We start from the raw sequence: 239,895 nt of genomic DNA on the forward strand, positions 1-239,895 counted from the left end.
CCTTAAAATATGGATCTTTTCCCCCAGAGGAAACCATCGAGGCTCACCGGGGCGAGAGAAGCTGTCCCGCAGCAGGCGATCCAGTCCCACGCCCCTCACCCGCCGTGAGGTGTGAACAAGGTCTAGGGGTCCCCGTCGGGATCGGAGAGCCAAACCGCGGCGGAGTGTCCCCCGCCGCCTCCCCTGGCTCAGTGGGAAAATGCAGGCGCGCCGGGGGAACCTTCACTTCGACGGAGGCAGAGCGGGGAGCGCGTGTCAGTGCGTGCGTGAGAGATATACATACATATCAGGAGAAAGTGTCTGACCTGAACGTGTCCGCGACCAACTCGAGTTGAGTCCCCGGGGGGGGGGGGGGGTTATCTGCGGAGACCCGGAGGAGGAAGGGGTCAAAGCCGACTAGGTGCCCTGACCAGGTGAGGCCAAAGTTAGGAAAGGCCTAACGCCTGTAGCGGGCGGAGGTGGTCCGGGCCCAGGCTGCTGCGGGCTCGCGCGCCCGCACCCGCAGCCACGCGGCCCACGCACACCTGGCACTTCTCAACGCCCCCGAAAGTCGCAACTCGGGCACGCCTCCGCGGGGTCTCTTCCGGGGAACGCAGGCAGCGGGTCCCGGTTTCCCGGCACCTGGGGCGGGGGGGGGGGGGGGGCGGAGCCCGCGGTCGCCGGCTAGGAGGGAGGCGCGGGCCCGGGGACCCGCGGCTCGGCGCGCGTCGCAGCGGTGCGCGCTTCCGCCTTGCGCGGCCCCCGGGCGGCCCTGGCTGGGTCCCGAGCGTCCCGAGCGCGTTCCGAGAAAGTGACTCAGCGATGCGCTCGAGGGTCGAGAAACTCCGTAAAACTAAGAACGTGGGGAGGGAGCTGGAGCGCCATCACCCTCTCGCAGCGCCGCGGCCGCGGTCTGGTCTAGAACCTCCGGGCCCGCCACCCCCACTCCGCAGGAAACCGGCACGGGAAGGGCAGCGCTGCAGCCGCAGTGCCGCGGTCACGCGACGCGGGGACGCGAGCGGCGGCGGAGGAGGAGGCTCAGTGCGGGAGCCTGAGGACCTGATCCAGCCCACCCGCCCCTCCCCCCTGCTCCCCTCCTCCCCCTTCCCGCCCTTCCGTCCCCGCTCTTCCCCGCCGGCGCAGGCTGGGGTCTAAGTCTGGATTAGGCGCTTTCGACAAAGCGGGACGCGCTTTTTTCCCCCTGAGATCTCGGCCTTGGAGGGAGGTGGCTACGGAGAAGGCCAGGCCAGCCTCCCCCTTCCCCCATCAGGCCTGAAGAGCCGCTGCTTTAAACCTTGGAGTCTGGTGGGAAACTGAGGCACAGGGAAGGGAAGATGTGGCTGTGCATGAGTCCATGGTGAGAAAGCTCGCCTGCTACAGGGTCCCGCGCTTCCTCCAGGCGCCCCAGGCTGGAGCCCCGCCGGAGTCGCAGGGAGTCGGGTGGAGGCGGGGTTGACCAGAAACCTTGCGGGCGAGGGGAGGCGGGGCAGCCTTTTGGGCTCTTTATCCGGCCTCCGGGGGCCCAGTGGGAGGGAGGTGAAGGGCAAAGCCCTCTGGCCCGGGTTCCAGTCTGCACAATGGCTCCTCTGTCCTCCCTGGCGCCTCTTCTCCTGCCCCCCTCACCTCCACGGCCCCCGCTGTAACCCCCCTCATTCTTGTCAGTCACCTCCCCGCTCCCAGGCCGCCTCTCCCTAGCCTCTCTCTAAAGAACCTTATCTGATGCAGAAACTCACCCATCAGCAGCCCTGGCCCAAGAGACAGGATTGGGCAAGCACAAGATGCTTGTGGCCCTTTGACAATCGGGGGCACCCAAACCCCGAGAGGTGAAGGGTCTTGCCCTAGCTGTCAAACCAATTCCCAACAGAGCGGAGAAGTAAATCCAGGAGTCCTGCCTCCCAGCCGGGAAGACAGACCTCTTGCTGATTAAGTTTGAGTATCCTATCGATTGACCCGGTAGGTGGCCTGCCCCAATGAGAAAGAAAACCAGAGAAAGAAAACGTCTTGAAGCCCTCTCCAGGCTTCCTCCCCCAAGCCTAGTCCTAGCAACCAGCCCCTGTGCCCAGCAAGGCCCACCAGGCTTGATCTGACCAGATTGCCACCGGGTAGCTCGGCTTGAAGGCAATACCTGTCTCACAGGTCAGAGAGACTGCCTTTCCCTCTCTCCCAGCCACCTCTTCCTCCCCCAGGCAGCCTCCCCAGGGAGACACTCCTGAGAGCCTCTCTTCTGCTTCAGAGAAAGAAAGCAGGCATTCACTGGGCCCAGCTCCAGCTCTCAGGAAACGTGGGGCCAAGGCCGCCAGATGGCACATGACTTGCTTTTATTAGGATAGGATCCCCACCATCCCTCCGTTGCCGGAAGCAATCCTCCCTGGGACATTGCAGCTCCCAAGTTGAATTGCAGAGCCTCGAGGCCTCCCTTGACCTTGAGTCCTTTACGCCTGAGAGGCCGCAAGGGCAGGGAAGGGGAGGTGTGCAACTCTACAAACTCCCCTTAAGACTTGTGTTCTAGGACAGTCCCAGATGTGGCTTTCCGTTTTGAGAGTTTCCTAGATGCTCGTGACCGTGCCGGGTGTTGTGGGTTGTGGGGTGTGCCGCCTGTGGAGATCCGGGAGGGCGGACTGGTCACACGGGATTCTTGGCTGCTCGCAGGGAGTGTTCAGAGTTTCTGTTTCTGCCGTGGTTGGGATCAGCTTAGCTCTATCCTTCGGGCAGCCTCCTTGTCCTCGTGGGTTTCCTTGCTAAGGCTGGGGACACCTGTCTCCTCTGGGGTCTGCCTTCCACCCCTCACCTGCTGGCCTGCTGATTCTAGCTCCCTGACAGGGTGATTAGCTTCTGGAACGCCCTCAGTGTGGAGACCTGCAGGCCACGCCCACTCCACTCCTTTCGAATGTCTGCCCAACGTCTGAAGACAATTCTAGTTTCGTGGGGTCGTTGTCACAAAGTACCACAAACTGGGTGAATTCCCAGAAATCTACTGTTTCACCGACCCAGAGGTCCCGAGTCTGAGACCAGTATGTTGAGGGGGGAGGGTGCAGAGAGAGAGAGAGGGGGACAGAGGATCCAAAGTGGGCTGTGCTCTGACAGCATTGAGCCGGACGTGGGGCTCAAACTCACAAACTGTGAGATCATGATCTGAGTCAAAGTCTGACGCATAACCCACTGAGCCACCCAGGCGCCCCTGGATTTGTTCTTTGGGGTCTGTATTCTGTTCTGTGGGCTTGTTCTTTTTCAAATGCAAATTACTGTGGGAGGGAAAAACCAATGAGTTATTAGGACTCTAGTGTGAATTAACGTATCGCTTTTTTAGCGTATCACATTTTCCATCAAAACAATGTACAAATACAATGGGCGCCTGGGTGGCTCCGTAGGTTGCGTGTCCGACTTCAGCTCAGGTCACGATCTCAGGGTTTGTGAGTTTCAAGCTCCACCTCGGGCTCTCTGCCGTCAGCACAGAGCCGGTTTCAGATCCTCTCTCTCTCTGCCCCTCTCTCGCTCACACTCTCTCTCTCAAAGATAAATAAACACTTTTTTAAAAATGTACAGATAGGGGCGCCTGGGTGGCTCAGTCAGTTAAGCGTCTGACCGGCCTAGGTCATGATCTCACCGTTTGTGGGTTCAAGCCTTGCATCGGGCTCTGTGCTGACAGCTCAGAGCCTGGAGCCTGCTTTGGATTCTGTGTCTTCTTCTCTCTCTGCCCCTCCCCCACTTGTGCTCTGTCTCTCTCTGTCTCAAAAATAAATAAGTGTAAAAAAAATAATAAATAAAATAAATAAAAATAAAAATGTACAGATACTAGGAGCGCCTGGGTGGCTCAGTCGGTTAACCCTCTGACTCTTGGTTTCGGCTCAGGTCATGATCTCACAGTTTCGTGAGTTCAAGCCCCACATTGGGCTCTGCACTGATAGCCTGGAGACTGGGATTCTCTCCCTCCCTCGGTCTCTGCCCCCCCCCCCCCCACCACGCTGTCTCTGTCTCTGTCAAGATAAATAAACTTAAAAAACATTTTTTTCCTCAATGGACAAATACTAGGTGTCCTGAAAAAGGGAGATAATGTGCGTCCACGTGCGTGTTGGAGGAAAGCGGGTGTCTGGAAAACGGAACCACCCTTCTCCCGGCGTTGTCAGGGTGCGATCCGTTGGGAGGGGTTGTTGATGTCTGCCACACTTCCTTGCACGCCCAGGCTTGCACACTGTTCCCTCGACTTTCAGATCTTACTTTACACCTTGACTTATGGCGTCTCTGGCTTCCTAAGAAGATGGGTTTGTTTCCCCGGCCCTTGGAAGAACAAAGCTGAGTTTTGTGTCAGCGTATTAGGTTCCTGTTGCTACCCAGATTTACTGTCTTCCAGCTCCAGAGGTCAGAAGTTTCAGATGGATCAGTGAGGCTGCCCTGCCTCGCCTGTTCCAGCTTCTGGAGGCCATGTGCATTGCTCTGCTCAGACCCTCTCTTCCTTCCGAAGCCAGTCGCACAGGACTTCAGATCTTCGTCTGACCTTTATTTCTATTGTCACATCTCTGACCTTCCTACCTCCTTCTTCCTCAAAGGAACCCGGCGATTACATCGGCCCCACCCCTATAACCCAGGATAGTCTCACCATTCAAGGGCCTTAATTTAAGGCTTCCTAAGCTTCTTCCAGAGCCCTTTTGCCATATAAGGTAACGTGTTCGCCCGCGTCCGGGATTATGACCTGGACATTTGGGGGGCAGTTATCCTGCCAACCACGGAGGAGTTAGGGAAAGTCTGGGAACTGCGTCTTGGCTGAAGAACTTTCCGACACCCGCCCCCAGCACCCCCAAGTGAACACACACCAGGAGGTTGTTTTCCCCCAAATAAGTGTCTATCGTGTGGGGGTGAAAACACTTTTGCTGGTATCCACACGTGATTCTGTCGACTTCCCTGCAAAGAATACCGGTTTCCAATTTTGAAAATTACCCAAGAGAAAAATTGGCATCTTGGCTACACATAGTAATTCCGGGATTCCAAAACCCCAACTTTTCACCTGAGGAAGGGACGGGAAGCAGGACGGCCCATCCCTTTTCGGCCTGGCAGAGTTCTCCACTCGGCTTTGCCGGAAAGGTTTGCCATGGGCCCCCCCGGGTACCAAAAGGAAGCGTGTGGTCCTCTCGGCCCCTATCATGTGATCTAACAGCCCTGCTGCCTCTGCCCCTCTGTGTGCCTCTGCCACACAGAAAATCGTGGCTAGGAACATTCCAGAGGCTCTGGCTGACATCAGCTCCGGTTTGGGCCCAAAGCAGCCCAGAGCCTGCTCGCCAGTGGCCAACCCCACATCCTGGATGCTTGCCGTGATTGTCCCTTCCTGAGGCTGCAGCCAGCCCTCCACCCCACCCAACTGTGCCTACTTGCCCATTTATACTGGTTCGGAGACCGGGGGCAACTGGTAGGAGCCTTGATCCAAGGGAAGGAAAGCCACGTCAGGCCGCCCGCGGCAGTTCCCCAAAGGGAAACTTCTGGGAGTCAGGAAGAGAGGCCTGGCGCTCTGAAGTTGGGGAGCAGGACAGCAGGACAAGCAGGATCCAAGCCAAGGGGATGGGCGTGTACACAATTTTCCGGGGGCTTGATGTTGTGCAATGTTTTCCACTCTCACCTCTTTCAAAAGCTAAGATGCATCCTTGGGACGTTCCCAAAGCAAACAGAGTGGGCCGGACCCGGCCGAGGTGGGCGGTGCTTTGGCACCAGCGGTCCGGTGCCTTCCCTCCAACCTGACGTGCACCCTGCCTGCCTGCTGCCGGGGAGGTGAAGTCCCTTGTCACCGGGACCCAGAGAAGCTTGCCCTGCCTCTGGGAACGCCCGCTCCCGGCACCCCACTGACCCCTGGTGGCCACCTGGGACATGCGTCCTTCTCCTTCATCCGAACCCTGCGGCTGCTCAGGCTTTCTCCATAGATGCCATCTGTGGGGGGTGGTAGCTTGGGGGCAAAAGAGGGGCATGGGCGCCCTACTCTGCCCGGCTGCACAAAGACACAGATCCTGGAGCGGGGCTTGCCTACTCCTGATGCTCATTATCCACATCCTGAAAATAGAAATTCCTCTTCCCTGGAGGCTTGCCTCTTGAAGGTCAAACCCTTCGATTCTTTCCAGACACAGCCCCGGTAATTTAAGCCATGATTAATACAGCATGGGCTGGACAGCTGGGGCCGGGGAGGGGGGCTGGGGGCAAGGGACACTGTAACCTAATTGCATACGTGTTCCCCGAAGCCTTTGGGCATCAAGGGGAGTGATGTGCTGATCCGACAGGAGAGCCATTTCCAAAAGCAGGTCCTTGTTCTCTGAAGTCCTGGCCGTGGCCACGTGACTAGCATCTTGAGAATGAGTTAAGATGTCATTTCTCCTTCAAGGCACCGTCAGATGATCCTAGCAGCCTTCTCTGAAACTCACTTTCAAAAAGGAAATGGGGAAACAAGTGATTACCTGGCAAAGCTTACAGACTAGTGAAATTGTGTGTGTGTGTGTGTGTGTGTGTGTGTGTGTTTAAAAAGAGAATGCGCACATGTGCACACTCAGGGGAATGTGGGGAGAGGGACAGAGAGAGAGAGAAAAAAAGTCTTTTTTTTTTTAATTTTTAATGTTTATTTTCAAGAGAGAGAGACAGAATGTGAGCAGGGGAGGGGCAGAGAGAGAGGGAGACAGACAGAATCAGAAGCTGGCTCCAGGCTCTGAGCTGTCAGCACAGAGCCCGACGCGGGGCTCAAACTCACGGACTGCGAGATCATGACCTGAGCTGAAGTCAGAAGCCCAACCTACTGAGCCACCCAGGCCCCCCGAGACAGAACATCTTAAACAGGCTTCACGCTCAGCTCTGAGCCCGATGCAGGGTTCAATCCCACGACCCTGGGATCACGGCCCGAGCTGAAATCAAAGAGTCGGACGTTCAACTGAGCGAGCCACCCAGACTCAGCCACCCCTGAATTTGTTTTTTAAAAGCAAAAATTGGGGGGGGGGGCACCTGGGTGGCTCAGTCAGTTAAGCGTGGGACTTCGGCTCAGGTCACGATCTTACAGTTCATGGGTTCAAGCCCCAAGTAGAACTCTGTGCTGACGGCTCAGAGCCTGGAGACTGCTTCAGATTCCGCGGCGCTCTCTCTCTCTCTCTGCCCCTCCCCTGCTCACGCTCTGTTTCTTTCTCTCTCTCCCTCTCTCTCTCTCTCAAAAATAAACATTAAAAAAAAATTTTTTTTTTTTAAATTTTTTTTTCAACATTTTTTATTTATTTTTGGGACAGAGAGAGACAGAGCATGAACGGGGGAGGGGCAGAGAGAGAGGGAGACACAGAATCGGAAGCAGGCTCCAGGCTCTGAGCCGTCAGCCCAGAGCCCGACGCGGGGCTCGAACTCACGGACCGCGAGATCGTGACCTGGCTGAAGTCGGACGCCTAACCGACTGCGCCACCCAGGCGCCCCAAAAAAAATTTTTTTAAAGCCAAAAACGGAATGGGCCTGGAGAGTGCTCCTGTGTACTAGGTGGCTGGAGAACACGTCTTTTTCCTTCTCGTCTCCTTCCTAGAACTGCAGTCGTTGTGGTCCTCCCCACGAAAGTCCTCAAGAAATGCTTGCGGACTGACCTCTCCCCACCGCATCCCCCTCGGCAATTGCAGCAGAGAGGCCAGGAGAGAGAGCCACATCTCGGTGCCAGGGGGTGCCGGGGGGCCCGAAAGGGCGCGGTCCCACACCCCACCTCCTCCGGGCGGGGCACAGCAGGCCGATGGGTCCCGGGAGAGCTGGCCAGATGGCTCCGAGGCAGAGTTAAAACGATATCTGAGTCTTCCTGACTCGGATGGCCTAGGAAAATCCACAGCATCAGAACTGGGCATTTGCAAGCAAGCACATAGATCCTACCGTTTTAGGCGGAGTTCCAGGCACCATGTCACAAGTGTCTGTGACTACTCAGTTCTCAGATGGACACCTTTGAGCCCTTGAGGAGGGAAAACACCCAATGTCTGCAAAATATGATTAGCGTGGGACGGGGTCCGCCTCCTTCAGCTCTGGCAGGCACGAGTGATATTCCCAACAGGAGAAGCCCGTTGAATCCTCAGGGGCTGGATCTCTTAACTCTGATTTGCAGCCCTTAGCGTTGTGGGAGCCACACTGGCGGGGACAAGGCTGAGCGGGAGCTAGGAGCCACAGCAAACCTCAGGACACCGAAGGCCACGTCCCTGCAGTCTCAGGCTCTTCTTTTCTTTTTTTTGAGTTTACTTATTTATTTTGAGACAGACAGAGGGAGTGCAAGCAGGGAAGGGGCGGAGAGAGAGGGCGAGAGAGAATCCCAAGCAGGATCCCCACTGCCAGCACAGAGCCTAACTCGGGGCTCGAACTCCCCAACTGTGAGCTCATGACCTGAGCCAACATCCGGAGTCAGACACTCAACAGACCGAGCCACCCAGGTGCCCCCAGTCGTGGGCGTTTCTGCAATGCTGAAGACCCTGAGAGAAACGTCTGGAAACTGCCATTCTGGACCAAGACCCCCATGTTGAGAGCACTCAGTGAAGCCTAGCAGGTCAACCGTGGAAACGTGGCCCTAACCAAAGTTGGAAAGGAAGCTAGGATTACCCATCAGCCTTTGAGAGAAATAGTTTTTAAAATGAGGTTCCTCGGAACGTTGAACATGTGACCTAACAGTTGCACTCCTGGGTCTACGTGCACCCGCGAGAAACGAAAACGTGTCCGCACAAAACTTCGGCAGCAATGCTCACGGCAGCTCTAGTCACAACAACCGAAGGCAGAAACAGCCCAAATGTCCGTCAGTGGACGCATGAATAGACAGAAGCAGCAAATCCGTATCGTGGAGTGGTTATTTGGCCACGAAAAGGAAGCAAGTGCTGACACGTGCCTGAACGTGGCCGAGTCTCCAGGATGTTCCGTGGAAAAAAGCTAGGTGTGAAAGGGCCACCTGTTGTGTAGTCGGTTGGGTGTCCGACTTCAGTTCGGGTCATGATCTCACAGTCTGCGGGTTCGAGCCCCGCGTCGGGCTCTGTGCTTGACGGCTCGGGGTGTGGAACCTGCCTCGGATTCTGCGTCTCCTTCTCTCTCTGTTCCTCCCCCGCTGGCACTCTCTGTCTGTCTCTCTCTCTCAAAAATAAATGAACAGTAAAAGAAATAATAAATAAGAGGCCACCTGTTGTGTGATTCCATTTGTTTGGAGTGTACAGAATGAGCAAGTCAATCAAGATAAGAAGATTAGTGGCTGGGATAAGAGGGGCGTGGGAGTAGTTGCTTACTGGACGTGGGTTTTATTTTGGGGGTGACGAAGATGTTTTGGAACGAGACAGAGGCGGTGTTTGCACAATACTGAATGCACGAGATGCCACTGAGCTGTCCATTTTGTGTCCTGTGCGTTTCACCTCAATTTCTTTTTCCAAATAAGGAACTTGAAGGAAAGGGCAGTGCCTCTCTCAGGATCATTCTTTTGTGATGCACAAAATGTCCATTTCTTAAAAAAAAATTTTTTTTTGAATGTTTACTTATCTTTGAGAGAGCGAGAAAGACAGAGCGTGAGCAGAGGAGAGGCAGGGAGAGAGGGAGACAGAGGATCCGAAACGGGCTCTGAGCTGTCAGCGTAGAGCCCGACATAGGGCTCGATCCCATGAACCCAACCGTGAGATCCTGACCTGAGCCATTACCAAAAGGCGGGGTCCCGACCGACTGAGCCACCCAGGTGCCCCGGCCTGAGGATATCCCTAGTAGAAAGCAGAGAGGAGGCCACAGACAATAGCCACGGGATCTGCTGATGGCCCCTTCGAATTCCAGGGTCACTTAGCACCGTAGCTCCCAAAGGAGGCAGCACGTTGGAACCCCCTGGAGCTCTAGCACGCAGACAAATTTGGAAGCTGCCGACTTAGCGAATCTTGGGGAGCCTGCATGGCTCGGTTGACTGAGTGTTCGACTCTTTGAGTTCAGCTCAGGTCATGATTTCATGAATCCGTGGGTTCGAGCCCTGCGTCCGCCTCCACGCCGATGGTGTGGAGCCTGCTTGGGATTCTCTCTCTCCCTCTCTCTCTCTCTCTCTCTCTCTGCGCCCCTCCCCTGCTCAAGTTTCCTTGTGCTCGCACACGTGTGCTCTCTCTCAAAATAAAGAAACTTAAAAAGAAAGTGGGTGTGTGGGGGGATCTCTAGCGTGTTTTCCAAGCAGGTGGCCAAGCTCAAAGAACGCACAGATTTCTGTAAATGCCACAGAAAACTTCTTGAAGGGCATCGTGAACTGTCATGGTCCCAGTGACTATTTCATGTTTGGAAATGGACCAGGCGTAGTGGAGAAATGACACATCTTATCACAATCTCCCTACATCCCCTCAGACACCAGCGTGGGAACGTGGGAAGGGTGACAAAGCTGGCCGCCAGCCAGGCTCCAAGTAAAGGGGACAGGGGTCTCGGCAGCTATTACAGTCAATCCGGCTAGGTGGGATCAAAAAGGAGCATTGGGGAATTTAAAAAGCTAGGTTAAGTCGTGGCGCCTGGGGGGGCTCATTCAGTTAATGTCCGACTTCGGCTCGGGTCACGATCTCACAGGTTGTGAGTTCGAACACCGCGTCGGGCTCCGTGCTGACAGCTCAGAGCCTGGAACCTGCTTCGGATTCTGTGTCTGCTCTGCCCCTCCCCCGCTCGTGCTCTGTCTCTCTCTCTCTCTCTCCCCCAAGAATAAGTAAACGTTAAAAAAAAAAAAAACTTAAAAAAAAGCTCAGTTAAGTCTTATTTCCCTGTTGAATCGTAATACAACTTTCTTAATGTCTAATTAGTATTTAATTACCAGGGGATTCTGTTTTCCCTTGTGTGTAAATGAAAGATTACCTTCCCTTTATGAGGACTTTAAAGACTTCACCCTGGTGGCTAAGCCTCAGATGTGAGCCTTGAAGTGTCCAGCACCCTCCACCATGCCACGCTGTTCTTTCCAGAATCAGATTTCCAAGCACCTGACTATGTTTCTATCATGACTGGGGACAGCGGTTTGAAATTTATGGAGGAATGGAAAGGAAGAAGAAATCGTCGGGTGGGGAAGGGAAGGGAGTCGATGAAATGCTCTTACATCAGAGATTACCTGGCTTATGAGCTGGTACTATACATAAGCTGGAACTTGGGCTTGTGTTGGTGTTTGACTTATATCTTTCCATCAGCCCCGATATCCCACTTGTGCGAACCGTTCCTGGGCAATTACTAGAAAGACAATTAATTTTTCATCCAAGAAAGGAACATATGTGTCTGAAAGTACTCCCTAGGGAAGTGTTCCGCTTATCTGTGTCTGAGTAATAAATCACCCAAAAACTTAGTGGCTCGAAGCAATCATTTATTGGGATCACCCTGGGTTGACTAGGCTCAGATGGGTGGTTCTCACTTGGGGACTCATGTGGTTACCGGGTCATTGGGCTAAACGTCTGAGATGGCTCTCTCATGTGGTGACAGTTGTGGCTGGCTGTCATCAAAGAGTTCAGCTGGGGCTGTCAGCCAGAGCAACTCCCTGTGGTCTCTCCATGTGACATGGCAGCTGGGTTCCAAGAGGGAATGTCCCAAGAGCAATCATTCCAAGAGACTGAGGCAGAACTTACGAGGCTTCTCATGCCCCAGCCTCAGAAGTCCCAGAACATGGGGCTCAGTCGGTTAAGGTTCCGACTTCAGCTCAGGTCATGATCTCACAGTCTGGGAGTTCGAGCCCCGCGTGGGGCTCTGTGCCGACAGCTCGGAGCCTGGAGCCTGCTTCAGATTCTGTGTCTCCCTCTCTCTCTGCCCCTCCCCTGCTCAAGCAAATCACTAAATCCTGCAAATCACTAAATCCTGCCCAGATCCCAGGGGGAGGGAATTAGGACCCCTTCCCTTTGGTGTGAGGAGTAGGGTTGGCTTACAGAGAGAGAAGGAACTGATGGCCGCCATCTTGGGGGAGCTGGTAACTTACCTCAGGGAGGAAGAAATGGGGCAACTTTAGAGAATTGCTTTGCCCTTCAGGAAACTGGTTTGCAGCTTACGAATAGACCCCTTCAGGGGCGCCTGAGTGGCTCAGTCAGTGGAGCATGGGACTCTTGATCTCGGGGTTGTAAGTTCAAGCCCCACGTTGGATATAGAGATTGCTTAAAAATAAAAAATCTGAAGAAGAAGGGGAGACTCCTTCAAATATGTTTTCAGGAACCCTGGTGCCTTGTTGGTCAAGGTCCCGGCTTCCTTGATCTTCGGGCTTTAACTGAAACCCGCTGTCTCTGTGACAACAGTCATCTTTAAAGCCCTCTCCCTGCCGGACGCTGCTGATTTCCCACTTCCCTGTTACTCCAAGTGGTTAACCTTTAGCGAGCTTTTATTTTGTGTCAGGCAGTGTGCTAACTCGCGCCGAGGAGCCGCGTTCACGGGCAGCCACTTTCACTAAGGAAATGGGTCTGGTTGAAGGTGCACATCAGCAAAAGCTCTTACTCGAACGGCTACCACGAGCTGTGCCCTGTCAACATCCCCCTTTCCCCCCGGGGAAGAAGGCTCCCCATTTAAGGCACCTCAGTCTGCTTTCCGGTCATTTTTCTGGTTGCTAACACAGCCTGACTCTGCTGTTTAAGATCTGTTCCTTTAAACTCGTTCTCGGGGCACCTGGGCGGCTCAGTCGGTCTGAGCGCCCGACTCTTGGCTTCGGCTCAGGTCACGATCTCACGGTTTTGTGGGTTCGAGCCCTGCATCGGGCTCTGTGCTAACAGCACCTAGTCTGCTCGGGATACTCTGTTTCCCTCTCTCTCTGTGTCCTTTCCCCTGCTCACACTGTCTCTGTCTCAGAAAATAAGTGGAAAAAAAAACAAACCCAAAACTTATCTCGGATTACCCCCCACCTTTCCCTACGCGGGTCAGGCCTGAGGCCCCAGCATGAGGAAGCAGGGACATGCATGTCTCTGATGCCACTGTGTCCCCTCCTCTGTGCGCTCTTCTATGAGGCTGAGGCCGAGAGCAGAGAAGTGGAAAACCACCCGTGTTCCCTGCGGTGACTGGCCGGCGGCCGTGCTGTGGTCGTCCTCGGGCTCTGGGCCATCGCTGCCCATCTAGCTCATGTTCTAGAACAGGATTCCCCGTCCTCCGCGCTATTGACATTTGGGGGGCTGGATCGTTCTTGGTCGTGGGGGCCTGGCCTGTGCACAGGGGAGCAATACCTCTGACCTCTGCCCACTAGATGCCGGTAGGTCCTCCCAAGCTTTGCCACCAAAAATGTCTGCAGCCATTGCCAGATGTCCCTCGGGGCAACCAAGCTGGTTGAGACCCAGTGCTCTGTAGACTTGCTGTGGACAAGAGGGGGCCCTGCCGGCCGGCCCACGAGAGACTCTCTCCCAAAGGGCTCCCCTGAGCCACACGTTCTTGTACGTCGTCATGTGACCATCTACAGAGAAACGCCAACCGGGAAGGCCCTTCCAGCTTTGCGACCGGAGGGTTTTTATTGGGGTTTCATCACGTAGGCACTTTGATTCCTTTCCTGACCTTCGTCCGAATGCCGTCTCCAGCCCCCTCTCCTGCCGGCAGGTTGAGCTCATATCACGCGGTTTATCACAAACTCTCTGGCGGGATTGGGGAGCCCAGCATGAATAGCAGACATTCCTATCTCTCGGGAAATTCCAAGGATTTAGAGGTGACCTCTCAGGACCTGGGGACGAAGGCCAGCCAAGTTCTTTTTTTTTTTTTAATCTCTTTTTTTTAATGTTTATTTATTTTTTTTGAGAGAGAGAGAGAGACAGAGTACAAGCAGGGGAGGGGCAGAGAGAGAGAGAGAGAGAGAGAGAGAGAGAGGAGACACAGAATCCGAAGCAGCCTCCAGGTGCTCAGCACAGAGCCCGACGTGGGGTTCGAACTCATGAACCACGAGTTCGTGACCCGAGCTGAAGTCGGACGCTTAACCGACTGAGCCACCCAGGCGCACCCCCCACCCCCAGCCAAGTTCTTGATTACACACAGGGTTTATAGGGTCAGCTAGCCCACCAGCTGGAGTCTTCTGAACTTAAAATCTGGGGTGCATTTTCTCCTTGGTTGTGGAGTCTGGTAATACTTGGAGAACAGGAGAGATCCCACTGGGCCCCTCCCTCCACCTTGTCACACACACAGCATCTCGTAACCCTAAGGCAGGTAGTGTTGTGAGCACTGGTTTACAGAGGAAGAAACACAGGTGCGCAGGTTGGAGAGCGGCCCAGGTGAACCAGTAGAAACCACACCTGAGGGCAGGCGCCTCGGGCCCTAAAGCTGCCCCCTCATGGGGGCAGAGGGTGCCCTGCCTCCTGCCCTGACAGGCAGGGATGAGCTGGCCTCACCCCACCGGCTCCCCACACAGCCTCCAAACCACTCGTCTCCCTCCTGCGAAACCGTCCCTGCTCTGACGCTCTGCTGTGGGGGCGAGGGCCTCCCCCTCTTCTCATCTGGGACATCTCGGGTCCTCGCTCACCATCTTCTCGGCTCCCACTGCTTCTGAGAATGTGTAGGACCTTGGGATCCGGGATCTGGGAACTGGACCCCTGCCACAATCTGTCTCTGACCTAGAACATTCTTCGCCCTCAGCCCCGACTCTCACAGCTGCTGCTGGACCACACCATTTCTCCAATGCCGAAGTCCAGTGTGCCTATCTGTCCTGTTTCCTCCCACCTACCGCCACACTTTCATTCGGGCCTACCTTTATTTTTAAAGATTATTTTTTGTCAGAGTATTTTTTTTTAGTGTTTATTTATTTTGTGACACAGAGAGAGTGCACATGCGTGGGGGAGGGGCAGAGAGAGAGAGAGAGAGAGGGGAGAGAGAGGATCCCAAGCAGGCTCCGTGCTCATCGGCGCAGAGCCCAACGCGGGGCTCGAACCCATGAACCGTGAGATCGTGATTTGAGCTGAAACCAAGAGTCGGAAGCTTAACCGACTGAGCCGCCCAGGTGCGTCTATTTCTAAAGATTTTTATTTCTTTTGAGTAATCTCTATACCCAAGGTGGGGCTCAAACTCACAACCCTGAGATCAAGGGTTGCATGCTCTATCTACGGAGCCAGCCGAGAGCCCCCAGACCTACCTTCAAATCAACTGCTAAGGGTCCCACTCCTCCTCCAATCCAGTGTCACCAGGCGCCGAGGTGGGGCCACTGATCCCTGCCTTTACTCTCTCTCCCTTCCCCCAGCGTCTCCTTTCTGCCATTTTTGTCCTGCAATATCCATTTCACCAATTCTCTGTGTTCTTTGTTAAAATAATGAATGTGGTTCCTTGTCCTGATTGCCTCCTGACTAATAAGTATGTGTAAACACTTTCCAACTCTCTTCACTCAATGACTCATATATGCCAGACCCCGTTTTAACTGCTTGACATGTATTAACAAGCTTAACCATCGCAAAGCCCTTCTAGATAGCAATTGTTATTATCCCCACTGTAGAGAAGAAAAACAGAGGCAAAGACATAATGATTTTCTCCAGGTCACACAGCTGATAAGAGTTGCCTCCCAGAGTCTGGTTCCCAAAGACAATGCCCATTCTGTGCACCCGCGGCCTCGCGGAGAGTCCTTGGGACATTACACACACACACACACACACACACACTCTCTCTCTCTCTCTCTCTCTCTCTCCCTCTCTCTCTCTTTCTCTCTCCCACCCCAATAAAGTCCCAGTTTGTGAATGGACCGTAGCTACTCTTGGACATTTGTACTGTTTGCAGATTTTAGCTGTTGTAGAGCCCAGATCCTCTTGAACCTGGAATTTGGCATTCTTCAAGGCAGGAACCTTGTGACTTTCTCAGTTATTTGGCCCGTGGGTTGTTATAGCCTGTCTCCTTAATGTTCATCTCCTACCCTCTCAGCCTCTTCTGCCCCTGGCTTCTCTCCCCACTCCATGTCTCTCTTTGATCCCATCTTGCCAGTGCTGCTAGAAATCTGGTGATGTGGGCAAGGAATCTTCTCTTGTTTGGCAGGAGCTCCTGCAGAAGCTCTAGAAGGCACTAGAAAGCACCAGATGGTTTCTACTTGAACCAAAGTCTTCGATGATGTATGGGTATTTGTGAGATCCTGTACGTGCCTCCAAAGGCCTCCACCAAGAGCTACTGAAAACCCCATCATAGATAGGTGGCTTCTGTCCTACTGAACACCCTGCACTGAGATTCCATTTCGGGTTTTCCAGCGGCCATCCCAGCAGCCTCCCGCTACCACTGTCCTTGCAGAAGTTGGGAAGGGTCACTCCCTGCGTGCTTGGCTCTGCTCAATATTTTGCTCTTGCCCCAGCATGGTTTCTGGTGCCCCGTTGCGAGATTCGGCTCAGAGATCCAAGTTGGTATTATTTTTAGAAATAAAGATCATTCCTTCTCAGCTTGCTGAGGCCTGCTCGTGGAACGAAAACAGAGAAAGGCCTCGTATTTTTCCCAAGTTCAAGTTGGAGCGGCGTAAGGTGGAGGCAAAAGTCCCGCATCGTTGCCCGAAATGTTCTCTTTGGTTGCAGAGATGACCTTGCCCGTCCCTCGGGGGAGAAGGCTGAGCAATCCCAGACATACCTCTCTTTGTCTTGTCCAGACCATTCTTGGCCAAGTCTTCCCGTCCAATCTGAACCCGTGCCCCCTTGGTCTACACATTTGTAAGAACAGAGGAGATCACGTTTCTACCGCTCCTGCTGAACCTGCAGCCCATTCAACAGCGGCAGCATTGTTTTTAGACTTGAAAATTGAAATTGGTCTGAATATGGGGAACGTCATTTTGTGCTGACCAGAGCTGTTTTGTTCCTGCAGGAAACGTTCAGCAGATCTGGGACCTAAGGATGAGCCAGGTCTGCCAGAGAAACAAACAAACCAACAAAACTTGAAACTGGTCAAGTCTCCCTTCCAACTTCAAAGAGGACATTCTTTTTTTTTTTTTTTTTTTTTTAAATCACGATGCTTTTATTTTTTTTTTAATTTTTTTTTAACTTTTATTTATTTTTGAGACAGAGAGAGACAGAGCATGAACGGGGGAGGGGCAGAGAGAGGGAGACACAGAATCTGAAACAGGCTCCAGGCTCTGAGCTGTCAGCACAGAGCCCGACGCGGGGCTCGAACTCACAGACCGCGAGATCATGACCTGAGCTGAAGTCGGCCGCTCAACCGACTGAGCCACCCAGGCGCCCCCAAAGAGGACATTCTTTACAAAATGAGCAGAGGCCCCTCTCTCCTAACTTCAGACCCTGTATTAGTGACAGTTCTCCAGAGAAACAGAGCCAACGTTATATACGGTACAAGCATTGTGTATATATCATTGTATATATATGTACATCCACGACTGATGGGGGGAGGCTGGCCAACTGGAGACTCAAGAAAGAGGTGCAGTTTGAGTCCAAAGACCAGCTGCTGGCAGAATTCCCTTTTGCTCCAGGAGGTCAATCTGTGTTCTCTTCAGACCTTCAGCTGATTAGATGTGGCCCACCCACATGACAGAAGGTAATCTACTCAGAATCCATCAATTCAAATGTTCATCCTGGGCACCATGGATGGGCAGCCAAATTGATACATCAAATGAACCGTTGCAGACCCTTAGGAATTTGCCCAAGGAAGAAAGAAATGAGCAGAAGCTTTGTAGGTACAACCTTGTCTTAGCTTGAGGCCGCCCAGAAGCAGGCACTGAGACAAGAACGTGTGAGTGGTTTACGTGGGAAGCAAAGCCAGGAAGCAGCAATGGGGGGGACACAGGAAGAGAAAGAAGATGGCAAAGGGGGGCTGTGTGACTGCACAGGTTATGGCCGAGGACAGCCGGGGAGCCCTGGGAGACAGTGTTGTCCCCAGGGAGCAGTGAGGGGCTGGGTTTTCACTCCCCGGCTTTTCCGGGTTGTGACCTGCAGGGGTTGCAGTCTGAAACCCCAGTTGCGTGAGCAGTGAGGATATCTGAGTGCTTGAGACCTGGCAGCTCGTACTTTGCACAGAAATACAGATCGGTTTTGTAAATTTTTTTAATTTTAATTTGTTTTTAGAGACAGCAAGAGAGTGAACTGGGGAGGGGCAGAAGGAGAGAGAGAGAATTTTAATCCACGCTCAGCATGGAGTCCAACCTGGGGCTCGATCCCACAACCCTGGGATCGAGACCTGAGCTGAAGTCGAGATTCCGACACTCAACTGACTGAGCCACCCAGGCGCCCCCCGTGATCTCACAGTTTGTGGGTTCGAGCCCCGCGCCGAGCTCTGTGCTGACAGCTTGGAGCCTGGGGGTCTGCTTTGGATTCTCTCTCTCTCTCTCTCTCTCTCTCAAAAATAAGCATTAAAGGGGCGCCTGGGTGGCGCAGTCGGTTAAGCGTCCGACTTCAGCCAGGTCACGATCTCGCGGTCCGTGAGTTCGAGCCCCGCGTCAGGCTCTGGGCTGATGGCTCGGAGCCTGGAGCCTGTTTCCGATTCTGTGTCTCCCTCTCTCTCTGCCCCTCCCCCGTTCATGCTCTGTCTCTCTCTGTCCCAAAAATAAATTAAAAACATTAAAAAAAAAAAAATTAAAAAATAAGCATTAAAAAAAAGACTTAAAAGTAGTAGTTGCCCTTCAGCCCTGGTGTTCTTTCTCTGGGCCGTGGGGGCACTTCACTCCTATCCTCAGGGATGCCCCCGAGATGCTGCCGGGGAAGCATCAGCCCGGGAGCCAAACAGAACGAATGTTCCACAGTGATTTGAACATGACCGCCCCTCGGAAGGAGGACGTAGCTACCTGGGAAATAGGGGACAATAAACCGGACCATAGCCAAGACCACCGGGCACACGTGATGCTGAGGCGTGACACCCCAGGGAGGGCCCGGTGGGAGCAGCAGCCACCCCAGAATTGCTGCAAAGCCCGGGCGGTGCCGGGAGAGGGGTCCCCTGCGAGGGCCTGGCTCTCCCCTTTCTGACAAAGCATCTATTGGACGCTTATGTGCAGCAGGTGCCAAGGTGGCGGGGCCCAGGCACGGAACCAGCCAGGGGGGCAGTGAGGCAACCCGGCACAACAGCTGGTGGGGATGAAGGCCAGACCCCCCGGGGACACTCAAAGGGTAGCTGCCAAAAGCTTGGAGGTCATGTCTGATAGGCACTGGAGACGTGGGGGCGGGGCGACTGATGCTGGGGACACCCGCGGGGCAGAGACCAAGGGAAGAAATACCCCGGCTTCTTCCTTCCTTCCACCTCCAGCCTCCCGCCCACACCTCCCATTGGCCGAAGCTGGCGCAAGCCAGGGGATCCGGGAGCCCCCAGGGTCAGCCCTCCTGTCACACGGAGGATGAGGACAAGAGGCCAGGACCAGCAAAGGAAAGGAAAGGCCGGAGCAGAGTCTTCAAGCATAAGAAGGAGCTTTCCAAGGGTGCCTGGGTGGCTCAGTAGGTTGAGCGTTTGATTTCGGCTCAGGTCATGATCTCACGGTTCGTGAGTTCGAGCCCCGCGTCGGGCTCTGTGCTGACAGGTCAGAGCCTGGGGCCTGCTTCAGATTCCGTGCGCCTGCCCTTTCCCCACTCAGACACACACACACTCTCTCTCTCTTTCAAAAGTGAATAAACATTAAAAAAAAAAAAGAAGAAGAAGAAGAAGGAGCTTTCAGGTTGCATGATCTTGGGAATGGGCCTTCTGAGTCCAGATGTCACGTCCAAAGACACTCAGGACTTCTGGTTCCACCCATGACAGAGAAGCTGGTACCAAACTAATCTCTCCACCTAATAAAAGCTGGACAAACATACGAAACTCCTGTTCAATAGACAGCACTACAGAGCACCCAGGGAAGAGAAGGCTTGAGAGCTGGGATCCTTAATGGGGGCAAAGTCACTGAAGAAAGTTGCCAGTCACTTGGCCTTTGCCCTGAGGGCGTCTTGATGTCCACACTGCGGGGGTGAACCAGGGTCAGCAAAGTCCAAGCAGAAAGCAGCAGTTTTAGCTGAAGAGACAGATGTCAGAATCTGAGCCACCAAAGTGGCTGGGACTCCAGGGGGCAAATTCTCGGAGAGGCCCGAACCGCACAGTTCCGCGAACAAATTATTTTGCAGTTGCAGACTGACTCCTAAACCGTACATATCCGTGGCAAGGCTCCAAGTAACCCAGCAGAAAGTAGCATGAGACACATAGGACAGAGTCGTCATCTCAGAGTTTCGTGACTCTCATGAGCCCCCTTGGGATTTTCTCTGTGCCCCTCCCCACTCACAGTGTCTCTGTCTCTCTCAAAACAAATAAATAAACTTAAAAAGAAGAAGAAGAAGAAATCACAGTGGCAACTGCAAAGTTTCTCAGCCATGAGAAACTACATTATTTTCAACAAGTGGCAAACTGTTCCGGAATCCACACACCCAGAGCGTGGCCTACAGTGGGAAACAGAAGCTGGGCTCGGAGACCTAGGCCAGATCTGGCTGAGAAGTTCCATCTTGCAGGCAGTGGAAAGCCCCAGAGACCTTTAACCAGGGGATCTGGGGCGCAGATGTGGAGGGTGGGTTAAAAATGCTGGAAGAGGGGCGCCTGGGTGGCTCAGTCAGTTAAGCCTCTGCCTTCGGCTCAGGTCATAATCTCGGGGTCTGTGGGTCCGTGGGTTCAAGCCCCATATCGGGTTCTGTGCTGACAGCTCAGAGCCTGGAGCCTGTTTTGGATTCTGTGTCTCCCTCTCTCTCTCTCTCTCTCTCTCTCTCTCTGCCCCTCCCCCACTCACATTCCGTTTCTGTCTCTGTCTCTCTCTCAACAATAATAAACATTTTAAAAAGTTTAAAAAAAAAGAAAAGAAAAGAAATGGGAGTTGGGGGGGGGGAGGGTACCTGGCTGTTTCAGTCAGTAGGGTATGAGCTCTTGATCTCAGGGTTGTGAGTTCGAGTCCCACATGGGTGTAGAGATTACTTAAAAAAAAAAATCTACAGGGGCGCCTGGGTGGCGCAGTCGGTTAAGCGTCCGACTTCAGCCAGGTCACGATCTCGCGGTCCGTGAGTTCGAGCCCCGCGTCAGGCTCTGGGCCGATGGCTCGGAGCCTGGAGCCTGTTTCCGATTCTGTGTCTCCCTCTCTCTCTGCCCCTCCCCCGTTCATGCTCTGTCTCTCTCTGTCCCAAAAATAAATAAAAAACGTTGAAAAAAAAAATTAAAAAAAAAAAAAACGTTGAAAAAAAAATTAAAAAAAAAATCTACAAAAAGAAAAGAAACTGGGGAAACCTTTTTTAAAAAATGTTTATTTATTTTGAGAGAGAGAAGGCATGTGCAAGTGAGGGGGAGGGAGGGACAGAGAGAGAGACAGAGAGAGAGAGAGAGAGAGAGAGAGAGAGAGAGAATCCCAAGCAGGCTCCCCACTGTCAGTGTGGAGACTAGTGTGGGGTTTGATCTCACGAACCAAGAGATCATGACCTGAGCCAAAATCAAGAGTCAGATGCTCAAACAGCTGAGCTACCTAGGTGCCCCCAAAACTTTCAACAGTATAACCCAAATGTTCATTTTTCTTTTTTAAATTTGAAGATCTAATTGCTTTTATTTTTTTAGGCTTATTTTATGTATGTATTCAATCATTCATTCATTTATTTTGAGAGAGAGAGAAAGAGGGAGGGAAGGAGGGAGAGAGCAGAGGAGGGGCAGAGAGAATCCCAAGCGGGCTTCACATTGTCAGTGTAGATCCCGATGTGGGGCTCCAACTCACAAACCTGGAGATCGTACCTGAGCCGAAATCAAGAGTCAGGCACTTAACAGACTGAGCCCCCCAGGCGCCCAGCCCCTGTTCATTTTCTATCCCTCTTCCCCTGCTAGATTGTACCCCCAGGATAGGAGCTTTTTTGTTTTTCCTTAAGTATCCCAAACACCTAAAAAGGGCGTGGCAAATAGGTGCTCAGTAAACATTAAGGTGTGGATAAGTGGATAGATGTAGAAATGGGAGGTGGGGGGGGGGGAATGAAGGGGGTAAAAGTTAACTCCAGGATTTATTGGCTGGGAAATCAACTCAAGGTTATGATCAGTCACAGCGGGAATAGAGGAAGCAGCACAGTTCCAAGGAGACCTGAAAAAATGAAGGTGGTACAAGGGTTCTGGGGGACATAGATAGGAAAATGTGAAAGGAAGTGATTTCCTTCTGTTCTAGAAGATAACAAGGCTTATGGTTAACCATAATTTGGCCCAGGCTATTTAGCTCACATACTTTTTTTTTTTTTTTTTTTTTTTAATTTAACCTACCCCAAGGAGAGAGGGGGTGGGTGGGGCAGTAATTCTGGAGAGCCAGCCACATGTGGATCAGACTGCCGCAGATCTCCAAATCCTGAATCTTCAGGATCGTGAGGCTTCCTGAGGTGGGAAGTCACAATCCACTGTTCCCTCTGGCCCAGTGTTACAACAGGGGGAGTCCCTAAGAGACATTTTCAGAAGCTGGCACTGTGCGTGTGAGCAGCACTCCACCTGCCTCCCTCCCTAGTCTTGGGGCAGCTGGTAACCAGCGACTCAAAGCCTTCGATTTTCACTTTTCTTCTCGGATGTTACTCAACACGTACTGATTGCCTGCATCCGGAACCCACTGCCCTTAGCACTGCCCTAGCCCCTGGGCAATCCCAAGCACTAAGTGACACGCGATCTTGCCCAAAGAGCGTTTACCTCCTAGTTGGGAATTCACAACGGTAAATCAAAACACAAGCAACTATGCATGGTTCCGTCCACGGTACAGTCCGGGGGGCGGAGGGTGGCTGACTCTGATTGAGGTGATCTAGCGAGACTCCGCGGAGCCCATGCTACACGGAGTAGGTCTTTGAGGGACCGGAGCATGTGGGAGAGGAGGAAGAAGGGCTTTTGCGCTTGAGAGCAAAGCACTAATTGGCAGGAGTAGCTCTGACCCGCTCAGGGAACTTTGCCTCAAGTGCAGATACGAGGCTAGGGTCCGTTTGGGGAATAAAGATCAGGCTCCGGGACACACACCGCCTCGGGGGCGTTTCAGCAGTGCCCGCGACCGGCGGAAAACAACCCCGCCCTCCGCTTTTCAAATCAATCCCAGCTGGGCGCTCTGGCTGTGTTAGCATAGAGGCGCGGAGCTAGATGGTCACCCTCCTCGGACGCAGACATTTTGGATCCTGGCAGAAGAGCTGGAAACGGCGGGGACCACTACCAAGTCAGGCCGCACCGCCCCGGAACGTGAGCGCAAAAGAGCTCCCGTGGGAGCGACAAAGGCAAGCGGCGGGGCGATCCGCGAGCCTCCTCTCGGCAGAACAAGCTTTCAAAGAGTGGCCCACCGCCCTGCCCTCATCTGAGATGGCGGCTCCGCGGGCGCTCTAGCCGGCGCCTCTCCAATTCCCAGAGGGGGCGGCGGCCTCGCCACTGGCTCTGAGGCGGCTGCAACGCCGGTCGCCACGAGCGTGGGTTCTGCCCCGGCCCTTGGTGGCCTCGCGTACGTGGACGTGGGGGTCTCGGGCCTCTCCCCTTCCCCAGCCGGATCCCCGGCCTCGCGGCCGCCTCAGCCGCAGCCGCTCCGGGCGCCGCCCCGCGCCGGCCGGCTGTAACCGCGCCTCGGGCCGGACGATGCCCAAGAAGCTGCTGCTGCTGCCCCCGCTCTCGGCGTCCTCGACTCTCCGCGCCCCGCGAGCCAGCCCCGCCGCCCGCCCGGCCATGAACGCCGCCCGCACCGGCTACCGGGTCTTCTCGGCCAACTCCACGGCCGCCTGCACCGAGCTGGCCAAGCGCATAACCGAGTAAGGGGGCGGGGCGGGGCCCCTGGCCGTGGCGGGGGCGGGGGGGGGGGCGTCCCGACGCCCCTTCCTCTCGGCGCCGCCCTGCACCCGGGCCGCGGAGCCGCGGGCCGGCCTGTTCCGGGCCGGACCGACCCTTGCGGGTGGCCATTCTGCACCCGCGACGCGATCGGCGGACTCTGACTTCTCCCCGCGCCGGCTGCGCGGCACCGCTCGCCCCACTCCCACTTCCCGGGCAGGGGCGAGGCTGCCGTCGCCCCGCAGAGAGGGCCCGGAGGGGGACCCTGGGTGCGGCCCCCTGCCCCACAGTGGGAGTTGACCTCGGAGCCGGGTCGTCGCCACTCCCCGGTCTCCTCGGTGGGCCCGAGGCCCGCAGGTCCCCGGGCTATAACACGCTGACCCGGCGATGGGGGGCGCTGCGCCCGGAAGGGGGGCTGCGCGGGGGCGGGGGGCGGCGGGAGGGCCTTGCAGGTGGCAGGCGCCGGGTGCACCAACCCTAGCCGGGGTGGCGGAGAGAGCAGCGAGGACGGGACAACTGCAGGGGAGCAGATTTGTCAGAGTTGGTCATAGAAATAAGTCTAACCGAAAAAAAAGAAAGAAAGAAAGAAAGAAGTCTAACCGTATTTTCTTAAGTGAGCTTTGGATTCGAGCAGTCATTTGAAAGGAGCTCTTTGCCTTTCCGTGTGTTTTTAACCCAAGGAAGCCTGTGATCTCAAGTGGCTTCTGGGGTCTGACAGCTCTGAGATGTCTTTCCCCAGTCTTGCCACTTACTAACCCTGTGGCCCTGGGCAAGAGACTTGATTTTCCTGAATTCCATCGGTAAGATAGGGACGGCGTTGTTATCTACCGGGCAGGAACATCGTGAGCAGGAACAAAATCATGTAGATAAAGCTTGTAGCTGAGCAGAGGCTCACAGTGGCCCTCGGAATAATAACTCTTTTCTAGTTGGCTCTTGGAGAGTCCCAGAGCTCTAATGCAAAGGAAGAGCCTTCGGAACCCTTTCCAGATAAACTTGTTACAAATCTAAGGTATAAAATGAATAGCTTGCTTTTTTAACGTTTAAAGTCATTTTTATATCTTGAAACAGTTTTACATTAGAGTTTCTCTGGATTTTTCAGAGTTGATGAATAATTGCAAGGATATAATTTTGGATTCTAGATGGAAATGTCGGAGGGAAACTTCAGTCCTATTTTCTCAGCAATGCCTATTTTCTTTTCAGTTGGGGGTTTGAAGTGAGATTAGAAGAGTAAATCCTCTCTACTACCTAGTTTCTGTTTCTAACCCCTGATAAATGTTGGCTTTTTGAGGCCAACTAAAATGCTAACTTTAAATATAAAGCTCATGTTTGTTTTGGGTCAAATTCACCACAGTGACCTTGCTGAAAGAAAGCAGATGGAGGAGGGCACATTTAAAAGGTCAGTGGTTTTGCTTTTTTGTTTTAATGATAGATTCTTCTCTGCCTTGTTCCAGAAATGCTTAAAGATTTTAATTTTCATGTAATCACTACCCCCAATGTGGGTCTCAACCTCACGACCCTAATTGGGATCAAGAGTCCCATGCTCTTCAGACTGAGCCAGCCAGGCGCCCCCAGAAGTGTTTTATTTTTATTTTTTTATTAAAAAAATTTTTTTTTAATGGTTATATTTATTTTTGAGACAGAGAGAGACAGAACATGAGTGGGGAGGGGCAGAGAGAGAGGAAGACAGAATCCAAAGCAGGCTCCAGGCTCTGAGCTGTCAGCACGGAGCCCCACGCGGGGCTCGAACTCGTCAACTACGAGATCATGACCTGAGCCAAAGTCGGACGCTCAACCGACTGAAGACACCCAGGCACCCCCAGAAATGTTTTAAATTACTGTAAATAATATTTGTAAATACTTCCTTTATCTGTTTCGTATGTTGAGTTTCTGAGTAAGATTTTATTTGAAAAAAGGCTTTTACCACTGAGCAAAGCGCGAAGGTCCCTGACGTTAGAATATTTTATTTCCATGACTGCTTTTGGATCTGAACTTCCAAGCAGCGATTTTCAAATACTTTTGGGTATACACTTGAATCAGTAGAAAAGTTAGGTGTGCTCGATTCCCAGGATGTGTGTAAGTTACATACGTGTTATAATTAACCCCCTTCATCTAGCTTCAATTTAACAACTTTTTGTTAGTCTTATTTCATTTACTTTACCTATCTCTCACTTTTGGGGGGGCTAGATTCTTCTTTTTTTATTAAACTAAGCTCTAGGGATGCCTGGGTGGCTCAGTCGGTTAAGCATCTGGCTCTCGATTTTGGCTCAGATAATAATCTCAGGGTTCATGAGTTCAAGCCCCACATCAGGCTCCATGCTGATGGTAGGGATCCTGCTTGGGATTCTCTCCCTCTCTGCCCCTCCCCTGCTCCTGCACACATGCTCTCTCTGTCTCTCAAAATAAATAAACTTAAAAAAAAAAAAAATGTGAACTAAGCTCCATACCCAATGTGGGACTTGAACTCATGACCCGGAGGTCAAGAGTTGCTTGCTGTACCGACTGAGCCAGCCAGGTACCCCCCAAGGATTTTTTTTTTTTTAATTACAGTAAAATGTACATAACTTAAAATGTACCATTTATTTAACCTTTTTTTGAAAATATTTTTATTTTTTTTTTTTATTTTTTTTTTTTTTTAAAATTTTTTTTTTTTTTCAACGTTTTTTATTTATTTTTGGTACAGAGAGAGACAGAGCATGAACGGGGGAGGGGCAGAGAGAGAGGGAGACACAGAATCGGAAACAGGCTCCAGGCTCCGAGCCATCAGCCCAGAGCCTGACGCGGGGCTCGAACTCACGGACCGCGAGATCGTGACCTGGCTGAAGTCGGACGCTTAACCGACTGCGCCACCCAGGCGCCCCTGAAAATATTTTTAATGTTTATTCAGTTTTTGAGAGAGAGATGGAGACAGAGTGCGAACAGGGGAGGGGCAGAGAGCAAGGGAGACACAGAATCCAAAGAAGGCTCCAGGCTGTGAGCTGTCAGCCCCAACACGGGGCTCGAACCCACAAACCACGAGATCATGATGTGAGCTGAGGTCAGACGCTTAACCAGCTGAGCCACCCCAGCACCACACCATTTAACCATTTTAAGCGTACAACTCAGTACAACTCAGTAAATACATCTACAGTGTTGTGTAGCTGTCACCAGTATCCATTTCCAGAACTTTTTCATCATCCGGAACAGAAACTCCATACCCTTAAAACACTAACTCCCCGATCCCTTCCCTTCCAATCCCTGGTCATTTCTGTTCTCCTTTCTGTGTCTGAATTTGCCTCTTCTTAAGTACCTCTTATAAATGCAATCATGCAATATTTGTCTTTTTGTGTCTGACTTCTTTTACTTAGAATCATTTTTTCAGGGTTCATCTATATTATAGCATGTATCAGAATTTCATTCCTTTTTAAGGCTGAATAATATCCTATTGTAGACTTGACTGGAATAATTCTATTTATTTATACTGTGCACAGTATTTGTTAGTTCTTTGCTTATCAAGAGAAACTATTTCATACCCCAATATCCGTGTTTCATAGTTAGGAAACCCAGGTCAGTGACAAACTTCCATGGAACCCAACCCGAAAAAATTCTTTACATTCCAAAACCACTTTGCACCCCGAGAGGCACCAGCCGTCTTCACCTCAGAATCTCTCAGGGAATCATAATTTCTGTAGAAATTTGCCTATGCCTTCTTTCTTGGTTCCGCCGCAGCAACCTGGGGAGAAGGCTGCAGCCCGCTAGGATATAAGAATCCTCCACAGTCTAAACTCTCAGACACTTGGCCAGAAGGCCTTGCATCTGACGTTTCCTCAAAGCCCCGGAAAGCCACAACCTCCTCTACCCAGCGGCCTTCCTCGCTGTCCTGCGTGTGCGGCTGGAGTATTTCTAAACAGATTCCCCCCTCACATCATAGCATTTCACTCACTAAAGTGGTAATGCTACCTGATAACCAGGAAAACCTATGATGGGGCACCTGACTGGCTCAGTCAGTGGAGCGTGTAATTCTTGATCTTGGGGCTGTGAGTTCGAACCTCACAGAGGGTATAGAGATTACATAAACATCTTTAAAAAAAAAAAAAGCAAAACCTATGACATCATTAATTCCTTAATATCATTTAGTATCAAGCCCTTGTTCATAGTTCCCTCCCCTGTGTCAAAAATGGCTTTTTGTTCCTAGTTTATTCTAATCAGGATCCCAAGCAACATTCACACTGCATTTGGTTAATGGCACTGGAGTCTATTCGCTTTTGGCCATTGCATTTACCTGTGACTCGTGGTTTTGGAATCGGTGTTGGTAGCCACGCGTCTGTTTGGGAATGGTTTTCCAAGACCGTTATTCAGAAAACAATGAACTAGACATTAAACTTTGGCTGTGGATTCCCCTCCCCCCCCCCCCCCCCCCCCCGGTTGAGCAGTGTGTTACAAAATGGTGGGCCCTTGAAGCTGCTTGTGGAACAGTGGAGGGTGTGTGGTTCTTAATGCATTAAACTTTCTGAACTTTTCTGGGTTTTGGGGAAAGAATGCTAGTCTAGTTATTTTAGCCTTTTTGTTAAACATACACATAGGAACTGAAGTGTTTTTTTTTTAAAGAGCTTATTGCCTTTACCTCCCCCCCCCCCCCCCCCCCCCCCCCCCCGCCATAGGCGTCTTGGTGCGGAATTGGGGAAATCTGTGGTCTATCAAGAGACCAATGGAGGTAAGTGAAAATGATTTCTTAAACATCCTTTGTTCTCTAAACTGTTTAGTCATCTGACGTGGGTTTTTCTTTTTAATGTTTATTTACTTTGGAGAGAGAGCAAGAGGGGGAAGAACAGAGGGAGAGAGAGAGAATTCCAAGCGGGCTTCATGCTTCAGTGCAGAGTCTCACATGGGGCTCGAACTCAGGAAACATGAGATCATGACTGGAGCCAAAATCAATCGTTGGTCTATTTTTTTTTTCCCCTTTTTTAGGAAGAAAGAGCACATGTAAGTGGGGGAGGAGCAGAGAGAGGAAAACAGATTGCTAAGCAGGCCCCACACTGTCAGCACAGAGCCCGACGTGGGGCTTGAACTCACGAACCGTGAGATCATGACCTGTGTTGGACACTTAACTGAGCCACCCAGGAGCCCTTCAACTGACATGTTTTTAAAAGGCTGATACTATTCCCGTGTAACATGAAAACATTTTTCTTTAAGATCATTCACTACTTGCCTCTAAATCTTTCTTTCTTTGTTCTCTTTCTTAAAGTCTCCTTCCCCTGTTTCCAGGATAATGTGACTGTCTTGTCATTTCACAGTGAAAAAAGGAGAGATGTAAAGAATATGTTTTCTCTCCTATATTGGGCTATGTTTGCTAAATGCCCTTTACATCTGTGTCTCCTTATGTCATCAAATGGCATCTAGAGCAATCTGGTACCAGGTAGTAATGACTTTTTAAAAAAACCAGTTTTGACGTCCGACTTCGGCTCAGGTCATGATCTCACGCGGTTTGAGTTTGAGCCCCATGTCCGTCTGCACAGAGCCTGGAGCCTGCTTTGGATTCTGTCTCCTCTCTCTGCCCCTCCCCACTTGTGCAGTATCTCTCTGCCTCTCAAAAATGAATAAATGTAAAAAAAAAAAAAAAAAAAAAAAATTAAAAAACAAACCAGGGGCGCCTGGGTGGCTCAGTCGGTTGAGCGTCTAACTTCAGCTCAGGTCATGATTTCACTGTTCGTGAGTTCGAGCCCTGTATCAGGCTCTGTGCTGATGGCTCAGAGCCTGGAGCCTGCTTCGGATTCTGTGTCTCCCTCTCTCTCTGCCCCTCCCCTACTTGTGCTCTGTCTCTCTCTGTGTCTCTCAGAAATAAATACATGTAAAAAAAAAAAAATCAAAAAAATAAATAAATAAAAATAAAAAACAAACCAAACAAACCCAGCTTTGAGTTCTTTCAGCCTAATTTTTTTTCTCAGTTATCTTGTAGACTCTCATCCTGGGTTGGTAACCCATTTTTGCTGCCCTCTGAGTTTCCGTGGAAAATTGTGACATTAAATGATAACGCTTCAAAGCACTTTGCTGATCTGGGGTGCCTGGGTGGCGCAGTCGGTTAAGCGTCCGACTTCAGCCAGGTCACGATCTCGTGGTCTGTGAGTTCGAGCCCCGCGTCAGGCTCTGGGCTGACGGCTCGGAGCCTGGAGCCTGTTTCCGATTCTGTGTCTCCCTCTCTCTCTGCCCCTCCCCCGTTCATGCTCTGTCTCTCTCTGTCCCAAAAATAAATTAAAAAACGTTGAAAAAAAAAATTTAAAAAAAAAAAAAAAAAAGCACTTTGCTGATCACCCGTGTCCTAGGAGTGCTGCATCGTAAATCTAGTGAGGCTGTGTACTTCAGGCCGTACAATGCCCTGTGAAGACAAGTTAACGTAAAATAATTTGGAACTGGGGCGCCTGGGTGGCTCAGTCGGTTAAACGTCTGACTTCGGCTCAGGTCGTGATCTCACAGTTCAAGCCCTGCGTCGGGCTCTGTGCTGACAGCTCAGAGCCTGGAGCCTGCTTCGGATTCTGTGACTCCCTGTTTCTCGGCCCCTCCCTCACTTGCACTCTGTCTCTCTGTCTCTTAAAAATAAATAAGCATTTAAAAAATATGTTAACCCCCAGATATCCTTCATCCCGCTTCCACACTTAGAAACTTGGTTTTTATTTTAAGTTTATTAATTTATTGTTTTTTTTTAAGTTTATTAATTTATTTTGAGAGAGAGAACAAGTGGGGAAGGGGCAGAGAGAGAGGGAGAGACAGAATCCTAAGCAGGCTTCGCGCCATCAGCACGGAACCTGACGTGGGGCTCGAACTCATGAACTGTGATATCATGACCTGAGCTGAGATCAAGAGTCACTGTGCCCCTTAGTAACTTTTTTTAAAAGTTTTATTTATTTAAGTAATCTCAACGCCCCACGTGGGGCTCAAACTCACGACCCTGAAGTCAAGCGTCGCGCGCTCGACTGCGCCAGCCAGGCGCCCCCGCACTTAGTAACTTTCTACTTGGTGACTTTAAAAACTTCATCTACCGTCAAGACAAGTCAGGAGATACTGGTATTCAAAAACCTAAAGCTGAAAGCAGATAGACGAGCTAGTCTGTTTAGCAGTGACAATTTTATTTATTTATTTTTTTTAATTTTTTTTTCAACGTTTTTTATTTATTTTTGGGACAGAGAGAGACAGAGCATGAACGGGGGAGGGGCAGAGAGAGAGGGAGACACAGAATCGGAAACAGGCTCCAGGCTCCGAGCCATCAGCCCAGACAGAGCCTGACGCGGGGCTCGAACTCACGGACCGCGAGATCGTGACCTGGCTGAAGTCGGCCGCTTAACCGACTGCGCCACCCAGGCGCCCCTAGCAGTGACAATTTTAATTTATGGTGATGGCATCTGGGGAGCTCCTGAGATGAAGCACCTGAGGACGAGAAGGTGGTTTAACCAACCCCACTATTCGCTCTCTGGGTCTTTGTATTTTGCTGTTGTTGTTTTTAAGTAGGCTCCATGTTCAACATGGGGCTCGAACTCTCGACCCTGAGATCAAGAGCCGCGTGTTCTACCTACTGAGCCAGCTGGGCGCCCCATCTCTTGGTCTCTTTCTGTCACATTAGCCTGAAAAGTCTCCCAGCCTTTGGCGTTGCGTTGTCTCTCCTGGATCAGTCCTCGCCTGCTTGGTCCAGGTCTTCCACTTGGGGACCTCAGGACAGGGCCCGAGGCCTCCGCATTTGTGGGAAGAAGGCAGTTAACTTTTGACCTCTTTACTTTTCCCCAGGCGTCCTGTCTTTATTTCGGTGATGGGTTTGCTTTTTTGGACCCCGAGATTTTATGTGGATCTGTTTGTGTTACTTTTTTGCCTTTTAGCGTATTTTTGGGGTTTTTTTCCCCTTCAGCTTCACTATTTTTATATGGATGCTCGTCATTCTGAGATCTCTTGCAGAATTATTTTGGTGCGCTAGGTGAAGTGTTGATTTAGATTTCATCTTGACTCCATCCATGTGCTGCCCCATTAGTGTATCACGAAGTGCTTTCCCTAAACTATTGGACTTTTTTTTATTTTTCAGAAACAAGAGTTGAAATAAAAGAATCTGTTCGTGGCCAAGATATTTTCATTATACAAACAATACCCAGGTAAGATTAGCATTAGAGGTAAGATTTCCTCTAAAAATCTTAGCGATAGAATTCGGTTATCACAGAAGCAACCCTTCTGTTTTCTTTTTTTTTTCTTTAATGTTTATTTATTTTTGACCGACAGAGAGGGACAGAGCATGAGCAGGGGAGGGGCAGAGAGAGAGGGAGACACAGAATCCGCAGCGGGCTGAGCCACCCAGGCGCTCCGAAAAGCTTTTTGTTGTTAAATCCGATGCATGGCCCCTGCGGAGGCACAGTTTTTGCACTTTTTTTTTTTTTTTTGGCATAGTGGCCCATTTCAAGCTGCTCTGGTGTCGATGGTATCTGTGTATGTCTCTGGAAAGTGCAGACCTTCCTGTCTTGGTTTATTGAGATTCCTGAGACTGTGGTCGTGGTAAGAATGGCCCTTGGGGCGCCTGGGTGGCTCAGTCGGTTAAGCGCCCGACTTCGGCTCAGCTCATGATCTCACAGCTTGATTCTGGGTCTTCCTCTCTCTCTCTCTCTCTCTCTCTCTCTCTCTCTCTCTGCTCCTCTCCCACTCATGCTCTGTCTCTCTTTCAAAAATAAATAAACATTAAAAACAAAAGATGAGAACAGCGCTGGAGGCCATCGGGGTGAGGCTCTTACATGTATCTTCTTTTTTTTTAATTTTTTTTTTTTCAACATTTTTTATTTATTTTTGGGACAGAGAGAGACAGAGCATGAACGGGGGAGGGGCAGAGAGAGAGGGAGACACAGAATCGGAAACAGGCTCCAGGCTCCGAGCCATCAGCCCAGAGCCTGACGCGGGGCTCGAACTCACGCACCGCGAGATCGTGACCTGGCTGAAGTCGGACGCTTAACCGACTGCGCCACCCAGGCGCCCCTACATGTATCTTCTTTAATCCTTCGCCCAAATCCCACATGGAAGCTACTTTTAGCCTCAGTGAAAATGTGACTTGTAATAAGAAATATATATTTGGGGGCGCCTCGCTGGCTCAGTTGGTAGAGCGTGCGACTCTCGATCTCGGTTAGGGTTGTAAGTTCGAGCCCCAGGGTGTAGAGATCACTTAAAAATGAAATCTTAAAAAAAAAAAAAAGATATATGTGTGTGTGTGTGTGTGTGTGTGTATATATATTTGGTCTTCCTTTCCCAGTGTGTGTGTGTGTGTGTATATATATATATATATTTGGTCTTCCTTTCCCAGTGTGTGTGTGTGTGTGTGTGTGTGTGTGTGTTTGGTCTTCCTTTCCCAGTGTGTGTGTGTGTGTGTGTGTATATGTATATATGTATATATGTATATATATATATATATTTGGTCTTCCTTTCCCAGTGTGTGTGTGTGTGTGTGTGTATATTTGGTCTTCCTTTCCCAGTGTGTGTGTGTGTGTGTGTGTGTGTGTGTGTGTGTATGTATATATGTATATATATATATATTTGGTCTTCCTTTCCCAGTGTGTGTGTGTGTGTGTGTGTGTGTATATATATTTGGTCTTCCTTTCCCAGTGTGTGTGTGTGTGTGTGTGTGTGTGTATTTGGTCTTCCTTTCCCAGTGCTGAGCTCCTAAAACCTAAAACCTGTGGAATTTCCTAAGAGCAAGGAAGGTGTCTTTTGTTATTCATAGCAAGCCCCTTACAGCCACTCCTGCGCTGACGTTATTGAGATGGTTTTTGGGAAGCCTCTAGATCACCACTAGAGGGGGGCTCCTGGGGAAGTCAGCAGAGGATAGAGGGTGGGAACTTTCAGCCCCTCCCTCCCCCATGGGGGTGAATCCGTCCTCAGAAGCCTGTGCCCGAGTGCCTGCAGCACATACCCTGCCTGGACATCTTGTGTTTCCGGTATTTCCATAGGAAGATTCCAAGAAATGGAATTGCTGGGTGTAAACATCCATGCTGCTGTAGTATTGGTAGACAAGGCGCCTCTGATAGATACTTTGATAGTAACTTTGCCCACTAGTCCTCCGGCAATTTTGGTTTTGTGCCGGTTTCCTCCCGGTCCTGGCGCTCTTTTTTGCCTCGTGCTCTTGTTCGATGCTGCACCTTAGAAATGAGGGGGAAGGGGCACCGGCACCTGGGTGGTTCAGGCAGTTGACCTGACCTCGGCTCAGGTCATGATCTCACCACTTGTGGGTTCGAGCCCCGCATCGGGATTTGCAATGACAGCTCAGAGCCTGGAGCCTGTTTCAGATTCTGTGTCTCTCTCTCTGCCCCTCCCCCGCTCATTTTCTCTCTCTCTCTCTCTCTCTCTCTCTGTCTCTCTCTCTCTCTCTCTCTTCCCCCCTCCCTCTTTCAAAAATATTTAAAAAAAATTTTTTTTTAAATGAGGGGAAGACCTGAGGGTCTTGTCTGGGGGCGAAATGCGGGAGCGTGGGAGCTCTGTCACCCGCGAGGCTGCCCTCTGGTGTTGTGCTCGCCAGGGGAGACTAATGTCATCACCCCTGTTGGTGGTGCTGCTGACCAATAGCCCCGGAGGTGGGGCTCACCTTCCAAAACCCCCCTCCGGAGCCCGCAACATATTCCCTTTGCTCCAGTAATCGCACGTTTTTTATTGTTGAGGGTGGATTCAATTTTTTGGAAATGGCAAAAAGCCTTTCTGAATGAAGTGATTATGTTGCATGATTTAAAAAAAAATTTTTTTTAATATTTATTTTTGAGAGGGAGAGAGCGGGGAAGGGACAGAGAGAGAGGGAGACACAGAATCCGAAGCAGGCTCCAGGCTCCGAGATGTCTGCACAGAGCCCGATGCGGGGCTCGAACCCACAAACCATGAGATCGTGGCCTGAGCTGAAGTCAGACGCTTAACCGACTGAGCCACCCGGGCACCGCTATGTTGCGTGATTTAAATGTCTGATACTTGATGTGGAGAACAAAGGCAAAAAAAAAAAAAAAAAAAATGAACTCCTCACAACCTACAGCTCAGTGACAGGTATTTGAGACACGCAGAGTGACCTTCCTCAGGGAGCTTAGCTGCCTCCGCGTTAATACTTTGCTAGAGGCAAGAGGCAGTCTTAGCTTGACGTTCGTCCAACCTCCAGGATCCTATAAAAAATCCCTTTGGAAACTTCCTTTATCTCTAACTGCCCCCTCCCAGCCCCAAGATATAGACTAGCAGTCATTCTCCAAGCATTTGGCCTACTGATAGACATCTGCAGGGTCTCATGACTGCGGTTTTACTGGAGGAAATGACCTCTTCCTCATAAGAGCTAGCCCCTCAAGGTCCTGGACACCTTGCTTCCATGTTCCTTCGAGACTCAACGCTGTCCCTGACCCCCCTCCCGACTTGAAAGTATATAATCAGCCACTCCTCACAACCCCGGTGCAGTGCTTTCTGCCCACAGGTCCTGTGCCCGTGCTTTCATAAAACAGCCCTTTTTTGCACTGAAGACGTCTCAAGAATTCTTTCTTGACCGTTTGCTCCCGAACCCCAACATTTCACATCAGTACTCCAGGAACTTCCAAATATACTGAGCGAGGGAAGGAAGTAAAATGGATGTGAAGCTTACAGAGTGTTTTTTGAAGGACAATTTCCGTGTTTATGTTACAAGGCCTAGTGTGTTGATGTAATGTAAGAAGAGTCATTAAAAGAACATTTACGGGGCGCCTGGGTGGCTCAGTTGGTTGGGTGTCTCACCATCGGTTTCAGCTCAGGTCACGGTCTCACGGTTTCGTGAGTTCGAGCCCCACATTGGGCTCTGTGCTGACGGTGCAGAGCCTGCTTGGGATTCTCTCTCTCTCTCTCTCTCTCTCTCTCTTTGCCCCTTCCCTGCTCACCCTGCCTTTCTCTCTCTCTAAAAATAAATCAACTTTAAAAATTAAAAAAGAGAAGAACATTTATACCTTAGTTGCTTCAGATGATTAAGTCGTGGGGTCGGAGGTGGGGTAAATCCCACCCCGTTGGCATGTTGTCACTCTTTCCATCTATGGTGTCGGCCTGTCATTGCGGTCCTGCGCAGTTCGGCTGGTGTATACAGACCATGTCTGCTTCCTCGTGTCTCATTTATCTTTGTTTATCAAAACCGGCAGAGCAACAAGGGTCAGATTTAATATAGGATGTGATTATCTTAGGGGAAAGAAAAACGAGTCGGTTGGTAAACAATTAAGATTGTCCTGCTTAGATACAAAGACCACGAAAACTAGCCAGGATGTACTTGGAACAGTCTTAGGGAACAGATAAACAAAGCAGAGGCTGCCAGCCAGCTTCTCTTCACCCTGCTAGCCCACAGATTAACTGCCTGCTGTCCGGTTTGTCTAGTGTCCCGCAGGGAACGGGGAGAGCCAGCGTGACAGAGTCTCCTTTGTTGCTTTCCTGACCGAAGGGGTGGGGCATGGGAGGCTTTCCTCAGCTTTGGGCTGGAGGATGTTGAATCCCTTGGCATAGGTCAATAGGAAGAGGAAAAAGTAGAAAATGAAATCCCACGGCAGAAATTAGTAATTAGTGAAAGGGAAGTTTTGCTGAAATCCAGGCTGTTTGAAAATTGTTCGTTTTGTTATGTTAACATCTTACTATCTGGGCGGGCCTTGAGGTGTGCTGCCCAAACCTCACTGCATCCTATGGTTGTGTGTTATAAATGCTATTACAAAGCCAGCTAAAAGCCCAGCCACCTGGGCAGATACTCTTTCGGAATATATTAACTTCAACTCTAACCATATTGCTGACATTGAGGTCTGATGGAAGAAACCACAGCCGGCGGAACTTTTGCAACACCGCCCAGTATCACGCCCCTGGAAGGTTAAGAAAGTTCTAATTGTATTTCCAACATTGTCAAGCAGTCTATATGCGGAAGAGGACTTTGGCTATAGTAGATGTGATGCCTGGTGTTTAGTCTAGATGTGCACGCCTGAGTTATTTACACGCTGTCCTCCAGGTACTGTGTAACCTTCCAGCTTAACATTCAGAGCCCACGAGGCACCAGTTCAGGTGATCCAGTGGGGGAAGAGCAGCTCTCCCCTCTGTGGAATAAAGTCTAAAAGTCTGGGAGGGGAGGGGCACCTGGGTGGCTCAGTCGGTTAAGCGTCCGACTTCGGCTCAGGTCATGATCTCACAGTTCGTGAGTTCAAGCCCCGCGTCGGGCTCTGTGCTGACGGCTCGGAGCTTGGAGCCTGCTTCACATTCTGTGTCTCCCTCTCTCTCTGCCCCTTCCCTGCTCATGCTCTGTCTCTCTCTGTCTCAAAAATAAATAAACATTAAAAAAAAATTTTTTTTTTAAATAAAAAAAATTTTTTTAAATAAAAAAAAAAAGTCTGGGAGGGGGAACGTGGAGTTAGACGTGCCCCCTCCTGGGACACGTGATTACCACGAGGGTGATCCAGTGTGGGCCTCTCGCATTTTCTTCCCCTGTGGTCAGCCCCATTTGCCATTTTAACTGTTGCTCAATAAATATTTGTTGAATATGTGAATGAACTAAAATTGACCAGGTCTAACGAATTCCGAAGTACCTTGAAAGTGTTTGGTAAATGTTTTGTCCGGATTATTGCCAAAAGATTGTGTGTCCCCTAACCTTGTGATGCCCGACTTGGGACAGTATTAGTTTGGGAGCATGAGAAGGAAGAATGTTCCAGTTTATTTCAGAGGAAGGAAATAACCGGAAAATACTGTAACCTGTCAGCAGTCCAGAAGGAAGGTCAGAGTTGTCTCAAAATTGAGCCCTGAGTCCATTATACCCACGCTCTGGGAGAAATGCTTGTGTGACCGAACCCTGAAATATTTACGAAAAATCCAAATTACGAAGGTGAGGTCGGAAGTTCTAGAAGTTGAATGTGGAAGTAAACGCTGTCGGAGCGCAAGGATGTCTTTGCAGCGTGTCACTCCCAGATGCACTGAGGACGGATGCCCTCAGAGAGAGGGACACACACGAATTCAGAGACTGAGAGGAATTGGCCCGACCGCCCTTCAGGCTAGAAAGCAATCTCCATGATGAGTATCTTATTCAACGAAGTCGGTACCGTGTTGATGGCAGGGTTTCCGTTTTGCTGTAAATGAGGGCGTCACTGCTGTGTATCAGACAGTTCAAGAACTGACCCCCAGAGGGCCGGCTGCGCACATGGATAGAAACTAAGACGTGGGAAATGATCCTCTTTCCCAGGAAGGCAAGGGAGATACACTCCTGACTCCAAAGAGAGGGTGTTTGACGATTCTTGAATAATCCAAGGACCATTGGAAGAACATCCTGAAGGATTTCAAGGCTCTCACCTCTTTTTTTTTTTTTTTTCTTTTTTGTGAACAGGGGAGAGTAGTCTTACTGGGTTATGAGGGCAGAGTACCTCCCCCCAGCCATTGAACTCACTCTGCTAGCCCAGTGTGTTCCAAGCTAAGCTAAGGAGGCATCTGCCAGGCCCCTCCCCAAGGGCAGAGTCTTCGGCCCAGTCTCCTGCCCAGTGGGCCCTGTCTCAGATTCTCTGGGAACTCGCCTCCACGAAACTCAGGGAGGACCCTGTCGGGGCCACTTTTGGCTTCCAGTCTCAGACCTTCCCAGGTGACCTGGAGTGGAGTGACACAAGGGACTCAGCTCGGAGCTTCCCTCTGCCCTAAGGTTTTCACCTCGTGTGTGTGTGTGTGTGTGTGTGTGTGTGTGTGTGTGTGTGTTTGGCTGGTTTTGGGTTTTTTGGTTCTCACCTATTTTAAGGGCAGAGCCCTTCTTGGGCACCATCAGCCTTGGCGAAGAGTAGCAATCCACATTCATTAAAATTGAAAGTAGCCTTTCCTTTGAATATCTTTCAGATCCATACTTCTTTCTTTGTCTCTCTCTGAGTAACCTCTGTTGGGAATCTGTGTACTTGAGAAAAAAGGGATGAGATTTTTGAAAACTTAGTTCCAAGACCTCCCCATCCTCCACCCTACCCGCTACCCCTGGAAGAACAAACAGACCAAATCCCTCCTGGCGATGGCAGCTACATAGCAGGACAGTGGGGCCCCCCCTTGGCGTTCGCAGGACGCAGGGGCTGAGTCCGCCGTGCCTGGGATGGTGCCCACGGGTGTTGCTTAACTCTGGCCACCAGCAGTTGACGTCTGCCTCACATGCCACCCCAGTGACCGCATCACTGACAGAACAGCCAGGCGTAGGTGAGTGTGGGTAGCTGTGCTATGGATTTACCTAACCACAGATGACAGCCACAGCTGCAAAGAGCTAACAGCCTTTCCCCTGTATTCACGAGGTGCCATCATAAGCTAGGTGACGATAAAAATGCCTGTGACGCCCATCTTGGCGGCCCATGTGCCATCGCTGACGTTCAGATGTCTTTTAGGGGTTAGTAAATGAAACTCCCCCCCCCCCCCCAAATACAAACTTTACCTGTTTCAGAGATGTGAATACCGCCGTGATGGAGTTACTGATCATGGCTTATGCGCTGAAGACGGCCTGTGCCAGGAACATTATCGGAGTCATCCCCTACTTCCCCTACAGCAAGCAGAGCAAGATGAGGAAGAGGGGCTCCATTGTGTGCAAGCTCCTGGCGTCCATGCTGGCGAAAGCAGGTGAGTGTGGACGCGGACCCTGGGGTGCTCATTTAGGACTCTTCCTGCTTGAGAGTAGTCCCTCCCTCAGAGCTAATTCGGGACCGGTTTTAAGTGTTGCTCACTAATTACTTTCTTCTGTTCCCTTTTGATAGTTCCGGTTAGGGATATGTGAGCTTAGGTGTAAATTCTCATCTTTTTCTTTTCTCTTTGTCTTACTTGAGTGCGACGTCGTCTCTTCTCTAATCTTGGGCTTTTCCGTCATCTGTCACTTCTTTTCATTTCATCTGACCATGAAAACTTCAGCTGTGATCTTGGCATCCGTAGGGGATCTTTTGAGCTCCAGGTCTAGGTTTTATGTATTTGCCTCGGTTAGCTAAATGCCGTTCGTGTGCATAATATTAAAACCAGGTTTTTCTTTTGCTACTTCTCCAGTTTATATAATGCTCTTTTTTTCCCCCCTCCCTGATTGTCTCTCTGTCTAGCAGCTCGTTCTTAATTGCTTTCATTCTGTGTTTTTGTAGCGGTAACATGCTTTCTGGCCTACGAATCAAATGTAAAAACACTTTCTAGTTACTGGGATTTTTGCCTGGCGTGTTTACTTAAAAACTCTAATATATATTTGAGTCCTGAGAAAAAACATTTGGATTCCATTCTCTAAAAATGTGTAATGTTTTGGGGAGGAACAAGAAATACTGCCCTAGAAGTTTTGCAGTGACCTTTGGCCATTTGTAATGTTTTTATACGTGTACCTTTTTTCGATCAGCACTGTTGACTATAAGAGTGTATCTTGTTTTTCTAGAATACTTCTTGACCCATTCTTATGTGACATTTAGAACTTGTTCCTAACTTCAATGTATTATCTTTGTGTTATATGAGTTTTTCTTCTAATAGGTATGTTACTTTGGATTTGTTTTCTTATTCCTTCTGCTTCAGCCACAGGCCTTTTAACATTTCTTCCTAGACTCTTTAGTCAAGGCCTTACTATTTTTTTTTTTACACCCATTACTTCTTTAGTATTTATTAATCCCATATTCATATCTTTGCTTCTGTCTGGTTTTTCTTCATTTTCGGGACCAAGCTAGTTATGATAGTAGAGGAGAGCACTTTTTTCTCTGCTTTAGCGCTCTTTGTCTATGTGGAAGGCATAGGCTCTTTCACATGAGGCTTGACCCATTGTTTAGTCCATTCAGTTTTGTTGAGGTTGCAAATAAAGTCTCTGTAGCTTACGGTGTTTGTTCGCAATCCGTTCCCTGCTTTCAGCCTTCGGTTAGGGAACAGGAGTGGGCGTCTAGTTTGTGGCCACTGTAGCCAGTAACTTGTAGGGGTGAACTTTGTAATTGTTTGTTTTAAAATTTCAGGTTTAACTCACATTATCACTATGGATCTTCATCAAAAGGAAATACAAGGCTTTTTCAGCTTTCCTGTGGACAACCTTAGAGCCTCACCTTTCCTGCTTCAGTATATCCAGGAAGAAGTGAGGAGCATGAGCAAACACCCCATTTTCCTCAAAAGAGACCCTATGTAGTTTTCCTCTGGTATCAGATTTCAATATGGAAGGGCACATCGAATGATCTTTCCCTTAAGTCTTCCTGCCTCAGGCAGCCGGATAGGGTCAGCATAGAGGCAAGGAGGGTCATATTTTGTAAAGCCATTAAAAATAGATTTCCTTCTAAGTATATTTAGCAATTTACCTATGTTTTCTTAAATGAAGGTGTTAAGAATTAATTATTTATCTTCTTGATGTAGCAGTACTTTGGCAATGATGTTCATTGATAAGTGTTAAAAGAATTTTAAATGTGTAAATGAAATCCTAGCGTATCCGATTGCTAGTATGGGTCCCTGTTAGGAGAGGAAAAAGTGTCATGCCAGCATCCAGGTGTTATTTTTGATAACTTTCCAGTATTTTCTTATTTTTCCCCCAAATCTAGATCCCAAATTACAGGAATGCAGTCATTGTAGCGAAGTCTCCTGATGCGGCCAAAAGGTAAAGAAGCTAGACGTTTGTAAAAATTCCTTTTGGGTGCTTCTGAGTCAGAATGAGCTGTTTTGGAATCTAGGGTCTGTCATAATGTGTCCCGGAAAGGCTCCTTGGCTTGAGTGCACGCCCCCCACCCCCCTTCCCATTATTGTCTTGTCCCCACCACAGCTTTGTCTCTAGTCTCCCAACAATACAGATCAGTCTCTGAATTACTCCGTTTTCCTGGGGGAGAAAAGGAAGTTCTTCCTTTCAGGTTCTCAGGAAAAGGAAAACAAAGGGATATGAGCATTTTTCAGGCAGTGGGTTTTTTTTGTTTTTGTTTTTTTTAATGTTTTATTTATTTTTGAGAGAGAAAGAGACAGAGTACGAGGAGGGGAGGGGCAGAGAGAGAGAGGGAGAGAGAGAGAATCCGAAGCGGGCTCTAGGCTCTGAGCTGTCAGCACAGAGCCTGATGCGGGGCTCGAACCCATGAACCATGAGATCATGACCTGAGCCGAAGTCATACGCTTATCTGACTGAGCCACCCAAGCGCCCCTAGGAGTGTTACAATATTGGACAAAGGGTAGAACCAAAATTATCCAGAATCAGATGCTGGCCCACATGTCAACCCCTGGGCCTCTTGAGGCACTTAACGTTCTGGTCTAGGCCTCAGTAAGGCCTCTGATTTGTAGAAATAATTCCTTTGTGTGTCCCTAAAAGCCTGAGTGATGTTTTCGTTTTATGATAGAGTAATGAGATAGTGACACTTGGGTTTTCTTCCCGTGAATTTTGCTGCTTCCCTCTTTCTCTTAGGGCGCAGTCATATGCGGAGAGACTCCGTCTGGGGTTGGCTGTAATCCACGGAGAAGCCCAGTGTACAGAGTTGGACATGGATGATGGTCGTCATTCTCCCCCGATGGTCAAAAATGCCACCGTCCACCCGGGCCTGGAGTTGCCGTGTAAGATTAGCTCTGTGTTTTTATTTCACTTGTAAATGGAAGAAAGTTTGGAGTAGTGTGACTGGCTAGGAGTTAATACGTGTATGGATGTATGCTATCTTGGTATTTCCAGTAATTGAATGGTATTGCATTGATTTCCCGTTTGGTAAAAGGAGATTGTGTTACATTCACAGACATGTGTAAGGACAGTGGAACTGATCTGGGTGGCACTTAGCCTTCAGAGAGTGTGGAATAACTTTAGCTTTAATGAAAATGCTGTATGTGTAATGGTGCGAAATCTTACGCTTCTATACTTTGGTCAGGTCGACAGTAGCAGCCACTGATCAGGCACTAGTCTTTGGTGACCCAGGTGACTTTTAGCTCTTACTTTAGTAATATAGCCCTTCAACCTGATACTTGACTAACTTGCTATTAATTAGTCCAACAGTGTGGAGGCTATTTCTTTCCATGGATTTTGAGTGGTAATGACCTGCATCCTAGACTATAATATATAATATACTTTTTAGAGGGAGAAGATTCTTTCTTTTGTTTAAGTTTACTTATTTATTTTGAGACAGAGAGAGAGAAAGAGCGCAGAGGAGGAGCAGAGAAAGAGAGAGGGAGAGAGCGAATCCCGAGCAGACTCCGCGCTGACAGCGCGGAGCCTGACGCGGGGCTCCAACCCGCAAATGGTGAGATCATGATCTGAGCTGAAATCAAGGGTCGGATGCTCAACTATCTGATCCACCCAGGCACCCCAAAGATTATTTCTTTTTCAAATCTGTATCTATTTGCCATGCCTCAGAAACATACAGAGGTTAATAGAGTGGGAAAATACCAGAATGGTTATACCCCAGGTTACTTAGACTCCCGTCAAAGGTGTAAACTGATTTGTTTCCCCTATCGAATTTCCATTGCTTTGTTTTCAACTTTGGAGGTTTCTGTATAAGACAAACAAGCAATATACTCTGTCAATTTAAATTCTTGGTACCGTAGCATTTTACTTTATTTGAAGGTTTCATAATTAAAGTTCTTGAATAGGCAATACATTGATAATACTTCAGAATTCAAAAAGTATAAAATTCTTTCCAGTAAAAAAAACTTTCCTACCCCACTCCCCTGTCTTCCTCCTAGATTTTTCTCTTTCCTCCCCAGCTGCTCTGACCTGCAGATAGTTGGCTTCTTATATCCGTTTAGAGACTATATGTATCTCATGTTCTCTCGTTTTCACATAGTGGTAGTATATCACATTGCTCCGTCCCTTCCCTATCAGTCTATGCAGATCTCTCGGTCTTTGATAGTTTCGTGGTGCCCTGTTTCCTGGATATACCATAATTTATTGAATCAGTCCCCTGTTGTCGAACACGTAGAGTTTTCCCAGGCTTTGGTTATGAAAAACAAAGCACCAGTAATAATAAACATCTTTTGCGCTCTTATTATGTGTCAAGAGATATTCGAAGCCCTTTAGGAGATCTCCAGATGTGGTCTTCACACGACCTTGTGAAAGTGCTCGTGTTATCCCTTAGTCTGCCAGTGAGGAAACGGAGACCCGGCCCGGAGCTGGTGGAGCCGGGGCTTGGAGTGAAGCAGCGGGGGGATCCAGGATCCATATTTCAGCTTTTTATTTTGAACAAACTGCAGTCTTAGAGAAAAGTTGAAGGAATAATACAGAATTCCTCTCTCCTCTTGACTCAGAGCCCCAGATTTAACATTTATGTACATACTCTTTTTTTCTGAAGCATATGAGAGGGATTTACAGACACCGTGCCCCTGTATTCCTAAATGCGTCAGTACCTATTTCATAAAAACAGATATTCTCTTAGGTAACCACTGCGCAGTTATCAGACTCAGGAAACTGACATTGTTACAGTACTATTACCTAGTCTGCAGACCTTACTCATGCTTTACCAGTTGTCCCACCAGGATCCTTTAGAGCGAAGGGAAATCATTTCTTTCTGGCCCAGAACCCAGTATAAGATCATACATCGGACTCAGTTGACATTTCTCTTTAGTCTTCTTTAATCTGCAGTGGCTCCTCTGTTCTTGGTCTCTTATGGCCTTGACGCTTTTGAAGAGTACAGGCCATTTCTATAGAATATCCCTTCGCGGGGCCTTGTGTATTTCTTCACATTAGGTTGAATCGGCTACTATGTTGTCACATGGTGATGTTTCCAGCTCCCCTTCTGCCCTGTTCGTTCCTTCACTTATATCGGGATGGATTCATGGAATCTTTCTTTGTTCAGCACGTTTTCTAATCCATCGCTACTGTTTATTGTAATGCTCAAATTGTCTTAGACTTGGCCAAAAAGGACGGCTTCGAGCCACCTCCCGCGTTCTTTTGACGCATCCGTATCATTTTTTGATACTTCCGTACCGTCTGGTACAACTAGACGTTCCATGTTTATCGTGTACTTCCTCAGCCCTGGAATCAGCCGTCCTAACAAGGAGATGCTAGTTTTGTATGTGTAACTGTACCTTCTAAATTAAATATGCTTTATATTCATATGTCCGTTATGCTTCCGGTACGTCTTAAGGGCTTTACTTAATGGTAATGAGGATGAAGAGTCATTTATTAAAAGTGAAGTCTTAGAGGGGCACCCGGGCGGCTCAGTCGGTGAAGCGGCCGACTTCGGCTCAGGTCACGATCTCACGGTTCGTGGGTTCGAGCCCCCGGTCGGGCTCTGCGCGGACGGCTGGGAGCCTGGAGCCTGCTTCGGATTCTGTGTCTCCCTCTCGCGCTCCACCCCTCCCCCGCCCACACTCTGTTTCTCTCTCTCTCTCTTTCTCTCTCAAAAATAAACTTTAAAAAACAAGTGAAGTCGTATACATTTTTCTGTTTTATAAGATAGAGTTGAATCCGTCCTGATGGCAAGGGCATCTCATGAACTTGAAAGGATTATAGGCCAGTGGTTCTGCGAAAGACGGCTCCGTGTTTGCCACACTAATGAAAATTAAAGAGTTTGGATCACAAAAAGGAGAGAAAGTCACCTTTTCTGGCTTGGTTTTCCTGGGTTAATTTTACAAGTGAAGATGTGGTTTTCACCACTAAAGTGAAAACAGACATGAGCCTCAATTAAATGTAAGTTTTGACTTGTTTGCGTGTGGACGGAGTCATGAGCTTGAAAATAACCTCAGTTCTAGTTCTAGTGGAGACCTTTATTTCTTATATCTCTTTTTACTGTCAGTCTGTTGATAAAGTTTGACCTTCCATTGAACTAAAAATAGAACGAGATCAAACTGCATAAGGAATGAGTAATTCCTCTTGGTTCTTTCTTGCTCTATATTTCAAGAGAGGAAGTTTTGGTTAATTGACTCTGGGGAAAGAGTAAAAGAGTATGTAAAATTTAAGGATGGTTATAAATGTGGCTTTTGCAAAATGCTAATTTTAAAAGAAAAGATAATTTCCTACTTTCTTCATATTGAGGTCATTTGATAAATTGACATTTTCACTGCAGTGAGTTGATACAGTTTTAACAGTGATTTCTGGCCACAAGTGATGGTGCACAATTCATTTTATTCTTTAAAAAAATTTTTAATACTTTAAAAAAAATGTTTATTTACCTTGAGAGAGAGAGAGACAGAGAGAGCATGAGCCAGGGAGGGACAGACAGAGAAAGAGAATCCCAAGTAGGCTCCATGCTGTCAGCGCAGAGCCCGACGCGGGGTCCGATCCCACGAACCGTGAGATCCTGACCTGGGCCTAAATCAAGAGTTGGACTTAACTGAACTACCCAGGTACCCCACAGTTCATCTCATCCTTAAACAGATTGGGTTTTGTTGGAGAAAATGAGGCAAGAGAACAGAATCTTAAATGGTAGTTTTAGCATCTTTTACCCTTAAACTTCAGTACATACAGAAAGTGTCTGAAAATTTTTACTGAAAATTTCGAATTTTCAGTGTTTTATTTTTGGGGCAAGCTGTTAGGAAATTTGGGTTTCTGAGGTGCTGTGCATTTCCCTTGACTCTATACTAAAGTCTCTGTTTTTTCGTAGCGACCATATTGTATGTTCAGTTTTACCCGGATCTCAAACCCAGTTAAGAGCAGGGAATGAGCATACCAGGAGGGATGCTTGCTTTTCAAAAGAAAAAAAAGCCTTTTAAGCCTCCATCCTATAGCCATGCCTGGTTTTCATTCCAAACGGATAGAAGTTTTTTGGGAGAAGCAGAATTACAGAAAAGCAAACAGGAGTACTGTGACATGTTTTCTGCATCAAACTTGAGCTGAGTTTTTATTGGCCTTGGGTGAGGGACACTGGCTTGCAATTCTTTTTTCACAGAGGAAAATGGTCAAGAACAGGGACCACATCTCTCTAAGAAGCGGGTAGGCCAACACAACCACCTACTCACATGGTCTAATTTAAAGACAGAGCTTAGGGAAGCCTTTCCTAATGCCGGTGGCTTATTTTCTCCCTCTTTTAGGTGCTATGTATATGCAGAGCCTTTTTAACTGCCCGGATTCAAAAAAATTGCCCTTGTTTCTGGGATGGGAAATCAGGAAGTGTTGGTTAAAATTGGCCAGTAAAATAGTGCTGGATTTCAGCTTGGCCAATTGCTGGTAGGTAGAGAGGCACGCCTGTTCTTTGAGGGTCGCCGTACCTGTAGAGAGGACTCCATTAAAATGGACTGTTTGCTGATAATTACTAACCTATAGGACTACCTCGAGTTTTATTCTTGTGTCCCTCTCCCCCTCCTGGTTTAATATTTCAGCATAACGAAAAGCTTTAAAAAGTAGACTACTTAGCCTGTTCTTCTGAAATTTGTTTTTTCTTTGTTTGCTCACTTTCGTTTGAGGGTGAATTCTTGTTTCCCTTTTCTACCCCGTAGTTAGGTGTGTATACTGAATGGGCCTTCCCACGTGTAAATTGTCCAGTGAGATAAGAAGCCTCTCCTTTAAGGACCGGTCAAATCAGGAAGAGATGATGGAGTCATGGTTATTGTCCTCAAGTTCCTAATTTTCAGGAAACTGATGATGTCAATAGGCCAGTTATCTGATAATAATCTGATAATAAGGTTACATTGTCCAAATAAAGTCACTTTGGAAGACAGTGAAGCAAAGCTGGCTCTCTTATCTGGCACCTTTACCAGCTTCGTTTTCTACAGAGTGGGATTGAGTTTACATTTCTGTATCAGTCTCAGCTAGAGTCAGATATTTCTGGCTTGCATGGCATCACAGCGTGGCTTCTCCTGCCGATAAGATCTTCCTCGCGCTTTCGCTCTGTCCTTAGACCTGTGCTGTCTGAAGACTTCTTAGTGGCTGTTAGTGACGTGTAGCCCTTAAGCTCTTGAAACATGGCCAGTGCTATTTATGGACACTGCACACCAAATATCAAAGACTTAGTATAAAAAAAAAAGCAAAACATCCCTTATTTATTTATTTATTTATTTATTTATTTATTTATTGCATATCTGTTACATACTGAAATGATAATATCTTGGATATACTGGGTAAAATAAAATCTATTAATTTTACTTTTCTTTTCTTTTCTTTTTTTTTTTTTTAAAGATTTTATTTTAGGGGCACCTGGGTGGCTCAACGGGTTGAACGTCTGACTCTTGATTTCAGCTCAGGTCACGATCTCACGGCTCAGTAGTTTGAGCCCCACCTTGGGCTCTGTGCTGTCAGTGCAGAACCTGCTTCAGATCCTGTCTCCCTCCATCTCTGCCCCTCCCCTGCTTGTGCTCTCTCTCAAAAATAAATGAACATTTTGGGGTGTCTGGGTGGCTCAGTCGGTTAAGCAGCTGACCTTGGCTCAGGTCATGATCTGATGGTTCGTGGGTTCAAGCCCTACATCGGGCTCTCTGCTGTCAGCACGGAGCCTGCCTCAGATCCTCTGTCCCCTCTTCTCTCTGCCCCTCCCCTACTTGTGCTCACTCTCTGTCTCTCTCAATAATAAATAAACTTTAAAAGAATAAATTTTAGGGGCGCCTGGGTGGCTCAGTTGGTTAAGTGGCCAACTTCGGCTCAGGTCATGATCTCGTGGTCCGTGAGTTCAAGCCCCGCGTCGGGCTCTGTGCTGACAGCTCAGAGCCTGGAGCCTGTTTCAGATTCTGTGTCTCCCTCTCTCTGACCCTCCCCCGTTCATGCTCTGTCTCTCTCTGTCTCAAAAATAAATAAACGTTAAAAAAAAAAAAAATTTTTTTTTAAATAAATTTTAAAAAATAAACATTTAAAAAAACGTAGTCGACAGTAATCTTAAAAAAAGATTTTATTATTTTTTAAAGATTTTATTTAAAGTTTATTTATTTTGAGAGCAAGAGAAAGCACAAGTCAGGGAGAGGCAAAGAGAGAGAATCCCAAGCAGGCTCTGCATTGTCAGCACAAAGTTGGACACTTGGATATAGGGCTTGGATCCATGAACTGTGAGATCATGACCTCCGAGGTCAGACACTTCACCTGGCTGAGCCACCCAGGCGCCCCTGAAGATTTAAAGTAATCTCTATAGGGTGCCTGGGTGGCTCAGTCGGTTAGGCGTCCACCTTCGGCTCAGGTCATGATTTCACAGTCTGTGGGTTCAAGTCCCGTGTCAGGCTCTGTGCTGACAGCTCAGAGCCTGGAACCTGCTTCGGATTCAGTGTCTCCCTCTCTCTCTGCCCCTCCCCACCCCCTTTCTCTCTCTCTCTCTCTCTCACACACACACACACACACACACACACACACACACACACACATTAAAAAAAAAAAAAAAGATTTTAAGTAATCTCTATACCCAAGAAGGGGCTCGAACCCACAACCTTGAGTCTTGTGCTCCACCAACTGAGCCAGCCAGGCACCCCTCTTTTTACATAAAATTTTACATAAAATTACATATGGCTCACCTGTTTCTACTGGACAGCACTGCTCTAGACAGTCTGTTTCAGAGACCCTAGGTTCATTTCGGAGAATTTCCTCTTTTTTTTTTTTTTTTAAATAATGGGTTTTTTTCCACCACTTCCAGGGAATGAGGTTGCGATTATACTTACTTAGTGACACATGACTAACTTGTGATTTGTTTTGTTTTGCTAGTGATGATGGCCAAAGAGAAGCCACCGATAACTGTAGTCGGAGATGTTGGCGGGCGCATCGCAATCATAGTGGTATGGTCGTGGTCGTGTGTCGTCCTTCGTGTGCAGGGAGGACACTGCTGCCTCTTAGAGGTTGTCCACTCTGGGAGCATGTTTCTAGTGAGGATGACAGAGTTTTTAAATGGATTCGTCTGTCCTTTCTCATCCACACTCCCTTAGGACAAGTAGAAATGTTTATGTAGTTGAACAGGGATTATTACAACCTACAGATGTAAAAAGAACACAGGAACTCCCGTAAGAGAATTCAACCCCATAAATAACCTTTGTCTTCGGGGGCCTGGGACTCAACTTTCAGCTTTAGGGCCACGAGATGAACTAAAGATGAGCTCTTCCATTTTTACGAATGAGAACAAGTGCCTTGTTCTTTGTACGTTAGCACGACCGATTTGCTCCCAGCTCTAAATGCCGTTGCTGGGCCTGATTACAATGGCTCGCTTTATTTCTGTGTTCTGGCATTTCACTTTTTCTTGAAGAAGAAAAAAAAAAAAAAGGAAACAAGTAAATGGGACACAGAAATGCGCCTTGGCAGTCCCGACGTCTAGCTGTACGTGTCACATGTGACTCTGAGTACTGACAGCCACACGAAGCACCGTCCACACGCTTCTGTTGCCACTGCGGGATGCTCGGTCTGGGGCCCAGGCGGACAGCTCTGATCTCCAGTTGGAGATCCTCTGAAACCGAGCGCAGAGAAGAGCAGAGAGGCGTGTGTCCAGAGAGACAGAGGGTGGCTCCTTACTGCTAAGTCTGCTCTCTTCTCAGGATGACATAATCGATGATGTGGAAAGTTTTGTCGCTGCGGCGGAGATCCTGAAAGAGAGAGGCGCGTACAAGATCTATGTCATGGCCACTCACGGCATCCTGTCTGCAGAGGCCCCCCGCCTGATCGAGGAGTCCTCCGTTGACGAGGTGCGTCTGCTCTTAAGGGGCTTCTTAGCACACCGAGCCTGCGTCCAAACTGGCCTCTCTCTCTTCTGTGAATAGTAAGGTGGCTCCATCAATACTGCCGAGCTGCTCCCTGGAGGGCCTGTGAGGTAGTGGCCTTGCCGGCCGGCCGTTTGCTGGGCCAGACGTGTAGTTGGGAACATGTGTCTGTTGGCATAAGGCTTTGCTTTGTGGACTTCACGTAGTTCGTATTGCGGTGTAATTTGGTACGCTGGTGGCATTTCTCTGAAGCCTCGAGTTCTTCCCTGGCCACAGGAAGGTTCAGCAAGGCGCCGGGCCCTGTCATTCCCGCGTAAGCGGACCGTGACATTCACAATCTTCTGTTCCGGACTCTGTCACCTTTTTCTTGTGTAGTGTCGGTTGAGTTCGCTTTGCAAAAACTATATACTCAGTGGAATGAGGTCTTGTAGTCTGGAGCTCGGGGAGGCGGCTGGCTCAGCTTTTCCGCGTGACCACGTTGGGGCACGCACATCAGTAACAGCGTTTATCTCCCCCGTTGCCGCAATGACTAGGTGGTGGTGACGAATACCGTCCCTCACGAGGTGCAGAAGCTGCAGTGTCCCAAGATAAAGACCGTGGATATCAGCCTGATCCTTTCTGAAGCGATTCGGAGAATCCACAACGGAGAATCCATGGCCTACCTTTTCCGCAACATCGCTGTGGACGACTAGCTACCACGGTCGCCCGGACCGCGGGGCCCCTGCGGACAACGGGGGGAAAGCGGGGCCGTCGACGTCCATGCCCGCGTTTCCTTCCAGGGGAGGACCGCAAGCAGCCTGGAGCCATGTAGTCTGTCTTGCCAAGTTCGGGAGGTAGGAGGCATTGAGCTGGTCAAGGGGAGGACAGAGCTCCTGGATAAATGGCCTTAACGTCCGCTGCCCTCATCCCGTTCCTTAAACACAAGCTACGCTTTCCTGAAAAGAAGCTCCGAATCTTACACAGATGGGAAAGGAGTTGAAGGCAGGTAAGGTCTCAACTCCGTAACTGGCGGTCGGCACCGCGGGGAGCTGCGCGTGTCGGTGCGGAGCTTGGTTAGGGGAGCCGAGCGCCCGGCACCGTTTTCCATCCTAGCTGGCCTCTCCCCGTCCGACCTCACAGAAGCCTTTCGTAGAAAACCCTCTTTTTCTGTGAGAGGCTGCTGGGCCTCCGGCCGCTGAACAACGAAGCGTGTGTGGCACGACCCCTAGCAAGGAGGTCCGATTAGAGAGTAGCATCCCGTCTCTGGATACCTGCGTTGCTCTTCAACTGCAAATAAAAGTATTTGTGCTCTTGCCGGTCTGTTCGCTGCCTTGCAGAGCCGCCCACTCTCCTGCCTTCCCGGTGACTGACTTCTGTCCAGGCTGTGCAGGAGACAGCGGGTACAAAATAAAAGGTGTTCCAGGTCCACGGCTGGTCTCAAGCCCTAGACGTGAGTCTCCGCCTGTAGGTTCCATCCCCTTCCTAAGCAACGGAATCCAGTCCTTGTCGGAATAGTAGATTTAAAAATCTAAGTTAAAAAAATAAAAAAAAAAATAGAACTCGCCATGCTTTTTCATGGGTGATAGGTGACACATGTATTGCATTACCTAGGGCTGCACTGGACCTTTCTACCCAGCATTTAAACTTACCTGGCCACAGGGCGCCTGGGTGGCTCAGGCAGTTAAGCGTCCGACTCGATTTTGGCTCAGGTCACGATCTCCTGGTTTGTGAGATCGAGCTCTGCGTTGGGCTCTGCGCTGACAACACAGAGTCTGCTTGGGATTCTCTCTCTCTCTCTCTCTCTCTCTCTCTCTGTCCTTCCCCTGTGCGTGCATTCTCTCTCTCAAAATAAACATTTAAAAAAATAATAAAATTACAATTCTAGTTATAGCACACATGTCAGGTAGACCTTTTAAACCTTCGGTCTAATCCAGGGCAGGACTGAATGTAGCAGGAAGGGGCAGTGTCTTTTGGGCAGCGAGCTGGAATTGCTTGTTGGTTCTGTTCCTATGAGACAGTAAGGTAATTTGCTTCGTTGTACAATTGTATTTCCCTGCAGGGACGTTTCCCTGACATTTTTATCCCTCTTCCTAATGACTTGAAAGATTCCCTAACCACAGTCAAGACTTTGAGCACATTAGCTTTTTCCAGCACACATGTCGCCTTCTGTTGAGAGTCCCACGTAGGGGCATTTTGAGCAAGAACTTAATTATCAGATAGTGAAATGGTAGAGGAGGAACCGTAGACTATTACTCAGGAAACCAGGCCTTATTCATGATGTCGGGCAGATGACTAGTCCTTTCTGGGCCTCTGTCATCAGTTGGAAAAAGGGAGGTTTGGATCCAACAGCTAAGGGAGGTCCTTTTCAATTCCAAAATTCCATTTATATGTCCAGTGAATGTTCATTTTCCTGTGTTTATATGTACTTATTTAGCAGAAGCATTCAGTAGAATATATTTCCTCAGATTAGAATTAGAATATATTCATATACGCCCTTTCCGTTGCCATTTAGTGGGTCCTGATACATGCCTGGCATGATGCCAGGTCTCAGGGATCTGAAATGAAACCATGAGGACCCGGGGAGCTGACGCTCTGGCCAGAGCTAATGTAGTAGTAGCAGGAGCAAGGGGTAACATCCTTCTGGAAATCACCCAACTTAGAATTGAGAAGCCCACGTTCTACTCCCTCCAGGACAGCGGATGCTCTATCGCAAGGCTTTAACTTTGTGATCTGGCCTCAAGTGTACACAAAGAATTTGTTCTTTTTTATTATTTTTTTTTAATGTTTATTTTTGAGAGATAGAGCATGAGTGGGGGAGGGGCAGAGAGGGGGAGACACAGAATCTGAAGCAGGCTCCAGGCTCTGAGCTGTGTGTCAGCACAGAGCCCAATGCGGGGCTCCAACTCACGAACCAGGAGGTCATGACCTGAGCCAAAGTTGGACGCTTAACCAACTGAGCCACTCAGGCGTCCCCAAAATTCTTAATGTTTACTTTTGAGAGAGACAGAGGATAAGTGGGGAGGGGCAGAGAGAGAGGGAAACAGAATTCGAAGCAGGCTCCAGGCTGTGAGCTGTCAGCACAGAGCCTGACGTGGGGCTCGAACCCATGAGCTGTGAGACCACATCCTGAGCAGAAATCAGTTGCTTAACCAACTGAGCCACCCAGGCGCCCCAAGAATCTGTTCTTTTGACAGTATCAGCAACCGTGTGAAGGCCTACGGGGTGTCAGGTGCTAGGACTATGACAATGAAGAAGAATGTTTGGGTGTTAACCTTCCTGCAGATTATAGGCTGATGTTTCACCTCTCTCCCAGGGAACACTTGGGCTGGGGGGTGGGGGGCATGCATGAAGGGTTTCAATTAAATTTTACCAGCTCAGACTAAAAATCTGGATTTGAAAAGTAGTTCAAATAGTACAGATACACAGGTTTTCCCTTCCTGAATATACTAAACATTGAATTTTTCTGTTTTCTGGAAGACTCTGGTATGGGGAAATCGAGCCCCAATTGCCAAGAGCACCAAATTCCTCTAGTCCTGTCTAATCCTGCCTCGTAATGAGCTGAAATGCTGGCGTTTGACCAGATGAGTCGTTTTTGAGACGAACTAGGCCAGGGTGGCACAGTAAAGGCCTGCCATGTGGTGGCTGGTCAGAGCTGCCTGGGTAGTGAGTGGTCTCTCCCAAGTTCCCCTCCTTTCTGCTGAAGCACAGTGAGATGGGAACTGTCTCCAAGAGGCCAAGGTCTCAGGACTGCACCCCTTAGACATGTGTCACTGCCCTGAATAATGGAACAAGCTAAGGACACACATGGTGTCCCTTAAATCTTTGTTCCCAGTGGCTGAGTGAACGAATGGGGCGGTTAAGGGACGGCTCGAATCTAGGTGAGCCTTAGGAGGCCTCCCCCTCCCCCAAATGCTGTGCTCCCGATTGCGATGCCTTGGCACAGCCCCGAAGCCCCTTTAGGAGCATTCACTGATAACAGTTAGTGGTGTGCTGGGGATATGGCCAAGGCTTCCCCGGACCCCACTAGAATGGGCTCCCCTTGCGAGTTTGCGGGTGGCTTCGTGTACGGGGAGGCCCCGCAAGGCGCTCGGCGGCGGGGCCTGTTCATTGACAGAACCCTCCGCGCGCGCCGCGGCGTGCGTGCACAACCGGACGGCGAACGGGGCGGTCCCTCCCGTTCCAAACGTCCACCGGCCGCGACCCTGCGCGCGAGGGGAGGGCGGCCCAGGGCTCGAGCTCGGGGAGCTGGGAGACGGGAGAGCGGAGACCGGACTGCGCAGGGTAGGTGGCGGCCGGACCCCGCCGGGGCGGCGGGCGCCCGTCCCTGGGAGCAAAGAAGGGGAAGCCTGGCGGCCGGGCCCTTCCTCTCCGTCTTCCGAGCGCTGCAGACGGTGACTCGTGCTCCGGAGAGCGCCAGGGGCGCGGCGGGCGCGGACCCCCGCCGAGAAGGCGCACGATGCCGCCCGCGACGGCGACCGCCACGGTCTCCCTCCGGGAGCTGGCCGACCTGGCCATCGGCACCCCGGAGGTGGGCGCCGTCAACTTCACGGCCCTGCACACGCTCATCGTGGCCATGCTCCGGAGCCTCAACCTGCAGGAGGTGCGCATCAACTTCCAGTCGCCGTCGCCCGAGTCGAGTCGCTCCTCCGAGCTCCCGCGGACCGTGCTCAGCGCCCCGCAGCTGGCCGTGCCCAAAGAGAAGCCGCGCGGCAGCTCGGCCAGGCCGCCGGCGCTGGAGAGCCAGGTGAAGGACCTCAGCAAGCAGCTCGAGACCGTCACAAGCCAGGTGCAGGGCATCATGAGCCACGTGCAGCACCTTACTTACCCCGTGGGCCGGCTGCCCGTGGACTCCCAGGACGGGCTGGAGGAGGAGACGGCCGTGCTGCTGCCGGACAGGGCTCGAGGAGGGTCGATGAAAATCGGGAAGGACGGCGAGTGGGCCAGCGTCACCAAGGTGAGCGCGGGTGGCCAACAGGCCTCTCCCCAAGCGGAGGGGTCCCCAGCAGGGAGGCGCGGGGGCGGCGGGGGCGCCAGGCCACCGAGCGGCCCTTCTCGACCTTGCAGGCCACGGTGCTGCTGCACGATGTCGCAGAAGATGTGAAAGCCTTGAAAGAAGCCAAGGAAAAGGCGCAGGAGCATTCCGAGGTGAGGTCCCCTGGTGAGGGAGGCGGGGACCCCCACCTCGCGGATGAGTGGCCCCCTCCCACGCGGCTCTTCCTCGCCGCTCCACCTCCAGCTCTCAGACACCTAGGGATCCTGAGCGGGCCCAGTGTGGGGCATGGAGGGGGGAGGGAGCTGACAACTTCTCAGAATATTCTTTGAGCCAATTTCCTTTAACAAGCATAAAGTAAGATGGTGGGTGTTGAAAGCCCAATCTCCGTCCTAGAGGAGGGCCTGAGATGGAGAGAGCGCCGTGGTCACACAGCCGCCGCGGGCATCGGCTCCTGCACTTGGGTCTCGGTTTCCTTGGAGAAGGAAGTGGAACTTTCAGACGCACTGTAGGGACCGGAAGCACGAGGCAGTGCTCTTATTTCAGGCCCTCAGGAGGCCACCCTGGGGCTCGGAGCTGGAGGGAGGAGGAGGGGCAATTAGGAAGAAGCACCCCCCTCCCCCTCTCCCGCCGAGGCGGGGGGTGGGGGGGGGGGGCGGCGCAGAACAGCTCAAAGAAGGCGGTGGGAGCCAGTGACCACCTTCTACCTCGGGTCCCAGGCCTTGAGCGCCCAGCGGGACTCATTTTCACTCTGGGAAGCTTTTCTTTTTGAAATGTAGTGTTGGGGGGGGGGGGGGGGGGGCGGGGGTAGGGTGTTGTGTTTTTTGTTTTTTTGTTTTTAGACTAAAGGCTTGTTTTACCTTGAGATTCCTACATTCTGGAGGTTTGCAGAAGTCCTATGGAGCAACTTAAGTTTTAGCAATTTGTCTTGGCTCTTTTGGGGTGCTTTTCTCTTTCAACCACACAGATGTTCAGACACCCTGGAAGTGCCTGATAATTTTTGTCCTTGAGAGGCTTAATCAGCCTCAGTCAGCAGGGCTGGGATATTTCCTTGGTGGGTAGGATGAAATGAATCCCGGGACCCAAGGCTCCATTCCTGCCCTAGCATTTGCTCTTGACCTGCTGTCCCCCAGTCCCTCCTCCAGTGCCCTCCCCCCACTTCCCTTCCTCTAGTTGGCTGGAAAGGAAAAGAAGAGCCTTGACTTAACCAGCCCTACCTCTACCCTCCTCCCCTCCTAGATCAGAACACCTCCTTTCTTCTCCTTGTGCGTGGGGTGGGGTGGGGGTGGGGGTGGGGGGGGCACAAGAGGAGCTGTTTTGATCCTCAGTCTCTGAACTCTTCTTCCAGAAAGCCTTCCAACGGATGGATGAACTAGAGAAGAAAATCAGAGAACGGGAAAAATTCCTGGTAATATGGGCAAGTTCTGTGACAAAGGGCCCTCAAGGAGGCAGCAGGGGAAGATGTCTAGACTCCCACCCCAGAGGTCTGTGTCCCTCTGGGGTTCGATGATGCCCTCTGCCCTCTGGGCACTGCCCCTGGATTGAGGGGAAATCCTTCCCATCCCTGTCCGGGTGTCCCACAAGGAGCCCTCGTGGGACAGGAAACTGGCTGCCCAAGACTCACTGGTCACATGAAGGACAGTGACTTGTCCTCAGGGCTAGGGCTATGGTTCTGTTAGCTCAGTTCTGTTCCTGAAGCTTTCAGGGACTAAACTAGGGGTGTGTGTGTGTGTGTGTCTGTCTGTCTTCTTGTTGTCGATTACTGTCAGGATCTAGTGGCCCGGAAGCTGAGTTTGATGCCTGTTGGAGAAGAAGTCACCATGGTCACCTGGGAGGAGCTAGAGCAAGCAATTACTGATGGCTGGAGGTCCTCACAAGCGGTGAACAAATTGGGGGGGGGGGGGGGGGGGGCTGGGCCGTGGTCTCGGGTGGGGCTCCCCTGAACCTCTCTCCCTTTTTACTACTGCACAATATTCCATTACGTGGATGTTCATAATTTCATGTTTTCTATTATGGGTGTTTTATGTGGTTTTTTTCCTATCTTGTAACAAACCACGTTCCAATGTGACCTTCACACACGCAAACATACCCTCAGGGCAGATTCCCGGAAATGGAATGTGGGTTTGTGATTTGGCTGATTTTTGCCAAACAGTCCTCCGTGGAAATGCTTCCAGTTTAACCCCCGACCAACAATGTGGGAGAGAACTTGTTTCTTGAGTCCCCACCAGCCCTGTCTTCCAGTACCCTTTTTGTCCCCAGTTGGATGGAAAATGGTACCTGAGTATAGTTTTGATTTGCTTTTGTAGCTTTTCAAAGTTCCTTTACAGTCTGTTCTGAGATGCCTGAGTCCCTTCACTCTTAGTGGACAAAGATGACCCACCTTGGAAATAAAACGTCTTTAGGGGGCCCTGTGCTGATGACTTTGACACATGGGTGCATGCAATCGTCTGCCCATCCTAAGGCGGTGCACAGGGTAACCAAATCGTTTTTAGATCCCCACCCTGTCTCCGCCTAAATAAAATGGGTATTCTCAAATGGCCCTCAAGGACGAGGATCAGTTGCCCTTTTGGTCTGGACATTCCCCTTCTCCTGGCTTTGTGCCTCTGGATTACTCAGAAAGGACCACCCTCTCCCCCCACCCCACTACTCACACAAACCAGGGAGACAATGGACCTTTTGGCGCCACCAAGTGGCCATCTGGGGCACGTTCACTATTACGTGGGTGCTTTTTGAATGGGGGTGCATCTTCAGAGGAGTTGGAAGAGGACCCTGCAAACGAAAGGAATGGCCTGGAAAAAGGTTGCCTCTGCTTTTGCTGTGTGTGTGTGTGTGTGTGTGTGTGTGTGTGTGTGTGTGTGTGTGTGTTTTAAGCCAAAGGTTTTGTGCACGTACCAGTATCTGCTTTGAACTACGCATTTTCTCAAGGTGCCATAGGAGACACCTGCCAGACCTATAACTAAGCAGAACATAAGCTCCTTTAGACATTTTCGCTTCTCCGGAGGTAGGAAAGTGTGTGTGTTTTGACAGTAGCTCGTAATCGTGAACAAGCCCAGGAGCAAATGAGGATAAATTATAAACATGAAAACATCTTTGAGAACGCAAGAGAACAAGTTCTGGTAATGACGAGTCCAACTGCCGCACAGACCAAAATGAACGCGTGGAGAGCGTCCCTGTGTCAGGCTGAGAAAAAACGACAGACATGCCAGAGCCCCATCGTTCTTGCACTGTTGGTGGGACCCTTTATGAAATTAGGATTTCAAAAATCAGCGTGTTTTTTTTTTTTTTTTTAAGTTTTTTGAAAGAGAGCGCAAGCAAAGCGGGAGAAAGAATCCCAAGCAGGCTCCATGCTATCAGCTCAGAGTCCGATGCAGGGCTTAAACCAATGAGCTGCGAGATCATGACCTGAGCCAAAATCAAGAGTTGGATGCTTAACTGACTGAGCTACCCAGGCGCCCCAAAACTCAGCATCGTTAAGGTCAACTATGTGTTTTGGCCGGTGGGCGGTAGCTCTGAGGCGATGCCGAGGCACAGCATCTGCCTGTGTCCTAAGTAGGGGGTCAGGACACACACTGGGGACGGCGAGTACAGGGGTGATCAGCGCAGAGGAGTCAATATCATATCTGGAACGCCAGACATGGGAAAGGAGTTGTGTTTTGATCTGGAGGAGGAAGGCTGCAAGCACACACGTAGCAGCTACGGTTATGGGAGCTCAGAACTGAGGAGGAAGGTGCCCGTCCCAGGAGTTGAATGTACTTGGGGACACAGCCCAGTGCCAGCCAAAGGCGTATTCTGAGGGGCAACAGGGTGTTCTTTACAACTTTGTATACCGTAAGAAGTAAGGGAGATGATTCGTTTTCAGAAATACCAGATAAAAGCTATGCTAACAGTAGGGTTACAATCTATTGGAACATGTATGAACCCCGCCCCCCGCCCCCCCCCCGCCATAATGGAGTCCCAAACCTTTAGACACATCACTTCCTGGTTCTCCCCCCCCCCCCCCCCCGTCTCTGATTCGAGGCCTTATTTTTGTGGGCTTTGCAATGAGCATGCGCCAAAAAACTGAAGTCTCTGCATCACCTCAAAGAATGTACATTTGTTCCAGTCTGACTACTTTTTGCCTTACATGGGCATAGGCGACTTCCGGGTAAGGCTGTAGTACTCAGCCAGTGAAGAATCAGGGGAGGGACTTACCTCTGTAGCACTCAGCCAATGAGGAACCAGGGGAGGGACTTGCGTGCTAGGAGGTAAATTGTCTGCTGTAACTGCCCAGAGTGTGCCCGTCGGTCAGATGCCCACTCTTGCAAGGACATTGATTAACGTTTGGTGATCAACACCTCGCCTCACTGTGCTCGGAGTCTCTGCCTCCCTCCTTTGATTGGGTGGGTGGCCTTAATTCTCACATATACCCAAGAATGATGATGTTGCTTCTGCTGCCTCTCCTTCCCTCCTCCTGTCCTACTACTAGGGGTCAGAACCAAGAAGAGCCTACCCTAGCCCACCAATCAAAACTTTCGTTAAGGGAGGAAAAAGCTTCCTCACTCTCCTGTCATCACAGTGTTGAATCTGAATTTCCAGCTAGATCCCTTTGTGACGGGCATTTAACAATGGAAGAATTTTTCAGCAACCATTTTACCAGGCCCACGGACCTTGAGCACAGACGTTCTCTTGCAGAGATAGCCTGTCCGAGATAAAGGGCATTTTCTCTTCAAAGCTTTGTGGCCTCTAAACAGAGTAGAAAGCAAAAATTAAAACTTGTATTCCAGTACAACTGTGAAGTTGGGATCAGCATTTAGATATCTTCTGCTTCAGGACCCAAAGAACAGTGGCACAATCGGGAGGAAGGGCTTCCCAAGACTGACCCTGCTCTCATCTACCTGGGCAAAATGGCACATCCCCGGGGAAACAGAAATTAAGATGTCGTAATGTCTCGGCGTCAAGGACATAGTAGGTAGGTTCTGTGGACTGGGGGCGCAGATCTCATTTAAGGCGGGAAGGACTGAAAGCCCCAGTCCAGGAGGGAGCACTAGATGAATCCTGTGTAGAGACGAGTTCATCTTACATCCTCCTCGTTCAGATCACAACCTAACAGGCTAACAGGGAAGGAGGGGCTTAAAAGAAATGTATTTTGACTCAAAATAGACCCATTGATTCCAAGATGTACATTCCCCCCCCCCCCCCCGCCCCTCGCATTTTAGCGTCTCTGAAATCAGGTTGTGTCTTTGAGTTGATGGTATTTTGTAATTGATTGGCAGCATTTTCCTTTTTCTACCGGTACGTAAATTGATGGTCCATCATAAACGACACCACCTTAGGCTTGCTGAAGTGAGGAGAGCCAGCACGAGATACACTTTGGTAGGAAAGTCCTATGGTATTGACTATCTTGGAAGGTGAGAGTTGACAAGTTGTCTTAACATAGAGCACCTGGCATCTCTGCCTCCAAGATCCTTGAACTTGGCGCAGGGTGTAAGGGACAGAGCAACAGATGGCTGTTTTCCAGATTTTCCCAGCTGGAGGGGGGGTGAGTAGTTACAGTTTGTTGTTTAGAAATCTAGGAGATGAGTCTGAAGTACAGTTCATGTTAGGAGGTCAGGCCTGACACCCGTTATTTTCAATTCCCATGATCCTCAGCTATGATGTGGGTCTCATCTGATGCCAGTAACAAAAACGACCAACTTTACTCTTTTTTTAATGATTTTTTTTAACTTTTATTTATTATTGACACAGAGCGTGAGAGCAGGGGAGGGGCAGAATCCGAAGCAGGCTCCAGGCTCTGAGCTGTCAGCACAGAGCCCGACGCGGGGCTCGAACTCACAAACCGCGAGATCGTGACCTGAGCCGAAGCTAGTCGTCCAACGAACTGAGCCACCCAGGCGCCCCCAAAATGACCAACTTTTCAAAAACCCCATTCCATCCCCCCACCATAACCGTTATATCCATTTTTCCAGGATCGTAAACTGTAGCTTTAGTTTTAGGCGCCGTGGCAAGCTGAATAACGTTGATTTACATGGCAGAAGGGACCTGGCAGATGTGAAGCAGTTAAGGATTTTGAGATGGGGGCTTATTCTGGATCATCTGGGTGGGCCCAGTGGTGTGATCACAAAGGTCCTGATGAGAGGGAGGCAGAAGATTCTACTACCGAGGAGGGGAAGGAAATGTGGCCACAGAAGCAGAGATTGGAGCCATGCAGGCACAAGCCAAGGAATGCCAGCAAGTCTAAGAAGCTGGAGAAGGCGAGAGCCTGCACAATCAGCACCTGCCAGTCACCTTGACTCCAGCCCAGTGAAACCAGCTTTGGAATTCTGCCCTTTCGACCTGTACGATAAGAAATCTGTGCTCTCTGAAGCCACTAAGTTGTGGGGTAGTTTGTAATGGCAGCCATCAGGTACAGGTTAATACAGTCCCCTTCTTCCTCTTGAGGGCAGTTCATGAATGATTGTCTAGTCTTGTAGGTTTAGCTGAACTTTTCCGATATTGTTTCCGAATGTCAGGCAGCAACCTGGACGGACACAAAGTCCACAGCATTTGGTTCTGGAATGGTTTTCTGACACGAGCAATACATTAATACATTGGGCGTCTTTTAAGATTTGCCTTCAAAATCTTTGCATGCAGTCAGTTTTCTTTCCCCTCCCTCCCTCCCTTTCCTTCCTTCCTTCCTTCCTTCCTTCCTTCCTTCCTTCCTTCCTTCCTTCCTTCCTTCCTTCCTTCCCTTTTCTCCCTTCCTTCTTTCCTTTCCTTTCCTTTCCCTTCCTTTCCTTTCCTTTCCTTTCCTTTCCTTTCCTTTCCTTTCCTTTCCTTTCCTTTCCTTTCCTTCCTTCCTTCTTCCCTCCCTCCCTCCCTCCCTCTCTCCCTCCCTCCCTCCCTCCCTCTCTTCCTCTTTTGTTTGTTGTTGTTTGTAGTGATTGATTTTAACTCCAGTAGGCCTCTCTAGGTGACAGGCAGAACCCTAAAATGGTTGCCAAGACTCCTGCCCTCTGCTGCACACACCTGTATAATCCCCTCGGGTGTGGGCAGAACCTGTGGATATGATTTGGTACCTCTCCCATAATTAGGCTGCTAATACACTGACTTTGAGTTAATCTCAGGAGGGATTGGGTGGCCCTGACCTAATCAGGTGAACCCTTCTCAAGAAAGTGAAACCCGAGTCTGGCCCCTGTGGAGGGGGCCGAGTGGCTGGGATCGAGAGTGGCCTCTAGGAGCTAAGAGCTACAGCCCGGCACGAGGAGCGGAGTTCTGGCAACAGTGCTGAGCCTGAGATAAGTCCGCAGCTTGGCCTAGATTGCAGGCTGAGGGCCCTGATGGAGCACACAGATAAAACATGTCCAGACTCATGACCAACGGAAACAGTGAGATAACCGACTCTAAACTCGTGTCGTTTTTGGTGTCTGTGTCTGTGGCAATTTGTGAGACGGCAGGAGAAAACGAGTCCAGGTCGTTGAACCGGTGTTTTTGTTAAATGGTTTGGGGCCTCACCGAGTAGTTCCGGAGCTAGGATTGCAGGTGGGCCATCAAGTGTCACCAGTGAGGCTCCTGACCTCAGAGGGAAGTATTGCGCTCTGCCAAGGTGAGGCCCTAAGACGTTGTAAATCTTTCGTGCTTCCTGGGATCTTGTAGGTGGTTCGAATAGTAGGAAATTGTTTCGCAAAGATTTTGAGGGCTCCCAGGGTCCAAGGAGTACACACTAACCCTGGGTGGTGCCAGGGTCCCCTACCGAGAGCTGTGCGTTTTTGCGGCTTTACAGATGCTGCTCAATCGATGTGGAGCAAGTTGCGAATGACATTTAAGATTATCCCTGGGGGTTGGGGGGAGGGGGCGGGGGTGGAGGCCCCTGGCTGGCTTGGTCCGTAGAGCATGCCATTCTTCGATCTTGGGGTTGTGAGTTCGAGCCCCACATTGGGTGTAGAGATTGCTTAAAAGAAAAAATCAAGGAGAAAAAAATAAAGATTATAATCACGGGAACTTGGATCCTGACTAAAAAATGACTGTCACGGGGATCACAACACAGCCTCTGGTCAGGATTAGATGTGCCTGAAAGAGGGTAGTGGGGCTTATGGAACGGCATGTTTTTCCCCCACGTTTAAAAATTGACTTAAAAAAATAGACTTTATCTTTTTATTTTTTTTAATTTTTTAACGTTTTTATTTATTTTTGAGACAGCATGAACAGGGGAGGGGCAGAGAGAGAGGGAGACACAGGATCTGAAGCAGGCTCCAGGCTCTGAGCTCTCAGCACAGAGTCTGACACAGGGCTCGAACTCATGGACTAGGAGATCATGACCTGAGCTGAAGTCGGATGCTTAACCGATTGAGCCACCCAGGCACCCCTAGACTTTGTCTTTGTAGAGTTTTAGGTTCATGGCAAAATTGAGTGGAAGGCATAAGGGCTCCTGGCTGACTCCACCAGTGGAACGGGATTGTGAATTCAAACCTCACATTAGGTGTGGAGCCTGCTTAAAAATAAAAGAAGGAAGGAAGGAAGGAAGGAAGGAAGGAAGGAAGGAAGGAAGGAAGGAAGGAAGGAAGGAAGGAAGGAAGGAAGGAAGGAAGGAAGGAGAAAGAAAGAAAAAGAAAGAAAGAAAGAAAGAAATTGAGAAGAAGGTATAAAGATTTCCCATCTGCCTTCTGCCAACACCTACCTGCATAGCCTCCCCCACTAACATCCCCCAACAGAGCGTACATTTGTTACAACTGGTGAACCTACATGGACTCATAATGTCACTCAAAGTCCATAGTTTTTTTTGTTGTTTTTAATGTTTACTTGTTTTTGAGATAGAGAGAGAGAGACAGAGCATGAGCAGGGGAGGGGCAGAGGGAGGCAGACAGAATCTTAAGCAGGTTCCACACTCACCATGGAGCCCAACGCAGGGCTCAATCCCACAACCCTGGGATCATGACCTGAGCCGAAATCAAGAGTCGGACACTCAATCCACTGAGCCACCCAAGCGCCCCAAGTTTCCTCCATGTCTTTTCATGACTTGATATAGCTCATTTCTTTTTAGCGCTGTATAATATTCCATTATCTGGGCTGGACCACAATTTGTTTATCCATTCACCTACTTGAAGGGCATCTTGGTTGCTTCCAAGTTTTGGCAATTATAAATAAGATTGCTGTAAGCATCTGCGTGCAGGTTTTTGTGTGGACGTAAGTTTTCAACTACTTTGGGTAAATACCAAGCACCGTGATTGCTGGGATATAGAAAGAATATGTTCCGTTTTGTAAGAAACCGCCAACTGTCTTCCACAGTGGCTGTGCCATTTTGCATTCCTACCGACAACGAATGGAAAGTTCTGTTGCTCCGTATCCTTGTCAGCATTTGCTGTTGTCAGTGTTCCAGATTTTGGCCATACTCATAGTTGTGTAGTGGTATCCTGTTTTAACTTGCATTTCCCTGATGACATTCCTGATGTTGGTAATTTATGTCTTCTCTTATTCCTCATCAGTGTGTCTAGAGGTTTATCAATCACGTTGCTTTACCCAAAGAGCTTGCTTTTTCATTTTATTGATTTTCTTTGTTGTTTTCTGCTTTCTGCTCAGACCTTTAACGTTTCCTTTCTTCTGCTTGTTCTGGGTTTAATCTCTTCTTTTGCTAGTTCCTTGAAGTGCAAGCTGAGCCTTTTTCTATTTCAGTATTGGCATTTAGTGCTATATAAATATGTCCCTAAGTATTGCTCTAGCAGACGCCCACAAATTCTAGTATACAGTTCAAGATACTTTCTATATCCCTTTTGATTTCTTCTTTCATCTATGGTCTATTTAGCAGTCTTATTTTGTTTCTAAATATTTGGGGATTTTCCAGGGATCTTTCTGTCACCGATTTCTAATTCCATTGTGGTCAAAAAATATAATGTGTACAAACCTGGATCCTTTTCAATTGTTAGATGTATATTTTATGGCCCAGAGCATGGTCTCTCTTGGTAAATGCTTGTGTGCACTTGAGAACAATGTGTCCTCTGCTATCCTTGGGGCAAGTATCCTATAAATGTCAGTCAAGTCACATGGGTTGTAGTTTTGTTCAGGTTTACTGTATCTGTTGGGTTAATAAACTCTGTGTCCCCCCACCCCCACCCCTCCAGAAGGTGTTGAAGTCCTAACCCTGCCATGTAAATGCGACCTTATTTGGAAATGGGGTCTTTGCAGAAGATCAAGTTAAGATGAGGTCATTAAGGTGGGCCATAATCCAATATAAGTGAGTCTGTATAAAAGGGGGAAACTTGGACAGAAAGAGACACACATAGAGAGATGATTGTCCGGAGATGGTTGGGAGAAGATAGCCATCAGTGAATGCCTGAGGCCACCAGAGGCTAGAAGAAAGCATGGAACAGATTCTCCCTCACAGCTTCAGAAGGAACCACCCCTGCCACACCTGGATCTCAACCTCCTCGCCTCCAGAGCTGTGAGACAACAAATTTCTGTTGTTCAAGGCACCCAGTCTGTTTGTTGTAACAGCTCCAGAAAATGAACACAGTGTCCTGGCTGACTTTCTGCCTACTTGTCAATTACTGAGGGAAAGGTAGTGAAATATCTGACCATAATTGTGGATTTATCCATATCTCCTTGTAGTAGTTCTGTCAGGTTTTGTGTCACATATTTTGAAGCTCTGTTATTAGGTGCACAAATATTTGGGATTGTTATGCTCTCTTCATGAATTGATCTCCTTATATGAAGAAATCACCTTTTTATCCCTAGTAATATTTTTCTTTCTGAAATCTACCTCGTCTAATATTAATACTGTGATTCCAGCTTTTTTTTTTTCTTATACATGTGTGAGTGTGGTGTACTTTCTCCCATTCTTTTTGTTTTAAACTATTTGTGTCTCTCTATATGAAGTTTTTTTCTTACGAGTGACATGGAGTTGGTCTTGCTTTTTTAACCAATCCGACAATCTCTGCTTTTTAATCCGGCTGTTTAGATCATTTATATTTAGTGTGATTATTGATATCATTAGGGTTGAGTTATCATCCTGCTATTAGTGTTCTATCGTTCCATCTGCTTTTTGTTCCTTTTTCCCTCTTTGTCTTCTTCTCTTGTATTATTTGAATGTTTTTGTTTGTAACCTCTTTTGTTGGCATATTAGCTATAAGTCTTTGTTATTTTATGTTATTTTTTTAATGTTTTATTTATTTTTTTGAGAGCATGTGGGGGGAGGGGGAGAGGGACAGAGGATCTGAAGCAGGCTCTGCGCTGACAGCAGCTCATGAACTGTGAGATCATGACCTGAGCCTAAGTCAGACACTCAACTGACTAAGCCACCCAGGCGCTCCAAGTCTTTGTTCTTTTAGTGGTTGCTTTAGGGTTTATAGATTTATACCTCTTTAGCTTAATCACAGTCCACCTTCACATAGTATAAGGACTTTACAATGGCATATTTCCAGGGGCTTTTATTTCTGGGGTCAGCAAACTTTTTCTAGAGGAGGCAAGTAAATATTTTAGGTTTTGTGGGTCATATAGTCTTTGTCACAATTGCTCAACTCTTCTTATTATGTGAAAATAACCATAAACAATACATAAATGAATCAGTGTGCCTGTGTCCCAATAAACTATCATTAACAAAACAGATGATGGGCTGGATTTGGCCTGTGGCCATTGTTTGCCAGCTCATGCTTTGTGCTATTGTTGTCGTGCATTTTACTTCCACATGTGTTATAAACCCTACAATACATTGTTCTTATTTTGTTCCGTCAATTATCTTTCAAAGAGATTTGAGTCATAAGAAAGCCATCTTATAGATTCATCCATGTAGTTTCCATTTCCAGTGCTTTTTGTCCCTTTGTGTAGATCCAGGTTTCCATCTGGTATCATTTTCTGTCTGCCTGATGGGTTTCATTTAACATTTCTTATAGTGTGAGTCTGCTGCTGATGAATTTCAGCTTGTATTTATATGACTGAAAACATCTTTATTTTTTCCTGTGTTTTGTGTTTTGTTTGCGTTCTAGTGGCCTAACGTGTGGTCTATTGTGGAGAATGTTTATTCAGATCTTGTTATGTGAAGTGTTGTACCGATATTTGCTGGTCCAGTTGGTTTATGGTGTTCAGGTCTTCTATTTCCTGGCTGATCTTCTACCTATTTGTTCTATCCCTATTGAAAGTGGGGTATCAGGGCGCCTGGGTGGCTCAGTCAACGGTTAAGTGTCCCACCCAGCGTATCTCATGGTTCATAAGTTCGAGCCCCGCGTCGGGCTCTGTGCTGACAGCTCAGAGCCTGGAGCCTGCTTCGGATTCTGGGTCTCCCTCTTTCTCTGCCCCTCCTCCACTTGCACTCTTTTTCTCTCTCTCTCTCAAAAATCAACATTAAACAATTAAAAAAAAAAAAAAGAAAGTGGGGTATTGAAGTCTACAACTATTATTGTTGAATTGTTTATTTCTCCCTTTAATTCTGTCCGGTTTTTTATGTATGTTAGAGCTCTGTTGCTCAGTTCATATATTTTTTAAAAATTATTAGGTCTTCCTAATGAATTGACTCTTGTGTCAGTATAAAATGTCTTTCTTTGTCTCTATTAACAATGTTGTCTGATGTTAGTACAGTCACTCCAGCTCTCTTCTGTTCTTTTCTTTTGGGGGTGGGGGGAATAACTTCTACACCCAGTATGGGGCTCAAACTCACAACCCTAAGATTAAGAGTTGCATGCTGCACTGACTGAGCCAGCCAGGCATCCCTCCAGCTCTCTTTTGATTAGTATTTGCATGGTTTATTGTTTTCTATCTTTTTACTTTCTACTTGTTTGTTTCTTTGACTCTAATATATGTCTCTTACAGACAGCATATAATTGGATCATGAATCAGTTTTATTTTTTTGTTTTTGCTTTTCATTTCATGTGTATTATCAGTGCTTCATTATAGAACATTTTGCGTTTTTAAATTTTATTTATTTATTTTTTTAGACAGAGTGCAAGTGAGGGGGGAGGGGTAGAGGGAGAGAGAGAATCTTAAGCAGGCTCCACACCCAGTGCAGAGCCCCACAAGGGGCTGAATCTCACAACCCTGAGATCCTGACCTGAGCCAAAATCAAAAGTCAGACGCTTAACTGACTGAGCCACCCACGCACCTCCGCTATAGAACATTTTGTAAAGACCAGTGACATGCGGGCACCCAGAGTTTTTCAACACCAAGTGCCAATCATTTCTGATAAATATGTTCCTAAAACAAAATAATCACACATAACACAATTTCAGGATAATATATAGCATCAGCATAATTCACCCAAATTATAAAAAGAACAATACTTAGAATCATGCACATTATTTCACCACTTCATAAAACTTCCGTTTTCACTTCTACCAACTTGGCCAGTATAAAAAAGAAAGTCTTCAAAAACCTGGTGATAACATGAACTACAAAATTAATTTTTGGATAAGCTGGGCGTTACTTTTCAAATTTTGCTTTAAGGTTTATTTGTTTCTTTAATCTGTCAAAAAATATGGTGAGGAGTGTATTGAGCGAGGTGAAGAAAAAGGAACTTCCAGTCGATAGATTCAGTGTGTCTGAAGATACTTGAGTAGCGCAAAGGAAACCTTCAAGGGCAAGAATATATTATAAATAAGAGTTTTGTAACAAGATGAATGGACAAGCAGTTCTTATATCAGTTGCCTCCAGAGGAGAGAGGTCTTCTTGAAGAATGCTTGTTTATAGAATCTTCTGTAAGACAGTGTTGGCTATGTCCAATGATTCATCTTTTACTAAAGGAATATCATAAGAGTGCATGTACTTTTCTAAGAGTTCACCCACCCTATCATTTTGAAATCCAGCTTCCAGAATGTGTTCAGCATTGGCCATAGTCCATCTGCCAACCTCAAGCCTCCTTGGGAGTCTCCCAGAATTATGTTGTTACTGTCTTGTAGTTGATCAAAATGTTCTGTGGTGTTCAAGGCACCATGTTTGTTAAATTCATGAATTGGTTCTCCTCTAAGTCCTTCGAACACCCCGTTGTCATCAAAATCCATGAAGTCGGTCACGATTCTGACATTTGGGTGATAAACGCCAGCCTGATGGGTAACTTCCTACAGTACATCATCAGCACCCAGCTGAAATCTGAACACAGGGAGACTGTGTCATTGGAGCTTATCAAAGACTATCAAAGAATATCAAATTCTCGTATCCTTCCTTGAACATACATCAGATTCTGCCACAATTTCTCTTTCTTTCAGTTTAGCTCTTGGTAGAGCTTGTTCAATAAGCAAACCCTGTGATTTAGGGTTCCATTCAACCATATTAGGGGTACTTCTATGGTAGGAACAGGATCAATTTGTGTAGCATAATCTTTTCCTTTTTGTTGAAGAAACTTTTCTGGACCTCCGTTTGTCACCAGCTTATAATTGTCATGGTGAGCATCTTTTCCCTTTTTAGGAACTAGGAAAACCCACTTAGAGTCCTATCAGAGTCTATTATTACCTGAAGGCGTGCAAGGTCCTTCTTTGATAAGACCACAGATCATTTCTTATAAGGCTCCTGATAGGACCTGGACTTTTTTGGAATTCTGACCTCATTTTCACATACACAGCAGATTTTTTTATTAGTTATTTCTTGGTTAGTCAGTTGTCCTTAAAGGCACTCCGAGTTCTGTTCTTAAACTTGTCCTAGAACAACAGCATAGACAATATGCAACATCCAGAGATGCAGGGCTTGGATACAGGCATCTCAGTGACCTTGGACTTCTGCCTCACGTTCCTCTTTAAGGTGAACACGTACTGTGCCGGCACCACCCCTGCCCAGGACACACACGCTGGTGCTTGCTGCCGTGTCCCCCCTGGCCATGGCTGCCTAGTCTGTGGACAAGGTCTCATGTGCCTCCAGATGCAGAAAGAAAAAGCTGCACACGGTGGTCAGTTTTTTTTTCTTTTTATGTTTATTTTTGAGAGAGAGCACAAGCAGGGGAAGGGCAGAGAGAGGGAGACACAGAATCTGAAGCAGGCTCCAGGCTCTGAGCTGTCAGCACAGAGCCCGATGCGGGGCTCGAACTCACACACTGTGAGATCGTGACCTGAGCCGAAGTCAGAGGCTCAACTGACTGAGCCACCCAGGTGCCCCACAATGATCAGGTTTTTAAATCCATTCTGCAAATCTCCTTCTGATTGGAGACTTCAGACTGGAGTGCTTCTTTTTTTCTTTCCTTTTTTTTGTTTTTTAGTTTATTTGGGAGATAAAGAGAGTGCGTGCATGAGCAGGGGAGGGACATAGCAGGAGGGAGGGAGGGAGGGAGGGAGGGAGAGAGAGAGAGAGAGAGAGAGAATGAATGAATGAATGAATGAATCCCAAGCAGGCTGTGCACCATCAGCATGAAGTCCAACGCAGGGCCCAATCTTATGAACTGTGAGATCATGACCTGAGCCAAAAATCAAGAGTCAGACGCCTAACCAACTGAGCCACCCAGGCGCCTCCTGGACGGGGTGTTTAATTACTGATGAAATAGATTTACGTCTTCCATTTGCTATGTGTTTTCCATATATCTTAGGTCTTTTCCATTCCCCCATTCCTCAATCGCGTCTCTTTGGTGTTACATAAATGTATTCTCGTGCGCTGTTTTTATTCCCTTGTTTCTTTTTCTGTATATGTTTTGGGGTTCTTTTCTTAGGGGGTTCATAGCAGCGTTCGGCATAGAGCCGCTTATTCTCCACTTCTGAGGCAACACCTTTCTGAGCACTCTCCCCCGAATTAGGAGTTTTTGCAAACTGGCTGATAGAAACCGGCACCGTTCCCAACCCCAGGAGAGTCTGGGCACGGTTCCCTGCAGCCTTGCAGATGGCTCCCTTCCCAACCTTGGGTAGCTTCCTCACATAGTCATGCTGATCATTTCTGTGCTGGATACCCAAAGGGGGCCCTCTGCAGAGCTCCGGAGTCCTCTCTAGGTGCATGTCCTTTCTTTCTGATACTCTGTCCTGTGAGCCCTTGTGGCCTCAGTCTCCCTGAAGGCTCAACTCTCTCTCCTCAACCTGGGGAGTCCCTCTCCTGGCACTGTAGCCTGGAAACTCTCTTAAGGCAGTAGAGCTCACGTAGTTGGCCTGCCCATGTTTCAGGGGTTGGCAGCCTTCACTCGCCGGTTTCCAGCGTGTCTATTTCATTATTGTTGCTTTTGGTTTTTGATTTTTGGTTATTACAGACGGGAGGGTAAATCCAGTTCCTCTCACTTCATTTGGGCTGGAAATGGAAATGGTCCCTATTTTCTTCTAACGGATTCTTAGTATTCTCCTGTATGGGTGTGTCCCCTAACTAGATCAGCCCCCTACTGATGATCTGTTTTCATAAACAATGCTGCAGACTCTCTCTATATATCCCGGCAGCCCTTTGTAAGAGTCCACAGAGAAAATCTTACCTATGGGATTTCCGAGTACAAGAGTTGGTGCGCTTCCATTTTGGAGACATGGTTTAGTCGCCCTGCCGTGAATACTTTTACCATCAGCAATGGGCCACTGATGGGGTAGACTTTATATTTTAAACTTAATAAAATGACTCACGTCCCTTGTTTGTAGACCCAGCAATAGTTGGAGTGGATCGCTTGTATTGGGTAGTGTTCCCGCTGTCCTTTATGAAGGGAATTAACATATTATGGTGGCAGGGCACCGGGGTGGCGCAGTCGGAGAAGCATCTGACTCTTGGTTTCAGCTCGGGTCATGATCTCACAGTTCCGTGAGTCCAAGCCCCATGTCAGGCTCCACACTGACAGTGGAGAGCCTGCCGGGGATCGCCTCTCTCCCTCTCCCTCTGCCCCTCCCCCACTCATGTGCGCACACGCACACACGCACACTCTCTCTCTCTCAGATAAAGAAACTTAAGGGGCGCCTGGGTGGCGCAGTCGGTTAAGCGTCCGACTTCAGCCAGGTCGCGATCTCACGATCCGTGAGTTCGAGCCCCGCGTCAGGCTCTGGGCTGATGGCTCGGAGCCTGGAGCCTGCTTCCGGTTCTGTGTCTCCCTCTCTCTCTGCCCCTCCCCCGTTCGTGCTCTGTCTCTCTCTGTCCCAAAAATAAATAAAAAACGTTGAAAAAAAAATTAAAAAAAAAAAAAAAAGAAACTTAAAAAATAACATCTTATGGTGCCGCTTGCAAATGTGCAGATTCTCAAAGCTTCGGAGACCTGTCCTTCAAGAACGTCAAAGTCTTTGTATCCAGCTTAGTCTTGGGGCCCAGAGGTTTCTCCAAAGGCCCTAAGTCATCCTTGTCAGATGTCCCAGATTTTCTTTCCTTCGTGTCTCATAGTGAGGACTTTCTACTTACACTTACTGACCTCTTTCTTCCACTTCAACCAGGGCTCAGAGACAACAACGGGACTCCTTAAACGCAAAAAGCATACTTCCTTAACATCAGATGATGGAGCCTCCACCAAGCACTCAAGTGCTGACCCAACTGTGGATTCTGCAAATGGTCATGGTTCCGATCGGACCTTATCAGGAACCAGTGCCACGGGATACCCCTCCGAAGGAGTTGGCAGGGAACGAAAGAAAAGCACCCCCGCTACTGCATCCCCTGGTAGAGAACAGCACCCAAGGGCCCGTGACGAGGCTGGCTTGGCAAAGTCCCATCACCCACCTGTGTCCCAATTCAGACTAGAGTCAGATCGTCACAGGACTAGAGAGCTGCAGCCGCACACCTCAGCATATCTAAGAAAAGATGAACGAGAGGCACACCCTGGTCCAGTTCAACAGGACTTGCCCTCAGCCACCGCGATCAGAGATCAGCATCCTCATGTGTACCCAGATCAGCATGGGGGGGTACATGTTAGCTACGGTCAAATCTATCCAAGGCCAGACCAACGTGGAACAGCACCGCTCGGCATGGATCAGCTTGCATCACTCCATCATAGCACTTACCCACACAGTGTGGCACCCCTCAGCATGGGTCAGCTTGGTATGATGCCACCTGGAATGGATGAGCAGGGCATGGATCAGCGTGGTATGATGCCACCACTGGTACCTGGCAGAGATCAGCAAGGCTTGCAACCACCTAGTACAGATCAGCCTGGTATGGTTCCATTTAGCACATATCAGCACGGCATGATATTTCCTGGCACGGACCAACAGCCTGATGTGGCTCAGCGTGGATTGGTACCTCCTCACATGGATCAGCATGGATTTTTAATAGCCGGCATGGATCAGCAAGGACTGGCACTGCCTGGCATGGATCAGCATGGATTGGTTCCACATCTCATCGATCAGCATGGTTTGGGACCAACTGGCACAGAACAGAATGCTTTAGTCCAGCCTGGTTTGGTCCAGCCTGGTGCGGGTCAGCCTGGTTTGGTCCAACCTGGAATGGATCAGCGTGGTTTGGTGCAGCCTGTGGTAGATGAAAGTGGTTTGGTTCAGCCTGGTGCTTATCTACCTGACTGGGTTCAACCTGGTGCATATTCCAGTGGCTGGGTCCAGCCTGGTGCCTATCCTCTTGATTTGGTATACCCTGATGTATATCCATCTGGTTTAGTACAGCTTGGTGCAGATCAGCCTGGTTTGATGCAACCTGGATTGGGTCAGCAAGATTCAGCCCAACCTGGAATGGATCAGTATGATTTGGGGCAGCCTGGAATGGATCAACGTGGCTTGGTCCAACTTGGAATGGATCAGCGTGGTTTAGTGCAACCTGGCATAGTTCAGCCTGGGTTGGTGCAACCTGGAGCAGCTCAGGTTGGTTTGGTGCAACCTGGAGCAGGTCAGCCTGGTTTGGTGCAACCTGGAGCAACTCAGCCTGGTTTCGTCCAACCAGGAGCAGGTCAGCCTGGTTTGGTGCAACCTGGAGCAGCTCAGCCTGGTTTGGTGCAACCAGGAGCAGCTCAGCCTGGTTTGGTGCAACCTGGAGCAGCTCAGCCTGGTTTCGTGCAACCTGGAGCAGCTCAGCCTGGTTTTGTGCAACCTGGAGCAGCTCAGCCTGGTTTGGTACAACCTGGAATGGATCTGGGTGGTTTGGTCCAACCCCGAATGGGTCAGCGTGGTTTGACACAACCTGGTTCAGCTCAGCCTGGTTTGGTCCAACCTGGAGCAGCTCAGCCTGGTTTGGTGCAGCCTGGTGCAGCTCAGCTTGGTTTGGTGCAGCCTGGTGCAGCTCATCCTGGTTTGGTCCGACCTGGAGCAGGTCAGCGTGGTTTGGTCCGACCTGGAGCAGCTCAGGTGGGTTTGGTGCAGCCTGGTGCAGCTCAGCGTGGTTTGGTCCAACCTGGAGCAGCTCAGCGTGGTTTGGCCCAACCTGGTGCAGCCCAGCCCGGTTTGGTGCAACCTGGAGCAGGTCAGCCTGGTTTGGTGCAACCTGGAGCAGGTCAGCCTGGTTTGGTGCAACCTGGAGCAGGTCAGCCTGGTTTGGTCCAACCAGGAGCAGCTCAGCCTGGTTTGGTGCAACCTGGAGCTGGTCAGCCTGGTTTGGTGCAACCTGGAGCAGGTCAGCCTGGTTTGGTCCAACCTGGAGCTGGTCAGCCTGGTTTGGTGCAACCTGGAGCAGGTCAGCCTGGTTTGGTCCAACCAGGAGCAGCTCAGCCTGGCTTGGTCCAACCTGGAGCAGGTCAACCTGGCTTGGTGCAACCTGGAATGGATCTGGGTGGTTTGGTCCAACCTGGAACGGATCAGCGTGTTTTGGCACAACCTGGTGCAGCACAGCCTGGTTTGGTCCCACCTGGAGCAGGTCAGCCTGGTGTGGTGCAACCCGGAATGCATCAGCGTGGTTTGGCCCAACCTGGTTCGGCTCAGCCTGGTTTGGTGCAACCTGCAATGAGTCAGTATGGTTTGGCCCAACCTGGTGCACGTCAGCCTGGTTTGGTACAACCTCAAATGGGTCAGCCTGCTTTGGTCCAGCCTGGTGCGGGTCAACCTGGTGCAGGTCAGCCTGGTTTGGTGCAACCTGGAATGGATCGGCGTGGTTCGGTCTACCCTGGTGCTGATCAGGGTGGTTTGGTCCAGCCTGGTGCAGGTCAGCCCGATTTGGTACAACCTGGTGCAGGTCAGCCTGGTTTGGTGCAACGTGGAGTGGGGCAGCGTGGTTTGGTAGAGCCTGGCCCAGGTCCACGTGGCGTTTTTCAACCTGGTGCCTATCCACCTGGTTTGCTACGGCCAGGTGCATATCTTCCCGGTTCGGTGGAGCCTGGTGCCTATCCACAAGGTTTGGTTCCACCTGGTGCCTATCCTACCGGTTTGGTCCAGCCTGGTGCACTTCCACGTGGTTTCATGCAGCCTCTTACTGATCAGCGTGGCTTGAGGCAACCCGGTAGAGATCAGCAAGGCTCAATGCCATCGAGCACAGAGCTTCGTGGCTTTCCAACATTCCACCCGGAGTCTCTAAGATTTATATCACCATATCCATATCAGCATGGTGTAATGCCTCCTAGCAGAGGTCAGCATGGCCAGGTGTCACCGCTCCTCTCCGGTCAAGGCTTGGCACCACCAGGTACTGACCAAGAGGGTTTATCAGAAACTTACCAGCCAGGCGTGATACATCCGGGCACAGACCAGGGCGGCCAAATAAAACCAGGTGCAGACCAGCACGACCAGTCATACTCTATCCCAGAATCCCGTGACCTAACGTACCCTGGCCCTCGGGGCCCAGGCTTTCCTGGGGTAGATCAGCTCCAGGTCAGTGTGGATCCACAACGAACACATACCTCAGACCGAGCTGGAATTTCTGTCCAGACTACCCCAAGCCAAGAAGCCACCTCTGCCAAGAGTACAGTCTTTCTCAACGATCTCTACCGAGTCTCATCGGAAAGGGTCGATGTCCAGAGCGAAAGACAGGATTCCCTGGATAAATTGTCTCCCAGCTTCCCTGTAGCAGTGGAAACATTTCGTCTGATGGGAGAGCTCATTGGCCTTTATGTAGAGCTCAAGGAGAACATGAAGGAGCTGGATGAGGAGAAGGCTGGCCAGACGGACTTAGAGAAGTTACAGTACTTGCTTTCACTCATGGGTAGGTACCACTTATGTGGAGGAGGGACCACTGTGTTGTAACCTCCCCCCGGCCTCCTCTCCTGGCAGCTGAGTTTCTTCCTGAGTCGTTGCCAATAGCATATCCTTTCTCGAAAAGCCACTCTGGGTTCTACCATAGCCTTGGGGGTCCAAAAGCTGGAATTAAACCAGTAGAAGTGAAGAAGCCTCAGCAGAAGAGTAAGGTGGTTCTGATGCCTCATCGGACTCTCTGGACAGCAGCTGAGGACAGCGGGCAAGGGCGGCGGTAGCACCCAGGGGTGTGTGTGTTGGGGGGGGGGGGGACCTGGAAGAATTCAACTTCACCTTTGTTCACAGCTGTGGGACCAGAGAATAATTAAGATTTGAGAGCTGGGTGGAAAGTGTGGGTCAGTAGTCCCAAAGCCCTTTAGAATATTAAGCATCAGGTGGATTTTTATGGGGTGAAAACACCCCCCTCTGCTTTCTTCCCATCGCCTCCACCCAGTCACAAGGAAAAGCAGGTACATCTTGCTGCTTTCCAGGGTAGTTTCACTGTGGGGGGCTGGGACGGGGGGCCTGCTGGAGATCCCACCCTTCTGACTATAAGGCCTCCATTTTCATAGTCAAAAAGACTATACCACCTGACCTGCAGGAACAGCTGAAGACCTTAAAGGCCTTGACCAAAGAAGTGCGGCAGGAAAGAGCCAAAGTAAGTAAGGGAGGGTCCACCCACTTGGCCTTTGAGAGCCAGCAATCCCACTTTGCACTAGTCTTTCGATAGATTACACAGTCCTCTCGCTGACATCATCTCGTCGGATCTTTACAAACCCATCAGATAGGAAACGCACCTCAAGCATCACCGTGTCCATTTCCTGGATCTAAAACCTGACGCTCAAAGCTGTTAAGATTCAGCCGAGCCAACAAGGAGGACTGTGCTCCTTGCATCACATGGGGCCCTTTCCAGCAAAGCCCACTGTCTCTGCAGCAGCCTTGGAGCCAAGTTTGTGGGACTGTCTGGGGCCAGTGGTCATGGCAAGGAGCTGCTAGACCTTCAGCTGCTCTCTTAATGCCAGCTGTCCACATGCCCAGGATGGACGGATAGATGGATCGATAGATGTCCGGAAGGGACACCCTGATGGATGGCTCTTGTTAGAGGATAGGACCAGGACCGGGACTGGGGACAGGGGCTTGTTCAGGCTGCAGGAGCATGTTCAGAAAGCAAAGAACTCAAGCCTGCCTGACCTTCCTCTTCCGTTGGGTTTGTAGCTGGACAAGATACAGAGGCTCCTGGAGGGCGAAAGGGAACAGGAAATTGGAAAAGAAATGAAAGACGACCAGCTGAGCACGCAGCTGGGAATCCTCAGGTAAAACGCCCCTGCCAAGGGCAGCCTGTGTCCTGGCATCACGTATTCCCAGCCAAGGAGCCTTGGGTTCACTCACAGTCTGAACTGGGCCCTGTCTTTGACCCGGGCTGTGTCTGCCCTTCAGGGTGTCCGTGTCTAGTTCAAGTTACTGGTGAAAATTTCCTAAGTTCTTAAAACAGCTCAGCACCAGGGCTAGGAAGGAAAAAAGAGGCTAGTCTCTCTCCCCAGTCGGAGGCTGTAGGAGAGCACTTGCCAGAGCCCCTCAAGAGCCCTCACTTTGTGATGTCAGGTCTCACCCCCTAGAAACCTCTCAGGCCAGCAGGCGGGCACACACCTCCGGGACACACGGCACCTGGGACTCCCTAGACGGAACCTGCTGCAGGGTGGCTGGGAGAGCCCTGGTGTGCATCTTTCTCTGCCCCTGGTGGACCCGGTGGGCCTGGGCCCTTTGGGCGGCCGGTGGGGCCAGGCCATCCCTCCTGCCCGTCTCTCAGAGTCACCGTGGCCGACATTGAGAAGGAGTTGGCCGAGCTCAGGGAGAGCCAAGAGCGGGGCAAGGTCAGCATGGAACATTCAGTCTCCGAAGCCTCTTTCTACCTGCAGGACCAGGTAAGGATTCTAGACTCTTCAGGGGCAGGAACCAGGCCCCTTCTCAGAGTTGGCCGTGGGCGGTGAGGCTACTAGACTCTTACGTGACATATGATTTGCAAATACTTTCTCCCACTCTCTTTTCACGCTCTTAATTTTTTGTTAATGTTTATTTATTTTTAAGAGAGAGAGACAGAGCACAAGTGGGAAGGGGCAGAGAGAGAGGGAGACACAGAATCCAAAGCAGGCTCCAGGCCCTGAGCTGTCAGCACAGAGCCCGATGCGGGGCTCGAACCCACAAACCCTGAGATTGTGACCTGAGCCCAAGGTGGACACTTAACCTACTGAGCCAGCCAGGCGCCCCCCCTTTACACGCTCTTGACAATGTCTACCTTTAAATCTTGAGTGATGCTACCGTTGGTCACCCCAGAGGGTCCCCACTGAGGAGTGTCTGGACAGCCCTCTGAGCACTTGTGGAAGCTCAGGAAAAGCCACTGGGCCAAGGGGACTCATGTCAGGAGCCCTTCGGTGCTGGAGGCCCCATTCTGGGCCATTTCCAAGTTTGCCAGAGCACCTGCGTGTTCCATTTCGTGACCCCAAAGCCAGCTGTCCAGTGTGGGGCCTGAGGAGCAGCAGATGTGTCCCAGAGTGGTCACTCCAAAGCTCATGTCTGAGCTTAGCCACCTCTGGGCTGTCAGGGGTGGGAGTGGGAGGGCATATTCAGAGAGAAGCCGCTCCCTGCTGGGCCGGCCTGGCCTCCTGCCACAGCCTCTTCAAGGCCCCAGCCTCCACACTCCCGATTCTCCAGCCACCTGGGCTTCCCACGTTTCTCTGAACACACTGCCGCTCTCCCTGGAATGTCCCTGCCACCCCTTCTTACCCAAACGACTGCTACTCGTTCTTCCCAACTCTACTGCATCATCCTCTCTTCTAGAATTAATCCATCCTTTTTATCCCAGGGGCCCTTTGACATGCCATCATGGGCTCTTCAGAAGAGTGTGGGCTCTTCTGGGCGCGAGCAAGAGTCTCACTGAGCTCAGGCAAAAGGGAGCTCGGTTGAAAGGGCACGGGGTTACGGGGGCTGGGAAAGAGCAGAACCTCCAGGGGGCAGTCTCACCAGGGGCCCCCGCTTGTCTGTCTTTCTGTGTCTGTTTCTGTGTGTACCTGTGCCTCTGTGTCCCTGTTCTTCTCCATTTCTCTCAAATACCTCCACATCTCTCTTCCGCGGGACTCTCGGCCAGCTTTCTTATCTCTCACACACGGCCCACAGTGGCTGCCAAGGCCCGACAACGTCGCACACTTCCAAGAGGGGGTTAGATTGGCCCAGCCCCTCTCTGAGCCAGGCAAAAGGTCAAACGCCTGTGGGCCTGGCTGCCCCCAAATCGGGTGCTGACCCGAGACCAGTCCTTTGTGGTGACAAACCAGGACTGTGGGGAACAGAAGAGAGCAGGAGAGCCAGTGGAAGGAACCTGCTCCTGCCCAGACCGTGAGAGACCCCTGCAGCAGAAGTAGCTCTGACCCCACTGATTTATTGTTACCGACATGCTGGATGGGGACAGAGCATGTGTGAGCCCACCCCTCCTGTCGCCAGGACCTGGAGCCGTGTCTGTGTGTCGTCGGGCTCCTCTCAGTGTTTGTGGACTGGCTAACTGACATCACCACCCTAGGGTTTAGCTAGAAGAGCTATGTCCTTGCCTTGACTCAATGAGCTGGCTGGAGAAAGGTCCCGAAACCTCCCTCCTGCAAGGGTTTTATTCAGCATTAATGCTTCACTCCCTGAGCAGCATATTCACTACTTAAAGGACAGGCACTGGGCATCTCCCATCGGCCGCACTCTCTGTGAGGCTGCAGCGACCGCCTGCATCGCACAGGCCAGGGGCAGAAAGCACACGCTAGCAGTGGCAGTGTGGACAGAAGGTGGCCGTGCCTCACTCACCGCCCTGCACCTGCCTTCTCGCCCGCGCCCAGCTGGACAAGCTCAGGACGATCATCGAGAGCATGCTGGCCTCATCCTCCACGCTGCTGTCCATGAGCATGACTCCTCGCAAGATCCTAACGGCCTCGGCACCTAGCCAGATCGACCCTGAGACCGCCTGCCCAGCCTGCAGCCTGGACCTGGGCCATCAGGTCAGCATGCTGGTGCAGCGTTACGAGCAGCTCCAGGACATGGTCACCAATCTGGCTGCCACCCGGCCCTCCAAGAAAGCCAAGCTGCAGAGCCAGGTGATTCCCGCTGGCCTCCCTCCTCGTGTGGCCACACACGGCCCCCAGCGGGGGAGCCACAGCTCAGAGGCCCACAGAGCAGGGAGTGGCTGGTGGAGCTTTAACAGGCCTAAGGGCCAGTTTTCCATTGTGGAGCTCTTTATTGACCCCACAACAGTCCCAGGTCCTTTCACGGGGTCACAGTGGGGGCAGCAACAGAGCTGGCTCTGGGGACAGGAGACCACGGGGAAGAGCTGGCTCTGTAGGGGTGGGACGGCAGAGCTGGCTGAGGTGAAGAGCCAGGTATTCGTGTGCCTCGGGGACGCTGGCATAGCTTTAGGGCTCATTAAGTCCCCTTCATGCCAGCCTTCCAGCACCGTTCTTAATTCCCCACAGAAGGGCAGGCTTGCTGGTGGGGGCAGGGACAGGCACAAGTCCCTGAGTCCTACCTCTTGGACTCTGGAGTTCAGATCCAGCTCAGGGCAGATGGCGAGACCGTAGGCCACATCCCAGCTCTCGGGGGCCACTCCGGAGCCTCTCCATCGCCTGTTCTGGTCTCCCCCAAAGGGGGGCCAGTTCCCTGGAGGCTAGTCCGTGGGGAGGTGGGAGACTGAAGCTCACGTCCACTTAGGGGGACACTTGGAAAAAAGCAGAGAGCCTCCCCACTGCAGGGGGCAACTGCGGAGGAGAGCCAGAAAGGGGTCTGAAGTCAGCGTCACCTGCTGGGCGATGATTTAAGGGGCGGCGCCCAACACCTGTGTGCCACCTCCCCGCAGGACGAGGAGCTGCTGGGCCACATCCAGAGCGCCATCCTGCAGGTACAGGGCGACTGCGAGAAACTCAACATCACCACCGGCAGCCTCATCGAGGACCACCGGCAGAAGCAGAAGGACATTGACGTGAGGGGCCGGCAGGGCGGCTGGGGGGCGGGGGGTGAGGCCGTTCACTTCCCGCTCCTCATTCTCTGCTCCCTCGGCCTCCCAGGTGTTGTACCAGGGTCTGGAGAAGCTCGAGAAGGAGAAGGCCAACAGGGAGCACCTGGAGATGGAGATTGACGTGGTAAGGGCCCGGCCTGGAAGAGCCACCTGTGTCCCAGGAGATCTCGCCGGTCAATCTCTGGAAGCTCTGGAAGGCCGGGAGGGGAGGAGCCTATTGGGGCGGGGGAAGGGGGCGGAGCTCAACGTCCAGGGTTGATGCCTCAGGGCAATGCGCCCCTCTGGGGCTCTCTCTCCCATCTGGGGGACCCCCTCCTCTCTTAACGGCCAGAAAGCTGACAAGAGTGCCCTGGAGGCCAAAGTGAGCCGGGTCCAGTTTGACGCCACCACGGAGCAGCTGAACCACATGATGCAGGAGCTGATGTCTAAAATGAGCGGGCAGGAGCGGGACTGGCAGAAAATGCTGGACAAGCTGCTGGTGGAGATGGACAGCAAGGTGAGGGCAGATGGCAGTTCGTCTCCAGGTGCCGCAGATCGCCCCCCCCCCACCGTCCCCCCCCCCCGAACCCCGCCTTCCCGGAGCTCACCGGTGGCCCACCCCGGCCCGCAGCTGGACCGCCTGGAGCTGGACCCCGTGAAGCAGTTGCTGGAGGATCGGTGGAAAGCCTTGCGGCAACAGCTTAAAGAGCGCCCTCCCCTCTACCAGGCAGACGAGGCAGCGGCCATGCGGAAGTGAGGCCTGGCCCACGCGTGGGGGCGGGGTTGGCACACGCTGCGGACTGGGCGGGGGGTCTGGGGGTCCCCAGATGAACAGCTCCCACGCAGTGTGCTCTGGGAGGATGGCCGATCCCACTGGACCACCCCAAAGTTGGCGTGACAGAATCTGAGAGCTGGAAAAGCTCTTCCAGCTCAGGCTAGTGAAGACCGCAGTGGACAAAGGGAGGGGAGAGAGGCTAAGGCTTCCGGGTAGCGGGCGAGCTCCGCTGGGTCGCTGTGACAGGGAGGGGCCCAAGGTCCCCAGGTCTGAGCCTGGTCCTGGGGGGCCCAGCCCACAGCAGGCTCGAATCCCAGGATCTCCACTCTTGGCCGCCAGAGGGCCCCCGAGGTTCACACAGGTCCTCAGGGACCCTCTGAAACCCGGCCGGACGGCTTTGGGTTAGGACAGGTGGGTGCTGGGTGAGCGCCCAGCAGCAGGCACGTCTAGAAGTTAGTGGGTTTCCCAGGGAACAGGGCTGGATCTGCCTCTGGTGGCTTGGGGTCTGCCACCCTGGTGAGCCGAGCTTCCAGCCGCCTGGCCTGCAGGGGGCCAAGCCCTTCTGCGTTCTCCTCTCCCATTCCAGAGCCCCTGGGCGGGGCTCTCACCCTCTGTGTGTATCCCACTCCCCACAGGCAGCTCTTGGCACATTTCCACTGCCTCTCGTGCGACCGTCCCTTGGAGACACCTGTGACCGGACAGTGAGTGCTTCCCCCTGGCCAACCCCAGCTGGTGGCCATAATGAGAGCGGGCACAGGGGGGCTGTATCTCGCCCGTTCCCTACCTGCCTCCGAGTCTTGTCCTCCCTCGTCTCGTCTCCTCTCCCATGGGTCCATTCCTGTATGCCTGACTGCTTGCCGGCCCTCCGACCTGCCCTCCGCCAGACCCTGGACAGGAAGGCTCCGCAGGCACGTAGAATGTGGAGTGCCAGATTTGGACGATGGGATTTCTCACTCTCCAACCCTCCTCCTCCCCTCTGTCCCTGCCCAGAATTATCCCTGTGATTCCCATGGGCCCAGGCCTGCCCGGGCACCGTTCCATCCGCCCCTACACGGTCTTTGAACTGGAGCAGATCCGGCAGCAGAGCCGCAAGTACGGACGGGGCAGCGGGGTCCCCTTTGCAGGGGAGGCAGGGGCCGAGGCTGGAGGGTGGGTGTGGAGGGCTCCTTCTCCTGGCTGGGACGGTGGGAGCCACTAGAGTACTTTCTGGGCTAGCCCCCCCCCCCCCCCCCCCCCCGCCGCCACAGCTCTTCGCAGAAGGAGTAAGAGTAATCTTACTTGCCTTGGCGTAATCACCTGCCTTGGAGTCCCTGTTGGGGGGCCCGGTGGGACATTGCCAAGGGTGCTGGCTGGCTGGGGGAGCTCCTCTTTACCTCCCCGTACCCCCCCAGATGCTTCAGCTGTCTCAGCAACCCCAGCACGGTGGGGGGAAGGCAGGGGTCCGACATCAGCCAGCCAGAGGGTTGGCTCAGTGAATGTGGGGGGAGAAGGTGGGGACATACTGCACGCGCCCTCAGGCTCCTGCCCTCCTCCCCACTGCGTTTCCTCCTCCCAAGGCTGGGGGTTCCGCAGTAAGGATGGTTTCAAACTGCACTTTGGAGCCCTATAGGTGTTCCACGTAGGCAAGGCCAAGTGTGCAGGGCCAAGAACCCCCAGCCTTAGCTGGAGTCGCTGGGCTTCTCCCCATCTGGCTCTTCCGCACGATCTCATCTCAGGAATCCTTCCTGGGGAAGCCTGGCTGTGGTCCCTCAGGGTGCTAGGGAAAGGGCTCCTGCCCACACACGGTCCTGTTTAGAGAGGCATAAAGAGAGGGAGGGGGCCAGGGTCTGTGTGAGTGTGGGCTCAGGTGGCTGCAGTCGCCTGACCCCTCCATCTGCCTGCACCACCACCCCGCCCCCAGCCTAAAGCTGGGCTGTGCCCCCTTCCCTCGGGGCGACTTGGCGCACACGGAGCGGAGCGTGGGACGCCTGCGCACCATGCACTCCAAGATGCTGATGGACATTGAGAAGGTGCAGATCCACTTTGGAGGCTCAGTCAAGGCCAGCAGCCAGATGATCCGTGAGCTGCTGCAGGCCCAGTGCCTGAGCTCCCCCTGCCACAGACGGTAGGACCCCCGGGACCGGCCCCCCCCCCCCCCCCGTCCCCCCATGGGGCTCGGCTTCGGCCCGCCCACGGCACGGCCCTGTGAATGTCTCACCCACTGCTGGGGAAAGCCCTGCCAGAGAGGGAGGGAGGGAGAGTGCTTGTGGGTGTGCGTGCGCATGTGGGGGGGGGGGGCAGTGAGGGGGAGAAAGAGTGGTCTTCAGGGTCGCTCTCCTCATGCATTCGCCCCTTCTTATCCCTTGCTCCTGCCCTGGCTCCCAGAGATAACCCCCCCACCCCGCCCCCGCCGCCCCGGCCCAAGACAACTGCCCCATCCCCTTAGGTGTGTCCCAGGTCACAGCTGCTCCCGGTGACCCTGCTGTCCTCATCGCAGGGTGCCAGACATGGCCGACTACACCTACTCGAGCGCGCCTCGGCGCTGCGGGGGCAGCCACACCCTCACCTACCCCTACCGCCGCAACCGCCTGCAGCACCTGTCACAGGGCCTGTACCCCACCGAGGAGATCCAGATCGCCATGAAGGTTGGGGGTGCTGCCTGGGAGCAGGGCCCTGACATGACCCCGAATTCTCCAGTCCTTCTGGAAAAACCACCGCCAGTCGCCAGAAGGGCGGATGACCAGCCCTCTGCCTTGAGGCCGCTTCTTAAACAGTCCCAGCTAAAGCCTCTGGTCCTCGTGCCTCGTTGGGAGAAATGGCATCCTGGCCGCCGGCCCATCTGGCACCCCCACCCCCACCGTGGGCCCTCCCTTCACCCTGGTGCTGCCAGAGCCCGGGGGAGGGTTCTGAGCACTGTTGGGTGCCGGGAGTCGGGAGAGGACATCACTCGGTGCCCCAGGCCCTCGTGGAGGAAGGACCAGAGGGCGAGCCCTAAGGTGCCGCATGGTAACGGATGCCCGCCCGTCCCCACAGCATGATGAGGTGGATATCTTGGGCCTCGATGGACATATTTACAAGGGACGGATAGATACAAGGCTGCCGGGCATCCCGAGCAAAGACAGTGAGTGTCCAGGTGGCCCGGAGGCTCCTCAGCCTCCTTGCTCAAGGGTCCCCGGGGTTCTGTCCAGTTCCTGGAAGGCCATGGGGCCACTGGATCTGGCTGCCTGCCTTCCTCTGCAGCCTCCCTGATCCCAAGCGTTCAGGGCTCTGAAAGCTCCAGGTCAGTGTTGCGGGTGGGGGACAGCTGTCCGGCCTCAGCTGACGAGCTGGGACATCACGGCCACGTATTTATGCCAGGCTCCCTCTCCTCGCTGCCTCAGCCCCTGCTCCAGCACCACCGGGGCCGAGTTCCTACCCCTTTTTCAAAGCCCAAAATGCTCCTCCTGAGCCCCCCACCACTCAGTGAATCTCCCATCCCCATGATGCCCACCTCCAGTTGGCCAGACCTGCGGGGCCCTGTTGATCCCCGCCCCCCCCCCCACTCCCCACCTGGTCTCAGAGCCACGTGTGCACCTGTCTCGCTGCCTCCCCTCCTCAACTGTGAGCCCCGGTCAGAACTCACCCCGCACCCAAGACGGGGCTGGTGCGCGTGGGTCCTCAGAGGATATCTGGGCGGGTGGACGGATGGACGGACGGACACAGGAACGAATGGTGTGCTTACAAGGACCCCAGTTGGGGCCGGCCGTGACCATCTGCCCTGCAGCCCACTCCAGGTCCCCACGGGGCCCCGCAGAGCTCTCCCTCCGTGTCTCAGAACCGACCCTCCCATCCTCTGTCCCCACCAGCCCCGGTCTCAGCTTCGGGGATGACAAAGCACAAGGCCAAGCAGCCCCGGCCGCACACGCACCGGCAGCAGTCTCTCAGCGACAGCAGCCAGCTGCCCTCCCGGCCACAAAGTGCTCAGATGCTGGCTGGCAACAATTCAGGTAGCTTCCCTCTGGCTGGAGCCTCCTTCCAGGTGGCCCCACCACTGCCCTCCTCCCCCGGGGCCTCTCCTCCTTGCCCTGCCGGCCCCCTTTCCGGCCCAGGCCTGGTAGCTGCCCTTAATTCCCTGGAGAGAGGAAGCGCCTGGAAGCTGAGAGACGGGATGGGAGGGAGGAGAGAGAAAATCCGTCTTTACTGAGTTCTCCATACACGCCAGGTCTGTGGGGTAGATGCTGTTACTCTCCCCATCTCGCTGAACCGGAAATAGGGGCAGGGCTATAGCCCAAGGCTCTGGGTCCAGGCCCAAGCCACACCCCCCAAGCCCTCATCCCCACCCCTACCCCACCCCCCCACCGCACTCCCGTGTGTTCACGCTCCTGGAGCTAGTGCTCAGCTCTGCGAGGCAGCTGGTGGGCATGGGCAGTTCTCCCCACCGAGAATCCCTCCTTCTGACCCTGTCTGGGGAGGAGCTTCTCCTCGCTCCCAGGCCTGAAAGGTCCTTAGAGTCCCTGTTCTCCCCTGAGGGGCTAAATCCCGCCTGAAAGTCTTGGGGGGGGGGCGCTCAGGGGCCCCCAGGGTCCAGCCACATGTGGGGGCCAGAGAAGGACACTGGCCTGGAGCCACGAGGCAAGATCACTTTCAAGTGACTCTGAGCAAGCCTCCCCCCCCTCCAGACCTGTTTCCTCATCTGTCCATAAAGGGGCGCTGCTGGATTGGTGCCCTTAGTGTCACGGCCCCCAAGAAAGGGGATCTGAATGTAAGGGCTCCTCACCAGCTGGGCCACTGTGAGGAGCTTTACATGTAGGAACGAGTTCTAGTCGTTAGCCTCACTTAGAGCTGAGAAAACAGGCACAGAGAGGTTCAGGTACTTGCCCAAGGTCACACAGGGAGGAAGCAGCAGAACTAAATTCTTAGGAATTCCAACCTAAGTTGTCTGCCTCCAGAACCTGCGCTGGTAACAGAGGGTAGCAGGGTGGGGTAGAGGACTCAGTAGTGGACGGAGGGTGCAGGTCTGTGACCCTGGCTTCCAAAACGGTTTTTGTGGGGGAACTCTGCTTCCTTCTCCCTGGCATCCCACTGTCCACCATGAGGGCACCTCAAATGCTACGGGAGCAGGAGAGGGGGGCAGGGCAGTCTTAGGAAAAACTCCTGCACCTATTTATGTGAATATTGCCTAAATAGTCCCTGTATTAATAGAGGAAACATTACTTAAGAGGCAGGCTCTTGGCCACCGACGGAGAGCCTGATTATTTTTAACTCATGGAGATTATAAAGGAGCTTTGCTCGGGAGCTCCAATGAGGGCTTGCGCTGAGCACCCCAGCCCGACGGGCCCCCTCTCTGGCGTTATGCCCCCACTTGCCTGGCTAGTGGGGCTGCTCCTGATGCCCCCCGCCCCCACCCCCGGGCTCTGGATGAGCTGGGGAGGGCTGTGGCGGGCTGCAGCGGGTGTGGGCAGTGAGACAGAGCCACCCGTGTCTCCCAGCTCCTTCCCATCAGCGCAAAGACAGGCCCGTCTCCTCCGAGGGGCTCCTCTCCCAGCCGAATGTGGCCCACCCACCCAGCCCCAGCGAGATGGGAAACCGGCCGGCGGATGTGGACACGCACCTGGATGTCCCGCCGGGGGAGGGTCTCGAGGAGCCCACCCGGGGGCCGAGGTCCACCACTGCTCACTGAGCAAAGCTACAAATAAATGTTTAGCAAGAAGCTTGGGGCAGCGAGGCTTCTCTGGTCTGGGCTCAGGAAGATGGGGTGGAAAGGGAGGCGCCCCTGCAGGCCAGGCACCTCCAGACTGCCCCCAGGTCCGGGGGCGGGGGGCTTCTCTTGGAGAACCAGGAATGACCTGTAGCCTGGGAATTAGACCGCGACCCCCTCACCCAACAGATGAAGCTGCCCTCCAAGGGCTTCAGGAGGGCTGAGCATTGCACCAGGGGTCGGCAGGGGCAGCAGAGGCCAGACCCCAGCTCACTCTGGACCTCAGCTGGGCCTGGAGGCTGCGGCCTTCCCGTCTGGGCCCACTGGGGCTTTCTGGAGAGGTTGGGGCTCCCAGTGTCTGTACCTTGAAGCAGAGGTGAGGGTGGCAGCCGGCAGCCGCTCCCCCACGGATGGCTCTGGCAGTGCCCAGCTCCTGGCACGGCGTCCCAGGGGGGACCAGTGCGCCCGGGAAGGTTCCTGCTTGCTGTCCTGTGCAGTGTACCCTTGGGTGGCTGCTGCAGAGGCAAGCAGGGGCTTAGACGAGGCGGGGGGCGGGGGTGGGGGGGTGGTGCTGCCTGGCTGGCCTAGGCCGGTTCCCTGTTCCCCTCCTCCCTCCCCAGGGATACAGAGAAGTGTGTCAGGAGGGGGTTAGCCTGGTGACGGCCATTTGCCAGGTGGCCTCGAGGCCTAGCCCTTGTCCTGCTCCAGCTTGCTCGGCTCCACCAGCCCCAAACAGACAAGAGAGCTCTCACCGCTATCCCGAGTCCTTTGTGCTAAAGGTCCCGGCAGGTTTGAGGGGACAGAGGGGCAAGGGCAGGGCTGAGCTCAGCAGGTACAGCAATCGCAAGGGAGGAGCACCGCCCCCCCCCCCAACCCCGGGCAGGGGGCCGCCCTCACACTAAGGCCTCAGAAGTCCTGAGAGCAGTTTTGACCATCTTCAGGTCTGTTCTCACGGCCCCCCCCCATCTCCCCGACATGGGAAAGGGATGTCTGACACCGGAGGCCTGCTTTACGGTGTGAGAAGATGGGGTGACAAATCACACCGTAAAGGAAAGTGTGGCAGGAAACTGCCCAAAAAAGGGTTTCTCCCCAGTTCCATGTGGGCAAGCGGAGGGTGGGGTTGGCTCCCCGCGGGAGGGGACGTCCCCCTCCTGTCCCCATCTCCTGAGATGCTTTCACCTTCACGCATCATGCAATGCATGACCTAATGCTCTGGACGAGAGGAGGGGAGCAGCTTGAACCCCGGGGTCCGGGTGTGGGGTCCCGGATTCACAGCCGGTGCCCTTTTCTCCTGGAGCAGGAGGCAGGGGAGGGCCAGCCCCTCTGCTCCTGCTCGGGCTCCCATTTCACACCCTGAGAAATGTCAGAAGGTTGCTGGCTCCGTGTCCCTGGCCTAGAATCCAAACTCACCAGCTTGGCAGGGAAGGGCGGCAGCAGCAGGACAGCCGGCCCGCCGCACCCAGGCCTCCCCCGCGCCCACGAAAGGACAGGGAATGGAGGCCCACCCTCCTCCCCGCACCTGGGCCGGCCGCCCACCCTCACCCGCCCACCCTCACCCGGGCTGTGGTCCCGAGGCCACCCACGTGCCCCGCAGGGACTTCCCCTGGCAGTCCGGGAAAGCACAGGTGGGCTGGCTGGTGGGGGAGGCCAGGAGGAGCCCCAGGGGTTTCCAACCAGGAAACAAAACCGAAAGGACGGACCCAGCCCCTAAACCATCACAAGCAGAGGGGAGCTGCTACAGGGTTCCCAGCGAGAGAAGGTGCAGGGAAGACCCAGGAGCAGGGCGGGCTGGCTTAGCAGGCAATGGGTGTGAACTCCCAGACCTTCCTGTCCCCAAGCTACAGCGGGGGCCCACTCCCGGGCTCTGGCTGCTCAGAGGGAGAAAACAAGCTCTTGGGGGACAAGGGACTCAAGGTAGCACCCCTCCTCTCCAGCATGAGGTTCACGGAGGAGCCCCAACCCTGGGGCCAGCCACCCACTCCTCCAGCCAGCTAATAGGCTCCTGCCACCCAGACCACCCGCACGGCAGGGTCACCTGAGGAAGGGGCCCACTGGGCCAGGAATCTCTGCCTCCACTCTACTGCCTGGAGGCTGTGGGGAAGGTACGAAACAAAAGGAGGTCAGTTCCTGTGGGGACACATCCCGTCTCTCTGGATCCTTGACAGCCTGGGCTGACCTTTGGGGTATGGCCAGTCAACACGCACTCAGGGACAGGCTACCCCAAAGAAGGCCGAGGACAGAATGCTAGGGATGGGTCCAGATTGGGGGCAGGGGCAGAGGATAGGGCTGCCACCAAGTGGAGGGGTAGCTCCCCTCACCACGGACAAGACAAAGGCTCCAGGGCTGAGCACCAGCCACTCCCCACTGCCAAGGGCCAAGGGGAGAGGGGAGAGGGTCATGGTCACCAAGTCAGGCCCCGTCTCCCCTTCTCCCTTCCATACTCAACGGGACCCAGCCTGTCCTCTCAACGCCGGGGTCTGGACACCCCTCCTCAGAATATCCAGCCCAGCCACCTAGCAAGGAAGCCCTTCCCCTCCAACCACAGCACAGCCGGGGCGCCCCGGCCCCTCTTCCCCAGGAGAGCGCTTCTTTCCTACCAAGGCAAATAAAGGCACCGCAAACCAGGAAAGTTAGAAAAGTCTCTTTTTAAGTCTTTAAATTAAAATTTCACCCTGGTGAGATGATTGATTTGGGAACTAAATCCAAAGGCAAGCTCTCCACTCTGTCACCCACTCGGACGGGACGCACAGCGGGAGAGGCAGGGTGGCCGTGGAGAATCGGGTCCCCCGGCTAGGCAGAGCCTGGGCCTTTGACCCAAGCCGGCTCCTTAGTTCCGCACAAGCCCCGCACATCCAGCTGGAGATGGGGGGACCCCGGGGAGCTGCGGGGCCGCTGAGGAAGCCGGGGTGGGGAGAGCGCCCGACGGCGAGGAGACCTCCACCCCTCCGGCCGCCGGGCACTTCTGGGAGCCCCTGCGGCCACGGAACTCCTTGGAGTGGCTCCACGGGGGTCCTCTTCTGATTCCAGAAGGCATGACCTCTGAGGGGAGGCAGCTAGCAAGATACCTGGCCCCCAAGCACCTGCCCCGGCACCAGGGGTGGAGGGAGGGGTGCCGGCCCAAAGGGGAGGACGCTCCGGCCCTTCCCTGCTGACCCCGACCAGCCAGCTCCATTCTCATACATTAGTTACATTTATATATTTATATATTATAGTTATATATTAAAAAGAGAAAAAACTTGCCTGAAGAGAAACTCCTGAAGGACCCAAGTGGCTCAGGAAGTTTACTAGCCCCGCCCCCCCCCACAACAATTCTTTTTATAAAATCTTCCAGTGCGATCTTCAGGAAACCCCCGCCCGCCCCAGCTCCCCCCACCCTGGCCCTCCTGTGTCTCCGCGACCCTGGGCTGCCCCCCAGCTCCAGCCCAGCGCCTGGCAGCATCCAGTGTCATCTCTGGCCATCCATGGCGGCCATGGCTTTCTGCTGGGAGCCCCCCTGCTGTGCTCCGGGGGGCCACGTGGGCTGTGGGTGGTGCAGGTGGTGGAAGCTGTGGGCCGTGGGCGAGGAGGGTGGGATCCAAGAGGCCTGGTGGCCAGGGGGGGACGAGGCCCAGAAGGGGCTGAAGTTTGCAGGGGGGGAGCAGGCCACGGCCGTCATGGGGCCGTTGCCGCTCTGCAAGCCCTCCGAGGCACGAAGCTTGGAGAACATGGCCAGTGCATCAGGAAAGTTGGGCGGCGTGGCAGGTGTGTTGCTGGGGGTGCACATCTGCTGGAAGAGAACACAGGTGTGGGGAGGGTTACCGGCACACTCCCCGCCCCCAACGTGGAGCCACGCCCCCTGGACCGGAGCCTTCGGGTGGCGCTCCCCCAAGGCCAGCCCCTCCGTTATTCCCATTTTCCAGTCCACGAGGAGCTTCTACAGGAAAAAGCACCCTTTCCACCCTGAGCCAATCACTACACACAAACCCCAACGATTTTCATCAAAACCAAAGAGAGTTTCATGATGCCAGGCAGCGACATCCCGAGGAGCGTCAGAAGTAAAGGGTTAATTCCAACCAGAAGCTAGGGTGTCAGATTCAAGTGAGGACAAGAGAGCAGCCCGGGACACCATTGCTTAGCGCCTCACCCTGGGTAAGAAACCAGCTGGCTCCCTCAATAATCCGCCCTCAGATGTTCTGAGGTTGTTGGTCAAAGGAAGGCGGCCAGACCCAGGGTCTCCCTCCGATGCCCAGAAGCTACACTTTCTCAGTGTCTGGGTTCGTTCGGCATTTAACAGCACCAGCCAGCAGGCCCTGGACACTTTGTTATCCCACTTCTCACGACGCCAGGGCACAGATGGGGAAACTGAGGCCTGGAGCTCAGGTCAAGTGACCAAGGCACATCCACCGCAGACTACAAGCCGAGATGATGGGATTCCCAGGCTCGAATTCCTGGGGGTGGGGGTAGGGGTGGGGTCCCAGATCTGCGGGACCCAGCTCTTAATCTCTACCCAACCCTGAGTCATCTGCACTTAGAGTTAAGTACAACTTCATGCCTCGGCTCCCGGAGGACAAAAACCAGGGAGGGATTTGGGTTTCCTGTGTCCCCAGCATCTCTCCCATGATGTGGCAGCCAGAGGCTGCCAGAAGTCTCAGCCTGTTCTGTCCCTCAGCCCGCCTCCTGGGGGCACCTTTACAAACACCGCAAAACCTGCTGTCTTCTGCCACGACCCTGGGAGGGAAACCCCCCCCCCACCCGAACTCTCCAGTACGCCACCCTTTCTGATCAGGGACCCCCGCCAGGAAGGGCCAAGGGCTGGGGTAGGGTGGCAGACTCTCCCCGCCTATGGGGGGGGGAGGGGGGGAAGGGGTAGTGCAGCGTGGTGGGGCTGAGGGTGCCACCTAGAAGTGTCCCACAGGGGCACGCGGCCCGGGGCAGCAGAGAGCAAGGCCTTACACAAAGCCTGTTCTGACCTCACCAGCAGCTTCTCCCTTTCCGGGGAAGCCAGGAGAGTACTTCTTTGAATTTCTCCTAATTTTAGCAACACCAGCCCCTCCCCCAGGCACGGGGCTGGGGGGGGGGGGCGGGGAGACAAGACTCTAGGGTTCTTCACCTCGCAGAGGGCGCTTTCACAGCTCTGCTTTTAAATCCCAGGCAGAAATGAGGAGGGAGAAGCAGTCCTATTAACTGGGCCAGCTCCCTACCAGCAGCTAGGGAGCACCAACCATTGTCTTCCTCAGGGGCGGCCGCAGGGCTCCCAGCAGGCCCGGCCCCACCCAGACCGACCGCTTCCCTCCTCCCTTCTGTTCCCCGCCCCCCACCCCAGGGCTGACTTCTCGGCAGCAGGAAACAATGAATGGGGGGTGGGGGTAGAGGCCAATTGCATCACAGCATCGTGACTTCCCCAGTTGACCAAGCCAGCGAAGCCTGGCCTCCACGATCCACCCCGCTGCAGAGAATGGTCTGGCTCGCGGGGACCGGGCGCATCCCGTGCCCACCTGGCTGGGCGGGCTCCTGCAAGTTCCTTCACCTTTTCTGAGGTTCTCTCTCTCTACTTTGGTAAACGCAGGGGTTTGGACCCCATGCTCCGGAAGCCCCTGCAGCTCCTCGCTTCTAGCAACTGTGGACGAAGCTTCCAGCCCTCAAGCACACCCAGTGTCCACTGCACCCTGCTTGCGATGCAGTGCCTCACTCTTAGAGCTGCCCAAAGCCCCCCACCCACACCCCCACCCTTGTCTGGGAAGATGCCTATAGCTGTGTGACTGTACAGTAATTTACAGGACAATCATTTATCAGCTACCTGTGCCCTGGGTCACTTCTGGTATTACGCCACTACTGTTCTCTTTGTTGTTAAGTTTTTTCCTTGGATTCTCTCTAAAATTAGACTCCTTGAGGGCAGGAATGGCATTCTCCACTGTGCTGATTAAGTACTCAATACATGGCGGGCTGATGGATACCCGAGATTATAAAGTCTGTTACAAAATCTGCCGCCTGCCTTGAGGGAAGCTTTTAAGAGATTATAATCCCTGGGCGCCTGGCCGGCTCAGTTGAAAGAGCCTGGGACTCCTGATCTCGGGGCTGTGAGTTCCAGCCTCACGTGGGGTATAGAGATTGAGAGGGAGAGGGAGGGAGAGAGACAGAGAGACAGAGAGGGAGGGAGAGAGGGAGATTATAATCCCTTGGGATTTGCAGAGAAGGAACTACAGGACCTAAAAGGGCTGCTAGTCCCAGCTCTCCCTGTTCACTGCACCACAAAATGCTTGTTCTGGAAGCCCCCTGGGCTTTCTGGAATGGCTACAGTTGGTGGAGCAAACCCCAAGGCTCTTGTGAGAGATGAGAGGCAGGGGGCTCCCAGGTTCTAGTGCAAGGTGGAAGCCAGAGCTTTCCCATGGTCACACGCAGGGCAAGGTCTCCTGGAGATGACCCCTCACGGTTTATACAAGGAACCTGGCCTTAGCTGCCACAGCCCTGCAGCCGGCACAATTCTCCCCTCATATTCCAAGACGTTTTTGTCCTTTGATTTATATACAGCATAAACCATTCCAAGTTGAGAAGCTGGTTAAAAGGTCAAGACAGACCCTTCCACTTGTCCTTTCACCTAGATGAAAACAGGGCCCCAAGGATAAGACACAACACAGAACCACGTGCAGCTTCTCCAGGAAAGGGAGCAGCTGAGAAGGGAGCCATGGGCAAGGACACCAAGTGTTAAAATGCCAAAAATGTACTCCAAAAGCCACAACAGATCTCCTGGGGAATAATGTTTTACAATCCCTACTGCGGAGCCCGGTCCCTCCCCGCCCCCCCCCCCCCCCCAACAGAGCTAATAGGTAACTAGGGGTGGGGAGGGAAAGGCATTCAAGCCTCTAAAGTGAAAGCTTCGTCCTGTGCCCCTGGAAAGCAGGACACCCCCGCCGGCCAGGAGGGCAAAGCCTCAGGCCCCGGGGGGCCGGCTTGGAAAAGAAAGCAAACCCGGACCCCAACCGCTTCTGTTTCCTGTACTTTTATGTGTCTTTACGTACTGGGGTTAAATGCAAATTCTTGTCCTTATCTGGTCTAAATCCGTATGTCCTCCACGCTCAGGGCAAGTCCCTTTTCCAACAACAGGAAAGAGTGAACATACCTCTCCGGGTAGAGCCTAGCGCTACCCGAGCCTGGGTGGACTTATCCCTTTCCTGTTCCCTGCAGGGCTGGGTTGTTTGGCTGGGGTGCGGGGCGGGGGGGAGGTCTCCGCAAACACAGACGCCCCAGCTCCCAGCCCCCTCAGGGTCCTTCACCCGGGCTCCCAGTTTTCCCAGACGACCCGTTACCATCCCATCCGAGCCCCCTCCCCATCCCCCGGCCATCCCGGCCCCCGGCCCCCGGCCCCGCGGAGCGCTCCCGGCCCAGGCCCGAGGTCGAGGTACAGTCGCCTGGGAGGCCGGCCCACGAAGTTGGGCGAGCCAGCCGGCCCCGGGAGCCGCTCTTTCCTGGAAGACATTTTGGCTCTTTGTTTACATCGCGGCGCGGCGCTCCCCGGCAACATGGCTGTCACCGCCCGCGGCTGACAGCGGCCCCCGGCCCGCGCCCTCGGCTCCGGGCGAGCTGCGGGCCGGGGTGCGCGCCCGCGCCGCGCCCGCCCGCCGGCACCCGGCCCCGCTTACCATCTGGTGGTGGTGGTGGCCGTTGGGAATGTTGGTTTCTTGGAAAAACGTGCTCAGGGCGGTCTGCGGACAAACACAGCGGCAGGGCGGCGGTTAACGGGGACGGGGGCGGGAAGCCACCCCCACCCCCCACCATCGGCCCCCGGCCGACCCGTCGGCCCCGCGGGCGGGGCCCCTCCGCGCCGCCCCCGGCCCCGGGCCCGCGCCCCACGCGACACCTCCCGGCCGCGACACAAATAGAGCGCCCCCCTCCCCGGCGCCGCGCGCCCCGGGCCTCGACCCGCGCGCACCTCGAACTGCCAGTGGGCCGCCTGCAGCAGCTGCTTCGCCTGGTCGGCCGCGCACCCCGCGGCCAGCACGAACTGGTTGATCATGACCTGGTGCCGCAGCTCGTCCATGTTCACCGACATGGCTCCGGCCGCCGCGCGACTCCGGCTCGGCGGCCGCGGGAGGCCGGCCGCTCTCGGCTCGCGCTCGCCGCCCGCCCGCCCGCGGCCTCCGGACCCCTAGCCGCCCGCCGCCCGCCCGGCGAGTGTCCCGGCCCGGCTCCCGCGGCCGCCGACACCACAAACAACGGCGCGGGGCGGGGCCGCTGTCCCAACGTTCGGGGGCCGCGAGCCGCCGCCGCTGATTGGCCCGCGCCGCTCGGCCTGCGCCCGGCTCCGGTGCGGACGTTCGATTCGAATCCTGCGGCCTGCGGCCCGCACTGTTTCTCTTTTCGCCCGGCCGCGCCCATTGGCGGAGCTCGGCGCCGTGGAGCCGCCCGGCATTGGTCGGCCGCTGTGTTTTGGCTCTTCCGGGCTCCTGGTTGGCCGCGGCCGGGAGTTTGGGGCGGAGCCGCGCTCGTTGATTGGCCTCCCGTGGGCCTGTTTGAACTCAACTTGAAAACCTTGAGTGTCTGCTGATTGGCCGAGGGCCCTGTGTTTGCTGTTGTAGGCTTGGGGGTGGTGCGGCCAAGTTCATTCATTACTTCATTGAAACTGTACATGCTCAGCTGGAAAAGCAAGACAGAGTGGCTTTGACTCATTTCCTCTGAAAGATGTGGTCATCTCGAGAAACAGAATGATCAAAATAGAAAACAGAGGCTTTGCAGCTGCTCAAGTCTCAAAGTTGTTTATTTTTTTAAAACTTTCGAACAGCTCTCCTTTTTTTTAGCCTTTTATTGAAATATAAGGTACCTGCTTTCTGCCTTTCGATCATTACCCTCCCCAAAGGCCAAACAAACTTTTCCTAGTTTTTAGACCAAAAACTTTTGCTCTCTAAAGATATAAACCGATGTTAACATACACTAAGTATAATTGCAAGGGGGGAAAAATGAGACTTTCTCAGTCACTAATAGCCCAAGCTGCGAATTTTTTTTTTTCCTTAAATCAATTGGCCTAGCTGAAGCTAAATTCCTACCATCTTTTTGAATACAGTGTTTCTATATGGCTACTGGCTCTCAACCCTAGCCATTTAAAAACCAGATTTGTTTATATGTGCTGAGCTATCATCTTCTGGATAAAAATTTGGCTTTTAGGGGCACGTGGTTGGCTCAGTAGGAAGAGCGAGCCACTCTTGATTTCGGGGTTGTGAGTTCAAGCCCCAGGTTGGGTGTAGAGATAACTTAAAAATAATATCTTAAAAAAAAAAAAAAAAAAAAAAAAGGATTGACCGTCAAGGCTTTGTTTGGGTATTGGGGTGGGGAAAGAACTAGGAGTTTAAGTGGATTAAGGAAGGGACAGAGAAGTTAGGAAGGTAAATATTACTAGGGATTCACTGTTAGAATTTCAGTTTCTGAAAAACTTGGTAAGTTTTGGATCTGAAATACCAATTACACGCTATGTTTAAATTAGTTCAGGGTTGGGGCGCCTGGGTGGCGCAGTCGGTTAAGCGTCCGACTTCAGCCAGGTCACGATCTCGCGGTCTGTGAGTTCGAGCCCCGCGTCAGGCTCTGGGCTGATGGCTCGGAGCCTGGAGCCTGCTTCCGATTCTGTGTCTCCCTCTCTCTCTGCCCCTCCCCCGTTCATGCTCTGTCTCTCTCTGTCCCAAAAATAAATAAAAAATGTTAAAAAAAAAAAAAAATTAGTTCAGGGTTGGGGCACCTGGGTGGCTCAGTTAGGCGTCCGACTTCAGCTCATCTCAGGATCTCCCGGTTCGTGGGTTCCAGCCTCCGCATCAGGCTCTGCGCTGACAGCTCACAGCTCAGAGCCTGGAGCCTGCTTCAAATTCTGTCTCCCTTTCTCTCCGCCCCTCCCCCACTCATGCTGTATCTGTATCTCTCTCTCTCAAAAATAAAATATTACGTTAAAAAAAAATTTTTTTTTTAAATCAGTTAAGAGTCTGCAGAATAGGAGGCTGGAAGAAAGCAAGCCACGGGCCTATTTTGACTTTGCCTACAGCGGATTTAAGTCTCTAGCTCGGAAAACCTGACCATATAAAAAAATAAAATAAAAATAAGAAAGAAATTACACCCAGTGTTTATGTCCTGATGTAAAACAGCCCCAGCCTCGGGTGTTACAGTGAGCTTATCCCGTTTCGTCTTTTTGTTTGTTTACTTGCTTGTTTGTTTATTTTGAAGGGGAAGGAGTCAGCGCTTTGTTTCTTTCGCCATAATTAAGTGCACATGGGCTGAGACCCAGCGTGGCTGGAGAGTCGAGCACAGCTCGCAGCCCTTCCCTTCCAGTAATTGCAAGGTGAAAACAAAAGTGAGCAGCCAGCAGCTTGTATTGCCAGGGAGCTCAGGCCACAAGCAGCCTCAGAACAAGGAAGTACTGTCATTGTGGGGCTCTAGTTTTCACAAGTACATACAGGCGGCAAACGTGTCAGGACCGTGAGTGGTAGGATTTACCCGGGCAGAGGCATCTCAGCCTGCAGGAGCCCTTAGGTCTTAATGAAGAAATTCTCCAGAAAGAAAGACAAGAATCCTGAAAACGCCAAGGTTGCCAAACCTTCCCCTGCCCCCACCCCCACGCCGGCTCTCGAGGCAGTTAATTCTGAAGGTTTCTTCAAGGTTTACCATTGACAGGTACCCTGATCACAGCTGTGGGCACCTGAGAAAGGCATAGAGGACAAGGCCCCCCCCCCCCCCCCCAAGCCAGAGGGGCTCCGCTTGTGTGTGCGTAAGGCCACTCAGGGCAGAGAGAGGGAGAGCCACCGAGTTCTGCCTCTGACTTGTGGCCATGAGAGGTGGAAATGCTCTGTCAATACTTTGGCTTCTGAGACTCTGGTTGGAGATGAGCGGGGGGGATAGGGCGTCTTCTTCCCAGGCTGGCTAACATAGGAGTGTCCCTGTCCTGGGAGCGCAGGGAGAATGAATGAGGTCATGTTTGTAGAGGGCTTTGAGCTGCCGGGATAAAAGCAACTCTCCAAGTGCAAGGTATTATTAACTGAAGGTATCATTATTTTAATCTGAGAGGACCATGTACAGCAGGTAAAACAGAGCCATAAAAACATGCCCATTAATAACAAAACAGTAGGAGCCTCCGAAGGAACAAACTCTTGGTCCCATCAATGGTCTGAACTCCAGAACGAGCCGTGATGCGGCACCTGGAAGAGAGACAGACCTAGCCAGTATTTCCTCGGGCGGCTCACGAGGAAATGGTGAATGTAAGCCGGCGAGTGCTGAGACTGGGTGCTGAGACAGGACAGCAACAGCTGGACCGCAGCAAACCACTGCCGCCTACCCGGCACTTCTTGTGGGCCAGGCACCTTTCTAAGAGTTCGACGTCAGCGGACTCATTTCAAGCCACACAATCCGGAGTCCCCTAGCACCAGCTGGGCAGGTAAGGCACCTGGGAGGGGAGGAGCCTCCCCAAGGTCACAGTAGTAAGCAGTGGGGTGAGGCATTGGCTCCAGACTAATTCCAGAACCTCGCGGTAACCCGTTATAGCACACGGCCCGCCTTCGTGCCGGAGTGGTTGCCCTTTCCACACGAGGGCTGTCAAGGACATTGGGATTTCCACTGAGTGGACCCCCCATGGGGAAAAGGGGGCATCAGCTGGCGGAGGAGGGGAAGGGCGGGCTCAGCAAGTGGGGCTCAGGTACTGACAGGTGTGGGATGGCTCCCTTCCCCCGTCTCGGACTTGCCATGCTATTTATTGCTAGCTTTTGTTTGCTTAACACGACCTATTTCGTGCTACTCCTTTTCGGTGGAAATGTACGCTATTTCTACTATATGGAAGGTTCGGTTGACTTTGCCACTTTGAAGCATGAAGTTTTTTCTGGTCTGTCTCCTTAAAGAGGATGGGGACTAGTACAGGAGTGCTTCCTCTACTCCAGGCAAATCCCAGTTCTCTGTGATAACTGAGATTTGTGTTTGTGGAGAAGGTACTATGAACCCAGCTCTGTGCTGACTCCTTTGTTTGAATTACTTGATCTAACACAACAACCCAGTGAGGTGGGAAACCCTGTACACCCCCAATTAGCAAGTGAGAAAAGCAGGATCAGAGAGGTTAAGTGACTTGCTCTAGGTCACTCAGCTAGCTCAGAGTGGAACTGAGCTCTGAACTCAGGTACCTGTGTTTGCACCCATACCTGGTGCTCTTAAATATCACATGCTACTTTCTAGCCCTGCCTACCCCCCTGGAATCCACTTTAGCTTCTCCCTTAGTGGTACTAAAAGGATCAGATCGAAAAGCTTGTCTGCATTGCTGAAGTAGCCGGTAGGTCAAGGCCATTCCCAGGGTGATGCGTTCTTGCTGGTTTATACCAGATTACATTTTCACCAAATGTCACATGTCCCACAAGGGACAAAGGCCGTACCACTCCCAACATAGTTAATGGCATTTCCCAAAAGCAGCCCTGATGGCCTGTACTCCCTGTCCTATGCCAGCCCAGCGATAAGGAGGCCCTGCCCCTGCTTGCCAGGTATGTCTCACGGTAGGTGAGGCTCTGGCAACTTTTCGAAGGGACACCAGAAGCTAGGTCTTTGCCTAGGGGGAGAGAAAGGCAGGGCAGAGAGACAACTTTGCTTTTTAAAAAAAATTTTTTTACATATTTATTTATTTTTGAGAGACAGCACAAGTAGGGGAGGAGCAGAGAGAGAGAGAGAGAGAGAGAGAGAGAGTGACAGACAGAATCTGAAGCAGGCTCCAGGCTCTGAGCTGTCAGCACAGAGCCCGACGCGGGGCTCGAACTGACAAAGCATGGGATCCTGACCCGAGCCAAAGTCAGAAGCTCAACCGACCCCTGACCCACCCTTTGATTGATTGATTGATTTCTGAGAAATATATCATACACCAAGAGTTTGTGCATAATCTATGCACAGTTCGAAGAATATCGATCACCCACACACCCAACGTAGAACTTAAGATGTCCAAGACTAGCACCTTTGAAAACGTTCCTAAGAGCTTCTCCAAATGCATACCTTTCTTTCTTTCCCAGAAAGACTCCTAAGCCTCAAATTTGCATTAATCATTCCCTTGCTTTTCTTTGTCATTTAATCCTGTATGTAGGTATCTCCAAACAATGCACTGTGGGTGTGACTGATTGGATTGCTTCCTTTGCATAAGTGGCTCGCCCCTTTTGGGTGCTCAGTCTCTCCCTCTATTAACTCTGCTGGGGGAGCTCAGTGGACCCTCCTTACCAATATGGGTCGCTGGCAGATGGGGCTGGCTCTCTTGTTCTCTTTTCCATGACCCCAGACAGCAGCTCTGATCCAAACTAGCATCACAGCTGGTAAGGAGATAGGGAGGCTCCTTTGAGGAGGAAGAAGTGAAGCTGGGAAGGATTGGGGTAGGTAGAAAGGAGAACAAAAGGTATTTTTCAGAACAGGAAACAGTGCTAACCATAGCACAGAAGTTACTTTGAAAGCGAGTTTATAGCAAGGACTGTTCAGGGCATCTGTTGGGAGACAGTGGGGTAGGGGTGACGCTAAGCTTGGATGGGCAAATGTTAGCGTGGGCAGTGGGGGAGGAGGGTGGTTAGTATCCTTTCCTTTATTCCCCCCAAATGGCACATGCTTTCTCAAGGTGCTGCAGAGACTCCTGAAGTTAATCAGGTTAGGCTGAGCTATGTCGAGGTCGCTGCAATCCTAAAATTCTACTTCTCACCAATACGAGTTTGGTAACTCTCAAGAACTGCCCTCTGGGCAGGGACATGATGATCCAGACTGTGGGAGTTTCCACATGTTGTAGCTCCCAGTTTGTAAACTCCAGCCCTTGGGCGGCTGCCCGTTTTTTCAAATAAAGTTTTATTGGAACACGGCTACCCATTATTTGTTTCTGTGTTATCTATGACTGCTTTTTTCCTACAGCAGAGCCGAACGGTTGCGGGATGGATCACAAAGCCTAAAAGGTTTCCGATCTGTCCTTGGTGCTACGTGGAACCTTCCGCAGGCAGGCAGCGAGAGTGCTGGAGAGTCAAGCCTTGGCAATTCCTTGCTTTAGCCTGAAAGTAACACACCTCTGTTCATGGTTCCTTGTCCAGAAGAATCACACGGCCTCTCCTAACTCAGGGGGAAGCAAGAAGCAGGGGAGCCCGGAGTACTGATGAGCATTAGTCTAAACAACCACCATCGGGCTCTTCTTCCACAGGCACCAGACTGTTGGGCAGTGAGGATGAGCCTATTTTTACCTGTTTATCATCTCTAAATCCCAGAGCTGCAGAGGGATTTTAAATTGCAGAGGACTCAGCAGAGTGGAGGGCAATGTTGAAGAGGTCTGGAATTCCTGATGAGATGTGGCTTGAGGTTTCAGAAATTTTCAGGAACACAGGAAGTCAGGGTACACGAAAAAAAAAAAAAAAAAGCTAGCAAGTCCTGGAAGAGAAGCATTTGATTGAAATAAATACCCTGATTTTTTTTTTTTTTTTTTTTTTTTTTTTTGCAAATTTGGCAATGATAGGTGCCCTTCTTTAGGAACACAGGGCACCTTGGGGCAAAGGATACACTCGTGCTATTTCCTGACCCCAAAAGCCCAGGCCACACAGATCATTTTTTTGGACCAAGCATGGGTGCCGTAAATAAACACAGGACAGTCTTCTGCATAAAGAGGAAGGAAGTATTTGCTGAGAACGAGAGCACTGGGTTGTACACAACAGAATTGGGAAACCACCAGAATGTTCCTCAGCAGCAGCAGCATCCATGACTAGCATGCCCCTGGGGCCTGAGAGCAGTCAGGGCAAATGCCATGTCCTTGCACTTCAGGAGCCTCCAGACCAGAGCTGCCCCACTGACCGCATTGTGTATGGAGCCCAGCCATCGGAAGGGATTCCTTAAGAAGATAGGGCGTCTGTCCAGGCCTGGAGACGGTTACAAAGCACAGGATCCACAGAGTTTATAGGAGGTTATTCGTCTGCCGGAGCTCTTGGAGAGAAGTTGAAGGCCAAAAAGGATTTCTATAGGGGGTTTGGAGCATCAAGCTTGTTGAAAAATGGTCCTAAAAAATACAAAGCGTCCTAATTCAGATAAGGCGATGATGTAGAAGGAAGTAGGTAGGATAAAGAAGACAGGTTAAATATGGAGAGAGGAAAGGTGGGGCTGGAGGGAAGTCCCCACGCATCGTCTCTTATTACTGGTGGCACTGCAGAGAGAGCCACTCTGCTGGCTTGGTGACCAGCAGGCCTGGCCCTGGACCAGGGTACCCATGGAAGCTGGTAGGACAGGCAATCTGTGGGGAAGACTGGGGACTTTGGGCTCAGATGAGCCTCAGGCAAGTTCTTGCTCCCTACCTGCAGTTGAGGGAGCTTCAGTTTCCCCATCTGGGATATGGGAGCATTATCTCTTAGTTTTGGTTTAAAGATTAAATGAAATAATCTATTCGAGAAATGCTTAGATGGAGTGATTGCTCAAAAATGATTATTCTGGGGCACCTGGGTGGTGCCGACTCTGGATTTTAGGTCAGGTTCATGAGTTCAAGCCCCACATTGGGCTCTGCACTGACAGCACGGAGCCTGCTTGGGATTCTCTGTCTCCCTCTTTCTCTGCCCCTCCCTGCTCGCTTTCTATCACTCTCTCTCACAAAATAAATTAAAAAATAAACATTAAAAAAAATGGTTATTCTTTAGGGCTCTTGGCTGGCTCCACCCGTAGAGCATGCAACTCTTGATCTCAGGGTTGTGAGTTCAAGCCCCACATTAGGTGCAGAGATTCCTTACAAGTAAAAAAAAAAAAAATTTTTTTTCTTGAAAAAAAAAGATTATTCTTCATATGTATTTCAATAGCTATGTATGTAATGAGTACTTATATATGGGAAACAATGTGTCCAGTCCTTGTGTGTATGTAGAGGGGGTGAATTCGAAGAAACCTAAGACCAGGAGTGGGCGGTAAACGGGCGCAGGGAGTGGGCGAAGCCCTGATACACAGCATTTGATGGTTTCTGTGGTTTAAATAGTCTCATTACGGCCAATTTCAAGCTACTGACAGTTTAACAACTGGCTGGCAAAACTCCTGAACAATCAGCTCTAGAGAGCAGGCCCCAACCCAATGAGCTTTCTCTCCAGTTAGCAAATGACACATAAGTGAAAAGTTAACATTAGGGACGCACGGATACACCCTCCCCCTGCCTGTCCACGGAGGGCTGATCCAGATTGTAGGAGCTAGAGGGCTATTTAGGGTGGCAATCGCTGAGTGTAGGGACTCAGGCTGCTGCATGTTGAGGAGGAAAAAACCTGGCTTTTTCTCTGGCCATTCAGCAGCGTGATGGGGGAGATGTGTCCCTGGCGTTTGGAGTTCCAATGGGCACGGGAAGATAGTATCTCAGGGGATCCAACCCCTGGGCTCTGCCTTCAGCCAAGGGGGATGCCAACCTGTTTTCCCACGTGCATACCGAAGGCAGGGTCTGGAATGCACCTCCTGGCTCTGAAATCCTGACTTCCGACATAAAAAAATACCTTTAAAATGCAACCACTCCACAACAAAACCAGAGAGGGACAAAAACCATAAAGAGACTCTTCACCATAGAGGACAAACTGATGATGGTTGCTGGGGGGGAGTGGGCAGGGGGATGGGCTTAAGCAGGGCACTTGTGATGAGCACTGGGCACTGGGTGTTATATGTAAGGGATGAATCACTAAATTCTGCTCCTGAAACCAGTACTACATGATATGTTAACTAACTTGAATTTAAATAAAATCTTGGAAAGAAAAAAAAGCCCTAGCACAGTTCCTGGCGTAGAGCATGTTCTCAATAAATGCTAACTTTTTTTTTTTTTTTTTTGAGAGAGAGAGAGAGAGATCGAGTACACACACACACTCAAGCTGGGAATGGAAAGAGGGAGAGCGAGAATCCCAAGCAGGCTCTAAGCTCAGTGAGGAGCCTGACTCGGGGCTCCGTCCACAAGCTGTGAAATCATGACCCGATCTGAAATCAAGAGTCTCATGTTCAACCAACTGAGCCACCAAGGCATGCCCCACCCCCACCATTTTTATTTTTATTTTTTTTAATTTATTTTTTTTAACATTTTAATTTATTTTTGAGACAGGGAGAGACAGAGCATGAACGGGGGAGGGTCAGAGAGAGGGAGACACAGAATCTGAAACAGGCTCCAGGCTCTGAGCTGTCAGCACAGAGCCCGACGCGGGGCTCGAACTCACGGACTGTGAGATCATGACCTGAGCCGAAGACGGCCGCTTAACCGACTGAGCCACCCAGGCGCACCCCCCACCACCATTTTTAGAACGCTAACTTAATTAAAAAAAAAATTTTTTTTAACACTTATTCGTTTTTTTGAGAGACAGAGAAAGACAAAGTGAGAGTCAGGGAGGGGCAGAAAGAGAGAGAGACACAGAATATGAAGCTGGCTCCAGGCTCTGAGCTGTCAGCACAGAGCCGGATGCGGGACTCGAACACATGAACCGTGAGATCACGACCTGAGCTGAGGTTGGAGACTTAACTGACTGAGGCACCCAGGCGCCCTCCCCCCATCCCCCGATGTTTTTAAATGTGTATTTATTTTTGAGACAGGGAGAGAGAGACAGATCATGAGCAGGGGAGGGACACAGAGAGAGAGAGAGAGAGAGAGGGAGACACAGAATCCAAAGCAGGCTCCAGGCTCTGAGCTGTCAGCACAGAGCCCTATGCGGGACTTGAACCCAGGAATGGTGAGATCGTGACCCGAGCCGAAGTCCGATGTTTAACTGACTGAGCCACCCGGGGAACCCCAATTTATTTTTATTTTTATTTTTTAAAGTTTATTTATTTATTTGTTTTTGAGAGAGAGCGAGAGAGCTCACACACGCAAGCGGGGAAGGGCAGAGAGAGAGACACACACACAGAATCTGAAACAGGTTCCAGGCTCCACACTGTCAATGCAGAGCCTGATGCGGGGCTCAAATTCACGAATCGTCAGATCGTGACCCTGAGCCGAAGTCAGATGCTCTCTTTTCAGGCGCAGATTTCATCTTGCAATATAAAAGACAACAGTATATACAACCAAGAGGTATAATAAATGTGCATCTCATGGTACATAAAAAAGGTCTAGGGCTTGCAACAGTAACTGTGAGAACCACAACAGTAGGTAGGATCTCTGTTGATTACTCTTCAGCTCAACACAGTCTTTGAAGTGCCCTAATGAGGAGGGTAGTTATCACTTAAATAAATAAGCAATTAGCTCAGGAATGACTGTGTCATTGTAAATGAAGTCATCGAATCCCTGGCCTGTGTTGGACTTTAGCTCAGGCTTTAGCAGAGACACAACATCAGTGGGACAGGACACTTTTAACCCGCTTGATAAGAATCTGATCCCTTCGGTGGCTGCTCTCCCTCCCTCCCTTTTCTCATCTGAGCTTTGCTTCCTTTGCCTGCGAGGAGTTAGGTGACAGATCTGACCTCCGTTCCAGTTTCCAAGGAGTAGAGGGGGAGTGTGGGGAGACTCCGGGCGAGATAGTCTCTGTGGCTTTCTTATTCCAACTTGAGCATGGTTATGGATAGCTTCCAGGCAAATGCACATCACATCCGCGGCCATACTGGTACTGTGTTTGCGTTGGGTGTCTGAGCTTTTTCCTTGAGTTGATTTGTCCTCGTATACTGGCTCTAGAAGACAGTGTATCCTGTAATAAATAGAAACCAAACCAGCAGTCTGGGTTTCCCTTTGCCAGGCCCAGCGCATAGAGCCTGGGATCCCCGAGTTCCGAGCCGTGCTGCCACTTGTGTGGCCTTGGGCCAGTCCCCCTTTCCCTTTCCAGGCTGCACCTGCCTCATCTGTCAGGGGAGGGGGCTGGACTAGATGACCTTTAGACTTCTTCCAGATCTGATGCTTCAGCCAGGACACACATTGTCAAGAAGCCCTAGGAGAAGGAAGAGCCTTTGTTCTTACTTTCCTCCTTTGATTTGTCTAAGTAACCACAGGGGAACATTTGTTAAAGGGAGGTCTGAGGGCTGTTGCCTCCCTGCCTCTTTCACGTTCCGGCTTCTCTGTGTCGCAGGTGACAGATGCTGGGCTTTTTGCCTGCCCGGTGTAGGTGTGTTTATCTGAGAAGGGCAGAAGAGGCAGTTGAGTGGATACCGGGCTGAAATGTTAGAGGTGCATTCTTTTTACCCTGACTTCATCGTGTAGAACGTGCAGCCTCAGGTGGGGTTGAGCTCAAATAGAAAAGCAGGGCCAGACAAATGAAGGCAGAAGCGACTGTACTGACACAAGCTTACATAGGGTCTGGTATTTGGTAGAACAGTCAGGAAGTAAACTAAAATAAAGTGCAATAGGGGCGTCTGGGTGGCTCAGTGGGTTAAGCATCCGACTTCGGCTCAGGTCAGGATCTCGCGGTCCGTGAGTTCGAGCCCCGCGTCGGGCTCTGTGCTCACAGCTCAGAGCCTGGAGCCTGCTTCGGATTCTGTGTCTCCCTCTCTCTCTGACCCTCCCCCGTTCATGCTGTCTCTCCCTGTCTCAAAAATAAAATGAACGTTAAAAAAAAATAATAATAAAGTGCAGTAGAATGGACTCTCCTAATTTCTTGAATGGGATTCATGTCCCAGGTGCCTCATTTCTGCAAATGCCAGATGCCCAGGCAGCAGGGCTAAAACTAGGGAGAGGCAGCAGAAGCGCCCGCATGGCGGTGAGTGTGAGCGCCACATAAGGGTCATGCACCCTAACACCTTATCCTCCCCATCCTGGGCTCAGCCACACTGGGCAGTGCAAGCCTCGTCTTCGGTTACAGTCTGGAATGGAAAAGTAGATTAAGAAGCTACAAACCCCAACCGAAGTTCGGGGCCATTTGAACAGCTTTCCTTTGTGAGCGGCGGCTGGCAGCTGAGGAGGAAATTAACAATGAGGAATTCACATTTGGCAAGAAGCAAAATATGAAAGCCTGATCGCTGATTTCCTAACGGACAAGGTTCTTTTCCTCAACGGAGAGCCTTAAGGTTGCCGAAGGAACCGTCTGCAGGGTCCCAAAGCGTTTAGGATCGGACCCCTCTGTCAGTGTCAGCCTAGTCGGCTGATCTGGGGTAGCGTGTGAAATTTTCTTCTGGTTGCTTTAGCTTTAACCCACTGAAACCATGGCCCATGGACTTAGAGAGGGATCAGGGGCCATATATTGCTGCTTGGGCCCCATTTTTGGAGAGACCTTGCACTCGCTCAGAACAGCCAGAGGGCTATTCTTCCTATCGCCCTACCAGGGGCGGAAAGGCCAAGCCAACAGCCAATAAGGGGCCTGTCTTAGCTCCTCTGGCTCCCAGGAGGCATCCCCCTCCCCCCCCCCCGCCCCCGCCCCTTTCCCCTGCTATCATGGGAATGCTGTGCTACAAACAGACCAGCATCTGTCAGCTTCTCACTGGCAGGCTCTCTCTCCTTCCCGTTACAGGAATCTGTGAGAATCGTTCAAATGAGTGGATGTGTTACAAAGGTGGAAAATGAGCATCTGAGCTGAAATCAGGACAGCCCAAATGAACAAAATTGAAAGCTCTAAGGGACCGGCTGACCTCGAAATTACTCATCCCTGTGCTTCCTCTCCCTGCTTCTCCTTTGTCCCTTAGACCCAAGGCTGAGAAGGGGTGGGACGTGATAAAATATGTGGCTTTTACCTCCCAGCCTTGAGTGGATGCTTAGAGGAAACCCCTGAGACCCTTAAATGCTGGGTTCTCTGCGGGGATTTTCCCAAGGGCTGCATCTGTAGCATGCAAATAGAGAGGATGCTGTGAGGCTATTTACACAAAGGATGCATGGTATTTGCATGTAATTTCCCCACTCACTGCTCTGCCACCCCTCACCAGACCGTTTATTCAAGTTAAAAGCATTTTTATGGCTCTCTTGATGGCAATCACTTCTGGATTTTTCCTCTTGTCTGTGCCGTCTTCTCCCTCGGGCCCTTTCCCTGGCCCAGATCTCTGGCGAGGGAGCCAAGTGGCGCCAAGGAAGGACCAGAGAGGAATGCAGGACTGGCCCCCCCAGAGGTGGCTGCTCCAAGGCTTGGTTGCATAGCTTTCTCTCCTTTGCCCTGGGCACTGGCTGAAGTTCTCTTTTCCCCAAACCTTAACATTATGTGATTATGTTGTAGAAAGTGGGACTTTAACCCAATTAATTCACAGAAAGTCTCTCTCTCTCTCTTTTTTTAAGTTTATTTATTTATTTTGAGAGAGACAGAGACAGTGCGAGTAGGGCAGGAGCAGAGAGAGAGAGAGAGAGGGAGAGAGAGAATCCCAAGCCGGCTCTGGGTTGCCAGCACAGAGCCTGACTTGGGGCTGGAACTCATGAACTGTGAGATCTTGACCTGAGCCAAGAGTCAGACACTTAACCAACTGAGCTACCCAGGCGCCCCGATCTCCACTATTTTTTTTTTTATCTGCAACTCCTAAAACCCCAGACATTCAGAAAACCCTAAATTTGGTGGTACAAACTGATCTGAATTGATGAAAGGCTGATCTGAGGCTCCTTTACCCCTTTTGTGAAAACAGCAATTAATTAAAAAACATTTTTTTTTTTTTAGTAGGTTCCACACCCAACGTGGGGCCTGAACTCATGACCCTGAGATCAAGAGTTAATATGCTTTACCAACTGAGCCAGCTAGGCACCCTTATTGATGCTTTTTAATTATTTATTTATGTTTACTTTTTTCTTATTGCTTCTCTTTTTTGTTGTTGTTTAGTTTTAAAGTTTGTGTATTTATTTTTGAGGTGGGGGGAAGGGCAGAGAGAGAAGGAAAGAAAGAATCCCAAGGAGGTTCCACACTGTCAGCAGAGAGCCCAACATGGGGCTCGAACTTACAAACCGTGAGAGCATGGCCCCAGCCAAAATCAAGGGTCAGATGCCTCACCGACTGAACTACCCAGGCACCACCTCTACGGTTTCTTTTTAACTGCCTCTTGATTCACTCATTGGTTCTTTTATAACCAATGAAGGCCGGGCTATTCTACAGACAAGGAAACAGACTTGATTAGAGCCTAGTCCAAAGTTACATAACTGGCTAGGGTCTTGATTTGTCCAACTGAAAGTCAGTGCTTTTCCTCTGCTTCCGTTTCTTCAACTGTAAAACCAAAGGGTTAATAGCACGTACTTCGTAGGGTTGCCGTGGCGGGATGAATGTTTTAATATGTAAAAACACTTAAAATAGGGCATGGCACATAGAAAGTGTTCAGTTAATGTCTGCTAATGTTCTTGTGCTATGCCCGGTTTTTCTTCACTCTTCCAAGCATTGGATTCCTGACTATTCATGGGAGCAGGAAGCAGGTTACAGGCTTGTAGAGTGTTATCCAAGGTGAGGAATGAACCGGTTTCCCAGACTTGGCGCAGGCTGAGGTGGGACCAGAACAGATCCTTGCAAGCAACAGAACTGCGCTGCCCCTTTTTAAAAAAAAAAAAAAAAAAAAAAAAAAAAAAAAAAAAAAGTTTATTTATTTTGAGAGTGAGAGAGAGGGAGAAAGAGAGAGAGAGAACAAGCAGGGGAGGGGCAGAGAGAGGAGAGATAGGATCCCAACCATGCTCTGTGCTGCTGGTGCAGACCCCAACATGGGGATTGAACTCACGAATCTCAAGATTGTGACCTGAGCCAAAACCAAGAGTCAGATGCTTAATGATTGAACTATCCGGGTGCCCCTGAGCTGCCCTATTGAGACACATCCCCCCGCCCCCCGGCTCTAAAACCCTTAGATGCAGAGAAGCTCATAAAAAGGACAGTACCCCCTTTACAAAATGCTGAGAGCAGGGAGAACAAAAGTTTCTGAATGGAGCCCGAGATTATAAGGCTGAATTCTACTCTGCGATGTGCTGAAGGCCTTCTATTTTGAGGTTGTTGTAGATTCTTCATGACTCGTATTTTACCTTATTATTACTATAAGGTAGGACCTGCATGTGGGGAATGGAGTATCGAGGAGGACACCAGTTCCCTCCCAGAGATATGTCCGCGAGCCTACTAGTGGTTGGGGCCAGGGGCTGGAGGGAAGGCTCTGGACTCTGCCAGGGAGCCCTGGAGCTTGGGAGAAGGCTGCCCACCAACATGTCTGGGCCAGGGACTTGCCCTGTAGCTCAAGCCCTCCTCATAGCATCAGTCAACATAAGTAACAGAGACATGTTCCTGCCATCCTGGGGACCTTGGAGAAAACCAAGGCAACTTGTCCTAGGTGCCTTTAGCACCAAAAGAGGGCAATGAACAACGCAAAACATAACCAGGAAAGGCTATAAAAAGCCTTTGCAAACCTAGTCAAGGGAACTGGATACTCCACACGGTACTTTAAACATTGTGAAAAGTTGTTGAAGTCATGTTTTGGCAGTTGAAATTTCTGCTGATCAGCCCACCTTTTCAGAAAAACATAACAAAACACCCGACCCACAAATAAAATAAAAGGTTTAAAATACAAATGTCTAGAATTAAGTTTTTAGAATGACGCCTTCTGCCCAGCTTCTCCCTGTCTTAAGTGTTTTCATCAAGAGAGGCCCCTTGCTCTGCCTGGCCCCATTCGCCTTCCCCTGCGTTGACTCTTCGCGCACGCAGTCCTCAAAGGCCCCCAAAAGGTGCAATCAGAGCTTGGATGTCTTGATCTTAACGTGGGTTGATGCTCTCCGAACTTCGAAGCTGCAGGAGCCGCCTCAGGGACCCACAGGGAGCATGTACAGAGTTGGGCGCTCCGAAAGGAGCTACGTGAGAGGCATGGCGATACCCTCATAGCGGGTCACCAGTCTTGAGTAATCTCCCCGGCCCCTGGGAGATGGGATCAGCAGGGCACTTTAGAGCAGAGGCGCGGTGAGCGTGGGGGGCGGCGAGAGAGACGCCGATGCCACGCCGTCCTCTGCTTGGAGCGCGCTCGGACCGCTGCGGCTGGGGACGCCCCTCTGCGGGGTTCTGGCCGCCGGCTCGCTCGTGTCGGGGGCGGGGCTGGAGCAGCCTTTCCACCGCCCGGCGGCCTCGCGCCGCCTTCAGGTGTCTGGGTCGACGGCGAGCAGGCTCCGGGCCGGGCGGTCGGAGGAGCCGGATCCGCAGCCCACAGCCTCAGCCCGCGGCCGCGAGCCCCCGGCCGTCTCCCCGCGCCCGGATGGCAGCCGCTCGCGCCGCATCCCCCCGCCCATTGGCTGGCGCGCCGCCGCCGCCCCGCCCCGTCCCGTCCCGCCCCGCCCCGCCCCGCCATTGGCCGCGGCCGCCTCGGGCCCCCTGCTCCAGCTGCCGCTGACATCACGCGGCCCGAGGCGGCGGCGGCGGCGGCTGCTGCGCCCCCGGCCCAGCGCGCAGACCCCCCCCCCCCCGTCGGCAGAGGCGCCGCCGCGGGGCCCGGCGGAGGATGGTGCGCGGCGCGCCGGGGGCTCCCCGCCGCCAGAGCCGCAGCGCCGAGGCGGAGCCGGCTGCGGCGGACAGCCGACCCCCGCACCGCGCGCGGGGCGAGCGGCCGCGGTGAGGCGAGAGGGCGGCGCGGGCGCGGCGCCATGGGGGCCCTGACGAGCCGGCAGCACGCGGGCGTGGAGGAGGTGGACATCCCGTCCAATTCCGTGTACCGCTACCCGCCCAAGTCCGGTGAGCGCCGGCGGGCGCGGGCTGGGCGCGCCCCGGGGCCGGGGGCTGGGGAGGTCTGCGGGCCGGTGCGGCGGGGCCGTTGGCGGGGTAGCCGCGGTGGCCGGCCGGCCCGCCGCCCGAGGACGCGAGCGGCCTGCAGGCCGTCTGCCCGGTGACAGAGACGCGAGCGGCGGGGACTGCGGCTCCGGAGGGGCGGGGTGCCCCGCGGGGCCCTTCTTGGCGCCCGGTGCGCCCTTTCCGCCGGGGGGGTTGCTGAGGGCTAGGTGAGGCGGGCCTGGCGTCCGAAACGGGGGCCGAGGGCCGGGGGCCGCGCATCCAGGCCTCTGGAGAGGGAGGCGCGGACGCAGGGTTTGAAGTAGGTTTCTCGGGGAGGGGTGGAGTGGCGGGGGGCGGGGGGCGCGGAAAGCTTCCATTGCCTGCGGGAGGATGGAGGCCCAGAATGCGTTTGCAGGCTGGCGCTTTTCAGGAAGCTGTCAGAAGCAGAAAGAAGTGTTTCACAGAAACGTTTGGGCATCTGAGTATCAGAGTCACCCGGGTTGTCCCTTTGCCAGAGTAGCGGCAGGCCTGGCTTTTGGAATGGGGAGAGCTAGGGGACAGGGCACAGGCATTTAGAATGTCTCGAAGTTACTGTGTGTGTGGTCAGAATCGTTGAAAAGAGCGATGTCTGCAGCCCCTGGGCTGTGCCCTAAGCGTTGGAGGTGGAGGAGGGTTTTGCCAGGGAGGGGGAGAGGATCCCGAGTGGATTGAGCAGCGGCCAGTTCTGAACTGCTTGCTGCATGACCTCTTTGCTCGTGATTTTTCATTGCTTTTTCCCAAGGCTTCTGGGGGACGGATGGCTACCCTCTTCTGTTTGGCCTGGGACCTAATGAGGCTTTGGGCGATCTTGGAGAGGTGTCAGGATGGGAGCCTCAGGGTAAAGACATGCTAATGAGATGAGCTGGTTTCTCAGCAGTGTGTCCAGTGTGTGCCAGGTGGAAGCAGGGACCAGACGATGAACCTGCGCCCTGCAGAATGTCTGCCAGCCCTGTTTCTTGCTGCTGCTGTGCCAAAGCATGAATCCTTGCTGAATATGATTAAGAGCCGTTTTAGAACAGTCTAAGACAAAGCTGCGGGATCTCTAGTGTTTTAAGAAAACTCTAGCTAATTAGGACTGTATGAAAAAATGCCCATAGAAGCGTGCACTTTGCTTTTTAATGGACAGAAATATGCACAAGTATTTGTGGGGGTTCCCCCCCCCCCCCGAAATCACTTAGCTTTTATTGATCAGAGTATGGAACATGTTTTGCTGAGCTTGGAGTTTTCAGTAGAGTTTGCAGTCTCAGAAGAGGATTCACCCTCCCTTCACGTGTGGGAATTAGCATGGGTAAATCTCTAGAAGGAGGTTCCCCAAAGGATATTAATACAAGTATGAGTCTTGGGTGATGGCCATAAAAGGAAAATGGACCAAACTAAAACGTTTTAAAAAGATTTGTTAGTTTATTAAGTCTATTTATTTATTTAGAGAGAGAGGCTGGGGGGGGGGGCGGGGAGCAGAGAGAGAATCCCAAGCAGGCTCCACATTGTCAGTGAAGAGCCGGTCTCGGGACTCGATCTCACGAACTGGGAGATCATGGCCTGAGCCGAAGTCAGGCACTCAGCCAGTTGAGCCACCTAGGTATCCCCAAACTAAAACTTTCCTTATGCAGCACACTTTGTGCTGACAGTCTGAAATAATCCTCTCCACTCCACCAGTCTTTTAAAAGTGCTAAGTAGTCGTAGCCCATTTCTTTTTTTTTTTTTTTAATTTTTTTTTTTACATTTATTTATTTTTGAGACAGCATGAACGGGGGAGGGGCAGAGAGAGAGGGAGACACAGAATCGGAAGCAGGCTCCAGGCTCTGGGCTGATGGCACGGGGCTCGAACTCACAGACCGCAAGATCGTGACCTGAGCTGAAGTCGGACGCTCAACCGACTGAGCCACCCAGGCGCCCCATTCGTAGCTCATTTCTAATTGGAACTTCTATATGTGAGAAATCTTTACAGCAAAAGGGCCAAATTATTTGTGTTGAAGATAAAACACAGAAGATAAGAACCAGAACATTCATGTCCCAGCCAGCACATCTTTGTGGACTTGAGAATTTCCATGAACTTGCATATATGCTCTAGTCTGGAGACATTTCCCACCCTTCATCTGATCTTTAAACTGACTTGGCTTTTTTTTTTTTTTTTTTAATTTTTTTTTTTTTAACATTTATTTATTTTTGAGACAGAGAGAGACAGAGCATGAACAGGGGAGGGTCAGAGAGAGAGGGAGACACAGAATCGGAAACAGGCTCCAGGCTCTGAGCAGTCAGTACAGAGCCCGACGCGGGGCTCGAACTCACATACCGCGAGATCGTGACCTGAGCCGAAGTCGGACGCTTAACCGACTGAGCCACCCAGGCGCCCCCTGACTTGGCTTTTTATGGGGACGATAGTATTGTAGACCTGAAAAGGGACCTTGGAGAGAATTTGGCCCAAGACCCACTCATGTGGGTGGTAAGAAAGTGGAAGTCCAGAGACGTAAATTAGTCTGGCCAGGTCACCCATCAAGTTAGGGCACTTCTTTCTAAGCCATCAGCCTCTGCCTTTCGCAAAGGAATTGACTTGTGGAAAGGAGGCTGCTCTGCATCAGGACTGAAACAGAACTCAAAGGCCCGTCCTTGTTGAGGAATCAGACTGGGTTGATTTTAAGCCTTCTTATCTTCAGTACTGATAGTAGGACAAAGCAGATAACAGAGTCAGCTTTCTCCAGGTGACCAGCTAAACTGAGACCGTGCCCTGACTCCCTGGAAAGTCTCAGACTCTGCTGCCCGTGGAAGAGTTTCAGAAAGCAACTCTGTCATCTGGCCCTGTGATGATAGTTACAGTGCCTGGCAGAAATGGCTTTCTTTTGTTTGTGTCTTTAGAGGAACCCCTTAGTTTTGTACGCTCATTGAAATGGAAACATTTGGAATTTACTGAGAACAGGGGCGCTTGGGCGGCTCAGTCGGTTAAGCATCCGACTTCAGCGCAGGTCATGATTGTGGGTTCGAGCTCCGTGTTGGGCTCTGTGCTGACAGCTCAGAGCCTGGAGCTGCTTTGGATTCTGTGTCTCCCTCTCTCTGTCCCCCCCTCCCCTTGTGCTCTGTGTCTCTCGCTCTCTGTCTCAAAAGTAAATATTAAAATAATTAAAAAAAATTTTTTAGCGTTTATTAACTCTCTGAGAGACAGAGAGACACAGAGCGTGAGCAGGGGAAGGGTAGAGAGAGGGGGAAACACAGAATCTGAAGTAGGCTCCAGGCTCTGAGCTGTCAGCACAGAGCCCGACGCGGGGCTCGAACTCACAAATTGCGAGATCGTGACCTGAGCCGAAGTCGGTCGCTTAACCAACTGAGCCACCCAGGCGCCCCTAAAAATTTTTTTTTTTTTTAAATTTTTTTTTTTCAACGTTTTTTATTTATTTTTGGGACAGAGAGAGACAGAGCATGAACGGGGGAGGGGCAGAGAGAGGGAGACACAGAATCGGAAGCAGGCTCCAGGCTCCGAGCCATCAGCCCAGAGCCTGACGCGGGGCTCGAACTCACAGACCGCGAGATCGTGACCTGGCTGAAGTCGGACGCTCAACCGACTGCGCCACCCAGGCGCCCCTAAAAATTTTTTTTAGAAATTACTGGAAACAGCTGATTTCATTTTGAAACTGAAGTTTCTTTAAAAAATTAGGTTTCTTTTTTTAGAGAGAGATAGCCTAAATTGTTTTATAATTATTTTTTGAATAAGTAATCTAAGTTACATGATTCAAAGTTTAAAAGAATGAAAAGCCATAAAGTGAAAGTCTTGTTCTCACTGCTCTGTTCATCACCCAGTTTCTCCCCATACACCTCCTCCCATCCCTGTGTAACCACTTTTGGTTTCTTTGGAATTCTTCCAGTTTCTTGTGCGAATACAAGCATAACATGCTATTTAGGCTGTTCTGCACCGTTTTTTTAAAACTTTTTTTTTGCAGAGATTTTATTTATTATTTATTTTGTATACATTTTTAATATTTGTTTATTTATTTATTTTGGAAAGAAAGAGCACAAGAGGGGGAGGAGCAGAGAGAGAGAGGAAGACACAGAATCTGAAGCAGGCTCCAGACTGCTTGCTGTCAGCACAGGGCTGGATGTGGGGCTTGAACCCATAAACCGTGAAATCGTGACCTGAGCCAAAGTCAGATGCTTAACCAACCGAGCCACCCAGACACCCCAAAGATTTTATTTATTTTTTTTAAATGTTTATTTATTTTGAGCTAGAGAGCATGCAAGTGTGGGCAGGGGAGAGGCAGAGAGAGAGAGAGAATCCCAAGCAGGCTCTACACGGAGTGTGGAACCAGAAGCAGCGCTCAGTCCCACAACCCTGTGATCCCGACCTCAGCCAAAATCAAGTCAGATGCTCAACCGACTGAGCCACGCAGGTGCCCCAAGAGCAGTTTTTGTTTTTTTTTTTTCAAAAATTTTTTTTTTCAACGTTTTTTATTTATTTTGGGGACAGAGAGAGACAGAGCATGAACGGGGGAGGGGCAGAGAGAGAGGGAGACACAGAATCGGAAACAGGCTCCAGGCTCCGAGCCATCGGCCCAGAGCCCGACGCGGGGCTCGAACTCACGGACCGCGAGATCGTGACCTGGCTGAAGTCGGACGCTTAACCGACTGCGCCACCCAGGCGCCCCCCCAAGAGCAGTTTTTTAAGCATGGATAACGCCTCTTGTCTGTGAAATAGTTATAACAATTTCTCTTAGTTTTTAGGAACATCAATTTAATATTAGTTTCGAAGCCAAGGAGTTTAAAATCTGTAACTCACCACAAAATAAAGAATTGTTCAGTTCTGGGACCGTTTGATAACTTTAAAATTAAGTAAGTTCCTTGGGGTGCCTGGTGGCTCGGTGGGTTAAGCAACTGACTTCAGCTCAGGTCATGAACTCTGTCAGCATAGAGGCCACTTCTGATAGGCTCTCTCTCTCTTTGCCCCTCCCCCGCAATAAACATAAAAAAAGAAAGTAATCTGAAATTCGTAGTAAATACACCGAATACCATGAAAAACCTAAACTACCATAAAAAACCTAAACGTTCCTCCATTTAATGATGGTCATCAAGGTCAAGAGTTCAAATGCCAGCATTATTTTTCAAACACTTAAAATGTAGTGATTTTCCTCTTGAAACCTCCAGTATTTATTGTTAATTTTTTTAATTTTCTATTTTTTATTTGAGAGACAGAAAGAGTATGAGAGAGGGGCAGAGGGAAAGATGGAGAGAATCCCCTGACTGTAGGATTGTGACCCGAGCTGAAATCAAGAGTCAGACACTCAATTGAGCCACCCAGGTGCCCCTGAAACCTCCAGTGTTTTTGTTTTATTTATACTTCATTAAAAGCAGACCGATTTCTTTTACTTCTTGATTTTGTTCTAAGATTTAGGGCCTTTGATTTCCTTATATGATGGTGGTTGTATCCTTTTGTTCTTTAGCATGTTTTCTCTTTCTGTTTATTACCATTTATGTACCTTTACTGAGCACCTGCTATGTATCATTCATTGTACTGTGCACCAGTATATAGATTCTGATCCTTGTGCTCAGTGATTTTGATTCCTTTGGCAAGCAGCAGGATAGCTCTCAAATCAACTTTGGAATTCATGATATGGGTCACAGAAGGGAGTATTAACAACACAAGCTATTTGGTGGCAGTATCAGTCAGGATTCTCCAAAGAAACGGAACCAATAGGAGATATATGTATATTTAAAAAATATATGTACGTTCCTTAAAACAAAAAGATTTATTTTTTATGTTTGCTTTTTATTTTAAGGAATTGTCTTCTGTGATTGTGGGAGCTGGCAAGTCTAAAATTTATAAGGCCCGCCAGCAAGCTGGAAACAGACAGGAATTGATGTAGTCATGAGTCTGAAATCTGTAGAGCAAGCTAGCAGACTGGAAACTCCGGCAGGATTTCTCTTTCAGTCTTAAGACAGAATTCCTTCTTCTCTGGGGAACCTCGGTTTTTGCTCTTACAGTCCTCCTCTGATTGGATGAGGCCCATCCACATTATCAAGGTAATTTCTTTAAAGTCAACTAATTGTAAATGTTAATTACATCTACAAAATACCATCACAGCAACATCTAGATTAACGTTTGGATAAACAGCTGGGCATGATAGCCCAGCCAAGACACATAAAATTTACGACTATAGTGGCTTCCTATTTTAACTAATTATTCTTGTGAAGTAGGTGCTAAGCTCGAGGTTTTAGTTGATGAAAGAGTACTTGTGCTGTGAAAACCTCTTTTTAAAAAAAAAATTTTTCTTTAAGTTTATTTATTTATTTTGAGAGAGAGAGCGAGAGTGAGCATGAGCAGGGAAGGGTCAGAGAGAAGAAGAGAGAGAGAATCCCAAGCAGGCTCTGTGCTGACAGTGCAGATGTGGCTCGAACTCACAGACTGCAAGATCATGACCTGACCCGAAACCAAACCTCTGAAAACTAAGAGTTGGAGGCTTAACTGACTGAGCCACCCAGGTGCCCCACAACCTATTTAAAAAAAAAAAAAAATCTAAAAGTTATAACCTTTAGAAATCATTATTTAAAAATTATGCTTCTTCCAGAATTTCAGTGCTTATAATCTAGTGTCAGAGGTGGAATGCAGGCATACAGAGGTAAGTAAGAATACAGACTACCGTCACCAACTGGGGCATATCCCAGGAATGCAGGGTTAGTTTAATATCTGAAAATCGGTTAATGTTAATATATCATATTAGTAGAATAAAAAATAAAAACTACATGATTATTTCAATAACTGGAGATAAAACGTGACAAGTCCAACCTTTTCAAGATGAGGAACACTCAACCAACTGGGAATAGAAGGGAACTTCCTCAACTTGATAAAGGGCATCTCTGAAAAGCCCGCAGCTCGTATCATACTTAATGATGAAATACAGAATGCTTTCCTGCTAAGATCAGGAACAGGGCAAGGATGTCTGCTTTTGTCATTTAGTGTTGATTGGAGATTCGGACTAGTATGGCAAAATAAACACACGTACATATTAAAAAAAATTTTTTTTAAGGCACCCAGAATGTAAAGGAAGAAGTAAAACTCTGTTCACAGGTGACACGATCCTGTATGAGAAAGTACCAAGGATTCCACACACACACACAACTACTACAATCAATAAATGAGTTAGGAAGATTGCACATACAAGACCAATATTTAAAAATCAATTGCATTTTTACACACAAGGAATGATCTGAAAATGAAATTAAGAAAGCTGGGGCACCTGGCTGGCTCAGTTGGTTGAGTGTCGGATTTTGGCTCAGGTCATGATCTTGTGGTTCGTGGGTTTGAGCCCAGCATCAGGCTCTGTGCTGACAGCTTAGAGCCTGGAGCCTGCTTTAGATTCTGTGCCTCTCTCTCTGCCTCTGCCCATCTTGTACTCTGTCTCTCTCTCAAAAATAAATAAACATTTAAAAAAAAAATTTTTTTTTAAAGAAAGAAAGAAAGCAATTCATCCTCGAGTTTCTGGGTGGCTCATTCAGTTAAGTGTCTGACTCTTGGTTTTGGTTCAGGTTATAATCTCAGGGTTTCGTGAGTTTGAGCCCTGGTTCAGGCTCTGTGCTGGCAGCTCAGAGCTTGCTTGGAATTCTCTCTCCCTCTCTGCCCCTCCCCTGCTCACTCTTGCACGCTTTTGCATACACTGTGGCTCAAAATAAGTAAATAAACTTAAAAAAAAAAAGTATAAAAGTTGTACACTGAAAATTCTACAATGTTACCGAGATTGATGCTTTAACTAAAGAAGTTTTAAAAGATCTAAGTAACTAAACACTTCATGTTGGAAAACTCAGTATTGTCAAGATGCCAATATTCTCCAAATTGATCTAAAAATTTAGTCAAAATCCCAACAAACTTTTTCTAAAGGAATTGACCAACTGATTCTTTTTCTGTCTTTAATTTTTTTTGTTTAACATTTCTTTTTGAGAGAGAGATAGAGGGAGGCGGAGCACGAGTAGGGGCAGAGACAGAGGGAGACATAGAGTCTTAAGTAGACTCTGCACTCGGCACAGAGCCTGATGCAGGGCTCAATCCCATGACTCTGGGATCATGACCTGAGCCGAAATCAAGAGTTGGATGCTCAACCAACTGAGCCACCCAGGTGCCCTGAAAAATCTTAAAAAAAGGAAGGGAGGAAGAGAGGAAGGGAGGGAGGGAGGGAGGGAGAGAGAGCGAGAAAGAGAAAGAAAGAAAGAGACTAACAAAGTTAAAGGACTTGCACTACCCAATTTAAAAAATTACTATAAAACCACAGTGTGGTATTGGCACAACAAAAGTCATATAGATCAATGGAACAGAATTTTAAGGCAGAAATAAAACCTTATGTTTATGGTCAGTTGATTTTGACAAAAGTACCAAGACCTATCAACAGGAAAAGAATAGTTTTTTTCAACAAATGGTGCTGGGACATTTGGATAATGACAAGCAAAAAATAATAGTAACAATAAATTTAAACTCTTTCTTACATCACCAAAAATTAACTCAGAATGGATCATAGAATGAAGACACAAGTCACAGAATGGGAGAAAATATTTGCAATTCATATATATGTTAAGGGATTTGTATCAAGAATATATAAAGAACTTGTACAATTCAATAAGAAAAAGAACCTGGGGCACCTGGGTGGCTCAGTTGGTTAAGCATTCTGACTTTGGCTCAGGTCATGATCTCGCGGTTTGTGAGTTCAAGCCCCATGTCAGGCTCTGTGACAGCTCAGAGCCTGGAGCCTGCTTTGTGGATTCTGTCTCCCTCTCCCCTGCCCCTCCCCTGCTCATGCTCTGTCTCTCTCTCAAAAATAAATAAAACATTAAAAAAAAATTAAGAAAAAAAGACAAACCTTAAAAAAGGAACAAAGGTCTTGATAGACATTCCTCCAAAAAAAGATACATAAATGGAAAATAAGTACATGAAAACAGCATCATTAGCCATTAGGGAAATGCAAATCAAAGCTACAGTTAGATACCACTTCACAACCACTAGGGTGGCTATAATCAACATAAGAAATAATAAGTGTTGGTGAGGATGTAGAGAAATTAAAATTCTGGTACCCTCCTGGTAGAAATGTAAAATAACACAGTTGCTTTGGAAAACGGTTTGACAGTTCCTTAAATGACTCAGCAATTCCATTCGTAGGTATATATATGCCCAAGAAAAATGGGGAAAATCCACACCAAAATATGTACATGAATGTTCGTGACAGCATTTTTCGTAATGGCTAAAAGGTGGAAATAACCCAAATGTCCGTCAACTGGCAAATGGAACAACTGATAAAATGTGACAAGTCCACACAATGGGACTTTATTTGGCAATAACAGGGTATTTGCTGCACCATGATGAACCTTGAAAACATTCATGTTAAGTGAAAAGCCAGATGCAAAATGGTATACATCGAATAATCCCATTTATTCGTAATGTCTGCAAAAGACAAATCCATTGAGACAGAAAGTAGATTAGTGAGTGTCAGTGACTGGGGGAGGGGAAAATGGGGAGTGACTGCTAATGGGTTTCTTTTTGGGATAATGAAAATGTCCACTAATAGGATCATGGTGAATAGTTGCATAACTCTGTGAATATACGAAAAAGCCACTGGATAGTGTACTTTAAATAGGTGAATTGTAAGGTGTATGAATTATATGTCAATAAAGCTGTTTAAAAAAATGGACCTAAATGTAAGAACTAAAGCTGTAAAACCCCTAAAAGAAGATATAGATACAGGAGAAATTATTTATTTGACTCAGATTAGGGAAAGAGTTCTTTGATACAGCACCAAAAACACTATCCAGAAGAGAAAAAACTGATAAATTGGATTTCTCCAAAACTAAACATGTTTCTGTTTCAGAAAACATTAAGATAGATGAAAAGACAAGCCATCTTCTGAATGAAAATATTTGCCAAACACATGGATAAAGGATTTGCATCTAGAATATACCAAGAACTTTAACAACTCAGTATTTATTTATTTATTTATTTTTAATGTTTATTTTTGAGAGAGACAGAGACAGAGCGTGGGTGAGGGAGGGATGGAGAGAGACGGAGACACAGAACCTGAAGCAGGCTCCAGGCTCCAAGCCGTCAGCACAGAGACTGATGCGGGTCTCCAACTCACAAACGGTGAGATCGTGACCTGAGCTGGAGTCATACAGTCAACCAACCGAGCCACCCAGGCATCCCTAACAACAGTGTTAAGACAACCCAATTTAAAAATGGACAAGCGAGTTGAATAGGTATGTCCCCAAAGAAGATATAGGAATGGCTAATAAACCCATAGAATGATGCTCACTACCTGTAGTCGTTAGGAAAATACAGTCAAAACCACAATGAGGGGCACCTGGGTGGCTCAACCGATTAAGCCTCTGACTCTTGCTTTCCGCTCAAGTCATGATCTCAAGGTTTGTGAGTTCAAGCCTCACATTGGGCTCTGTGCTGACAGTGTGGAGCCTGCTTGGGATTCTCTCTTTCCCTCTCTCTCTGCCCCTCCTCCACTCATTTTCCGTCTCTTTCTCAAAAATAAATAAATAAACAAAAAATTAAAAAAGAAAAAAAACACCACAAGGAGATAGCAGTTCACAACCACTAGGAGAGCTACAATAAGAAAGACGATGTCAAAAAAAAAGAAAAAGATCTCAAGTGTTAGTGGGAATGCATGGAAATGGAATCCTAGTGCGTCTCTGAAAGGAATGTAAAATGGTAGCAGCCACTTTGGAAGAGTTTGGGAGTGTCTTAAAAAATTGAACATAAAGTTACCTTATGATCTAGAATTCCACTCTCAACGAATGTGTCCAGAAGATTCACACACAGACAGGTATGTGCATGTCCATAGCAGCATTGTATCTATGAATAGGCAAGAAATGGGAAGTAATCCAAATGTTCATCAGCTGGTGAATGGATTAATAAAATGAGATAAATTCATACAATGAAATGCTATTCAGCAATTTAAAGGAATGAACTAGTGATATATGCTGCACTACACGGATTAACCTCGAAAACATTGTGCTAAGTGCTAGAAACCAGATTTAAGACTGTATATTGTGTGAGTCCATTTATACGAAATGGCTAGAAAAGGCAAATTTATAGAGCTAGAAAACAGCAGTGTTTGCCTAAGCCTGGGGAAGGGAGTGGGAATTCGTTGTAAACAGGCACGAGGGAACATTTCGGGCGTGGTGGAAATGTTTTCAAGTGGATGGTGGTGATAGTTACCAAAGTCATTAAAATGTACGATGGGTGAATTAAAAAAAAAAATTATTTTTTACATTTATTTATTTTTGATAGAGACAGGGCACAAGTTGGGGAGGGGCAGAGAGAGAAGGAGACACAGAATCCGAAGGAGGCTCCAGGCTCCGAGCCGTCAGCACAGAGCCCGACCCGGGGCTCGAACCCACGAACCGTGAGATCATGACCTGAGCCGAAGTCGGCCGCTTAACCGACTGAGCCACCCAGGTGCCCCATGATGGGTGAATTTTATGTGATGTATAGTATACCTCAGTAAAGCTGTTAAAAGTAACTACACAGGGGTTTCTGCCAAGGGAGTAAAATACAGAAAAGAGCTTGATCAGTAAGGGTAGAGTTCTAGAAAGCAATGGTTCTGAACGCATCGAAGGCAGGGTAGAACGCTCAAATAGCCCAAGAGGGAGAATAGTGTTAGTAATGGCCTGGAAGTTTGCTGGTGTGCTTTGTTTTGGTTTGGTTTTGTTTTGTTTTGGCCTTTATAAGTTTTTGTTTTAATGCCAGTTAACATCTAGTGTTGTATTAGTTTCAGGTGTACTTGCCAGTATTCTTGATGGATTTAGAGAATAGCGAATAGATTAGTTGGTTGAGGCAGGGAATTCTAGTAGAAAGATAGGGTGGAATAAAATTTGGGAGGTGGGTAGGAGCCAAAAGAGAGAGGAACCAGGTGGTGTTCTTAGGAAGATTTATCTCTTAGAGGTATAGGTTGTAGGGAGAAAAAGACCCAGAAGCATGGAGATTTGCTAGGGAAGTATAACCTGATAATCCACTGTAACCGAACTTGGAAAGGGCTGAGGTCTTGACAAGGGATGCTTGGCACAAAGCACACGTTCAGTGTTTTTGTGGTTTTGATGACTATGACATTTTTAGGCTGGGTGACCAGAGAAGTGAGCACCATTGACAGAAATTGAGAATCTGGGGAAGAAACTGCTTTTCAAGTGAGTGCCAAACGGGCCGCCTGGGTGGCTCAGTCGGTTAGATGTCCAACTTCAGCTCACGTCATGATATGAGTTCGAGCCCTGGAGCCTGCTTTGGATTCTGTGTCTCCCTTTCTCTCTGCCTGTCTCTCTCAAAAATAAAAAATAAAGCATTTTAAAGTGAGTTCCAAATGTCATCCAGGGCTTTACTGCTCCTTAGAATCTAGAAGAATTAGACAGAACCCCCCCCCCCCAATCCCCCCAAATCATAGAGTGTAGACTTCTAATGCCGCTTCCAAGATTTCTGCGAATTCCTGCATGTCCCGTGGTACAGTCATGTTGGCTCCGGAGCTCCAGCTTGCTGTCTTTGCCCCACAGTAAATGTGACTTCAGTCCATTCTTCAGTTTCTCCAAAAAATTCCATTCACAGAAAACCCTGAAAGCGTAGATTCTGGGGCGCCTGGGTGGCTCAGTCGGTTAAGCATCGGACTCTTTGTCTCTGCTCAGGTCATGATCTCCCGGGTCGTGTGGGATCGATCCCTCCCGAGTCAGGCTCTGCGGTGGCAACTTGGAGCTGCTTGGGATTTTCTCTCCTCTCTGCCCCTCCCCTGCTCACATGCATGTTTGTGCTCACGAGCACTCGCTCTCTCTCTCTCAAAGATAAATTAATAAACATAAAAAACCCCCAACAAAGTATAGATTCTGCTAAAGATCTGCGGAGGGCAATGAAGTTGGGATTTACGTCGCAGAAATACAAAGGAGTAGCAAGCAGCATCGCCCTAAACTGAACTTCAGCTACAGAGTTTTACTGGCTCTTAGGTTCCCCAGCCCCAGCCTTTCTCATGCTGTCATTTCTCTGCCTTTTTGACTCTTCTTCTCACCCTTTCTCCTGAGAAGAAAAGTCACAAGACAGTTTGAGTTGCAACCAGTAACAAAAGGACACAGACCCTTGGTGTGTTGTTCTTCATTCTCAGAAGCTCATTAAGGTATATTCCAAAAAAAAAAAAGATTGTGCCTTCACCCAGAGGAGTTGTGCTGACAGCTCCTGAGATGAAATGCTCTTTATTCCCCCTCCTCCCAGCAATAAAGGCGATTCATGGAACTTGAAGCAAAGAGGGGTTACCCAGATGAAAAGATACAGCAGGTGGTTAAAGATTTGGGCTGAAACTCCAAGGAAGGATCAGAGGAAAATGTTTGGGAGTCTCGTTATGGGAAAGGAGGAGCCCGTGTATATTGATTGCTCCCTGGGCCTGACAACAGTCCTTTGAAAGACGTGTTACTATCCGTTTTACAAATAAAGAAACCAAAGCTCAAAAAAGTTAAATAAGTTGTCCTAGGCCGTACAGTGGAGCAAATTCACGTGTGCCTTAAGTCAGAGCCTCTGCTTTGATTCTATGAGGAAGAGAGAGGGAGAAAGAATGAAAGAAAAGGAGAGACCTGAGCTCTTAGAGACACTTCTGCGTTTGTGGGCTGCACAAAAGCGTGGAACAAGTGGTAGGTAAGAAGAGATTCAGGACCGGGAGGGTCTGGAGAGCCAAGGGACAAGGAGCCTCAGAAATGAGCGTGGAAGTCTTCTGAGCCTTCATAAGGGTGAAGGAAGTGTGAGAACAGACTTGGCCCGCTGGTGTTGCAGGGAAGAATTTAGAGCAGTGGAAACCACTGTAAGAGCTGTGGAGTTACTGGATGTGGGTGGGAGCAGGCAGGAATGACGGATGCGGGCCCAGGGGGCGGATTTTAAGGCATGGCAGATGAAACTCTTTTTGTGTTTGCTTTTTTTTTTTTTTTTAATTTTTTTTTTTTTAATGTTTTTTATTTATTTTTGGGACAGAGAGAGACAGAGCATGAACGGGGGAGGGGCAGAGAGAGAGGGAGACACAGAATCGGAAACAGGCTCCAGGCTCTGAGCCATCAGCCCAGAGCCTGACGCGGGGCTCGAACTCACGGACCGCGAGATCATGACCTGGCTGAAGTCGGACGCTTAACCGACTGCGCCACCCAGGCGCCCCTGTGTTTGCTTTTTAAGTCGGGGAGACCAGAATATGCTTTCAGCGCAAGGCAAGTAAAAAGATGGTGGACAGAGGAATAGCAATATTGAGAAAGAAAGAGGGAGGTTGCTGATGAGGTCTCATCAGGAGGGAGAGGCAGTTGGGAATGGGAACTCAAGCGGAGAAGTTAACCTTGGAATGGGGAAAGGGCTACCTTCTTGAGATCGGAAGAATGTATGGATAGAAATATAGGGAAGTTGGAAGATGTTGAAACTTTGGTTTTTTGTTTTTGTTTTTTTCTTTAAGGATTTTTTTATTGATTGATTTTGAGAGAGAGGGGGAGAGAGAGAGAATCCCAAGTAGGCTCTGCACTGTCAGCACAGAGCCAGACGTGGGGCTCAGACTCAAGAACTGTGAGATCATGATCTGACTCAAAGTTAAGAGTCACACGGTTAACCCACTGAGCCACCCCGGCACCCCAAGGTGGTGAAGCTTTTGTGACGTTGAAGGATTTTGAGGGGATGTCGCAAAGTGGAAGAGTCAGGTTTGGTACCTTGAAAATGGGGGGAAGGCTTGGCTCTGTCGATGTGCGCCTTGCTCTAAATATTGGAAAGCTACAGTTGTTAAAACTATATTGTACTCAGGGGCACCTGGCCTGTTCCGTCAGTAGAGTATGCGACTCTCAATCTCAGGGTTGTGAGTTTGGGCCCCACGTTGGGCATGGAGCCTACTAAAAAACGAAGCAAAACTATATTGTACTCAAACAAAAACACTTCATTGTGCTCATTCAGAATAGAATAGAGTCTGGAGCTAGGTATATATATATATATATAGCATGATAAAAATAGATTTTCAGTTTAGTGGGGGTAATGGAATATTCAATAAATGGTGTTAGTAAACTTTCCCGTTTGGGGAAAGAAAAAAAAAAAGACTAACCCCTTATCCCACACAGTCTATAAGGACAAATTCCAGATCAAATAGCAACAACAATACCCAGGAGGGAAAAAAAAAAGCATGCAAGCAATGTAAACTAGAAAGTAGAGAATGTTTATCAGTAGGGAACCAGTTCATTAAATCTGGGCATTCAATGGGAATATAGTACAATGGTTAAGAGTACACATAGGAACTCTGTAATAAAAATAGCTGGGTTTGGGACCTGACACTGCCTCTTTTTTTTTTTTAATTTTTTTTTTTTTTAACGTTTATTTATTTTTGGGACAGGCAGAGACAGAGCATGAACGGGGGAGGGGCAGAGAGAGAGAAAGACACAGAATCAGAAGCAGGCTCCAGGCTCTGAGCCATCAGCCCAGAGCCTGATGCGGGGCTCGAACTCACGGACCGCGAGATCGTGACCTGAGCTGAAGTCGGACGCTTAACCGACTGAGCCACCCAGGTACCCCCTGACACTGCCTCTTACTAGCTGTGTGATCCTGGACAAATTCCTTACCCTCTCTGTGCATTTACCGTCTCTTCTGCAAAATAAAAAATTTGTACTGCCTACCTTATATGGTTGTTGTGAGGAATAACCTATGTGGTACTTGTTAGTACAGTGCTGGTATAGAGTGAGTCCTCGATATGGGGTTGTTACATTGAGGTTATTATTATGAGGTATTATAATGTGGTCATAATAATAATGAGTTTGATTTTTAAAAAAAATTTTTTAACGTTTATTTATTATTGAGAGACACAGAGAGACAGAGCATGAACATGGGAGGGGCAGAGAGAGAGAGAGAGACACAGAATCCGAAGCAGGCTCCAGGCTCTGAGCTGTCAGCACAGAGCCCGATGTGGGGCTCAAACTCACAAACCGCAAGATCATGGCCTAAGCTGAAGTCGGACACTTAACCGACTGAGCCACCCAGGTACCCCTTGAGTTTGATTTATAAGGGCAGACATGGAAAGATGCATAGAGTGCGATAGGCAAAAAAACCCAAAAAACAAAAAAAACCTTGCAGATCGATATGTGTATATTCCAATTAAATTAAAAGACAAAGTAAAACAGAAAATCCGAATGTGTTTACATCTGTGTAGGAAAATCTGGAAGGCCACAAACCAATTCTTAATAGCAGAGTTACATCTCACAGAACGGATAATCGGGTTGGATTATCACTTTTTAAATTACGCGCTTCTGTGTATTTTTGTTTTTTATTTTTTGCAAAGGATATGTTTTACTGGTGTAATTTTAAAAAAGGCTTTATTTTAAGTAATCTCTACACCAAACATGGAGCTTGAACTCCTAACCCCAAGATCCAGAGTCGCTGCGTTCCACCTACTAAGTCAGCCAGGTGCCCTTTGTAATTTTTTAAATGAATAAAAGCATAAATAACAAAAGTAGTGCTGTGGCATTAGAACTGAGTGAACAGCATTAGTCGGCTCAGGTCATGATCTCACGGCTCGCAGCGCATCAGGCTCTGTGCTGACAGTTCCGATCCCTGAGCCTGCTTCGGGTTCCGTGTCTCCCTCTCTCTCTGCCCCTCCCCTGCTCACAATCTGTCTCTCTCTCTCTCTCAAAAATAAATAAACATTAAAAAAAAATTTTTTTTTAAAGAATTGAGTCGAATAGAGATGTTTGAAAAAATTTTGTTACTGTTTTTTCATTTTTGTGACCAAAAGCTTAAAGTATATTATTTAAATATTGTGTAGATGAAGCTTTTTCAAATACATGGAAACCTAATAGGATTCCTATAGCCAATTTTCTCATATTTAAATTTTGTATAAAGTTATTATTTTATTTTTAAAGTTATTTTAATTTATTTTATTTACTTTTTTATTTTTATTTTTATTTTATTTATTTATTTATGTTTAATGTTTATTTATTTTTGAGAGAGAGAGACAGACAGACAGGGAGCGAGCAGGGGAGGGGCAGAGAGAGACAGAATCCAAAGCAGGCTCCAGGCTCTGAGCTGTCAGCACAGAGCCAGATGTGGGGCTCGAACTCACAAACCTGAGATCATGACCTGAGCCGAAGTCGGGCACTTAACTGACTGAGCCACCCAGGCGCCCCTTTATTTACTTTTTTAAATGTTTATTCATTTTTGAAAGAGAGAGAGAGAGGGAGAGAGAGAATGGGGGAGGGGCAGAGAGAGGAGGACAGAGGCTCTGAAGCCAGCTTTGCACTGACAGTAGAGAGCCGGATGAGGAGTTTGTACTCATGAACTGGGAGATCGTGACCTGAGTCGAAATCTGATGCTTAACCTTGAGCCACCCAGGCACCCCTAAAGTTATTTTTAAATATAATTCCATTTTTTTGCAATAATCAAGCATACACCTCCATTAAGTTGAAGATTAATATTTTTCACTTATAGGCAGAATAGTTGTTTTATGTGACATCATTCAAAATGCAAAAAGAAGGGAAGATTGTTTATAAATCTTGCAATAAAAACTCCCACTTAGCCTAAGATAGGGGCTAAAATCCCAAATACACTTTCCTTTATCATTTACTCCACATAAATTATCAAAATTTTTTGCTTGCTCATCTTTGAGTTTTGTTTGTTTTATAAAATATAAAGTTTCCATGACTTGAGTTTAAAATCTTTGATTTGCAATGTGCCATTACTTAGAGGCCTAAGCAGTTGGGGTTTTTTTCCTACGCCTGGTTTCTGTAGGCAGACATATTTCAGTAATTTCATGGATTTGGAAAGAAAAGTTCTTATTTATTTTTTAAAATCTTTTTTATTAATGTTTATTTTTTATTTTTGAGAGAGAGACAGAGACAGAGACATTGTGCACAAGTGGGGGAGGAGCAGAGAGAAAGGGAGAATCCTAAACAGGCTCCAGGCTCTGAGCTGTCAGCACAGAGCCTGATGCGGGGCTCGAATTGCCAAACTGTGAGATCATGACCTGAGTCGAAGTCCGACGCTGAACAGACTGAGCCACCCGGGCTCAGTTTTTATTTTTTTACATTTTAGTTTTCATTAATCTTTACCCCCAACGTGGGCTCAAATTTACAACCCTGACTCAAGAGTCACATACTCTAGGGACTGAGCCAGCCAGCTCCCCCCTTTTTTTTGAAATTAGAGTTTTTGTTAATATATAGGGTACCCATAATGATTAAGGTGAACAATGTGATGATTTGATATATGTATATCTTATAAAAGGCATACAGAGTTGTAGGAAAATGGGAAGTGGGTCTAATTGTTCTTTATTGTGTGATGTTATAGTTCATAGCAGTTTGGTGGCATATATCAGAATGTCTCGTTGGATCAGATGTAAATTATGGAATCAATTGAGCAATATTTAATTTCACTGTGATGTTAGGAATATGGCCCAATAGCTTAAATTCATTGGGCAAATTGTTTAAGATAGTGAATTGTAACTGAGGTTTTTCTCTTTGGTTTTTCTGAAAACCAGAAAACCAGTTTTCTCAGAAAAACTGAGGTTTTTCTCTTCTTCACATAAGGAACAAAGAGTTGTATTTTTCTTTGTGGACAGTTGAAGTTAATTTACTGATTTGAGCTCTTGGTTCAAAAGTTGTCTTTGATAGGGTAGGATTCCTTCGGTACTATACAAGTTCCTTTGGAATTACTCTGAAGTTTTTGTAGAGCCAGAAAGTGTTGATAGTGACAAAGATGAAATCAGAGGATGAGGAATAGTGTCTGGAGCTGTGCTCTCTACTGTGGCAGCCACTGGCTTCATGTAGCCGTAGAACACTTGAAGTGTGGCAAGTTCAAGGGCGCCTGAGTGACTCGGTTGGTTGAGCGTCTGACTCTTGGTTTCAGCTCCGGTCATGATCTCATGACCCCATGTCAGCTCTGTGCCGATGGTGTGGAGCCTGCTTGGAATTCTCTCTCTCTCTCTCTCTCTCTCTCCCTCTCTCTGCACCTCCCCTGCTTGTTCGTTCACTCTCTCAAAATGCATACATAAACATTAAAAAAAACCAAACCTGGCCAGTCCAAAATGAGATGCACTGTAAACAGTAGGAAATATGTGCCAGATTTTGAAGACTCCATACTTAAAAAAAAAAGAATGTAAATAGCTTGTTAATAATTTTTATACCGATTTGCATGTTGATAAAACATTTTGGATCTATTGGGATATTGGGATATCCAATATTGGGATAAAATTAATTTTGCTTTTTAAAAAATGCGGCTATTCGATAATTTAAAAATTACGTAGGGGGCTTGTGTTATATTTTTATTGGACAACCCTGATCTGGAGGAACAGTGCTAGTGTAATTTTCTTCCCTTAGAAATAGTTTTACTTTTTTGCCTGGATGCCTTTTTTTCTTTAATATTTGTTTCCTTTAATCCTGAACTTGAATTAGTGTTGGCCATTCTGGACCAAACCTTATTGTTATTTTTTTCTTTACCGTAGTGAAAATTATGTAGCATTAAATTTATTATCTCAACCACTTTCAAGTGTACAATTCAGTAGTGTTAAGATCTCTAGAACTTTTTCTTCTTACAAAACAGAAACTCTATACCCATTAAACACCATTTCCCCCTTCCCCCTCCCACTCGTGCTGTGTTTTAAATATAATGTTGGAGATCCGTGTATGATGTGTCTTCTTTTTCCCCCTTTACTGAGATATAATTGACATAAAACGTCATATAAGTTTAAGGTGTACAAAGTGATATGACACACGTCTGTCTCGTAAAATGATTACCACAAGATATACCTTCTTCAAGCCCACAAAGAATTTGAATACGAGTTCTGATTAAGAAATTCTCGCTAACTCATAATGAAAAGCTTGCAGTTTATCCATTAGTCATACGTGTTCCTGTTAGCAAACAGGCAAAGTATTTGAGTACAGTTCTTTCCCCCCTACCATTTCTGATTTTAGAGTGTAGTTCATGCTGAAAAGTGAAACTGTGCACAACTATGCCAACAGGCATCGTTTTCAGAGACCGTTACCGTCTGCTGATGTGGTAGCGGCACATGACTGTGCGCTGATCTGTCCCTTTAGACAGCTGGGCAGACAGACAGAAAGCTTTATCCAGGCCGCAGACGGCAGATTTGCTCTTTCTTGCCCGTCGAACTAGGGCAAGTGATTACAGGGGTCCGTTTCAAAGAAAGGAACGAGCAAATTTTTGGTTGCTTTAAGCTCATTATTATTATTTTTTAACAGAGAAGGTATTTGTATTTTAAGTGCACAAGTTTATTTATTTTTGAGACGGAGAGAGAAAGCGTGCGCGCGCGCGTGTATGCACACGGGTCGGGGGGAGGAGCAGAGACAGAGAGGGAGAGAGTACTGTCAGCACAGAGTCCAGTGCGGGGCTCAGTCCCACAAACTGTGAGATCACGACCTGAGCCAAAACCGAGAGTCGGACGCTCAATTCACTGAGCCACCCAGGCGCCCCCGGAGGTCATCTTTTTAAAGAATTTTACGTCGACTCTTCTACTGAAATGCAGAAGTCCTTTCTTCACCTGTGAAATATTGACCCTAATTTTAAATCTGTGTATATTTGTGCTCTTGATTTTTAATGTAAGGCAAAAGTACAGCTAGCTGTACCCTACTTTCTTGGTAATTTCTTCTGTTTTAATATTATGGCAAAAAAAAAAAAAAAAAAAAAGGCATTTCCGAAAGGACCCTGTCACCATCTTTAGCCCTTTACCCCCCAGGACATCAGTGCTCTTCTCTTGCCAGGGTAATCACTACCATCTGTAAGTGGATTATCTGGATTTCTTTGTCCCTACATCCCTCACCTGACTGTTCACAGGTGCTGGAAACTCAGCGTGTCCCATACTGAACTCAACAGTACAGTTCCAGACACCAAACCTCCCTCTCTCCATTCTTTATTCATGACTTGGGCAAGCCATCCCTCCGCGTGAAACCTTTAACTTTTTATTTATCTTATGGTATTTATTTATTTAAGTCATTTCTTTCCCCAACGTGGGGCTCGAACTCCTGACCAGAGATCAAGACTCGCACACTCTACCGATCGAGCCAGCCGGGCGCCCCAAAATCTTTAATTTTTAAAATTTCAGCGAATGGATGATAAATATATAGTCTCTAACGTACAGAAAATAGATTTTGCTAAGGTTCAACAGCAAATGACTTCAACTGTTTGAGATGGCAGCTTCTACTTAGGGCAACTCGGCCCCTCCCCCGTCTATAAATTATGCACTTGGAAAATAGGGCTTGCAAGTGCGAGACGTAAATAATTGATAATTAAGCTTTCCCAAATGACGAATTGCACTGTCACTGCAGATAGATACACTTTGTATTTTTCAGTTTTGGTGGGTAACTCCCGCGAGTTCCTCAGTGATTGCTTTGAGTTTGGCCGCTTTTTCTCTCAAATAATGTTTTCCTACTTGTTGTTTAATTAAAGAATTGTCTCACTTTGTGGTGAGTGATTTTTATCCACATTGCCTTGTGTAATAAGTGTTTGTAAAGCTGCATGGGAAGAACACCCGCAAATGAACATTTGGTTCAGTTTTTCTGTTAGAATTTGCTTCTCTGTCTTCTTTCCTATGGCTTCTTCACAGCCGAAAATGCTGAATCTCACTGTGTTTAGTTTGCTATAAACCTTCGACAAAAATTGAAACTGGTTTAGAAAATTTATCTATACTCTTGCTGTGTGACAGATAACGACGAAGCCTCTCACCATTTCATATGTTTTTTGAATTCATCCAGGAATTGGGGTATGTGAGGAGAGCCGTGGGAAGGCGTGTTGGGGGATAAATCCTTTCCTTTGGATGGCTTATCTTCATGGGATAATTAGATTATGGAAATTTGGGTTGGGGTGCCTGCCTGGCTCAATCGGTTAAGCGTCCAACTCTTGATTTTAGCTCAGGACGTGATCTCACGGTTTGTGAGTTCAAGCCCCACATCGGGCTCCTCGCTGACAGTGCGCAGAGCCTGCTTAGGATTCTCCCGCCCCGCTCCTCCCTCCCACTTTCCCTCTCTCTCAAAATAAATAAACTTAAAAAAAAAAAAAAAGAAATTTATGTTAAGAGGCATTCATTTCAGTCTAGGTTGGAAAGTATTCCCAGGTGGAATTTGCAGTGTCACCTAAGCCTCCCTTGGTGACTTATCAGTGCCCTCACGTCCTGGTACAGTTCCTCAGTTTTTCTGGATGAGGCAGATGGGGATTCTGAACCTTGAGTACCGATTGCCTCTAGTTACTGTAGTGTTAAAAATATCCCTGCTTCCTCGTGAGTCAAGGTGGGGCCAAGACATGACTGATGTCTCTGAAACCCTGGCCGTTCACACCGTTAGTGAATTTGGGACTGAGGGTGTGTGTTTTGTGTGTGTGTGTGTGTGTGTGTGTGTGTGTGCACATGTGTCTTTTCATAGTTCTAAACTATTGTCCTGTCGAACTCCATAATCTGTGTGGTAATTGGTAGGTAAAGTCAAGGACAGCTATATATATATATTTTTTTTTCATTTTTTTTGTAATGTTTTTATTTATTTTTGAGACAGAGACAGAGCATGAGAAGGGGAGGGGCAGAGAGAGGGGGAGACACAGAATCTGAAGTGGGCTCCAGGCTCTTGAGCTGTCAGCACAGAGCCCTATGTGGGGCTCGAACTCACGGAGTGTGAGGGATCATGACCTGAGCTGAAGTCGGACGCTCAACTGACTGAGCCACCCAGGAGCCCCAAGGACAGCTATATTTTAAAAAAAATGTTTATTTATTTATTTTGAGAGAGAGTAAGAGTGTGAGTGTAAGAGCAGGGGAGGGGCAGGGAGGGTGGGTGAGAGAGAATCCCAAGCAGGCTCTGTGCTGTCAGTTTAGAGCCTGACACAATCCCATGAACTGCAAGATCATGATCTGAACCGAAATCAAGAGTCGGACACTTACCCGCCTGAGCCACGCAGGTGCCCCCAAGGACAGTTGTATTATATAAATTCATTTTAATAATCATCTTGGGGCACTTGGGTGGCTCAGTCGGTTAAGCATGTGACTTTGGCTCAGGTCATGATCTCACAGTGAGTGAGTTCGAATCCCACGTGGGATGAGCACGAGCCCTGCTTTGGGTGAGCCCTGCTTCTCTCTCTCTCTCTCTCTCTCTCTCTCTCTCTCTCTCTCTCTCTCTCTCCTCTCTCTCTCTCTTCCTCTCTGTCTCCGCCTTTATGTGTCCTCTCTCTCTCTCTCTCAATAAAAACAACAACAACAATCATTTTGAAGCAAATGTGGAAAGGAAAGAGCCTTCACTGTAGAGGGTTATGGGATTATGTATGTAGTAGTAGGTAGGTACTGAGACGTGTATGTTTAGGTATGAACTGGCTTATGAAAATCCAGGCAGAGAAATGTATGTGTGCGTATACATGCTGGTGCCTGTAGTTAAGATCCCTGAATATACAGGGGATAGGAAATAACCACTTCAAGTTTAAGGGAAAAAAACAGGGACAAAATACGTACATGTGTTCATTAATGTGCATTGTGGGGCCTTCTGGTCTTTTGGCCGATGGTATTATAGACAGGTCAAAATAAGGATTCGATTAACAACGTTAAAAGGAAAATTCATCTATTTATGGTTGGTAGCTTGGGTTTTCGCTGCTATGATTTGACGTACTTTGTGCCATTGTCCCAAGTCAAGAGAAAATCCCTAACAGTTATTAACTGCTGCACTGATTATTTGTTGGAAGGATTAACGTTTTTTTGAGTCAGCTTTTTTACCTGGTTTAGTTTGACTGGTTTCTGTTTGATGTCTCTGTGTCTCCCTGTCTAGGAAGCTATTTTGCCAGCCACTTCATTATGGGAGGAGAGAAGTTTGACTCCACGCACCCCGAAGGTTACCTATTTGGAGAGAACAGTGATCTGAACTTTCTGGGGAACAGACCAGTAGCGGTATGGTTATGACCTGTTTATTTCCACGTGGGGCTTCAGTGGCCAGTACAAACAGTCTTATAAAAATAAGCTTGTAATCATTGGTTCAGAGGTGTCTGTAGCTCGGTGTGAGCTGAGAGGGTCCCTGGGAGCCAGGCCACAGCCCCTTGGCTGGCGTTGGGTCTCCAGTCACTAGAGGCTGACCCCTGGAAAGACTGCGGGAGTCTGCCTAAGGGGGAGGACATCTCACAGGTTCCCGATGTCTGGATGTCCGAAAGATTCCTGTCTCTGCTAAATGCCACCTCTTTTTCTCTTCTTCATAGCACTTAATGCCATATAAGCTTGTATTTCTCTGTCTCGCCCTCTGTTTTTTATCTGCCCTTCCTTGTAGGATGTAAATTTCACCGTGTCTCCCTCTCTCTGCCCCTAACCCACTCGCATCCTGTCTCTGTCTCTCTCAAAAATAAATAAACATTAAAAAAAAAATTAAAATAAAGGGGGGGGGTGGCGCCTGGGTGGTTCAGTCGGTTGAGCGTCCAACTTGGGCTCAGGTCATGATCTCACAGCTCATGAGTTCGAGCCCCGCGTCGGGCTCTGGGCCGACCGCTCGGAGCCTGGAGCTGCTTCAGACTCTGTGTCTCCCTCTTTCTCTCTGCCCCTAACCCACTTGCGTTCTGTCTCTGTCTCTCTCAAAAATAAATAAACATTAAAAAAAAAAAAAATTAGAATGTATATTTCACAGGTCAGGACTATTTTTACTGTTGTGTCCTAGCACCTAGAACAAAGCCTGATACATACTGACAAGCCCTTAAAGAGCTGTTGAATGAATGACTGAAAAGGTTTCCCTTCATATCTGAATTGATACTAGGCTATGTCTCTGTTCATTCAGCTCATTCCATAAACGTATGTAGCATCCTCTTGGTACCCAGCCCGAGGCTTTGGAAGAATAGCCTGCCATATGGCTAGTGAGTGGCTAAGGAAGGTCCTAGAGACTTTCAGACATTATTCCTAATCTTCGTAAGACCCACCTGACAGAAGATTTATTTTTATTAATTTTTAAGTAAGCTCTATACCTACTATGTGAGGCTTGAACTCATGATCTCAAGATCAAGCGTTGATGCTCTGTGACTGATCCAGCCAGGTGCGCCAGAAGATTTATTATTAATCCTATTAAAATTTTTTTTTTCATGTTTATTTATTTTTGAGAGAGACCAAGAGAGACAGCATGAGTTGGGGAGGGCAGAGAGAGAGGGAGACACAGACTTTGAAGCAGGCTCCAGGCTCAGAGCTGTCAGCACAGAGCCTGAAGCGGGGGCTCAAACTCATGGACCATGAGATCGTGACCTGAGAAGTCGGACGCTTTACCGACTGAGCCACCCAGGTGGCCCGATTATTAATCCTGTTTTATAAGCAAGAGAACTGAGGTTCCAAGAAATGACCAATGATAAGTGCATGCTCTGTTCCAGGCACTGTTCTAAGTGTTTATTTACATAAAGTTTTCCCAAACTCCAATAACTAGGTCTGCCTGGCCACAGGTCGATGACCTTTCCACTGCTTCTCATTGCTTCAAAAAGCCCTGCCTTCCTCCAGAAACTCCTGGGTCAGTGGGGCAGATGAAACACAGGAACAGGAGATGCATAAATAGCTGGAGAGGTCTGAAGTGATTGGATGCTGTGGGGCTTGCGAGCAGGAGAGGAGAACGGCAGGGCTGACCCCCTCATGCTCATGTTGAGAAGAGGCGGACGGTGTTGAGCAAGCCTTTGGAGAGGCCTGGGCTTTTACCAGACGGGTGGGGAAGGGGCTTTCCAGGAGCAGGTGCAGAGCACAGGCCCGAACGCTTTCCCGTTGTTGTCAAATCAGCAAACCTTTACCCAGCGACTGCTGTGTGCCAGGTACTGTGATGGGCGCTGGGGACACCAAGCTGAAATGAGCATGGTCTGTTTCTCCCGGGAACAGATAAGGAAGCCAGGCTGGCAGGAGTAGACATTTCCTGATGGTGAGACACGATTGGAAAGGTAGGTGGGGGCTGCATTACCCCCAAGGCTTTTGACTCTTACCTGTAGGCTGTGGGGAATATTGAAGACTTTAGGTAGATAAGTGACCTGGAGAATTTTTTTTTTTTTTTCTTTAGGGAGATTCATCCAGTGACTGTCTCCCATCTTGAGCTTTAATTAAACAACATATTTTGATGATGGGTTTTCACTGGTTTCTCCCTTTCTATCTGGAGTGACCCCCTCCCCTAATTCATAGACCAGGAGTGCTTTCAAAATACCACGTCCTTCTTGCTTCACATTCAGTCATGCCAGCTCATGCTCACCAAATGTCTGCTCTCTGATTTTGTTACTGCTGCCTTAGCAATTAGAGTAGAAGGATCTTTGGTGTTTTGTTTTGTTTTGTTTTGACAGAGACAGGTAAGAATTGTGCCTCCCTCCCTGGGAGTCAATTCGTGCTTGAAAAATGGCCCTTTCTTTTTACGTCAATTACTTCCTTTCTTTTCTTCTTTCCTCTTGTGTGAGAATAGTTTATTATTATTTTTTTAATTTTGACCTTTTCAGACCATAAAGATTTTTTTTTAATGTTTTTATTTATTTTTGAGATAGAATGCAAGTGGAGGAGGGGCAGAGAGAGAGGGAGACACAGAATCTGACACAGGCTCCAGGCTCTGAGCTGTTGACACAGAGCCCGACGTGGGGCTCAAACTCACAAACCGTGAGATCATGACCTGAGCTGAAGTCGGACGCTTAACCGACTGAGCCACGCAGGCGCCCCATAAAGATTATTTTAAAACAAATAAATACTTCTTTTGGTTCCTACTGAGGTTTCTTTTGGCTGGCAGACTCCTGGTTTAGCTGCCCTGTTTATGCTTCTCTGTGAGCCTGTGAAGGACTGAGGTCTTCCTGAAGCCCTAAAGAGCAGCCCTGACCTGAAGTCTGAGGCTTTTTCTAAAGGAGTATTGACATTTTGGTTGTTGTTTCTATGTAGTCATCATTAAATATGCTTAATGTTGTAAGAGCAGATGTTTTCAGGAGATATCATAATTTCAGGTTAATAAAGCAAATTGGAGTAACTTCAGATATATATAGAAATAATGTATACAGGGGGCGCCTGTGGGCCTCAATGGTTTAAGCATCGGACTTCGGCTCAGGTCATGATCTCACGGTTCACGAATTTGAGCCCTGCTTTGGGCTCTGTGCTGACAGCTTAGAGCCTGGAGCCTGCTTTTGATTCTGTGTCTCTCTCTTTCTCTGCCCCTCCCCGGCTCACTCTCTCTCTGTCTCAAAAATAATAAAAATAAAACATTAATAAAAAAATTAAAAAAAAAAGAAGGTATACAGAACAAACGTGGCACATTTCCTTTTCTTTCCCCACATGTTATTTCATAATGATTCATTGAACACTTACTATTTGTCAGGCCTGGTTGCTCTAAGCTCTTCATACATGTTATGTCGTTTTGTCCTCACACCCTGGTGAGGAGGGTCCTTATTTGACAGATGAGGAACATGGACGCAAGGAATTTAAACAAGGATCACTAAGCCTGTACGTGGTTGAATTGGGATTTGAACCTAGCCGTCCAGCCCCAGAGCCTGAAGCACTCCGGTTTCTGCTATTCAGAGCACGTGTGCTCAGGAACTCTGTGCATATCCTGTCTGTGAGTCTGTCCTAGTAGATCATCAAGTGTAATTTGTGAGATGCAGACAGAGATCTAAAAGTAGACCGAGTGGCAGGGACATGTTCTCTCTGAGTGTCCCTTGAGAGAGCTGCCGTTTGGTGTGTATTCCATCTGCTGGCCTGACCTCTGTGTTTTGTCGTTACTGCACGTCACACCTGTTTGGGGGACGGCCCAGAGACTGAACATGGACTTGTGGTTTGAGTTCTGAGGACTTGACTTCTACTCTCTAGCAACATGTCCCCCAGGGTCAGTACGTGGGCATCCGGTTGCGGAGGAAAGGGAACAGCCTTTTAAAGCCACCGAGCAGCTCCTCCTTCGAGGGAGAATGAAGATAAGGAGTGGAAGATGTTGAAATAAATTGTTACATAAAATATAAGTGCCATAGACTTCCTGGCTTGTGGGACTTGTGGTATTTCCTGTCATTTCTGAATGGTCAAACTAAAAAGAATACCGCTTGCAAACGCATCACTCAGCCTGTAGTTTTTACTGGAGCCCTGCCGATCTCCCACTTGGGATAATCCGTCAACGTCAAATGTGGTATCAAGTCCCAGGGGTCAGATTTAATGAACTAGAGCGCGTGCATAGACATGGATGGTTGAAGAGAGGCCGGAGTCAAGATTTCAGGTTTTGTTTACATCTTAACCACTAGACTCTTTGCAACCTTGGCAAATCTATCACTGAGGCTCTCAGATTACCCAGTGGTAAAGGGGGATAGCTCTGACTTTATGGGAATGTGATGCTTGAAGAATGTCTTGGGATTGCTGGGTAAAAAGAAGCCAGGATAAAAACAATGTTGGCTGTACTGCTACCCTTTCAGGTTGGTTATTTCTGCAGCTACCGATAGTTTTGGGTGGAGAGAATAGGCGCTGGTTTTTAAGTAATTGTCTTAATCAGTCAACACGGCTTCTGATGGTCTTTGTGTTCTGGTCCCCATATATAGAGGAGTTGAGATCCCTGTGTTTGTACATCACAGTTATAAAATGTTAAATAAAGACCATCCTTCGCCTTCCTACGGGGTGGAAGAGCTGGTGTGAGTTTTTGCTCCTTTACTGAGTGAGGGCTTCTTTTGTTGAGGCGAATTACTGCTAAAACTCTAAGTTATTTAGAGGCGTGGTGACCTCAGGATTGTCCGAGAATCAAGTGATACCTTGACCCTACCTGAGTTCAGATCTATTATCTCACCTTAGAGGAAAGCAGCTGAGTTCCAGTCCGGCCTCTGATACGCCATCTCCCGTGTTGTGTCACCAGACCCCCTTGACACCGGTCCTGTGTCATGCTCCCTGCAGCCAGGGCTGCACAGCTGGCTGTAAGAATCAAGATAGGCACAGGTGGGTCTTTCTTCCCCCTCTAACAGAGATACACCTAAAAGCTGTACTTGCATCAAGTCTCTGTAAATTCAGCCCTTTTATCCACAGGTGTGCAGGGAGAGCAAGCTATTCAACACAACTTGGCAATATATCCATTTGGGAAGTAGAGTTTGGGCCATACAGAGCGTTGTGTCTGTCACGGTGCCATTCATTCGTTCAGTAAATATCTGTGGGTCATATACTGCACTAGCAGCTGGGAGTGCAAAGATGGAGAAGGCTTGCCCCTGCCCCGAGGAGCTCGCGGTATGATGGGGTAGACAGATTGCTCCCGACTGCGATGTGTTCCGGTAAGTCCTGTGTGACTGTGTGAGAGACAGGGCCAGAGTGCTCTGGGAGCAGAGGGGCGTGAGGATGATTTCCGCCCAGGGCGCTGGCTCTGAGACGACTCCTTGTACCGGGCGGGATGAGCAGGATGTCCCTAGTGGGTGTCGGGAAGGTCACTAAGGCAGAATTAATAAGCAACGTGAGGAAGCGACTAAGATGCAGAAGTGCGTGTTGGGTTTCCAGAAGGGTGAGCAGGCTGTAAGGATTGGGTCGTGAGGTATGTCGGTGGGAGGTGAGGCTGGAAAGACAGACTGGGCCCATGTTGGAAGGGCGATGAGGGTCGTATTGAGAAGTTTATGCCTTTCTTTCTAAGGCAGTAAAGAAGGTCATAGTCATGAGTTGCTTTGCCACTGAGTAGCTTCTTGGTGTTGGTTAACATATTAGCCATCAGTGAGCCTCAGCTTCCCCATCTATAAAGATACCTATCTTGCAGGTATATTTTAAGGTTTTCAAAAATGACAGCCATTATGATTTGCTTTGCCTTTCAGAAAGTTAATTCTTTTTTGTTGTTGAGAGACAGGGAGAAAGCATTCGTGTGTATGAGCTGGGGAGGGGCGGGAGGAGAGGGAGAGAGAGAATCTTAAGCAGGCTCCCGACTTGGGGCTCAATCTCATAACTGAAATCATGACTGGAGCCGAAATCGGGAGTCGGATGCTTAACTGACTGAGCCACCCAAGTACCCCCAGAAAGTTAATTTTCTTGTTAATGTTTATTTATTTGGGGGGAGGGGCAGAGAGAGGGGGAGACACAGAATCCGAAGCAAGCTCCAGGCTCTGAGCTGTGAGCACAGAGCCTGATGCGGGGCTCGAACTCATGGACCTTGAGATCAAGACCTGAGCCGAAGTCGGACACTTAACCGACGGAGCCACCCAGGCGCCCTACTGTTACTGAATTTCTTTACATTTTTAAAAATGTTCATTTATTTCTGAAGGAAAGAAAGAGTGTGAGCAGGGGACGGGCAGAGAGAGGGGAGACACGGAAGCCGAAGCAGGCTCCAGGCTCCGAGCTATCAGCACAGAGCCCGACCCGGGGCTCAAACCCACAAACTGCGAGATCGTGACCTGAGTCGAAGTTGGACGCTTACCTGACTGAGCCCCCAGGTGCCCCCAGAAAACTAATTCTTTAGGTCATCTCATGGTGTAGAGAGTGAGTTGGAAAGACAAGAGATAAGGAACCAGTTAGGTAGTGGTTTGTTTTAGATAAGGAGGAAGATACACCGTGCCTGAGCTAGAACAGTGGCATTAACGATAAAGCTGGTTCAGGTTCAAGGGTGGTGGGCGGTCTGAATTGAAGGCAAGGAGTAGGTAGGGACATGAGGAACAGCCTCTGTGGGACAGCTAGCACTTCAACTGGATGCCATGTGTGGGTTTTATCTGCAGTTTTACTCCTTTTTACATTTTTTTAAATGTCTATTTATTTTTGAGACAGAGTATGAGTGGGGGAGGGGCAGAGACAGAGAGACAGAATCTGAAACAAGATCCAGGCTCTGAGCCGTCAGCACAGAGCCCGACATGGGGCTCAAACCCACGAACCATGAGATCGTGACCTGAGCCAAAGTCGGAGGCTCAACTGACTGAGCCACCCAGGAGCCCCTGCAGTTTTACTCTTTTTAAACAATATTTCGGGGCGCCTGGGTGGCTCAGTCGGTTGAGCGTCCGACTTCGGCTCAGGTCACGATCTCGCGGTCCGTGAGTTCGAGCCCCGCGTCGGGCTCTGGGCCGATGGCTCGGAGCCTGGAGCCTGTTTCCGATTCTGTGTCTCCCTCTCTCTCTGCCCCTCCCCCGTTCGTGCTCTGTCTCTCTCTGTCTCAAAAATAAATAAACATTAAAAAAATATCTTTATTTATTTTGTTGGGGCGGGGGCGGAGCCCACGTAAGTGGGAGAAGGGCAGAGAGAGAGAGTCCCAAGCAGGTTCATGCTCAGTGCAGAGCCCCACTTGGGGCTTGATCTTAAAACTGCAAGATCGTGACCTGAGCCAGAAGCAAGAGTCAGACTGACTGAGCCACCCAGGCGCCCCCTGTCTGCAGTTTCGTTTGTGCCCTGGCCCCAGTGTAATCAGACAGGTGGGTCACAAGACAGGTACCCTGGCATGCGTTGCCTTAGAGCCTGGATTGGTCTACCCAGGCTACTAAAACAAAATACCATAAATTAGGGGGCTAAACAACAGGTATCCATTATTCAAGGTTCTGGAGGCAAGAAGGCCAAGATCAAGGTGCTGGCAGATTTCGTTCTGGTGAGGGTTTCTTGCAAGTGGCTGTCTTCTTGCTCTGTCCCCACATGGCAGAAAGAAAGTGCTCTCTCTCTTCCCTCCTTATAAGGGCACTGGTCCCATCTTGAGAGGCCCACCGTTATGACCTCACCTAACCCTGATCACCTCCCAAAAGCCTCCCCTCCAAATATAGTCACATTGAGGGTTAGGGCTTTAACATAAGAATTTTGATATGAGAGCCCATGACGGGAACGTGCCTCTTTTCTGTGTGTATGTGGGTGTGTGTTGTAGACTGAGTTACTTGCCTTTTGCATGCTCTTGTCTTTCCTTCCTCCTTCCCTTATAAATTGGACTACAGCTGTCTTTGGCATTTAGTTTGGCCGTATTTATTACATTTCTAGTTATGCATACCCTTTAGCCAACCTGTTTCATTTCTCTGAATCTCTGAGTAAAGGAGAAACTTACTCCTCTTCTCTCAATATTCTGCCACAATGCTAACTCGTTTTTGACACCAGATATGTGGGCTTCGCACACATCAGGCAGGAATTGTTAAAGAAATTATAGTGTGTCTACACTAAGAACTGGTATTCAACCAAAAATAAAGTAGATTTGTACCCCACTGAGATAAAAATACGTCTATGGCCACATGGTGTGCCGAAAAAAGCAAGTTGTTATGTATCCTATAGAATCCAGTTCCATTTCTGATAAAAATAACAGTGCATAACAATATATGTGTATTTGTATGCTTTTTTGTGTATTTATATTTGTAGGTGCATAAAATACATAAGAGAATAGTGCATTTTACCCGTTACAGTGGTAACTCTCGGGCTACATCAGTGAGGGGAGGTACATACTCCTGACTTGGTATTTTTCTGTGTGAATATATATTTGAATTTGAATTTTTTTTTAAATCAGAAGCATTTAAATTTTTTTGTAAAAATAGCAAAAGGGCTCCCTCTCTCTCTGCTTCTCCCCTGCTCACTCTCTGTCTCTCAAAAATAAATAAACATTAAAAAAAAAACGGCGGGGGCGTGGGCGCCTGGGTGGCTTAGTCGGTTAAGCATCCGACTTAGGCTCAGGTCATGATCCCACGGTTCGTGGGCTTCGAGCCCCGCGTTGGGCTCTGTGCTGACGGCTCAGAGCCTGGAGCCTGCTTAGGAGTCTGTGTCTCCCTCTCTGCTTCTCCCTTGCTCACTCTCTGTCTCTCAAAAATAAATAAACAGTAAAAAAAAAAATAGGAAAAGGGCCCACTACTGAGCAGGAAAGGAGACAGTTCTAGGAAAACACATAGAGTGGGAAAATTAAGGAAATTAATAAAATAATGGTTTAATTGTTTAGTGAACTACAGAAAGGGTGTGTGGCTTGCCGAGTGAGGTTGGGGGCTTGTGGAGAACAGTAACAAGATCAGAATAAGCATGAAGAGGAATATGGAATCAGGTGGCTTCATCCTCTTGGTGCCAGTGTGCAATGATTCACTGTTAGAACCATTTGATTCATGATGGATACAGCCTAGTTTTTAATAATCTGAGAGTAAAAGAAAATCCAGACTATGAAACGCCTAAACTGGAGAATGAATAATCCCGTTTTTTAAATACGGTTTAGGGCGTTATAGACAGTATTACTTAAGTATTTTATTTATGTATTTATTTATTTATTTGCTTATTTGCTTATTTATTTGTTTATTTTTAATGTTTATTTATTTCTGCAACAGAGAGAGACAGAGCATGAGTGGGGGTGGGGCAGAGAGAGGGAGACACAGAATCCGAAGCAGGCTCCAGGCTCCGAGCTGTCAGCACAGAGCCTGACATGGGGCTTGAACTCACAGACCGTGACATCATGACCTGAGCCGAAGTCGGTCTCTCAACTGACTGAGCCACCCAGGCACCCCTTACTTAAGTATTTAAAAAAATAGCTTCCTTATTAATATTCCTGCTTCCTTATTAATTCCCTGTTCCTAGTTTCCTCCCAGAGGTGACCATACTGCTCAGTTCAATAAGTGAGCTTTAATAGTTTTTTTAAAAATTGTGACAAGATACACATAACATAAAGCATACCATGTTAATTATTTGAAGCCTACAGTTCAGCGGTAAACTTGTTGTGCAACCCATCTCCAGAACACTTTCCATCTTGTAAAACTGAAACTTTGTACCCACTGAGCGCTAACACCCCATTCTCCCCAACCCCCAGCCCCTGGCGTCCAGTCTTCTACTTTGTGTCTCTGTGAATCTGACTGGCTACCTCATATAAGTAGAATCTTACAGTGTTTGTCCTTTTGTGTCTGGCTTTAGCATGATGTCTGCAAGGTTCATCCATGTTGTAGCAGGTGTCAGAATTTCCTTCTTTTTAAAAAATTTTTAATGTTTATTTTTTGAGGAGAGAGAGAGAGAGAGAGAGAGAGAGAGAGAGAGAGAGAGAGAGAGAGATTGTGAGCAGGGGAGGGGCAGAGAGGGAGGGAGACACAGAATCTGAAGCAGGCTCCAGGCTCTGAGCTGCCGGCACAGAGCCCGAAGCAGGGCTCGAACTCACAAGCAGTGAGAACGTGACCCAAGCTGAAGTCGGATGCTTAACTGACTGAGTCACCCAGATGGACAAAGCTTATTTCTTTTTGAGAGAGAGCTTGTGAGCGGGGTAGAGGCAGAAAGAGAAGGGGGAGAGAGAGAGAGAGAGAATCCCAAGCAAGCTCCATGCTGACAGCAACGAGCCCGATGCGGGGCTCAAACTCATGAACTGCGAGACCACGACCTGAGCTGAAGTCAGACACTCAACCCACTGAGCCACCCAGGTGCCCCTTTCTTTCTTTCTTTTTTTTTTTTTTTTTAAAAACAACTCCTTTTAATTTACTTCCTATGAGTTTTCTTCTCGCTTTTTTATTGTGACTTGTGAAATATTCATAACTATATAAACCATATGCCTACAGTTTAAAGAAACCGTAAACAGACGCCCTTGTACCCACCACCGGGATCAAAAAGTGGAATGTTGCCGGCACCACCTCCCCGTGCCTAACCCTAATTGCATCTGTATTACTTTGTTAAGTAACAGCTTTGTGCAGATAAATGATAAGTATCTTGGGGAAGATAGTTTGCAACTACTGCCTGGATTTTTTTTTTTTTTTTTTAATGCAAAAAAACATCAGCTAAGTTTGCTCCTTCCTTTAGCTACATTTTCTGCATTGGCCAAGGTTAGTGAAACAGGATGTTCCATGTTAGACGTACTGCCTTGCTTTGAGATGGAAGACAGGGATCGTGGTTTTATCTGTCTGGTGTGCGGGCTTCAGGGTATAGTAATATGAAGAGAAGCTATAGAAGGCAGTTATAGCGTAACCTGAGATTATGAGAGAAAGGAGAGAAATTCTCTGGAGAAGAAACTTTGCTGGAGATGAATGAGGAACAGTAGTTTTTAGTAGCTGTTGACTGCTAGTGGGTTACCTTCTCTATATTCAAGGGGCACCTGGGTGGTTCAGTCAGTTAAGCATCCTACTCTTGATTTTGGCTCAGATGAATGATCTCATGGTTGGTGAGTTCGAGCCCCAAGAGAACTGCTTGGAGTTCTCTCTCTCTGCCCCTTCCCTGCTGTCTCTCACGTGCTTTCTCTCTCTCTCTTTCTCAAAATAAATAAATAAAGCTTAAAAAAAAAAGTATTTCAAAATCAGGTTGGATTATAAATGGAAGAGAATTATAAAAGGGAGAAGTAGAGAAGGAAGAGGAAGAAATAGTTTCTTTTCTGTTCTTGCCTTAATTTGGTGTCTGTACTGGTTGAGAATACAGTTTTCTTTACTAATCATTACAGCATGCCGTTGATCTTTTTCTCCCCTCCCTGTGACACAAATCGTTGATTGACTGACTCAATCATTCCTTCCTTCGTTTAACATTTTATTGAACACTTGTGACATTCCAGACTAATGCTGAACACGAGAGACACAAAGGCAGAGCAAATGCAGTCCCTGCCCTAAGGAACTTATCCAGTAGTCAGGAAACCTGAACGTGTCGGAGGAGGGGCTGATGAGCAAAGGCAGAAAGGCATCTAAAGAAGGGAAGGTGGTTTGTGTGTTCCAGATGATTCCATCTAACTGAAGTGTAGCATCCAGAGGGCTGTGGAGCCAGGCCTAGACGGAGGGACCTTGTATGCTTTTCTGCAGGCTTCAGACTTTTCTCCAGTAGCCATGGGGAACCTCTAATGGGTTTTATGGGTTTAAAAAAAAATTTTTTTTTTTTTTTGGAGAGAGAGTATGAGTGGGAGAAAGGGGCAGAAGGAGAGAGAGAGAAACCTTAAGCAGCCTCCACATTCAGCATGAGCCCAATTTGGGGTTCAGTCCCACAACCCCTGGGGTCATGACCTGAACCAAAATCAAGAGTGGGGATGCTCAACCAACTGACCACCCAGGTGTCCCAACTAGTGGGTTTTAAACTGGGTGTCATATAATACACATTTTGAAAGATCACTCAGATGACAGTGTAGAAGATGATTTAGGGGGTTGTGGGGACAGGTAAAGGAGAGCCAGTTGTCCAAATGAGATTTGATGGAGGTCTCGTCTCGGGTTGCAGGGCCAAGGAAGAGGAAGGCCCTGATACGTGAGGCAGGATTCACGTTGGTAAGCAGTGTAAGCGGCAGCATCTAGGCTTTGGTAACTGGACTCTTCTAGGCTCCCCCACAGGACATGGCCAGCTGGTGGGTTTTCCTGTGTGACAGACCCATCCTAGTGTACCTGCTCCTGCAAGCCTTTGATCTTTTCTTCCGGCGACTGCTGCACCAGTTCTGATATCATTTAGTATGGTCCGTTGCTTTTCTAAGCTCCCGAGAGGCCACCTTCCCCAACACGTTAGACCCAGGGAGCTTGCTAAGGTGCTAATTCTGTGTCACGAGAGAATGTCCCCGTAACCAGTGGGCTGTCTCTCATCCAGCTTTATATTCCACACTCCTTGCCCCAGTGCCCTCGGACCACTCCCACGTATGCTTCTAGTCCTATCTGTGTCCGTGTTAGCCTGGGCCTGCACATCTTTGGCATAAAAATCCGTGTGCCCCCCCCGCCCCCCCCCCCCCCAGCAGGCCTAGCAGTCCCCAAGTGAATAATGCTGAGATTTGACCCTAATTATGGTCTACGGCCATGGGGGGAGACGGAAGATGGGCAGGTCCTTTGCAGGGCAAGCACTGTCTTGTAAGGAGCTTGTCTTGTGTGAGAGCACTGTGTCGCCTGTCTTCCAAGGAGAGGGAGTCGAGGGACTCTGGGGTTCATGGTTCTCCAGTGAGTATACATAGATATCCCCTTCTCAAGCCTTAGAGGCCACTCTTTCCCCATCAGAGCCCTGACTTTGCCTTCATAGACTTACCTGGGCTAAGAGCACAGCCTTCTTTTTGTCTTCCACTCCTTGCAGTTAGGTCCTGTGGCTGCAGGAAGTGGCGGTCTTTAAAATTTGCCAAAGGAGGCTGACTGCCTGTCCTACTTGGCTTTAAATTGTTGACTGCCGTGTCCGAGACTTTTTCCCGTTTTGGTGAATGGATGGATCTTAATAATAGCCACCCACTTCTACAGTTTTATCGAAACAATTTCACTTGCACTTCCCGTAAGCCAGCCAGTGGTACACTTACCATAACACGCCAGGGACTGTGTCGGGGGATGGGTCCTCATTGCCATCTGGCCGGTAGGTAACCTACCCCCAACTTGCACCCGCAGAGTCCGTTTCCTTAGGCAGCTGCTGATACCAGGTTCTCTGGAAACAAACGTGAGACGGAGACCTTTGTGAAATCTGTTTATTGAAGGAAGGCTGTCCTGAGAACGGGGACAGCAGAAGCCAGATGGGGCAGGGGAGCAAAACTGAACAACGGTGGGGTCTTGGTAGACACTCGCTTCGGCCTGGTTCCTTGGGAAGCTTTGGAAGACAAGTTGGGTCACAGCGTCGCCCTACCTTGAGGCAAGGGGCCTGGCCTTTCATATGCCCTGCCCAGGTCTCGCTGGTTGCTGACTGCCCTGTGGTGGTCTGATGAAGGGGAAGTCCAGGGCACTTTCTTGGACCAGGAGGCTCTGGTTCCTGATTCCTGGCGAAGGAGCCGCAGTGGGCTGTCGGTGGCCAACATTCTCAGCAGCTGGAGAGTGGGAATGCCGGGAGGGAGTGGAGGTGGGTGTTAGAGCGTCACTGCACACCCCATTCTCACTTCAGCCCTTGGTTGGTTTTTTTTTCCTCGCTTCTTAATTGAGTAGCACATCTTGGAGATCATTCTGGATCTGTTTACATGGGGCTGGCTTGTCCTTTTAAAATTATGCTTCTGGGGGCGTCCGGGTGGCTCAGTCGGTTGAGCGTCCGACTTCCGCTCAGGTCATGATCTCACGGTTTGTGAGTTCGAACCCCGCGTCGGGCTCTGTGCCGACAGCTTGGGGCCTGGAGCCTGTTTCAGTTTCTGTGTCTCCCTCTCCCTCTGCTCCTCCCCTTCTTACACACTGTCTCTCTCTCAAAAATAAAGATTAAAAAAATTTTTTAAATAAAAGTAAAAATTATGCTTCCTGAAGTATAACAGATACACTGAAAGGCAACATCGTATGTACACCTGATTTTCACAAAGCCAACACACCTCTATGACCAGCATCCAGATCAAGAAGTAGAACAGGGCCAGCCTCCCAGAAGCTGCCCTGATACCCCTTCCTATCACTACCTGTAACTCAGCCTGGCCACTGTCCTCTCTTCTTTCCTGATTTGATCTTTATGTCAGTGGAACCGTGCATATGGCCCTTTTATGTCTGTTTCCTTTCACTCAGTGTTTGTGAGATTTGCTCACCTCATTGCATGTAGCGATGATGCTTGTTGCACGTGTGTTTCTTCCTGCGTGAGTACGCCACAGTTTATCCACCCTACGGTTTACAGCGTTCGGCCGTCTGTTCTGGGCTGTCGCGAATAGTGCCTTTGTGCCCATCCCATTGTATGTATTTTGTTGCGCACGTGGACCCACGTCTGTTCCGAGTATACCTGGGATGGGCATGGCCAGGGCACGGGAGGACGCTGTTGTGGATAACTGCTGAACCGTTTCCCAAAGCTGTTTTGACACCAATTTTACTCCAGCCAGCATGGTTTAGAAATCTCCAGCACCTCGTATTTTCTCTTTTTCATTCTGGTGGGTGTGTAGAATTAATTTTGTTTTTCTTTTTTCTTTTAAATGTTTATGTATTTATTTTGAGAGAGAGAGAGAGAAAGCACAAATTGGTAGACAGTGGTGGGGGGGTGCTCAGAGAGAGAGAGAGAGAGAGAGAGAGAGAGAGGGAGAGGGAGAGAGAGAGAGAATCCCAAGCAGCCTCCACGCTGTCAGCATGGAGCCCAGAGTGGGGCTTCATCTCATGAACTGAGAGATCATGTCTTGAGCTGAAATCAAGAGTTGGACACTTAACCACCTGAGCCACCCACATGCCCCAAGAATTAAGTTTCATTTTCCTGATGACTCATGAGGACGGGCACCTTTATGTTTGTTTATTGGCCATTTGGATTCCTCCTTTGTGAAGTGTCCGTTCAAATCTTTTCCATTAGCTTATCTGATTTTTCTACGAGGTCATCTGCTTTTTCTTTCTTGGTAAGGAAATACTAAGAAAATAGGAGTCCTTTCTCAGATAGATATATGTAAATATATGTTTATATTTACAAAGTCTCTGCTTGCCTTTCATTCTCCCTTTCTTTTAATTTATGTATTTTAACTGAGATATAATTGACGTATGACATTGTGTAAGTTTAAGGTATGCAGTGTGTTGATCTGATATATTTTTATATTGCAGTATGATTGTAGCTTTAGCTAATATCTCTATCAGGTCACATAATTATTTCCTTTGTGTGCAAAGAACCCTAACCTCAACCCTAACCCAAGACCAGCCTAGGTCTTGAGCGCTTCCTGCAGAGTTCAGTAAAACTTCAGTCTTTTGCAAGGCCCAAATAACTCAGTGTGAGGTCAAGCCAGATCTGACAGGAAGAATATTCTATTGAAACTCAAGCTTCTTAGCCTAGCAGAATTTTCTTACTCATCTATATCCAGTTCCAGCCACGGTAATTCACGTTTTCCTTTAACACCAGAAATTCATCTAAACCGGAAGGAAATCTAGTTGTGTTTAATGCTGTGCAGTCAGGGAAGAGGAAGCTGGGAGGTTTACACAGGGACAGTTTAAAACGAGGCCTTTGTTTTTGGACTTTAAAGAGCGGCTCCCCCTCCCACCAGGGTGTGTCCTGCTCTCAGGAGACCATGTGTAGGCTTCTCAAGCAGTGAATTTTCTTGCCCTTTGTAAGCCTCAGACCCCGGGTTCTCCCTCCTAGCATACGCAAGAGGGTCATAAGGCAACTGAACACGCAGCGCTGTGTGCGAGTTGGAAGAGGCCTTTGGCTATTTTATGTAAGTGTTGTAAAGAATATGTCTTGTCATTCTGGAAAGGGCAAAACTATAGGGATAGAAAACAGATCAGTGGTTGCCAGGGCCTGGGGGTGCAGGGAGGGGGTGCCCACAGAAGGGCATGAAGAAACATTTAGGGGTGGTGGAAATGTTCTGTATCTTGATTATGATGGTGGTTACACAACTGTATGTGTTTGTCAAAATTCATAGAACTGCATACTGAAAAGGGTGAATTTTACTTTTGATGTAAATCATATCTCAATAAGCCTGACTTTTTTTTTTTTTTAACATTTATTTATTATTGAGAGACAAAGAGAGACAGAGCATGAGCATGGGAGGGGTAGAGAGAGGGGGAGACACAGAATCCGAAGCAGACTCCAGGCTCCCAGCTGTCAGCACGGAGCCCGATGCGGGGCTTGAACTCACAGACCGCGAGATCATGACCTGAGCTTAACTGACTCAGCCACCTTGGCGCCCCAATAAGCCTGACTTTAAAAAAGAATATATCTTGGAAGGGAGCGGGGATTCATAGATATGCCAGCGTTCTCTCTGAGGCCTGGTCTCCACGTAGCTCAGGGAGCCCCTGTTTGTGGACAGGCACCATGGAGAGGCACAGATCCCAGTGTGGTGGTGGGAGGGGTGGGAGGTCAGCCTGGCTTTTGCACGGGCAGCCCTCGGTCACGGGCGGCCCTCGGTCACAGCCATTAATCCCAGCTCCTCAGCAACGGGTGCATGTGTCTCGCTGCAGGACAGAAGCTGTTCATCCCAGACCTGTGCTTTGTTTTCTTCATTGGTTCATGACTGTTGGGGGTCATGCTGCAGAAGTCCTGTGTGTTCGGCCGCCAGGGCCACAGCAAGAGGAGAGCTTGCCTAACTCTCATTTTACTTTAGCCAGTGTTCTTCTTCCATTTCCGTCTAATCACAAGCCGAGAACCTCAAAGAGCCTACCAGTCACTGTGGTAGGAACTTACGTACCTCCCTGGGAGCTTACTCTTCCCAGGAGTTACAATTCCAATAGAGTAAGTGGCACATTTAGAGTAATTCTCCTGGGTCACAGCAAAGTGAGATGCATCCTAACTGTATTTACTCCGAGTGCTTCGGGATTCACAGTTAAGAGAGGGAGAGCGAGTTGCCGACGTTTCATTTGTACATTCTTTTTTCTAAGCACAAGCGTACCTCGTTTTATTGTGCTTCTTTATTGTACTTGGCACACGTTGAGTTTTTTATAAATAAATTGGAGGTTTATGGCAACCCTGCGTCGAGCACATTCCAACAGCATTTGTTCCCTTCATGTCTCTGTCACATTTTGGTAATTCTTAACAATATTCCAAACTTTTCCATTATTGTATTTGCCGTGGTGATCTGGGATAAGTGATTGTGACTTACCGAAAGCTCAGAAGATGGTTAGCATTCTTTAGCAATAAGATACTTTTAAATTAAGGTATGTACATCATTTGTTTTTGTTTTTTACACAGAATGCTATTCCGTGTTTAAGAGACTACAGCATAGTGTGAACATCATTTTTATATGCACTGGGAAACCAAAATATTCGTTCGACGTGCTTTATTGCAGCATTCTGGACCCGAACCCACAATCTCTCCGAAGTATGCCTGTGTCCACAATTGCATTACAGGTAGAATTCTTTAAAGAAGAGACAGTATTATCACTAACAGTGATTGCTAATGATCACCAGTATTTTCATAGCACTGTATGATTTTTAAAACATTTCTTATTTGATTTTAATCGCCCTAGGAGATAGACAGGGCTGTAAATCCCATCTCACAGACGAGGAAACTGAGGCTGAGACGATAAATTACTCACCCGAGGTCTCACTTATCAATAAGTGCGAGAACCGAGGCACGAAACCGGGTCTTCCAGCTCCTGGTGTTGCCATCAGTTCGTTAAATAATTTCATCTTCCTTCTCCAGTCTTGCACAGGGTTCACTGGCAGGACCGGAGGGTCTTAACGCCTCATTAAACTTAATAAATGTTGCCCCACAAACCTTTATTAAAAAACACGTGGCAGTGTGCGTTGTCCAGTTATTTTGTGAACACTGTTTGTGCCAGCCTGCCACGTAGCCCGAGGGCCAAATGTTCAGAATCCTGAGAGCCACCGTGGACACATGCTTTTCTGAAGATCTTACTCCTGTATTCGTTCTACAGATACCTCCTCCTGTCTTGTCCGTGTTCTGGTCTAATCACTCTGGGCCATACAAAGACAACTCTAACATGGATTTTTCCCTCCAGTTTATAATCTCGCAGGAAGAGCAGACACAGACCACACAGAGAGGACGTGATCGTGAATTGTACAGTTTCACAGAAGCCCTGAGAAAGGCGCTCTATGACATCAGTGTTGCAGACTTGGAAGGTGCCACTAAAGCGCTTGAACTTGTGGTTTGTTGTTTAATGCTGTTTCTTGACAAACCAGAGTGCTGAGAACTGCTGTGGTATTCGGCAGTGAAACTAAAGCCTCTGTGTTGGAGGAATTTCCTCGAAATTTCTTTGAAACCTACTGAAGCCAAGCGCACACACTCTCACCTCTGTTTCCTGTTGTCATCGTACACCCCACCTTACGGGAAACTGTGCTTCTTGTTGTTGCATTTCAAAGAAAAATTTGGTTAATTTTTTCAGCTTTGAAAGGGATGCATAGTGGCCTTATTTTGTCATGAAGCTGTTCCACAAATTCTATAAAAGTCAAAGGCTTCTGAGTCAAACAGCAGTTGGTTACACGTACACACCAGCATCCCTAAGGAGCACGCTCTCTGCATTCTCTCAAGTGGCCTTACCAGGTCAATCACATAAAATAGCCCTGATTATTACAGACGTCAACCACACATAGGCTTTATCTATAGAAGGCAACACTGGTAAGCAAGCTTTGCAGTAAAGGTTGCTCTAAGAATAGAATAGAATGTAGTTCCTAGCCATATATTCTACTCACTAAAATGTTAAATGTTATAAACACTGGAAGTGTATCTCGTCAGCCTTAAAAATAAAAGATAGTATTTATTTAATGCTTATTAATGTTTTTTAATGTTTATTTATTTGGGAGAGAGAAAAAGAGAGCACCAGCAGGGGAGGGGCAGAGAGAGAGGGAGACACAGAATCCGAAGCAGGCTCCGGGCTCTGAGCCGTCAGCACAGAACCTGATGCAGGGCTTGAACTCACGAACCACGAGACCATGACCTGAGCCGAAGTCAGACCCTCAACCGACTGAGCCACTCAGGTGCCCCCAAAAATAAATAATATTTTTTTTTATTAAAAAAAATTTTTTTTTTAATATTTATTGATTTTTGAGACAGAGAGAGACAGAGCATGAACGGGGGAAGGGCCAGAAAGAGAGGGAGACACAGAATCTGAAGCAGGCTCCAGGCTCTGAGCTGTCAGCACAGATCCTGATGCGGGGCTGGAACTCATGGACCGTGAGATCATGACCCGAGCGAAGTCGGATGCTCAACCGACTGAGCCACCCAGGCGCCCCAATAATATTTTTTAAAAGAAAGAGAACACGCAGTGAGCCTAAGCACTTCATAGAAGTAATGATAATAATAAATACCTGTGGGCAGAGTTTACTGTCTACAAAACTATCTCACAGTTAATAGCTAAGCTATTGTCTCCTGGCCCCTAACCACCCCAGAGGCTGGAACTGGCGTCCAGGGGTCATGTTTCTCCGTTACCCGCTGTTCCCTGCCAGGCTCTACCAACAGGGAGCGCTGGAAGGGCTGGAGGAAGAGAAGGGCCCACCTCAAAAGTCTAGTAGGGATTGCGTTGAATCTGCAGATTGCTTTGGGTAACGTGGACTTTTTAACGATATTAATTCTTCCAATCCATGAGCACGGAATATTTGTCTTTCGGTCCGTGTCCTCTTCAATTTCTTTCTGTCAGCTATATCCAAAAAGAAGAAGCAGTCTGAGCCCAGCTTCACAGGGCCTCTGGGATCTGATAACCCCCACTCTCTCCTCTGTTCTCCCAGCCCTTAGAGGAGGTAGCTGCTTCCTGAAGTCACCCTCTGTCAGCTCAGGGTCCCCTTCTCGTGTTTTAGTTCTCCAGTGCCTGTTTAACCCGTGCCTTAGAATAGATTCTCTCTGTTAAAGTAACCAGTGTGGTTTCTGTTTTCCTAATCTGCCCTTGATTAATACAGCCTTTAATGTCACAAATTGTGAGGCATATTTTACTGGTGAGGGATGGAGACTTACTTAAGTAACGTACAGTGATTTATCTGAAAGTACACAACCAGTAGTACATGAGCCAGGACCTGGACCTTCCACTTTGAGATCCTCTGCTTTCCATTTGTGTATTTATTTATTTATTTATTTATTTTTGAGAGAGAGAGCACATGCGCACATGAGCGGAGGAGGGACTGAGAAGGGGACAGAGGATCCAAAGCAGGCTCTACACTGACAGCAGAGACCCTGATGTGGGGCTCAAACTCAAGCTGTGAGATCATGACCTGAGCTGAAGGCAGATGCTTAACTGACTGAGCCACCCAGGTGCCACCTGAACTTATTTAAAAAAAATAATTTTATCCTTGGGCGTCTGGGTGGCTTAGTCGGTTACGTGTCCGACTTTGGCTCAGGTCATAATCGTACGGTTCGTGAGTTCAAGCCCCGCACTGGGCTTGGTGCCGTCAGTGTGGAGCCTGCTTGGGATCCTCTGCCTCTTCCTCTCTCTGCCTGTCTCTCCCCCACTCGCTCTCTCAAAAATAAACATTTGTTTAAGAAATAATTTTATGTTTACAGAAGAATTGTAAAGGTAGTGGAGAATTCCCATAATACCCTTCCTCCAGCTTCTGCTACTGTTAACCTCTTACACACCACGGTACATTTATCCCAACTAAAAATTAGCATAGGTGCATTACTATTTTAAACTACAGACTTTACCCAGCTTTCTTTTCACACACATAAAAAAGCAAACAAACAAACAAAAAAACCCCACAAAACAAAAAACCCTACAGACTTTATTAGGACCACCCCAGTTTTTCCATGTCTCTTTTCCGTTCCCAAATCTAATCCGGGATCCCACATCACCTTTGGTTGTCACCTCTCATCTGTGACAGCGTCTTAGTGTTTCCTTATTTCTCACGACCGTGACAATTTTGAGATGTACCGTTAGATATTCTCTAGAACTTCCCTTGGTTTGGGTTTTCTGGTAATTAGACCAAGGCTACAGATTTGGGGGAAGAGTACCACAGAGGGAAGTGCTCCTCTGATCGCATCACCTCAGAGGTACCTGATAGCTCATGACTTACTACTGGCGATGGTGACCTTGATCACTTGGTCCAAGTGGGATCTGTCAGGTTTGCCCACTATACGCCTTTCCTTTTCCATAATTTATTTGTTAGAAGCCAGCCACTAAATCTTGCTGTACTTTTCACTGCCCACTTAATTATGGAGCTGTGCTTTCCGAACAGATTATTATCCGGCGCTTAAAGGATCTTTGTGTTCATGGCCGCGAATTACAAACCTAGGAGTCAGATTCGTGATGTTGGGAGATGCGATGGTGTAGTGCTTCTTGGGGAATTATTATCCATTGTATCCATCTTTGTGTTGCACCATGGTTCAACTTGGAACTTGGCCGTCTTTAGTCTCAGGAAGCTTTTGGTTAACACTAGGACACCTATTTATTCTTGATGAACTGGAATCACCTCTGACAAGCCCTGAAATACAAGCAGAAGCTCAGGGTCTTCACAGCATGCAGGAAATCGGTAAAAAGAGGAAGAGCCATAGAGACACGGTTGCTGGGAATAGGGAAATTGGAGATGTTAAAGCATGTGGCTGAAGAAGTGGAGATTTGCAAGAACAGGCTGAGAGATGACAGGCACAGAGAGGTGCAGAGATCTCAGGTAGGAGGCCAAGGAAGGGACGGGGACGGATCCCACGAAGAGAGGGAAGCCAGTGACAAAAATCGAACTTCAGGCCGGACTCTGAACATGGTTTATTGTAATATGTGCATTTTGTCTCTGAGACTCACCATCCAGGACAATAGTTACAGTTCTAGCTGCTAGATTTCACTATATACAGTACTTAAATGAGCTTAGACTTTCATATGAGCCAAATAAAGTAGTTCAGTTGGGTTATGGAACCTTGGGTATTCACTGCTACTAAGGAGTGGCTGAAGAATAATCAGAGCTCTCACAACTTTTGGAACTTGAGCAGGGCAACATGGAGCTCATCACCTTGTTAAATTAGCTGCAGACTACAGATCGTAATGTTAATAACTTACAAATTAAAACCATCAGACATGAGCTATAGATTTTTATTGCATGCTATTTTGTTCTAATTATATGGGGTTTCCATATCTTGTGGTTAGCTAAAGAAAATAAAATCTCATTAGGGTCACCGATTCAGAGTGATGGCGTTCTTCCTAGGGCTATATCTGTGAATAGATAGCCTTGCCAAAGTCTCCAGACCGCACCAGGGATGAGAATCCTGTAACTGATTGGCTTATAAACTTAACTATGTCCGTATTTCATGCTGTCTTTTTTTCAGGCAAGAGCATATTTTCTTTCCAGGAATGTGAGAAGAGACTTGACAACTCTTGTGATTAACCTTGGACCTCATTTATATAGTTTTAGAGTCAATATATTTCAGTGGGGCACAGGAAGACAGCAGAGCAGTTTACAGTTTTTTGGTTTTGCTTTTTTTTTATGTTTATTTTTTATTCATTCATTTATTTATTTATTTGAGAGAGAGCACGGGGGAGGGGCAGAGAGAGAGGGGGACAGAGGATCTGAAGCAGGCTCCACACTGACAGCAGAGAGTCTGATGCAGGGCTCGAACTCAAGAAACATGAGATCATGACCTGAGCCAAAGTCAGACACTTAACTAACTGAGCCACCCAGGCGCCCCAGTTTTTTGTTTTTTGAAATATGGAATGAAGAAGGCTTTGTTCCTCTTGCCCTTCTTAGGGATTGGCCTCTTGAAAATGCCTGTTTCAAAATGACTGGAAAACGAAGAGCCTGGGTGGCTCAGTCCGTTAAGCGTCCCAAGTTCGGCTCAGGTCATGATCTCACAATTGGGGAGTTTAAGCCCCGCATCAGGCTCTGTGCTGACAGTGAGGAGCCTGCTTGGGATTCTGTCTCCCTCTCTCTCTGCCTCTTACCCACGTGCACACGCTGTCTCTAAAAATAAGGAAGTAAACATTTTTTAAAAATGACCAGAAAACTAGCATTTGGTGGCATTAGAACATTCATATGCTTCATTGGGGGAGAAATAGGTGTTGTATATTAAAATACCTATTTCAGCTAATGCTGCTGCTTGTCTCTTTGGACGCATTCTTCGCATACAGTGTCAGGCATCTCAAAATCTCTTGCTTAAAAGTGGATTCTTATTTGTGAGCTGGGTTATGAGTCTTCTGACCAGATGAAATCCGGAAGTCAGGCGTCTGGAATGGAGTGCTTGTCTGAAAGTAGTTTCTCTGGCCATTAGTCATTATTTACCAACTTGCTTGGAGGGAAAAGATGACTGTGTCTGCTTTAATAAAAGCACTACTTCTTCCCTTTTAACCCCCCTTAAAATTAGCTGGTGTTAGGCAAAACCCTGTATATCTAAAAACAGCTCATCCTCAGGAAGGTACTTTTATTTTAGGAGCACAGTAGGATTGGGTTGTGCTTTATCCTGATCCTTCCCGGGAGGGGCCTGGTTTTGGCGAGGGCTTTCTGTCAGTGGGGAACTGAAAGTCGAGTAGGTTTCATTTGTCACCAAAGCAGTACATAGCAATGGTCACTGACCTAGATCCGTGTGGTTTCATGGTGGATGCTTTACTCTGCAGTGGATTTTCCATGTTTTTCTTATCACCGGTTAGAGGGATCGGAGAGACTTGGTTAATTGGGCACACTCATACTAGGGCTTAAATATTTTGGGAAAGGTCAACATAAGATGTGATGTCACATGGCCATGACATTGGCCCTGTGTGCTTCCTGCCAGGAGACCTTGCAAAAGAGTTAACGGACTATAAATAGGCTGCCTTCTTGGACTGATTCCTTTGGTAACCAACCCTGAACACAGAGCATCTTTGTGTTCAGGTCATCGTGTGACACCCTTTTGGTGTGTCCCTCACATTTCTGATATAAGCGAAAAGAGTGTCTTGTATGTTGTCAGCTTTGTGATCGCCAGTCTTTCTACACTGGTGATTGACTCCCCACGAGGGTTGGATGGGAGATTCGTGAAAAGGGGTTTTTAACAGCTGTGAATATAGCTTATTTGATGCTCTGGTCTATAGCAGGGACAATACAGTCTGTCTCAGCGCTGCAGCTGGTAAATAGGCAAATTCATTTCAGAGCACTCAAGCCGAGACTAAACTGTTCTCCCCTGACACCGATCTAAGAAAATGTTCTAAAGCATCGCAATTCTAAAAATACCCACTGGTGAGTCTAGGACACACTACACATCTGAGAAGAGGGGAAATAGCGAAAGCTGAGAACATAAGCAGACATCAAATAAAAAGGAGGTGACATTTACATATAAAAATCCAAAAAATCTATAAAAGACAGGGTTTCTGTAGTGCTGTAAATGAGTTACTCGTCTGGCCCCAGATGTCGGTTTCCATAGTAACTATTACTTGATTCTTTAGTACAAATATTACAAGACTGCTAATATATTAAATGAGTTCTTTTCTATTTTAATCATTGAAGATTGGCTAAAATAATATCCTCTCTCTTTGGAAGCAGGTTTTTGGCATTTGGGGCCTTTGCTTTCCTAAATAAAAACTGCATTAGTGCATTTGAATTTGCTTTTCTCCCCCACCTTTTTTCTTCCCTGTTTTTTTCTTTTTTCTATTAAGATTCCTTCCAAGGAATGTTCATGGCATCACTGTTTGTAATAGTGAAAACTAGAAACAGACCAAGTGTTCATTAGTGAACGATTAGTGACTAAGTCATGGCATGAGGTAGACTTCTCTCAAAGAACCCCAGGGCCCCTTGGAACAATTCCGGGGATCAGAGAAAAACACAAGATTAACCTGGAATATCTTGTGGGACCAGAAAGTAAGGAAGTGCTCAGAAAACAATGGGGGCATGTCAAAGGACACAGTAACCACCTTGAAGGAGCCCCCCCACAGCCAAATCTGGGAGGCTGTATGCATCTGATCAGGCCTAAATCTAATAGTAAACGTTAGCAAATTATGTACTTAAAAACTTTTTTATTGAAGTTAATTGCTTATTTTTATGAATGGCTATAGCCCTTTTTATAGACTACTGGGAATCGCCTCATAATTTACAACTAAAATAAGATGTTCTATTACCTTACATGCCTTGTGACCATATTTTCTACGACAAAATGTGTGCATCCGTTGGGGTGGTTTAACAAAATACTTGAAAATTAGAATGGTTTAGAAGTCTAGGATATATGGGTGATACACACACACATATATACGTGTGTATACTTTGTACGTATACACACACACACACACACACACACACACTCACACACCCAGCCACGCATGCTTCTGTTGAGTCTAAACTGGCAGTTCCACATTTGGTCACTAGGTGGCACTTGGCCAGCGTAAGGCTAACGTAAAAGGAAACTGATGAACACCAGGATAAAAGGCCAAAGAGGAACTTGCTCAGTATTCACAGGGAACCCTGATTGGCAGTCCCCCGGGGCTCATTGAAAGGGTTCATTTGGCTGAGCCTGTACCATACTCCTATCCTGGACATGAGGTGTTTGGGATTTAAATTATTCTGAGATTTGGTCTTATTTCAGTGCAGAAGCAGCAGGCCAGTGAGCGTAGTGGCCCAACAAAAGCTGTCACGGCTCTGGGCCCCTTACAAGCAGGACCAGGAGAGGTGTGCCGGGTCCCTCATTGAATCCCAGGCCTAGCACGGAGTACTCAGGATGAAGCGAGAGTGTTGAATGGATGGGTACCCATCTTTGTGCTTTGAAAATAGTTTAGAGGAACCCACTGTGCTCTAGAAATCTCTCTCAGTGCCATGCGTTTGAGCACCTCGGGCAGGAGAGGCGCAGTGACTGCCTCTGCTGTGGCCGCCATACCCTGAATGTACAAACAAAAGGAGTTTGTCATGCTGTGCTCCAAGAAAGCTTTTCTCTGAGAAGACCTTGGATACTCCTGTTAGAATTTAAAAGGAGTATGGCATTAGGTATGCTTTTGTATGTACTGCTGGCTGAGTAAGCGTAAGGATGGAATCCAGAGTTTCGACTGTAACTTGCAGAACCTGAACAGGATGCGGTGCCTTCTGCAATGAGTGTTTAACGGTCAGGCTCTCTACGCTCTGCTCAGGTTCCTAGAATACTCCCGGGATCAGAACAACCCATAGACTTGCCCTGCACTAGCTGAGGCAGCTACAAGAGGAAGAACCAGAACTCTTGGTTCTGGGTTCAAATCCTGATTCTGCTATTAGGCCTGGATCTTCAGTAATCATACAATCTTTTGAATCTCAGTGTCTTTATCTGCAAAGTGAGGATGTTAATACTGACTTTCTTCATTTATCCCATCAGCCAGCATAATTTTTGAGTTCGTCCGGGACTTTGCAATCTGGTGTGCATGGCAAACACGTCTCCCAGTGTTGAGCCTATTGAATAAAAATGTATTTAAACTGGGGACGGATGGTGGCGACGGAAGCACGGCGTGTGAATGTACGTGAGGCCACCAAACCGTGTACTTAGAATGGTGAAGGTGAACATTTTCATGTTCTGTGTATTTTACCACAATCAAGTAAAGTAAAATGAAAAACAAAATATCCAAAGAACCCAGCATCGTCCTGGCACATAGTAGACTCAGGATCCACTCGGTAACCATCCATTGAGCTCGGGAGTGAGTGGTGACAAGGAGGACCACTAGATACAAGTGCCCTGGCACAATTAGCCCAGTCAGTGGGAAGAAATGGCCTTTTCTGTCTTGGACAAAGCATGCCACCAGGCCCACCGATGGAGGAAGACTGTCGAGCCTCTGCAGGGCATATCCTGACTTCTTGCCTCAAGCTCAAGGTGGGCGTATGGAATGCCTTCCTGTTCCTCAGGCATCATCCTGGAGCACATCAACTGAACAGCCTCACGAAGGACGCCTAAGTGCAGTTTCGGGGATTCTGCTTCACTCTTCATAACGAAGACAGGGTTTAGGTAAAGACGAGTGGACAAAGAATTAAGTTTGGTCTGGTCAGGGACCGATGGACAAAACCTCTGAGGTCAGTACCTTTATGACCGAGGATTGAGGCTCAGGGATTATTCGAGGTGGAGGACGAAGAGCATTAGTTTTTCTTTTTCACTTTCCTTTTGTTTTTCTTTTTTTGGGGGTATAGAGGGTAAAGGGTGAAGAAAGAAGGAAGAATCACCTTTTTTTTTTCTTTTTTTAAACTCAGGAGTTATGGATAACTCCCAAGTACCTGTGCAAATGAATATGATTAACTTTGCTACTCCAGAAAAAAATTTTAATCCCAAAGTCATTTATTTTGGCTTTAGAATAGACTAGCACTTGTGTCGGATTTTCTCGCCTAATTACTTTTTGCTTAAGCTTGTTTTAAAATTGTTTTAAATTCCTTTAGTGTGACAGCCTAGGGAAGTGGGGGGGGGGTGGAGGGGAACAGGCCACAGAGAGGATCTGAACTAGAATTGAAGCTTTCCTATAGAAAAGCCCCCTCATACGCTGCCAGTGGGAGAGCAAAATTGGAATCAGCTTTCTGGAAAACAATTTGGCAAAATATTTTTTAAAGTCTTCAAAATATGCTTACTCTTTGATCCAGTAATTCCACTTCTAGGAATTTGTCCTAAAGAAGTAATCAAACAAGCATGCGGTAATGTAGGGACAAGGCACTCACCACAACATTGGTATCGGCAAAAACAACAAATAAAAGAAGAAGAAGAAGAAGAAGAAGAAGAAGAAGAAGAAGAAGAAGAAGAAGAAGAAGAAGAAGGAAAACCAATGGAAAGCATTGAATAATATGGAATTGGTCAAAGAAAGTACGCTGCTGTCTCTGATGTGTGTAGCCACATTGGCAGATTGATTACAGACTTTAAAAGTGTTTACCGCATCTTTCTAAATGAGAAACGGAAAAAATTAGTGGGCACGGCTGCATAGATATCTCTGCACAGAAACAGTGCAGAGATACAGAGATGGGTGGGTAAGTAGACAGGGAGATGGACAGATGGATGAGTGAGGGGGTAGATGCCTGTCTGGAGAGACATATTCGGCAGTGTTAACTTTGGTGTTGCTGAGTGCTGAAATTATGGCTGATTTTGTAGTGTTTGTGTGTTTTTCAGATTTTCTGCTTGAACACGTATTGCTTTATAATTAGAAAAGCCAACCACCCTGTATTTTTTTTTAAATTTTTTTAACATTTATTTATTTTTGAGACAGAGAGAGACAGAGTATGAACAGGGGAGGGGCAGAGAGAGAGGGAGACACAGAATCTGAAATGGGCTCCAGGCTCTGAGCTGTCAGCACAGAGCCCGACACGGGGCTCGAACCCACGGACCGCGAGATCATGACCTGAGCCAAAGTCGGACGCCTAACCGACTGAGCCACCCAGGCGCCCCCCACCCTGTATTTTAAAAGACTACATGTTTAATGTATCCATGAAAAAGTAAAATGTTGCTCTCTAATACCCACAAGGTGGGTAATCTGAAGGCGCATGATTGTAGGCTGAATGTATTTTCTTAAGGGTCCCATTTCATTACAAGTGAATTATCAGCAGTCATACTGAATACATAAAATCACAGGTACCGCGGGTTCAATTATGGTTCCCAAGAAAAAGAGCCACATTCAGCAAAAATCTGTGAAGGCACAATTAGAGTATAATGTGGGCATCCTATTTTCTGATCCCAGCACTAGGAGGTAGACTCTTAGAGCCTAGGAGTACCACAGTTTGGCCAAGCTACAGAGACTGGCGGGTTTTCTGTGAATTATATGTAAAAAACGTATATTGTCCAGGTAACACTAGAACAGTCATTCTTAAGTGTCTGAAAGCAAGTCTCGCTTAACGTTTCTACTGTTTTCCCTTTCTTATCACATTATCATCATACAGAACTCCAAATCCAGCCCTCTAAGTGGGGCAAGAGTGAAAGCATAAGGTAAATGACAGGCAAGCACAGACCTCTTAGGACCCCAAAATAGCTCTTGGCTCACATTTTAAAGGACTCTGCTTTATAGAACCAGCTGCAGGGAAAATTTGTTCTTCACTGTTTGCAGCCTCAGCTCTGTACACAGGATGGGCTTCTCTTTTATTTACGGTCCCTAAATCCCGAAGACACCATGTGGCTTCACTGAAGGAAAAACCTTGCAGGTCTGGCTCCCTGTCGTCTCAGGTCAGATGGAAAAGCCTTTTGTGATTAACTCGGCCACAGTATGTCCTTTGGTATTTGGAACTTCAGTGAGAGTTTTTATTAGTTACTCGCATTTTGAATCCTGACTCAAATGAACTGCATCTAATGGAAAAAGCAGAGAAATCTCGCCCTTTTGACGCCAAATCGAATCTCCGAATCTCCGTTCTACCACTAGCTGTGACCTTGGGCAAGTTCACTTAACATGTCAGGTCCGGGTGTCCTCACTTAGTTAGGAGAGTGGCGCCTTCCCGTCTCACCTCCCAAAGCTGTTGTTTGACAGCCTTGAAGCTGTGTACCAGCCGGGGACAGTGACTGGTCTCTATAAACATGCTGCCTTCTCACTTTGCTTCCGACAGTTTCCTTATGCCGCCCCACCTCCCCAAGAACCTGTGAAGACTCTGAGAAGCCTGATCAACATCCGAAAGGACACACTAAGACTTGTAAAGTAAGTTCCCCTGGGGCTGGGGCTCAGGCCCGGTTCTAGGTGCGGAGCAGCTCCCCTCCCCCACCCCTCAAGAGACTAGCAGAGCAGTTTGCTGCCAGACCCAGAGTCTCATTCCCCTGGCCTCAAGGATGTGAACTGCCCTGGCAGTGATCGAGCAGCCCCTGTCCACGTAGATTAGGTCTTCCCGCATCCAGATTGTCCAGAACTTTATGTGAGAGTCTGTGTTCATGAAAGACTTTCCCCTTTCCCAGAAGCAGTCTTTATTCTTGTTTTATGATAAAATATATATATATATATATTGGAGCGCCTGGGTGGCTCAGTCGGTTAAGTGTCGGAGCCTCTTATCTCGGCTCAGATCATGATCTCGTGGTTCATGAGTTTGAGCTCCTGACAGCAAAGAGCCTGTTTGGAATTCTCTCTCCCTCTCTCTCTTCCTCTACCCCACTCGTGCTCGCTGTCTCTTAGTTTTTTTGTTTTTTGTTTTTTGTTGTTTTTTTTAATGCTTATTTATTTTTGAGAGAGAGGAAGAGACAGAGCACAAGCGGGGTAGGGGCAGAGAGCGAGGGAAACCCAGAATCTGAAGCAGGCTCCAGGCTCTGAACTGCGAGCACAGAAGCCGACGTGGGGCTCGAACCCACGAACCGTGAGATCGTGACCTGAGCCGGTCGGACGCTTAACCGACGGAGCCACCCAGGCGCCCCTATCTCTCTCAAAATAAATAAATAAATAAAATTATTGAGGGGAAAAAGTGAATCTTGCAGCTACCTCAGCAAGCTTGTGGAAAAATGGGATATTTGCAGTTGGAATATAAAAGCATTATTTTATTGCTTATATTTACTTTTTAATTTATTCTTCATCTCATGTGTCCTTCCTCAGAGGAGCTCCTTGTGTCCTTGTCTGGTTAACCATCATCATCATTATTAAGTATCTTCAACATTTACCTTCTCTGTACAGTCTGTAAGATAGTGTAACTTTTACACTGATGCTGCCCTCCAGGTAGCATGCTAATCTGATGCCCACTGGTCCCCTGGGAAGACAGCTTTGGCTAGGGCAAATCACAGATCTCAGGTTTTTCTGAACGGACAAGGAAGATGACTCATGAGTCCATTTTATGCCCGTATAGGTCAGTCCTGTTAGCAGTAGGAAGTTTTATTTCTGATCATTGTTTTTAACACGTAACTCATATGCTGTACAATTCGCCCGTTTAAAGTGTGCAATTCAGTGGTTTTTAGTATATTCAGGGCTGTGCAGTCATCACCACCATCTAATTTTAGCACATTTTTATCACCTCCAAAAGAGACCCTGAACTCACTGGTGGTGACTCCACATTTCCCCTGAAACCCCTCTTTCAGGCCTAAGCAACCACTAATTTACTTCTGTGTTTCTCTCCTGATTTGTATACAGTATTTCATTTGTCCCTGAAGTTCTGACTGCTTCCCCAACGATTTCCCCAGCCCTGGAGTCAACTCTGGGGACCAGGCAGCCAAGGAGGTGCTTGCTCTGTGCGCGGAGCAGCCTGCAGGCGGGTGCTCACCCTCCTTGGGGCAGCTCCCGCCGCAGCAGAGTGGCTCGCGGCCCGTGAGCCCTCGGGAGCCAGCGGCTGTCGGCCACTCTCTCCGCTTTCCCTTACCCTATAAGTCCTTTCCCGTCCGTAACGTAGAGAGCTACACCACACTTTACCTTTAAAAATTTTTTTTTTTTTAACATTTATTTTATTTTTGAGACAGAGAGAGACAGAGCATGAATGGGGGAGGGTCAGAGAGAGGGAGACACAGAATCTGAAACAGGCTCCAGGCTCTGGGCTGTCAGCACAGAGCCCGACGCGGGGCTTGAACTCACGGACCGCGAGATCATGACCTGAGCCGAAGTCGGCCGCTTAACCGACTGAGCCACCCAGGCGCCCCAACCACACTTTACCTTTAATGGCTCTTGTCAGAATTCAGCAAGATAATAGGAAGAAAACACCTGCTGTTCAATAAATATTAAGGTGAAGGGTGTTTTGGGTCTGTTTTTCTGAGATTATGAGAATAGGGTAAATACTGATTCACAGATTTCCAGGTAAAAATGGAGGATTGAACATCTTTCACTTGCTGTCAAAACCCACTAATAAGAGTATTTTCAACAGCATAAATCCAGTGGCGCCTGGGTGGCTCAGTCCGTTAAGCTTCTGACTCTTGGTTTCAGCTCAAGTCATGATCTCACGGTTTGTGGGATGGAGCCCTGCATGGGCTCTGTGCTGACAGTGCAGAGCCTACTTGGGATTCCTTCTCTTTGACTCTCTCTCTGCCCCATCCCTGCTCATGCTCTCTCTTTCCCTCTCAGAATAAATAAATAAACAAACAATTTTTTCAAAAGCATAAATCCTGGGGCGCCTGGGTGGTTCAGTCGGTCAAGCGTCTGACTTCGGCTCAGGTCATGATCTTGCGGTTTGTGAGTTCGAGCCCCGCATCGGGCTCTGTGCTGACAGCTCGGAGCCTGGAGCCTGCTTCGGATTCTGTGTCTCCCTCTCCCCCTGCCCCTCCCCTGCTTGCACTCTGTCTCTCAAAAATAAACGTTAAATTTTTTTTAATAAAAAAAGCAATTTTAAAAAGCATAAATCCAGAAGAAGTGGGGGAATGGGACCAATGGTAAGAGTTAAATAATGCAGCAGGCCTGTGAAATCAGGATCCCAAGTGAGCCGAAGGAAAAGCTGAGAATCACCCAGTGGAACTGTGACCCCCCCCCACCAAAGGCTCAGGAAATGGCAGTACCAGGACCTCTGGATATCGAGGTGCAAGGCTAACATGAAGAGCATTGGTGGGAAGCCTGCTCAAGAGGCGGTCAGATCCTCTCTTTGCCACACAGCCAGAGCTGCCCTCCGCACACCCTGGCAGAAGGCTGGCAGGCGATTCTCAGTGAAAAGTTAAAACAGAGACTCTGTGGACTTGGGAGACCCAGGGGCAGCTAAAGTTGGACCCAGTACTAAAGATGGGGGTTAAGGGAATTTAGGCACACTGGATGCTGAACCCTCCAGCCTGCCCACCACCCAACACTGTCTGCCCCCAGAATGCTGGCTGCCAGGCCCTTGTCCAAAGAGAGGAACACTGTCTCTGAGGAGCAGCACCCTCCCAGATGGGAAGACCAAAGAGACTGGCCTTGGAGATTCCTCCAAAGACCCGGATTGGTCCCTGGGGAAGCCCAGGGTCCCCAAACCCCACCATGCATTCAGAGTTCCAATCGGAGATTTAATTTCTTAAAGATGAGCAGACAACCAAAGATTCCTAGATGCATAGGGAGTGCCTATAATATGAAAGACGGTGGCAAGGGGCGCCTGGGGGGCTCAGTTGGTTAAGTGTCCGACTCTCGAACTCGGCTCCGATCTTGATCTCAGGGTCCTAAGTTCAAGCCCCGAGTTAGGCTCCACATCCAGCGTAGAGCCTACTTAAAGACAAAAGAGGGGCGCCTGGGTGGCTCAGTCAGTTAGGCATCCGACTTCGGCTCAGGTCATGATCTCACGGTTGGTGGGTTCAAGCCCCGCCTCGGGCTCTGTGCTGACAGCTTGGAGCCTGGAGCCTGCCTCAGATTCTGTGTCTCTCTCTCGCTCTGCTCCTACCCCACTCAATGCTCTGTTTCTGTCTCAAAAATAAATAAACATAAAAAAAAAAAAACAAAATATACGGGCCAAACAAACCAACAGGAAAAAATATAACTAAGTGGAAATAAAAACTGCAGGAAGAGAAAAAGCTCATTTGTAGCCTCAGAGACAGTAGATGCTGTCTTATTTCATGGACGCAATGACACAGGCCATTTAGGAAATAAACAAGACTCAAAAACAGCAGAAATGAAAATGTCAATAGAATGGAGGAAGAAAAGTTGAAATTTTCTAGAAAGTGGGCCAAAAAGGTTGAGATACAGCAAATAGAAGAAGAAAGATCCAAAGCGTAGAGTGCCAGTTTACAAGGTGTCGTATCCAATAATGGTTCTAGGAAGAGAACAGAGACTATAGAAGGAAGGAAATCATCATTAACGGCATAACTAATTTAAGAAAACTTCCCAGAACCAGAGGGCGTGAGTTTCTAAATTGAACGGACCACTGGAGGGGCGCCTGGGTGGCTCAGTCGATTAGGGGTCTGACTTCAGCTCAGGTCTTGATCTCACCATTCACAGGTTCAAGCCCCGTGTCAGGCTCTGTGCTGACAGCTCAGAACCTAGAGCCGGCTTCCGATTTTGTGTTTCCCCATCTCTGCCCTTCCCCCACTCATGTTCTGTCTCTCTCTTTCTCAAAAATAAACATTTGAAAAAATTAAAAAAAAAAAAAAAAGGACTACTGGAGTGTTGAGTTCAATGGATGATAAGGCAGAGATTATATATCAGAGGGAAAAGGGCCAGCAGTTGGAATGGCTTCTTGAGGCGGTGTAGACGCCGGAGGATGATGCAGCAATGTTTTCAAATGGCTTTTTAGAAGTATTTATGACCCAGCACTCTTTATTCAACCAAATAATCTTTTCATTTTTAAGTGTATTTATTTATTTTGAGAGAGAGAGAGCGAAAGAGAGCGAAGAGAGCACACAAGCAGGGAAGGGGCAGAGAGAAGGAGAGGCAGAATCCCAAGCCGCAGGCTCCACGCCATCAGTGCAGAGCCTGATGCGGGGCTCAAATTCACAAACTGTGAGATCATGACCTGAGCCGAGATCAAGAGTCGGACGCTTAACCGACTGCCCCAGCCAGGCGCCCCTCAACCAAACTTTTAGTGTGGTGTGACTGTAGAATAAAATCTCTCAAAACGTTGATCCCTCCAACACGTCCTTTTTCAGGAGGCTAGTGGAAGAGGTGCTCTGCCACGGTGAAAGCGTGCCCCAAGGAAGAAGAAGCCAGGAGATGCAGGAAAGAGGTGGAGGGGACTTCCCGGGGTAACGGGGGGAGGGTGGCTCCGGGTGGTTGCACCCAGGCACAGAGGGCCTGGGGTCCAGGTAGGACCCCCCTCAAGAAGACAAAATGCGTGGAACACCCGGCACTTCTGGACATGGAGAGATTTAGACGGATGGCCAGCAGAGGGCTAGGGTCTGAATTAGTGAGAAAGTACCGAGGAAACCGAGTGACTGAAAGAGAAATGAGCACAAACTCTTAAGAAAAAGGGAAAGAAAAATACTCAGAGATTACTCTGTGGCTAAGCTGGGAACCACGTCCGTATAATCACAGTAAGACAGACGCGGATGTGCTGAACTAGCAGAATCGAGATAGAGCGTACTAGGGGGTGGGGGGTGGGTACCACAAATGGGGCAGCGCGAGGAAAGAGAAAGAAATCCTGGTTCCCATAGTACGAAGTCAGCGGCTAGCACCTGGAACTGAAGAGTCCGGAACGATCCACGTGGGGTGCCTGGGTGGCTCGGTTGGTTAAGTGTCCGACTTCGGCTCAAGTCACCATCTCACCGTTCATGGGTTCGAGCCCCTCGTCAGGCTCTGTGCTGACAGCTTAAAGCCTAGAGTCTGCTTTGGATTCTGTGTCTCCCTCTCTCTCTGTCCCTCCCCTGTTTGTGCTCTGTGTCTGTGTCTGTCTCGGTCTCAAAAATAAAAATAAAAACATTTAAAAAAATAAAAAGGATAATCTAAGCATGTTGTATAGAAAATAGGTAAGTGCGACAATGATCAGCTAAACGAGGTAAAGATTGTCTCTGAAGAGGGGGAAAGGAGGGGGGAGGGCCTGCTATGATAGTAACAAGACCCGTGGAAACGAAGCTATGTGATTAGTAACTTCGATTACAACAAAACTAAAGAAAAAAAAAGAAAAACAGGTCTGGCAAGTGCACAAATGTTCATTATAGCACCGCAAAACATCAGGAGTCACCTAAATGCCCAACAGCAGTGCTCACGGGGTGTTCAGCCATCACTCGAAATGAAGGTGCGGGCCTAAGTTTCCGACCCTGGAGAGAAGCTCACGATGTACGAAGTGTGAAAATTTGTAAAAGGTAAATTGAAAACTGGTTTGCGAGCTCCCAAGTGCCACGTCTTCCTGGTTTTCTAGGTGTGCCGAGGAAGTGAAGACCCTGGGAGAAGAGGCAGGCAGAGCTAAAGTCCACTACAATGTGGAGTTCACCTTTGACACTGACGCTCGGGTGGCCATCACCATCTACTATCAGGCCGCGGAAGAGTTCCAGAACGGGATTGCCAGGTAAGGACGAGAGGCCAGGTGAGCCACATCCCTCCCAGACAGGCGAGCCTTCCGCGCTCACCTGTGGGAAAAAAACCTACGGACCGGGTGAGATCTGGTTCCTGAGCTCAGACTTTCTTCTGCAGAGCCCCACCTCTTTGCCTTTTCCCTTCAATCTGGGCCAGCTTGTGCAGGGGCAGATGGTGTCACAACTTTTCATTTCATCAAGATGCTGCTAAAAATCTGTTAAGCCACCTTCGTGCGGATGTGTGGGTTGGACATATTATCTTTTTTTTTTTTTTTTAATTTTTTTTTTCAACGTTTTTAATTTATTTTTGGGACAGAGAGAGACAGAGCATGAACAGGGGAGGGGCAGAGAGAGAGGGAGACACAGAATCGGAAACAGGCTCCAGGCTCCGAGCCGTCAGCCCAGAGCCTGACGCGGGGCTCGAACTCACGGACCGCGAGATCGTGACCTGGCTGAAGTCGGACGCTTAACCGACTGCGCCACCCAGGCGCCCCGGACATATAATCTTAACAGCGTTCCCAAGCAAGAGCAAAGGACACCTTAGAAGGAAATATTTCCTTTCCTTTTCTGTACCTAGAGCCCGTTGATACTGAGACCAGGCGTGGGACGGAGGAAGCGGTCAGATCCTTCCGGGCTAGATACTGACTTTTGCTTTGTCTCCCTCTCTGATGGACAGCTACATCCCCAAGGACAACAGCCTCCAGTCGGAGACGGTGCACTACAAGCGAGGGGTCGGCCAGCAGTTCTGCCTGCCCTCCCACACCGTGGACCCCTCAGAGTGGGCGGAAGAGGAGGTGAGCTGCCTCCGGGGGGCGGTGACAGGCTGCTGGGAGAAAGCCTGGGGGCAGGTCCCTCACGTGGACCCAGATGGGCCTAGGACCTAGTCGGGACTCCGACCGGCAGTGCCCGGACCGCCCAGATGCTGGGAGGCCATGTTCTTCGGCGCTGTAACTTCTCCTTGCCCTTAAAACACACCTCATGTCGATAGCTTTTCTGTTCCAAAGTAGCGCGTTCACCCCGGGTGTTTTGAGAAAGTCACGTTCAAAGAGAAGAACCTGCCAGTTAGAGGGCTTCACAGCCATGAGAGTTTAGAAAGCAACGGTGGCCTCCAGTTAAACAGACTTAGGTGGTCGCGAAGTTGACGAACCAGAGCAGAGATGAAGTTAATGCTTCTTGACGATGTCTCCCTCTCTGATGGATTACTGGGCCATTTAAACGTGTTAAGTCTTTCCTCCCCCCCCCCCCCCTTTTCTTTCCCTTCAGCTTGGCTTTGATCTGGACCGAGAGGTTTACCCTTTAGTGGTCCACGCCGTGGTGGATGAAGGAGACGGTAATGGGCGTTCTCTGTCTTCTTTTGCTCTACGCGCTGCCGTTTTGTGGTGCACAGGCCGGGCAGTCGCTGTGGCCTCGGGAACAACACGCCCCCGCCGTGGGGATCAGGCAGCCAGTTTCCATGCCCCTTGCACTCCTTAGGCTGATGAGAACAGCCCTGGGTGAGGGGACGGGCCCCTTCTCCTGACGGCCCAGAGCGTCTGGTCTTCCGGGTTGGGGGGAGTCGGGGAAGATAGATGGGTGGCAAGGTGTGCTGTTTGGCTTTCTCCTTCACCCGCGTCCCTTTATTTTTTTCAGAGTATTTTGGCCATTGCCACGTACTGCTGGGCACTTTTGAAAAGGTGAGTAGCTTCACAGGGCCTCACTCGGTTCTGTTTAGCTGTCTTTCGTGCGGGGACGCGTGCGGCCTGTTGGCCGGCTCCCTGAGCGTGGCAGGGCAGGCCCAGCTCCCCACGGAGCGGGAGGAGCACCACACTGGGGGCCGCCCTCGGGCCTCGGTCCAGCTCTGCCGCCCGAGTGCTGCGCGACCTGCAGCTCTCGAGGCCGCAGTCTCCTCTTCCCGAGACGGAAGGGTCAGACTAGATGCTCATGAGGCCCCGCGGCGTGAGGAGTGTGCCATCACACGCAGGTGTCATTGAGAGGAGTGCCCGAGGACGCCCGGTTCCTGCCCCTGCTTCCTGGTCCTAACGGTCGTGTTTCATTCCAGCACACCGATGGGTCATTCTGTGTCAAGCCCCTCAAACAGAAACAAGTGGTAGGTATCTGAGGGCCGGGGATCGTTGGCCCCCTCCCCCCCAGACTTCTTTCTTTTCATCTCTCTCTTTTTCTTTTTTGCTAAGCATGCTTCTTTCTCTTCCACTGCCCCCCTTTTTTTTAATCCAAGAAAAGTTAAAAAAAAAAAAAAAAAAAGGAGTGCTTTTGTGTGTTAGAAACTCCTTGGGTGGCCTCAAAAGAATACTGACTTTGGTGTCTTTCTTGTTCCAGAATTGTTGGCGAGGAGGCAGCCATTATCTGAGCAAAGGTCTTGAGAAAGGAAAGAACAGGATTTGTCTCTTGACATTAGGTTTAGGGAGAACTCTTTTCATTGAAAATGCCAGGGCGAGAAACATTCCGAGCTAAAGGATAAAATGTCGGGGTCCAATTCAGAGCCAGTTAGGGCCCTTGGCTTAATTTATCCCACCAAGTGTTTTTCTAAAATTCCAAGTTTCCTGGCCATCTGCCGTCTTCCAGGATGACCAGCAAGTCACGCATATGTCTGCTCAAAGGCCTGACCCCTGCTGTGTGCCAGCACTTTTTTTTCCACTCTTGCAACGGTGAGCGGAGAGTCCTGGAGAGTGGTGCCAGTGGCACTGGCCAGCCTCCCCTGCAGATGGGTGACAGGTGTCTGAAATTCTGAGTTATTCATTAATGAGGCCAATAGTAGTCAGTAACACCTTAGTCTAAATCTGTTGATAATATCCTTTCCATTAGAATCAGTAGGTCGAAACAAGTTTTAAGAGGCACAGGAGGAAACAGATCCTGGGCCCAGAGTACTGCCTGCCACGGCCAGGCTTTGGTGAGTTGTCTCATGGGGAGGCCTCATTTCCCAGAACGCCTAGATAGGATGGAAAGGCTAGGGTAGCTCAAGGTAAATGGTCTATTTTCCTATTGCTAGCTTGGCATTAGCAACTGACTCTGTCACACCGGAGAGTGAGGTATAAAATCAGTGACAGGCTAGGTCTGAGGGGAGGGGATCAGTGGGACAGAGGTGAAGCCGAGGGAGGAGTGGGCTCATGTAAAGAAACAAGAAAAGGGCCTGCTTTGGCTCTGACGTGGCTAGGCTAGTGGGAGTGGGCATTGAACTTGGGGTTTTAAGGAACAGGGCCAAGAGGGGTCCTTGGCTCTGTGGGTGACGGTGGCTCGTGCAGGTGGAGGGGCTCCATTGGCCTCCCCTTCAAGGTCTTACTGTCTCTCTCTGCTTCAGATGTTTTCCTTTCCCCTCTTTCCCTTGCCCACTTTCTTTCTTTCTTTCTGTCTTTCTTTCTTTCTTTCTTTCTTTCTTTCTTTCTCTTTTCCATTCCTTTGGTTTTGTAATGTCTACACTTAACTTTGGTTACATAGCTGATGCTTCTATTTTGATGCACATTCTTCCATTTGCTTAGTCTATCCCTTCTTAACTGTCTGGAATAGTGAGCTGCAGTACACAGATTAGTGTTGTATTTGTGAACTTTCATGTTCCCTGTTGGGTATAATGGTGGGTGAATCAAACATCGGATTTCCTTTTCTCTGTCAAAGAGAAAACATAAGTAAATAAAAGCATCCTTGGGGTGCCTGAGTGGCTCAGTGAGTCGAGCATCCGACTTCGGCTCAGGTCATGATCTCACAGTTCGTGAGTTCCAGCCCCACGTCGGGCTCTGTGCTGACAGCTCAGAGCCTGGAGCCCGCTTCGGATTCTGTGTCTCCCTCTGTCTGCCCCTCCACTGCTTGCACTCTGTCTCTCGCATTGTCTCAAAGGTAAATAAACATTAAAAAAAAAATTTTTTTTTTAATTAAAAAAAAAAGCATCCTTACTTATCTAGGCCTTTGCTTTTTTTCATTGTGCATCAGTAGTCCTTGGTTACCAGAGAAGGTTGAGGGGCAAGTTCCTACTTATCTCTGTTGAGTCAGCCTGCCCTTGAACTTCTCTGTTTGCTCTTCAGGTAGATGGGGTCAGCTACCTCCTTCAGGAGATCTATGGAATTGAAAACAAGTACAACACCCAGGATTCTAAGGCAAGTTCCATCCGAAATTCTGAATGTACTTTTTTCCCTGGGGACGGAGTGAGAAATGCTCTGATGAAGCTGGGATCTCGGGGTTTAGCATGACCAACTCTGGAATCAGTTTGGTCCTAGGAGGGTGTTCTCTTGTTCCTTATTTCAGATGCTTATGCTTACATCACTTCCAAAATGAAAAACACAGGCAGGCTGGGATCAGTTGTTCTACAGAGTTCTGGTCACTCAGTTACCTGGCCCCTGCCCTTCCTGGTGTGGTCTCCTAGGGCCCCGCCAGATCTGTCGGAGAGGACAGATCTGAGCCCCATAGGACGAGCTTGAGGTAAATAGTTCCCAGAGGAAGTGATACTGACCAGTATGTGAACACACTTGCTGAACGGTAAAGTCAAGGCAAAGCAGGGGCGCCTGGGTGGCTCAGTCCATTGAGCATCCGGCTCTTAATTTGGGCTCAGTTCATGATCTCACAGTTCATGGGATCGAGCCCCAGCACAGAGCGTCAGGCTCTGTGCTGACAGGGCCTGCTTGGGATTCTCTGTGTCTCTGCCTTTCTTTTCCTCAAAAATAAATAAACTTTTTTTTTTTTTTTTTTTAAGTCCAAAGCAAATGTAAGGTTTTGTTCTTACCACTTGTCTCAGCTCTTCAGGCGAAGCTGCTTGTGAAGAAAATGGAGGACACGAAGGGCTTTGTGTCACCGGCTCAATTTCTGTCTCCTGGGACAGGTGGCTGATGATGAAGTGAGCGATAACAGTGCTGAGTGCGTGGTATGTCTCTCGGATGTCCGCGACACCTTGATTCTGCCCTGTCGCCACCTCTGCCTGTGTAACACGTGTGCTGACACCCTGCGCTACCAGGCCAACAACTGCCCCATCTGCCGACTGCGTAAGCCCCAGAACCGCAGGCCGGGACCCGACGGCGGGGTCTGCGAACTGACCGACACTGGGGTGGGGGTGGGGGTTGGGGGGGGGGACTGTGGTTTCTGCCCGGGCTTTCGTGTAGCCTGACTCCTGCATCAGGATGGCCCGATGGCCTGTTTCCTTCTTCCAGCCTTCCGGGCACTGCTTCAGATCCGGGCCATGAGGAAAAAACTGGGCCCCTTGTCCCCAACCGGCTTTAACCCCATCATCTCGTCTCAGACATCTGACTCGGAAGAGCATTCAGTAAGTTGGGCCGGGCACCGTGACCGTTTGTGAGGCAGGCGTTCTGCTCTCCTTGCTGGTTTTTTTTTCACCTCTCACCCTTCTTTACCTGACTTTGCAACAAGTAATTAAACCCTGGCACGCTGCAGTATTTGGTAAGCTGGCTGAGGTCACATTGTGTTAAAACCGACCGGTATTACCACGGAAAATTGGATACTGATCATTAAATCCCCCTTTTCCTCCCTGGGAACTGGGCGTCCAGTTAATATTTACGACGCCTAGAGCTGTCTGCGTGCAGCCTCCTCCCAGTGGGGTCCAGCTCTGGAACTCCCCCCAAGCAGGAACAAGGGGATGATTGTTTTGGATTTGAATACAGCTTACTGTCTTTATCCGAGTCCTCGAAGAAGGTAACTGTTTTCTTTATCCCGTTTCATGGCTTTAGCAACTGCGACCCGAGTGGATGAAATATTTCACCTCGGTTTCACAGCATAAGTGATGGCGTTAGAATGCAGCCTCGAAGCTGTGCTGTCGTAGCAGAGACCGTCTTCAGATTCATACACCAATAGAAGAGAGCCATTATTCAGTACATGGTATTAGGATAATTAGTTAGCTATTTAGGGAGGAGAAATCAGCCTAGCACTTTACTCCTTACCAGATTAACAACTAAAATTCCAGATAGAGTAACTATATTAAAGCGAACGAAACCAAACCAAATATTAAAGACTGAGAATAAATTATAGGTGATTCTTTAATGACTTGGCATGGGAGAGGACTCTCTAAGCTTAAAAGCAGAGGAACGCTACAGAAAGAAAAAAAAGAAGGGTAGATTTTACCGTATAAAAAATGTAAAAGTTCACATGTGCAAAAAATTAAAATAGGTAAACAACAAATCATTTAGAGAAAAAAATGTCTTCAGCGTTTATATCAGAGGAAAGACAGTGTCTTTGCCATGGCTCATATGATAAAACAGTAGATAAATGGACAAAGGATTTTTTTTTTTAATTTTTTTTAACATTTACTTATTATTAAGAGACAGAGAGAGACAGAGCATGAGCATGGGAGGGGCAGAGAGACGAGGAGACACAGAATCCGAAGCAGGCTCCAGGCTCTGAGCTGTCAGCACAGAGCCCAACGCGGGGCTTGAACTCATATACCGTAAGATCATGACCTGAGCCAAAGTCGGATGCTTAACCGACTGAGCCACCCAGGCGCCCAGAATATTTTTTTTTAATTCTCAGAAGAGGATGCTTAGCTGGTTAACAATCTTTTTTTTTTTTTTTTTTTTTTTTTTAAGTCAACCACATTAGAGATCCACCATATACCAATCAATTAGAATGAGGTTCCAGGGCGCCTGGGTGGCTCAATCCATTGAGCATCCAACTTAGGCTCACGTCATGATGTCATTGGTTTGTGAGTTCAAGTCCCACATTGGACTTGGCTGCTGTCAGCACAGAGCCCACTTCAGATCCTCTGTCCCTCTCTTTCTCTGCCCCTCTGTCATTCTCTCTCAAAAAAAAAAAAAAATTAAAAAAAAATAAAATGTACCATTTTTCACCTTCCAGATTCGAAAGCTTTTTTTGTTTGTTTGTTTAAGTTTTATATATTTAGTTTGAGACAAAGAGAGGGAACATGAGCAGGGAAGGGGCAGAGAGAGGGAGAGAGAGAATCCCAAGCAGACTCTACGCTGTCTGCACACAGGGCTCAAACCCACCAATCATGAGACCATGACCTGAGCTGAAACCAAGAGTCAGACACTTAACCGACTAAGCCACCCAGGCGCCCCCAGATTTGAAAGCTTCTTCTTTTTTTTTTTTTTTTTTTTAATTTTTTTTTTTCAACGTTTTTTATTTATTTTTGGGACAGAGAGAGACAGAGCATGAACGGGGGAGGGGCAGAGAGAGAGGGAGACACAGAATCGGAAACAGGCTCCAGGCTCCGAGCCATCAGCCCAGAGCCTGACGCGGGGCTCGAACTCACGGACTGCGAGATCGTGACCTGGCTGAAGTCGGACGCTTAACCGACTGCGCCACCCAGGCGCCCCCAAAAGCTTCTTAAAGATACTCCATGCTGTCAGAGAAGCAGTTGAAATAGGTTTTCTGTGCTGCTTATGGGAGTGTGACTAGAAGGCTCTTTGAAGAAACAAAAACATATAGCTGTATACATCAGGCGCCTTAAAAACATCTGTATCTGGTCATCGAAGATCTAAGAATTTAATACCAAGAAAACAATGTGGAAAAAAAAAAAGATTTGTGGTAGCATCTCTCTCCTTGCTAGATGGGATGTTGCCCGCTTCACGAATTGCTTAATGAAGCCAATTAAATCTCCAAAAACAATAAAATATCTGTACACAAGGATGTTCCTCAAAATGTTGCTTACAGTAGGAAATGGTGGATGCAGCTAAATCCTGGGCAGAGGAGAACAGGTAGGAAACATGGAATCTGTGACAAGGGGACGTGTATGAAGGAAAATACTTAACGTTTGCTAAAATAAAGCAGGATATAAAATTGTGATTTACAGATAGGGGCGCCTGGGGGGCTCCGTCAGTTAAGTGTCTGACTCTTGATTTCTGCTTAGGTCATGATCTCGCGGTAATGAACACATATTCCCTGTAACGAACATGTATTCCCATTACAATCAGAAAAATAAACATTGCTGAGAGGATGTTCGCCTGTAAGCGGAATGTAGGAATATTCAGGTTCCCTGACATTGTGTCTTTCTTTGGCCTCCTTTGCAGAAGCTTTTCTTGCCAGACCAGCTGTAAAAGAAAACATTTTTTTTTCAGCGTAGAGTGAGAAACATGATCATGTCATAAAACAAAGAGTACTTAATTAATTCTTCAACCTGTCTCTGATTCCCCTAGTCCTCAGAGAACATTCCACCAGGTTATGAAGTTGTGTCTCTTCTGGAGGCCCTCAATGGGCCCCTCACCCCATCCCCAGCGGCCCCTGCCCTTCACGTGCTTGGAGACGGCCACCTCTCGGGAATGCTCCCCTCGTACGGCAGTGATGGCCACCTGCCCCCTGTCAGGACGCTCTCCCCACTCGACCGCCTGTCTGACTGTAGCAGCCAAGGAATTGAGCTCAAAAAGAGTCTCTCCAAGTGAGTGGTTGGTGCTCGACAGTGTTGCCCCTCAAGGCCCTGATGATAGGTTCTCACTCCTTCTCTCACCTCCTCAGTGCTGGCTCACGTCCTGGGTGCCCAGGGCAGCGTAGACCTTCTGGGCTGTTCCCGGAGCTTTTTTGTCCCACGTAAGACCTGGGGTGAACACTCTGGCAGAAGGTTACCCCATTCCGTAGGTGAGGAAGATACTTACGGTACCTGTGGGTACCAGACAGGCGAATCTCATGTGTTTTGGGGGGAAAAGGACGTCCCTAGGGTCATTGATGCCTGTGGGGAGCGTCACTCAGTCTAAAGACTGAAGGAACCTTGTAATCTGTACCTGTACCTCATAAGCATTTAAATCCAACTAGGCACAAGTCATGATAAGCTTTCTGTGGCAGAGTTAAGGAGCGTATTTTATAGATGAAAATATTGAGACCCTAAAAATGTCAGCGATTTTTCCCAGGTACAGACACAAGTTACTAGAGGAGTTAAAGGTAAAGCCCAGATTTTCTGACACCCTGAAAAGCACTCAGGCTACCCCTAGGGCTCTTTCCCACCTCCATCCTCCTTCTTAAGACCTGGGCTCCTTCCGTCCCCTCTCGGGCCTCTTCTTCCCATGGAGTCCGGCTCGTGAGAGTACAAGCCAGTCCCCCTCTTCGTGTGGATTCTGGCGCCAGATGCTTTCCCCTCCGGACTGTTGCAGGTCTGTTTCCCAGAACTCTTCTGTGTTGCGTGAAGAGGAAGACGAGCGTTCTTGCAGCGAGTCAGAGACACCGCTCTCTCAGAGACCCTCAGCTCAGCATCTCGAAGAGGTAATTTCATTCCCCTCCGTTTCTCGGACGTTGGACCACAGGTTCTTCCGTCCCACAGGCCTCTCCAGGTCCGTCTACCTTCGTTCGTTCCTCGGGCACCTTGGAACACCCTTTGAGACAGCAGCAAAGGTTTCATTACGTCCATCTTTTCAACAATATATTGAGCCTGTGTTCTCTACCAGGCGCTGCTCCGTATGCTGAGGACAGTAGCAGTAAGGAAACTACAAAAGTCCTTGCCCTGGTGGCGCTGATATTCTTGCTATCGGGGCTAGGATGGACGCAAAGACGGGAGAAAAGGGGTGTGTCAGACCGTGCTGTGGATTGGCTCATCAGACAAGGGAGTTCAAGGCCAGAGGTGGGGGTTGCTGTCTGTAAAAAGTAGTCTGTGAACCGAGACGGAAGGAGGTGAGGGAGTGAACGATGCAGATGTCTGAGGAGAGCGGGTTGCGGGCGTGGGAACAGGCAGCAGGAAGGCCCAGCAGAGGTGCGTTGGGAGGCTGGTGGAAGAGGGCGGGGCTTGCCACCCGTGCCCCCCACAGGCTTCATTGAACAGGTTCATTACCCCCGCTCTCTGTACGGTGGTGAGCTAGGGAGAGTGAACAGGCAAACCTGATGAAGTGGTTCCTGACCTTGGGAGCTCAGTGTCTGGTTGGGGACAGGACATGCACACAAGTATCAGTGCTGTGCCCAGCACTGTTTGCTGAATGGATGAATAGATGAATCTTTTTTAATGTTTTATTTATTGGGGGGGGGGGCAGATAGAGGGGCAGAGGATCCAGAACAGACTCCGCGCTGCCAGCAGCGAACCCGACACGGGGCTCAGGCTCCTGAACGGAGAGATTGTGACGTGAGCTGAAGTCGGACGCTCAACCAACTGAGCCACGCAGGTGCCCCGTTGAGCGGATTTTAACAATAGAGAAGAAGGGACAGTAAAGTGCTGTGGCAGGGACAAGAGCAGTTATAAACCAGGGGAGCAGAGTGGAGGAGTAGCATTTGAGCTGACTCTCAGCGTGTTTTAGACTCCTAGAGAAAGGCGACAGAAGCATCTGAGATGGCCAGGGCAGGGCACGCAGAGGTGTAGGGCGGAGGCCGGGGCTGTGAGCAGGCCCGCTGTCTGGGAGAGCTTTGCTGTAGGAAGGCCTGCCTGACAGAGGCACACAGTGGCCGCCCAGAGACCAGCAGGGCCGTCTGGATGATTCCACTGGCCCAGGCGGGAGGGAATCCTTGAGCTACAATAAACACAGAGCTCCTTGGGCACCCACTGGCTCAGTCAGTAGAGCACGTGACTCCTGATCTCAGGGTCGTGAGCTCAAGCCCCACGTTGGGTGTGGAGACTACTTAAAACCAAACAAAACTCCTGGAGAAAAGGTTATAGGGGCAGAATCCCCATCTGCCTGGGATGGGGTGAGGGTACTGGCCCAGGTGACCGATAGCCGGGGTGTCAGGAGTGGGTGGGGAGGCAAAGGTAGTGTTTGTGTTAGGTCGATTGAGTTGGAACTAACCCGATATCCAAGCGGAGGTGCCTGGCAGGCAGTGAGGCCTCTGCTGGTTTTGTGTTCTCCTTCAGAAGGAAAGCGGTTTATAATCCTGGGGAAACCTGGGGTGTTCCCGTGTCACAGCTGCTGGGTGACCTGTGTCACCTGAGCTGCAGTCTTTGTATGGCCCTAGCAGATGCTGTGCCTCAGGCAGGATGTGCTGACTGAAGTTTGCACCTCCCCTGGGAGACAGCCATTCCAGGCCAGGGCGGCAGAGAAGTGAGGACAAGAGAAACCGCCCCTCCTCTGCATGTAGCCCCCTGATGGAGGGGCCCTCAGCGCCCCCGATGCCCCCCTCACCCTCCGTAGCCAGCCCCCTGCCCTTACACCCTTCCCTTTGCACTTAACTGTTTCCCTCCAGGAATGTGGCATAACTCCAGAAAGTGAGAATCTTACCATGTCATCGTCGGGAGCTATTGACCAGTCGTCTTGCACAGGGACGCCTCTCTCTTCCACAATCTCCTCCCCAGAAGGTACATGAGGGAGGGGGACTGCACACTCGGCCCCTCAGCCCAGCACTCAGCACCCCTGACAGTTCCTGCAGGATGGACTTGGGCCAGCAGGTTGATACCTAAGTTGCGTGACTAACGAGGCCAAAGTCAGAGGCAAGGGGGTCCTGCTGACAGCCAGGCAGGGGGGCAGGAGTCCTCGTCTGTTTCCCAGCCTGCTGTCAGCGGTTCCTGTAACATTAAGTCAGAGACGAGCAAACCCTGGCTCCCGGGGTAGAGTCCTGAGCTCTAAAATGCAAAGGGGCAGAACCTCGGAAAACCTTGAACCCGAAGCTTTTTAGGTAAGGGTGCGGTGTGGCCGCTGTGGTCCTCGCTGCGTGAGCACAGGGAAGTGGGTCCGCTCCTCAGTCCGCTCGCCGAAGCCTGACCTCCCGTCTCCTTCCTTCCGCTCCGGCCTCCCCAGACCCTGCCAGCAGCAGTCTGGCCCAGTCCGTCATGTCCATCGTGTCCTCCCAGAGCCGCCACTCCCAGATCAGCACCGACACGGTCTCCTCCATGTCCGGCTCTTACATCGCCCCCGGCACTGAAGAAGAGGGAGAGGCGCTCCCTTCGCCCCGGGCCGCCAGCAGGGCCCCCTCAGAAGAAGGAGAGGTGAGGGAGGAGCCCGGGGTTGGGGACGGTCCTTGCTGCCGTGACTCGGCACACGTGGCCAGGGCAGCTCGCCCCACGGTCTGCCGGGGGGACAGCTGCCGAGTGCCCACCGGGCTCGGAAGGAGGGCCTGGCAGACGAGGTGGGGTCGTTGAATCAAACACCCCTCACCTCTGACCCTTCTCTTTGGTGCCACTTCCGTGCCGAGGGCTCGGGTCGCAGACCCTGCGAGCTGGGTCTGTCTGTGCCTTGATCTCTGTCGCTCTGTGGCAGGTGATGCCGGCAGCATCTCCGGACAGCAACTTCGTCGGCCTCGCCGCCGAGGAGCAGGACGCAGAGGTAACGCCGATGGTGGGGCTGTTGGCGCTGGCGGAGGTGGGGGGCGCGGTAGGATGGGCGCTGTTCTGGAAGAGGCCTCCTAAGGTGGCAGGCTTGGCTCAGTTAGGGGTGGGGTGTGGTGTGCAGGGGAGAGTGGCCACGCACTCCGGTCAGTGGACTGTCCCACCGCACCGTGCGCCAGTCCCAGCGTAGCAGGTGTGGAGTGGGTCCTAGAGGGAACTCTTCTGGGTCGGACCCTCACCTGAGCGTGTGTGTCCTTCGTTCGCTCAGTATTTACACAGAATGACTGTCTCAGGCACCTCCTGGCACGGGATGACACAAAGACCCCAGTGACCTGGTGTTGGCCTCCCCCCCCCCCCGACCCTGACTGTATAGACAGACTCGTGCAGGGGCGCCCGGCTGGCTCAGTCACAAGAGCTTGCAACTCTTGATCTCAGGGTCGTAAGTTCGAGCCCCATGTTGTGTGTAGAGTCGCTAAATGTCCTGTTCGTCTAGAAGCCCCATGGCAGGTGGTGCGGACAGGATTACAATTCAGTATGAGAATGCCCTGATGGAGGTGTTCGGGAAGTGCATGACAGGCCCAGGTCACAGTGAGGGCACTAGCACTCTTTCTTGAGCCAGATGCTCTCGCGGGAGTAGAGCCCGTTGGGGTTTGGGATCCCAAAGGAATTTCTGAAAGTTCCATGATCTTACTATTTACCTTTTCATTTGACAACTTTTATTTCCACCTTCAAGAGACAGTATGAGCTAAACTGTTACCAAGGCTATTCTTGACATTCCCCGGGCACATCTGTGACGGGCCTCAGACGCGGTCCCTGCGGGCAGACCATGCCTCACCAAGGAAAATCTGTCTCTGCTCAGCCTCCCGGGCCCCTCAGACACGACGGGAGATGTATGCCATTGACGTAGGCCCTGGAGTGAGATACCGTTAGGCCAATTACTTCTGTCTTCAGCTGATCAACAGATTCATTTCACTGCTTTTACAGACTCATAGCGCCTTCCTTCTGTCCTAGGGAAATGATGTTATGGAGGAAGAGGATGGACCCCCCCCACAAGAAGATGGTAAAAGACCTGGTCTTTCGCTCCCTCTTATTAGATTTCCCCTCTTGGGATTCTTCAAAGGGTACAGACAGGGACACCGGGATGACTCGGTGGCACCAGTGTGCCTGGTGGGGAAAGGCGGCCTTCTTGATGGAGTATCAAGGCAAGCAGGGAGTCTGAGGGCCGCAGCGATCTTCCTGGCTTTTTGGAGGCCTCAGGGCCGAGGACATCAGGACGGAGCTGCTTCACAAAGCACACGGGGAGCTCTAAATTCTCGTGGACTAAGTTCTGAAGCTTCTTGGGCGACCCTCATCACCTTCCTTCCTTCCCGCTTCCGCTTTGCAGCTGAGTCCTCCCCCCGCCCCCCCCGAGCTGCTCTGGCAGCCCCAGTGATTAGGAACAGCAGCAGAACAGTTTCCTCCACGTGGGAGAAAGGACCGTCGGGCAGTCGGTCTGGTTTTGCTTTGGTGAAGAAGGTGGCTGACGTTTCGCTAGTGGAGGGACCTTCGGAGCCAGTAGGCGCAGAGCAGGGGTGAGAAGGCGACGGACGCCAGCTGCTCCATGTAGACGGGCGTTTGTAGGCTATCATCACAATTGTCTTTACTGTAACTCACGCCCCCATTATATCTTCAGATGGAAGAGTTTTGTTTCTAGCAAGGCTGGGAGAGAAGGAATGATCTTCAGATCAGGGAAGTGAGAAGAGTCGGGGGGTGGGGGGTACTGGGAGAATCCCCCTGGGAATGGACTACCACGTGCTCCAGGGGCCAGCGTCTCTTTCCTCCCTCAGAAGGGCACCTCCAGAGCAGACCCGGGCCGCAGCCCGGACGCAGATGTCATCCTACCTGCTTCTGCTTTAGCGCTGGCCATTGCTTGGGGAGTTCAGGGGTGTGCATGCTGGCCTGACCACTCTCCCCTGACCAGGAAGCCCTGAAGGAGGAGGGGACGGCCGCCAAGGCTGTGCCCCTGCCACGCTTGCACGCCAGCCAAGACAGGGCCCGGCGCGTCGTCCGCTCGGTGGATGCCTTCAGCGCTCAAGGTCCCCGAGTTGCCCTTTGTGATTGCTTCCCGCCCATAGAACACTCGCTTCTGAAAACTGCAGGGTGGCGGGCGGTTTCTGCCTGACATCCCATGGCCCGCACGGTGGTTTTACGTTTTTCCCTCTCCCTTTCACCAAGAGAAAAACGGCGGCACAGGGGGAGCTAGAAAAAATAACTTCTGAAACTTTCCCCTTCCCCTCACGTGTCTGTAGGTTTCTGGTCAGACCCTTAAGGCAGCCTCAAAATAACACGTTTCATAGGAAAACAAAACATAATTTTGTGAATGTGGTGATTCTGATTTTATATGCAAAATTATGGAAACTGAGACTTTTAGTGTTTGTTGTATGTATTTATCATCTTACAGAGCCTTGTGGTCATAAACACGCATGTGCGTGCACACCACACACACACACACACACACACACACACACATACACACCCCAGACCCAGGCAGGAGCAGGGGTAGCTTCGGCAGATGCTCTCCCTAGCTTTCCCCGCCGCGGTCCACACCAGTGCGGTTCTGCATGAGCCGGTGCCCCGCGGGCTCCAGCAGGCTGAGCACCTGCTGGGAAGCAGCCAGTTAGGGAGACAGGGCAGGACGGGGCAGGCACACAGGCGGCCTCACACAATTTGATTCCTTTATTGTCCACTCTTTACCCACTTAATTACTGTCTTTTTTTTAAACATATGATTTGATTTTTTTTGTCTCCATCCTTAAGATTTTTTTTTTTTTTTTTTAAGGACAGCAAAGCAGAGAATAAATACCGCCAGCCCCTCTCTAACTGCGTTAACTCCCTTACAGGCCAGAGGACACGCGCATTTCTAGGTATGGAGTGTGACAATAACAATGACTTTGGCATCGCAAGCGTGAAAGCACTGGACAATAAGCTGTGCCCTGAGGTCTGCTTACCCGGTGAGTGGCAGTCTGCTGAACATGAACTTGGTGGGAGATGCTCCCCTGCTCGCACCCCTGCTCTCACCCTGGGATACCTGTCTCCTGCCCCGGCCTTCCTGCAAGAAGGCATGGGCTGTGCTAGGCTGCTGGAAGCCAGATGCTGAAAGGAAGTGAGGAGGCCTCGGGAGAGTCCTTGAACTTGTGCAGAGAGCACACCCTGCCCTGAGCAAGAATATGAGGACAGGACGACAGGAGTAAAAAACCCCCCTTCTTCTGAATTGGCCTGACCAAGCAGCCTTCCACCCCCATCCTGCAGGCCCCGTGGCAGGTAGCCTGGTCTTGTTTTCATCAACAGGAAGTTTGAGGCAGACCCCGCCTCTCTAAGAAGGTCTTGGAAAGATAGCCTGAGCCTTTGGAAAGGGGATCCATAGCTCTTCAGAGGAACAGGGAGGAATTTGAAAGGAATTTGACATTTTTTAGACTAGCAAATGGCTCTGTGATCCAGTGAGCTTTGGGTTACATTTGCATTGTACTTACTAGACTTGGATCCCAGAGGAGAAGTCAGGGGTCGAGGGTGACTATGCTCCCCGGAGCCCTGACTTTAAGTTGAGTCGGGACTATCGATAGGCCCCCTTTTTCCCTCTCATGATACTAAGCCGAACCTGGGATAACTTCCTACACGGGAACTGCGTTAATCCCGCTAAGCACCCACCCCCTTCTATTCCATGTGCTCGTTCAAGGGCTCCACGAACCCCTCTGAAGCCACGTCACGGCCGGGTAGACTAGGTCAAAACCGCCCTCCTGGTTTCACAGCAGAGATGGTCATCCACGTTGTGGTGTCTGTAAATCTCTTCAACATCCCCTGAAATGGAGACTTATTTGAACTTCAGAACAGCCACGTCACATCATGGGTCCAGTGCTTTACTCGCTCAGCGAAGCAGCTAGAGGCGTCGGAACAGCACAGCCTCCTGTGGTGGCCGCTCTCCGTCAGCCTGGGAGAGACACGGGGACTCGCACGCCCCGCCCCACACAGGCTTGTGCGGGGAAGCCGTAATCCCCAGAAGGCGCTTTCTCCAGCCTTTCAAAGGCTTCTCCGGTTGTTTTCTATTTAGTTTGTCCTGAAGATCCTGCCCAGGACTCTTCACGTTCAGCGAGGACAAAGGATGCCGTGTCAGGCCTGGACCGGAGCTGTGGGGCCCAGGCACACTTCACTTCCTGCCTTCCCACTCCGTGTCTTGCTTCCGTCTGTCCATTTGTTTTTCACGTCTTTTTGCCAAACGTAAATCTGTCTGTCTGGTTTGTTTCTTTTGAAGCTCATTTATGTTACGTAGACCTCGTATGGAAGTTCATGTTCACTCTGCGCCAGCACTGTCCCCGCGCCCCCCTCCCCCCCCGCCAGCCATGCTGTGCCCGACACCAAGCTTGCTGGGCGTGTGCACATGCCAGAGGCTTCTGCCTAGGTCTCCGGTCCTAACTGGCGAGGGCCTGCACTCAATAGGAGATTTTCTGAGAAAAAAATATTTGTCAAAATAGATGAGTCCCTGTTCCACAAAAAACGGGGATGCTTCTGTGCCAAGCATTATGAGGAGGAGTTGTTTTGAACTGGCATCCTGGGGCACGAGTCGGGAATGATGACATCTCTGTCCTCTCTGCCCTGTGTCTGTGGCAGCTCACTAGCAGCCGTCCTTCTGCTAGGCTCCTGTCTCCCTCGAGGGGCTCCTCCTCACCCCCGTTTTCTGGCAGAGGGGGCTGCCAGGCACGGTTTTAGCCAACCGTGCTGGTGGAAACTGACTTTGTTCCTTCCGCTCCCTCCGCCTCCTGACTCTCTCTGGCCAACCTGCTTGTTGATATTTATTCCACTTGTGGGACTGCGGGAAGCCGAAAGGACCCCCCGGGTTCCTTATGGTGCTCTCAAGAGCCAGCGCGCTGGGATTAAGCTAGGTTCACAGTCCAAGCCAGACGTGCAGCCAAATGCCCGTGACGCCTGTCGGGAGAGCGACTCAGGTAGAGGCACGTGAGGTGGCCCCTTGTGCCCTCTCACCACAGGTCTCAAGGGCTCTTACAGGAGAGGGAAGGCGCATCTGCTTTCTCGGCCAGATGTTCCTCTGGTTCTACCGTTAGCATCACACTGGTAGCAGCCTGCTGGGGAACTCTCTGGAAGCATCTGTTGGATTAATAACAGGAGTATCCGCTTTGGTAGGTCCAGTGGAATAAATAGGCCTCTTCGCGCTCAGCTGTTAAGTCCAAACCATCCTCTGGGATACCCACAGGCTGGCTCAGCTCCGTGTCCTGCGGCCACCAGGACAGCTTCTCAGGCACTTGGTCTCTGCTCGAGTCGGTTTCCCTCTCCGGGTGGCGCCACTCCCGTCGCAGAGGGCTGATGAGAAGCGGAGCCAAGGGGAGCATCCCGCGCTCTCCCCACCCCACATGCCACGCTCCCCATGCTCATGTGTGCTCTGCCGGGAGACCCGGCCCGTGACGAAGACCACGCAGGTCCCCGTCCTCACCACTCCTCTCCCACTTGTGGGAGTGTCACTGAGAGGGCACCCGTGGCCTTCCAGCTCTTCCCCCCCTAAGAAGCTTCTGGGCCTTCTTGGGCTCCAAGACCAAGGGGGTGGTGTGTTCTGAGAGTGTTCTAAAAGGTCTCAAGGGGAGGGAGCCTAAGTTGACTGGTGCAGGTGGTGAGCAGGTTGGGACCGTGAAGCCATGCTGAGTGGATGTGGCTCCAAGGAATTGGATGAAATACCACGCAGGTGGCAACATAGTGGCCAGAGGACCAGTGACAAGTCTGGGTAGAGTAAGTGATAAGGTTCTGGGTAGTGTAAGTGATAGGGGGGAAAAAAAGCCAACATAATTTGGGTTTGTTAGTGGAAATAGAGATACATTGTTAAATGACCGCAGTGTGCAGGAGGGGACATATCCAGCAAAGCACAGCAATACCGGCAAAAACTTGAAATCCAGTTTCCTCCTGTCTTCAAGCCTCATAACCCGAGGCTGAGATGCACCTAGGAGACTTCATATTTCCTAGACACGAAGGAGAAATCTGAATTAGGTTTCTCTTTCCCCTGGAAACTCCACGAGACAATCAAACTGTCAGAGCGCCTACATTTAATCAGGGGCTTGGTAGAGCTGGGAAAGGGGTGTGCAGAATTCCCCTAAGTGTGCTCCCCAAATCTACCTCTAGAGGTCTCTCTGCCCTCCTGTTTCCCATCCTCTAAATGGGAAGGCACCTTGATCTGTCGCCACGACAGATTTTCAGTCAACAAGCTCCAGTTTCTGGCTGAAGGGCCGGACCCAGTGGGAGCATGTGTCCGGAAAGCCCCGTCTGCGAGCCGGTTGCCCTTTGCAGCGAGGCTCCCCCTTTGCACATGTGACCCGGGAGCAGCAGCAGGGTTCTGCTGAGGGCCCCTCGGAGTCCTTTGGGGGGGGGGGGAGCAGGAAGGGCACCACGTGACTGCTGCTAACCCTCCCCTCGCCACGGAGTGAATTAAGAAGCCGGCGAGAACAGATCCTTCAGGTCTGAGTGCTGAGTCTATTCCGGCAGGATCGGTTCCAGGCCCTGGCTCAGGGTTCTAGAGCGGTGGAGTCTGTGGCAGGCACTCGTGCGAATTCAGAGTGAGGGCGGCCTGTCGGTCCGGTGTTTCGTGGCGTGCTGGTTGGCGGCGGCGGTGGCGTGGATTTTATTTTGTGCATGCATGTGTGTCTTCTCTCTCGTTCACCGTTTGCTTTTGGTCTTTCCTACCGAACAGCCGCAGTTCCGGAGTCCTGCCCCATAAACATTGAGGAATAGGTATGAGATCTACCAAATTCTATAAGTGAACGAACAACTCATTGTATTTGGGGGTTCCTGACTCAAAGGGCAATCTTGCCTTCTGTCCATCCTGTCACACTGAAGAGAGCCTCCCTTAGAGGAGAATGCACTTTGGCCCATGTCCTAGACTCCAGGGAATCGAAATCTCCAGCTTCCATCTAGATTCGAGAGACACCGCGAATTTTCTGTTCCACTCACTTCTCTGCCCCAGGGGCCCCCCCTCCGCACACTGCCGCCAGAGCCTTTAGATGGATGATCACACCAGGGCACTTCCGGGAGATACGCAGTTTATAGCTACTCAGTCCTAGTGTGCGGGCCGTGAAAGGGTCTTGGGTGGGCCCTGGCGTGAGGCTGAGCCCCTCAAACACGAGCACAGTGAGCCTCGGGCCCTCCCTCTGCACCGGCTCAGCCCGGCCTGTCCCCTGCATGAGTCCTCTGAGGGCCAGGCCTGCCCAGAAGAGCTTGCAGTCTGACGGAGGAGGCCGAGGGCCTGGCGGTTCCCTCGCCGTCTGGGGTGCACACTGTGGCCGCAGTCGGGCTGGGGGCACCACCTGGGGGGCGCAGCCTGGAGGTCCGCGGGCCCCGTGGAGTCAGGTCTTCCCCGGGAGCCTCTGTGTCACAGGGAGCTTCGCACTGCGCTGGAGGGCGCCACTGGGAAAAGGCAGTCGGGGCCAGCACGAGAGTTGAGGGGAGACCCCAGGGAGAGAAGAGGGCAGCCTGGACAAGCCACGCCCTGCTCTGCACACTCCCGTGTCACCTTGTTTTGTCGTCCCAGCAGCCCTGTGAGGAGAGCACTCCGCTCCCATTCGATGGGTGGGTGAATCAAGGCTTCCGCCCAGGAGCACGCGGTCAGTCCGTCAGTCATGAGCCAGGAGGGAAGCCCAGGTTTTCTGATGACAGACAGGAGGTAGTGACGGATGAAATACAGAGCACGAAGGACGGAGCAGCCAAGAATGGGCTTCTAGACCAGGCAGCCGGTGCTCCTTGTGCAGGAGCCGTGGCGGGTTTGGGGGAGGACAAGAGTTTTGTAGGTGCCGCCTGGGCGACCCCAAGGCTCTCGGGCTGGTGTCTCCCGGGGTTGATGGTGACCCCAGAGGGCTGCTCCGGTGGACAGAGATGAAGAGCAGCAGGTGGGCCCGTCACACCTGCGCCCCCCCCCCCAACCTTTCTGTCCCTGGCACCCTGCTGAGCAACGAGCCCCGTCCTGCCCCTCCCGGCTCCCACAGCAAACACTGACACTGAGCCCAAATTAACACGCTCTTCTCACTCCCCTCCACTGCTTCCTGCCCTGGGGAAAACCTCAGTCCGACCCCCCATAACATCTAGGCAAACTTCAAAACAAAGACACAGAAGTGGATTGCAGGGCAGGTGCACAGAACGAGAAATACCCTGTATGTTCTTCTCTGCAGTCCATGGTGGCCGTGACTGTCCCTAGCCCATTAGGACAGGGACAGCCCCCTGCCCCCTGGGTGCCCACCTCGCCCGATTCTCTCTCCTTCGCTGTGGCCTGCACACACATGGGGGTCTCAGGTAACACGCGTCCTGCTAGCTTCCGTGCCGAACTCCTGGGCTATCCTGCTGGAGATCCCATCCGGACCTGGCCGGGGGTCTGGCTCCTATACCCTTCTTTTCTCTTCTCCAGGCACCTGGCAGGCCGATGACAACGTCGGTCGTCGGCACACACAGCGCCCGCGCTTACCATCCGGCAGCCTGGAGGACCCCCAGGACAGGCCTTGCGTGTGGGGTCCTTTGGCCGTGTGAGAGCCCCAGCCCGTCCCTGGGCTCCCTGCCACCCTCACGTTCCATCCCGGCCTCACTGGACTGCTGGCCTCCTCGGCGTCCTCAGCGAAACCTCGAAGACTCTCTACACCCAGATGCAAGCTAGACGTGGAGGTCAGCCTGCCCCCGCTCCCGGCCCGGTGTCCTCCGTAATCCCCACCCTTCCCCACCCAGAAGGAACTGGCAGCCTCCCCTCTCCTCGCGGGCCAAAGCCTCTCAGCGAACTGCAGCTCATGAGACCTCTTGCAGAGACTCTCTGGAAGGTACCCACCTTGACCTTCAGGTCCACGGGCTGGTTGCTCCTCGTGCGTCTTTTTCTCCTTAGGGGGCACAACCAAGAAGACCTGGAGTCTTGGCAGCTTCATTACAAACACCCCTCTGGCATTTTCTGGTCTCTGGAACATCTGGTCTGGTCACAGAGCTGATCCCCTGTGCCTCGTGCATCTGTGTGCTTAGGAAAGAGGCCTCGAATCTGAGAATCCCCCAGTTGCGTGATGACCCTCGGGAGGGTTATTTAGGAGCAGGTGCGTTCATGAAGGCCTGGGACTCCATCCTAAGGTGACCTTTCAGAAAACACATCTTTGACCACCTCTGTGTGCCAGGCACCTGTGTTAGGAGCTGTCGGATGTTCTCACATTCCCTCACCACAGCCCGGTCCGGTGGTGTTCTTCTATCTGTTGTCCCTGTCCCCACCCCTTTTTGTCAATAGTTGAAGAAATAGGCTGAGAGAGGGGTGGAACAGTGATTCTCAAGTCGGTGCCCAGGAGTCCCACAGGAAGTGGCACACGTGGAGCCGGGGCCTCCCCACCCCAAGTGTTACCCTTCCCTGCCTTCCAGACCTGCCGAGCCTGAGCAGGGGAGGGGGAGGCACTCCTCCCGCAGGCTCCTTAGAGATTCAGAGATTCTGTGGTTTAGATCATATGCCCCACCCCCACCCCCACCCCCACCCCCGCCACCTCTCCTCAGCCCCGTGCGAGGCATGTCAACAAAAGTCTAAAACAGCGAGGCCAGGCTGTAAGCTGCTGGGAGTTCCTTCTCTCTGGACAGTGTTGTCATCGGTGGCTCCGCACAGTTCTTGCACAGATGTGTTGTCTGTTGGCTTTGGGAAAAGGTGGTCTCTTAGTGGAGCATGAGATAGGGAAGCAGAGTTAGATACAGCAATTTATGAGGCCCAGAGACCACAGAGCCTTTAGGCTCTGACCATGAGGATGGCCCGTCTTTGTATTTGGAACTGTTACCCTGGAAGAGCCCTTCAGGGTCGTCTCCAACACCCCAAAGTGAGCCCCGTGCCCGGGGAATCCTTCACCCCTTCCGTGTGGCTTCTTTGCACTGCCAGGCGGCGGTGACCCTTGCCCGGCCTAGTGTTTATGGCTCAGGTCCTGCCCTGGTGGGGGGAAGGCCTGCTGTCCCAACAGACACGATATGCGAGTCGTGCCTGAACCTAAGCTTCTGTCTTGAGTCCCCGTGTCCCCCTCTCTGAGGCCCTGCCGGGGCTTCTGGACCCTGCTGCTTCAGGCCCGACTCCTGTCCTTTCCCCCAACATCCTTACGGCCCCTTCTGCGGTTGAGGTCAGAGCAATAACCCCACTGCCTGATTTCCTTGAAGTTTAAGCCCCAGGGAGTGGGGATCTTCCCTCAGCCGCGGGTGGCGGCCCACAGCCTCCCTCCCCTCTCGGCAGGTAGTATTCACCGTGTGGTGTTACCCAAGATGAAGGAGATGTAGGTAAACAGTTGCCACAGTGGGCAGGAGCCCCGAGAGAAAACCATTATCATCGCCCCTCCTGGAGGGCCTGTGTCCTTCCTTACAGCACAGGCTGGGTCCTCTCCCAGCAAGAGGCTCAGAAAGATTCTTTAAGGTCTTGGTTCCATAATCAAGACATGCCCAGGTCAGAAATGGCCCTTTCGCTCCTGTTTCTCGGACCGATCCCTCTGTGTCTCTGTCACTCTGTCTCTCCTACCTCTTTGTTCTCATTTGGCTCTGAGGCAAGCAGAAACATCCCATCCAAAGGAGCTGGTCTTTAGTCAGCTTGATCAGGGAACAGGGCAGCTCCTGACCCTGCCGCACCCAGTCCGTCATCCGGAGACAGTTGTGTTATGAGCAGTTGGCCCAGTGAGGATGGGATGGGGCCTGGCCTCTCGCACAAGGGCACAGACTTCTGGAGGCCTGTGGCTTCTCCTGCCAACTCTGGCCCGAGGTCCCTGTGGCCTCCAGGTGGTGTGCTGATCCCGGCCGCATGGAGCCTTCCTTCCTTCCCCACCCAGCTCCACCCACTGGAGTTTATGCCCGCACTGGGGCATCTCCTGGGCATAGAGCCGCACACTTTGAGCTGTCTCACCTGGGGAGAGTTGGTGTCCTGTCCACCTGATCTTGGCATGCTGGTTGATCACTTTGCTTTAGGACCTGCACACCTGGTGTGTGCAAGTGTGTGTGTGTGTGTGTGTGTGTGTACTGTTTGTGCCATCTGTGTACCCCTCACTCCCTGGAGTACACTCGTGGGCACACTACAGTGGGGACATCAAGGATGCAATATTTATGGACTGCTGCATGATTCTTTAAAACGAATAAAACTGTTGACAAGGGAAGGAGAGCTATTAACTGTGTCCTTGGCTCATTTGTGAAAGTTTCTGTCCGACTTTCTCCAGCACTCAAACATTTTTCCTCAAGAGAATCTCCAAATGGCAGAGTGGGGGGAGGCAGAAGGTAGGGAAAGACCTGCTCCGCGTGGGAGGTGGGAGTTGAGGGGCCACCCTGAGGACACGGGCTTCCCACTCCCTGCCCTCCAGCTTCTGGGCGGAGGCCTGAGTAAGGAGCCCTCACCCCACCCTCACCCTTAAACCGGAGAACTTCCGTCACTGCAGCTCCTCAATAATTGAAGAGCAGGAAAGCTGGTGACCGGCCAGAGACCAGGAGGAGGGGAGGAAGCAGCCCCTGGTGTCCCCCTACCTTTAGTCCATGCCACTAGAAAGCTGGTGAAACGTACGGGGCGAATGACCCTGCCAGGAGAATTCCGCAAGTCTGTGACCTCTGTGAGTTTCACTCACCGGCTTTGTTCCCTCAGCTATCTGAAAAGGAGGGAGAGCGCTTCCGCAGAAGCCTCTGGAAAGTCAGCTTCCGGGAACCTTGCCGAATGCAGGGGTGGGGAGGGGGCCGCTTACCGGGAAACCCTGCTCGCCTTGGTGTGCCTGGGATCGGTGCAGCCATTGCTGCGGGCCTGAGCGGCAGGTGGCATCGGAGAGTCAGACCTGCCCGCGGGCACCCAGACGACACTCAGGGTCGGGAGGGTGGGAAAGGGCACAGAAACGTGAGCCCAGAGGAGAGGAAAGGAAACCCCAAGCACACGATTCCCGAGCCTGAGCCGGCTCCCAGCCTTCCCAGCCTTGGCCCCCGCGCCCCTGGCTCGGTCCGCGGAGCCGTGGACGCCCGGAGCAGCCGGGACAGGAAGGGAGCGAGGGCGGGAGAGCGGCTGCCCCGGCGGACGGCTCGCGGGCGTGCCGGGGGCCTCGGGCGAGAGCCGCGCGCTTCTCCGAGTCCTGCGCGGGGCCCTCGGGCGGGAATGCGCGGAGCCGGGACGCGGTGGCGGGTAAGGGGGCTGGGTGGCGCGGGAGAGGGCGGCAGAAGGAGGGAGTTCGATGAGAGTTACCGCCAGAGAGAGTGGCTAGAGCCCGCGATCTCCTTAGAAACGCACTGGCCAATAGCAGCAGCGGAAGCTGTTTATGGGGGCGGAGCGTCGCCATGGCAGCAGAAGAAGCCTTTGCAGCGGCTACTTAATGCCGGTCCGGGGGCCACTAGCGCTCAGAGAGGCGCCGTCGGGCGGGGGGGCGACAAGGGGCGCTGGCGGGGCACTCGAGCTGGGGACAGAGAGCCGCGGGGGGTGGGAGGAACTTCTTCCAGAACCTTCCTTTGGCCCGGGCTGCGCTCTGAGCCAGGTAAGGGACTGAGACGGCTGCTGGCCGCGGGAAGGGAGGGTGTCTGTACCAGCCCTCTCTCCCATCCGTCCTCGAGTGAATTGGTGGACCCGGGAATGACATCTGAGTTTGGGGGACACTTACTTCTCGCCCCCTGTAATTCCTATCCTGTTTCCTTCCTTCCCCGTTACCCCCCATCCTAATATCTCTTTTCAAAAATCAGACGACTTCCGCGTCTCTGGCCTCTGCCCTCCTGGGCTCCCTCGCCCCGTTTCCATTTGTTGTGAGAGGGTTGATCCCCCGCTCTGGGGGAGAAGGTGATAGCCTCGGATACCCAGTAAAGAAAGTCTCCTCTAAAACCTCGGAGAGGAAAAGAGTGAGATGGACACAGCGGGGGGTCGGACCCCAGGGCACCGGTCCTGTTTCCCAGACCTCGGCCAGCAAAGATCCTCCCCAGCAGCGGGGACGATTTTAGAGGAGCCTCCCCCTCCTCGCACACACTCTCCCATCGAGGGTGGGGAAAGTGCTCAGCTCCCGCCGTGGTCCTTCGCAGGAACCACACTGGTCTTCCGAGGAGGCGACCCCCTGGTCGCGGGATGGAAGCGCGCGTCCGGGAGGCCCTGTAACTGGAGCCGCGGGAGTCAGCGGGCCGGAGAGCGCGGCGGGCTACCCCCGGCTCAGCCGTGGATGTTGACCGCCCCCTCGGAGGGTCCCCGCAGACATGGCGGAGAGCTGGCTACGCCTCTCGGGTGCAGGGGCGGCGGAGGAGGCGGGGCCGGAGGGAGTCCTGGAGGAGCCCGACGCCCTGGACGACAGCCTGACCAGCCTGCAGTGGCTGCAGGAATTCTCCATTCTCAACGCCAAGGCCCCCGCCCTGCCGCCAGGGGGCACCGACCCCCACGGCTATCACCAGGTGCCAGGCTCGGTCGCGCCGGGGTCGCCCCTGGCGGCCGATCCCGCCTGCCTGGGGCAGCCGCACACTCCGGGTAAGCCCACGTCGTCATGCACGTCGCGGAGCGCGCCCCCGGGGCTGCAGGCCCCGCCCCCCGACGACGTGGACTACGCCACCAACCCGAGTGTGAAGCCGCCCTACTCTTACGCCACGCTCATCTGCATGGCCATGCAGGCCAGCAAGGCCACCAAGATCACCCTGTCGGCCATCTACAAGTGGATCACGGACAACTTCTGCTACTTCCGCCACGCTGATCCCACCTGGCAGGTAGGGGAGGTGCAGGTGGCGGCCGCTCCCTCCCCACTCACCTCCTTTCTCCCCACGCGGGGCGGACTGACTGGACTTAGGTCCCAGGTCCGCACGCCGAGTAGGCTCGCTGTGCAGGCAGGGCCCCAAGGGAGGAAGGCCGTCGAGGAAGGACCTCAAGGGAGCCCAGTGCTTGGAACTGCCCCTCCCTTTGACTTCAGAGAGAGAGGAGGGAGGAGGTTGAAAGGGCTTTAGAAAGGATGCAGACCCCAAAATTCATGGGGAAAGCACCTGTCGCTCGTCCAGTAGACCCAGCCCAAAGATCAGGGCCAGATTATGCGCGGACATGGTCCTCTAAGAGAGGATGATGGACTAAGGGACACATTTTTGTCCCGAGTCCTAGAATTCCTAGACACCGCCCTGCCCGAGGACAGTCTGTCAAGGCCCGACTCAGGATGGGATGCTGGAGCATGGCCCCTGCCAGGCTCTGCATTCCGTCTTGTTGCAGTTGGCCAGTGGAGGTGGGCTGGGGGTGGGGGGACATGGCATGTGAAGGCCAGCTGTGTCCCCCCGGAGGGACTGTGGGGCCTTCCTAAAGTAACCTTGCTGCCCCAGCCCCTCACCCAACTCCTCCTCAGTTTCCTGCCTCCTGTCCTCCCCCTCCTCTCAGTCAACCTCCCCGGGGGGACAATTACCTGGGCCAGGTGCTTTCCACAGGGGCTCTCCCTGCCGCACTCACTGGCTTCATGTTCCAAGTCTCCGGAACCTGGCACAGAGCAGCCAAGGGGCCCGAGCCTCCATGTAAACATCCCAGCCTTACTGGGGGGCCACTACCCACCCACCTGCTCTGCCTTCTGGGCCCTAAACCCCTGTCCCCTGGCGTGGTTTGGACAAGACTGTGCACCTAGGAATGAACAAGGCAGAGTGGTGATTTGAGGCCAAGCAGATATGAGCCTTCCACTTTAGATCAGGGTCTAGTTGGAGAGAGAGGCCCCAGAACGCCCAGACTCTTCCCTGGGGCACCCACCGGGAGCAGGCTGCAGAATCCCGGTCCCAGGCCATTCCACACTTGCTGGGGCCCTGACTGGGGCAAGTGTCATTTGTACCCTCGATGAGAAAGCAGAGACCCCCCCCCCCTTCTCTCCTCCCCCAAGCCTGTGAAGCTTAGGCCTCGGGACTTGGGCGTCAGGAATGAGTGCTGTGCTCCAGGCTGGGTAATAATCAACTGAGGCCTCATAGCCTGCGGCGGGGGGGGTGGGGGGGGGGCGGAGCGGGGAGGGCAGGCCAGCAGGGGCTCAACAAACAGGGCAAGGCATCAGATCCCCCCCCCCACTTCATCCCTACACACGCTCAGAGCACACACCCTCACACCCTCCACAGCCCAGCACTCCCCACCCCCACCTTTCAACCCACCCACTCTTCACAAACAGGGCCCGCCAAGCCCAGGCCCAGGCCCAGGCCCAGGCCCAGGCCCAGGCGGAGTGAGATGGCCGTCCAGGCCCTGGGGGAGCTGAAGCCTTTGGCCAGAGACCGCAAGCGGTGGGGTAAGGGAGGGAGGGCAGGCCGGGGTGGCCCTGAGAGCCACCCTGCGGCTCAGGGCTCGGATGACTGAGCAGGCGGATATCCCGGCAACAGGGAACAAAAGCCCCCCGGCCGCACTCCTGGCCGCCGGTGCCCTGTGGCCTGTGTCCCAGAGCCACCGGTCAGAGCGCTGTGTCTGTCCCTCCTCCCCTGCGGGCAGGAGCACGAGTCACTCCCCACCCCCCCCCCCATCGCCGGCCCTTCCGGCTCACCCAGCCGACCTCTTTCTCTCCTCTCCCCCTCCCTTCCCCGTGCCCAGAATTCCATCCGCCACAACCTGTCCCTGAACAAGTGCTTCATCAAAGTGCCTCGGGAGAAGGACGAGCCCGGCAAGGGGGGCTTCTGGCGCATCGACCCCCAGTACGCCGAGCGGCTGCTGAGCGGGGCCTTCAAGAAGCGGCGGCTGCCCCCGGTCCACATCCACCCGGCCTTCGCCCGCCAGGCCTCGCGGGAGCCCGGCGCCGCCCCGTGGGCCGGGCCGCTGACCGTGAACACCGAGGCCCAGCAGCTGCTGCGGGAGTTTGAGGAGGCCACCGGGGAGGCGGGCGAGGGCAGGCTGGGGCACAAGCGCAAGCAGCCGCTGCCCAAGCGGGTGGCCAAGGTCCCGCGGGCCCCCAGCACCCTGCTGCTGACCCAGGAGGAGCAGGGCGACCTGGAGCCCCTCAAAGGCAACTTTGACTGGGAGGCCATCTTCGAGGCCGGCGCTCTGGGCGGCGAGCTGGGCACCCTGGAGGCCCTGGAGCTGAGCCCGCCGCTGAGCCCCGCCTCGCACGGGGACGTGGACCTCACCGTCCACGGCCGCCACATCGACTGCCCCGCCACCTGGGGGCCTCCGGTGGAGCAGGCGGCCGACAGCCTGGATTTCGACGAGACTTTCCTGGCCACGTCCTTCCTGCAGCACCCCTGGGACGAGAGCGGCAGTGGCTGCCTGCCCCCGGAGCCCCTCTTCGAGGCCGGGGACGCCACCCTGGCCGCCGACCTGCAAGACTGGGCCAGCGTGGGCGCCTTCTTGTAAGAGGCCGGGCCCCGCCCCCAGCTCCGGACAGTGCCCGCGTCAGGGCCCAGAATGCACCCCCCCACCCACCCACCCGGCACAGGCCCACGGACACCCTACCGCCCCGGGCAGGGGCTGGGCCAGGTCTCCCGAGGCTGGCCCCACAAGGCCCTGCGGCCCCCAGCCCGGGCTGCCTTCAGATTCCGGCCCAGGAGGCTGAGAGCCGAGGCCCAGGACCAGAACTGCTGCCTCCCCGGCCCCCGGCCGCACACACAGTGTTTCATTGATCCTCCTCTTTCCTGCCCCAGGGACGGGCTCCGGCCCCGCACAGTGGGGGCTGCACGTGGAGGGGCGCTGGCCCGGGCTGGGGAGCGACAGTACAGGGCCCGCCCCTGGGTGCCTCAGCTACGACACCTCTCCCTCCTCTCCCGCTGTCCTCCCCAGGTCTCTATCCAGAGAAAGATCCCAGGTACAACAAATGCTAATTAGGTGACAGCAAATTAACCCCCTGGAGGCCCCTCCGGGCAAAGCCTCCCCCCTGGGCCTGGGGAAGGAGGGGGGAGGGGACAGAAGGCAGAGACAGAATGAGGTCGGGGAGCCTGGTGGGCGAGGAGGTTTTCTAAGGCCTCTGGGGTCTTTGCCTGGCCCCATCCCTAGAGGTGGGGGCAAAGAGTGGAAATCCCTAATCTTTGAGGCAGAGAGCAGTGGGGGAGTTGGGGTTCTGGGGGTTGGGGGCAGGGGCAGCTGAGCTGCAGTGGGGAGGGGACAGACAGACTAATGTAGTGAGTGTAGCTGTAGCTGAGGCTTAACTGGGAGGGATGGAGCTTGCTAGAACCTCTGGGACCAGGAATGGTGGGGGTGGGGGGTGGGGGGGACGGATCGCCCGCATCCCTGCCCGCGCTTGCTGGGGGGGGAGTGTCCCGCTCTCCCCTGAGCCCCTCAGTCTGCTTCCCACATCCACCCTCCTGCCCTGTGGGGCAACCTAACCTTTTTCATGGAAAGTTATTTACAATAAACCATTTTTAAAAATAAAATTTTTAAAAATCTGAAAATGGACCTGCTTGCAACTTTAGGAGAAGGCAAGGGCCAGTTTGGGAGGAGGGGAATGGCTGGGAGGAAGATGTGGGGGCGCTGAAGGCCTCCAGAGTGCCCCTTGATGAACTCTCCGTGACCTCTGTGTCCCCTGGGAGGAAGGGGCTGAGAAGCAGTCCTCAGGGGTCCCCTCCAGCCTGGGCCTCAGCACCTCCGTCTGCACAATGGGGAGAATTGCACCCATAGTCCCCCGGGAAAGGGCGACAAAGGAGACGCAGCCCCCGCCCTGGCCCTGGGGACTCACAAGGGCCAAGCATGCCCAGGGACACGCTCACATGTCCCTGACCGCGAGGGCCTGCCCGGGCTCGCCAGCCTGAGTCTGCGGTCCTGGCCTGGGCCTGTCTCCAGCATCACCCTCCCTGGGTCCTCTCCTGGAGGGACAGGGCAGCCCGGCATGTGCTCACCCAGCCAGGCGCCTTCCCTCCCGGGCCCAACGCAGGCTGGAGGAGGAAAAGGCCACCAGGGGGGTCCCCCACGAGGGACCAGCCTACCGGAGTCCTAATGGGGAAACTGAGGCACGGGAAATGTGTGTTTGGGTGACGCACAGCGGCACCTTTCAGTCCCTCCCCCCAGCTTTGTCTGGAGCCCACCTCTCCACCCAGCCCCCTCCCACACCCGGGGCACAAACGAGCACTGTCTCGCACAACCCTGCCCAGCCTCCACAGACCCCTTTCTCCCGAAGCCCCTTTCTTTCCCTTCTCTCCAGTCTGGCTCTAGGCCAACCTGGCATTCCCTGTGCTAACTTGCGGCTTTCACTTGCTAATTATTCCAAATATTTCGGGAGGGCGCACACACTGTTGGGCCAGGGGGTTGGGGCCTTCCTGAGCCCAGAAGCCAGCCCACCCCGGCCCCACAGCAGGCTGAGGCGGCTGCCTCCACTGAGACTCCCTTCACCCCTCCCTCTCTCTCCCCACCACCCGCACCAGCCTTCCTAGCCACGGTCCCCAGTAGAGGGGAACAAGGGGGCCCCAGCCTTCTCATTGACCCCCAGGATCAGCCTCCAGTCCTGGCCAAAAGGGAGTACACTCTGGATTGACAGGTGGGGTCGGACCAAGGCATCAGCAATTTTAAGGGTCTCCAGATGTTTCCAATAGAGGGGCTGGGCCGCTGAGCTTCACACACTCTCCCCCGGAGCAACAGGCTGTGGGGAGAGCCCGATCCATCCCTGCGCTGGCCCTTGGCTGGGTGGGTTTTTAACCATGTTCATTTACCTCCTATTTATATATAAATTCAATGCAATCCCAACCTAAATAGATTTCACGCCATGTGCCAGTAAGTTACAGACATGATGCCCTGTTAGCACTGAATAGTGTGTATTTCCTTAGAACAAGGACGCTCCCATGGAAGCCTAGCGCCGCGCCCACGGCCAGGAAACCGGCGCTCACGGGTGATCCCTCGAACTCTATTCAGATTTGCAGATTGCCCCCCTGCCAGGCTCACACGTTGCACTGCGTGGTTCTATCTCTTTCGGGCTGTGTGGCTTGGCGCCCTTGACTCAAGCTCTCCCAGCAGGCTCCTTATCTCCTCTGATCCCCACCTTTGAGGTGAGAAGCCCCTGAACCACTTCGTGGGGACAGCGCCTTCCCGAAGGGTTCGGTCTCCAGAGGCACCACCTTTCCCCCTGCCCTCCTTCCCCCATGGGTCCCCCAGCCAGGAATGTGATGGGGAGGAGGCAGGCAGGAACTCAGACCTTGGGGGCCCTCCCGTCCCTGCTCCAGCACATCCTGTTCCACAGGACAGCCCCCACCCCCACCCCCTCCAGTGACTCTCTAGTGTCTGGAAGGTCCCGGGGATTCCGGAGCACCTTGCAGTCCTGGACCAAATGGGCCAGGCCCCCTGCAGAGCTGAGGGCAGGACTGTCTACGCCACCCCCATCCGGGCTCCGCTCAGGGGACCCACACCTGCGGAAGGAAGACAGCCGGAGGGCTGGTAGGTAGGGAGGGGAGAGAGGGCTGGGGGAGAGGCGGTCATGAGTCAGGCGCACTTCCATCCCGGGCTGAGGCCCAAAGGTAAACAGGTGTATTTGGACTCCTGGCAGGGGGCAGTGGGCTGGCCCGCGGGGCAGGCCCGGGCCTGTCGGGGGTGGGGATGTGGCGGGGAGGCCTGCATTAACAATGGGGTGGCAGAGTGGCCCCAGGTCCTGCTGACACGGTCTTGTGTGATGAGGAGGAAAATACAGGTGACAAGGAAGGGGAGGACCCTGGGGAAGGGCCCGGGGCTGTGTGAGGCCACCCATGCTGGGGGTGCCCTGAACAGTGTGAGCCAAAGACATGCGAGGAGCCCCTGGGGGTGAGGGGGTCACCTTCCTCTGGAGGCACACGTGTCTGTCCCCATCTGTGGCTCCCAGGTGGGACAGGTCAGAGCCGCTCCGATGGGAGTGCTGGGGCCTGGACTTTCCCTGAGTGTCCAGAGCAGGCAGGGCCCAGCTGGAGGACACTGTCCCCCAGAAGCCAACCAGCCTGAGTGGCAGGGCAGGGAGAGGAAGGTGCACAGTAACCAGGGGGAGTGACGGGGCCCAAGGTCTCACTGCGGCCCCCACCCCCAGCCCAGCCCCGTCACCCTAAGGCTGTCGTGAAGCCAGGGCGGCAGCTTGGGGCTGAGCCCTAGACCCTCTTTCCCTTCGAAGGAAGGAGGCGGAGCTCTGGGGAAAGTCAGGGCTCCAGGGGCAGGCAGTGTGCCTCCCCACCCGCCCAGCCTCCCCCCACCCCACAGGCTCCCCCAGGTATGGGGGAGAGGGGCAGGGGGAGGGGAGCTCCCACCTACTGTTTGCGCAGGGAGCGGAGCTGAGGCCCAGAGGCTGCCCAGTCTCCTTTGCCCGCGGCCAAGCCACCGCCGCTCTGTCCGTGGGCCTATTCCCACCCCCAGTCCCCCTGTCCCCCTTCATGCCTCACTGGGGCACTAAGCCCCTCCTCACCCCACAAGGCATCCCTCGTCCCTCTAACTTGCCCACCGCGAACCGTGGCCCTGTGTTGGCAGGGCAGGCAAGGGGGGCGGGGCGGAGTGGGACCCAGGCCCTGCCTCCGCTTTCAGCCTCAGAACCCACACGTCTGGACCCCTCTGGGCAGATAACCTGTCTTGCTCATTCCTACATTTGCAGGATCAAGGACAGTGCCCAACTTCTCAAGTACTGAGTGACTGTACTGGCAAGGCAGAGGGATAAAAGGTAGAAAAACACGCCAGGAGCCTTGGCGAAAATATTCACTGCAGACAACGCACACCTAGGGGTTCTCCGGCGGCTGGGGGTGAAGAGGCCCCCGAGGCCCCCAGGGTACAGAGACAGCAGGGGGAGAGCCCTCAGGCCAGGGGGGATCTTTGAGAAAAGCCCCATGCCACCCTCTTCTGGACGCAAGGAAGAGGCTCCTTTGTTGAGCCTGTGGGTAGGGGTGGGGTAGTAAAAGAGGTGGGGCCCTGAAGGCCGGCTGAAGCTGAGTGGGGTGTGTGGCAGCTGTGAGCCAGGTGAGGGAGAGGGGAGCCTGGTAGGAGGAAGGAGCAGGAGGCAGAAGAGGCCTTGGCTTCCTCCTTCTCTTCCGCTCAGCCCCTCCCCCACCGGGGGCCCAGGTCCCGGGAATGAGAATCACAGGAAGCCCAGAGACGGGGCTGGTGTGGACATCCTGGCATTCAGGGCTCCCCCACACCTGTTATTACCCCATCTAAACCCGCGTGGCGGGCAAACGGGCCTCTTGCCTGTTCGCGCCCCAGCTACAAGGTCACCAGGACAGAGCAGTGCCCAGCTCAGCTGTCCCAGCTGCCCCGGTGCACCAGGACGGGGTCCTGGGGCCGCTGAGCCCCGACACCCCTGGAGCCCAGGAGCCCCCAGAGCCTGGTGTTTGGTTAAAGATCAACCTTGGCCTGGCGGGAACTGCCTGGGCAGCTGGGCAGGGGCAGGCACTGTCCCACAAGGCCAGGCGAAGTCAGGACCACCAGTTCAAGGTCAGTTTTGGAGGGAAGGGGTGGGGTGTCGGGGGTGTGAGAGGGTGGACCTCACAGAGGGCCAGGACTCAACCCCCATCCACGTTCCCTGGGTCTCTCTAGGCTCCCTACTTCCCGTGTGGGTTTTATTGAGAGCGAGGGACCTTGAGGGTCTCCCAGCCCAGGAAGGAATCCCAATCAACTAGGTCTGACCCCCTCCACACAGAAAGAAGCGGGTCATTAAGGGAGGTCAGTCCCCACCCCTCAAAGGCTCCTCAAAGACTCCGCCCCTCTGGCCTAGGGAGCTCTTGTCTGAAGGAAGAGTTCAGGAGAAAATCAGATGGGGGAGGAGAGGGAAGGGAGGGGGAAAGTGTTCCATGTGGCACGGACATTGAGCGGGCTCAGGGCCCTCTTTTTGCAGAGGAGAAAACTGACTTCTGAGTTCTCATCCCTGACTCTGGAGTTGACTGGCCCTGTGACCTTGGGGAGCCAGGCGAGGGGTGGGGGGGTGGGGTTTAGAACCAGGCTGATACTGCAGGTGTCAGTGGCCATTGTGTCCCTTCCCCCACGCTTCCTCCCCAAACTGATTGTCTCCCTAACTCTTTCTGACACACTGATTTGGGGAGCAGGGTGGCCTTGTTGCCGTGACCTCTGATTTCACTCCGAGAGGCAGGCAGAGTCGTTTTCTCAGGACCCCAGTCATCTGTTTCAGGATGGGAATTTTATTCTCAGAGCTTTGCTCACAGGGTATGGTTCCTTTTCTGAGAGGGCGCTCCTGAAACCCTCCTTCCTTAGCCAGAAGCCTCTCAAGCACCCCTCACCTGTGCCACGGGCACCTCAAAGTCTCCATACCCCCCCCCTGCCTGAGTCCCCACCTTCCCTGAAAGGCTTCCTTCCTGCCACATTCCCCACTCTGGGAACGATGGCACCAAGCCCACCTCCCCTCTCACTGGAACTCCTGGTGTGGCTGTTTCATTCCAGCATGTTCTCCAACTAACAGCCAGTGGATCTTTCTTTTTTTCTTTTTATATAAGTTTTAATTTTTTACCATAACGATACATGTGCTTCTATTAAAAGATCAGTCTTATACATTTTTTTAAAGATTTTATTTTTAAGTCATTTCCACACCCAACACGGAGCTTGAACTCACACCCCCAAGATCAAAAGCCACATGCTCTATGGACTGAGCCAGTCAGGCACCCCTTAAAAAAACCAGTTTTAAAAAGAGTTATTTACAGAGTGGGGCCCCTGGGTGGCTCAGTCGGTCGGGCGTCTGACTTCGGCAGGTCGTGATCTCACGGCTCATGAGTTCAAGCCCTGCACTGGGCTCTGAGGTGACGGCGAGGAACCTGCTTGGGATTCTCTCTCTAACCCTCTCTCTGTCCCTCCCCCTTTGCACTCTGTCTCGCTCTCTCTCAAAAATAAACATTAAAAAATATTTTTAAAAAGAGAGTTATAGAGCATGCAACTCCTGATCTCAGGGTTGTGAGTTCAAGCTTCACATTGGGCATGGAGCCAATACTTAAAAAAAATTTTTTTTAATTAAAAAAAAGATTTGGGGGGCACTCGGGTGGCTCAGTCGGTTAGTATCTAACTCTTGATTTTGACTCAGGTTAAGAACGCAGGGTTGTAGGATCAAGCCCCGTGTCAGGCTCTGCACTGAGTGTGGAGTCTGCTTAAGATTCTCTGTCTTGGGGTGCCTGGGTGGCTCAGCCGGTTAAGCGTCTGGCATCAGCTCAGGTCATGATCTCACAGTTCATGAGTTCAAGCCCCGTACTGGGCCCAGAGCTGGCTTCAGATCTTCTGTCTCCCTCTCTCTCTGCCCCTCCCTACACTCTCTCTCTCTCTTTCTCTCTCTTACACACAAATATATTTAAAAAATAAAATAAGATAATTTTAAAAAAGGATTCTCTCCTTGTTAAAAAAAGATTTGGATATGTCAATTATATCACAATAAATTTGAAAAAAAAAAAACCGACTTATTATGTAAAAACAACAGGGGCTCCCGGGTGGCTCAGTCCATGAAGCATCTGACTCTTGATCTCAGCTCAGGTCTTGATCTCAGGGTGGTGAGTTCAAGCCCCACGCAGGGCTCCGCACAGAGCATTGAAGCCTATAGACATACATACATACGTACAAAGAAATCTCCTGCCCTTCAAGCAAATCCCCAGAAGTAACCGTGACCGCTTTTAATCCTTCCACTTGTTCAGAATACGCCTCGCCATCTTTCTAATTAATACTTCCAGCACTGGATTTTCAGCTTATCTAGACATTATGTACTGGCTTCTTACGTAGCTCATCTCCATTCGCCCACGTGGTCAGGTGTGGGGTTAAGCAGCCAGAGATCACGTGATGTTACAAGGTCCCTCACACTGCTCCCTGCTGAGCCAAGAGCGTGCTCTAAGTCTTTTTCATGTAGGATGTAGGTGGTCCTAAGTGCCTCATTTCTTGTCAGTTACTTAGTTTTCTGTTCCCTTATGGCTAAATCTTCAACAAACGTTCCAGAAGGTCTTACAAATCCTTATCAATACTATTCTCTTCTCTGTTAACACCTTTTTAAAAATGGATTCATTTACTTTAAGTACAGTCCACAGCCAGTGGGGAGGGGGGGTGGGACTTGAACTCACGACCCTGAGATTAGGAGTCGGATGGCCAACCAAATGAGCCAGTCAGGTACTCTTTTGTTCCATTTTTTAAAAAGATTTTATCTTTAAGTAATCTCCACACCCAACATGGGGCTCAAACTCACAACCCCGAGATCAAGAGTCACATACTCTTTCGACTGAGCCTCTTTCAACTGAGCCTGTCAGGCGCTCCTGTGAATATGTTATTTATTTATTTATTTATTTATTTATTTATTTATTTATTTATTATTTAAATCTAAGTTAACATCTAGTGTAATAATGGTTCTGTGCAGACCTTTTTTTAATTTTTAATTTTGATATTTATCTATTTTACATTTTCTTTATTTTTGATAGAAACAGAGCACAAGTGGGGGAGGGGCAGAGAGAGATGGAGACACAGAATCCGAAGCAGGCTCCAGGCTCAAAGTTGTCAGCACAGAGCCTGACGCAGGGCTCAAACTCACAAACTTCGAGATCATGACCTGAGCCAAAGTCGGATGCTTAACCAACTAAGCCACCCAGGTACCCCTAATTTTTATTTTTATTATTTTGTATAATGTTTATTTATTTTTTGGGGGGGGAGAGAGAGCGTGAGTGGGGGAAAGGCAGAGAGAGATGGGGACAGAGAATCCGAAGCAGGTTCTGTGCTGACAGCCAGGAGCCTGAGGCAGGGCTTGAACTCACAAACAATGATATCATGACCTGAACTGAAGTCAGATGCCTTAACCAACTGACTGAACCATCCAGGCACCCCCTGTGAATACCTTTTTAAATAATCCGTAAATACCCATGCTATAAAATTGGAGAAAGATACAAAAAGGGGCTTCAGTGACAAGTGAAAAGCAAATGTCCCTTCTGTCTTAACTCCAAGCCACCCAGCTGTCCTCTGAGGCAATCACAGTTGCTAGTTTCTCCTGCAGACTTCCAGGCATATTTTACACCTATACAAGCATATAAGTATCAATATGAAATTTTAGCTGCAACAGAGAATCTCAGTTTTACTTTTCTTTCTTTTTTGCAGGCATCCCTCCCAGACACCGTCTTCCCACTCAGCTGCAATCAAACTTATCCTATGGCTTCTCTTTGCTTCTCTCCTGTACTGGATTCCCTGTTTCTACTTCTACCCTTTGTTTGATTTATTTCCAGAAACTTCTGGAAAGGGTGCACAGGAAGTGCAAGATCTCAAAAAGAGATCTTGAATATGTATGCATATCTTTAGCCAATTCTCTTATCTGATTGCCTGTTGGGCTGGGTATAAAATCGCTCTCAGAAACTTGAAGCCATGGTCATGGCTGTGGCTATGAAATCTGCTACCCCTTGAATCTTAAACCTTGGCATTTGATTTGTTTCTCTCTCTTAGAAAGTGCTTAGGGTATGTGCTTTATACCTGGTGTGCTGAAAGTCCATGATGGTGGCCCTCATTGTGGGCCTTTTCTTCATTCACCTGCAGTGCACCATTGAAGCCTTTTAATCTGCGACAATGTCTCAAAGTCTTTCTGTGATCATTTCTTTCCCTTTGATTTCTTTTTCTTTTTTTTTTTTTTAAGTTTTTATATATTTATTTTGAAAGAGAGAGAGTACAAGCAGGGGAGAGGCAGAGAGAAAGGGAGAGAGAGAGAATCCCAGGCAGGCTCCCCACTGACAGCATGAAGCCGGATGTGAGGCTTGAACTCATGAACCATGAGATCACCACCTGACTGAGCCACTTAACTGACTGAGCCACTCAGGTGCCCCTATTTCTTTTTCTGAGACAACTATTTTCAGACATTAAACATTAAATTGCACCGTCCTTTTTCTCTTACCTTCCATCGCTTTATCTTTTTGCCTCATGCCCCTTTTTTTAGTCAACTTTTACTGGCCCCTTCACTCCTCCCCTCCCAAACAGCAATCACTAATTTTCATCCTTCCTTCTTTCGTTTCTTTTTCTTTCTTTCTTTCTTTCTCTCTTCCTTTCTTTCTCTTTCTTTCTTTCTTTCCTTCTTTCTTTCTTTCTTTCTTTCTTTCTTTCTTTCTTTCTTTCTTTCTTTCTTTCTTTCTTTCTTTCTTTCTTTCTTTCTTTCTTTCTTTCTTTCTTTCTTTCTTTCTTTCTCTCCTCCCTCCCTCCCTTCCTTCCATTTATTAAGTAGGCTTCACACCCAGTACAAAGCCCAGTGCAGAGCTTGAACTCATGACCCTGAGATCAAGACCTGAGTTGAGATCAAGGGGCACCTGGGTGGCTCAGTCACTTAAGTGTCCAACTCTTGCTTTTAGCTCAGGTCATGATCTCATGGTTTGTGAGACTGAGCCCCATGTCGGGCTGACAGTGAGGAACCTGTTTGGGATTCTCTTTCTCTGTCCCTCCTTCACTCACGTAAGTGTGTACATGCCCTCTCTCTCTCTGAAAATAAATAAGTAAACATTAAAAAAAAAAAAAAAAAAGACCTGACCTGAGATCAAGAGTAGGATGCTTAACCAACTGAGCCACCCAGGCGCCCAACCCCTAATTTGATTTCTGTCACCTTAGGTAAGTTTTGCCTCTTCTAGAATTTCATATAAATGACCTCAAACAGTTTGTACTTTGTGTTTGGCTTCTTTGACTCAGCGTGTAATTTTTGAAATTTATATTGTTGCAGGCGTCAACAGTTTGTTCCTTTTTACAGCGGAGTAGTATTCCATTGGATCCCCCTGGCAGCTTTTTTTATCCAGTCTCCTCCTGATGACTGTCTGGGCTGTTTCCAGGGCTGGGCTATTGTGATTACAGCTGCTATGAACGTTCTTGGATAGGGCTTTTGTAGTATAGTGGGGTTTTTTTTGTTTTTTTTTTGTTTTTTTTTTAATCTCCTTTGATTTGGATAGGGCTCAGGAAGAAAGAGAAACACATGCGGTCCACTTGTCATGCTCGACTGGTCTGTCCTGAGTTAATTCTTTTTTTTTTTTTTTTAAAGAGAGAGAGAGAGAGAGAGAGCAAGCGGAGGAGGGACAGAAGGAGAGAGAAGGAGAGAAACCCAAGCAGGCTCCATGCTCAGCCCAGAGCCCGGCAGGGGGCTCGCTATCACGATGGTGAGATCATGGCCTGAGCCAAAATCAAGACTCGACGACTTTAACTGCCTGAGCCTCCGTGGTGCGCCTTAAGGGTAGTCCCGGGGATTCTGCAGGAATCAGAGAGGAAAGGAGTTACATGCAGAATGGGAGGAGGAGGGAACGAGCCTGGCTTGCTCAGTACAGGGGAGGGTGAGCGGCCAGTGTTCTTCTGCTCTTCTCAGGAGCACTTCTGGCCATGACACTTCTCCTTGAGGACACTGCAGTGACTCCCCTCACCTGCAGGCCCTCTAAGTATGACCAAGATTGTCTCCTCCTCCTCCCACTCATCTTCCCATCTGTCCCTCCTTCTGGGACCAGTCACACTGTTACAGTCACTATCCCCACCCTACCTCCTACCCCCGCCCTGAATGAACCCCTTCCCTCTCTCCCCCTTCACCTGGGTAACTCCCTACATGACTTAGTTTCAGGCTCCCACGGTCTGAGTCCCCAGCGGTGCTGCCCCCCGCCCCCCCACCCCCCCCAGCTGGTAGAACAACTTCCTGGGAGAACTCACACCAATCCTTTCCACACCTCTGCTTGAAAAGGCAGTTGGTTGCACAAGTCAGGGCCCCCAGGCTGGTACCCAAACCAATGACAGCACCAGCACTGCCACATCCTTAAGGGAGGGGCGGCTGGAACAGCATCAGGACCGAGCATCCCTGGAACTTACTGTGACTCCAGCTGGCCAGCATTCTGGAGGCCACCCTTGACCTGGAGCCCTTTTAACTGGTGGGTCTAGAACTCTGTTTGGGGGATGGCCTCCAACATGATCCCTTTCTCTGCTTCACTTCTGCAGGTTGTCATGTGACTCAAAGTCAGGACAAGTATCAGGGGATCTGTCCACTTCCTGCCTCATACTCCCGCCTTTTCCCCGCTCTCAACATAGACTGCCCACCTCGGTGCTCCTGGCTGCCGTCTGGAGTTCAGATTTGTTGGGGAAGGTCTTGGGCTGAAGGCTGGGGAAGGTGGCCCGCATCAGCTGGCTGGGCCTCTAGCAGACTCAAGGTTCTGAGTCTGGTCTGAGGGATCTGCAGGCCCCGACTCTTGGAGAGAGGGGGTAGAGGGCGAGTCTGGTCTGTTTGCCCTCTCTGTGGAGGCTGGGGGGCAGCTGGAATGGTCCTCAGTCATAGACACATGTACCTTTAGTCCCCAGGAGACCTTAGGAGCCTTCTAGTGCCACCTACAGGTAAGGAAACTGAGGCACAGAGAGAGGAGTAGTTCTGAGAATGTCTGCACAGCTAAGGTTGGCTTCTCTCTTGGGCTCTGTTAGCTAGGGGACATTTGCCACCTCTCCATTTGCAGCGGCGCTGGAGTGCCCCCTTTATTTCACCATGTTGACAGCATGTGTGCCTCTCCTGCTGCAAGGGGCAGGGGGCTCCAGGGAGTGCAGGGGCAGTGCCCGGTTCTCCACGGCACCTGCCAAGAGTCAGGAGTGGCACATGGCATGTGCTCAGCAGAGTGTAGCGGCATGGATGGAGGGGGCGGACGGGCAGTGCCCCAATTCTCCAATTCTGCCAGATCCAGCAGTCAGAGCGCTGAGCTGGGGAGACAGTGGGGAGCCAGGGGACAGACAGCTCAGGTCTGTCCTGCCTGCCCTCGGGAACCCCGGGCCTTGTCTCCCACCCTAGCCCCCCTCCTTGACCTTGTTAAAAAGCCCCCGCTGAGGACGTAGTTGTGTGTGGTGTCTGGCAGGTAATGCACACCGAGAAACAGGTGCATCTGTCACTGGCTTCTCTCTGCTCATTCATTCATGCATTCATTCATTCATTCATTCAGTGGGTCTCAGACAGATGGGAAGACCCTTCCCTGGGTGTGAAGGACACGTACAAACAGAAGACCAAATGCTCAGAGCAAGAGCAAGTGGGTCCCAAGAGTGCACTGGGGACCCCCAAGGCAGGGTCACCTCATTCAATCCCCTGCCTCAAGGCAGCATAGGGTTAGGGAGGAAGACCTCTTGGTTTCCCACCACAGAGGCAGGATCCATCAGTCCTCAGCCTCAGGGAAAGATCTGGCCCTTAGCCAGCTCCAGGCAGGCATCCTCTGTGTCCCCTGTGCCCTGGCTAACAGCTGTAGAGTCCCCTCTGTGTTCCACCACCCGAACCAGGCCACTTTCTCTCATTGCCTTCTCCCGCGTGCACTCTACTTATCCCCCAGATGGGTCCGGTGGCCTGCTCCCTCGTGTGCCTGCCTCAGGCCACCCCGCAGAAGCTTCTCACCAAATCCAGTCCACCCTTAGCTGATTGATGGTCCCCAAGGCCACTCCCCGCCAAACTCAAACTCAACTGTCCTCTCTGGACACCCCTTCCCTACTTCCCAGCTTCCATAAGGCTAGTTAGACCCTCTTTCTGGGGTCCTTCTTCTCAACTTCTAATTCCAGGCCATACCAATGTGCCTCCCAAGGCCTCCCTGATCTACCCAGGTGGCTGTGACGCTGCTTCCCCTGCCGGGACAGCCCAGGCCCAGAGCCCTTGGTCCTTCCTGTGGCCTGTTTCCCACAGGCTTGCCCTGTACCCTAAATGCCCATAGGCGTCCAAGAGGACTATCTTTTTTTTTTTTTTTTTTTTTTTTTTTTTTTTTTTTTTTGGGACAGAGAGAGACAGAGCATGAACGGGGGAGGGGCAGAGAGAGAGGGAGACACAGAATCGGAAACAGGCTCCAGGCTCCGAGCCATCAGCCCAGAGCCTGACGCGGGGCTCGAACTCACAGACCGTGAGATCGTGACCTGGCTGAAGTCGGACGCTTAACCGACTGCGCCACCCAGGCGCCCCGAGGACTATCTTTTTATCTACAGATTTAGCCAGCAAGAGGGACTGGATGCACCCTGGGCAGGCTGTCAGCGCCTTGAGGCAGGCTGTCCTTTCCGGTCTGCTGCCTCCGGTAGGTTCTCGGTCAGCGCCCTTGAGTTAACGCACAAAGGATTGAAGCTGTCCTCCAACCGGAATGACCCACCCTGCCTGCAGGGAAAGATCCACCCGGCCTGCAGGGAGGGCTCGGCTGGGGGCGCTTCCAGGGCCCTCGCCCCAGGTGGCAAGAGGACTGGGGTCTCTGCTCCGCCCAGCTCGCGGGCGGCCGGGGAGGCGCCGGAAAGCGCTGAGTCACGTTCAGGGCACGTGGCCCCGGGGGAGCACGGCCTTCCGGGCGCGTGGCTGCGGGAGCGCGCGGGCCGCCCGGGGATTGGGGCTGCGGGGGCGCGCCCGAGGGGGGGGGATTGGGGGGAGCGGGGAGCGCGCGGGCCGCCCGGGGGGGATTCGGCCCTGCGGAGGCGCGCCCGAGGGGGCGGGGGATCACGGGCCGTCGGGGAGGGGCCGCCCGGCGCCCCCGCCCAGAGCAGCCCCGCCGCCGGCGTCCTCGGTTGCCAGGAGCCGCGGGACCGAAATGCGGCGGGTGCCGGTGGCTGACGTTACCGTGCCCGCTGGCCCCGACCCCGCTCCGCGGGCCGGTCTGGGGGATAGGGGGAGGGGAGGCCCTGAATCCCTGTCCCGGCCGCCCCGTTTCTGCCCCTACCCCCCCCCCCCCACCCCGTGCCTTCCCGAGCCTTCCTCATTTGTTGGCGTTCTCCCGGTGTCCACGTTGCTGTCCTCAGTGGCCCCTCTCGCCGCCTCTTCTCCATTTCCACCCATCCACCTGCTCTTGGCCTCTCTCCTCCCCTTCTGTGCCTTCCCTGGACATTCTCGCAGGTTCCAGGCACCCCGCCCCGGAGCCGCGGAGATGTCCATGGGTGTCGGGCGCCCCCTGGCGACCCCCTGCGCCCGGCCTCGGGGGTGGGGGTAGACCTGGCACTCGCCCCCCAGGTTCTCTCTCGGCGGGAGGCGGAGGTGCAACTCCTGGGTTGGTGGGGGTCGCGCGCCCCCCAGCGGCCCCCGCCCACAGGGTTCCGGAAAGCTGAAGGCGGCGTCCCCAGAAAGGGACCTTGAGACAGAAGATGCCCCAGGGAGAACAGGCTGGGGAAGGGGCAGGTGTTGCTACAAGCAGAGAGAGAGGGAAGGAATGCCTCTTGAATTTCCTGACGCGTTTTTCCCTAGAGCCTGCGCGGGGACGTGCTGGGAAGTCTGGTCTGAAATGAAGCGGAGGGTAAAGGGGTGAGAGTTGTGCCAGGGGCAGGAATGGGGAATTGAATCAGGAGTAAAGGGATGCGGAGTGGCCCCCTGACCTTGGAGGCCCTGGAGCCATGAAGAATCATCTGGCCTTTAGGGACTGGCCTCCTCAGCTGGCTCCCTGCTAGGCCTTGACCCTGGGATCAGAAGCAAATCCCTGCGGGTCCTCTAAGCCAAGCTGACCCGGAGCTTGAGTTTGAAAAGCGAACAGGTGAATTTCTCTCAAGGGCTGGTCATCCTCCAGATCCACACAGTGGAGAGCCTCTTGTCTGGTGGCCAGTGTCATGCCGGTGGCCAGGACTCTCCCGTGTCCAGGAGGCAAAAGTTCTCCAGGCCCGGGAACAGCACAGGGGCTGTGGCATGGGCGGCTGGCAGCAGGGTGATAGCCGGGTGCCTCTTTGACCCACTGTCCCACTTTGGGACCTGAAAGGCTCCTGGCCAAGCTGACTTCCGGATCTCCCCAGTCACCCTGACTCATCACCTCCAGGTGCACTATCTTGCCGGGATGTGGGACTCCGGTCGTGACCCCGGAGCGTCCGGCTAGTCCCAGGAAGGTCATTCACGTGTCTGTGTGTGAGCCAGCCCGCAAAATCTTGAGCGGAAAATGCAGCATCTGCCTTCCGGGTCTGGGTCTGTCACCTTCTAGAAGCTTGGTTTCCTCTTCTGCAGGGGCTCTAATTACCACCCCTTCTCCCCCCCACAGTTTGTTGTGAGGACTCCAGGAGTGGCCATTACAAAGGCTCAGCATGGTGCTAGACACACGGTGGTACTTTCATATCACAGGCCTCCTCCCTGGCCTGGAAATGTGCGAAATGTCACTCACGTGTCCCCTTAGCCAGCACCTGGTGGCTTCTGCTCTTTAAACAACCCGTCCAATGTTTGGCACTCACGGCCTGGTTGATTTCGTCTCCTTGATCTTCAAGAATGACCTCACCAGGCGCCTGGGTGGCGCAGTCGGTTAAGCGTCCGACTTCAGCCAGGTCACGATCTCGCGGTCTGTGAGTTCGAGCCCCGCGTCAGGCTCTGGGCTGATGGCTCGGAGCCTGGAGCCTGTTTCCGATTCTGTGTCTCCCTCTCTCTCTGCCCCTCCCCCGTTCATGCTCTGTCTCTCTCTGTCCCAAAAATAAATAAAAAACGTTGAAAAAAAATTAATAAAATAAATGAACTAAAAATAAAATGGAGACTACCTAGGAAGTTTTTCTGACAAGACCAAAAAAGACCCAAAGGAAATATGAAACATTACATGTATTGAATGTATTGAACAATAGAGTTGTGTTGCTTTAAAAAAATTTTTTTAATGTTTGTTTATTTTTGAGAGAGAGAGAGAGAGACAGGCTCAGAGTATGAGCAGGGGAGGAGCAGAGAGAGAGGGAGACACAGAATCCGAAACAGGCTCCAGGCTCTGAGCTGTCAGCACAGAGCCGGATGCAGGACTCGAACTCACCGCGAGATCGTGACCTGAGCTGAAGTCAGTGGATTAACTGACTGAGCCCCTGGTTTTGTTTTATTTATTTTTTTTAATGCTTATTTATTTTTGAGGGGGGAGGGGCAGAGAGAAAGGGGGACAGAGGATCAGAAGTGGGTTCCTCGTTGGGGCGCCTGGGTGGCTCGGTCGGTTAAGCGTCCGACTTCAGCTCAGGCCATGATCTCACAGACCGTGAGTTCGAGGCCCGCGTCAGGCTCTGGGCTGATGGCTCACAGCCTGGAGCCTGCTTCCGATTCTGTGTCTCCCTCTCTGTCTGCCCCTCCCCCGTTCTTGCTCTGTCTCTGTCTCTCTCTGTCTCAAAAATAAACGTAAAAAAAAAAAAAAAAGAAGTGGGTTCCTCGCTCACAGCAGAGAGCCCAGTGTGGGGCTTGAAATCACAAACCGAACCTTGAGATCATGACCTGAGCTGAAGTCGGATGCTTAACCGACTGAGGCACCCAAGCGCCTTCATTCCTAGGTTTTTGATGAAAAATTTTTTCTCACAAATGGATGTTAGATTTTGTCAAATGCTTTTTTTGTATCTTTTGATATGTTTAATATCATGAATTACTTTAATTGGCTTTCAAATGTTGAACCAGCCTTTCATACCTGGAATAAATCCCACCTAGTCGTGGTGTTATAATTCTTTTTATACATTGTTGGATTTGATTTGCCAATATTTTGAGTATTGTTGCATCTGTATTCATGAGAGATATTGTTCTGCAGTTTTTTTTATTGTTTATTTATTTTTGAGAGAAAAATAGCAGGCAAGCGAGCAAGGGGCAGAGAGAGAGGGAGACAGTATCCCAAGGCAGGTCCCGTGCTGTCAGCGTGGAGCCCCAAACGGGGCTCGAACCCACGAAGCGCAAGATCATGACGTTACCAAAATCAAGAGCTGGACACTTAACCCACTGAGCCGCCCAGATGCCCCTGCAATTTTTCTTTCTTGAAATGCCTTTAGCTGGTTTTAGTTTTAGGGTAATGCTGACCTCCCAGAATGGGTTTGGAAGTACTTCTTCTGCTTCCATTTTCTGAAAGAGAGTGTAGAGAATTGGTATCATTTCTTCTTTAAATCTTCGGTAGACTTCATCAGTGAACCCATCTGGCCTTGGTGCTCTCTGTTTTGGAAGTTTCTTAATTATTCATTAAACATCTTTAACAGATAAAGCCCTATTCAGATTATTTCTTTCTCTTTGTGTGAGTTTTGGTAGATTGTGTCTTTCAGTAAATTGGTCTGTTTCCACTAAGTTAAATTTCAGAGCATAGAGTTGTTCATCATATTGCTTATTATCCTCTTAATGTCCATGGGCTCAGTAATGACGACCCCTGTTTCATTTCTGATGTTAGTAATTTGTGTCCTCCCTTTTTTTCCCTTGATTAATCTGAGTAGAAGTTATCAATTTTATTGATTTTCTTTTGAAAGAACCAACTTTTGACTTCCTTGATTTTCTCTATTACTTTTCTGTCTTCAATTTCACTGAGTTCTAATTTTTTTTAATGTTTATTTGGTTTTTAAAAAAATTTTTTTAACGTTTATTTATTTTTGAGACAGAGAGAGACAGAGCATGAACGGGGGAGGGGCAGAGAGAGAGGGAGACACAATCTGAAGCAGGGTCCAGGCTCTGAGCCATCAGCCCAGAGCCTGACGTGGGGCTCGAACTCACGGACCGTGAAATCGTGACCTGAGTTGAAGTCGGACGCTTAACCGACTGAGCCACCCAGGCGCCCCTATTTGTTTTTGAGAGAGAGAAAGAGAGAGAGAGACACAGTGTGAGCAGGAAAGGGGCAGAGAGAGAGGGAGACACAGAATCGGAAGCAGGCTCCAGGCTCCAAGCTGTCAGCACAGAGCCTGACGTAGGGCTCGAACCCACGAGCTGTGAGATCATGACCTGAGCCGAAGTCGGACACCCAACCAATTGAGCCACCCAGGTGCCCCCAATTTCACTGATTTCTAATGTCCATTATTTCTGATATTCTGCTTATTTTGGATTTAATGTTTTTTTCTTTTTCTAGTTCCCTAAAGTGGAAGCTTAGATTTACTGATTTTATTCTTTTTCATTTTTTTAAAGAATTTTTTTACCTCTCTCTTTTTTTTAATGTTTATTTATTTCTGAGAGAGAGAGAGAGAGAGAACATGTGCTCACAATCGGGGGAGGAGCAGAGAGAGAGGGAGACACAGAATCTGAAGCAGGCTCCAGGCTCTGAGCTGTCAGCACAGAGCCCGACGTGGGGCTTGAACCCACGAACCGCGAGATCATGACCTGAGCTGACGTCAGACGCTTAACCGGGTGAGCCACCCAGGCGCCCCAGATGTACTGATTTTAGGTCTTTCTTCTCTAATGTATCCATTCAATATTATAACTTTCCCTCCAAGCACTGTTTTCACTGCATCCCACAACATTTGATAAATTGCATTTTCCTTTTCATTTAGTTCAAAATTAAACATGAGATGCCATTCCTCATCTATCAGATTGGCAAAAATGTTAAAATTTGATAGTACTTAGTGTGGGTTTAGCTGTGGGGAAGGAGGCACATTTGTAAAGTGGTATCCAGGGGCGCCTGGGTGGCGCAGTCGGTTAAGCGTCCGACTTCAGCCAGGTCACGATCTCGCGGTCCGTGAGTTCGAGCCCCGCGTCAGGCTCTGGGCTGATGGCTCGGAGCCTGGAGCCTGTTTCCGATTCTGTGTCTCCCTCTCTCTCTGCCCCTCCCCCGTTCATGCTCTGTCTCTCTCTGTCCCAAAAATAAATTAAAAATGTTAAAAAAATAAAATAAAATAAAGTGGTATCCGAAGTACAGAGTCGTTCAGCCATTTGGGATGGTAATTTGTACACATCTATACAGATTTTTAAAAGTATATGGTTTGGGGCACGTGGGTGGCTCAGTCGGTTAAGCATCTGACTTTGACTCAGGTCATGATCTCGAGGTTCTTGGGTTCGAGCCCTGTGCAGGGCTCTGTGCTGACAACTCGGAGCCTGGAGCCTGCTTCAGATTCTGTGTCTCCCTCTGTCTTTGCCCCTCCGCCATGTGTACTCTGTCTCTCTCTTTCTGTCTCTCTCTCTCAAAAATAAAACATTAAAAAAAATTTAAAGTATATGGTTCAACTTAGGAATGTGTACATGTCTGTATATAGGGGTGGTCTGTGCAGGATGTATGAGCCATCTATGTAAGGGCAGTCTCCAACAGCAAAAACCTGGAAACAACCCAAGTGCCCATTAGTGGAGGACGGCTTTGCTATGATGTATCTCTTCAGTGAAATACTATGCAAAGGAGGCGGGAGATCTCTGATACTGATATTGAAAGATGATGGAGGTTGAATGAAGATACAGGCCACAGGAAAGGATGTTTAATGGGATAGCATTTGCGTTTTTCATTTCTTTGTTTTTGTTTTGTTTTTCAATTTTTTGAAATGTCTATTTATTTTTGAGAGACAGAGACAGAGTACAAGTGGGGGAAGGGCAGAGAGAGAAGGAGACACAGAATCTGAAGCAGGCTCCAGGCTCTGAGCTGTCAGCACAGAGCCCGACAGGGGGCTCGAACCCAGGAGCTGTGAGATCATGACCTGAGCCGAAGTCGGACGCTCAACTGACTGAGCCACCCAGGCGCCCCCCCCACCATTTTTTTAAAGTAGGTTCCATACCCACCGTGGGGCTCAAACTCACAACCTGAGATCAAGAGTCATATGCTCTCCTGACTGAGCCAGCCAGGCACCCCGAGACAGGCTATTTTTTTTTTAATTTATTTTTATTTTTTTTTAATTTTTTAAATTTTTTTATTTTTTTAGGCTATTTTTGATCATTACTGAAAAAAGGAAAATTTGTTTTCTTAGAAGTGTTTTAATAGAAAAGTAATTTAAACTCATTGTGTTTCAAAACTAGAGAAACGGAATCACCCATCTACTCTGCTTACCATTTTAGTACTTTGTGTTTTCCTGAAGTCTTTCTTGCAGCTCATCAACCATATTTTCAAGGTCTGTAAGGCCAGCCATGTATTTCCTGGCACACACAAGTTCAGTATTGCTACAGGGCCAGGAAACACTGGTTTGGAGGAATTCTACACTTGGTTCCTCAGGGAGAGCACAGAGTCTGGAATTAGGAAGCTACCAAACTAAAGAACACACTGTTGGGGGAGAGAGGGCTCTTCCACCCTCCTTCCTTCTGGAAAGAGAGTCTCTGAGTGGACGGGGGCGGGCGGGGGGGGCTTGGCTGTGATTGCCCCCTTTGTGTTCCGCACAAGTTTCCGAATGAACGGCAAGGCTTCTGAGGCTGTAACCAAACAAAACACCACTTGCTCCTTTTGCCAAAGCAGCTCATGCCGACTATAGCTGGTGAATTACAGCTTTCACTGAATCACTGTTTGCTTGTCAACACACGCCTGACATTGGGCTGAGAATGATTTAAACTCGTCTTTCATTCTGTCTACTTTTACTAGATATGGTTGTCATAAACATAACCTCCTTTTTACAATGGATTTTCTCGAAAATCAGATTGGCGGTTTTGCATGGCAACAAACAACACTCCTGAGCCACCCAGCGGTGCAGAGGCAGGGAGCCGCCTCAGCTGCCCCCCGCTCCCAGCCAGCTGTGTTGACTTAGTGCACCTGACCTCTCTCATCTGCAGAAGGGAGACAACAGCTGTGCCTGACTTGTAAGTTTATTGTGAGGATTAGATGAGATAAGGAGTCAGCATGGTATTTGTCACAGAGATGGGCAAACAGAGGGCTCTCAGTACAGGATAGCTGGCTACCAAAGTACACTTTAGGGAGATTTGAGAAAATACAAAAAAGCATATACACCTATAACTTATTTGCAAAAATGCAATGGTACTGTACAAAGTTCAAGGTATTTGTTCACAACCATAGGGATCTTAAGACTTATAGAGCATGAGGTTATCGATACTTTTCTGGAGCATCTCCTGTGGGCTAGGAACTGTTCAGAGAAGTAGGTGCTGAAGGAGGCCCTCTGGGCTGCTCCGCTGAGCTCAAAGCCTTTTCCACGGTAGCCCTCCTGGCCTTCATTCTGTACCGTGGCACCTCACTGTTCAAACTTTCCCTGTTACTTAGTTCTTAGGATTGCATGACGACTACCTCAGTGAATCATCCCAGGTGCCCTTCCACAATGAATCTGTTTTCTTATCTGCCCCATCTGCAAGGGGGCTGTGCTTCATGAAGATTTCCTTCAATGCCACTTTTGTAACTGTCCTCCTGCCCCAGTGGAAGTGCTGCCCAATCCCTCTCTGGGCTCTTGGTCCCATCTTGTCCTCCCTCCTCTTTGATGTGGTGGGTCCTGGGGTGACCTTGGGGATGCTATGGCTTGGTATCCTGAAATATTCTCACCCACCGGTACATGCCTTGTTGTCTGTCCCCTTCCGCCTGGATGCTGAGTCCGTAGAGGAACGCAGGAAAACCACACAGCCATTTACCTCCCCAAGGATTAGGGGAGGGTGGGCAGGGAAGGGATGGAGGAAGGAGTGACATTAGATTTTGCAGGAGCTGAGTCTTGTGAATACAGAACATCCAGCGCTCTACAGGGACGTTGAACGCAGGGCCCCTGCAGCTGTGGTTAGTGGAAGTTCTGGGCAGAGGAGCTAGGATGTTTTGGAACTCTGGAGAAGGGGCCCTGCCAGCCTTCCAAGCCTTATCTCATTGCCCCAAAGCCTCTGCGAAAAATGCTCCCTGTGGGTCTGAATCCCTGCAGACAGGCGCCCATCTTTCCCTAACTGATAATAGTTAAGATGCTGGACCTCAATCCCTCAGGCAGGTTTCGGATCTTTCAGCCTTCCCCCTTGTACCTTTTCCCGATCTAGGTAAGCTCCCAGCAGAAGACCCTTCTCTACCCGCAGCCTGGTTCCTCCCTAACCCCCTCCCCCCGCCCCCAACAAATAAAACCAGAGCTCTCTCCAAAACTGCTGCTGTAGGGTGCGGCTTGGACCGCAAGCTCCAAGCCCCCGGATGGATGCTCCGAGGACTCCGCCAGCCCCGGGAATTTGGCCGGCCCCACACAAGCCAGGATTATGGTTATGGCTGACACCCGGGTCATGAGCGATCACTCTGTCCCCAGCTCCCAGTCCGGGGCTTGCACACACGGCCTGCTCCATAAAGTTTGCATACTGTAGGAACGAAGATAGAAGCCACTACGCAAGCCCCTAGTTCATTAAATGGCCACACATTGGGGCCTACGGTGTGACACGCTTCGTGCTGCGGTCTGCGGGGAACGCGATATCGGTGCCTGGACACAACATGCGATCTAGGGAAACAAATTTGTGGTCTTCCCCAGCGGCCTTTGTCCAAAGGGTCAGCATTCATACGAAGACGGCAAACGAGCTATCACCGTCCTGCCGGCCGCGCAATACAACGCCACTCGTGAACCTTTTCGGACAAGGCAGGCAACCTGCCCTTGCCACACCCAAGATGGCCACCTGCACCGGCCCATTACTTAGTCCGCGCAAGCTCAGTTCCGACTGCCACTCCCAACATGGCACCACCAGCGCGCCCCGGGGAGGGACCAAAGGCGGAAGTGGGTGTGACACAGACGGGAGCCGAGAGGGCTCGCAGAGGCCAGACACAAGGGAGTGGGAGCTGCTGGGCCGAGGCGATGATCCCCCCGCAGGAGGCGTCCGCCCGGCGGCGGGAGATCGAGGACAAGCTGAAGCAGGTGAGGCTGGGGCTGGGAAGCAGGTGAGGGAAGGGGCCGAGATCCGGGCCAGAGCTTCTACTCAGGGAGGAGACAGGGCTAGGAGGGAGCACACCCTGCGAGGAGAAGGGGTTGGGGGCGAGGCCGTGAGGTTGGACGCGATGGTCTGCTTTAGCCTCCGGCTTCTTGAGATGTCCTCCCCCGGCTTCCCCCAGGAGGAAGAGACGCTGTCCTTCATCAGAGACAGCCTGGAGAAGAGCGACCAGCTCACCAAGAACATGGTGAGTAACCCCTCGGGTGGGAGGGCCAGACAGGTCTCCAGACCCTGGGGGAGAGCCCTTTTCCTGGCGGTAACGGTACAGAAGGCCAGGGGTTGGAGCCTGGGCGGTGATGGTGGTAATGTGAGGGTTTCTCTAGCAACAGTGTGGGTGTCTTATCTAGCTCTCTTCCCCTTTTCCGCCCCTTCACTGGGGATGCCGTAGCCCCTGCTGGTGCAGATTTCGGCTTTCTGTCCAAGCTCTCCATTCTTCCTTCCCCCCTTCCTCAGTCATTTAGCGAGACTGATTTACGTGGGCTGGGTACTGGTCCTGTGTCATCCTCAATTCAAGTGATGATCAGAGGACCAGGTTAGCCTGAGATTCTGAGGCAGAGTAAACTCAGCCTTCACCCCAGAGGGCTTTAGGGGTAGATGGAGATTTGAAATCAGACCGATCGTCTTATGTGTGTGTGGCTCCTGACAGGTAACTCTGACCTTTAGTTAACTCGTCTACTAAGAGACGATGCCAGCCTCCCAAAGTGGCTGTGAAGGTCACAGGAGCCAATGGGAATGCATCTTGCAGAGTACCTGGTCTACAATAGGTGTTCAACAAATACGAGTTTCCTTCCTTATTTCTAGAAGAGACTGGGAGAGCTCAAATTGAATAGATACAAACTTGGGTATGTGTTAAGTAACACAGTCATAAAGTTCTAGTCCTTATTTAATGAGATTCGCCCTTAGAGAGAGAGGGTTTTGAAGGTACGAGCAATGCATTGGAGGCTACTCTGTATGAAACCACTTCCCGTTCAATCTAGGAAAGCTTCAGAGAGAAGGTGAAATTGAGATTTGGCTTCAGAGGGTGGAAGGGAAGCCATCCTGGGGTGATTACCTTAGAAGGAGTTCATTTGATGCTTGGCCTGCCCTCAAATCAAACTTCATCCAGTTTATCCGGACCGCCTCCTCTGTGCTCTGCACATGGGGGGTGCTGGGGGTACAGTGGTGAACAAGTACGCCCTCTCCCATCCCTCACGGACTTTATTATCTAGAAAGCCAGAGAAAAGGCAGCAAATGCCAAAGACCCCGTGGGTGGGTAGAAGCAGTCCGGGGACAACCCTGAGTCCTGAGACTGGGCTGCCCTCCGCAGGTGTCTATCCTGTCCTCCTTTGAGAGCCGCCTTATGAAGCTGGAGAATTCCATCATCCCTGTGCACAAGCAGACAGAGAACCTGCAGCGGCTGCAGGAGAACGTTGAGAAGACTCTATCCTGCCTGGACCACGTCATCAGCTACTACCATGTGGCCAGTGACACTGAGAAAATCATCAGGGAGGGGTGAGCTAGGGCCAGAGGGTCACATGGCTAACACCTCTTGGGCCAGTGACCCTAGGCTTTAGAAAGGAGGGCTTGAATATTTGAGCCTAGAATTCTCTGTGCTAATTCTCTTCTCTTCCAAATACCATTCACATGGTCGTTCCTTTTCATCTTCCACTGCCCAAGCTGATGCACCTCTTCTCCTTCACAGCCCCACAGGCAGGCTGGAAGAGTATCTGGGGAGCATGGCCAAGATTCAGAAGGCGGTGGAGTATTTCCAGGACAATAGCCCAGACAGCCCAGAGCTCAACAAAGTGGTGAGGGGCCCGCGGGCTAAGGTGGGAGGTTTGGGGACACCAGCCCCTGTCCTGGTCTCATGAGGGACACTGGACCAGCTTAAAAGAGAACATATGGAAGAAACACTAGTAGGTAATACAATATGCATACTGTAGGCATTAAGATTTCTGCCTCAGGAATTATAGATAACACATTTTTAGTACGTTTTTATAATTTGACTGAACTATAAATTACATATCAAATATAAATATTTTTTATTCTTATAATTATTTTTTTATTAGAGAGAGAGAGTGCGCAAACGCAAGTTGGGGAGAGGGGGAGGAGAGGGGGAGAGAGAATCTTAAGCAGGCTCCGTGCTCAGCAAGGAGCCCAATGCAGGGCTCGATCCCACGACCTTGGGATCATGACCTGAGCCAAAATCAAGAGTCGGGTGTTCAACCAACAGAGCCACCCAGGCGCCCCATAAATTTAACATTTGATCTTTATACATGCATTTGTGTTTTTTCTGCTATGGTAAAAAAAAAAAAAAAAACATAATATAAAATTTGCCATTAAATTTTTTTTTAACGTTTCTTATTTTTGAGAGAGAGACAGAGCATGAGCAGGGGAAGGGCAGAGAGAGAGGGAGACACAGAATCCGAAGCAGGCTCCAGGCTCTGAGCTGTCAGTACAGAGCCCAATGCAGGGCTCGAACCCACGAACCGCGAGATTATGACCTGAGCCAAAGTCGGATGCCCACCCGACTGAGCCACCCAGGTGCCCCTCCTCTCTCGTTTTTGAAACATCTTTATTGAGATACAGTTCACATACCATAACGTTTGCTCACTTAAAGTATGCAGTTCACTGGTTCTAGTATAATCACAGAGTTGCACGATGTCCCTGGGACCGATTTGAGAACACTTTGATCACCCGAACAGGAACCCCGAACCCACTGGCGGCCATGCCCCTCCACCCCTCTTCCCATTCACCCAGCTTCTGCGAGTCACTGGTCTGTGCTCTCTTTCTCCAGATTTGTCTCTTCCAGGCTTCTGATGTGAATAAGGTCGTATAATATGTGACCTTTTGTGTCTGCCTTTCACTTAGCATAATGTTTTCAAGGTTCATGCACATAGTGTTGTATGTCAGTGTTCAGTCCTGGGTATGGCTGAATAATACCGAATTGTGTGGATGGCCCACATTCTGGTTCTCCGTTCGCCACTTGATGGACTCTCCATTTTTTGGCTATTATGAGTAGCATTGCTGTGAACCCTCATGTACACTCTTTGTGTGGACACATGTTTTCTCTTCTCTTGGATGTTCTGGATATCTGTTCCTTATCAGATATATAATTTGCAGATGTTTTCTCTCATCCTGTGGGTTGTTTTTCCACTTTTTTTTTTTTAATTTTTTTTAACATTTATTTATTTTTGAGACAGAGAGAGACAGAGCATGAGCAGGGGAGGGGCAGAGAGAGAGGGAGACACAGAATTCGAAACAGCTCAGCTGTTAGCTCAGAGCCCGATGCGGGGCTCGAACTCACGGACCGCGAGATCATGACCTGAGCCGAAGTCGGACGCCCAACCAACTGAGCCACCCAGGCACCCCTGTTTTTCCACTTTTTTGATGGTGTCCTTTGCAGCCCAGAAGTTTTTCGTTTGACATTGTTCAACTGATCTATTTTTTTCTTTTGCAAACCATTTTCTTCTTCTTCTTTTTTTTTTTTTTAATTTACTTATTCTGAGAGAACGCAAGCAGGGGAGGGCCAAAGAGAGAGGGAGGAGAGAGAGTCCCAAACAGGCTCTGCACTGACAGTGCGTAGCCCGATGCAGGGCTCGAACTCATGAACCCATGAGATCATGACCTGAGCTGAGATTCAGAGTTGGATGCTTAACCGGCTGAGCCACCCAGGCGCCCCTGCAAACCATTTTTTTTTTTTTTAATTTTTTTTTTTTTTAACATTTTTAAATTTATTTTTGAGACAGAGAGAGACAGAGCATGAACAGGGGAGGGGCAGAGAGAGAGGGAGACACAGAATCCAAAACAGGCTCCAGGCTCTGAGCTGTCAGCACAGAGCCCGACGCGGGGCTCGAACTCACGGACCGCGAGATCATGACCCGAGCTGAAGTCGGACGCTTAACCGACCAAGCCACCCAGGCGCCCCTGCAAACCATTTTCTGACAGGAGGACACATTAATGGCTCAGTGAGAAAACAGTCAGCCAATATTTGTGAAGCACCTGCATCTTATAAAACTTTGAGTTTCACCCGTGAAATTACACTTTGAGAGAACACGAGGCAAAGACATAAGCAAGGGGGGCTTCATGGTTCTTTCTTCTCGGGGTTAAAGGAAGTGAAGGCAGAGGAGGGGCCAGCTGAATGCCGAAGCAGCCTCAAACCCTCTCCCTTCCTTCCTTCCCTTGTCCCCTTAGAAACTGCTATTTGAGCGGGGGAAGGAGTCTCTGGAGTCCGAGTTCCGTAGCCTGATGACCAGGCACAGTAAGGTTGTCTCCCCTGTGCTCATCCTGGATCTGATCAGCGGTGAGGACGAGCTGGAGGTCCAGGAGGAGGTGCCCCTGGAGCACCTGCCCGAGGGAGTGCTCCAGGATGTGATCCGCATCTCCCGCTGGCTGGTGGAATACGGCCGCAACCAAGGTGAGAGGGCCCCGGTGACAAGGCCAGACGGAGTGGGTTTTTTTTTTCCCCGTTTATTTCTTTAATCCATCTGGATTTTGTTGTTTTTTTAATAAAAAGGAGGTTAGTAGGAAATCACACATGAGCAATAATCTACAGTTTACGTGTCAAGTTGTGAATGTAGCCAAATTCAGGCTTTTCTTTATATACCTTAATCTCTTATTTCTTTACTTTTTTGATTAGTTATGAAGACTTCGATGTTTGTTTATTTATTTTTTTAAAGTTTACTTATTTATTCAGAGAGAGAGAGAGAGAGAGAGAGAGAGAGAGCAAGTGGTGTAGGGACAGAGAGAGAGGGAGAGAATCCCAAGCAGGGTCTGCACTGTCAGCGCACGGGACTTGAGCTCATGAACCGCGAGATCATGACCTGAGCCGAAACCAAGGGTCGGACACTCAACCGATTGCGCCACCCAGGCGCCCCGATGTTTATTTATTTTTGAGAGAGAGGGAGACAGGAGCTGAGGCAGGCTCCACCACGCGGTCGGTGCAGAGCCCAATGCGAGGCTTGAACCCGTGAACTGCAAGGTCACGACCTGAGCTGAAGTCGGACGTTTAACTGACTCAGCCACCCAGGCGCTCCCAGTCACAAAGACTTCAAGTTGTGCAGAAAGCCTTTGTCCTTTTTAACAGTTGCATATGTTCTGCAGTATGGTGGTAACATCATTTCTTTAGCCGGCCCTAGAATTAAAAAAAAAAAAAAAAAAAAATCTTGAGTCAAGCAAAAATTTTAGAAAACAAAAACTCCAACGAATATTCAATTTTAAGGTTTTTTAGCCCCCCCAAGCCCTCCTTCTATTTGTTAGCATATACACACACGCTGTCAGTGTGCATTACTGTTACCCTCTCCTTCCTTCATGGACTGCGTGGTGACAGGTCTCAGGGCTACAGGTGGTTACCTTGTGAACCCATCATGGCTCATAAGCTGCACCTTGGGGGGCCTCGGGGTCGGCGGGGCATTTTTAGGGGCTCTCCGGGGAGAAGAGGGAGGCCAGTGCATAGCCTCCAGACCCCTCAGCACCCTTCAGCCAGAGCCTCTGTGCTTTGGCCCATTTTTTACATCGGGGCGCCTCGTGACCCATTTGTCGGGACCTGCTGAAATGTACCATGGCGTGTTTCCTTGTTCACTCGAGTTTTTGGATGTTCCCGTTTTCTGGTATCGATAAATAGTGCTGCAGTGAGCATACTTGTGTGGATTGCTTTTCTCTCGGGCGTTTTCTCAGAGACGCAATTATTGGATAGAAGTGCCCAAACAGATCTGTAACCTTCTGCCATTGTGAGCTCCTGTCCAGGTCAGTGGGGCCAGTTGACAGTCCCACGACGGTCCCATGGCTCTTTCGTTTTCATTAACTTGGGCTGTCACAGTCCTTTTTTTTTTTTTTTTTTTTTTTAATTTGCACCTCATTAACAGCTAAAGATAGAGCGTGTTTTTCGTTCACCAAGACATTCCGTCGTCTCTTTGCCTCCTGTCAATTGCTCACGTCCTTTGTCCCCTTACCAAGGTGAATCTGGATGTTAGTTTTCTATTTTTTTATCTAAAAAAAAACGTAGCTTTGAAACGTAATCATCGGTTTTTCTGGGGGATATTTTCCTTTTTTAAAGACCGCCTGATGGGGTGCCTGGGTGGCTCAGTCAGCTGGGCGTCCGACTTCGTCTCAGGTCTTGATCTTGCGGTCCGTGAGTTCGAGCCCCGCGTCGGGCTCTGGGCTGACGGCTCGGAGCCTGGAGCCTGCTTTGGATTCCGTGTCTCCCTCTCTCTCTGCCCCTCCCCCACTCACGCTCTGTCTCTCTCTCCTTCAAGAATAAATAAACGTTAAAAAAAAAAAAAAAAGACAGGCTGATTTGGGATCAGGCTATGTGGGTGGCTGGGAGCCACAGCAGGTGCTACAAACGGGTTAGCGGGCAGAAACAGTGAGCTCTGTTGCTGCCCCGCACGTTGCATGGGGTGGGGAGAGAGGGTCCCGTGGCAGGGCAGAGGCAGGGACCTGCCACAGCGCTGTCACCCCGTCTCTCCCCAGATTTCATGAATGTCTACTACCAGATTCGCTCCAGCCAGCTAGACCGCTCCCTCAAGGGCCTGAAGGAACACTTCCGGAAGAGCAGTTGTTCCTCTGGGGTGCCCTACTCCCCTGCTATCCCCAACAAGAGGAAAGACACGCCCACCAAGAAGCCCACCAAGAGGCCAGGTGAGCCCCCGCCCCAGCCAGAAGGCTGCGTGGGACCTGCCTTGCTTTCGGCCACCCTGGGGTTAGCAGTGTTGGTCCTCCAGAGCCTGTCTTCACGGTGACCCCTGACCGTAGGTACCCAGGGCAGAGAGCAGGTGTCTACCCACCTAGCGAGCCCCGTCCACCGAGGCTCCGTGCTCCAGGTGAAACGTCCCCACGTGCCAGCCGCAGCTTGGCAAGCCTGGCTGTGTCAGGCGGCCGAGAGCTGCAGCCCTCGGCTGAAAGAGAGGCTAGGATATCGCAGGGCGAGGGGCTGCCGTGAACAGCACCAGGGAGAGAAAGCTCGTGAAACCGGGGGCCTCTTCCACCTTAGCCCACACTGCCGAGCTGCGGCGGCAGGCACGTGCGCTGTGTGGCCTGGGGGACTTGGGGGACCCCCCTCCCCCCTCGTGACAGCAGGCTGTGTGTAGGGCTTTCCTTCCCGACCTGCCCATGCCCCTCAGGGCCCAAGTGAGCAGAGGGCTGGGGAAGCTGGGCCTGGTGGCCCCGGCAGGAAGTGCGCCGCCTTCTCCCCGCCAGGGTGACTGTCCCGGCGGTCACCTAGAAAACCGGCTCCAAACAGTGACTGTGCTAAGCCAGCCCGCTGGGCTGCAGCTGCCTGCACACATTCAATCTATCCCCGTGCCTTTGTGGGTTGGGCAGGGGCCTCGAGGCCCTGAGGCTGCCTGCCCCGGCCAGTCTGTGCTCCCTTCCCCTGTCTCTTCTCTGACAGGCCCACGTCGGGGGGGCCCCGGGACCCGGTCTGCAGTGGCCCAAGAGTGCTGGCTGGCCATGCCGGGGCTCACAGTGGGCCTAATCTGTCCTTGGCTTATGGGCCCCAGAAGCAAACTCTGGCTGTGAGGATCCCCGCAGTTGCTGTGGGGTTTCCAGACTTGTCAGCCGCCAGTAGGTTAGGACCCATGTTGGAAACTAGGGAATCGGGCCTCTGGGACGTCAGTTCCTGGCTCAGAGGAGAGGAGCAGGGAGGCCTCAGTTGGTCGGTAATTTAACACCAGCCTCAGCGTCTCTGTGGTAATTGGGTGCCTGATGGGTTTGGCGGCTGCCCGATCAGCGTCCCCCGTCCACACCCATGGCAGCATGCTATCTAGGCTCCTCGAGGCCTGTCTGCAAGCCCATCTGTTCCTGGTCTGTTGTGGGGCAGGAATCTGATTCGCTCATTAGCAGGACCGCTTGCCGAATGGGGAGAACACAGGGAGACAGATGCTGAGCTGAGGCCCCGAACCTGGTCATTAGTAGCTAATTGTGATGTGGTACAAACAGAAAGAAATGAGCCACTCCAGACCTGGCTCCTTTTCCCCCAGCTTTTTTGGGGAGGGGGCTGCCAGGACCCAAGCCGCCTCACTCTGTTCAGAGACATGGGAGGGGGTGGGGGGACACAGGAGTCTCCAGGGAAGATGGACCAGAGTTAGCTACGAGGACCTCGTCCCCCCTCCCAGTGCATTTCATTATCGACGGAGCTGTCCTCGTCCATTTAAAAAGCTATTTCATTTGCCCGCATTTTCTGCCCTGAGATGTCTCATTCCCGCAGAGGTGGCTGACCCTGGAGGCTGTAGGCACTGCAGTTTTGTTTTCGTTGTTGTTTTCACTTGTGATACTAACTGTTGTTTTTTCCCCCATGCCGAGAGCATGCACCCTTTCTACTGCCCTCCCTCTGGCTCTGTGCCGTGGCTTCTGTTAACTGCCCCCCCCCCCATCCTAGCTTCTGAGTTTTTTTCCCATTGCTTTGGGGGTTCAGGTGGCTTTGGTGCACGCGGCCAGGCTGCCTCAGGGTCTCCAAGCCTTCCGTCTTGGGCATTGCTGTCCCAGGAAGCTCAGTGCTGTCTCACCAACTCCCGGGTTCTGTTTTCTGTTGACCTCTGTTTAGCCACATCCCAACACTGAGCATGCCTGGGGCCGGGGACTCTGCCTGGGGTTTCAGGCCGGGCCTTGGGCCTGCTGGCCTCCAGGGGTCTCCAGGCTTTGCCAACCTGGCTGTGCCCTCTGGGTGTGAGAGCCTTGTCACCAGCTCCTCCGTCCTGAGCCCTGGTTTATTCTGACTTAAATGCCACTCAATAGTGTTTTTTATTTTTGGCTTCCCCTGATGGATCTTTGCCCATCTCCTCTCCTTCACCCGCTGCCCTTTCTAAAAAGCACTCGATCCAGAACGATGAGGGTCAGTAGCAGAATCAGGAGCCCCGTGTGGAGAGCGACCCGTGTCTGTTCCTTCCTGCCCATCTGCAGCGTCTCCGGTGGTCCTGGGAAGGGGCCTGCTGGAGAGATGGCGTGTGGGCATGCTCACTGTCGGGGGGTCCGGGTGTGGGGCTCAGGGCGGGGGGCAGGTGGAGGGCCGCTGCTGTTTTCTCTCACTCATTTCCTAGGTCCTCTTATCTGCTCTCTGTGTGGCTCTGGTGACAGGGACGATCCGTAAGGCTCAGAACCTTCTGAAACAGTATTCCCAGCATGGTCTAGATGGGAAAAAGGGGGGCTCTAACCTCATTCCTCTGGAAGGTAATCACTCTGTGTTCCTCTCCTGTTCCCTCCTCCTCCACCATGTGTCCACTCTCGTGGCAGGGCAGAGCCTCCAAGCCCCCAGGAGGGCCGCGGGAGAGTCCTGGAGAGGGAAGCAGGGGGCGGGAACAGCAAGTCCCTGGTGCCACTCGTTCCAGCTGGCACAGGGGCAGCTTTCATGGCCTCGGCCTGGTCCTGTCTGGCTGCTGGCAGCTCTGCCCTCCCTGAGGCTTCCTACTCCCTCCCCTCCCTGTCTCTGTCCTTGTCTCCTATTTGAACTCAGAGCAAGTTCTTTGTCATGGGCAGCCCTTTCACGCTCAGACCAGCAGTGGCAGGACCAAGCTGGCCTAGGCCTCCGGGCCACCCCCTCCTTCCCCAGCTTTAGAAAGTGGAGTGAGAGCCACAAGGGGGATGGGCAGCCTGTAGGTCATGCCCCTCCTTGTCTCCTGTCAGAGGAAGGACAGCCCTGCCCTGGTGGACCTGACCCTCCTTTGAAAGAATAACCCTGGGAAACAAAAGAAGACTGGCCCATTCACGCAGCAGTGACACTTCTCTAGCTGAGTCTCTCTCCCTGATAGGGTGAGGTCGATAAACCCCCTGGGGCCAAGCATCAGACCCTCTGCAGCTGTCAGAAGCTCTTCAGAGCTTGGTGGTTCCGTAGGCTTTCTCTGGCCTCAGGGCTTGGAGAAGCAGCTCTCAAGGACTGTCTGGGGCACTGCAAGTCAGGCTTGAAACGGCTGTTCCCAACGTGGTCCCAGGCAGAGGAGGGGCTCAGAGCCCACTCTGGCGCCCCTTCCCCTGCACCCCATCTCACACCCCACCCGGGAGATGGAGGGCTTCTTCCCTGGCCCCGAGGGGCAGCCCACCCGGCCCCCGGATAAACGCTGCTCGCGTCTGTGCGGCCGACATCTCGCTAGGTCACGAGCATGATTTCCGAGTTAAGCACCTGTCGGAGGCCCTGAACGACAAGCACGGGCCGCTGGCTGGTGAGTACTGCAGCCCAGCCCGAGGGCAGCCGAGGAGGGCTCTGCTCTGAGGATGAGCCAGGCCTATCTGCCTCTCTCTCTCTCTCTCAAGTCTGTCTTTTGGGCACTAGGTCTCCTTGCCTCTCTCCAGATGGGAGTGCATGCCTGGCTCTCAGGGCCTGGGCCAAGGGGAGAAGTTGCTGCTACTTGGAAGGTGGCTCCCCGCAGGGCAGGGAGCCCTGACATCTGACTCCAACAACAGCTCCAAAGCTCTGACTTGGAGCCCGTTCGTTTGCTGATAGGACCAGGCTGCCTGCAGGTGCCCCCGTCCCAGCCTCCAGTAGCGGGGCCGGGTCTCCTCCTGGGGCAGCTGACCGGCAGGGAGCCCTCCCTTTCTGGGACTCACATCGCCTTTTCTCAAAGGTTGACCCCATGCCGGCTAGTCTCATAGCCCATGGCCCACCGCTGCCTGAGACATTCCAGAAGGTCTGGCTGGGCTGATAACTGCCTTCAGCGGCCCAGCATTTTCTCAGACGGGCGGGCACTGCTGCTCACCCACCCTGGCTGCCTTCTTTCTAGTACCGTCCTCAGTCCTGGGGTCAGGTGTACCTTAGCCAGGAAGCTGATTTAGGGCTCTTGCCTCTGCATCCCGCCTCTAGTACCTGATGCTCTGGGACATAAACACTGTCCGGCAGAGCTGAAGGTGGAGCCAGGACAAAGGCCGGATTCAGCCCCGTTTTTCCCCTTGAACCGGTCAGGCCCGCTGGAGCCCTCTCAGCTTTCTGCCAGAACGGTCTACCTCCTTCCCATGTGCTGCTGGCCTGGGCTGCAGGCCAGGAGCTGGGGAGACCCATTCCCCCACCACCACCACCCCCCCCCCCCCACGCCCCGCAGGGAGAATGGCTGCCTCCAGACCAGCCGCTCAGGGGCACTGCTGTCCCCCCAGGGAGAGACGACACGCTGGACGTGGAGACTGACGCCTACATTCACTGTGTCAGCGCCTTCGTCAAGCTGGCCCAGAGCGAGTACCAGCTGCTGATGGACATCATCCCCGAGCACCATCAGAAAAAGACCTTTGACTCCCTGATCCAGGTCCTGCCCCGCCCCACCCTGCTCCCGGGGCCTGACCAGATGCCCCAGCAAAAGCTGTCGCTGCAGAAGTTGAGTTTGGGCCAGATCTGTCGTCCATAGCCTTCATCGTAGCCACCACCGCGTCTGGGGCGCCTCCCCATTGCCGGCTGCCTCTGCGGGGCATGCCGTCTTCCCCCACCACCCTCCGGGAGCCCTTACCACCCCTGGGAGCCAGCTCTCACCTCCCTGCGCCTCTGTGAGCTGTGCCCTCGCCCCACTCTCTCAGGATGCGCTGGATGGGCTGATGCTGGAAGGAGAGAACATCGTGTCTGCTGCCCGGAAAGCCATCATCCGGCACGACTTCTCTGCCGTGCTCACCGTCTTCCCCATCCTGCGGCACCTCAAGCAGACCAAGCCCGAGTTTGATCAAGTGCTCCAGGTATGCGGGTAGGAAACCCCCTGGGGACATGGGGAGGAGGGCTCCTGCCGCCTGGCGCAGTCTCCCGAGGGAGCCGCCTTCTCCGCCCTAACACCTCTGCTCGCAGGGTGAGCGGAAGCAGCTTCAGAGGGGCCCTGGGCACATGGAGACACTCACGGGGTGACCGGACAAGAGGGGAGGCCCTGGGGTGAGGGGCAGGGAAACAGCTGGCAAGGAGCTGGGTTCCACTGCTCTGTGTTTGCGTCCTTAGGGAACGGCCGCGAGCACCAAGAATAAGCTGGCCGGCCTCATCACCTCCATGGAGACCGTCGGAGCCAAGGCACTGGAAGACTTTGCTGACAACATCAAGGTGCTCTCTGCTCTCCGCTGCTGCTGCCTCTGCCCTAGGGGCTGTGGGCAGGACCACCAGGGGCCTGCTTCCTGTCAGCACCCACTGGCCTCCCTTTCTTTCCCAGGGGGCTCCTGAGCCCCCAAGGGGTGAAGCTCCTGCCCCACTTGTCCTGTCCCATCTTGCTCGCCTTTGTGTCTGACGGGTGTCCTGACACCTGTCTGCCAGGAGGTGGCACCAAGAGCGGGCCGCCTGGGGCCTGGGGGCCGGGGCGGGGCGGGGGGGGGGGGGGGGGGCGAGGCCTTGGGAGCAGGTTCTGGAAGTTGGGCTGTTTTTTCCACAGAATGACCCGGACAAGGAATACAACATGCCCAAGGATGGCACTGTGCATGAGCTCACGAGCAACGTAGGTGCTGCCCCAGGTCGCCTGGAGAGGGAAGGGGGCCTAGGGTGGCCCAGAGCTGCATGCTGGTGGCAGGATGCATGGCAAAGTATTTGGCGTCTCCAGTAGACTAGTTCATTCAGGGCAGGAGGCTTGCGACCACCCCATTCCCTGGGCAGACCCCTGGCCCTACATTTGCCCTGGAATGGTCAGAGGGGATGCGTTTGGGAGGTAATCTGACCTTTAGGTCCTGCCCTTGACCTTCTTTCCTCCCCAAACAGGCCATCCTCTTCCTACAGCAGCTCCTGGACTTCCAGGAGACGGCTGGTGCCATGCTGGCCTCCCAAGGTACTCGGTACCTCCCAGTGGGGCCCCCTACCCCATACCCCACTCCTCCCTCTGTCTGGAAACACGGGGGTTACCGGCCACCTCCGAAAGAGATTTCCTCCAGCCCTGTGGAGTGGGGTTTGACTGTGCCTTTCCTGTCCCAGCCTCCCTCCCTTCTTGCTCCTTCTGCCCTCCTGGCTCTGGAGAGTGGCACTCCCTGGGTCGGAGATGCCCTGCCTGGCTCGCCCCTCCTTCCGCATTTCTCCACCTGCTTTTGTGTTCGCCTGTCCTCCCAGTTAGTCCCACACAGCTGACCGTTCTGTGGGCTGGCGTCTCAGGGCCGGCCTGGCGTCTACACGCTGATCACTGCCCTGGCACTGGAGCTGGGGAGGTTGGCATTTCCGAGCACCAAGAACGAACCCGATGTGTTGGGGCCCCCGGGCCCTCCCCCTCTGTCCGTTTTCGGGGCGAGGAGCCAGGAGTGGCCTCTGGCCTGCGGTTCTCCGGACCCCCACTTCGCTGCATGCTCCCTTGCCTTCAGGGGTCCAGTATCTGTGTTCTGGCTGTCACGGGGAGGGGTCTGCTTGACTTGGGGACACGGTTTCTAACCTGTGTTTGCACTTTGCGTCTTTCTTCCTTCTTTGTCTCTCCCCCTCCCCTCTGAGTGCACTGCCTTTCACTCCGTAGTTCTCGGGGACACATACAATATTCCTTTAGACCCCCGAGGTAAGCAGCACCATCCTGCCCCTGTGTAGCCCCATGGGGGACAGAGGCCCCTGGACAGACTCAGGACCTACTGGGGAGCGGGGGTCGGAGGGGACATGGGTGTCTTCGGGGCACTCCTAATGGTCTCAGCTCCCCACAGGGCCACTTTCTGTCCCTGAGCTTATTCAAGTGACACCCTGAGTGCCCCCTCCAGGCTAGCCCAGCACCTGTGCGCCCCCTCCCTCCCTGTCCACCCCTCCTCCCCCTTGGCCTTCTGCTTGTTCAGAGGGGCCGGGTAGAGGGGGTTGTGGGAAGTGGGGGAAAAGGGCAGAGGCCGTGGGAGCCCACAAATGGGATAGGTGGGCTTTATAGACAGCACCCAGCATGAGTCAGGGCTGGGGGGGCACGGGGTGTCCCACTCCTGTCCTGCCAGCCTTCCTGTTGATCACAGTCCAGCTCGCTCACCATGCCACCCTGTCACCGCAGAGGGGCTGGCCCTGGGCTCCAGGAAGTCTGAGGGAGGGCTCCCTACAGCAGGCGGGAGCCCAGCGGCTGTGCAGACACCCAGCTCTGCCCCGAGCGCCTCCACACCCAGCCTACCCGAGGAAGGCTCGGGGCCCCTCCCAGGGTTTCCACAGTGGCTCCTGGGGCCGAGGGAAGGCCGGAGAGGGTCCTGGCTGCCGCCACCAGTGCAGTAACTGCCCTTCTCCTCTCCCAGAGACCAGTTCCTCAGCCACCAGCTACAGCTCTGAGTTCAGCAAGCGCCTGCTGAGCACGTATATCTGTGAGTGCGGTCTGGCCGGCCAGGAGCCCCCCCCCCCCCCCCCAAATCCGCCGCCTCTTCCTTCTTTCGTGCTCTCCTGCTACTGCCGGTCTACTCCTGGGCACCCTTGGCCTTTGGGATCGTAACCCAACCTCCGATTTAGGGGCAGAGGGGCAGGGCGGGCAGGGGGCCCCCGATGCTTGTGGAGTCAAGTTGGGAGGGACAAGGACGAGGGGTAGGAGCCGGTTCGCGGCCCAGAGGTTGGGTCGTTTTGGTCAGACTGCCATGGTGGATGTAGCCACGTCCTTCCCTGTGCAGGTAAAGTCCTGGGCAACCTGCAGTTGAACTTGCTGAGCAAGTCCAAGGTGTATGAGGACCCGGCTCTGAGTGCCATCTTCCTGCACAACAACTACAACTACATCCTCAAGGCCCTGGAGAAGTGAGTGGCGGCAGGTGCCGGTGTATTTCTCTCCCCAGTCCCCTGCCCACCCTCGCGGGGCAGCCTGTGCCCTCTGCCTGGACAGGCAGGGAGGCAGGGCCTTACCCCTTGTGGCCCCAGGACCTGGAGTGGTGTGAGACACGCCCCGCCGGTGCTGCCACCTTTGGGCCCTGAGAGCCGATCCCGTCCCCTCTGCTCTCTCCCTGCTCCTGCCCCAGATCCGAGCTGATCCAGCTGGTGGCAGTGACCCAGAAGACTGCCGAGCGCTCCTACCGGGAGCACATCGAGCAGCAGATCCAGACCTACCAGCGCAGGTGGGCCCCCCCCCCCCAACGCCCTCCCCTCACCCCCTCTTCCTATCCGAGCTTCAGTCAGAGTAGGGTCAGTCACTGGGACACGCTCCCCTGTGGACCCAGTCCCAGTCCGCCAGTTGCTATTGAACCACACTGGCAGGGTGGAGAGGGAAGCCGCCTCCCCTACCGCAGCCCTTGTCCTCGGGGCTGCTGTGGCCAGCCTCCCCGGAGGGTGGCCTGCCAGGGCTGCAGGCTAAGAAGGATTGAAAGGGGATGTGAGGCCAGGCAAAGAGCGAGTTTGCGAGAGCTCTTGAACTGGCAGAGCCTCGCTCTGCGGCACCCCTTCTGCTCCTTCCCCCTGCTCCTCTTGGGTTTGCGGGTCTCCTTTTTTGTGTGTTTCTTTCCGTGAGCGGTCTCCCTCCTTCCTTTGTCCTCTGCTTCCTCCTTTCTTTCTCAGCTGCTTCTCCACCCTTATGCTCCGTGAAATCGATGTGAGCGTAGCTGGTTGTATCTGTTCAACGTATTGAATTCCGTTTCTTGTTCTTAAAAGCAAGCAGCTTGAACGTTTTCTTTTTCCAAGGAAAAATCTCAGTTGTGTTCTGCTTAGTTGCGACCCCAATTGATTGCTGACCTCTCCCTCACTCAGTAGATCAAGAGATTTAAAAAACAAAACAAACCAGGGGCGCCTGGGTGGCTCAGTCAGTTAAGCATCCAGCTTCAGCTCAGGTCATGATTTTACGGCTCGTGGGTTCAAGCCCTGCCTCGGACTCTGTGCTGACAGCTTACACTCTCTCTCTCTCAAATATGAATGAACATTAAACACACACACACACACACACACACACACACACACCCCAAACCAGCCCCTGGGAAGCAGCAGCAGCCTGAAGCTGTCCCTTCTCTGCCCTCTGCTTCTCTCCCCTCCTGGCAGCTGGTTAAAGGTGACTGACTACATCGCTGAGAAGAATCTACCTGTACTCCAACCAGGAGTCAAGGTGGGTGGAAGGCCCGGGCTGGCAAGGGTTGTCCAGCAGATGTGATACTTGTTGTCACGTCTCTGGGCGAAAAATGGACAAGCATCCCGCCGGGACGAGCAAAGGGCAACGGGGGAAAGGGCCAGGCTCAGGTGTCTGGGGAAGGAGCCAGCGGCAGGGCGGCTCTGCTCTGAGGGACGCTTTCTCTGCCCTCTCTCGCCACCCCCAGCTGAGGGACAAGGAGCGGCAGATGATCAAGGAGCGGTTCAAGGTGAGCTGGGGTTCACCCCCCCTCCACTGCTTCCCGCTGCTGTGGCAGGGACACAGACCCAGAGTCTTTGTGTTCGGGTCGCTTCTGTTTCCACCTTTTTGCTGGCCAGGGCTTCAACGATGGCCTTGAAGAATTGTGCAAAATCCAGAAGGCCTGGGCTATTCCTGACACGGAGCAGAGAGACAAGATTCGCCAAGCTCAGAAAAACATCGTCAGGGAGACCTATGGGGCCTTTCTGCACAGGTGAGCCCTCCGGTCCCCACCTTCCCAGCCCTACGCCCCTCGCTCCCCCTCGCTGGGTCTCTGCTCTCCTTCCAAAAAACCACGAGGGGCTGGGGGGTGTGGGTGGCAGAGCCGGCGCCCTGGGCTTTGCTGGGGGGGCAGACGGGGACGTCACTCAGGGGCGCCCTGTCAGGAGTGCCTTAGGTTGAGGCCGACCTGGGGGGTTGCCAGCCTGCCTCCTGACCTCAGTGCCTGGTCAGGTATGGCAGCGTGCCCTTCACCAAGAACCCTGAGAAGTACATCAAGTACCGCGTGGAACAGGTGGGCGACATGATCGAGCGCCTCTTTGACACCTCTGCCTGAGCCTGCTACTGCTCCTGCCTGGCTCTGCCAGGTCAGCCATGTTATTGGACAGATAAACCAGTGTTAACTTGCCTCTGGGCCTGGTGAGTGTGACATCCTTGGGGCCAGGGGCCTTTTTCCACCCCTTCCCCAGCCTGGCGCCCTGTCCCCGAGCCCTGGGGTCCTGATTTGCATTTCTTCCTGGAGCCCCCCAGACCACCACTCTCCCAGAACCCTGGGGTTCCCTCACACCTTAGGCTTCGTGACCCTGAGCCTCCCTGGGCCACATGCTAGCTTCCAGACAGGAAAGGACAAAGAAGAAAGACCAAGGCCTATAGCCACAGCTGCCTCATGTGTACAAGAGCAGGAGAGTGAATAGCCCACCGCTGGCCCAGTTCAGAGCTGGGGGTGGAGAACGCTCCCTTGAGCCCAGAAATGTCGGTAGGGCCCAGTGAGGGGCAGGCCACAGCGCAGCCAGAGGGAGTGGCGAAAAAACAA

At 50.8% G+C, this 239,895-nt stretch overlaps 6 protein-coding genes, 2 long non-coding RNA genes and 1 pseudogene across 23 annotated transcripts; 7 read left to right on the forward strand and 2 right to left on the reverse strand.

Moving 5' to 3' along the window:
- The first annotated feature begins 22,885 nt into the window (after positions 1–22,885).
- PRPSAP1 (phosphoribosyl pyrophosphate synthetase associated protein 1) lies at positions 22,886–51,245 on the forward strand. Of its 3 annotated transcripts, none has more exons than XM_058704832.1 (10): positions 22,886–23,522; positions 28,176–28,228; positions 31,577–31,643; positions 38,921–39,093; positions 40,434–40,549; positions 41,004–41,059; positions 41,846–41,991; positions 48,974–49,044; positions 49,792–49,938; positions 50,487–51,245. In XM_058704832.1, exons 1-10 carry the CDS (start codon positions 23,353–23,355, stop codon positions 50,643–50,645), a joined length of 1,158 nt encoding a protein of 385 aa, XP_058560815.1. In that variant the 5' UTR covers positions 22,886–23,352; the 3' UTR covers positions 50,646–51,245. The 3 variants fall into 3 exon arrangements, with proteins under 3 accessions (XP_058560815.1, XP_058560817.1, XP_058560816.1); XM_058704833.1 differs by lacking the exon at positions 22,886–23,522 and adding an exon at positions 24,760–24,934; XM_058704834.1 differs by lacking the exon at positions 28,176–28,228 and having other exon boundaries at positions 23,410–23,522.
- Positions 51,246–54,222: 2,977 nt separating this feature from the next.
- Positions 54,223–87,273, forward strand: QRICH2 (glutamine rich 2). 5 transcript variants are annotated; one of them, XM_058704826.1, is made up of 21 exons: positions 54,355–54,886; positions 54,997–55,077; positions 56,271–56,330; positions 56,692–56,802; positions 72,154–73,120; positions 73,151–75,784; positions 76,386–76,471; positions 77,029–77,126; positions 77,621–77,735; positions 79,683–79,937; positions 80,693–80,815; positions 80,901–80,975; positions 81,183–81,347; positions 81,462–81,583; positions 82,241–82,306; positions 82,596–82,697; positions 83,506–83,709; positions 84,082–84,229; positions 84,618–84,705; positions 85,430–85,570; positions 87,053–87,273. In XM_058704826.1, the coding sequence occupies exons 1-21, from the start codon at positions 54,389–54,391 to the stop codon at positions 87,241–87,243; spliced, it is 6,330 nt and encodes a 2,109-aa protein (XP_058560809.1). In that variant the 5' UTR covers positions 54,355–54,388; the 3' UTR covers positions 87,244–87,273. The 5 variants fall into 5 exon arrangements, with proteins under 5 accessions (XP_058560812.1, XP_058560809.1, XP_058560810.1 ...); XM_058704829.1 differs by having other exon boundaries at positions 54,223–54,886; positions 72,154–75,784; XM_058704830.1 differs by lacking the exons at positions 54,355–54,886; positions 54,997–55,077 and adding an exon at positions 55,733–55,976 and having other exon boundaries at positions 72,154–75,784.
- LOC131498017 (cytosolic 5'-nucleotidase 3A-like) lies at positions 68,280–70,764 on the reverse strand (annotated as a pseudogene).
- A 2,613-nt stretch (positions 87,274–89,886) lies between the features above and the next one.
- Positions 89,887–95,557, reverse strand: UBALD2 (UBA like domain containing 2). 2 transcript variants are annotated; one of them, XM_058704836.1, is made up of 3 exons: positions 95,168–95,557; positions 94,878–94,940; positions 89,887–91,024 (listed from the first exon to the last, which is right to left on the reverse strand). In XM_058704836.1, the coding sequence occupies exons 1-3, from the start codon at positions 95,285–95,287 to the stop codon at positions 90,707–90,709; spliced, it is 501 nt and encodes a 166-aa protein (XP_058560819.1). In that variant the 5' UTR covers positions 95,288–95,557; the 3' UTR covers positions 89,887–90,706. The 2 variants fall into 2 exon arrangements, with proteins under 2 accessions (XP_058560819.1, XP_058560818.1); XM_058704835.1 differs by having other exon boundaries at positions 89,887–91,027.
- Positions 95,558–111,390: 15,833 nt separating this feature from the next.
- On the forward strand, positions 111,391–194,679 carry RNF157 (ring finger protein 157). Its single transcript, XM_058704682.1, has 19 exons — positions 111,391–111,728; positions 135,534–135,652; positions 165,178–165,266; positions 171,268–171,414; positions 172,098–172,215; positions 172,685–172,751; positions 173,051–173,094; positions 173,460–173,507; positions 175,432–175,503; positions 176,223–176,382; positions 176,548–176,660; positions 179,500–179,738; positions 180,445–180,553; positions 182,450–182,561; positions 183,001–183,188; positions 183,460–183,525; positions 184,539–184,587; positions 186,406–186,516; positions 191,952–194,679. The coding sequence occupies exons 1-19, from the start codon at positions 111,641–111,643 to the stop codon at positions 192,068–192,070; spliced, it is 2,058 nt and encodes a 685-aa protein (XP_058560665.1). The 5' UTR covers positions 111,391–111,640; the 3' UTR covers positions 192,071–194,679.
- LOC131497939 (uncharacterized) lies at positions 116,442–120,384 on the forward strand. Its single transcript, XR_009255223.1, has 2 exons — positions 116,442–117,806; positions 118,352–120,384. It is a non-coding gene; the product is annotated as an uncharacterized LOC131497939 (long non-coding RNA).
- Positions 194,680–195,901: 1,222 nt separating the features above from the next.
- FOXJ1 (forkhead box J1) lies at positions 195,902–200,818 on the forward strand. The gene is made up of 3 exons (XM_058704681.1): positions 195,902–196,014; positions 196,547–197,212; positions 199,032–200,818. The coding sequence occupies exons 2-3, from the start codon at positions 196,715–196,717 to the stop codon at positions 199,785–199,787; spliced, it is 1,254 nt and encodes a 417-aa protein (XP_058560664.1). The 5' UTR covers positions 195,902–196,014; positions 196,547–196,714; the 3' UTR covers positions 199,788–200,818.
- A 9,510-nt stretch (positions 200,819–210,328) lies between these two features.
- Positions 210,329–212,115, forward strand: LOC131497405 (uncharacterized). The gene is made up of 2 exons (XR_009254953.1): positions 210,329–210,430; positions 211,248–212,115. It is a non-coding gene; the product is annotated as an uncharacterized LOC131497405 (long non-coding RNA).
- Positions 212,116–222,525: 10,410 nt separating this feature from the next.
- On the forward strand, positions 222,526–239,490 carry EXOC7 (exocyst complex component 7). Of its 9 annotated transcripts, XM_058702783.1 has the most exons (21): positions 222,526–222,659; positions 222,854–222,919; positions 224,039–224,223; positions 224,414–224,519; positions 226,906–227,128; positions 229,183–229,350; positions 231,784–231,876; positions 232,794–232,862; positions 233,788–233,933; positions 234,199–234,351; positions 234,602–234,700; positions 235,023–235,085; positions 235,343–235,409; positions 236,076–236,114; positions 236,812–236,877; positions 237,175–237,295; positions 237,514–237,609; positions 238,520–238,583; positions 238,792–238,833; positions 238,943–239,076; positions 239,316–239,490. In XM_058702783.1, the coding sequence occupies exons 1-21, from the start codon at positions 222,600–222,602 to the stop codon at positions 239,416–239,418; spliced, it is 2,163 nt and encodes a 720-aa protein (XP_058558766.1). In that variant the 5' UTR covers positions 222,526–222,599; the 3' UTR covers positions 239,419–239,490. The 9 variants fall into 9 exon arrangements, with proteins under 9 accessions (XP_058558766.1, XP_058558767.1, XP_058558768.1 ...); XM_058702784.1 differs by lacking the exon at positions 236,076–236,114; XM_058702785.1 differs by lacking the exon at positions 232,794–232,862.
- Positions 239,491–239,895: the final 405 nt, after the last annotated feature.

The sequence above is a fragment of the Neofelis nebulosa genome, chromosome 16 (genome assembly GCF_028018385.1).
Source record: "Neofelis nebulosa isolate mNeoNeb1 chromosome 16, mNeoNeb1.pri, whole genome shotgun sequence".
Lineage (NCBI taxonomy): Eukaryota > Metazoa > Chordata > Mammalia > Carnivora > Felidae > Neofelis > Neofelis nebulosa.

What these genes read in the sequence shown, in the direction of transcription:
- EXOC7 (XM_058702783.1), top strand. Translation starts at nt 222,600, where the DNA reads ATGATCCCCCCGCAGGAGGCGTCCGCCCGGCGGCGGGAGATCGAGGAC. An exon ending in GAAGCCCACCAAGAGGCCAG is followed by an intron (nt 229,351 to 231,783) that starts GTGAGCCCCCGC and finishes CTCTGGTGACAG; the next exon opens with GGACGATCCGTAAGGCTCAG. An exon ending in CCTTTGACTCCCTGATCCAG is followed by an intron (nt 233,934 to 234,198) that starts GTCCTGCCCCGC and finishes CCACTCTCTCAG; the next exon opens with GATGCGCTGGATGGGCTGAT.
- PRPSAP1 (XM_058704832.1), top strand. Translation starts at nt 23,353, where the DNA reads ATGCCCAAGAAGCTGCTGCTGCTGCCCCCGCTCTCGGCGTCCTCGACT. An exon ending in ATTATACAAACAATACCCAG is followed by an intron (nt 31,644 to 38,920) that starts GTAAGATTAGCA and finishes TACCTGTTTCAG; the next exon opens with AGATGTGAATACCGCCGTGA. An exon ending in GGCGCATCGCAATCATAGTG is followed by an intron (nt 49,045 to 49,791) that starts GTATGGTCGTGG and finishes CTCTCTTCTCAG; the next exon opens with GATGACATAATCGATGATGT.
- RNF157 (XM_058704682.1), top strand. Translation starts at nt 111,641, where the DNA reads ATGGGGGCCCTGACGAGCCGGCAGCACGCGGGCGTGGAGGAGGTGGAC. An exon ending in TGGGGAACAGACCAGTAGCG is followed by an intron (nt 135,653 to 165,177) that starts GTATGGTTATGA and finishes TGCTTCCGACAG; the next exon opens with TTTCCTTATGCCGCCCCACC. An exon ending in ACCCCCCCCACAAGAAGATG is followed by an intron (nt 184,588 to 186,405) that starts GTAAAAGACCTG and finishes ACTCCCTTACAG; the next exon opens with GCCAGAGGACACGCGCATTT.
- UBALD2 (XM_058704835.1), bottom strand. Translation starts at nt 95,287, where the DNA reads ATGTCGGTGAACATGGACGAGCTGCGGCACCAGGTCATGATCAACCAG. An exon ending in CGGCCCACTGGCAGTTCGAG is followed by an intron (nt 94,941 to 95,167) that starts GTGCGCGCGGGT and finishes GTTTGTCCGCAG; the next exon opens with ACCGCCCTGAGCACGTTTTT. An exon ending in GCCACCACCACCACCAGATG is followed by an intron (nt 91,028 to 94,877) that starts GTAAGCGGGGCC and finishes GTTCTCTTCCAG; the next exon opens with CAGATGTGCACCCCCAGCAA.
- FOXJ1 (XM_058704681.1), top strand. Translation starts at nt 196,715, where the DNA reads ATGGCGGAGAGCTGGCTACGCCTCTCGGGTGCAGGGGCGGCGGAGGAG. An exon ending in ACGCTGATCCCACCTGGCAG is followed by an intron (nt 197,213 to 199,031) that starts GTAGGGGAGGTG and finishes CCCCGTGCCCAG; the next exon opens with AATTCCATCCGCCACAACCT.
- QRICH2 (XM_058704829.1), top strand. Translation starts at nt 54,389, where the DNA reads ATGCCGCCCGCGACGGCGACCGCCACGGTCTCCCTCCGGGAGCTGGCC. An exon ending in AGTGGGCCAGCGTCACCAAG is followed by an intron (nt 54,887 to 54,996) that starts GTGAGCGCGGGT and finishes TCGACCTTGCAG; the next exon opens with GCCACGGTGCTGCTGCACGA. An exon ending in AGCTCCCCCTGCCACAGACG is followed by an intron (nt 83,710 to 84,081) that starts GTAGGACCCCCG and finishes TCCTCATCGCAG; the next exon opens with GGTGCCAGACATGGCCGACT.